The 271,619-nt window shown below is 40.6% G+C and overlaps 21 protein-coding genes and 1 long non-coding RNA gene across 53 annotated transcripts; 12 read left to right on the top strand and 10 right to left on the bottom strand.

Annotated features, from left to right (window-relative positions):
* The first annotated feature begins 22,027 nt into the window (after positions 1–22,027).
* On the top strand, positions 22,028–25,061 carry LOC135842988 (uncharacterized). Its single transcript, XM_065360704.1, has 4 exons — positions 22,028–22,368; positions 22,455–22,591; positions 22,693–22,839; positions 22,938–25,061. Exons 1-4 carry the CDS (start codon positions 22,194–22,196, stop codon positions 24,945–24,947), a joined length of 2,469 nt encoding a protein of 822 aa, XP_065216776.1. The 5' UTR covers positions 22,028–22,193; the 3' UTR covers positions 24,948–25,061.
* A 2,113-nt stretch (positions 25,062–27,174) lies between these two features.
* Positions 27,175–100,047, bottom strand: ACC (acetyl-CoA carboxylase). Of its 12 annotated transcripts, XM_065360696.1 has the most exons (36): positions 99,719–100,047; positions 98,709–98,756; positions 96,665–96,773; positions 68,185–68,584; positions 49,711–49,828; positions 44,287–44,416; positions 43,437–43,555; positions 39,205–39,385; positions 38,352–39,098; positions 38,092–38,254; positions 37,371–38,004; positions 37,032–37,281; positions 36,551–36,654; positions 36,298–36,437; positions 36,026–36,195; positions 35,693–35,931; positions 35,392–35,595; positions 35,141–35,259; positions 34,700–35,042; positions 34,420–34,574; positions 34,107–34,287; positions 33,771–34,007; positions 33,441–33,644; positions 33,147–33,348; positions 32,739–32,837; positions 31,228–31,499; positions 31,028–31,148; positions 30,727–30,935; positions 30,513–30,656; positions 30,113–30,421; positions 29,853–29,988; positions 29,456–29,633; positions 29,088–29,355; positions 28,794–28,964; positions 28,551–28,703; positions 27,175–28,428 (listed from the first exon to the last, which is right to left on the bottom strand). In XM_065360696.1, exons 3-36 carry the CDS (start codon positions 96,702–96,704, stop codon positions 28,297–28,299), a joined length of 7,272 nt encoding a protein of 2,423 aa, XP_065216768.1. In that variant the 5' UTR covers positions 96,705–96,773; positions 98,709–98,756; positions 99,719–100,047; the 3' UTR covers positions 27,175–28,296. The 12 variants fall into 12 exon arrangements, with proteins under 12 accessions (XP_065216768.1, XP_065216769.1, XP_065216770.1 ...); XM_065360697.1 differs by lacking the exon at positions 96,665–96,773; XM_065360698.1 differs by lacking the exons at positions 96,665–96,773; positions 99,719–100,047 and adding an exon at positions 99,351–99,572.
* A 6,596-nt stretch (positions 100,048–106,643) lies between these two features.
* LOC135845248 (sialidase-like) lies at positions 106,644–107,798 on the bottom strand. Its single transcript, XM_065363713.1, has one exon. It carries the CDS (start codon positions 107,796–107,798, stop codon positions 106,644–106,646), a length of 1,155 nt encoding a protein of 384 aa, XP_065219785.1.
* A 5,285-nt stretch (positions 107,799–113,083) lies between these two features.
* On the bottom strand, positions 113,084–120,120 carry LOC135842989 (furin-like protease 1). 4 transcript variants are annotated; one of them, XM_065360705.1, is made up of 12 exons: positions 119,585–120,120; positions 118,344–118,442; positions 117,394–117,615; positions 116,229–116,357; positions 115,949–116,114; positions 115,471–115,643; positions 115,170–115,379; positions 114,594–114,801; positions 114,389–114,512; positions 114,198–114,288; positions 113,874–114,084; positions 113,084–113,596 (listed from the first exon to the last, which is right to left on the bottom strand). In XM_065360705.1, exons 1-12 carry the CDS (start codon positions 119,849–119,851, stop codon positions 113,421–113,423), a joined length of 2,076 nt encoding a protein of 691 aa, XP_065216777.1. In that variant the 5' UTR covers positions 119,852–120,120; the 3' UTR covers positions 113,084–113,420. The 4 variants fall into 4 exon arrangements, with proteins under 4 accessions (XP_065216777.1, XP_065216780.1, XP_065216778.1 ...); XM_065360708.1 differs by having other exon boundaries at positions 117,401–117,615; positions 118,183–118,442; positions 119,585–119,634; XM_065360706.1 differs by having other exon boundaries at positions 113,466–113,596; positions 113,825–114,084.
* Positions 120,121–122,372: 2,252 nt separating this feature from the next.
* On the top strand, positions 122,373–125,550 carry LOC135842994 (probable isocitrate dehydrogenase [NAD] subunit alpha, mitochondrial). Its single transcript, XM_065360712.1, has 6 exons — positions 122,373–122,711; positions 123,188–123,313; positions 123,408–123,580; positions 124,241–124,504; positions 124,593–124,842; positions 124,918–125,550. The coding sequence occupies exons 1-6, from the start codon at positions 122,685–122,687 to the stop codon at positions 125,152–125,154; spliced, it is 1,077 nt and encodes a 358-aa protein (XP_065216784.1). The 5' UTR covers positions 122,373–122,684; the 3' UTR covers positions 125,155–125,550.
* On the bottom strand, positions 125,541–128,942 carry LOC135842990 (dolichol kinase-like). The gene is made up of 9 exons (XM_065360709.1): positions 128,694–128,942; positions 128,308–128,580; positions 127,977–128,233; positions 127,636–127,859; positions 127,359–127,547; positions 127,050–127,259; positions 126,712–126,973; positions 126,547–126,624; positions 125,541–125,736 (listed from the first exon to the last, which is right to left on the bottom strand). The coding sequence occupies exons 2-9, from the start codon at positions 128,454–128,456 to the stop codon at positions 125,570–125,572; spliced, it is 1,536 nt and encodes a 511-aa protein (XP_065216781.1). The 5' UTR covers positions 128,457–128,580; positions 128,694–128,942; the 3' UTR covers positions 125,541–125,569.
* A 597-nt stretch (positions 128,943–129,539) lies between these two features.
* LOC135845247 (uncharacterized) lies at positions 129,540–130,661 on the top strand. Its single transcript, XM_065363712.1, has one exon. It carries the CDS (start codon positions 129,540–129,542, stop codon positions 130,659–130,661), a length of 1,122 nt encoding a protein of 373 aa, XP_065219784.1.
* An 810-nt stretch (positions 130,662–131,471) lies between these two features.
* Positions 131,472–137,614, bottom strand: LOC135842995 (uncharacterized). Its single transcript, XM_065360713.1, has 2 exons — positions 136,377–137,614; positions 131,472–131,761 (listed from the first exon to the last, which is right to left on the bottom strand). The coding sequence occupies exons 1-2, from the start codon at positions 137,407–137,409 to the stop codon at positions 131,754–131,756; spliced, it is 1,041 nt and encodes a 346-aa protein (XP_065216785.1). The 5' UTR covers positions 137,410–137,614; the 3' UTR covers positions 131,472–131,753.
* A 245-nt stretch (positions 137,615–137,859) lies between these two features.
* LOC135845246 (uncharacterized) lies at positions 137,860–140,361 on the top strand. The gene has a single exon (XM_065363710.1). It carries the CDS (start codon positions 137,860–137,862, stop codon positions 140,359–140,361), a length of 2,502 nt encoding a protein of 833 aa, XP_065219782.1.
* Positions 140,362–141,003: 642 nt separating this feature from the next.
* On the top strand, positions 141,004–141,936 carry LOC135845245 (uncharacterized). Its single transcript, XM_065363709.1, has one exon. The coding sequence runs from the start codon at positions 141,004–141,006 to the stop codon at positions 141,934–141,936; it is 933 nt and encodes a 310-aa protein (XP_065219781.1).
* A 494-nt stretch (positions 141,937–142,430) lies between these two features.
* Positions 142,431–142,799, top strand: LOC135845244 (protein C10-like). The gene has a single exon (XM_065363708.1). It carries the CDS (start codon positions 142,431–142,433, stop codon positions 142,797–142,799), a length of 369 nt encoding a protein of 122 aa, XP_065219780.1.
* Positions 142,800–143,795: 996 nt separating this feature from the next.
* On the bottom strand, positions 143,796–146,256 carry LOC135842992 (carnosine N-methyltransferase-like). The gene is made up of 8 exons (XM_065360711.1): positions 146,000–146,256; positions 145,369–145,576; positions 145,123–145,286; positions 144,880–145,020; positions 144,618–144,783; positions 144,399–144,507; positions 144,194–144,318; positions 143,796–144,115 (listed from the first exon to the last, which is right to left on the bottom strand). Exons 1-8 carry the CDS (start codon positions 146,068–146,070, stop codon positions 143,996–143,998), a joined length of 1,104 nt encoding a protein of 367 aa, XP_065216783.1. The 5' UTR covers positions 146,071–146,256; the 3' UTR covers positions 143,796–143,995.
* A 285-nt stretch (positions 146,257–146,541) lies between these two features.
* Positions 146,542–151,634, top strand: LOC135842987 (chromatin assembly factor 1 subunit A-like). The gene is made up of 12 exons (XM_065360702.1): positions 146,542–146,999; positions 147,066–147,622; positions 147,701–147,847; positions 147,985–148,070; positions 148,153–148,468; positions 148,557–148,767; positions 148,858–149,009; positions 149,090–149,272; positions 149,380–149,518; positions 149,699–149,848; positions 149,941–150,112; positions 150,195–151,634. The coding sequence occupies exons 1-12, from the start codon at positions 146,966–146,968 to the stop codon at positions 151,348–151,350; spliced, it is 3,303 nt and encodes a 1,100-aa protein (XP_065216774.1). The 5' UTR covers positions 146,542–146,965; the 3' UTR covers positions 151,351–151,634.
* On the bottom strand, positions 151,011–152,755 carry LOC135842996 (uncharacterized). The gene is made up of 2 exons (XR_010558228.1): positions 152,631–152,755; positions 151,011–151,976 (listed from the first exon to the last, which is right to left on the bottom strand). It is a non-coding gene; the product is annotated as an uncharacterized LOC135842996 (long non-coding RNA).
* On the top strand, positions 152,299–155,189 carry LOC135842991 (pyruvate dehydrogenase E1 component subunit alpha, mitochondrial-like). Its single transcript, XM_065360710.1, has 6 exons — positions 152,299–152,563; positions 152,671–152,736; positions 152,827–153,000; positions 153,172–153,639; positions 153,737–153,985; positions 154,098–155,189. The coding sequence occupies exons 1-6, from the start codon at positions 152,519–152,521 to the stop codon at positions 154,281–154,283; spliced, it is 1,188 nt and encodes a 395-aa protein (XP_065216782.1). The 5' UTR covers positions 152,299–152,518; the 3' UTR covers positions 154,284–155,189.
* Positions 155,190–158,267: 3,078 nt separating this feature from the next.
* Positions 158,268–172,733, top strand: LOC135845969 (uncharacterized). Its single transcript, XM_065364871.1, has 7 exons — positions 158,268–158,700; positions 160,001–160,520; positions 160,610–160,789; positions 161,939–162,071; positions 163,890–164,032; positions 164,157–164,224; positions 165,064–172,733. The coding sequence occupies exons 1-7, from the start codon at positions 158,405–158,407 to the stop codon at positions 165,239–165,241; spliced, it is 1,518 nt and encodes a 505-aa protein (XP_065220943.1). The 5' UTR covers positions 158,268–158,404; the 3' UTR covers positions 165,242–172,733.
* Positions 172,734–175,936: 3,203 nt separating this feature from the next.
* Positions 175,937–186,475, top strand: ChT (choline transporter). Of its 3 annotated transcripts, XM_065360653.1 has the most exons (11): positions 175,940–176,694; positions 178,686–178,851; positions 179,289–179,396; positions 180,269–180,424; positions 180,824–180,972; positions 181,142–181,291; positions 181,754–181,883; positions 182,000–182,217; positions 182,695–182,798; positions 183,425–183,691; positions 183,764–186,475. In XM_065360653.1, exons 2-11 carry the CDS (start codon positions 178,686–178,688, stop codon positions 184,173–184,175), a joined length of 1,860 nt encoding a protein of 619 aa, XP_065216725.1. In that variant the 5' UTR covers positions 175,940–176,694; the 3' UTR covers positions 184,176–186,475. The 3 variants fall into 3 exon arrangements, with proteins under 3 accessions (XP_065216727.1, XP_065216726.1, XP_065216725.1); XM_065360654.1 differs by lacking the exon at positions 179,289–179,396 and having other exon boundaries at positions 175,938–176,694; XM_065360655.1 differs by lacking the exons at positions 179,289–179,396; positions 180,269–180,424 and having other exon boundaries at positions 175,937–176,694.
* Positions 186,476–188,390: 1,915 nt separating this feature from the next.
* On the top strand, positions 188,391–218,834 carry LOC135842958 (vesicular acetylcholine transporter-like). 2 transcript variants are annotated; one of them, XM_065360650.1, is made up of 12 exons: positions 188,397–189,200; positions 210,343–210,449; positions 212,740–212,937; positions 213,084–213,265; positions 213,369–213,549; positions 213,623–213,806; positions 213,990–214,210; positions 215,565–215,785; positions 215,896–216,018; positions 216,105–216,291; positions 216,380–216,577; positions 216,668–218,834. In XM_065360650.1, the coding sequence occupies exons 1-12, from the start codon at positions 189,140–189,142 to the stop codon at positions 216,869–216,871; spliced, it is 2,067 nt and encodes a 688-aa protein (XP_065216722.1). In that variant the 5' UTR covers positions 188,397–189,139; the 3' UTR covers positions 216,872–218,834. The 2 variants fall into 2 exon arrangements, with proteins under 2 accessions (XP_065216723.1, XP_065216722.1); XM_065360651.1 differs by lacking the exons at positions 210,343–210,449; positions 212,740–212,937; positions 213,084–213,265; ... (6 more) ...; positions 216,380–216,577; positions 216,668–218,834 and adding an exon at positions 200,290–208,945 and having other exon boundaries at positions 188,391–189,200.
* Positions 218,835–219,295: 461 nt separating this feature from the next.
* Positions 219,296–223,708, bottom strand: LOC135842957 (ras-GEF domain-containing family member 1B-like). 2 transcript variants are annotated; one of them, XR_010558226.1, is made up of 10 exons: positions 222,554–223,708; positions 222,216–222,431; positions 221,859–222,128; positions 221,493–221,723; positions 221,269–221,412; positions 220,967–221,169; positions 220,730–220,881; positions 220,237–220,309; positions 219,942–220,056; positions 219,296–219,580 (listed from the first exon to the last, which is right to left on the bottom strand). XR_010558226.1 is itself a non-coding variant. In XM_065360649.1 (9 exons), exons 1-9 carry the CDS (start codon positions 223,337–223,339, stop codon positions 220,041–220,043), a joined length of 2,091 nt encoding a protein of 696 aa, XP_065216721.1. In that variant the 5' UTR covers positions 223,340–223,708; the 3' UTR covers positions 219,296–220,040. The 2 variants fall into 2 exon arrangements, 1 of the variants encoding a protein (XP_065216721.1); XM_065360649.1 differs by having other exon boundaries at positions 219,296–220,056.
* A 264-nt stretch (positions 223,709–223,972) lies between these two features.
* On the top strand, positions 223,973–231,598 carry LOC135842955 (rap guanine nucleotide exchange factor 6-like). Of its 6 annotated transcripts, none has more exons than XM_065360643.1 (24): positions 223,973–224,128; positions 224,564–224,720; positions 224,802–224,929; positions 224,992–225,075; positions 225,158–225,233; positions 225,320–225,418; positions 225,531–225,692; positions 225,766–225,921; positions 226,005–226,144; positions 226,321–226,552; positions 226,676–226,809; positions 226,893–227,181; positions 227,273–227,432; positions 227,534–227,783; positions 227,874–228,057; positions 228,166–228,338; positions 228,685–228,919; positions 229,077–229,176; positions 229,259–229,470; positions 229,580–229,876; positions 229,969–230,194; positions 230,295–230,591; positions 230,795–230,953; positions 231,038–231,598. In XM_065360643.1, exons 2-24 carry the CDS (start codon positions 224,652–224,654, stop codon positions 231,064–231,066), a joined length of 3,891 nt encoding a protein of 1,296 aa, XP_065216715.1. In that variant the 5' UTR covers positions 223,973–224,128; positions 224,564–224,651; the 3' UTR covers positions 231,067–231,598. The 6 variants fall into 6 exon arrangements, with proteins under 6 accessions (XP_065216715.1, XP_065216716.1, XP_065216719.1 ...); XM_065360644.1 differs by having other exon boundaries at positions 223,977–224,128; positions 224,554–224,720; XM_065360647.1 differs by lacking the exon at positions 223,973–224,128 and adding an exon at positions 224,139–224,372.
* A 105-nt stretch (positions 231,599–231,703) lies between these two features.
* Atg14 (autophagy related protein 14) lies at positions 231,704–235,416 on the bottom strand. Of its 4 annotated transcripts, none has more exons than XM_065360656.1 (10): positions 235,291–235,406; positions 234,315–234,550; positions 234,127–234,232; positions 233,976–234,057; positions 233,221–233,458; positions 232,968–233,143; positions 232,672–232,831; positions 232,350–232,526; positions 232,021–232,225; positions 231,704–231,945 (listed from the first exon to the last, which is right to left on the bottom strand). In XM_065360656.1, the coding sequence occupies exons 2-10, from the start codon at positions 234,506–234,508 to the stop codon at positions 231,787–231,789; spliced, it is 1,497 nt and encodes a 498-aa protein (XP_065216728.1). In that variant the 5' UTR covers positions 234,509–234,550; positions 235,291–235,406; the 3' UTR covers positions 231,704–231,786. The 4 variants fall into 4 exon arrangements, with proteins under 4 accessions (XP_065216728.1, XP_065216729.1, XP_065216730.1 ...); XM_065360657.1 differs by lacking the exon at positions 235,291–235,406 and adding an exon at positions 234,797–235,183 and having other exon boundaries at positions 234,315–234,444; XM_065360658.1 differs by lacking the exon at positions 235,291–235,406 and adding an exon at positions 234,646–234,762 and having other exon boundaries at positions 234,315–234,444.
* A 3,378-nt stretch (positions 235,417–238,794) lies between these two features.
* On the bottom strand, positions 238,795–264,744 carry LOC135845625 (protein tramtrack, alpha isoform-like). 6 transcript variants are annotated; one of them, XM_065364319.1, is made up of 8 exons: positions 264,388–264,744; positions 249,562–249,939; positions 247,953–248,102; positions 247,656–247,868; positions 247,411–247,578; positions 247,088–247,328; positions 246,777–246,996; positions 238,795–242,955 (listed from the first exon to the last, which is right to left on the bottom strand). In XM_065364319.1, exons 2-8 carry the CDS (start codon positions 249,727–249,729, stop codon positions 242,640–242,642), a joined length of 1,476 nt encoding a protein of 491 aa, XP_065220391.1. In that variant the 5' UTR covers positions 249,730–249,939; positions 264,388–264,744; the 3' UTR covers positions 238,795–242,639. The 6 variants fall into 6 exon arrangements, with proteins under 6 accessions (XP_065220391.1, XP_065220387.1, XP_065220388.1 ...); XM_065364315.1 differs by having other exon boundaries at positions 264,392–264,744; XM_065364316.1 differs by lacking the exon at positions 264,388–264,744 and adding an exon at positions 263,893–264,079.
* Between the last annotated feature and the right edge of the window lie 6,875 nt (positions 264,745–271,619).

Raw genomic sequence — 271,619 nt, 5'->3', positions numbered from 1 at the left:
GTAAACTAAAAGTGCTTTTATTTAAACTTTTTAAACTGTTTATTTGTAGTGTGTAATAAAACTAATAAAACGATATATCGCGTGTGGCCGTAAGTGGTAAACTTTCCAAAATACAGCAACTTTGAAGTTTGACCTACTTAGATTGGTGAGTTGTAATTTTTCAAAAAACTGTATATTTGTGTTTTCCGCAATTATGGCGCGATTTACGTGAAACTCGGTTTACATACTCGTCTCGTGTGCCCAAACAAGAATCGACAAGAAAAATAGGTCCAGCTGGTAGAAAATTTTCAAAAACTAGGGTCAAAAGAACAAACTTTTTTCCTATGGGATTTTTTAAAATTCGGTCTTCGTGGGTCTATTCAGTAGCCAAGGCCTAATCCAGGGCCCTAAGTTCGAAAAAAATCGGTTGATAAACGGCGGAGAAAAAAGTGAAAAACCGTTGACCTTGATACGAAATTTTGACCTATGGGAAAATTTCGATTTTTTTCAACGGTTTCCCTATATTAACTCTGGAAACTAAGCCATCTAACCGCTATACGACAAAATCCGTCAATAATCCCCTCCACAATTCGTTTTTTGACCTTTGACCCCAAAGTTGCAGTTCGTTTCTCCTGCTCTCTTCGGCGAAAAATCGCTAGGGTTAGCTAGGATTTTTTGAGCCCAACCTGGGGCAAAAGTACCCATATTCAGATCCGCTAACTAGGAAAAACTGCTGACCCTGACCCCAGGGTCAAATTAAAAAATCCGCTCCGTGGGTTTTGTTCTTTAGCCTAGGCCTAGAATATTACCCCAATCCGTTCTGAATTCCGATAAAATCCGGACTAGAAAATGACGAGAAAAAGGAAAACGAAGTCTGATTTGGACTCTTCGGACGAAGATCAGTTTTCGGACGCACCCTCAAGTAACCGAAAAGCCGAAAAAGATAAGAAAGATAAGGGCAATCGTAAGAAACCCCCAAAAAGCAGCCAAAACAATGATGGTAACGGTGAAAAGTCCTCCCCCCCAAGGGCGGAATCAGTAGCTGAATATAAGGCTAAGTTTGCCAAACGTATAAAAAAATGCAGGGACCTCCTACTGGAAGCTCTTAACCTAAAAGGCAGTATTAGGGAAGGCCTAAACAAAAACTTAGATGAAATGGAAGAAATCGCGACTAATATGTCAAACTCGCTTAAGGATGAGGTGACTAAGCAAGCCAAAAAGCTGGCTGAATCATTAGTAGCGAAAAAAGCCTCCAAACCCCAAAACCAAAGCCAAAACCAAAACTCGAAAACTGATGTAAATAAGCCAAACCAAAAAATACCCCTCTCTTTCTCCCAAATTGTGAAGGCGCCGGTAGGATTGAATAATTTCCCTCCTCTCCAGCAACAGCTTTCGCAAAGACAAACCATATATCAACCCCAACAGCAACAGCAACCAAAACCCAATAACCACACCATTATCCTAAAACCGAAGAAATCGGGTGACAACCCGGTCAAGTTACTCCAAGAAAAAGTCAATCCCTACGAAATGGGAGTGCAATACGTAAGACCTACCACAAACGGAGCGGTCATTGTCGCCTGCAAGAGCCAGGAGCAAATCGACTCCATAGCCAAAAAACTACAAGGCCAACTGGACCCAGTAGCTAAACGTACAAAAAAATTACCCCAACTTGCGGTGCATCGTCTGCCGGACGGCGCAGTCAAGGAGGACGTCGATAAAGCTATCCTGAACGCGACCGGCGAAGCGGCCCATTTCGTAAGGATAATGAAATATAAATATAACGACCCGTCCTCCGGGTTGTTCGCTATCTGCACTGTGACCCCTAGAACCTGGCAACTTCTGGTCAGGAAATTCGGAAAGATCTTCTTGGAGCGTGGCTGGAGCATGTGTCCGGTCAAAAACAGCGTGCAGCCAGTCAAGTGCCTTAAATGCCACTCCTACGGCCATGTCGCCAAACATTGCAAGCTAGAGCACGAGGTACCATACAGCCCCACCGACTGTGTAAATTGCATCCGAGCCAATACCAACAATAAAAACAACAAGTACGAAACTAAACACGCCACACACTCCCAGCAGTGTCCATGCCTTCTAAATCATATCAAGTCGATTACGGAAAATACCGATTACGGAGATGGACAATAAAACCAAGGCAAAATCAAAGACCAAACAGAACAACCTAGATAATAATAGCCCAAAAACTAAACAAGTAGTCAACGTTGTGCAGATAAACTTGGGTGGCTCCGAGGACTATCAGCGCAGAACGATAGAACACATGATGAAAAACCAAACAGATGTAGCAGCAATACAAGAACCCTATCTCCAAAATGGCAGTCTAAAGGCTAAAGGGTACAATTCACTGGTGAGCGGAAAGGCAGCCTTGCTGATCCGCAACACACTGAAGTACAATCAGATTTACACGGAAGGTGGCAGTATGGTCGCCATCGAGATGGACGGGCATATCTACGTCTCCGTCTACTGTTCCCCCAACACCAAAATAAACAGAAAAATTACCGAACTCAGCAAGCTGGTCAAGAAGATGCAAGGCAAACAACTAGTCATAATGGGTGACTTCAACGTGTACTCCTCATTCATGCAATACTACAAAAACAACATACCCAGTGAGAGAGATACTTTATTCGACGAGCTCGTGGCAGACAATACTCTGTGTGTCATGAACAAAGAAGAAACAACGTTCCATCGACCTGGGGTAGAATCCATATTAGACTATACCGTCGTAAGTGACAACTGCATTGCACAAATACACGACTGGAAAGTTCATTTCTCCTCTATCAGGGATCATAAAATGATAACCTTCACGGTGGGTCATCAGGTCCAGGAGGGAGAAACGAACCACATCTACGACTACGAATTGATTGAGGAAACGTTAAAAGTCACGCCACTGCCAATGCTCCAAGAAAGATCCAAAGCCGGAATCGATGACTGGATAGAAGAAGTCGAATCTCTAGCAGAAGCCGTCAAAAGCGAAGCAAAGATACCCGTCAAGGAGTCCCAGCTTCCGTACTGGACGGAGAAACTAGAGAAGATGAAGCGGATAAAGAACAATCTACTGAAAGCTGCATCGAAAGCGCAGAAGAATACGATGGAATACGACCTCATATACGAAACCTTTCGAAACATAGAGAAAAAATACAAGTACGAAACCATTAAAGCCAAGCGCAAAGCATGGGAGAACTTCGTGACTCAAAAAGAGTCATGGGGGAAACCGTACGATGCGGTGAAGAACCTCTTACAAGACAATAGCAACTCAATCCCTCTACTCCAAAATTCGCAAGCGAAGAACCAACAAGACAACATCCAGTTTCTACTGAACAGTATGTTCCCGCAAGACGGTGTTCCCCTGCTCGAAGAGGATGTGGAAGACGAGATCGATACGGGTGCACAACTAGCAGAGATACTGGAGCAGCCAAATCAAACGTGCGTTGAACCAATTACCCGAAAAGAACTAAAGGACATCGTCAACGAACTCAAGCCGGGGAAAGCCCCTGGTCTTGATAAGATCGACAATAGAATGTTCAAGATAATCTATAAATACAACCCAAACACGATAATAGAAGTCTATCAGGCGTGCATGGACCTTGCTTACTTCCCATCAGCCTGGAAGAACGCACGACTGGTAGTACTCAAGAAGCCCGGTAAAGAAGCAGACAACGCTAAATCATACAGACCCATTTGTCTGCTCAAGACAATGGGTAAGATATACGAAAAGCTCCTACATAGAAGAATCTCCTTATTCCTGGAAACAAACAAACTACTAACTCCAAATCAGTACGGTTTCAGGTCGGGTTTATCGACCGACCATGCTTTGCTCGACATGATAACGGAAATCGAGAAGGGATGGGAGAAAGGCGAATACGTCGCAGCGGTCAGCTTTGACGTATCGGCTGCCTTCGACTCCATCCCTCACAACATCATCATCGAATCTTTGGCTAAACTAGGAGTAAACGGTGATCTAATAAGGATTGTAGCTGACTACCTGGTAGACAGGGAAATCAGCTATACCTACAACAACAATAAATACAGCACTACAGCCACCAAAGGGTGTCCTCAAGGCTCTGTCTTGGGGCCCCTCTTCTGGATATGCGTGTATAACACGATACTGAAATACCAATATAGAGCCGCGAAGGCAATAGCCTTTGCGGACGATTTGTTGTTTGTGTTTAGAAGCCAAAACACCCAGTACTTGAAGGAAGTTATGAACAAAGCCATAAAGCAGTTAATCGGGAAGCTTGAAGCCCTCGGGCTAAAGCTGAACGAAGCGAAAACCCAACTCACAGTGTTCACAAGGAAAAACGTACCAAACATCGAGATCCTGGTTAATAATCAGGTAGTAAGGCCGTCAAATGAGATGAAGTACCTCGGCATAGTTTTCGATAATCAACTAAACTTCGTAGCCCACTATGCAGCGATGCATAGCAAGGCGATGAAAGCGATAAACATCATAAACAGACTATTCGGCAGAACCTTCGGCTACGGATACGAAGCTCGCAGGATTATGTCGATGGGCCTGATCAATTCCTTGTTCTACTATGGAGCTGCTGCCCATCACACCGGTCTTACCCTGAAGAAAAACCAGGATCTACTCGTAAAGGTCCAAAGACTGTACTGTCTGAAGATCATATCAGCATATTCTACAGTGTCAGGAGCGGCTGCTTCGGTTTTGGCCGGGCTGCCGCCACTCGATCTGGCCATAAAGAAAACAGCGATCAAAAGAACCCTGGACATTGAAGTGAGACCACATGCCGCACTCACGAACTTGTACGGCGTGGTCTCGCTGATATACAAACACCCAACGGATAACAACAAAAACGTTTACAACTACCATGGCGATGTTCTAACTAAAAAACAACTAAGCGCCAAGCTGGATGAAGTAATCACTGAAATCTGGCAGAGGCGCTGGGACGAAGAAACGACTGGACGGGTGACGCATAAGTGGATCCCGAACATTCAAAAGCGACTCGAGTCCAACTTAATCATAAACTTCTACACCACTCAAGCTCTCACGGAGCACGGATTCTTTTCCTCGTATCTCAAAAGGTTCTTCGTCATCAAGGAGAAACGCTGTCTCTGTGGCAGAGAGCAGACGTTTATTCACCTTGGTGAAAAGTGTAAAAACAACCAAGTAACCAGAATAAGAAGAAATTACGATATCGAAATCTATAACACCGAAGAAGAAAACATGAAGCAGATATCCCAGTTCACCGCCGAACTGTTCCGACTCAGGGAGGAACTGAGGTGGAAAGAAGGGGTATCTGTCGCTGAACCTGAAACAGAAATAGAGGAACAAGAAGAGTCCGTCGAGGAGGTGGCAGAAGAACAGGAAGAACAAAGAAACCTTCGACCCGAATGGCTAAACAACACAATCAACGAAGTCACCGTGACTCCTAAGCCCGCAAGAAGACTGCGCTTTCGAAAGGAAGACCTTCAAAGCAGCACATCTTCCTTCCAGTCATCCGAATCGTCGCCCGAAATTCTCAATCAAACCTTCCATGAATACAGGGGCCCCTGGAGTATAGGGACCCCTGTGCAAAATCCGGCGCCCACAATTAACCCCCCCATAAACCCTACAGAAACCAACGAAACAAGAATAAATGTTACAACATCCCAAAATACATACAATCCAACCCCGATAGGCTTCAAATACGTGAATCCGCTGGTAAGCTTTATCAACTCCAGCGACGCGAATAGAAAATACCTTATACCAAGCGGACCAGTACCAAACTATCAGCTATTCCCCGCGACACCAACAAATCAACAACCAATACCCGAAAACGACAGCCAGAAAAGCAGATCCAATGAACCAACTTTGTCTCAATGCGCCTCAAGCACCTTGAGGGCGCTAAGGCTGACAAAAAAGAAAGAACAGCAACAAAGTACCGCAGTGGACCAAGGAAACGCCGACAGCAGAGAGTTAACCCCACAACAACCAACTACCAAACCCATACAACATACCCCGAACGTTGGAAACCTGACCCTAACGGAAGATGGAATCCAGAGCACATACGAAGATGCAGCTTGGGCCTCTGAATATGACCGAGATACCAACCCGGAATCCAATGGCGCCATGACGACCGCCGTGTTGATAAGTGCCGAAAGGCATGATGCTTCGCGACCGGTGGTCAGAGAAAATCCAGCGGAAGCCGGGGGCTCAAGGGAGCTGGTTGCCGGAAAAATATACATGCCTCAAGGACCGCACGAAAACACCGAAAAGCTGGAGGACATCTTCCACAGGATAACGACAGTCCAAAAAACCTACGACCATGCCCGAAAACCAACCAAAACAGATAACCCTATTAGCCCCCAATCGATATTAGGAAAATACTTTGACGATATTGACCATCAAAACGATGCCAGTAGGATAGTGGATAGGGCCCTGGAGCAACTACTAGTTAGTGGGCAGTTGGGACACCCTTTCTCTCTACTCTTCTATCACCACAAGTTTATCGAACCAATGCAATACCTAGTCCTTAGGGCAGTCAAAGAGAGGTTTTTCAGACCAGCTGGGCCGGCGGCCGTGGCCACCCTTCTCCCATACAAGGAGTACATGGAAGCTGCACCGTCAACTCCAGCCGAAGTCAAGATCTTGCTAGATAGGAAAGAAAAGGAACTGAACGAGAAACTCCAGAGGGGAAGCTGGGGGGAGTTAGTAACGACCTCCAACGGAGTCTTCACTCTGGAGGAAATCGAAGAAGACCTTCTAGTATGCTTCCCGGAATACGCGCTGGCACATTGTGTCAGTGCGGATTTCGAAATGTCCGCAGGCGTCGCGAAGCAGATTACCCGTAAATTTGGCTCCAAAGACGATCTAAAGGGCAGGGGGGCATCGGTCTGGGAAATAGTTGAAATCAAAAAGACAGGTAAACTCAGCGGTAAAAAAGTCGAAAACTACGTCTTATATATGGTTACAAAAGAACGCTACAACCATAAACCAACAGAGAGAGATTTCCTAATTACTCTTAAAAATTTAGTTGTAAAATGTAAAGAACTGAATATTGGAAAGCTGGCTATACCCAGGTTGGGGTGCGGAAGAGACAAGCTGAACTGGGATCTGGTAAGACACTCAATCATTGAGTTCTTCAAGAAATCCCATATCACAGTCAGAGTATGCACCCAATCGCGAAGATAGTGTAGCCAGTGCCATGTGAAGTAACCAAATCCCGAATTAGTCTCTAGATTTAAGATGTAAATATATTTACCCATATACCTTTTTACTTTCATGTTTTTATTTTTCAGTTTCTATCTTACTTTTTATTTTCACCTTATATATTTAATTTGTCAGAGGTGGTTGGTGCCGATAAATTATAAATAGACACCCTCCACCTTATATTCATGTATCATGTAAATGTTTGTAATTAGGGTTTCAGATGTAATTTAGTTTGTATAGATATGGCCCAATAAACAAAAATACTTAACGTAAATACTTAATAAATAACTGTAAATATTGTAAAACTTTTTTTCTTTCTTTTTATATATTCTTTCTTTTGATATAAATCCCCATACATTTTTACCCAAACATAATACAAGAAGCAACCAAAACATCCGGAAGTCGCGATTCAAGACAGTCCTGGATTCAAGATATGTAATATTGTATAGAATAGCCTAATCTTAGTATAGAAATTTAACAATCTTTCATGTGGGCGGTCGGTGAGAAGCAAGCAGCAAGTGCGCTGACCGCCCCACAAATATCCCCATGTACTCACGGCCTTTTTAACTAGGGGCCCCAACTTGTTGGGATCACCCCTAGGCGAAATCACTCCCCCTTCAAACTTCCTCCAGAGACGGGTCGGGGGCCCGGTCTGCTGTCAGACAGGTACGCGTGAATAACGACTCCTGGAGCTTGGCAGAGATCGAGCCTTAGGCAACCGCCTAGGGGTCTGGGTCAGGGTGGACGATCCGTCTCACTCTCCCTCCCATTCCCCTTCCCGTCCCTCATCTTAATCTTGGGGTGAAGGTATAACTATAATCTAGGATAATTAAAATAGTAATATTAGTAGCCTTAAGATTAAGATTGTTTTTCTTTTTAATTAAAATAAACCCTCGGCGCCTAGTGCGACCGGGGTTTAACAAAAAAAAAAAAAAAAAAAAAAAAAAAAAAAAAAAAAAAAAAAAAAAAAAAAAAAAAAAAAAAAAAAAAAAAAAAAAAACCTAACCTAACCTAACCTAACCTAACCTAACCTAACCTAACCTAACCTAACCTAACCTAACCTAACCTAACCTAACCTAACCTAACCTAACCTAACCTAACCTAACCTAACCTAACCTAACCTAACCTAACCTAACCTAACCTAACCTAACCTAACCTAACCTAACCTGACCTAACTTCAAACCTAACCTAGCTTCAAACTTGACCTACCCTCAAACCTGACCTAACTTCAAACCTAACCTAGCTTCAAACTTGACCTACCCTCAAACCTGACCTAACTTCAAACCTAACCTAGCTTCAAACTTGACCTACCCTCAAACCTGACCTAACTTCAAACCTAACCTAGCTTCAAACTTGACCTACCCTCAAACCTGACCTAACTTCAAACCTAACCTAGCTTCAAACTTAACATAATATCAAACTTGATCAAACTTCATTAAACTAGATCGAACTACAAAACTCAGACAACTAAACACTTATGTTTGTTGCAAAACTGGTCCCACAATCCATACTTGAAAGTTCATGCAAAATTGTCCCCTGATCCATCCATGCAATCTTCATGCAAAATGGTCCTTTGAACCTTGCAACACACTGTGGCCTTTCTTTTTTTTTTTTTTTCCTGCTTTGAATTTTATTTCAATTTTTTTTTTCAATTTTTTTTTTTTCAATTTTTTTTTTTTTCTAATTTTTTCTTTAATCACATTTTTCATTTATTCTTCTGAATTTTTTTTTTTTTTTTTTCAAATTTTTGAATTTATTAAAACTATGAAAACTTTTTTCAATTTTTTTTTTTTTTTTTTTTTTTTCATCTGCTCCATAGTGTCCATACTTTTGTAAACCTTTTCCAAATCTGCGCACTTTTTTTTTTTTTCACAATTTTGATTTGATCTTTTTTTTTTATATTATTTTTTCAAATTTCTTTTTCTTTTCTTTGTTTTTCATAATAATTTTCTAATTTTTTTTTTTTTTCAAATTTTTTTTTTTTTTTTTTTTTTTACTCCAAATACATGCAAAGTGGTACTACAAAACGGAACTTCCATTTTTTTTTTTTTTTTCATTTCTACATTACCTTTTCTATCTCAATACCTTTTTTTTTTTTTTTTTTTTTTTTCTTACATACAAAGTTGCACTACAAAATGCTAGTGTTCACTATTGCTCCTCAAATCTTAACTTTAACCACAAACCTGGCCCAACCATAAAAAAAAAAAAAAAAAAAAAAAAAAAACTCCAAAATGGTACCTTGACCTAACAAACAAACTTGTACTGCAGCCTCAGGCCAATGTCTCAACAATATAAAAAAAAAAAAATAAATAAAATAAATTATATAAAATAACTAAATAAGGTGTATACATTGAAAATGTAAAGGAAATCTGATAAGGGATATGGACTAGCGCCACTAGCGGCCTACATCCATTAGACCCTGGTGGCCAAAAAGGTGGCCCACATCCACCAACCCAGATGTCTTCAAAAGCGGCCCACATCCAGTGGACCCTGGTGGCCATAAACGTGGCCTACATCCACCAACCCGTCCTCAACAGTGGCCCACATCCAGTGGACCCTGGTGGCCAAAAAGGTAGCATACATCCACCAACCCGGATGTCCTCAAGAGCGGCTTACATCTGGTGGACCTTGGTGGCCATATACGTGGCCTACATCCACTAACCCGGATGTCCTCGAACGCGGCCCACATCCAGTGGACCCTGGTGGCCATAAACGTTGCCTACATCCACCAACCTGACAATCTCCAATGCGGACTACATCCAGTAGACACAAATGGCACCAACGCGGCCCACATCCATTAACTTGGATGTCCTCATACCTAAAGTATCGTTCGAATAGACAACACGTACGCAGTCGAGTCTCGGAGAAAGTGCGAATTTTTCCGGGAAAATCGGATTTTCCGTCGTTTTTTTTCGCGCCCCCGGGTGCGGGTTGTGATTCTCTCTGGTTTTGACACACTCTTGCTCAAAAAATCGGACCAAAATTACGGGATTTTTGGCTCATAACGGTTCGGACACGCCTATACTGACGAGCATATCGCGTTTCGTGTGTGTATAACGCTGATGACCTACTTAAAAAATGGCCAACACTGACGTCGAATCTACGGATAATAACGTCACCAACAACTCGTCAAATGAGGGCAAAAAAGGAAGAAATCGGAAGAAAAAAGGGACCCCACCCCCCTCCTTCATTGACAACTACCTAAAAGAGACCAACGATCTCATCAACTCCTGCCTTGAACTGCTGGACCAGTCCAACAACCTGAAAACCAGCATAAAAACAGGTATGAAGGACAATTTCACAAAACTTAAAGAAAATAGCGTTAATTTTGCGAACTCCGTGAAAACTCGGATTAAGGAGGCTGCGGCCAAGCTCGCCGAAAAGGCTGCAGGCAGCCGCACACAGCCTCCAAGCAGCTCTGCACAAAACCAGCTACCCCAGCTAACCTTCTCACATACTCCACTAATACCTCCGAATAGGCCTACTACCTATGCAGCTGTAATTAAAAAACCAGTACAAATGCATCAGCTCAAGCAGCAAAACCCAGAACTGGTACCCAAAACTCCCATCAAACTCAACAATAATACTATGGTCCTAAAGCCCAAAATCACAGGCCAAGATGGATTCCAGCTAGTAAAAACTGCTATCAACCCCTACACTGATGGGGTAACTTTTGCAAAGCCCCTGCCTGGAGGTGGAGTACTTATTGCATGTCAGGACCAGTCAAATTTCAAAAATGTACAGCAAAAGCTGCAGCAAAATCTCACTCCTATCTTGAAAAAGGAAAAAAGAAATCCAGAAATAGTTATCCACCGCCTACCAAAATTATGCACAGCTCAAGAAATTGAGCAAGCAATAGTAAATAGTACTGGCTGCAACCCTCAGTACACCAAAGTTATGAGGTATAGGCATGACGATCCAAACTCTGGAATTTTTGCAACTGCTGTGGTAACCCCCGCGGCATGGCAGCTCTTAGTGAGTACCCATGGGAAGATATTGATAGGGGGAGACAGTTGGGCGGTGTGTCCAGTTGCTAATAACATACCTCTAATCAAATGCACTCAATGCCATCAGTATGGCCATCTTAAAAAATATTGCAGGCTTCCTGTAGCAACTAAGGAAGCTGGAACCTGCTTAAACTGCACTCGAGTGAATCAAAAAAATCCCTCAGCTACCCCCTTGGACACCAAGCATGATACTCACAGTAAAAATTGTACCTCCCTAATTAATCATCTCAACGCAGTTTCTAAAACCATCCAATATGAGTAAAATGGCCTATCAAAAGAAAAACTCAAACACAAAAATAGCTCAGATAAATATAGGTAACAACCAGAAATATCTCTCCACAATAGCTGATGTAATTAAAGATGAAAATATTGACGTGATCGCAATGTCTGAGCCATACACATGTAATAATAAAATTCCTATCTTATCAGACAACTATCGAAGCATATGTAGTGGCAGTGCATGTATGCTTGTTAAAAAAAACATTCCGCTGACACAGACATTCCATAGTGTCGGCGGCATCGTTGAAATTGAAATAGCTGGTGTGACGTATGTCTCTGTATACGCCTCGCCAAATAAGCCCATTAAGAGAATAACACAGGTACTGAAAACCATTGTGCTGAGAAAGCAAAATGATAAACTTATTATGATGGGTGATTTTAATACCTACTCGTCTCTACTTTATTTCTATAGGCACCATGCTATAAGAGAGAGAGATGAATTATTTGATGATTTTATCATATCCTCTAACCTCACCATATTAAATGACGATACACCAACCTTTGTTAGAAGGGAGTATAAATCAATACTGGACTACACAATAGTCTCAGACTACATGATAAGTAGGGTGAGAGACTGGAAAGTAGTACCTACAGCTCCTAGAGATCACCAGCTCATCACCTTTGAAGTTACTATACAACCTACCTACTGTGTGGGAGAAGAAAAATACATCTACGACTACGATATGATAGAGGAGGCAATCCTAGCCAATCCCCTACCAAGTTTGGATCCAGATTGTGGTAGGGAAGAAATAGACCAGTTTATTCAATACTTTGAAGAGCTGGTTAGTAATCTGCAAGATATGGCAAAAATCTCCTCAAAGGACTCTCCTCTTCCTTGGTGGAATAGTGACCTTGAGAAAATTAAGCAATCCAAAAATGACCTTGCTAAATGCCTCCGCTCCATCCCACCTGAGTCAATCCAGTATGAGCTATGCTATGAAGAATATAGAGCTATAGAGCGCAAATATACCTACGAAATAGCAGGAGCCAAGCGCAGAGCTTGGCGAACATTCATAACAACCAACCAGGCATGGGGTAAACCCTACAAGGTACTAAAAATGGCAACAAGTAACAACAGTAGAACAATACCACTACTTCGCAACTCTAATGCAAAAACTGACAATGAAAATGTGAACTTCCTCCTCCACCACCTCTTTCCCCAAGATGGGCACCCCGTAAATACTGCTAACCTGTACCAACACATTAATACAAACAGGGATATCCATAAAATGCTTGGATACCCACTACAACATGATCTTGAAGAGCCTACTGCTGATGAAATTGAGGAAATCATCCGCAATTTGAAAGATGGTAAGGCCCCTGGAGTGGACAATGTTGACAACAAAGTAATGAAAATCATTTTTCTCCATAATAAAGAACAGGTCACCAATCTGTTCACCTCCTGTCTGAAAAGGGCATATTTTCCGACTGCTTGGAGGGTGGCTAAACTAGTTGTCCTCCAAAAACCTGGTAAGGACCCAGATGATCCTGCAGGATATAGGCCTATATGCTTGCTGAAAACCACATCAAAAATACTAGAGAAACTAATATACAAAAGAATTTTTAAATACCTATCTAGTAATGACCTCATTGCTCCTAACCAATATGGATTTCAGCCTGGGCTCTCAACAGACCACGCCCTGGCAAAACTAATAACTGAAATTGAATCTATTCAGGCTAATGGAGACATAGCTATGACTATAAGCTTTGATGTTGCCAAGGCCTTTGATTCCATACCTCATCAAGTGATAATTGATGCACTTATTGATCATGGTATCCATCCAATACTAATCTGGATGCTGGTTGAATATCTAAAAGACAGAACAGTGCAGTACCAGTATAATGGTAAAACATTCAAGGCCAAGGTAACTAAGGGGTGCCCCCAGGGGTCTAACCTGGGCCCCCTTTTATGGATCATCATCTACAATGTAGTACTCAAATTCATGTTTCGGGGCTGCAGGTCAATTGGCTTTGCTGACGACTTGCTTTTTGTATTTGGAGCCAAAAACATCAATACCCTGGAACAGAATGCCAGAACTGCCATCACCCAACTCACTATTATGCTGAGTAAGCTTGGTTTAAGCCTAAATGCTGCAAAAACCCAGGTGATGGTATGTACTAGGAAGCACCACACTGAGCCCATAATAACAGTAAATGGTCAGCTAGTCACTACCTCTAGGGAAATCAAATACCTTGGAGTGATAATTGATCAAAAACTCACCTTTATACCACACTTCACTAACATACACAAGAAATCTCAACTGTCACTCAACATTATAAATAGATTGTTTGGACGCACCTATGGCTATGGTTATGAAGCAAGGAAAATCATGGCGCAGGGGCTGATCAACTCACTCTGGTATTATGGGTCAGCAATCACGCTGCCAGCCCTGAAGTACACATGCGTTCTAGAAAAAATCCGTAAAACTCAGAGAGCAACAAACCTGAAGATTATCTCAGCTTATCGGACAGTGTCTGATACTGCAGCCTCTGTTATTGCTGGGATGCTCCCACTTGACCTGGCAATAGCAAAAATGGCCCTTAGAAGAGCTGCTGACATAGGGTATCGCACTCAAGCTCCAAACCTAGACACAGGACCCATTACCTTACTGCACAAAGATTCCAATAGGACCAAGAATGCCTACATAATGCAAAACAGATCATTCTCAAGGCGTCAGCTGGATAATGAACTCACCTCAATGGCATACCAGATGTGGCAGAGCCGCTGGGATCTGGCTACAACTGGAAGAGTCACTTATGAATGGATTCCTGATATAGCTGAGAGAATGGAAGGTAGCTGCGCACATCTCAAACCAAGCTTCTTCCTAACCCAGGCCCTCACAGGCCATGGTTTCTTCGCCGATTACTTGAAGAGATTCAAGATAATAAGGAGTAACCTCTGTGTATGCGGTAATCTACAAAGTCCACAACACCTCATCACTGAATGTACAAATACCCAAATTGCTGAGATCAGGGAACGGTACCCAGTAGAAATGCTTGATGTCACTCCCACCAACTTACAAAATCTGAATCAACTCATCAAAGAACTCTTTCACATCCGGGACTCCATTAAAGTTATAGCTGACAAATCTACCACAGATACTGAGGGAACGTCAGATGTGGATGATCCATCACCTTTAACCACACTATATAGTCTCCAAGAACTACCTCCTACTACCAGTATCACCAGCACACCAATACCAATGCACCTGCAGTCACCATCACCAGTCTCTATACTCCAAACACAACTAACACAAGTACCAGAAACCACCAACAAAAACAACGGAGTAACAAGCTTACCTACCTACTCACCATCAGCACTGAAGCTTGTGCCTAGAACAGTGCTGATAGCTAGCGAGCTACTCAAGAGGAACCAAGAGGTCTGCAGCAGCCCAGTCACACAACATTCAACTGAATCCTGTATTAGTTCGGAGGCCTCACAAGGAGGTGACCAGCATCATTCACCAGGGTTCGAAAACGAATGGCTAGCTGCAAGGAGAAACTTCACAGCAATTAACCTACCCAAATTCAGTCCAATGGTGCAACCTATCAACCCAATCCTGCAGCAAACAGACCACATACTTGGCCCACTTTCTTCACCAACCTCATCCCCTAGGAAGAGAATCATGGTATCCAACTCCCTTTTCCAACATACTACAGCAATGCCACACCCTGAGCACAATGTACTGTATTCTCCTGCCAACACAACTACAACAACATCAACAACTACTGCCCAACATGGCCGTGTCATCCGAAACTGTAAAAGCCCCCCTGCACACAACATTAGCACAACACTGGGAACAGGGAGATATAATATTCCTGTTGTACACTCCAGTCCAGTTGAGGGGCACAGCACATCAATACCAGTGTACAATGGTTGGAACAGCCCAGGCTTTCAACCCTGCAACTTCTCACCGTTAACCCTCACACCAACAGCTCACCAACATAGAATGGACTACACAAGTAGCTTTGAGGTCCAGTGCTCTCCAAATCTGATCCAGGTACCTATCAGCAAGGTGTATCCACCAATCAACTTGAACAAAACATCGCTGAAAGCTAAGCAGGTAGCAGACGCCTTTGAGAGTCACAAAAACAGAATACAGTTCATGCATGGAGGGGTGACTCCAGGCTCTGTAGCTGAGGAAACACCAAAACAAGATCATTCAACTTTCTCCATTGGTGGGAAGCTGGGCATCAAAAAACCTCCATCAAACTACACACCAATGGGACCATATGTAAACCGACACATCTTGGAGGATGTAAACCGACGAATAATATTCCTAAGGACCACCTTCCCCCCAACTCCCAGAAAGAGTAGCACTGAGCTCTCCACTTCTGTGGCATACCAGCACTGGGAAGAGGCCTCAAAGGAGGCTGAACCCAGGAGGATAATCTCAACAGCCCAGAGACAGTTGCTCACTCAAGGAGGCCTGGATCATCCATACTCCCTGATATTCAGTGACCATGTCTACATACCTGCTATGCAATACCTGGTGCTTCGTGGAATCCAAGAGCGCTTCTACGCCCCAGTCAGTGCTGCTAGTGTGGGGGATCTTCTCCCATACGAACAATATCTTGACATGCACGAACCAACACCTCGTGATGTCGAGACCAGACTCATCGCCTCTGCTGCAGAAGCAATGAGGAGAAGAAGCTTGGGAAATATGGCTTTAACAGCAGTTGAGTCCAACGGCCTACTCACGCTGGAGGAAGCCAATGAAGACATATTTCTTCAGGGACCCTCCTTTGCACTGGCACACTGTGTCAGCCAAGACCTCAGAATGTCCGCTGGGATAGCGAGGGACTTTGTCCGCCACTTTGGAGGCAGAGAGATGCTACTGACCCAACCACACAATGTGGGGGAAGTGGCAACTCTAAAGCGGAAAGTCGAAGGAACAGTGAGCCAGGGACATTATATAATATTCTGTGTCGTCACAAAAATCCATTACTACGACAAACCAACATATAAGGACTTCTCCCTTGGCATCCAAAATCTTGCCAGGGAATGTACCAGAAGAAAAATAAAAAAACTCGCTATCCCACGGATTGGATGTGGGCTGGACCAGCTTGACTGGGGCCAGGTACGGCCAATCATCGTAAGAGAGTTCAGGGAGATACCTATCAATATCAAGGTATGTAACTGGACCTCCCCTAACACCCGCTCTAAAACGAATTGATAGCACTTGTAAATAGATTATATAACAATGTAATAAAGTAAATATTCTCCCCAAATATATCTTATTTAATTTAATTTAATCTATATAGTACAATGTATGTATATTATTGTAGCACTACCCTAAGCTGAAGGATGGAAGAAACCTATGGTATGTGTCCATTCTCAGCATTCAAAACTACTCCAACGTTATCCACTATGTAAGGTAGGACCGAGTGTTCCCACTTTCACACATCAGAAATAATATCCTTTTGGACAATCCTACTCTAGGAGATCTCTTTCTGAGGTAGTTAAGGGTACAGTGGTGCCCGGAGACCTCCTAGGCCTACCCCAAAATGGGAGACGGGTCGGGGGTCGCTCCAAATCCGCGGAAGGGGGGAATGGGCTACATCCTAGGGTGACCACTCCCTCAACCCCGAAGTGGTGGGAGCGATTCTGGGATACTGCCTAGGAGCTCCAGGCCTTTGGCCTGGTGCTGGGGGGGTGGGTCAGCAGTCCCAACCAAAACTGGGGCCCCCCACTCACTGCGGCTCCAGGACCACTGGGTGGCCGAACCGTCCCCTTCCCCTCCTAGTTTTAAGCAAAATTGAAACACTCCTAATCTTGGCTTAGTTTAAGTTGTACATAGTCTTTATAGCTAAATTTTAGTATTAAGTTTGTAATTTAGTGTTAGAATATACATCACCCTCCCCTTAAACTTAAGATTGTACTGGTATTATCTCTGCGGAAGGGGCGGGGCTTAGGCCCCGCCCCCTCACCGCAGGGATAAGTAATTATAAGATGTAAATATTATTCAAAATAAACCCTTTTTTAAAAAAAAAAAAAAAAAAAAAAAAAAAAAAAAAAAAACTTGGATGTCCTCTAAATTGGCCCACATCCAGTGGACCCTGTTGGGCAAAAAAAGCAGCCTACATCCACCAATACAAGTTTTTTCCAAAGGTTATTCGAAATGGAATGGCAAATGACATGTGATAAAATTTGACTATGCTTCACAGTGGGCCACAGACCCCCCCCCCAAAAAAAACCGGTGATAATTCGGATTCAACCCTCATTGATGTGCAATACGTCGAATAATACGTTTTTGTCGTTTTTGTGGTCGTAGAATTCGAATCTGCACTTATTTTTTTGTAGGGGTGGGAGGTGAGGCGTGGGGAGCCGGAAAATTTCAAATGTTGCTTATATGTGTACTTCTACATCACAAGGGCCCACTTTGTCGATTTTAGTTTAGGAGATATTAACCAAAACGTGTAAGAAAGTCGATTTTGACAAAATTGGTGTTTTCACGGTTTTGGGTACCCCTAACCTGGGTACATCACATGCCATTCGCGGATTTTTGATACCATGACTTTTTACAGACTTACAGCACTAAAAGCGAAAAAAGAAAAAGGGCCCATGTTGTCGATAACCGGTTTTTCATAATGTTCTCCCTCCAACAACCGCATGAAACCACCTGAAACATGTTCGTTAAGAAAGGGCCCACTTTGTCGATACCAAGCATTACATTATTTTTATTTTGGCCAAGTTTTGCATATTATGTGAGGGCGCATACGGAAAGGGACAATACAACCAAAAATGAATAAATATTTTTTTCCAGAAATTGTTGTAGAAACTCTTTGTGTCTTTAAGAATCGAATGGAACCTTCCAAACCCTCCAATAACTCCTATTTTCATCGAAACTTTTTGTTTTTTTGTGAAGCATGCTTGAATTTATTACTCACAAAAGTAGAAAAATGACGCAAAAAATTTGAAAAAATAAGTTAAAATGTATAAAAAATGAAAATTTTACAAAAACTCGTGGCTTTAAAAAGAAATTGATATAAAAAAATCATAAAAAATTTTCGCCCCTGCAGAGACTCGAACTCCCTACCTCTGGCGTGATAATCCACTAATAAAGTCACCTAGCCACCGGTATTGATCTTCAAACTCGGATTTTTAATAGTATATAACTAATTTTATGGTGAATCTAAATAATAAATACGAGTGAAACCAGCCGCAAATGATTTTTATTTTTAAAAAAAATGAAAGTTGAGTACTTTTTTTGCGATCACAAAAATGGGTACGACTTTAGAGATGAAAATGACCGCAAATTCGTATTCTTCATGAAAAAATACATTAAAAACATAATTTGAAAAATATAATTGATTCCAAAAGCTCACCAAAACTAACTGAAATAATTGTACATTTTTTTGCATAAGGTGAAAATTCAGTCCTTTAGTTTTCCGCGTTTACCGGACGTACGGTACGTCCTAGCAAAAATCTGATGACATTGATCTCAAAGAGAATTAAATTCTCTACAATTTTGTTTACATGAAATTTTCGTAGAACGCTTAATTTCGAAACTTTACGCCTTTAAAGTTGAAGAAACGTATGTAAATTTTTTTAATTTTTTGAAAAAAAACAATGAAAGTTAAGCAGGTTTTTTTGCGATTACTAAAACGGGCATGACTTTAGAGCAAAACTGATCACGAATTCGTGTTCTACGTGAAAAAATACATTAAAAACGTCATTTTTAGCATAATTTTGAGTAGATATTAGGTTTTCAAAAATTTTAAAAGCTTACTAAAATGTTTTTTTTTCCTCAAACTTTAAACGCGTTTTTCTCAAAACTATGTTTTTTAAAACTTTGACTTCAAAAATCTGTAAAATCGCGAGATTTTCACTTTAAGACCCCCAGTTTGGACCATTGGAACCGAAATTTTGTCTAGTATGGCCCAGTGGTCTTAACTCCATACCGACAGTATGGGCCCTTTTGACGTAGAAGTACACATATTATCGTGTAATATATCGATTAATATGTTTTCGAGGTCGTAGAGTTCGAATGTGAAGTTATTTTTTGGTAGGGGTGAACAGTGAGGCGTGGGGTGGGGGGAATTTCAAATTTTGCTGATATTATTCTGTAATATGTCGCGATTGATATGTTTTCGAGGTCATAGAATTTGAATCTGCACTCATTTTTTTTGTAGTAGTGGGGGGTAAGGCGTGGGGAAGTGAAAAATTCCAAATTTACTTTTTGATCTTTTCTTATATCACTGATTTTTAGAGTTTACAGATTTTTACACAAAATCAGAACACATTTTGGAACAAAACTCATATAATTGCGCAATTTTGTGTGTTCTCTTCTGCATAGTGATATCTCAAATCCATCTACTGTTACAAAAAATAAATCACGTTTCACTAATTATTGTTGTATTTTTCTTCATTCTTTTCACGCAGCCCTTGGCTTCACTGAGAAAAATCACTTTAGTAAAAATTACTGAAAAACGTAGTAAAGGGGACCTCTGGTCGATTTTTTGTAGTATTTACTACGTTTCATAGTACTTACTACGTTTCATAGTACGTACTACTGAGAAATATAGTAAAAATTACTTTTTCTACTACATTTTTTAGTAGTCTGTACTATAAAATGTAGTAAATTTTACAAAAAGGGTGACCAGTGGGCCGCTTTACTAAATTTTACAGTAATTTCTACTAAACAGTTCTCTCAGTGTTGTTTCTAAAAATAAAAATCTTCTACAAAGAAAATAGAAATTCTATCACTTGATGCATAAATTTTATACAATTCTCGAAGAAATCGAGGCAGAGTGAGGGAGCGTTAATTTTAACAATTATCTAGTAGGTAGATGTATGTACTAAATTTCAGGAATGTTGAATGAAGTTACCTAGGAAGATATTTTTTTGCTCTGTCAAATACTTACCTATTGTGGCATCTGAGATCGATTGAAAGTGATTTCACGCCACGGAGTCGTTTTTCGCAATTACGAAAGATACACTTCATTATTAGATACGAACTATTAGGATCACATTAAAAAATTTATCGGAGTTTTCCAAAACAGTCGAATATGTAAAAAATATGTGCATAATATTATGTACCTTGAATTTGAATGATTCTCGAGCACCTAAAGATCACTTTTAATATTCACATACCTAGGGTACCATATGATATCTTTTATACAGGGTGCCCAGAAATATCAAGTACCCCTAAGAAAGCTTTTCATTAAAAATATAGGATGCATATCATGATTGGTGGAATGTTATCTCTCCAGCCCAACAACCAATCATGCGCTATCATTATTATCATTCACTGTGACCAACCGAAGTATTTTAGTAGAAAACTTTTTTGGGGATACTCGATATTTCTGGGCACCCTGTACTTGTCCTACGTAAGGTACCTATTCCTTAACAAGTGGCGTTTTTATTGATTTTAATCGAGTTTCAAGAGGTAGAAAATTTAAAACCATTCTACAAAGGTGAAAAGAAATTATTGTGGGATAAATCAAAGCCGTGGAATTCAAATTTACGATTTACTTTATTCAGGGATGCCAACTTACCGGATTAAAAACCGTTACGTATTATTTCATTAATTGATGATCTGCACATTTGTGGAAAAACGCCACGTTTCGAGTAATTTTCATGCCTTGAAAGTAGGCAATTTCTTCGACACAATTTTAAAAAATCACATTTTTCTGCATTTAAAACCCTTCTACAAACGTGAAAAATTACCTTAGGGTAAATCGAGGCCCCGGAGTTCAAATTTACATTTAGTGGTGTCAAAAAAAACATCGATAGTATCGATACTTGGCTGTATTCGATACTTATCGATACTTTTTGAGCAAGAATCGAATACAAAATTTCGTTAAAATGATGAAAAACATCTTTTAAACCTCCTCTAAATGCGAGTGAAATGCATAAAAAAAACTATAATTACCAAAAACTGTTCAAATTTTTGTAAAATTCAAGCAGTTGTCAATTTGTCACTGTATTTTTCAATTTTTCCTCTGGGCCATGGCCCAAGGTAAAAAAAAACACGGGTTTAAAACTGTGAATAATTAGAGTATCGATACTTTTGGAGAATCATTCGATACTAATGGATACCTTTTTTCGACGATACTTGACACCACTACTACAATTTATTTCATTCAGGGATACCAAATTACCGGATTAAAATCCATTTGAATTCTTTATTATTATTATTGATGATCACATTTGCTAAAAAAAAAAAAACGCCACGTTTCGAGTAATTTTTCTGCCTTGAGAGTAGGCAACTTCTTCGACGCAATCGAATAAAATCACGTTTTTTTCCATTTAAAAGCCGTTTACAAACGTGAAAGAAATTATTTTAGGGTAAATCGAGGCCCGTGAGTTCCAATTTACAATTTAATTCATTCAGGAATACCAACTTACCCGATTAAAAACAGTTTTATATCGATAATCGATAATTTAGTACTAAAAATTGAATTTCCTGAAAAACTCCACGTTTTGAATTATTTTTGCGCCTCGAGAGTAGGCAATTTATTTGGCGTTTGAATATTTTCACGTCTTTTTCAATTTTAAAGCCTTTTTTTAGCGTAAAAAAGCAATTTCAAAGTAAATCAGGAGCCTCGAGTTCAAATTTACAGTTTCTTTCAGTCAAGGATGCCAACTTACCGGTTCAAAGGGGTGATCTTAACTTCACAGCCATTGAACACCAAATGACGTTTTACGCATAGTTGCCGGATATGTGTGTTTATCAGTGTTCAACTGATAGCTCACGTAGCTCAGGTATCAAGTGACTATTTTCAGAACAGGTGAACGGAAATTTGGAAAAAATTGAAATATGGATCCTGAAATAGAATTTTTAAGCAATTTAAACATTCAAATTTACAATTTAGAAAGACAAGAAAGCAAAGTCTGTGGTTTCTTCAAGGAATCAGAATGTGATGTTGATATTTTTTTACAATCTTTAAAACGAATCGGATATGTTTTCAGCGTAAGACATACGAGAAATCTTGGTAAATTATACATTCAGCATCCTATTTTTATACTTTCTCAGTTTTCCTTTTCCAGTACTAATCTTTTTTTAATTTTCAATTTAAAGAAGGCAAGCTCGTCACCGTCTGTAACAATAAAGAGATAAGAATTGATATTGGTCATGTATTTAAAAAAAATCGCCAATTCATTTTCCACTGCGCTCACGGAGAAAAATACTACAAAATTAAACAAGATGAACAACAAGTACATTACCCATCTCTATTCAAAATCATTCATATTAATATTATTAATATTCTTGTAATGGAATTTAAATTTTAAAAGTGATTTCATTCTGCTCATTTTAGAAAGATCATCCAGCTGGTAAAAAACAACGATTTCATGTTCAAAATACGAAAAAAATGGATTGTGTAGCGGAAATGAAAATACTGAAAATTACGGTTTTTCCAGATTACAATGTTTCACAAACGACTCATTGGCGTGAGAAGAAAGAAGTGCGCATTATTTAAATACAACTTCTTTTCTCCCAAGTTCCAACTTTCCTGGACTTTTAGGTACATAATGTTGAATTTTGTTTAATTATGTACTGTAGGAACTGCAACGACTAGAGGAAAACTTGAAAAAGGGAGCTGTCGTACAAGAAATTCGTTATTACTTTTCCATGTCTATTCCTTCAGCGCATAATCATTCCATCGCTACAGCCCTGCTAAATTTACGTATAGATTCTACTCTTGAAAATGAAATTCAACGATTGGTGGACCTTGGCATCACGAATGTAGAATATGTCCGGAAAGAGTTGAGGAACTTTGTTAAAACTAATTACCCACAAGCTCCATCTGAATCTACTGCATTCTACCCAGAAACACAAACGATCTATAATTACGTACTGAAGCATATCAATCTGAAATACCGGAGTACAATTGATCAAGATCAATTGCTGCAAAAAATGGATGAATGGAAACACGATGAAAACGATGATATATTCTTTAGACCATATAGCGAAGATGAAAACGGAACTGTGCAAACGTTATTGTTTTGTTACCAAAATAAGTTTCAAAAGCACCTTCTGAAGAGATATGGGTCGGTATGTTGTTTAGATGCTACGTACAAGACAACAAAATATGCACTGCCGCTGTTTTTTCTCGTTGTTAAAACGAACGTAAATTATGTGGTTGCTGCGGTCTTTATCATACAGCACGAAAATGCGACTTGCATCGCTGAAGCTCTGACTATGTTGAAAAATTGGAATCCTGATTGGAATGTACAGTACTTCATGACCGATTTTTGTACAGCTGAGATAAATGCTATTGAACAGTGTTTCAATTGCTCTACTTTTATTTGCGCATTCCATCGTGAGCAGTGTTGGGATCGATGGTTGAAGCAGAATAAAAATGTTCCGGATAAACAAGATGTCGTTCATCTTAAAACAATGTGGAAGAAGTTAGCTCGTTCATTAACAGAATCTGATTTCAACAAGAATTTTGAGGATCTCGAAGCCAGTCAGGTTTGGTTGAAAAATGAAGCAGCCAAGAAGTATTTCATGGATACATGGTACCCCGTTCGCCAAAAGTGGTCTGAAGCATTTTTTAATGCAGATTTTCTTTTTAAAATAACGACGAACAATGGAATAGAAAGCCAGAATCATGTCCTTAAGCATTCCTATTTGAAGCAGTACTCCAACAAATCTATGACATCAGTCTTAGATATCATAATTACTCAATTTCTCGTGGATGCGCGTCAAAACTATTCTAAAATAAACTCCAGACTGAATTCTGAATGGAAAACTTATAACAAGGAAATACCTGATTATCTTGTTGAAAGACCTGAATTTTTCATCAAACACGTCTATGATCGTATAGCTTCAGCCAAAAATGCATACACGACCAATAATCTGATACATTGTGTAGCTGAAGGAAAATTTTTGGTGAAATCTGAAAAAAAAACGATTTGGTATTGCGTCGACTTCAAAAAACCAAGCTGTACCTGTGACGATTATCGGAGATGGAAATTTCCTTGTAAGCACTTGGGAGCAATTTTTCTTCACGTTCCTGGTCATTCTTTCACTGATTTACCCAAAGATTACCTGGACAATCCATTCATCACCATTGATCCAACGTTTAATATATTTTCATCGTTGGATAAAGATGTCTCTAAAAACGCTGCCCAAGAAAATGATTTGCCATTGGAGAATTCGAGTTCCGAAAATGTTCATGTTGAGGAGGTGATAAATTTGCCAGAAATGGATGAAGATTTCGAAAATGATACTGATATTATCATTAATGTGAATACTGATGACCAACCTCAGCCTACCAATTTTGGAATTTTAATTACAAATGAAAACTCAGAAGCTGAAATGGTTCAAGATCCGAACGTCAACTTGCCAATACGAAGTTCAACACTCAAAAAAAATATACGAGAAGCTGTAAAAGATTTATTAAATTTAACATACTTGATTAAAAAAGATCCGGATACTAATAATCTTCAAGTTTGCTATGATTCAGTAGTGTTGGCGAGCGAAGCTTTAAAAAAAGAGATCGTAAAAGAAAATGGTTTGGAACTCTTACCACTTCCTTCTCCTCATAAGAAAAAACGTACCAAATGATTGTTAAGTTTTTAAATTTAATTTACCAAATGAAATTATTTTCAAAACAATTGTTAAATTTATATATTTCCGAAATGATTGTTAAATAATTAATAAAATATGACGTTGCTTTTCATTTAGTTCAATTTTCTAATGAGTGAAGATTTTTAGGTGATTCGATTTTAATCATTTACAGCTGTTTCGCTTTTCTGATATAAAAATATGACGCAAAAATGTAAACACATGATAACAGCAAATTTGGCAACATTTGGTGTTCAATGGCTGTGAAGTTAAGATCGCCCGGTTCAAAGACCATCCTGAACCAAACTAGACGTAATTTTTTCATCAATTCACGAATTTGAAAAAACGCTGTTTCGCATTAATTTTGCGCCTTGAAAGTAGGCAACTTCTTTGACACATTCAAATATTTTCACGTTTTCCTACCTTTCAACACCCTCTAGAAACGCTGAAGACAGGATTTTCGGGGTAAATCGGTATCGCATAGTTCAAAATCTCAATTCAGTCAGGATTGCCAATCCACCGGTTAAACAACAGAGTTTTGCATCAAAATCGTGTTTATCGATCACGTTGGCCCTGAATAATAATTTCAACCACGATTTTTGGCCACAACTGATTTCCGAATGGGGTACCGAGTGTATCATTCCAATCATTCACTATGGTTTCGAAACTTCATTTACTTATATCCGTTAATTTCGGAATTTAATCAAATTCATCGTGATCGGAGCCGATGAGCGAATAGCTTAATTATTTCCAGCTCATCGTGCATAGCCTATCACTGCGATGCTTTTCTACGGATTAATCTCTATCGTTGATAATATCGCTGTAAAAAAAAACGTGATTAGGTAAGCAATAAAAGTCTAACACCACACAACCTAAACTCAAATTCGTCGAATTAGCGGCAGAGAACAAAAAAAATACGTAGATAGGCCTATTACTGATCGATCTGGGCAAAAAAAACACGCCGGCCGCCCGACGTTAAAAACCTTGATCCATCATTACAAAACAGTAGCATGATTGGCCATAAGTACACAAGGTACCTACATACATATACAAATACATGAATATAATAATGATCGATCATTACAAAACAAATACGTAAATATGTACATACAAATACACGAATAGGTATCAAATTATACAAACATCAACAACAAATAATAATAATAATATAACATACCAAAAGACAACGATACAAACTTATTTTCCAGCAGTTTCAAGAGTAATAAAACAAATTCGCAAATCGAGGTGGGGGAGGTGGGGGAGAGGGAGAGGGAATGATGGGGAATTGGGGATACTGATTTTTCTAATATTTTCGCATCTAATTTAAAACCATTTCGGTATCCGGTGAAAAAGAGAAACAAAATAAAAGTAAGGTGCAGGTAGGGTAATATCATTTTCATGAAAATACGCAAGAACCACGAAAACTATCAGTTGATCTCACATACGAGACATATTTTTCTCCAAAACAGATACCACATTTTAGTAAAATCATCTTGAAAATTACTTTTTCCAGAATCTTATCATCGCGAATTTACTAAAAATTACGGGATCGCGTTATTTTCAACCATATTTCAGATATTTCCACGCGATAAAATATACGTAGATACTTACTTACTACTAAGTTATTTTCAAAGCGTTGTTGACATATTTTGCCAAGACGCGACCGCATTTTAGCTACTCAATTTCCCTACAAATACGAGTATGTCATCAACATTTGGTATTTTAAGCGGTTTTAAGGTTTTTGAGATATAATTTTTAATTTACGGGGATAAAAGGAATGAAACGTCAAAAAAGGATTTTTCATTACGAATGAACACGTAGATATTTCAACTTGTAGACTTTAAAAAGATCATTCGGTAATAACGTGCAAAAGGTTTCTGCGCAGAGGATACAGCACGGTGATGATATAAATTATTGTAGGTAGCTGATTTGGCAGGATTACATCGTACAACATCATCTACCTATTCCGAAGATGAACATTTTCAACTACTCGCTGGGAATTTAGATACGGACGAGTTAAGAGGTTAAGATAATATCGTCCATGCTAAAGCAACAACACCAACAGCTGGGGCCTCGATTACCAAATCTGAAATCTGAGAAAATTTTCGTTGAAATGCCGCGCCAGACCACCGGTTGAGATGCTCTCGAATCCTCATATGGTACGATTGAAAAGGTGACGAATAAATACCACCCACTGAAGTAAAAAAAACTTACGACGCGGTACAAATTTGTCCGAAAAAAATAATAATTTATTTAAACGATGAAAATAACTAAATCAAGCGTATTGTACAGGAAAAGAAGAAAAAACAAATATTCAACTAAAACAAAATCTCTACAACCGATTCTTATTTATACGAGATAACACAGTACAAAGGAGGAGCGACACCGTTGCCACGTCGCGCCGCCTCGATCAAAAACGTATTATAATGCGATAATATTGACCTAGGTATTATTACCTATTATCATTATTATTATTATTATTATTATTATTATTATTATTTACAACCACTTCGCAACGCGTTCGCTTAATAATAGTGACTAATTTTACGCTACAGAACCCATTTAATAATAGAACATTTTGGTAACATTAGTGTTGTATATTCGAGGAATGTTGGTTCAATCAAAGTGACTCGCATACACGACAAAAAAAATAATGGAAAAAAATCCGACAAAAATTTTGATCGACTTGGTAGTTGGTAGTGTTCAATCAAACGCGAAAGGCGAAATTAAACTAACACAATTCCAAAACCTCGCAAAACCTACAAAACAACACGAGAATGAAGAGAGAAAACAAAATAAGGCAAATCATCAGGTTGGTAGGTAGATGGGTAGTCGGAAAGATGGATACAGTAGGTAGAGAGACAGAGAGAGAGAGAGAGAAAGAAGAAAAGAAAATACGTAAAAACTGCTGTAAAAAAAAACATACGTTTACCAAACACATAAATGTTAACAGATACAGAATACAATATACATAGGTACACTATATCGAAAAACAAAACAACATTTATAAAAATAACAATATATAAAATAATCCAGTCTCGATTTAAAACAACAAAAAGAAAACAACAACAACAACAACAACAAAACACATTTTTTAAAACGCGATTCAATTTCAAAAATTCAAATCTCGTTGTATTCAAATTCGTTAAACGTTTTCGTGGTTTTTCATTCTTTTTTTTTTCTACGAAATATTTTTTCGTACGTCAAAAATGAACGTACACTAGAAAGTGACATGATTTGGCAATTTTCGTATATTTTCGCGGGTTATAACAGCGTATCTCTTGATAACAAAAACAAAAAAAATGAAAAATGCTGCCACATGAAAGGACGAAACGCAACACGTCCGATGTTAATTTGTGGAAGTTTCCGGGTTATTCTTGGCGTCGATTAGCGACTGCAGTCGAACTACTTCGCTTCGTTGTTGCGTACTAAGAGCTTCGTACATCTCGACGAGCAGCTGCAACGTTACGTCGGAAGTTTCCTAATAACAAAACGAAACGATTCGATTTGAAAAAATGACGAATATGTAATCCGGTTGACGATTATTAAACCGAGTTAAAAACTAGCGCAAGCGCGCAATGGTCCGCGTCAATTTACACATACCGAAATTGAATTCCTCACGCTAGAGAAGAATGCGTCCTTTTGAACACTGGAAACGTTCCTTCCGATGAAAGAAATCGGTTCGACGGTTCCATCTTCGGTTAACTGTTCGCTCAGCCAATTGACGATGGCTTCGTTGTTATCCCACAGATAAGCCTACACATACGAGTAATATAACACACAAGCACCCAACGACGTACGTATACGAATTAAACGGCGGCGGTATTTTAGACCATCGAGCGTTACCTGAGTTGTTCCTTTGTCTTCGGCAAACCATCTCCTCAACATGGAAAGGGCTTGGCCTTCGGTTAGGTTAGGTTGCACGTGTAAGATCTGTTGTTTCACTTGATTTTGTAAGATTAATCTTTTCAATCTCCAATAGAATACTCTTCTGGCTTCCGGCCACGACACGATACCCTGTCCGACATGCGATACTCGTATGAGACGAAATGAAATGACAATTACGCAACAACACGTATATGTACATATGTACATGTACATGTACATAAGAGGTTAGGAAAGAGGAAAATTACAACTTACGGCGATAACACCCTTTTCCAGCATCCTCTGCGGCGTGTCGTGTAAATCGGCGAAATGTACGGCCACTTGATGGAACATCGGTTTGAGGGCTTGTTCGCGTTCGTTGATCATACTTTCTAGGCGACTTTTGTCTTCCGAACTCGCGTCCGAATTAGACAATTCGGATTTTAATTTTAATATCACAGGATCTATTCTATGGATAGTTTTCTTTATGTCTTTTTCTTTGAATTTAATTTCGACGATACCTTCGGGCTCGAGTACTCCTCCCCTGTGAAATGGTGAAATGGTCGCAATAAACGATAAACGATAAACCAAACCGCGAAATAGGTGTTACAATATTCGTAGAAGACGCGGATAAATTCGCTCACCTGCTATCGGGATCGGCGTACATTTCTATGTAACTAGGATTGATTGTGGTATCGACGACGGCCCAAGCGCCTCCTCGGAGTTCGCCGTTGGGTGGAATGTACGTGAGAATAGGCATTTTGTATTGCCTCAGTTCGTCCACGATGTACGCTCCGAATTTCATAATTTGTTCGTACATGTCTTGAAACATAACAAAGTACATAGGTAGTTAGGTACATACTACATATACATTACATATCTACTGTATGTACATATACGAGTACTACTAGTATCGTTGGGTAGATAAGGTATGCGCAGCACGTAACGCCCAATATTTTCCTCATTATTACCATTACGCAATAAGCATTACTTACTAGATACCCAAACACATTAGGTAGGTAAATTACTTATTAGTTTTACCTTTCATTCCGCCAGAAAAACCTCTCCAATTGGCGAAAATTATCAAAGGAAGTCCTTCGTGACTGAAATCTTTGATGGCCTGCGATGTTTTGTACGCCGAATCGGGGAACCATACTTGACCAGCTTGCGACACCGTCTACGCAAACGAAAAAAGCGAGCCACAGATTTGAAACCCAACTCCCATCGAACGTAAACGAATCACGAATCGCCAATCGGCGAGTAGCGATAGCGAGTAACGAGTAACGATTAGTTTAGTTTACCTTGGCTTCGGAAGATAAATTAGCGGGATCGGCCGGCAGATTTAGTTCGACGGTTCGAGTTTCGACGGCGATAACGCCGACCGGTATTCCTCCGAGACGAGCTCTGCCGCACACCACGGTTTGGGCCCACGGTTTCATAATTTCGTCCCACGAGCCTTTGTCGAAGAAGCCGGTTTCCCATTCGTTGTTCGGTCCCAGTTTGCCGGCCAACATGAGGCGCGGATCGTACGGTATTTTGGTCGGTGTAAAATCGATCAACCGTTCGATGGGATCGACGGCCGAGATCATCGGTACCGGCGAAAATTTATCCTAACAAACAAACCACACGTGTAAGTACATCTCGCAGTCGCAGCCGCAGCCGCAGCTGGTCTCTACGAGTACAGCACAGCACAGCACTTACTTTGGGCATATACGAGAGCCATTTCAACACCGAATACACTCCGTCGAGATCGCGACTGGCAGTCTTATGCGTCACGCCGTTGTTGTGCATAATTTGCACGCCTCCCAGTTGATTGTTGGACGCGTATACTTCTCGTCCTAAAAGCTATAAGCGACAAACGTTAAAAATCAAACCGCCGAGCGCGTACGCAGTACGAGTAGGCTAGCTTGCTTACTTTGTTCAACGCGCTATATCCGGTCAAAATGATGTGCGAATTTTCAATCTGAATGACACGTTGTCCTAGACGTACCAGATAGGCTCCGATACCGATAGCGCGACACGTGACTAATGAAATGGTCACCACGTCTTGGTAAGCTTCGGACGTTTCGCCGGCGATCATACCGGCGTATCTCAAATTCTCTACACCGAGACCGTCGTCTTTGCCTAAATCACGACGGGCAGAAACAGCGCAAATAAATGAAATAAATACGTACCTAACTACCTACGTCACGACGAATTGCCGACGCTATGCTTACCAATAACGTCCGTTATCTTGTATCTGGATTCGCCATTTTCTTCGATTAGTTGCGCACGAACCGAATTGGTGGTGGAAATTTTTTGGAAATCTTCGGGAGTAACGTACAAATACTTGAAACCCTGAAAACAAAACCGCAAATTACAAAACGAACAGTTAGGTACGTTCATTATCGCTATCGCTACCGCTACCGCTACCCACCTTTTCCGGATCGTTATCATCTTCCCAGGCGACTCTGAACAAGCTCTTGACTTCTTCGGCCAAACCGATACGAGCTCCGCTGTTGGCCGATATGTATACTCGGGGAATTTTCAAACGTCTAGCTTCTTTAGACGCCAGACAGAATACCAAATCTTCCAACGGCCCGAAAGAACCAATGTTGACGGTTAAATCGTTGGCGATTACGATGATATCGCGACCTTGAGGATACTCCGGAGTGTTGAGGGTCATACGCCAGGCTACCATACCGATCTAAATAAACAACCGCAAAACATTACAAGTTGTCCGCGATGATATGTACATACATAGTAGCAACGAATACGGGTACGGGTACGGGTACGGGTACGGGTACATCTACACAAACACACACATAGCTACGCTACGGCTACACCCATAAAACACGGAAACCGAATCCGTGATCCGGCAATAATATCACCGATGAGGCGATGACCAGAGTCGTCAAAATAAGTGATTTCGCAACGAAAACTACGTACCTACTTATACATAATGTAGATTAAACGATGAAACGAACAAACAACCAAACAAAAAAACAAATAACTACAGTGTCTATACAAATAACAAACAAAACAAACACGATCGCAAGCAAAGAAATCGGGAGTTGGAATCACCGTCATTTTTTCTCTTACCCATCTACTCGTACATACATGTTTTCTCAATCGATCAACAAAAAAAATTGATTAAAAAAAATCAGGAAAAAAACTAAACTGCAATTGTACGATTTTTTTTAACCAACTACGTAAATTCTAAGTATAGGCAATAGGCAATAGGCAATAGGCATTGACGCAACAGTAAGACTATCCCGATCCACATAAAAAAGAAAAAAAAACAGTAGCAAAACGAACACAACATAAAATGCCGGGCATGCAACCCATCAAACAAACAAACAAACAAACGAAAAACAATAGGTAATGTAAAATACGAACCTCCTGAACGATTGGAAATAGCGAGAAAAAAAATTAAAAATTGTATTAGAAAAATATCCGCGAAGACTCGTTAAAAATACCTACCTAATAAGTTGGTATAATATAATACATGATCTAGAGAAGGTACAGGGTGCCCAGAAATATCGCGAACCCCGAACAAAGTTTTTCATTAAAAACATAGGTTGACACTTGGCAACGTGAAATAGATGCGTATGATTGGTGGAATGTTATCACTTCAGTCCAACAACCAGTCCAATCATGCGCTGTATCATCCAGTGTGATCAACTGAAACATTTGGCAGAAAACTTTTTTAGGGGTCCCTAAGAAAGTTTTTCATTCGTTATTATCATTCACTGTGACCAACCGAAGTATTTAGTTAGAAAACTTTTTTAGGGGTACCCGATATTTCTGGCCACCCTGTATCGAATACCGATTACGCGTAAAAACAGCTCGAAAAATGAAACTGATCGAATACGCGACGATTTTTGAACGATAAACTTAATTTCGCGAGCTGTTTTTTTGTTTTTCGAGAAAAATAACAAACGCTTACTTTATTTTCTCCGGGAATGCGCTTTTGTTCGACTAAAACATCATCTTGGAGGACCAATTCGACGTAATCGAATACTTTATCAGGTTTGGTAACGATTTCTGCAAACAAAGTAAGAGAAAAAAAAATCGAACGCGTTAATAACAAATTTCGCCGAATAGGTAGCCCTACCTACCTAAAATACATATTGTATAGGTGCAGAAAGTTGGAAACATTTTAATATTTCGTAACGATTAAAAATAGCACTTACATCTGTAACGATGTTTGAGCTGTCCAGCTGCCCCCGCCCCGCCCCCCTCTTCTGCCATAATAGGCGTTAGAAGAGATTATTAAATAAAATACTCGTACGTACACGATACACATATAAGGGGTGGGGTGGGGGGGGGGGGGAATAAGGATCAAGTACATACCTCCGGGACGTTCGTCGATGTACTGTCTCCATAACTTATCGGTCATTTGTCGAAACATATCGGGGAAATCGTATACGTAAGTAGTGCCGCTGCTTTGAGCTTGAAATCGTTTTTGCTGCAGATAATCCTTGGTCATGTAAGGAGTGGATACGGGTAAACCGTGCATAGGGCCTTGTTTCGGTCCGTAAGCTTCCAATTTGATCTGCAAACGAATAAACGTTGTTGTTGTTGTTAGTTTTCTGTAATTGCCCTAGGTAGGTAGGTAGGTAGGTGGGTAGGTAGAACGTCACGAACCATTCCGGTTTTCGGATCGACGACTTCCTTATACAGGCAAATGTCCAGATAATATCCGCTGTCGTTGGATACGCACAATCGTATATTGCTAGTTTTACTGTTGGGAGTGACTCTGATGGTCATTCGCAGCTCGGCTTGCAATACGCGCAATTTCCATAACCTCGGTCCGTATCTCAGCACTATATTCGACACGTTGTCCGCGATCTGCGCAACGAACACGAACACGAACACGAAAACGAAAACGAAAACGAAAACAAATCGAAATACCATTAAATTTCTGCTCGTACTAGACTGCGATGCGTAGGACTAGGTACTCGGAAATTGGCTTACCTTGGCAGGATCCATGATGACCGTCGGCACAAAGTTGAGGAAAATGTGATTGCAATCGGTACGACGAGCGAACGGATGGCTGAAGGCGACTTCTAATTCGTCCATCGCTTCGAGTAGCACTCGTTCTCCCTCGTTTTGCAGATATTCGAACGACGCCTCCTTGGTGATGAGATCTTGATGTCGAATAATCGATCGGATGAAAAATCGATAATCGGTAACTTCCTGTCCTTTGGCGACCTGCCGAGAAGACGAGGATCGGATAACGCTCGTTGGTAGCCGCGAATCGCGATAGTTACGAGTACACAGTACACAGTACACAGTACACAGTACACATACCTTAGCTTTGCCCAAGTACAAGTACATTTTCCTATTGGAAGTTGGTAACGCTTCCAGATCGTAGGTTTTCATGCGGTTCAGTTCCAACTGGAAGGCCATGCCCGGTTCCAGATGACGATAAATTCGATCTTCGACGAAATTGTCGCAGTTTCTGAATGTGAATAATTTAGGGAATTGACGTCTGTAACAAAAACAAGAAAATCATTAATCATCATCGACAACGAAATGTACCGACCTATCCAGTAGGTAATAGGCAAGCAATCGAATACGTAGGTAGGTAGAGAGGTACGTAGAATAATAGGTTTCTGTTTACTTGTTCAGCGCGAGGAAGGTAATTCTGCGGACAGATTTTTGTTTCAGATCATTTCTATGTTTGGTGCAGAAATCTGCCATCATTTTGGCTAATTTTTCATCTTCCATGTCTCCGTTATCTTTGACGGCGATACATAAGATATGGATAGGCTCGACCTAGACATTCGACATTCGACATTATACACGGTGATGGTGATGTTTGATGTACAATAAAAAAAAAACGAGTTGTATCGCGGTGTCGGTGTGGGAGTTGGTACTAGGTACTAGTAGTAGGTACTTACTTGAATATTATGATGATTTTCCTCGTGAGAGGGTCGGGGTGCGTCTACCGACAGACTGACGTTGATGGAAGTGCTCTGCGATTCGCTGCCACTCTCGACGGCTTCCATGATTTTCGGCGATACGGTGGCCGTCGAAGAGAAATCTTCGATCAAATCGAGAATTTCGTCCACGTACGACTCGAACTGAGTGAAAGATTCGAAAGCGGCCATACAACCGGTCCTTTGAACGCTGTGTATAATGGTCGGCGAAGACAACGACGACGAAGACACGGCGTCGCCGCCATCTCCGGTGGCAGTCTGTTCGATGATGACTGGCGAATTGGCGGCTGCTCCGAATTTTTGCCTAAATCACATCGTATCGTATCGGTAAACGGTAACCGGTAACCGGTAACCGGTAAACGGTAAACGGTAAACGGCGAGTATCATCTACAATCTACATACCTATTCGGATGCGAAGATGGAAGCAAAAATTGGAAATGAGCTAGCGGAATTTCTCCGGAAAGTTCCAAATGCTGAATACAAGTTAGATCGTACGAGATATAAACCCTCCTCACGTAAACCTGCCGTGGAAAACAATAAGAAAATCAAAGTCGTCGCATCATCATCGGTAATAGGTTTCCCTTTTTTTCTACCTCGTTAAATGTACAATGTACATATGTTCGAGTGTATATGTAAGTAACATCGAGTATTACCTCTAAAGCGGCATTGCAAACGGCTCGATTCGTATGGTAAAAGAAATCGTGCAATATGTCGAATATGGAAGTTTCGGATTGAATTAATTTTTGTAGATTTTCCGGATGGAAATCGTGTCCGTACATATCGACAGCGGACAAGAAAATCGACTCCATTTGATTGTGCCGAAGTTCGTACGCTGGTTGATGAGCCGCGATTAGTACCTAAAAAAAGAAGTAGGAGGAGGCGTGATTTAATCGAACGTTTAAACCGGCTAGTTAGTAAAATATCAACTAATTAGGTAAGGTATACGATACGAACTTGACGGGCTCTGAGAGCGACTCTGGAATGCTCGCTACGATTCAAAGAAGTAAGCTCGTTCAAGGTGGTCGCCAGCTCGTCGGTGAGACCGGGTTCGTTGGACCACAAGTGATCGATCAGCATCGTAACCAACATGTTCTTTTTGGCAACCTGATTATGAGAGAAAATGGTAGACGTTACGGCGGCCATGTCGTCCTTGTATTTTTCCCGTAAAGCGGTAACGCATTTATCGTAATGTCCTGCAAAAAGCGAAAAAAGCCGTCGCCAAAAATGTAAAAACCGCGAAAACGCGAAAACGCAAAAACGGCAAATGGCAAATGGAAAATGGCGAACCTTGTAAAAATTGACTTTCTACGTCGTAGTACTGCCTGAGCAGTTCGTGTACGGCCGCCTTCATACGTCCTCTGATGCCATTACGATACCTTTGAACTAACTGTATAATACCCTGAGTTTGCAAAAAGAAGTTATCTCTATCCGAGCGTTTCTGCAGAGTTGCCGCGTGACTGCGTTGTAGAAAACGATATATGTAAAAAAAATTGATCGTTGACTTAGATATAGGTATAGCTACTCGTACATTAGTAGGTGTACTCGTAAATGCGACTTACCCGTCGATCACGTTGGCGATTTGTTGACTAGGAAATTGAGCTAACACCGAGGTAATATTGCGTTCGTACAGAGTCATCAATTTGCGTATTTTTTTCTCCACCGAAACTGGAATACGGCCGGAGATGGTAGAAATTACTTCCTGCAGGTAGGGAACAAAAAAAAAAAAAAAATCAGCGGCCATCGATTAGGTAATCTCAGCGTCGAGCGGCGAGCGGCCGACCCGACGTACCGAATAGATCTACTCGTACGTACCTGAAGTTCGAGAAGAGGTAAACTAGGATCGCGAAGAGTACTCATGAATTTTTCAATCACTTCTCTAACTCGAATTTGGTGATAAGGATCTGGCAAACAATATCCTAGGCGACAAAAGACACAACATACGTAATTAGTCTAATTACGTATCTCGTACGACGAGTACGACGGTAAACATTCGTTAATCTATCAATTATAATGATTGCAAGAATGGAGGTAGGCCAACGATCGAAAGCAGAAAGTACGGTTATTTTTCGACCGGCGCAGCGCATCATCCACCGATCCCGATTGTTTGGTGCTGGGCAGTGGGTACCTATTTTTTTTGCGTTTGCGCTGTGTATTTACGAATAGGGGTAATTGGGTACTGTCTCGCCCAAGTAGGGTAAAAATACGTACCCGAGTACTCGTGTGCTCCGGTAAATATAAGATAAGATAAGATAAGATAAGATAAGATAGGATAGGACAAAGGTGGGTAGCTTACCGGCTAAAATATTATCCAACATCTGCCTATAACTATTGTGAACGTGATTCAATTTGTCTCCGATGATGGGCGTGGATACGTCCAATTCGGGGAATTGTCCTTTGTAATCTTGGGCTTTGGTCACCAAGGTGGGATCGTCGAGTTCGAGAGTGGCGATCAACGATCCGGCATCTAGAACGGCTCCCGGCCTCTTGACGTAGGTCACGTGGCCGGTTTCGGCGGCGGTCAGCGTCATAACCATTTTCATAACCTGCGAACGCGAACGCGAATGCGACAAGTAGAGAGGTAGGCTAGTATTGTACGAGTAGTACATATGTAAATTGTAAACGTATACGTTACCTCGATTTCGGCGTAAGCTTGGCCTTTGGTGACGAGGCCGCCGTCTTCGACGAGGAAACTGAGCAGCTTGCCGGCGGACGGCGACCTGAGCAGCGACGGGTCGTTTTCCTTTTCGAACACGCACGTCTGGTTGCCGATGACGATGCGGTAGCGGTCCACTTCCTCGCGCATGTACGTGGTGAAGCTGGAGCCGTCCACCGACAGCAGGATGCCGCCGTCGGACAGCCGATGTACTTCGATCTCTTTGAACGATCCGTTCATGACGAGGAAATAGGAATTGGCGCCGGACTTGGTGACGTTGACGCGGTACTTGAGGCCGTCGTTGATGAGCTCGACGAGCACGTTGTGCTCGAGGGTGCCGGCGCTCAACGTCTGGCCCTTCTCCAGCGAAGACTGAAAGTTCTGGAATTCGTCGCTGATACGCTTGTCGGCGATGTGCAGCGAGCCGCAAAGCACGCCCAGCAGGATGTCCGGCTTCTCGCCCTGCACTCGTTGCGCGATCAGCACGTCCAACCAAGCCGTGTCCAGCGAATTCGTCTGGAAGCTGTCCGTCTCCAACAGCGTGATGAGATACTCGACCGTCGTACGGAAGTCGCCTCTGATTGATAATTCTTTCAGCGCGATCACCAAATTCCTGCCAACCAACGAAGCAAGCGCCAACTTTACTAATTAGCAAAAAAACATTTTAACAAACAACCGCAACGACAACGACAAGGCTTACTCTCTGGCTTGTTCTCGGTTTTCGCCCCACGAGAAACAATGGCCGAACTGCGAATCGGCAAATTCGTGCAGACCGCCGGAAGCGGCCACGCTGAAGTAACCCCATACGTTCTTGGAGGATCGGAAATTCAATTCTTGCACGGTACCGGAACTGGGCTTGAAACCTAAACAAAAGTACATACATATGTAATACGTACTACGTAGTACAAGGTACGAAGGTAGAGAGAGTAGGTAATAACTAAGTAATATCTAGGTACGTACCTTCGTCGGGGTTCTCGCTGGTGATGCGGGCGGCGATGACGTGGCCCCAAGGCTGCGGCTTGTGGCGGGGCGTGTCGAAATCGATGAAATTGTCGCCCCACGGCGTTTCGCCGTACAGCAGTCGGATGTCCTTGATGCGATGCAGCTGCAGACCCATGGCGATCTGCAGCTGGGCGGCGGGCAGATTAACGTCGGCCACCATCTCGGTGCAGGGGTGCTCGACTTGCAGACGCGGATTGAGCTCGAGAAAGTAGTAGAGGCCGTCCGTGTCGTAGAGGTACTCGACGGTGCCGGCGCTGACGTAGCCCACCATTTTGGCGAGCCGCACCGCCGCCTTCTCCATGTCCTCGAAGACGGCCGGCTCGGCGATGACGGCCGGCGCCTCCTCGATGATCTTCTGGTGTCGCCGCTGGATGGAGCAGTCGCGGCCGAACAGCGAGATGGCGTTGCCGTACTGGTCGGCGATCAGCTGCACCTCGAGGTGGCGAGCGCATCGCGCCAGCTTCATGATGAATATCGGCGAGCCCGGCACCTCGGACTGCACCTGCTTGAACAGGTTGGGAAAGTCGTCCGAGTTGTCCACTTTGCGGATACCTTTGCCGCCGCCGCCTTCGCTCGCCTTGATCATGATCGGGAAGCCGATCTTCTGGGCGGACGCCAGGCCTTCTTCCACGCTCGAAACGCACCCCTTTTTGTACAGATCGTTGCTGATTTTTATCTTTTTGCCCGAATACTGAGCGGTCAGACCTGCAACACAAACACAAAACAAACAACACAGCCCATATGTAATGTCTAATGTACATTATACACGCCGCGTCGCAGCAGTTGATTTACGCATGCAAAATTTGGTTACCGGCGCCGGACCACGGCAAAGTGGGTATTTCGGCAGTTTGCGCAACGATACTGGACGCGATCTTGTCACCCAAAGCCCACATAGCTTTCTCAGGCGGGCCGATAAAAGCGATATTGTTCTTATGCAGCAATTCCGGTAGTTTGGGATTTTCGGAAGCGTGACCCCATCCAGCCCACACAGCCTGCGTCGTACACATGAAACACATATGACATTGCATTTAGCCACCAATATTATCGTACTCGTACATGTACATTAAAGGCATACATACACACACACACAGCTACGAGTAGGTTTACCATACTCGTATTACACGATGGCGATTCGTTATCACCGCGCCGCTGCAAAGCATCGTTGCTACGCGAATTTGTACGCATTGGGTAAGTCTTACGAGAAATAACATACGTCTTATTGTTGGTACGTACTACATACAATACTCGTACATCTACATACATAGTACATACATACATACATACATACATACCCACTGGCCACTACCCAGTAGATATGTAGAGGTATCTAACGAATAATCGCTAACCACTGCCTATACTGCCTACTGCCAAGCGCCTTCACCTACATTACGAGTACATACGAGTACATACGTATGTATGTAGATTGTAGACGTACCACTACATACCTACATATCCATCCACAAAAGTTAATAGGCTATTCGAGTGTACTCGGTTTATTACTTCGTAATGCAGGCGCGAAGAAAAAGAAAAAGAAAAAGAAGAAGAAGAAGAAGAAGAAGAAGAAGAAGAAGGAGAAGAAGGAGAAGAAACGTAGCGGTAGAAAGACGGAGAAAGATTGGGTACTGGTAATCACGACGCTAGCGGGTTGAAATAATTTTTTCAAGTTCGCTTCCAGGTTTGAACAACAAACAAACAAACAAACAAACAAACAAACAAACAAACAAACAAATACGAGTACACACGAATAATGGTTAACGGCAAACGCCAAACGCCGAACGGAGTGCACCTACGAGACGAGACGAGACGAGACGAGACGAGCAGAGCAGATTCTCGTGTCTCGTGCTCGAGTAAATCGTCCTTGAGAATAAATTATCGGCAAACCGATGCGATGCGGATGCCGATACCGCGCCGGTCAGTAAGTATGAAAGTAATCTTTAGCGTGAATTACGTACATATGTATGTATGTACGAGATGTAATACTCGGCTTATCCGCTAATTCGCTAATTCGGTACTTTATTATACAATTTTGGTTCGTTGGTTCGTTGTTTCGTTTCGACCAATGTCGGATTTAATTCGCAACTTTTTTCAATGTCGAAATTCGAAAAACAACGCTAAATACCCGAATACCTGTCGACCAATAATACGAATTACGAGTAGGTATTCTCAGTATACATATGTATTATTCTCACTCTCGTCGTCAGCTACGTACATACAAAAAATAGTCGAAAATAGAAAAACAAAAAAAAAAGGCGAACCAAAGCAAAGCGTAATCTTGTTGTTGTTTTTCTTGTTGCGGCGGGGTTTACCAAATATACACTATACACATGAAGGGCGGTTTTCCAAAAGTGGATAAGTCAAGTTTTTTGAAAATTGAGTTTTTCACGCCATTGTGTTCTATAGGTCATCGTATCTCACCTATTTAATGCCTAACCTACCCAAAATACCTATTTACCTACGCACAATCCAGCTTTTCTGTAAGTTGCGGATTGCAATCGTTTTTCCAAAACGCAATAAGTCATGATTACTTCGTTTTCGTTACTTTTATAGCCAAAATAGAGCTGCGAATATGGTTTTTTTAATAGATAGTACTGTAATATGTACTATATTTTCGTTTTTATTTTATTGCCAAAATGCAGATACATTTTTTTTAAATGATAGTGCTGTAGATAAATACTTAATTTTTGCCAATTTTATCGCCAAAATGCAGGTAAAATTTTTTTTTTCAATCAAAAATTTTTTTTCATAAATTTATTGCCGAAATAGTGGTAATATATTTTTTTTTAATCAAAAATCTTTTTTTTCAATTTATAGTGTTGTAATAGGTACTCAATTTTTGTTTAAAATACAGGTAAAATTTTTTGTAATCAATTTTTTTGGTCATATACTTTTGTATTGTGAATTAGAGTTGACTTACATCAATTTGCAACACTGGTTCTATCATATAAATGAAAACACGAAAAATCGTTTTTCCAAAAGGCGATAAGTCAGTTTACTTTTTCTGCCGCAGAAGCGCTGCAAACTTGAGTTACACCACAAAACCAACACGTACGTGTTGAGATAGATCCAATACAACATGCAGGATAGGTGGCATACTCCAAGTTCGTCGCGCCTTGAAATGGGCACTAAAAACATAATTTATCTCGAAATCATAATTTTTGACTTGTCGCTTTTTGGAAAACCGCCCTTCACATAGAGTACCTGTATATACGAGTAGGTAAGCAACTACATACGAGTACGAGTACGAGTTAGCATCAGGCAATCAAAGTCTATCCGGCTCTACCATACCAGCTACCTGCACAGAGAATCGAGATGGAAAACCTGCAGGAAAGTAATAAAACCGCAGAGCGACGATGGAAATCGCCCATGGCAATGTAGTAGAACTAGGTTCTAATACCAGTACCTACCTACCTACCTACCTACCTACCTACCTACCTACACTCCACAGCACCGCCAAAAAAGCTTTCATAGTGAATGATACTCGTACGAAAAGGCCTAGTAACGATAGCTGCACAATATGATTGATTGTTGGAAGAAGGTGAACTGCAGTGCAAATGGTATTCTACCAATATTATACTCGTATGTATCTACTCGTGTTTCATCGTTTGGCGTTCAGCCGTTCACACTTCCAAAGTGACCTAAGTCATTTTTGTGCACGTTGAGATAAACGAACAACTCAACGTGGAAAAACAAATGACTCGGATCACTGTGGAAAAGAACTGTTGCGTACCCGCAGCTATCTAGCTAGTCAGCCGCACACACACACGCACACACGCACGATTGGTTACGCGTATATTTTAAAGCGCTATCGCAAACAAATACCAGTGGACATGTTCATCGTCACTCGTCAGTATACTCGTAAGTAACCCTATCTGTACTTGACAAAGCGATGATGCGGCGCGGCGATCATCTGAGCAGCTAGTCAAGTGCTACATACAAGCTACAGTCATACGCTAGTTGGCGAGTACATTTCGCACCTCGGGAGTAATAAGGTCACATCTCAAAAAAGTGAAATTTTACAAGAGAGTGATTTTCTTTTTTTTTAAAACTTGATTCATTATTTTTATCAACTTATAATTAATTGTGAGGAATGAATAGCACCTTATTTTAAAGATCTGGTATCCTACCTTCATTTAGCATAACAACACTTTGAAAAATAAAATCTTAAAGAGAACATTTTGAGTTATAACCTTTCATTAAAGTTGATGTGGAGGCGGAAGGAAGCGTCCAAAAAAAATTATTTTCATGATAGCGAAGTTGTAGAGAATTAAATTTCCAATCTACATAATGTCGTTAGTTTTTTTCTAGAGTGCTTAGTTTTTGAGTTTTTCTCAAAAAACTAAAATTTCACGATATGTGCAAATTCACTTTTCTGAAAAGTGATCAATGTAAAAAAATTTTTACATTAGGTACAAACCAATAAAAAATGCACTCCTTGTAACTATTTCTAACTGACAAACATTCGAAACAATCAAAACTATTTGTTAACACTTTGTATGTATGAAATTTGCTCAAAAAAGGTGGAGTTTTTTGAGATGTACCCTTATAACTCCAAACAACTTGCAATGTTGTTGGGGTTTTGAGTTAGGCCATTTGCGTTTTTTACAAGATCTAGATAATGTACCCAACTCAAAGTGTAATTTTTGGTTGAGGGGGGTCATACAAACCCCAAAAATGCAAAAACATCAAAATCAATTTTTTTTGAGATGTGACCTTATTACTCCCGAGGTGCGATTTGTAGTAAAAAGCCGCACACTTAATTACGATTGTCGATTAAGTACGTATTGGCCAATGGCCAGAGGCCAATAGGTAAAAGGTAAAACCTAAGCTGTTTGTGCCAGCGTACAAAGTGAGCACATATGTATTTTTTCAGCAACCGCGCAGCGTCGCGTCGCGTCGCCAGACAAAGTGAACACGCGTGGTTTCTTTTTCCAGCTAAGGCGCAGACGCGACGCCGCGGTAGCTGAAAAAGATGTGTAGGCAGAGGCACCTGGCATCGGCAGTGACGCAAGACGCAAAACGCAAACAATTAGACGACAGACGTACCTGTACTTGAGTTCGAATAGCCAGATCTACGATCAGTTCGACGTTGGCGTAATTGTTGTTGTTGGTGCCTCCGGGCACGGGCATGTAGTGGTCGGCCATTTTGATGTATTCGGCGTTAGCTGTGTAAAATCAAATGACAAATCAACGATTAAATTGGCGCAAACACGCCTAATCTAACGTGGCTGAAAAAAAAAAAACTCAAATCCCCGGAACCCGAAAAAATGAATAATTATAACTCGACCTCAAAAAATTTCAAACGCAACTTGAGACAGAGTGTAACCATCACGTATACTCGTTCAACCTTTACCCCCACCCCCCCCCCCCCCAATAATTAAATTCAACTCGAGTCCACTTTGTCCAGCATGTGAGCTCCGCCAAAGCCAACAACCTAACCTTTGATTTTAAAAACCTCACCTTTGTGAAAAAAAACAACCTAACCAAAAAAATATATACTCGCATCTCAAAAACAAAACTGACCTAACCAAAAAAAAAGGTTGTCTGGGAGAGACACCATACAAACTGGACGCATTTTACATTACAAAGTGGACGCGTAGCAAGAATTAAGCAGTTTGCGTCCACTTCGTACGGGGACTGAGTTCGCAAACATACCATGCGTCCAGTTTGTATGGAGGCTGGGAAAGGTTAGGTTGAGTCAGCTACAGCTACAGCTACATAATATATGTATGTACTAAGTACTTGATTACTAATTATACATACGGACATAGGTAACAGCTACTCGTACGAGTATCAATAAAACTACAGTAAAATATACGTAGGTCTAGGTACTACAGTAGTACAGAGGTACTTACGAGTATGTAGTTAGTTAGTTAGTTAGTTAGTTAGTACCTACCTTTTAAATCTTCCGGCGTGACCATGACGACAAATCGAATGGCTCTTTCATTTTTGAACATCTCGTACGACCATCTTCGAATAGATCGCATACATTTAACAGCGGCAATTCCATTATTAGCGATTAAAACCTACAATCGAACAGAAAACAAAATAAACAAAATGCAAAACCGAAAAGTGATGGAAATTAGCCGGCAGGATAGGCAATAAGGAATTAAGAAAAAATACACGCCAAGGGAATTAGGCGTATGGTACCTAACTGTAACTACCTACGCGAAATGCAAAATGCAAATCGGTTCGGGTGCCATGCCATGCCATGCCAATTGCCATGCCAGCGCGATCCATTTTCTAGGGTTTGGTCGCAAACCTAACTTGCGTTCAGCTTGTCAGTTAGGCCTATAGGTTAGGTTAGGTTAGGTTGGGTTAGACCATGCCACCGTACAAAGTGGACGCAAAAAAAAAGCGAAAACTACCGAGTGCTAGGAGAAAAAGGTTGCGTGTGATGAATCGAGTCTTTTACCTCGAAATTCAAACGAACTAACTCTTTTCTCCTAGCACTCGGTAGTTTTCGCTTTTTTTTGCGTCCACTTTGCTTTTTGCAATGCAACATGCGTCCAGTTAAAGTTTGTACGCTGTTCTGGTTTGCCATCCTACAAACCTTAACCGGACGCAAGGTAGGCTGGCTAGTTTTTTTTTCACATAAAATTAAAGTTAGGTTTTTAAAATCAAAGGTAGGTAGGTAGGTAGGTTTCATTTTCACAAAGGTTAGGTTTTCTCGACAAAGATTAAAACCAGGCAAGCGTACAAAGTATACGCATTTTGTTTGGTCGCCAATCAGAACGATATTTCGCCTACGCGTTGTAATACATGGCAAAGCAATTTGCAGCTGCGATATAATACGGTTCGCGAATATACGTATGTAGTAAATTTTTTTTGAAAGTAGATACATATTTCAAAATTATCAAAAATTGAATTTTGTCAATTTTGAAGGTACTTGTAAATTCTCGCGTAACTTTTCAAGACGAACAAAACACGTTCTTTCGCGATGTTGTCTAACTTTGAAATTGAAAGAGCTGCGTAAACAATCTCGCTATAGTTTATAGAAATTTTGGGATACCCTCGAAAATTGATTCGCCTGTACACTGTACACTGTGCACTGTGCACTGTGCACTGTACAGCCTTCAATTTCAGAGATAGGCTATTTTGTGAGAGAAGCGTTTTTGTTGGTCTTACTCGTAAAAAATTATGCCAGGATCCATTTTGCAAAATGCGTACACCGTTGCCCCTTCAGTTTCCAGATTAGACTCGTTTCAGAAAAACCGAATATCAGCTACGAGTTGCTTTTCCATATTATGTAGGTACTAGGTAGCTATAGATAGGTAGTAATTGTAAGTACAACACATAGGCCAAGTATCGTTCTGATCGGCGCTGCCAGCGGATGCGAGCAGAGTGGACACTTGGCAGTCGGATTTTTCAATTTGCAAAAATCAACCTTTACCCTCGTCGCGTCGCGTCGCGTCGGTCTCTATTAATTCAAAATTACGAGTAGGCGAGGTAAACAAATGAAAGGCCGAGGCAAAGTGACGCGGACGTGTAGGCTTAACGTTAGATAAGATTTTGGCATTTTAGTGGACACATTTTTACAACCTATATGTGGTATGTGTATACGACTACGAGTATCGAATTCAATCGGCTATTCGCTACTTCTGCAGGAAAAATTGCTTCGCAGGGGGTTAGTGTTTTGTTAGTAGTTTTCTAGCTTTCATAAAAAATTGCTAGCGCTATACGCTATACTGAAACTCGTGGTCTTCGTAACAGAGGTGGAGAATACCCTCGAATTTTACGGACAATATACATACATACTTACACTGATACTGATACTTATATTGGCACGACAGAAAAAGTGAGTTGAACGACGACGGGATATTCGAACGAGAATTTAGGCAATACAAACGACAATTCGATTTCATACAACGACGAAAGAAATAGTAGATAATCCAAATCCGAATATAATTTTGACCGCCAAAAAAAATTTTTGCCCGGAAAAAGGAACGATTCCCCGCCGAAAAAAACGTTTCCACAAAAATAACCTATTTTGTAATAGAAAACATTTTCGTAAAAATAAACAAATTTTTCAATCGCAGAAATTGCTAAAAATTATGAAAAAGTTGCGTTTTTTTTTTTTTTTTTTTTTTTTTTTAGTTGCTAAAATTGCGAACAAGTTTCGCTTTTTTGGTCAAAATCGCCAGAAAGATCTCGCTTCTCGTCAAAACTATCAAAAAATTTCGAATTTTTGCCAAAATAACTGCCAAAAAATCTTACTTTTCGTTAAAGCTGGCTAAAAGTGTGTTTCAAAACTCTGCGGTGAAATTTTTGATCCTTCAAATTACTCCCATCTCCTTCTGTTGCCTAAAAAAGCAAAGAAAGCACTACTCGCGCTGTAGATGAACTGGTTTTTTTTTTGGTTTTTTTTTTGACTCGCTATTCGTCAATTTTAGTAAGTGTAATTCGTATTTCTTTGGTCATCCACGCGCATAATTTGTCGTTAAATGTCGAAATATAGTTTTATAATGAATTAATTCGAATTTTACACCCCTTTATACCACAAATATTGAACCAAATAAAAGGAAATTTAAAGATGACTCTAAAATACACCACCAGCAAAATGTGAAAGACTGAAATTTGGTTTGTACCTATGTACCATTTTTCTGAGTTAATAGCTGATTTCTAACTATTAATACACAAAACTTGGAGCCATTTGGTACCTTTTGCACCGATTGTACGGCCGTTTTTGGTTTTTGCGAATTAATTTTGACGTTTAGAAACCTCCTTACCTGAGCGAATGCCTTCGAATCTTCTTGAAAATTTACATTTTTCCGAAAAAATTGTAATTAAAAAATGTTTGGATTTTGGAAATATGAGAATGCTTTGGTTTTCCATCACGAAACTAGATCCGCAGTACCTCTATCATTTTGAAGTCTTGGAAACATCCATGAAACTTCTGAAACCTTGGTTGATATTTGTGTGACGTCATACAAAGACATTTTTAGCCAAATTTTTCAAATTTTTGTAATTTTTATTTTTGAAAACATGAAAAGATGAGTGAAGATGAAGACTCAAGAGTGAGTTGTGCTGATTGATAAACAGATTGATGAGATTTTGTTGAAAGAGACAGAGACTTCAGTCTATTAAATTGATTTGATTTGTTCGCACCTCTGGTTCAGCCTACACTCCTACAGAAAATAAAAATTCATATTTTTTTCGTGCATTTTTTTTTTTTTCATCTAGGATTTACCTACTTACGTAATTGATTAGAAAAATTTTTAAAATAAAAAACCAACGAATTCGTGAGAGAAAACGCAGATTAAAAAAAATACCAATTGTTTCAAAATACCCTACCTATGATATTTTCATTTGAAACCATAGAAACGATGGCGATAAAAAAATAAAAAACCATCAACTTCTCTGTAACTGGACAACAGGAATGAATTGACAATTGACCCATTTAGGCTCGGGTAAAGGGATGCGGATCTTGAAAAAATTATACGTATCAATGGAAAGAAGATAAAATTTCTTTATTATGGTATAAAAAAATAAAAAAGTAATGGGGTCCAGCATCGAGCTATAGATGGATTTTGAGTGAAAAAAAAATGAAACTTCTGCAGTTCTTCACTTGGAAATTTTTTTTCCATTATTCTCCCGCATATATGGTTTAGCCAAGTTCGAGTGTATTTTGTTTAAATTAAATTATTGAAATTAACTTAACTTCTAACAATAATGGAGAATAATTGATTGACACGAAATTCATTATTTTTTACAATGACGTCACGTACATTTTATGTAGAATTTGTTGCGGAATTCTCCGCAACTGGTCGACTTGTCTCCATTAATTTTTTAAAAAATTAAAAAAATTTTGGATTTGAAGTGTACAAAATGGTTTTGAAAAAAATCGATCGGAAATGTCATAAAGATCGATGGCTAACCCGAGTTTATGCTAAATTTTAATTTGCCTGTGCGACTGTGCGTAAATACGGCCCTTTATTTTTTTTCTTGAGAAGTGAGCGTAGCAATATTTGAATCTTGAAAAAATCCCCAAAAATCAACAAATGAATTTCAGCACCTGAAAATTTTGCTGGTGGTGTATTTTAGAGTCATCTTTAAATTTCCTTTTATTTGGTACAATATTTATGGAATAAAGGGATGTAAAATTCGAATTCATTCGTTATAAAAGTATATTTCGGACTTTGCCCAACGCAAATTGTACCAAGTCGAACACTTTGTCCGGACCTTCCGGGCATGGTACGCTACGAACCAAGTCCGATGAAAAAGTAATATTCACACTTGGTCCGGAGCCGGACACTTCGGAGATGGTACAAAATTGACTGTACCAACCCCGAATTGTACAATTTCGGACTTTTGGTACACAACGTATATATATATATAGATTGCCCCCATACATTACGCAGCCCGCGGACCGATATTTGGTTTGCACTAGCAAGGACGCGCTTGATTTTTTTCATGTGTTCTCAAAGCAGCTCACTGCTGGGCTATGAAAAGAAAGTATATACTTGATCGGGTTGGAGAAAGACTCGTATTTAAGCTTGTAATTCAATTTTCAATTTTTAAGGAGGGCTCCCCACTCGAGTGTATGTTTTTTAGATATTCCCCAGACTTTTTCCGCCATCAAAAAAAATGTTTTCATTCACTTCCAGAGGTGAGGAACTCGAATAGCTCGTGCATGTAACGCCAAGTTGATGAAATCAGATACTGCAGGTCTTTAATGGTATTCTGCCTCATATACACACTGCGTTGGCTTGTTTCTAATGTCTGTGGCGAGTGAAAACAGAACAGACTTTTTGCAGCCCGGTACTGGGCCGCAAAAAGTCTGAGGTTTATCTAGTATGGGCTGCGTAATACCACTTTTCATGCGTACGTACGTATTAACGTATAAACGTGCGTTAAATTATTCTGTCGGGCAATACCTTATAATGTAGGTTCAAATTCATCAACTGCTGTTCAAAAACTTTTTTGTCGTAAAATGATTCTTTTCCCGTGGGTGCAATATCTTTTTTCCGTCGTGAAAACGCTCATTTTTGTCGCGCCGATAAATCACAGCCCAATTTTACTAAGAGTACGAGTATAATACGTAATTACAAAAAAAAAATGAAAAATTCGTTCGAAAGGCGTTCAACTCGGTGAAATTTCGTGTTTTTTTCCCCAGCCCACATGAGTATACGCAATCAATGCTCCTGCTCGTAGTACATACGTATGTCTATGTACTCGCTCGTAGGAACGATTTGACGATAGTACGAGTATGTACAAGATGAGGAAAAAAGGAAAGAGAAAAAGCAAAAGCAAAAGCAAAAGCGATAAAGAAAAACGACCGAGTGGCGGTCGGTGCTGAGCGTATTGCGTAGATGCGTACCTTATTGATAACTCTGGTGCCGTTAAATCTGCGCACAAATTCTTCGGGGGTACCAACGGTGAAGTCTTTATCGGATAATCTCTGATGATGAATGACGGTACCTTGAGACATACTAGGCCTGCACAATTTGCCACAAAATACATAATTATTATAACTAGAAGTACCTACTCGTATATTATACTCGAGTAATACGCTATGTAAGTAAAAATATACATGTAAATTGTAAGTAAGTAGGTGAATTCGTTCTAAACATATATGTATGTATGCAGATGCACATTGTACTTAGAGTTACATTATTATACCTAGTTTGTACATCTACATACGTATAGTCGTATACCTACTCGTAATTAGCTACCTGATTACACCTCCTATAATACTTGTACAATGTAAATTGTACATACTCGTACAATATATTTGTACTTACCTACTTTTACCTACCCTAATATGTATATTGTATATTGTATATGTAACGTATCATAGACGACAGACGTATCTGCACAAGTACCCATATCAAACCCAAACCCAAACCCAAACCCAAACCCATGTATAATACGAGTATATACAAATACAGTTGTTCAGGGCCCAAGGGCCAAGTGGCATCTTTTTTTGTTGTTGAATGGTAAAGTGGCATCTTTTTTACAAACTGGCATCATTTTGCGGATGCCACTTTAACATTGCTGTTATTTGATATCCTACAGCCTACAGGTCCGTACATTCCAAAATTAGGGTTAGTTTGGTGATGCCACTTTTACCTGATGTACAACCGCCCACACCCCACACCCCTCAGGTTCAAAGACAATATGTGGTAATGTGGCATCTACTCGTAGCATGTTTCACAATCACAAAACGTAGCGCGACGTGTTACAGTGCTCCCCTCGCGCTACCCGCTTATAAACGAAGCGCTTTTGTGCTCGTACCTCATACTCGTCTCCTGTATATATTCTTGGATGCCAGAATACCGTCCAACGACTATTCATACATACGCAATACACAATCATACCTACAGCGTACTTGTACTTATACCTTAATACTCGGTAGGTAGGTAGAGGTACACTACATACGAGTATTTCTCGTAATCGTAAATTAGATGAGTCGGCTACGGCTACGGCTATTCTTTGACTCACAACGCACGTGCCATACTGCCATACCCATACCCATACGAGTATGACCCATACCTATTCATGGCGATTATCGTTAGCGTTAGCGTTGGCTTTGGCGTTGATATACGAGTGTCGATTGTCGAATTCGAATTGTACGTACCACTCATACTAATCGTAGATACGGTATCTAGATGAACCTAGTACACTAGCCACTAGGTATAGTGTAGTGTAGTACTCGTACGCGTACATTACATACCTACTCGTATCAGGGACTAGTGCACTTTTTTTTTCAAAAACTAGTCAAGTATGGTTCGCATGCGATGCGATGCGATGCGATGCGAGTATCAAAATTCAACTCTACACTCTACAGCTACGAGTAAAAATGGCGGCGGCGCTCAACGACAAGGCCAGGGCCAGGGGTTGGGGTTGGAGTGGAAAGTGCACTTATAAAAATATGCCATCGGTAGGTAAGGGATCTGTTTACATTGGCTACGGCTACGACTACGACTAATGTGCGACAAATATGCAGTAGCAGGTGTCAGGTAGTGGTACCTCTACCCATTGGCCACCGGAATCGGCATCGGCATCGGCATCGGCATCACCATACAGTTTGGTAATAAATACATACAAGAACGCGCGCGAATACATTGGCGGTGTGGCGATGGCGATGGCGATGGCGTGGCGCAACAATGCATTACTCTTCGGCCGGCAATGCGAATCATGTATATTAGTTAATTTCTGCGGTCGCGGTGATTTTTGGGAATACCTACAACTACGAGGAGGAGGAGGAGGAGGAGGAGTAGTAGTAGTAGTCGTCGCAGATAGCTAAGCTAAGCTAAGCTACTTTGGGAGACAAATGCACGCCCTTGAAACGGACGATGCTAATGATGATGATGATGATGATGATGATGATGATGGTGGTGGAATGGAAAAAATCAGTGCGACGACGGAGGTAGCGAAAAGTTGCTCGAAGGGCGGCGCGGTCCGGGGCAAGGCGACAAAGTGGCTAGCGCGTTGAACGTGCCGCCAGCGCCAGCGCCAGCCACCGGTTGACACATGTCGATTGTCGATTACCAGTAGGTCTAGTTACGTAGTAGGTACGTAGTACATACGACCACACGACTAAAAGTAGAATACCTCGACGACGCGCGACGCGAATGGTGGTAAAAGCCACTTGTCGCTAACAGCTACTGCTACAATAATTTCAATGCTACGAGTATCGCCATCGCCATCGCCATCGCCACTACCTTCCTACATTGTGTACCTGTACCTGTACCGGTACCTACCTAGTGTTCAGTGCAGAGTGTACTCGTACTCGTAAAAATACACGCGAATGTATACTGCGTGCACTGGCACTGAGATTGGTGACTGTATAAGAGCAAAGGCAACTCGGGCGACTTGCGTTGGGCGACACGATTTCCGCAAATTTTCCTACAGTCTAGGCCGTCAAGTGGACTAACTGTAACAGGCGCAGTTCACGTTCCCGTTCAGCCAAGCCAAAATAAGGTATCGTAGATGTTTACGTTGGTCGTCTGCGTCTTCTCTACGAGTACGAGTACGAGTACGATACCTTGACCAACTTTTAGCGACGAAGCGGTGGCGGTGGCGGTGACGGTGGCGTTTGTTACTTTGTTTTTGTTCTTATTTTCAAGCTGTTTGTCTTTGTCTCGAACAACGAAATCGCATTAATTGAAAACTTGTCGATTCCGATAATTGCAAACATGAAACATAGCCTACACATCCAAAGCAGCAGCAGCAGCAGCACATACGAGTATGTACATATGGACGTTGTCATGCCAGCATAGAGCATATCCACAGCAAACAGCAACATAACACTACGTTACGACGCGACGCGACGGCCGATGAAGAATTTTAAGAAAAAGCACCCTGATTGAATTATTACAGTAAGCCTATGCAACGCAACGCAACGTACCAAAAAAGGCTAGTGGCGAGTAATGCGCATTGCGCATTGCGCAAATTGCTTGCCCAACGCTCGACTGACGCGTATTACGCATTTATGCGTAAAAAGGCAGGAAACTGCCACCTTCAAACTACAAGTACTCGTACGAGATGAAAAATACAGCACAAAAAATGCAGCGAAATGTTGCACTTTTCGTGAGAAGAGAAACATTCTATGTTAAACGCGCGGAGGCGGAGGCGGAGGCGGAGGCGGAGGTCTTGCGGGAAAACCTCGGCTGTTTACAAAAAAAAAAAAAAAAATTTCATTAACAAGGGACAAGGGGAGAAAAGGCGTGCGTCCACGTACGAGTATGCATACGCAATACCATACACTATACACTATACACTACACACTATACAGCATACACATCGTATGCAGTACCTACGAGTAGTAAGTATGTTTTGATGAAAAAAAAAGAAGGAAATGGTATTATGGTATGCATTAAAAATTGCATCGCAAACGTAAACTCATAACCCTAATACGACTACGAGTGAGCGCGAGCGCGAACGCGATGGGCAGCGGCGCCGCCGCACCGCAGCAAGGTCGTTGTCGTTGTCGTTGAAATACGAAATACTCGTAGGTTAGGTGTACGGTGTACGTACCGTACTTGGATTGGAAGGTAGGTAGCTGGTAGAGGTACCAGCTGATTGCTCGGCTTTGTACTCGTACGTAGACGAACCTAGACGTACAGTCACAGTCACAGTCAGTCTTATATGCGCTACGAGTAGTAATAGTAAGTAGAAAATGAAAAGCCATCGTATTCGTCTCTCTCGTAATTTGTCTATAAGCAATGGCACATGTCAGTGCATACGGCACGCAGTTTCGGCTGCTGCTGCTGCTGCTGCTATTAGGTATGTAAATGTATATGCATGTAATGTACCCTATACTCGTATTGTAGATATAGGGTACATGTATTGTATATTGTACGTCATACATACGTATTTATTTATATCGTATAGTGTACGAGTACGTGTGTACTACGATGTATCGTAATGTCAGTAATGTGCGATAGAACAGAACAGAACAGAACAGAACAGAACAAAACAAAACCAGTTCAACTACTCGTACCTACGAGTACGTCTACGTAATTAAACAACCAACTGCGTTAAGTAATCATATCGAACCTCGCCGTGCCGCGCACAGCAAAAAAAACAATAATAACAGCAGCAGCAGCAGCAGCAGCAGCAGCAGCAACAACAACTGAAAAACGTAGCCAAACTTACAATACGGCGCGGCGGCATACGCGTAAGCGTAACATCATACTTAAACTACTCGTAAACCTGCATATACCTAATTAGGCTAATACCGTAATACGTTAAATATGTAGCTAACGCCTAGAGCATGCGGCTATCGCTATCGCGCGCGCCTCGTCTGTTAGCTGTTACTTGGGCTGTGGGCTGCGGGCTACGCAGTGTGGAGTGTGGAGTGTGGTTACAACGATACTCGTACGCACTACGTACGTACGTACGTACACGTAGTTTTGTTTTAAATGTAAATTTTGCTTTTTTTGCATTTAGCTCAACCAGTTGATACTCGTACGACTAGCTGAATCACCAAACTATACGTAAATTCGCAGTCGCAGGCATTTTACGATACGTTACACAGACAAAAGCTTACTACGATACGATACAGTTACAGATGTTATACGAGTACGAGTACGAGTACTACAACAGCAACTGCGAGTGATAAAACGCTCGAGATATGTAGCAATTTGTGGGAGAAGAGGCATATGGGCAATTGGGCAATTGGGCACCGTACTCGTACACTGGAACACGATGGCCGCTTGCACTGCAGCCAAGCGTACTTACTCTTACTAGTTAGTTGATTAGTGTTCGGTGTACGGTGTACGGTGTACGTGTACACCTACATCATATTGGTGTGTGGCGTAATGGCGTAATGGCGTAATGGCGTATACTCACGTGGCGCGGCCGGAGACATTATTTTTGAGTAACTTGAGCAACTTCCATTCGGGCACATCTTCTACAGTGTCGGTGGGATCTCGACAGTACGTGATTGGAGACGAAGGTACTGGCGGCAGCGGTGGCGCTGGCGCTTCCGGCGGAATATCCAACACGATATCCGGCACCTTGTACGTATCGTCGTCGTCCGATCCGTCCAGGTCGGCGGCGGCGGCCATACTCAAATAGTCGTCTCTTTCCTCGGCAGCGGCGGCGGCGGCATCTTTGGCGGTGGTTGCGTTTGCGTTTGCGGTTGCGGCGACGGCCGCCACTGCAGCGCTCAGCTCCGATAAAACGAAACGTTTGGAATTGCGGCGCTGGATGAGCGAGCCGCGTCGCTGCACCAACGCGTTGCTAGTCGCCGATATCATATCGCGTGAATGCGTAGTTACGCAGCGTTTTTACGTCCACTGTCCACTGTTCACCGTCAAATTGTCAATGTAGGTAATAGGTATATAGCTGCACTTTTCGCGCTGCGTTCGACGTAAACGTATACGAATGTCGAATATACACGATACGAGTACCCACACTGTATTACTCGACTACTCGACTACTCGACTACTCGACTACTCGTACTCACGTTAGTACATTTTAATTAAACCATCGACGCGATTCACTCTGACGTGATACTCAGCAGACAGTCAGGTAAGTGCGAGTACGTTTCGCGTTTGCATTATGCTGGGTAAGTATGTAAATTTCGCAGCTAAGCTACCGGAAAAAAAAAAAAAAAAAAAAACATTAAACAACGAAACACACGAGCGCGCATCGCGCTACACTGCACTGCCAACTCGTCATCGAGCAGGATCGACGTTCGACGTTCTCGACGAACGCGAACGCATCATCGATCAGATCAGACGCGACAAAACGATACTTTGAGGGATTTTTCCATCACGCGGACGCGGACGCGGACGCGGACGCGGACGCGATAATCGATAGATAATGCCCAAACGCAGATAGATGGCGAGGCGAGGCAAGGCGAGGCACGACGACCATCTGACTGGTTTGGTTTATTTTTACATCGATCGTCGCATTCGCATATCGTATAGGTATTCCCCCATTTCCTTACGCTTGCACTGTACGGAATTGGACATTCGGCATTCGGCATTCCACCATCAAGACGTACCTACGAGAGTATCGACTAATCCAACTCATTACCCATACCCACACCACCAACGAAATCACTACACCGAACGGTTGCGGCTGCGGCTGCGGCTGTATAACACCAACGACTAGTACGAGTACATATGTACATACATACATACATACATACATACATAACATACCATAATTAGGCAAACTGTAAACGACCCGGCTATTTCCATATCTTACGTCTAGACTCTAGGTAGGCCTATACTGAAATTATTTACAAATATTGCATAACACGGGCGTCGCCTCGCGTCGCGTCGTGGGCGCGTTTAAAATCTCTTTTTCGCTACGTACGAATTACGAATTACGATTTACGAATAGCGAATAGCGAATGCCTCAAAGTATCGTTTCACGCATCGTCAACGAAACACATAAGGACGATACTTGTAGCCGTAGCTTCATACGAGTATTAGCCATTAGGTAACGTACCTCTTAACCGATCGACACTGACCAAGCGACGCGACGCGACGCGACGACAACGAACGAGTCGATGATTAACGCGTTAAACAAATGCGTAGGATTAGTCGAATTAATCCAACTCGGGGCTCGATGCGGCGCGGCGCGAACCGTGAGTACCTATGGGTATGGTGCCTATATTTACCTACAGAATAGATATACAGGTAGGTAGAGGTAGGTAGTAACTACTTAGCGCATTATGTACTTGGGAAAAATCATTAAAATCCGGTTACAATGCGCCATCCCATCGTTATTTCATTTTCAACAATACCAGAAGCTAAGCTAACTACTCGTATATGCTAATCGTAATCTATCGGCTACGAGTAGCGACCTCCCCCTCTCCCCCCACCGCCGGTGCCTCTCTTCGGTTGTCTCCGATATTCGACTGCCGCCGCGCCGTGCCGCCCATCAGCCCCATTTTCCATTTTAAAGTTACGAGTATTTTTCAGCCCAATTAGCCCGCTGCCCGATGTCTAATTGTCTACTAAATTCAACAATGTCCTTCGTTCGTATACAAGGATGAAGAAGATGAAAAGCGTGAGAAAAAAAAGAGCAGTCAAACGGCGGAGTGGAGGAGGGGGAGGAGGATGAAGAGGTTCAGCTACCAATTACTCGCGGAACGTATATTATTTTCTTTCGTAAATCGTAAATCGTAATTCGTAATTCGTATAACGAGAAAAATGAGGTGGGAATTAGGTAGTAGGTACGAGACTACGAGTACAGTACTATACGTTTACGTAGATATTGAAAATTCTTCATTAAGTTCGGAAACCCGCTACACCGTACACGTAACGTCTCGCTACATGCGACTAAAACGCGGCGCGGTGTAAACTGTAAATTCTGAACCGCCTGCGCGAACCCACAATCCAGCACCCGGCACACGGCACACGGCACACGGCACCCGGCACCCAGAACTCGGAGCAGGTAAATAGTGATTTGTCATCATCGCATCGGCGCGGCGCGGCGACTATTCGCAATCAGAAATTCTATGTAAATCTTATTGGTGCGTATGCGTAACGTAATAGGAAAAAGCCAAAAGGTGACTCATTGGAAATGCGCACTAACACGGAGTGATGAATGTCGGGTTTTACAACGAGTCAACATTACGAGTAAGTAATGTATCATCCCTCTCTGCGTAATCAGCGTTCAGCGTTCAGCGTTCAGCGACCACTGACCAGGTAACCGTGTACGACTGTACGCTATATACAGTAGGTCTACAATCCGCATCACATCGCATCACATCACATAGGTTTAGTTAGACGAAACTGCACCTATGGCCTACAGCTACACCCGAAGACTGAAGCTGTAGCCTCAAGCCTGGTCTGGCCGCTACGAGAACTACGACTTACGAGTACGATCGCGATCTACCGTCCGTCGTCGTCCAGTGTCTACAATCGGCACGCGGCACACCAAATTCTGAATTAGCTAGCTAACCAACCACCTAACGTAACTAAGTAAGTACGTACTATTAGTCCACTCATTATCTAACAAGCCGCTAATTTGGTGAAAAGGCAGAGCAGCGGCAGCGGCAGCGGCTGCAGGCTGCAGGCTGCAGGCTGTCAGTGACCGACAAAGGCAAAACAATCATTATAGAAAAGATGATGGCAGGCAAAATGAAATGCCGAATGCGTCATTCGATCTACGTAACGCTAACGCATAATACGGGTACCTTTACCTACATACCTATGTGGAATATCGATATCGTAATCGCGTAATCGCGTAACCGCGTAAGCACGAGAAATGACCATACCGATGAACCCGAATTGAGACGCCGAACGACGACAAAAAAATTACGCGCACGAAACGAATACCATAGAGAAGAGACTTACGAAGCGATGCGATTACCGATCGCCGATGACGAGCTGGTCGCAGAACTAGACAAAAACAAAACTGAACCGTGAACCGAATACGCGGAGACGACGCGACGCGACCGGTGAATTCAAAACAACGCAAACGGCAAAAAGCGATACGCGACACGCGACACGCGACACCCAACGGACTAGCGGCTGGCTGGCAGAGCAGAGCAGAGGAAGCTACTTGTATGTACGAGTAATCGAGTATATCTAGGGGTAACATAACACCTAACGTAGGTAGTATGGTATGGTAGTAGGTCTAGGTACTCGGTTTGATGGCGCGCAGACGATACGGAGGCGATGGCGGGGCGGGGCGGGCTGGTCCGGCTTGTACAATGTACGTACGAGTAACTTACACATGTACACATGTACGAGTACACCAACACTTACACGAGTAGCACGCAACAAGTCTAGTCTAGTATAGTCCAGTCCAGTCCAGTCTACGAGTAGCGAGTACCTAGTCTAGGCTTAGGTGAGAGGTAGTCAGGCAAGATACGAGTATTTGTAGAAGATAAGCGTAGTCTACGTCTACGAGTTGCGGTTGCGATGTTGGAGTACTCGTACTCGTGTGATTGAACGAAGCGGATGACACTGAACAGAGCGTCCAGCGGGTAGCGAGTAGCGAATAATCCTAGTACTCGTACAGCGTACAGCGTACAGCCATCGTACGAAGGTTGTCTGTTCTGTCACAGCCAGCCTTCCATCTTCCAGCACCAGCACCAGCGCCAGCACCAGCAGAGCACGGCAAACAGCCACATATAGCCAGACGACCAGTTGGTCTTCGACTCTTCGTACAGGCATAGGCATAGGCATAGGCATAGGCATCGACATCCGCATCCGCATAGGTAGTCGCGTCACCGGCGCAGCGTAAAACAGCCCAAAAAATAAGTACAGGGTGGATAGAAATGTCTAGCGCCGCCAGCGCCAGCGCCATCTCCAACCGCCAAAAAAGTTTTCTCCCAATTCCCAAATGTTTCGCTTGGTCATGGTCATGGTCACAGCGAATGATAGCGCACACTCTTAAGATTAGTTGCTGGACTGGCGCGGGCGCGAGGTGAAAACTGGGCACCTCGCATTTGTAGATGCTCGTACTTCGTACCAACCTATCTATAGTCGTAGATGAATGTATCGTTGTATCACAGCACAGCACAGCACAGCACAGTACAGTACAGTATAGTACAAGCACCTAATGTATTCTGCACTTACACACAACTACAAAGAGTACGCACCGCACTACGCACTACGCACCATGCGGGTGCAACGTTGTAATGTTACCATTACCATTACCATTACTCGTACATAGAGATGTGCAGTTTGAAAAGTGAAAAGTACTTTTCTTTCAATGAAAAGTTGAAAAGAAAAGTTCCTACTTTTCACTTCATTTTCAGTTTTCGCTTGAAAAAAAAGCGAGTGACCGATTAATTTACTCGTCAGAGATCACTGACCTCATTGATGAAGTCAAATATCAAGTTTCACTCTCTCCACTCCTCCACCTTCGCAATTCAGCACCCATTTTTGATATTTTTCACTACATTTTTTTTTCAAAACTGAAAAACCCAAAAATGTTAGAGGCTATAGAAAGGCTCGAAACTACCACTATTCGATTAATTACGTGGTAAAAAATGATTTCGTTTATCGTGTGTTTTAGATAGGCAAAAAATACATCAATTTGAAGCTCTTGCAGAGAGCTTTAAAATGAGACTCGCACGATTTACTTTTCACACTTTTTAATCAACTTTTCACTTTTCATTTCACCAAAATTACTTTTCTGAAAAGTGCACATCTCTACTCGTACAACAACTCGTAACCACGATAGCGTGAAAAAAAAAAGAGAGAATTCGTAGCGGAGCTTCATTGTGAATTGAATGAGATGCGCTGCGCTGCGCCGCAATCGCTCCGATTTGAACGGCAATCGTATAAAAATTCGCCGAAAAACGTAAAATGATAATTTTTCAAAATTCACGATTCAAATGCGCGCCGCGCCGCATCCCCACCCCAACCCCCGTAACCTTTCTTTCGGCTGCAGCTCATCGAAATACGTAGACGTACGTTATGCTTACACTCGTGTTATCACCAACGCCAACGCGATACGCGATACGCGATACGCGAACAGTACCCCTACCCACTACCTCGCCATCACTCCACTCCACCCCGCGCCATGCCGCACGCCCTGCCCAGTTTCATTCATGTCGTACCGCGTCAATTCGGTTGCCTACACGCTCATCGTAAGGAAATACTACGCACCTGACCAGTGACCGGTACACTCGTGACACTCAACACTGCACGAATTCGACATTCCAGTATCCGACGCGACGCGACGCGCTGTCACCAACTAACAGTAACAATGACACTGCTGCTTCTGCTACTGCGGCGATCGCCAAATATGCAGTGGGTAGTTAGTACCTTTTTTTTTTGACGGGCGTTGCGTTGTTGCGTTGTTGCGCCTTGCGCCAAGCACGCGAGTCAGTAACCTTTGCTTGTATTTTGTAAGTAGTACAACGGACAACCGGCAACCGGCAACCGTAAATATGCAGTATGCAAAAATGCAAAAATTACCGGGCCCGAGAATGGGCCTACGCGGATATGACGAGTACCACGATCGCCAGCGCGATGGCTGCTGAATTATGACAAAATTATTAGCAAAGATTTTATTGTTGGAATTGGAATATGTTTATAAGGTCCATAGAAGTAAAACCGCACAACGTCCCCCGCCCGACCGGGTGTGCTTTCTCCCCCAGAGTGGATCTTAGCCCGCCAAAATCAGTTTTTCGCCATTTTCTCCTCCGCATTGCATTTTAGCGAAAAATATGTTAGTAGATAAAAGAATCTACGTCAAATTTCCGATCTAACGATGTATCAACTTTCCTTGTATGTTCAAGGAGAGTGGAACCACAACCATTCAAAAAAGGGGGGTTCCCTGAAAAATACGTAAAGGCTATAGGCGCTTAAGAGGAGTGAAATGGTCTCCGAAAGCGTTCGAGTTGATATTAGCATGGAAGGTGGGTACGAAGGAGAAACTTGCGCGTAAAAAATTTCAGATCCACTCCCCCTCCTTTTTTTGGGGAGCCCCCCTTTTCTGAAAAATCAATAACACTTTTCTCAGCCCCATTTTAACCGATTTCGAAAAATTTTCAGTATGTTATGTAGTATCCTCATTAGGTATCCCTACAAAAATTTTCAACCTTCTCCCCTCATATTTACCCCTCAATGGTGTAAAAATGTGTCTTAGGGAGGGTTGGGGTAAAATGGGAATTTTGGTGGAAATAACTAAGTACGAATGAGTAGGGTGTCGTTTTCTTACGATTCTATACCGCTGAGCACGAATATCACGTCAGATTTTTTGCTACCCTCATCTAGCTCTCTCCAGAGCACTTAGCCCCACCAATTATTACTATCGTTGAAAAGCATAAAAAATCAATAAAACACCATTTTGAGGGGTAAATATGAGGGGAGAGGGTTGAAAATTTTTGTGGGGGTACCTAATGAGGATATATGTACATAACATACTGAAAAATTTTCAAAATTGGTGAAAATAGGACTGAGAAAAGTGTTATTGAAGTTTCAGAAAGGGGGGGGGGGGTCCCCAAAAAGGGGAGGGGGTGTGGATCTCAAATTTTTCACGCTGAAGTTTCTCCTTCGTACCCACCTTCCATGCTGATATCAACTCGAACGCTTTCGGGGACCATTTCACCCCTCTTAGGCGCCTATAGCCTTTACGTATTTCTCAGGGAACCCCCTTTTTTGAATGGTTGTGGTTCCACTCCCCTTGAACATACAAGGAAAGTTGATACATCATTAGATCGGAAATTTGACGTAGAATCTTTTATCTAACCTAACATATTTTTGGCTAAAATGCAATGCGGAGGAGAAAATGGCGAAAAACTGATTTTGGGGAGCTAAGATCCACTCTGGGGGAGAACGCACACCCGGTCTGGCGGGGGAAGTTGTGCGGATTTACTTCTATGGACTTCATAAACATATTCCAACAATAAAAGCTTTGCTAACAATTTTGTCATAATTGAATTCCAGTTCTCCCAGACTAGTAGTGTACTATTTTGTCAATTTGTCGACTGTCGAGAAGACGCAACTCGGCTACGCCAACCCGAATACATTTACGTACCCAGACTCTTGATTCTCACGTCTGCGTCGTCGTCGCGTCAGTAGTCACTAGTCAGTCTCAGTACGTCAGTACATACTCGACTCGTAGACACACTAGCGATTAGCCAAACTACGAGTACCTCACTCAGTATATAGTCGGTAGGGTGCGAGACTGCGAGTGCGAGTGCGAGTGCTCACATAAATCCAGCATCCCGAACAAAGTTTTCAAGTTTTTATCGTACGTACGTGTAGTCGTGTACATATAAATGCTGTAGTACGCTGCACGCAAGCAGTACGGGCGATTAGAATACATTAGATTAGATTAGATTAGATTAGATTAGATTACATTATGTAAAGTCTGCCTTTTGGCTGGTAAAAGACTGACAACAAGAGACTTTTGTCTCAAAAACGAATATTTATTATTACGACGAAAAAAACGGATAAAAATTTACAACACATATCTTCACGAATCGCCAGACCAGCCCAAGACACCAAAAATCACTCGACTGCCTTTTTAAACGAATTTTATTCGACTCAAACGATCGCATTTGCGATTTCTAACCTCGGTATATCCAACGGCCAATTTACCGTTAGCTTCCCGGTTTAGGTGAACTCCGCCGATTCAGCATTTCTGCTGAATCGGCGAAGTTTACCACCAATGCACCGTTAGACGACGACGAAGTTACATTTCGTCGCCTAACGGTGAAATTTTTCCACAAATTTTTTCCCAAGTATTTTCCATTCGTTTTTGACGGCGAAATCGTCGTCACAAATTTTCCCCTCCCCCCACAGAAGCGTGACCCCACGCGATTTCAGATGGAGTACTAGCCTGGCAATTTTCAAAATAACTGGTATAAATACATAAATTTATAAAAAGGTAATCTAACAGAAAAGTCGTAATTTTAAATATTAATAATATCTAAGACCCTAAAACAAGGAAAGAAAATGAAGAGAAAATAGTAAAAAAATAAAAACATTAATATTAAAACAATGTCCCATAAAATAATAATTACAGGTAATTATAATCCCATATGAGAAGCCTGTAAATAATTGAAATGTACATATAGAAAAGAAAGTGTAAAATGACTCACAGAAATAATTCAATAATTTAATTAAAATAAAATGAAATTTAATGTAGACGTAAAAATATCAAATATTCCCAAATCAAGAAGTCGAATGAACGTTTTCATAGGATATTACCTCTTCTACTATTAGTCTACATACACGCTTAACGAAGAATCTATTTATATACGAATATCAAAGAGCAACGTTTAACCAGTGTATTGTTATTTTGGTGAGGTGCGGGGTGATCAATCCCGTACCTCTATGTGTGAATTTTATCCATCAGCTAGGTGTATGAAACTAGCCGTATTTATGCAGTATCAGCAAAATGGCAACGTCTCTTCTTTGATAGGTAACAACCAGAGTATTATTTTGCTTTCTTCCTATGCTAATTTCATTTTCATAAGTGCAGTTTATCATTAAAAAATAGTGTTTGTTTTCCATTAGGGGGATTATTTTTTGATTCTAGTTTCTCAACATTATATCAGGTCATTTGCCTAAGTACAGTTCAGTAAAATTACGTAAATATGTACATAATATCATGGTAGATAATCTATAAACTACAAAGTTGATAAATCTAAATAATGTAATAAATTTTTACTCTCCCTCAAATAATTTTAAAGTAGGAAAAATATATAGGGGATCATAGAACATGAGTGATAAAATATTAATCATAAATATCTGTGCAGTTAGAAAGGTAGTTGGTAGGTAACTAGGTATTAAAAAGATGTTACACACTCAGGACTATATAAACTCGTTTTTTTTTCTCTTTCATTTCTCATTAAATAAATTCATTCGTTTTATTAAATCAACATTTCTCTATTTTCATTCAGTCGTTTTGGTAGGCCTACCTAGATTTTTTTTTCATTTTAATTTTTCTTTCTCATTTTTTCCATTACATTTGAGGCAAAAGTTTCAATCATTGATTTGAGGAATTTTTTCCAGCAAGTCAGAATTTTAATTTATGTGCACTATCTTCACTGAACATTTTGGATGTACCTAGCTCAATTTTATGAACTAATCCAATTTCATCTCTCACTTTGTATCCTAGCAACTCACTTACCCTTTTCAAAAAAAAATCAAATTGGTACACCACTTATCAGAATAAGTAATGTTCAAGCTCTGTTAATTCAGAGTTTATTTGAGAGTTAAATCTCCTTATCATTGTTTTTGATTTTTATTTGTTTTTGTTTAAAGCAAGCTTATGTTGTTTTGCAACTATAAAGATTACGTAAATTTCAAGTTTTTTTGGAGATGTTTGAACTCTGACCATGCCTTAGAAATGTCTTATGTGGATTTTAAATAGTTTCCTCTCTTTTAATTCTTAACAAACATAAGACTTTTTCATAAAAATATATTATAGATTGGTGATCCATAAACACTCTAGATATGTTTAATGGCAATCCATAATTTTGTACGTACACCTACAATATTATAAATCTCATTTTTCATTTTTATTTCTTCATAATACCTCAATTTTTTTTTTCATCAATTCTTCATCATTCAATTTCCTTATTAAAAGTTCTAAATTTACCCATCCGTTAATTGGAAGTATGGTATGGGTCGAGTTTATTTCTTATTTATTTTTATTAGACATGTGTGATTTTTTGAAATTTCAAACAGGCATCAGGTATACCACTCAGGGTTATTTGAGACATTATAGGTTCAGTTTATTATTTTTTTTTAAAGCTTTCTATCTCCAGGATTAAAGCTTGAGCTGAAACCTCTGCAGTCTATTCCTAGCCTTTTCATGTCTTTCCTGCCATAGTTGGCTTTCCCAGAATATTCTCATTGAATTATATACCTCTCATTTGATTTTTAATTTGCACATTCGTGATATTTTACTTTTGTTTTGTACTTTATTTACGTAAAATTTGATCAATAGAAAGAATTTTTGTTACTACAAGGGAGGTGAGGGAGGATATTTTTTTTTTTTTTTTTTTTTTTTGATTCTTGATAGAATATAAGAATAAAAATACTAGGTATAATAATGCCAATTCTTGAAAGTAATTCAAGGAAAAACATTTTAGAATTTAAACTTAAATCTAGGTAAAATACATATTGTGGTAAGAATTTCTTCCTCTGTAAGATCTATTGTTAGAGAAGTAAATATTTGAGAGTTGAGGTTGTTCTGTAGATTTTGTCTCGAGTTTTTTTACTTTTTCTTCCAGTTCCCCCATCATGGCCTGAACATCAATTTCTTTTCTCTTGTCCTTAATTAACTTTCTGTTTTCGTATCTTGTGATACTGTCTTGCAAACTTTCAATTGTTTTGCAATCGTTTGTAGTGACCCAATCAATCAAATTTGGGGTGAGGCGATTTATTATTTTTTTGCAAATTTTTTCCTCAGACATATTTGGATCAATTTTCCTACATAATTTTTTAATATCCAAAATAAATTTATCTACATCCTCCTCGTTTTTCAAAACTTTGGCCTTGAGGTTTTGTTTTAATTTTTCCGTTTTTGGTTTATATTGGATTTCTAGAAGAGGTTTTATCCCTGCATAGGTAGTAATTTTTTTCACATTTTTTAAATGGTTGAAAGTTTCGAGAGCATCGTCTGTTAAGCACAATGGTAATTTTGAAAGTTTTTTAGCTTCGTCCCACGTAAAATTTGTTGCTAAAGCTTCAAATCGTCTAAAAAAATTATCAATATCTTCGTCATCTTTTCCCGAAAAGTATTTAATTTTGTATCTTGGCTCTTCCATTTTATTAAAGTTTGCTGATCTTCTATGTAATTCTTGCAATTTCTTCTTAAAGACGTTGACTCGGATTTCGAGAGAATTTACACTTTGTTCCTCAGAGTCCTCAGAATCCTCAGAGCTTGTTTCTAAATTTTTTCCTAAATTTTTATCACTCTCTTTTTCTCGAGTTTGTCGTTCCTCCTCTTGTTTCCTAAATTCTGCCTCTTCTAGTTCTTTTTGTCTTTTTTGTTTTTCAGCCTCCTGTCGTTTTTGGTGCAATTCTTCTTCTCTATCCCAAAATTTTGAAAGTTCAATATCACTTTTTTCTTTTTCCAAAAATTTGTGAAAATCACTCACCTCCTGCTCATCTGCTCTCAATTCTTTCCAATTCTGTAGTTTTTCTTGTAGTTTAATGCCAAAATTAGGATAGGTTTTTATGAAAATTTTTAATCTAACTCTCAACTCCTCTATACTCCCAGCACTCTCAATAGAATATGTACTCAATATGTTTTCAATTTCAGGTTTCGTTAAATAGTAGATCCAATTTGTGCTGACAGTACCACTCATGAATTTTTCTTATAAATTTTAAGCAGGAATAATGGAATAAACCAAAAATGGGTGCTTAAAAATTTTTTTTAAATTTTAAAAAACATTTCATTTCAGTTCAATAAAGGTTTTTTGAGAGAAAAACGAAAATTTTTTTTTCACAAGAGAGGCATTTAAAAAAATTGAAATTGCTTCACAAGAGAGACATTAAAAAAAATTGATAACGAGAACTGACGAGAAATTGAGGGAGTTTGGCACACATAGCATGTTGAGAGAAAAAAAAAATTTCAGAAATTACAAAATATAATCTATCAATAAATTTACCAACAATTTTTCCATGGTTCTTTTTTCGAATGAATATCCTCGAATTAAAATGAGTGACGAAGATGATTTTTTGGCCGGATTAAATGGAAAATGGCTGCATTTTTCGGATATGACCGCAACTTTCAGATATGACCGCGACTTTCGGATATGATCGCAACTTTTGGGTATGACCGCAACTTTTGGATATGACCACAATTTTTCTTCGGTGTTGGAATTTTGAATAATCTTGAATTTTTTTTTTTTCTTCTCAATTTTGGATATTCTTCAATAATTCTTCATCATCGACTTCAGCTTGTGGATTTTTGACATTTTGCGAAGTTGGTTTTTTCACTTCTTTGGCAGCATGAGGATGATGAATAGAACTTTCAGCACTTTTGAAGAGAATTTATGAAGTTTTTCAGTTAAATTGACGAATTTTTCACGATCATTTTCGGTAATTTAGTCGAATTTTTTCAGTTATGAACATCGGACGAATTTTTCCACGATAAATTTTTGAAAGTTGGTTTGCCGGATAGCTTTTTAAGAGCTTTTTAGTTCGGGCGCCATTGTAAAGTCTGCCTTTTGGCTGGTAAAAGACTGACAACAAGAGACTTTTGTCTCAAAAACGAATATTTATTATTACGACGAAAAAAACGGATAAAAATTTACAACACATATCTTCACGAATCGCCAGACCAGCCCAAGACACCAAAAATCACTCGACTGCCTTTTTAAACGAATTTTATTCGACTCAAACGATCGCATTTGCGATTTCTAACCTCGGTATATCCAACGGCCAATTTACCGTTAGCTTCCCGGTTTAGGTGAACTCCGCCGATTCAGCATTTCTGCTGAATCGGCGAAGTTTACCACCAATGCACCGTTAGACGACGACGAAGTTACATTTCGTCGCCTAACGGTGAAATTTTTCCACAAATTTTTTCCCAAGTATTTTCCATTCGTTTTTGACGGCGAAATCGTCGTCACAATTAGATTAAATTGGTTTAGATTGGATTGGTAGAAACTGCCAACTGGAGTAGCCGATATTGAAAAACCTCTATAAAAGACTACCCTTAACGACAACGCCAACGCCAACTCTAACGTACCTACTCGTACTTATGTACTATACGACAGTATTAATGCAAATTGCATGCTCGTACGAGCACAAATCAGGTAGCCATACGAGTAGTGTAGTAGGCTAATACGCTAAATACGCTAAATACGCTAAATACGCTAAATACGCTAATACGTACGTGTACGTATAGTAATTCTAGTTAGAGGTGTTGAAAAATGGACTTATGGGCTTACCTGAGCCTTTTACGACGTTCGGCCAGTCCAAACATATCCTTGTACGAGCTACTTTTGCTGTCCATGCCGCTGCCCATCGGTTTCATATCGTCGCCGGGGAAATTGTCGTGCTTTTCTTTTTCATCTTCGTAAGCGTCGCCGTTGACGTGATTATGATCGGTGGCGGTGCTCGCCACGTTGGCGGCCGCAGTCGCAGTCGACGAACTTTCTTCGTCGCCGACGATAAAGTTGACAGTTCGACCGCCGGCGTCGCCATGATTAGTTTGCGCGGCCGCTTCTTCCATTATTTTTCTCGCGCCAGTACCGGTAATGCCAACCGCGTTATTACGAGTAGTAGTCGCCGATGTCGGCCTTTCAGAATGCTGTTGCTGTTGCTGTTGCTGCTGCTGCTCAGTGGTGCCTGAAAATTGTAAACCTCGATTAGAATCTTTGGCGGCAAACAATTCAGCAAAGTACCTACTACTGTATACCTAATTATACGATACAAGAGTTAGCGGTACAGCTAGGTGTGGGTGTGGGTGTGTGAGTGTGAGAGTGAGAGTGAGAGTGGATAATCGATATTGCTGGTTAAGGTTTATTAAGCGAGTGAAAACGTAACGCCAATAAAGCGACCATCAATCGGCGAATCGGCGAATCGGCGAATCGGCGAATCGGCGACCGGCGACCTCGCAATCAAACACTATCATATAGCATATAGCGCGCGTCCGCGGTACATATAAAAACTGCTAGCCAAAAGAAAGCTGAAAGCTTTACAAATTGGGGGGAAGGGGCGGAGGGGCGATGGCGGAAGAGAATAAAGCGAAAGCAAAAACGAAAGCATGCGTGCATCGTAAGCGTGAATGTACAAAGTTAATAAGATATCAAGTTTCAGGCTTGGGGGATTATCTCGAACGATGCCTCGAAAGATCGAAAGATGGAAAAATCGATCCGATTACGAAATTTTGGGCTATACTTGCATTTAACGGAATCGCCTTTGAATGAGACCAAAGCGAATGCAACGTTGAGCGAACCAGAGTGATAGGTAGAGGTACCTCCTCCGTACATCTTCGCGTACTCACCTACACTTACGTACCTACTTACAGATTAGATACACGCCACACGGACAATATTGCTATTACCTACTCGTAAGCACGGACAGCTGCCAGTATCTGGTCTCGCGACTACGAGTACAAATATCGTAAATCGTGCAACCAACTTGAAACCAGAATAGTAGGTAGTAACGGGTAATATAACAGAATCTAACTACCCGCAATTTTTGCAATTTTTTTTTTGAAAATGTTGCAAAATTGCCAGAAATGTGGCGAGGGAACAGAATTTTTGCGGTTCCCTCAATTTTGAGGAAAATACTCAGGTAGTTAGATACTGTGATGCTAACCATCGGTACGCGTCACAATATCTAACTACCTTTTTTTTTTTTTTTCGCTGTAAATCGCGGGAGGATGTGTGCGGTGGTTCTCCACTACGACGAGGAACATTCTCGTGATGTTAAGAATGCCAAATCAACGAATCGATGCCTTTTACATATAATTTTGGGGAATATTCGAGCAGAGTGTCAACACTAGATTTGGAGCAATTTATTGCATTTATTACTAGTTTTTTGATGTAAACTAGTAGAAAATGAGGAACAGAGACGAATATAATGTGAAAAGCTGTTACCTGTGATCAATGAAATAAAAAATTGAGGTAGTTACATACTGTTCTGTGCACCGTGGGAATGTATCATAATATCTAACTACCTTAATTCGTACGTGAATAATTCAGTATATTTACTGGAAAAATGAATCTAATTACGCTGTATTTCAGCATTACACGATTAATTATACTTTTATTAATTTTTTTGAAGCAATACCGAGTAAAACTTTGAACTGACATGAAGTTCATGTACGATCAAATGATAAGAACTTGATAAGGTAAAATACGGCGTAATTACGTAAATTCGATCTGACGAATCTTCATATTTTCCAGGTAAGTATGGGTTGTTTCGTTCTATTCGTTCGATCATTCGTTCATTTTGTTTTTTTCATTTTTATTCAATTTTTCACAATTTGACCAAAAATTTGTCGTCGTCTGCGGGCGCGCCGGGGCTGTCTTCTGACGTCCATACCCTGCCTACTGACACATTTTAGACTTTTGTTTATTCATAGCAAAAAATAAGGTAGTTAGATTGTATAACGGTAACCCATTGCATCTGGAACAGTATCTAACTACTTCAAGTTTTCTTTTAAGAAGCACTGGTAACAGCTTTCGAATGTTATACTTGGTATTTTATAGCATATTGTAGCTGCTTGTACAAGAAAAAAAAAAAAGAAAAAAAAAAAAGAAAAAAAAAGGAAGTAAAACATGAATTCATACAACACATACGGCATACCTGCAAATTTTTTCATAATTTTTCAAAATAAAATGAATCGATTCGTTGATTTGGCATTCTTAACATCACGAGAATGTTCCTCGTCGTAGTGGAGAACCACCGCACACATCCTCCCGCGATTTACAGCGAAAAAAAAAAGGTAGTTAGATATTGTGACGCGTACCGATGGTTAGCATCACAGTATCTAACTACCTGAGTATTTACCTCAAAATTGAGTAAATCACCAAAATTCTTATTTGTGTAATCATTTAGTGGTATTTCCAGGTGGTTTTGAAAAAAAAAATCATTAACTTACAAGGTAGTTAGATTTTGTGACGGTACCGTAGTGGACGTTTATCGCAAAAGACAGAGATAGATAGATAGCGACGCGCGACGTTAAGGTCCACCAACCACCCGTACGGCCGTACCCGCGTACATAAGTAGGTACGTAGAAAAATGTGAAAAATTGATAGATAGGTAAAGTAAAACAATGCCACCCCACAGACGTGTCGGAAGAACTAGAACTAGAATTAGCCATTAGGTGCGTAAGAGAAAAGAAGAAAAGAGGGGTAGAGCTGAGTAGAGCTGAGAAGAGCGGAAGAAACCAGACGAAGTACGTAGACGTACGTACGAATATTATAAGTATGTATGTAGCGTATACACATAGGTAAAATAAATGCGTTTGATTAATAGTGGAATTACGTTACGTGTTACGTGTTACGTATGATAGATACCTTCTTGCGGAAACCAAGTTTTAAGTAAATTTTTCTTCAAGAAAAACATTTTGCTAGCCGAGCTTTCCGCAATGTCATTTCAATTTTACGGTAACGGTTACGGTAACGGTTACGGTTACGGTTATCGCGAGATTCTGTGAACATACAATATCATAACGGTTGTATTACTCATCGTCATCGGGCCAAGCGGCGCATGCAACAATCCCCTTTCCCTTCCCCTTCAATACTGGGTATACTGCGTACACTGCGTACTGCGTACTGCGTGCTGCATTGCATTTGAATCGCGGAAAAATACTCGTAGGGTATAAGTAAGTACAGGGTAGCATAAAGGATAAAGAGTGAATGATAGGGACACTGGACAGGGAGGCTCAGGCATCGTCATCTGCATCACTGCACCAGTACACTATTACGCGACATGTATAATATTGAAGATGCGTATGCGTATGCCTATGCCTATGCGCAAGTAGTGCAGGTACGCCACTACGCCAGGTACATACGTACTCGTACATACTTGTACATGTACATACAGGGTGTTAAATAAAGCGTGGGCAATAATTTCACAATAGATGCAACTCGAGTAGACGAACAAAAAACGTTATTATGATAAGTTGCCTATCTTGTACAATGAAGGCGCTACGTGCTCCGCAAAACTGAAAATTCACCACTTTTAAAAAATTCATCAAAAACTAGAAAACGTTTGAATCATTCGAGTGATGCCCCTAACCCATAGTACTCGAGTGGACAAACAAAAAAAGTTATTATGACCAATTGCCTATCAGCAAAATTGAGGGGCAAACCTGATTCAAAATTTCCAAATTTCGATTGCCCTAAATTTGAATTTTGAAATTGCGCTTGCCCCTTCAATTTTGAAGATAGGCAATTGGTCATGATAACTTTTTTTGTTCGTCCATTCGAGTACTATGGATTAAGGGCATCCTTTGAATGATTCTAACATTTTCTTACCGTCTGCGTATTGAAGAAATTACCTCATTTTTGAACTAAAATTCACCAATTTTGAAAAATTCATGAAGAAGATGTTTGAATCATTTAAATGATGTCCCTAACCCATAGTACTCGAGTGGGCGAACAAAAAAAGTTATTATGACCAATTGCCTATCTTCAAAATTGAAGGGGCAAGCGCAATTTCAAAATTCAAATTTGGGACACTCGAAATTTGAAAATTTTGAATCAGGTTTGCCCCTTCAATTTTGAAGATAGGCAATTGGTCATAATAACTTTTTTTGTTCGCCCACTCGAGTACTATGGGTTAGGGGCATCACTCGAATGATTCAAACGTTTTCTAGTTTTTGATGAATTTTTTAAAAGTGGTGAATTTTCAGTTTTGCGGAGCACGTAGCGCCTTCATTTTACAAGATAGGCAACTTATCATAATAACGTGTTTTGTTCGTCTACTCGAGTTACATCTATTGTGAAATTATTGCCCACGCTTTATTTAACACCCTGTATACTATACCTAACAGTAACACTAGGTGCTCGCTGCTCACCGCGCCCCGCTCCGATTCGATTCGCAGATATCGAGCGCGCTTGCAAACAATTTTAATATTTTTGCGTCGTCGAAAATACGAGTTGGTGTTGGTGACAGTGACAATGCGATGAGTGAGCATTGAGCAACAAAAATCATCACTCGACTGTAGATTCGCGTTGCCGCCAACTTAAGCACGTTACGTAGCCTACGTGTACGTTGTACGTAGTACGTACTACGTACGCGTACATGTACATTTTCAACGACAAACTCGCTGCAGTGCGGTGACAATGAGTCGTAGTACGCTACGCTGCGCTGCGCTGCGCTGCGTTTCGTTTCGTTTCGTGTGTAGCTGTGTACCGTGTAGACTGTATAGATGGTAGGTCTAGGTAGCCAGGTAGGATTGCGAGTGTGAGTGTGAGTGTGAGAGTGAGAAAAAACCAACACAGACCCAGTCCAGCCGATGCGGCCGTTTTTCAACCAACACTCGCCCTAATCGAATAATTTACTATTGGCCTCGGGCCATACTACGACTACGAGTACGAGTACGAGTATCTTACGTGTTCGCAGCAACATTGTTTTCGTTTCAAGGAGGCCTTTTTTGATACGTACAGCCACAGGGTGCCCAGAAATATCGAGCACCCCTAAAAAAGTTTTCTACTAAAATACTCGGATAATAATGGTAGCGCATGATTGGTTGTTGGCCGGACTGGAGAGATAACATTCCACCAATCATACTCGTATACCATACGCATCTATTTCACCGTTCGGCGTTCGGCGTTCGCGTTGCCAACCTACATGTGTGTTTTTAATGAAAAACTTTCTTAGGGGTGCTCGATATTTCTGGGCACCCTGTATAGTGTATAGGTACGAGTAGGTATTCGTGTATGAACAGTACCATACAGATATCGGCTACCGCGCCTCCCTCCAATAAAATTTTTTGCCAAACGAACACGTTTTCGGTTGTTCATGGTCGCAGTGAAGTGAATAATACTCGTTACTCGTACGAGTAGGCCTAAGCCTAATAATGATAGCAGCACATGATCGGTGTTGGACTGATAGTGAGGCGAGGAGCTAGCATTCCACCAATCATACGCGTATGCGTATGCAAATGCATCTATTTCACATGGCCAACCTACATTGTACGTTAACGTACACGTAAGTGTAAGTACATATATTTTTAGGTAGTAAAAAACTTTTGTTCGGGCTAATCGTATCGATATACGAGTAAGTACGACTGTCGACTATACGACTAGATCCAAGACTCGAGACACCTGATAGGCTGATGGCATACATAGCATACATGTTAGGCTCGAATCAACAAACCAACTCGAAACTCATTACAGTAAACGAAATAGGTGCCTACGAGTAACGAAGTAACTCGATCAATCGCGTCTCGTAGACGTAGCTCGTCAATGATCATTGATCAAATAGGGCCAATTCAAATAATCAATGACGCGCCAATATCACGCTCGAAAGAAAAATATGTACATAAGTAAAATGGTGCGAAAAAAACACACGCACACGCTAAAAGAAGTAGCGAAAAAAGAAAAGAAAAGACGGAGATGGAGACGTAGAGGCAGAGGCAGAGGCAGAGGCAGAGGCAGAAGCAGAAGCGAAAAAAAACACAGATAAATTACGCGGACGTTATCAGTTTTCTCAAGGTTATTGTGTTTCGTTTCAAGTACACGAAACACGAAACACGAAACAAGATCGACTTTAACGATACATTTTTACTTAAAAATAGCCGCACACAGCGCGGCGTACCTAATTACCTTTACCAACAATAACTATACTCGTAAAAATATGATCGCGTAAAACGGGTGGCTTGAACAAATTTCTCGTTAAATAGGGTGGAGAGGAGAGGAGTCGAGGCGATTCGGATTCGAGAGACTCTGGAGAATCGAAGAATTGCACCGCACCGCACCGCACCGCACTCTCTTTCAAAATATCTCGAGTGTTTGTTTTTTGGTGTGAAAAAATCCGCCGTGCCGTGCTGTGTCGTGTCGTGTCGTTGAAAATTTCGAATCGAAATGTTTGCATTTTTGGAAAAAAACTTTCGTGGCTCAGCGTAGGTATACGGTATAGCCAATTTCAATGTTGGAGTACATATATTTTTGGATGCCGAGTTGGCGAGTAGGCGAGTACCTAACGAGTGCTGATACTGCTGACGCTGCAAAAATGCGTAAAATAAATTGATAACTGCGGAGATGCGAATTTCACTTTTTAATAACTGTTTCTAGCTCGGGCTCGGGCTCGGGCTCGGGCTCGCGTTGTATGGTTTACTGCGGACTCGAGAAAAGTAAAAAAAATCGCAAACCAATGTAGCTACGGCTACGGCTACGGCTACGTGTACGTGTACGTCTACGTAGGGCTATTACTAAATTACTATTTTCAGGATTTTCAGAAAACAGCCGTTCATTTTGTTCGCGAATAGGATGGGTTTTACGTATCGAAAATTCGGCAAAATATAAAAGAAAAGAAAAGGAAAGAATGTGATCGGCAAAACGAAGGGATCGCCGCCGCTTCGCTCCGCACCCCATCTCTGAATTTTACTTATTGTTAGTACCTCTACCTAGTACCTAGCTACCTACCCCTTATAAAACATCGCGCCGAGCAAGTTCGGATTGCGCCGCCGCCTCGCCGGCTAGAAACGCCAAACGCGAATCGACACACGAGCTGACGGACGCGACGGTGCAGTATGGTCAACCGGTCAATCTATCATCACCCATCACTCATCACCACCGTCGTCTACGTCTACGTCTACCATACGATACGAGTACAGTGCAATGACACCACACCACAGCACAGCACATGTCGGCTGATTGATAGGCATCAGCACTGCAGTGTGAGTGTACTAACACCAACAGCAACAATCAGCTGACACACGCAGCGCAATACCGGTCACAGTAATGTACATACAAAATGTACATACGAGTATGTATGTACTAGGGGGCTACGCCCCCTGGCCGCTTCGCGGCCCAACCCCCATACTCGTTCCTCGGGCTTCGCTGCGCCCCCAAACCCCCCTTCGCTCACTCTAAGAAAAGGTTTCCTCCCAAGTGTATATGCCAGTGTCTCCAGATTTGGCGATTTATCGCATTTTTGGTGATTTGAAATCGTGAAAAGCGCCAAAAACAGGCTGTTGGCGATTTGTCGCATTTTTGGCGATTTGAGATTTCTTCAATTTTTTCTTTTTTAATGGGATTTTTCATTAAATTTTGTTTTTTTAAAAATATTTTTTGTAAAAAATTATAAAAAAATACTTTTTAAAAAAATACAAATTTTAAAATTTATTCCTTTCGCAGTCTGAAAGGAATAAAAAAATACAATTTTTTCTGAAAATTTCAGAAAAAAAATTGACATAATATTGGTGGTAGCTTAACAAAAAATCTGGCGACACTGGTAAGTTGGCGATTTTTGGCGATTTTAGATCGGCGAAATGGCGACCTCGACCTCGCATCCAAAAAATCTGGAGACACTGGTATATGCTTCGATTAAAATGATAGATGATAGTCGCGAAAGCAAAGTACCAATGATGGACGGATTAACATTATAACATTAGCAATAATATGTATCTGTTTCTGACTTTCTGTTGAGAATTTCACGCTTCATCAATAATAATTATGCATAAATCATAATCCTCGCATTGTACTTAAGAATTCCGTTGTTGGAGGAGTGGGAGGTTTGTATGCGCGCGCATGTCGCGTGATCCTGTCTGGAGTAACAACGACAGCGATGCGTTGTCCGATCCGATACATTTACGTTGGTGGTTGTGTGTATGCTTGTGTGGGTGTATAAGTACACGCACCGTCTCAACGGTTTTCTGTTTCAAGATTCCATAAAAAACAATCAAAATCACACGATCTGAGCAACTTTTTTCTAATCTGTTTTCACCATTTTACAGAGCATGAAATTTCGAACATTTCCCTCGTTGACAGTACCATCTAGCGTTTTTAGTTTTCGAGATAATTTAATTCAAAATTGTGTAACTGAAATTCGAAATTTGAATTCAAAATAGCTCAAAAACTAAAAACCCCAGAGGGGTAATGTAATCGAGGGAAATGTTCAGAAGTTAATGCTCTTTAAAATGAGATATTAACTACCCTTCTAGCCTTTTTCGTTCTTGATATATTTGAGAATAATTGAAAAAACAGCAAGAACAGCCCATTTAAACTCAAAATTTGGGCCCTTTAATTTCAAAATTTTTGCCCCCGCGTATTTTTCCTATATTCTAGAGACGTTAAGCTGTCGATTAAAAAAAAAATTAGCTCTCTAGGTGCCATAGATCGGGCTGGGAATTTTTTTCCGATTTTTCGAGTATTTTTCGGGTATTTTTCGGGTATTTATTTTTCTTGCAGCTGTATAGTATAGATGTATGTACTAAGTACGTCTACGTAGGTATGTAAAAGTGTACTGGTATGTCCACGCACATCACATAATGTCAACGTAGACAGAAGCACTAACGCCGAACACGTAAGTAGCTAGCTACACGCTACACGCTACACGCTACAGCCTAAAGCTACGAGTATGTAAGTAGTAAGTACGTACGTAAACGTAAACGTAGATGCTGACATTGCTGACGTACGAGTACTACCACAAAACGAAAACAAATAAGTATGTAAATGTACGAGTACACGACTACGTCGAAAAGAAAGCCAAAATGAAGGAAAATGAAAAATTGCGAAAGAGAAGAAATGTACGAGTAGGTAAATTGAAAAAAATGATCAAACCACCAGATCGATGTGCGCTGTGACAGTTGTTCGTACCCCAGTCGCGTTTGGTCGGTTGGTCGGTTGGTCGCCGTCGAGCCGTCGAGCCGACCATTGCCATCACTTGCAGAGTGTGAGTGTACCTTTAAGCTTCATTTATAGTGGCAATAAGCTGTCAATAGAAAATTTCTACAGAAAATCGTGCAATTTTTTCAAACTCAATTTTAAGCACTTTTGAACCTCTAAACTTGTAAAATAATAATAACGTGACATTTCTTATAAATTCTGACGATTATTCGCTTTAATAAAAAGTTTTCAATCTTCGTCTCATTCGTCACTTTTCCATGGAAAAGTTGAAAAATTTTGACTTGGGCATAGAAAAGTGATAAAATTCCACAGCCAGTATAAATGCTTCCATTTGACTTTTCTGTAGAAAAATTCCACGGCCACTATAAATGAAGCTATAATACCTTACCAGCTATAGCTATGCCTATTGCCTATTGCCGAGGGTGCGCAGAAATATGTACATTGTACTCGAATGTTTCGGTTTGGTTTGGTCATTGGTGGTCACTCGTACTCGTACTCGTGCTCGTGCTCGTGCTCGTGCTCGTAATAGCACATGATTGGTGGTTGGACAAAAGTGAATTCATCTACGAGTACTTTGGCGTTCGGCGTTCACGTTACATTGCCAACCTACGAGTAGATAGGTATATTTTCAACAAAAAAACCTACTTTCAGTTTCTTCGGGGTACTCGCACTCGCACTCGATATTTCTGCGCACCCCGTAGTCGAGTGGATCTGGATATGCTGGGCTTGGTTGGGTATGGTAGGGAAGCGATAGCCGCAGCCGCAGCGGGTAAGACTTGCATTCCAAGAAAAGCTAATTTTCAAGTCAAGGACGCGATACTAGTTTTGAAAAATTTTCACGTCGATTAATTAACAATGCTGCGCTACCGCTGCCACCGTCGCCGTCGCCGTCGCCGTCGCCGTCGCCGGGCTCTTTTTCGCAAAATTACGTACTTTACTCGCTGCAGCGACCGCGACCGCGACCGCGACCGCAACCGCAACTGCGGCGAGACAAGTTTACTTACGGTTACGACGAGCGTTGATTAAGAGTACGAGTACGGGAACATGTAACTACAGGCTGCCCAGAAATATCGTAAACCCCTAAAACAGTTTTCTGCTAAATGTTTTCGTTGATCACACTGAATGATACATAATAATGAATTAATGATATAGCGCATAATCGGTTGTTAGACTATGCGGTGATAACTTTCCACCAACCATATATGTACCATACGCATCTATTTAACCGTTCACGTTGCCAACGTACGCGTATGTTTTTAATAAAAAACTTTGTTCGGGGTTCACGATATTTCCGGGCACTCTGTACGTAGTACGTAGTACGTAGTACGTAGGTACTGGGTAGATAGAGGTAGCAAACCAAACTCGTAGTCGTACTGCAGTACCATAAGAGTATACTCGTATAGGAGGTACGTTAACGTATACGCCATACGGTATAACGTCTGTTTCGATTCGAACGTCAACGATCAGCCTATGTAAGCCCATCGATCGTAATTCATCCAGCTTGGCGATTAGAAAAGAAGAAAAAAAATCAACCAAAAAAAAAGGCGATAAGCGGCGTCGCGTCGTTTCGGTGACGTTACCATTTGGGTGGTACGTCCGTCGTACGTCGCACTTCGTACGTAACGTACGCGTAACGTTGTCTACCTACAACGTTTCAGGCTGCAGCAGTGATGCAGATCTACAGTCTGACGACGGAGGATGAGAGGACAGACGAAAGGTTACGGTTGCGGGGGGCGGGGCGTGGCGTGGCGTGGCGTGGCAGACCGCTCTAGGTAGATAGATACCTTGGCAGGCAAGCAGGCAAGTAGGTATCTACTCGAAAGGTAAAAAATTTTGAAAATTCTATCCAACTGCAGAGTCGTAAGCTCGTAACAAACAAACAAAACAAGTTACGTTCAAGCTGCGTCAGCGCCTATCGCTATTCGCTATTCGCTATTCGCTGTACGCAGTACTGGTATTGAACCAACTGGGAAGGGACATACGAGCGTACAGCGTACAACGTTTGATTTTTGGGCTTGGGCATATTTTTCCATCACGGTGGCGGTGGCGGTGGCTGCGACTGCGACTGCACTGTCATCTTTAAACATGTGCCGTGCCGCGTGGGTTGTTTGACGAGACGTGAGTGAGGTGTGAAGTGAGTGTGAGATCACGTCACTGTATTGCCGCTGCAAGTAGCAAGTAGCGAGCTGCGAGTACTTGGGGCTCGGGCACCCTTACGAGTACCTGCTTGCCCATCACTATATCAGTACTGACGTAAGCGCAAGCGTAAGTAGGACGCATTGCATTTGTATTTCGTACCTAGTTGGAAGGAAAAACAACTCGTAAAACACAAACACGTTTGAGTTTGAGTACTCATCGTACTTCTACTTACGATTGGAGGCGATCGCGATCGCGTGACTTTTGGTATTTTTTTTCGACTTTTTTCGATTTTTGCCCATAATCGACGACCGACGACCGACGACCGACTACCGCGACGCGTTATTATTCTGAAACAGTACCCAGTCTAGATTAATATTAAATTGCGATTTTGCTAATCCGATCCGATCCTATTGTTTTTCAATTTTTCATCGGATACGTCGCATCCCATCTACTCGTACCTGCTACCTGCTACCTGTACCTATACGTAGTACGTACGTATATACCTCTACTACTTATACACATACTCGTATTATGTAGTTACTACGATCGACTGAAAGGCGAAAATAAGAACGAGTAAAAGGTGAACGGGCTATGGCCGCCTCATCTGTCGTCATTTTGATTGTACTCGTATCTCTACATAGATGTACCTAGTACCTAGCTACTCTAAGTACTCGTATGTTTGTGTAGTGTGTACACGGTACACATTACTCTACGTATCATAGAACCCGCTCGTACCATTCATCCGCCCCACACCACACCACACCACACTGAACCAAAATGAAAAATTCAGCCGGGCAAACTGAGTTCCGCGCATGAACAGTAGGGGGGGGGGGGGAGGGAATCCGGGTTCGGTTTCGTAAAGGTGCCAGTTTAATTTTTAATGGCCATTTGACGCCAAAGCTCAAGATAAGCCTCCGAGGACAGATTAAAAATTGAAACTTGAAAAAATTTCCAACACGAATATCAAAATGTGGCTTTTTTTGGAGTCGTATTTTCGAAACTTGTCAAGCGATCCGCGGTCATAACCACAAATCACCTTTTGAAGCCACGGATCAAAGTTTCAAATGATCCACTGCAACCACGATACACGATAACCGATATTACATATTTGAAATACGTATTAGTAAACGAGAAAACAAACGAACAAACAAACAAACAAATGAAAAATCGTACGACACCTACCGCACTGCACCACACATTTTGAAAATAATACCTACGTAAGTACTGCACACGCGCAATTCTCCACACACCTGTCGACTAAGGAACTAAATACCAGGTATGGAAATACGCCATCTTTGGTTATAGAAAAAAATTTTCAAGTTCCCAATTTATTAATAATACCGCCAATTTACGTTACTTTTTCACCTCATATTCATTTTAATATGCAAAATAGACATTTTCCCACCATTTTTTTGATTCCATTTCATTATATGACTGAAATTAAAAAATCACATCGCTGTCAAAACTACGAAATCTATAACCGAAAATGGCGTATTTCCATACCTGGTATTTAGTTCCTTAACCTGTCGACTGCCATAGGCTGGCTGAGTTTACTCTCTAAATTTGAAACAGTGAAATTCCACCGCTTAGCAGTCACGACATTTTGCCTTTTTAGAAGCGGTAGTTTTTTACTGCAAAACAGTAAAAAATCTACCGAATTGGTCAGTAAAAAATCATTTCGACTGACCGATTCGGTAGAGTTTCTATTGTTTTGCAGCAAAAAACTACCGCTTCTAAAAAGGCAAAATGTCGTGACTGCTAAGCATAAGCGGTGAAATTTCACTGTTTCAAATTTAGAGAGTAGAAATGAAAAAATAAATACCTACATATATGTATGTAGTTGAATAACTAAAATAAATAAATGAAATACTTTATAAAATTTAAAAAACGAACAAGAAAGCGCGTAAATACGTTAATAAGCCTGCCTAGTGCCTAGTACCTACTCTCTAAATTTGAAACAGTCAATTTCACTGCTTAGCAGTCACGACATTTTGCCTTTTTAAAGCAGTAGTTTTTTTTACTGCAAAACAGTGAAAAATTACTGAATTGGTCAGTAAAAAATCATTTTGACTGACCAATTCAGTAATTTTTCACTGTTTTGCAGTAAAAAAAAACTACTGCTTTAAAAAGGCAAAATGTCGTGACTGCTAAGCAGTGAAATTTGACTGTTTTAAATTTAGAGAGTAGTGCCTGCAGAAAACGAGGTCCGAACAATTGCCTTACGTTATTTAGCGGCATTTACACGCGTGTAACTGGTGCGTGCGTGTGCGTGTGCGTGTGCGTGTGAGTGTGAGTGTGCGTAATGGGTAACGGCGTACGAGTAACGCGTACCTACAGGATGCGCAAAAATGTCGAGTACCTAGCTAATAGCTAGTACATAGCTACAGGGTGCCCAGAAATATCGTGAACCCCTGCATGAAAAAGTTTCTGCTAAATGTTTCGGCTGATCACAATGAATGCGATAACATCGATGATACCAGATAGCAATAGCGCATGCACACGAACACGATTGGTTGTTGGACCGAGGTGATAACATTCCACCAATCATATACGCATCTATTTCGCATTGCCAACCTACGAGTATATTTTTATTAAAAAACTTTTTTAGGCGTTGACGATATTTCTGGGCACCCTGTGCCTGTACCTAGCGGCTAGCACCTACCCCGAGGAAAGTTTTTTATTGAAAACGTGAACGCCGAATGGCTGAATCCAACGACCAATCACGCGCTATCATTATTCATTAGGTATTATTACTACATTAAGCGCAATATGTACAAGGTATCATTGTCATTCACTGCGAGTGTGTCCAACTCCAAATTCCAATCTAAATAATCGGCAAAAAACTTTTTCGGCGGAACTCGATACTTTAGCGCAATGCGCAGATTGCGCACCCGGTTGTGCCTACTGCCTAGTACTTCTACCTACCTACCCTACACACTTACACACTACACAGTAACACTGACTATACGCTGACAAGGCAACCCTCCCACGTGATAATCTCCGATGAACTAGTGGAAAGAGAACCTCGAAAAACCGAAAAACCCCCGTTCCCCAATTATTTTCAGCTGTTCGAGTTGATTTTTCAATTCTTGACGAGCGTTTCAAGTTTTGCGTACACAATTACACATACTCGTAGATAAAGTTGTTCCGTAAATTCGAAAAACGGCCGTTTCTCCCCACCACATCAACTCGAGCAGCTGAAATTTTGGCCAAAGGGTCTGTGGCTCTGCGCTCGATACCTTTGAACTCGAGCAGCTGAGAATTGGGGGATGGGGGTTTTTTGAGGTGCTCTTTCCACCAGTCCAAGTTTCATCCAAATCGGAGATTATCATATGGGAGGGTTGCCTTGCGAGTACACACGTGGAATAGACATTGGACACCAAACAGAGAAGAGAGAAGAGAGAAGAGAGAAGAGAATGAGAAAAATACATACAAATACTCGTACTCGTACTCGTACTCGTACTCGTAGAGATAGAAATTGGATGAGGCGAATTGCGAATGACACTACTCGCGTATGCGTATTGCGTACGCGTACACAGACACACTACACAGTATAGCTGGTACCACATATTAACGTAGTACTTTACTTACATAGTCGCGTAATCGCGGCGCGTCGCGTCGCGTCAATCGCTCGCTCGCTCGCTCGCTCGATTGCAAATAAAAATGAAAAGTGAAAAAGGTAAAAAAACGGGGAAAAAACTACGATTTAGGCGAGGGAATAATGAAAGAAAATCACTTGACGCGAGACGAGTCGAATCAAACACTCACGAACGGAAATACGTTTACCGTTTAGGTACGTCTACGTACGAGTACGTCGTACATTATGCATATCATACGAGTACTCGTATATGTACTGCTGACGTGACGTGACGTGACGTGACGTGACGTGACGTAACGTAACGTAACAACTTGATGTGACTTTTGAAAATGCAAATCCTACGCGAATACAAACACCAAACACAAACACAAACGCAAACGCTGAAACGCAAATACGCGAAAAGGCGAACGTACCGTACCGAACGACGCGACGCGACTCAATTTTGATGCTGGAATCGCGTAAGCGTAAGCGTAGGCATATCAAGACGTACGAGTAGCCGTAGAAAAGCGATCACTCATCACTCGTCACTCGTCACTTACTCGTATTAGGTGCGATGAATTATGAATGAATAAATTGGTCGAGTGAGTTGCCAGACGAAAAGACATACGCTCGTACTGAAACTCCGGCGCGACGCGGCGCGGCGCGGCGGCGGTTTCTCGTTAGTCGTTAGTCGCTACACGGTAGCGTATCGTACGTCGTCGCCACCCCGTCCCGCCCAGCCCAACCCGGCCTCACCACATTATGACTACGAGTACGAGTACGAGCTACAAGCTACGATGCCGGCGACCTTCTTTCAGTACATTACATACTGTACATGTACAACTACATGAGCTACAGCTACAGCTACAGCTACAGCTACAGCTACAAGTACAGGTACACTGGTACAGGTAGTCACCCTTCGCTACGTCAGCGCCAGCCGCAGCCGCAGCCGCAGTCGCCCGTCGCCAGTCGCCGATTACCCGTCTTGGCCGCCGATTCGCCGATTCGCCACTCGATACCGATACCGATACATATTCACACACAGCAGCAGCAGCAGCCGCCACTACGCAGCGCAAGGCGTAACGCAAGACGACGCGACAAGCGACGCGCTGCGAACGCCGTAAACCGTCGTATGTCTATGTACTATTGCACTTGCACTAATTTGTTACTGCACTATGCGACGCATACGCATACGCATGCCACTGCCCATAATTACGCGTATGCAGTAAGCGTAATTACATCGCGCACGCACACGCACACCTGTGGGTACTAGGTAGGTAGGTAGGTATGCCTTTGCCAACTGCCTACGCTCACATACCCTTTGCTGTACCTACCTCTGTACCTCTACCTACCTACCTACCTACCTACCTACCAATCACTCGTATACAAAGTATTACGAAAGTGTCGTATGGCGCAGCGACGATACGATACGCTTGGGAGGGGAGAGGAGGGGAGGGGGTTGGTCATCAAAAGTAGCACAAAGATCCGTTTACAATGGAGCGATGACCGCAGGCGCAGAAAGGTACGAAAAAACGTAGATTTTTGCAGTTTTGCGTTTTGCGTCAAAACTGCACTTTGAAATAGAATATGCAATCTACCGTACACCGTACACCGCACCGTACGTTCTTTTTGTACCTTTGTACGGCCATGGCTATTGGCATTACGAGTATCAGTATACCAGTAAACGGGGCTTAAGAATTCACCAACGTCCAACACAGCTCACCTGTAGATACTCTTGATTTATACGTATGTAGCCTACATGAAACTGCGCTACGACACTACGCTACGCGACGCGACGCGACGCGACGCATTGACGTAAATTTGGTCAAAGGTCATCCGGTTAGTGATTCGGCGGCGGCGGCAGCGGCAGTAGCGATTCCTCTATTATTGGTACGTTTATCGTGTACCCGTACCCGTAGCCGTAGCCGTAGCCGTAGCGGTTACAAACAACTGTACTAAATAGGGTGTCCAGTAATAATACATACATATCTGGCAGGCAGGGCGCTGTCGACAATTTTCGCAGTCGCATTCGCCGTACACCAGTACCAGTACACCTATTCGTACGACGATGCCCAAGTTGCCGCTCAAATGTCAAAGGCCAGCAAACAATCGGCTTTCAACTCGACCTAATTCAATAAGTCGCACTCGGGTTTTCGCTCTGCTCTACTCTACTCCACTCGTAGCTTTTCGACAATCTTAAGCCCGTATACGTACAGAAAAATGTAACGAGTATCAGCTGACGAATGTGGCGATGGCGATGGCGACGGCATTCATTTTTGTTGATTTTCAAAAAGGCTTTCGATTCAGCGAATGACAATTACTCGTATTTCATAATCATCGAGTAAGTAGCGAGAGCGGCGCGGCGAGGGAAATCCGAAATTGAGTGAAGAATAAAAATAGCGTGCGCGTGCGGGTGCGGAGTAAATATTGGCGACATTTTTAACGCCGTCGCGCGTCGCGTCGGTCGCCTGTGTGGCACTTGCGGTTAGTGATGCAAAATATCGATATTTTTCAACTATCGGTATTGAAAAACTATCGTAACCAAACTATCGGTATTATATCGATAGTATCGATAGTTTGGTGAACGTTAAAAACACGTGAAATTGCACAGTAATGGGCAGGATAATTGTTGAATAACACTTTGGAGCGTCATTATGATGTAACAAAGCAATAAAATTGATGCTTTCATCTGTATTTTGAAATAATTTCACATTTCAAAAATAATATCTCTCAATTTTTTTGTTGAAATATGAAATGAACGCGCACTTTTTGAGAAAATAGACAATTTTTGACGAAAAAAAACGATATCGATATATCGTCTTCAACTATCGGTATTATCGATAGTCCTAAAAAAATCAAACTATCGGTAGTATCGTCGATAGTATCGATAGTACTGACATCACTACTTGCGGTTACCTATACGGCGCGGAGTGCAAACTTAACATTGTCAATTACGACAAAAAAAAAACAAACAAACAAACAGGAAAACAAGCTGTGGGTAATATACGAGTAAAATGCTACGGACGGAGCGCTGAATTTTGATTTTCTTTTCTAAACTACTCGTAGATACCTAACCGATAAAAACCACAATCATAAAAAATGCATTAAAATCAACTTACGCGTGTAGCTGTATACGTAATACGTATAGATGTACATTGTACAATGTACTCGTACATACATACGAGTATTACTCGTAAAGGTAATCGATGAAAGTGATGAGAAAGTTGAAATGGGATTAGAAGAAAAAGAGCGAAAATTGGGCAAAAAAATAAACTTTTGACGAGCTTTTGGGAAACGAAGAGTCGAAGAGCGGCAAAGCAAAGGTATACACTATACAGGTAGAGGTACGAGTAGAAAGATGGTACTCGTATGTTAAACGATTAAACGCATGTTGAAGAATACGAGTACCGAGTACCCGATTTCTATCGCATCGTAAAGTCGCATGCAAGACAGCATCGAATGGAAAAAACTGGATAAAGTATTGATCTTTCTATAGGTACTCGTATACGAGTAACGACTAAGGAGAAGGACTCGAAATGTGTAAATACGAGTTTACGAGTACGTAAACCGTAAACGGTAAACCGTAAACGACAAACGTACCCATAGGTAATACCTACTTACTCTGGGTCTGGAGCTGAAACGTAAGTACTACAGTATACGTATTATAGAGCTTTTTTTCCGATTAGGGTAGGTCGAGGTAGTAGATACTCGTACATTGGTTTTGTTGATTTTTTTCATTTTTGTACGAGTAAGTGTTGCCAATTTTCCTAAATATGTACTTCGTATCGTATACCCACACTAGCGAGGCGGCCGGCGCGGCGCGATGGTACGTGTACGCCGTACGGTGTAGGTAGGAAGTAGCAGGTAGAGGTACATCAACTCGCACTTGGGCATATATTCTTCTATCCTCATTCCTCATTCCTCATTCCTCATTCCTCATTCCTCATACCTCATAAGATATACTAAATACGAGTACGAGTATGCATGAATATACGTTGACATAAATGTAGTGAATAGCGATGCTGATACTCGTATTAATTATGGTAGCGCGAAAAAGCGAAAGTACATATGAGGAGCTGAGAATCAAAACTCACATTTGCCAAAAAAAAAAATACCGTTTTATGGCAGATTTGGATATACCGTTTTACACTCTATAATGTGACATATTCGGTTTTTTTGGATCAAAGTCATTTTGGTGTGAAATTCACCTTCAAAACCAAGGGTTAGAATCAAAACTCACATTTGCCATTCTTTGTCTGGATATTAAAGCAGAAGGGAGCTAGGTGAAAATCAGTCAACACAGGGAATCGTGTTCTAGTAGCGCTATCTAATGATTCATTTTGGTATTATAAGTTTTTTCAACTGGCAACACTACTAACTCAGTTTTTCGCGTTTTTCTCAAAATCGTTTATGGTGGCAAATGTGAGTTTTGATTCTCAGCTCCTCATATGTACATTTGTACAATGTACATTACATAGGTATACGACAAACGTCGAAACGTGAATACGTAAAGCTGACCAGTGCTATCAATTTTGCTCAATTTTGCTCAATTTTGCTCATTCAAACTCGTAGGACGCGGACTCGAGGCGAGGCGAGACGGAAAAGCCGATAAACATTCGCGCGATAAATTCGATGCGATGCGATGCGATGCGATGCGATAATGCCTCGGTTCGTCCGTTCGTTCGTTCGTTCTTTCGTTCTTTCGTCCAGATAGCTGATAGAATTGTAATTTGTAATGACCTACAATGATACGCTAACCTTGAAATATTTCACCGCAAGAAAAGAAACATACTCGTACGTCTACGTACGTTGACGTACGAGTACCTACCATTTGTACTCGTACATCTACATATCTACATATCTACAATACATATATCGTATAGGTAAGGTACCTATGTCCTATACGTACGAGTACCTTTTCGAATTTACGTAATACGTAATTACGTATAGGTACGTACCTCGTTGTCGCTCGTTTGCCTTTGTACGTTGTAGTACTAGTAGCTAGTACATACATACGACAACTGTCCACTGTCCACTGTCCACCGGCCTCTATCTAATTCATACAGCACAGCTAGCAAATACATAGGGTTATGTATAAATTGCTGCCCCTTTTGATTTTCTCATCGCATCGCATCGCATCGCATCGCATCGCATCGCATCGACCTTTCAAATGTCATCCATCATCTCGTCAACTACTCGTACGAGTAATCGTGGAATCGAATCGACTATCGACTATCGTCAGCGTCAGCGTCACTTTGCTCGCCTCTTACGTACAACGATACAAAAACACGCGTAATTTGTTTTTAAACGAGTAAATCCAATAGTGAGTAGATAGATACAACATACATACATACATACATATGTACGTGCAAAATACGGAATACGGAATACGGTATATACGAAGGATACGGAATGTGGGAAACGGGTAGATGCAGATGGGCCGGGCGGCTATGTCGCTGCCGTCGGCTATATCGTCCACATAAACAACTAGGTTCACCGTTTACGTTTCGTACGATAGATATGTAATATCTAATATGTATCAAGCAAGTATGTATAACTAAGTAGCTTGGGAACGTAAACGTAAACGTAAACGTAAACGCAAACGTAAACCTAACACGTACTAGGTAGTAAGTAGTAGGTAGAGGTACTACTCGTAGGTATAGGTAATAGGGATTATAGCCCAATAGGTATAGGTAAACCAAAAAGCACAAACAAACAAATACTCACGCGTAAGTCTCGGTTAAGGTTAAGGCTAAGGCTAAGGCTATGGCTATGGCTATGGCTATGGATGAGACTAAGGTTGAGGTTGAGGTGCCGCCGTCGCCGCCGTTGCAAATCTCGTAAGCCGCAGCGAAAATCCCAAATTTCCAAATGTTTACAAATACGAGTAGGGTGGTATTGCAACCGAGCTGGAGCTGGAGCTGGAGCTGGAGCTGGAGCGCGAATCGATTTAACCAAACAATACGTAGATTGACAAATTAACGAATCAACTACACTCGTACGTCGTACGAGTATTCGCCGCAACACGAAAGGTGAAAAGGTAAAAAGGTGAAAAGTGAAAAGTGAAAAAAATATCTACGAGTAGCGTCAACCTCCCGCTAGTCGAGGTACTGCCGATCAAACTACCGATCGACGAAAACGAAAAATTCGCAACCTACTCGTATATACGTTTATACGTATACGTAACCGATTGATAACACACTGTTATCGATTCTTTTTTCGCCTTTTTTCAATCACGCTCACGCTCACTCTCTCTTTCTCTCTTTCTCTCTTCGGCGTGTGTGATTTATGTACGAGTAATTATATTTGACGATAAGAAATTCAATGTACCGATGAACGTCTACGTACGAGTAATACGCGTACGGCGTACGGCGTACGCCGTACGCCGTACGCCGTACGCCGTACGCCGTACGCCGTACGTAATTGTACAAACACAAACCAACCGCTAGGCGCTATACTGAAACTGAGCATATTTTTGCGTCAGTCCGCGAGTACGAGTACCGTACTCGAGCGTAGCATACCTACACCGATACACCAATACACCTAGACCTACGAGATGTACTAACGCGGGTAAAACTAGCAGTCGATATTGGTCAAGGTGCGTCCGAGTGAGGCTTTAAAATGGAGTTAGGTACGCTTCGCTCTTTTTTTTCTCCTCGAAGAATCACAAAAACAGGCTCAGGGCTCAGGGCTATAAGGTCCTTAGGGCTTATAGGTAGCCTATTGAAGAGGGAAAGAAGAATTTTGAGCGTAACGAGGCGCACTGTCGCCACTGATTATAATATACTCGTACATACATACTCGACTACTCGTATTATGTAGTACCACAGATGGAATCGACTATCGATGATTTTTCTCAAAATAATCGAGCACAATGGCCGAATGTTCGGTACGATTGACCAGTCAAAAAGCCTGAAATAAAAAATCCGATTAATCGACGACGCGACGCGACGTCGCGTTCATTTAATCGGATCCGAATAATCGATTATAATCGGTAATCGTTCCATCTCTGCTCTGTGTAGTACGCCTCGAACCTCGCTCTTCGCTCCTCGCTTTCAGTATACGAGTACGACTATGCAGTATGCAACCATTTGACACCACAATCACAAATAATCTCGATAGCGCAGCGGATCGTACCCGTACGAGTATACGAGTATGTACAAAAGGGTACCCACTACCCAGCACACAGCACCCACCACATCGCTCCCTGCTACAGCTAAGCTACAGCATACTCGACAGCACCTACGAGCACTACATACAATACGAATAATACGATCATCGCCATCATCTACACCATCTTCGATCGTCAATTCAATAGTTTACTCGTATTGCCCATCGTCCATCGTCCATCGTCCATCGTCGCAACTCGCAGCTTCCAGCTTACGTACGAGTAATACATAGCTACGTATTCAGCTATACAACTTTTCGAGCAGCCTGGCCTCAGCCTCGTTCTCGGCCTCGTCCTCGTCGCGCCTTTTGACTCACCCGCACTTTTCTGCGGAAATCTCCATTGCAATACGTACATCTACATACCCTACTCGTATAGGGCTACCTACGTCGCGTCGCGTCGCATTTCGAGTTGGTACTCGTAATATGTATGTGTAGTGTACCAAGTCCGAAATTGTACAATTCGGGATGGTGATGGTACAAAATTGGCTGTACCAACCCCGAATCGTATAATTTCGGACTTGGTACGCAACATATGTACATACGTATTAGTCTAGACGAGAATTTCAATCCACCGAAAAAGCGGCGAGTGACAAAAGTTTTCAGAAAACATTTCCAACTCGTTAGTCGTTGTTGAGGTGGAAAACAAATTGGAAAAATCCACGGTCATTACTACCGTCGCGTCGTCGACTCTCGAGTACGAGTATCTTCACCTTCACCTTCGTTCACGCGTTCACACCAAGTTTCAAATCAAAGTATTATACGAGTAGCCGCAGCCGCGGAGATGTCGTAAAACGCCAGAAAAACACGTTTTCCAAGTGCTGGTGCTGGTGCCACTCCCCTCCCGCGGCTGGGGTGTGCAATGTCGATGGAAAGTCAGAATCTGAGAAAATGAAGAAGGCACTATACCGAATATAAGGGTATACTCGTACTCGAATCGGCGAGAACAGAAAGGCACCGAGTCACATTTTTGACATTCCCCCTCCCCCTCCCCCTCCCCCCCCCCCAAGGATATAGGAATTTCCAAGTATGGTACCGCCCGGATCGACTGGTGAGTGGTGACGCCAGATTTTCGCAAAACTACCGGGAAAGCGGTATTTGGGTGCAGAAAAAGGCCGGGTTCGCATCGACGACTTTTTAGTTAAATTTTTCGAATTCCTCGTAAAATAACTAACAACTCTTTCTACGATCTTCAGCGTGTTTACCAAGATTTTTTGATTTTCGAATACAAAATCGGTTTTTTGTTATTCCCGAAAAGTGCGAAAATTGACTCGGCCCCTTTCTGTTCTTACCGATTCACATACTCGTATTCCCGTGACTTATACTTCAGCTTGGTTTATCTTTATACTCGTTACTCGACTTAGGGCCAAATTCGTAGACGTTATACGAGTACTTAAGGCACACTCGGCTAAGTGGTGAATTTCGAGTCAATTTTTCTCACCAACGAATAAAAATTTTACGAGTATATTTTTAAAATGATAAATCAACGCTTCGGAGTTCGTTATCGTTTCATCGAGTGAAAGGGGGGTTTCAAATTTTTCAACAGATACGTAAAAATAGGGGTCAAATAGGTCAACTTCATCTATCTAAACTTTTTTTCACGTTTTAAATCAAAAAATCGCATTTTTTCGCAAACTTAAAAATTTTTTAAATCAACTTCGCAACGCGTTACCATCCCAATTTTTTAATACCTACGCTGTTCAGCCTGAAAAGTTGTCCGTAATATATTTTTTTAAAAGAATTTTTGAGAATCGGAACGATTTATGAAAACTACGTTTCGAAACTTTTTGAGCTAATTTTCTGTACGAAAAAAAGTGGCAACGCTGATTTTTACGATATCACCAAAAAGCCTCTCAAAACCCCTAACTATGGGAAAATGTTGCATTTTGGTAGATACCGCGGTTATCGAGTAATCCACTGCTGAAATGGATATTACGATATTTCAAGTTCACTGAAATTTTTTACACCCCCTGGCAGCCTTTATATAAAAAAGGGCTAGAGGGCTGCGATTTGCGCCATTGGTCATCCCTTCGGAAGGTCTTTCCACAGGAGAAATTTCAAAAAAATCGCCGAACCCCCCCCCACCCCCCACCTGCCACTTCTTGGTCCAATTGACGTGGAATGGCCCAGTAGGCCAGTACCTACGAGTAGTTAATACGTATACTCGTATACGTAACATGTAGTATACATACAATATACATATTACATACAGTACATGCGAGTACGAGCCACGAGGTATAGCTGAGAAAATTCAAGTTGCGAGTTGCGGCGGCTGATGGTGGGTGGCGGGGTGGCGGGGTGTCGGGCGGCGACGATTGACGATTGACGATTGACGATGACGTCGTAGTACCTCTATCGCTACCTGTACCTACAGGTCAGATAAATACGCGTACACCGCACACCGTACACGATCGCGATAATTTCTCAAAACCTAAAGGTTACCTTCTATTTTATCGCGTTCGCCGTTCGGCGTTCGGCATTCAGTGTTTACCTACCACGTGCGAGCTGCGAACTGCGAGTGTGAAACGGTCTTGTCTTAAGCTTTGTTCTTTTCGCATTTACTTTTTACACTAGTGTAGCTTGGTGTATTACACTGGAGTAGGTGGTGTACTCCACTCATGCACCACGCACACGTCGCACACCTTTCATCCCATTTTTGTTATCATCATCACTTCCGATAGTTTGTAGATAGAATGAAATAAGCTTTTTTACAATTTCACTCTCCATTTACAACTTTTTTTCAATAAATTAATTCACATTTGAACGCAAACGCAAACAATTATCATCAACAATCAATTCAATTTCAGTGTGCATGGTGTACAGTACACCATCTACTCCTCCTCCAGAGCAGGAGTAGATGGTGTATGCACCAACTACACCAATGCATTACACCAGAGTACACCCGACTGAATAGAACACAAACTTGCCTGCACTAGTGTGAAAAAAAAAATGAAAAGAACAAAAATCCTACACTTTCTACACCAGTGTACACTAGTGCAGTAAATTTGTGCGAAAAGAACAAAGCTTTACGTTGCTATTGCTGCTCGGTGCTCGGTACACCTTCGGCTGCAACACAAACACGACGCACGACGATGCGGCAAGGTAGCGCATAGGCATAGGCAAAGGCACAGGTACGAAGATGGGGACGCGGTCATTTGAGCGATAAAGGCAAGTAGCCAGAAAACGATGCGCATCTGGTCACTGGTCACTTGGTCAGTGGTGAGTGGACCGTTGAAATGCGGACGCACAATGCTCCGAAATGAATCGAGTAGGTGGCCACTAGCCACTAGCCAGTTGGCCACCAAAATTCAAATGCGGTATTCAAATTTGTAATCGCGCGTCGGTAATTTTTTGGGGTGGCTCGAATCGATTCCACCATCTCGTACTTGTATTTCGTTCGCAGCCTTGAAATCAGCCCTTGAAGGAAACAGCAGAGGTGGGCGCAACGCGTGAAATTTCGAAAAATCCTACTCGCGTACCGATGTTTTAGCATGTTGAATTTTGATTTTCTAACCTTAAATTACACCTTGAAAAACGACGGGCGCATGGGAGGGAAGGTGAGGGGGGGGGAGTAAAAACAGCGTTATTTCAACGAATTCGACGCGGATATCGCTAATATGTAATGTAGGTACACATGTACAGGGTGCCCAAAAATATCGGGTACCCTAAAGAAAGTTTTTCATTAAAAATATAGGTTGGCAACGTGAAATAGATGCATATGATTGGTGGAATGTTATCTCTCCAGTCCAACAACCAATCATGTGCTATCATTATTACGCGTACTCGTATCGTTCACTGTGACCAACCCAAGTATTTGGCAGAAAACTTTTTTAGGGGTACCCGATATTTCTGGACACCCTGTACATACGTACCTAGACAATACAAAACAGTGTAGGTACCGGGTGCCGAATAATATCAAAAAAACGCGTACGTTTACCTACATTGATAGAATACCTACTGCTAACAGTGCTGACCCAGACCGACGATAATTCTCGCCAACTACTCGTATGTGTATGCCAGCCTATACGAGTATTATTGGGCAGGGCCGCGGCCAGCACTGGACGATTGTCGATTAAGTATACAAAACTATACGTCTCCGATTCTCTTTGGTACCTAATCTATCTAAGTAGGTGCGCGTAGATACGTATTAGGTAGCTGTAGCTACTAGCTAGCGCTAGGCAGTAAGCGCATCTTTGGTTAGCTTAGCTACGATGAATTTTTTCAAAAATTATTGCCCAATTGGTAGTGTGTCTTGTGTCAGAGATACCAATTGGCTATTACCTACAGAACTGTTGGCGAGTATACTCGTACAATACGAGTATAAGTAATATAGAATACGGAATACGGAATACGGAATACGGAATACACACAGGTACGAGTACGAGTACACGAGTATACGAGTATATAGGCGAATAAACGAATTAACGAATAAACGAACCAGATTCGGTTCGATTCGACTTCCTACAAGTAAACCGCTTTGGGTTATTTGAAGGTTAGCTCGCACATATTGTAATTTAGCTTATTAATTTCACTCGCTGCTATCGTAATCGTGATTTGAGGTCATACGAATATGTACATTATTCGACTGGGCGGCGGCGCGGCGCGGTACTAGTTCGAGTACTTGTATTTGTGTATTCGTATTCGTATTCGTATGCTCGTACATAGGATACCTACAGTACAGTACAGTACAGTACAGTACAGTACAGCTCCTAATTAACAATACGCTACACAGCAACACGCATAAAATACAATGCCGACGCCGATGTCGATGCCGCTGCCGCTGCCACGCGGCATTTGAATTTTGAAAATGGACAACGCGACGAGCGTCAGCGTCAGCGTCACTCCGCTCGTTAACACTTAACAGTCGCAGTCTAACAGGTAGCGCAGGTACGAGTACATTTAACCCATGATCAACAACCGCAGTCACGGTCGCGGCCGCACCGCACCGCACCGCATCGCATCGCATCGCATTAGCGTGCATGCATAATGATTAATCAACTCGACTCGACTGAGAATACGAATTACGAATCACGAATACGAATATATGTGTATGTACAAATACCACAATATGCACTAGTCTAATAAGCATCGTAGGTTAACATACGTAAACGTAAACGTAACGGTAACCGTTCAAAACTGCCCACTAATTCAACGGCTGTTGGCAGTGTTGGCTCAACCTCCTGAACGACTGAACAACTTCGTAAAATTTTGCTACGTGTACTTCCAATCTTATTTTCGTCCAAATCCACAACACGTGCTTTTTCTTTCACTCCCAAAATAGTTGGTTGATGCTAACGCTCGCACTCAAAAAACATCGGTATAGGTACACGAAAACCCGCATTTCTACCTAGTACCTAGTACCTACGTTCTTAAAAAGACATTATACGGCTTTTGAACACTGTACAGCTTCCGCTCCAGCTGCAGTCGTCGTCTTCTTCTTCTTCTTCTTTTACTCGTACTTGAGACGAACGCATCTTCTAAACAAGTTGCCGGTAAACATACACATTACACGGTATGGTATACGTCGTATACAGTACAGCAGTAGGTGAGTAACTGAGTACATTTGTGTACCTATATCAAGATAAATCGAGGCACGCGTTATTCTTCAGCCAATACTCGCTGGTGCGCAGGTGAGTGATGCACTGTATGTACTAATATACTCGTACGAGTAGAAATGCACATAGATGAACACACTATCTATTCTATCCATTATCCAGTATCCATCCCCAAGTCAAGTAAGTATGCAGTTATACACATTACACGTAGGTACCTAGCTACCTACAATCCTACATACACACTTATCCAGTATAAATTGCGCGAAATATTCGCGAAATTAGCGTTCGAGTGGTAGGTAGGTACGTATGCCAGGTAGCAGGTACATAGACGTACTACGAATAGACATACGAGTATTTCTTACGAACAGCGCATCAGAACCCCAAAAATTGTCGTTCTATGTAGTTCTACGTGAAAAAAAGTGCAATTTCGGGGTACGTTATTAATAGCGGATGCGGGTTGCGGGTTGAGGGTTGCGAGTTGCGGAAACCGAAGCGGCTGAATTAGAAAAGCAAGCCAAAACGACACATCCACCAACGGCCAATCAAAGCACTTCGTGCTCGTGCAAAGGTTCTACGCATACGTTACGTTACGTTACGTTACGTTATGCAACCAACCAAGGTGAAATACGAGTGCAAAAAAATAATAGTATAAATGTAATGTATGTATAATGAAACTAACGATGTTTTCGCATGTTATTCGATGGCCGATAAATCCACATGAGTGATCGAGTTGAGGCGATGCCGACCGTTTAAATCTGCTATTGCGAGGGGGGAAAACACGCAGAATCCTAAACAGCAGAAAAATATTCGACGGTTATAGTTTGTACCTATGTATTTATTTACTCGTACTCTGGCTTTTAAATAATTTAAACTTGAAAAATTGTTGAAAAGAAAAATGAAAAAAAAACACAAAACAAAAAGAAGAATAAAGGAAAAAAAAGAAAATAAAATTAATCCCGCTAACAATAAGAAAAAAATGATATCGCGCGTCCCGATGCTTATGGAAAACTCGAATAACGTAACCTTATACCTATACTCGATACTGATCCGAAAAAAGAATACGGAAAATCGTCGAGTGGAATTTCGATGTACGAGTATATCGCGGTCGCTGGCTTTTCAAGTTTTAAATCCGATCGAATTTACAAAAAATAAAATAGGTAAAATAAAATTTCAAAAAAGGTAAAGAGAAAGCGCAAAAGCCAAGGTATCGGTTAGTTTTTGCAGAGCGGCGCAAGTTTTCGGAAGCTTTGAAATTGGTAATTTGCGCGAATTTCTAAGATTAGGTATAGGTACCCGCCTCGCGCCTACCCGGTAATCGGTATTACCTACTCGTATTCGTTTCGGAGGCTTTCACGACGCAGCCCGTTTCAGTTTCGGTCGACTTTTGGGCGTTTGGCGTCTACAACGCCAACGGACAACGGTGATGAAAAAGATGACAGGAAGCGTCGGGTGAAGCGGCGCGGCGCGGCACGGCGGGATGAGTTTGTGAAAGAAAAAACCTTCTTACCAGTTTTGATTTTAAATTTGAACGCGTACACGATGGCGATGGCGATGGTTACAATGACGAGTAACACGCACAAAAAGGACGACGACGACGACGCCGCTACCAAATTCACATCGCACAAACGATACCAACTGACTCGCACAGCCCACAGATAATCGAAAAACTCGACCATATTTCACCGCCGATTTTTTTATAGGTAGGTAGACAGATAGGTAGGTAGGTAGGTAGGTACCTCGATACGAAAAGCTTTTCAAATAAAAAACTCGATTGCGTCAATTGCGAGTATTTCCGCCGCGCCGCGCCGCGACTCGGCGTCCGACAGCGAAAATTGTCGCCGCGATGGCGGCGTGGCAGCAACCAACCGACCGGCCGGTTTCCCAACGAGCGAGGTAGCTAATCGGTTCTCGGTTGTTTTTTTTTTCTCCTTATCAACGACGTAATCTATAAAAGAAAATTAAACGAAAAGAAAAGGACGGAAAAACATTCTACAAAAATTCGCAGCAATAAAATCGACGCAGCGCGACGTCGCGTCGGCGAACGGCGTTAATGGGAAGCGAACAGATTTCGCTCTAAACTCGGGCTAAATTTCAGATCGTATCGTCGCCAGAAATTCAAAAATGAAATCGACACCGTACATCGCCGCCGCTGTCGCGGCCGCCGCCGCCAGGCCAGAATAGAAATTTCCATTCACACGACGCGACGCGAGAAACGCGATACTTTTCATTGGTTTTTGTTCATCATCGCTGGGCAGTGGGCAGTGGGCATCGGCGTTTAATTTTGCTGCTGCTGCGTAAGTACGAGTGATGTAGAAGCTTTTTTGCGAATGCCGATCGACGAATAGCAAATTTACAAGTTTGGTTGGTTAGTTGGCTGGCTGGCTGGCTGGCTGGCTGGCTGCACAAAGATAATGCAAATTGCAAGGTAGGTACTCGAGAACAGATGCGTGCTACGATGCTAGCGTGCTCCCGCTCCGGCGCGGCTGCTCGCTGCTCGTTAAATCGCCTAATCGCGTCTCATGTCAGGTAGAATTAGGTAGTAGGTACTTTACCAAAAAGGTCGCGCCGCGCCGATTCGGAATTCGGAATGTGAAATCGTAATCGCAATCGCAATCGCAATCGCGATGGTAATCGTAAAATAATTATATATTCGTAAAATGTATGTATAACGTAAAATGTGATCCAAACACCATACTACTACGTAACACGCTGCTCGAAATTACCTTCAGGCGTCAATTTTCCAGCAACAACCATAATTCAGTGGCCCACATCTGCAACAAAATACCAAATTTCCAAGAAATAAGATCGCATTCGCATACAGTACAACTATACTATAACTAATCTATAGATACTGCACATAATACACGATATACGTAACGTATGTATAATAATGTAGTATACGTAACAGTAGCAGTAGCATAGCGATAGCGTATACAGAGACAGACCTACGTATCACATCGAGATCGCACTCGCACTCGCATTTCACATTTCAGATGCGTATTGCGTATTGCGTATTGCGAATTGCGACGAATATGGCGGTTGGCGGTATAGTTTTGGCGGAAACGGAGCGGCGTGGCGGAGTAATGCCGTCTTTTTTTCGCGTTTCGCTTTCGCCTATCATTACCTCGCAGATTTTTCAAACTAGACCAAAAGAAGAAACGAAAAATTGTACAAAATACCGAATACGAGGTACATAACCACGATCGAGTGCGAACCGATAGGTATAGGTATAGGTATGCTGGATGCCGCCCGCCACTGCACCGCGATGCCAAAATTTACCTATTGCTCGAGTTGGAGCTTCCAGTTGGTGCTATGAGAATTGAGAACGGTAGCGGTAGAGGTACAAGTTACTACCTAGTACTTACATAGGTATACCTGCGTAGTGCGTACGCAAGTACGTACATGGACGTAAGTCGTAAATGCAGCAGCTGTGTTGCTGTGTAGCTGACTAGCTGTGGCTGTGGCTGTGGCTGTGGCTGTGGCTGAGCAAATCGGTATTGACGTGGTAACGTTGCTATTTGCTACAAAAAAGCGCGCTTTACATCTTTCTCAATCGTAAAATTAATCAACGATTTCGTATCTCGTGCCTGATAAGATGGTACAGTAATGTTGAAAATGCTACTACTGCTACTTAACCGATTTAGGTACAATAGGTACGATTACATTATATACTATGAAATGAAACGAAACGAAGAAAGAAACACACGAGCCAGACTTGGGCACCGATACCTACTCATATTTTTCGCACCGTACAAGCGTGTCCACTCGGCTAAGGCTTGAAATACGCAAATAGATCATTATACTTAAACAGCTAAACAGCTCGCGGATGGATGGTATTAAGAAATGTGTTTACGTAAAATTCATCGGTTTCAACGCGTTACGCGAAATTAATTACATTACGATTACGACTACGACTACACTATATAAAGTCAACACTTAACGGTGTTCCGTTCATTTCAAAAGTACTTAATTCGTAAAAACTAGCGTAAGTATATTATGTATTACGTTTCGTTGAAACTTTAAAAGCTAAGCTAATAAAAAATTTCACCGATCATCCGATATCACTCCAATTTACGAAGCTTTTACAAGACACCACAAACACTACACCGTATCACCGTACCCGGTACCGTAGACGACTTTTGACCGAGCGACGTCCATTCGAATGATTAATATAATTATAAAATCGGCCGCATAGGCAGCGCAATTATCGCGCTTCGACTCCGGTGGCGGCGCGGCGGTGGCGGTCTCCAATTGACTCCATCAAAAATCAATTCGAATTTCGAATCGCGAATTTAAAAATGATTAATTGAGAATTTAAATTATTTTAAAATGAAATGAAAATACCAGGCTATTCGCAGTTCGATTCATCATTCATGATCAATGATCATGAACAAAAAAAAACTTTTCATAGTAAAATCAAAAATGGAACAATATGTTATGTTCCAGACTGTTTGTTTTGACAGTTTTGCTTGTTCAAGTTCAAGTTATTAGGTAATTTCGATTCATTTTGTTCTGTTTTTTTGGTTTTTTTCACGTTAATTTGGTTCTACAGTTCTACTACAATTTTGTTTTGTCCTGTTCTGTTCTCACTTTTGCAGTCATCGTTACTGACGTAACTTCACTTTCACGATCGAAATCGATTCGAAACTTTACTTAATTGGTAGGTAAAGGAAGGAGTCCAATTAGTCCAATAATATTGGAAAAGAAAAACTCTCCTTATTTTTCAAGCTTTTATTGCAAAAATCAAAAATCTTTTCAAAAAGTACAACTTTTCATCATCAGGCAAGAGCACATATAGTTAATACCTATGAAGAAAATTTTTTACTTTTAAAATTACGCTCTTGAAAAACAAAAACAAAACGAAACTTGGTATCAATGGTATCATAAAAATGAAGTCCAAAATTATGAAAATTAGCGGATAAATAAAATTATAAAAGATATGAAGAGTGATATTCCAAAACTCGCTTTGTCCATTTTCACAACTTTTCAGGAGAGAGGAAAAACCGTTTCCCTTTAAACGGGCAAATTGGCTTTTTAGGCGAGTTTAGCACTTTATTTGGGTGGATTTATGATGTAGGAGTGTAGGTATACATTTCATCCACTAAATACTGCTGAAAAAAATTTCAATAAAAATGAACAAAGCGCGTTTTGGAACATTATTTTTTTTTAAAATTTTTAGTGAATTGGCTATTTAGGTGAGTGCAACACCTCATTTTGGTAGGTTGATGATGTAGGAACGTGAGTTAATACTTCATCTACCAGGTACCGCTGAAAACTCAACTTTGATAAAAATGGACAAAGCGAGTTTTGGAATATCACTCTTCATATCGTTCTCATTATTGTTCTTTCGTTCAGAACGAGTTGGCGTTCATTTGTTCAGAGGTAGGAGGTACGCAATGCAGGTAAGAAACTAGAGACCCCGAGGTAGGCCTAATGGAAATAGGTATAGGTACGCAATTTGAATTTTTGGACTTTCAATTTCTTAATAATACCGTTAATACCACCAATTTACCTTGTTTATTAATTTTTATCTCGTATCATCCTTATATATTAAAAGATGTTTGAAGGAAAACCTTGATAGAGTCCGCCAGCCTTTTCTACTGAACCGATTTCAACAAATTTTTTTTTTAAACGTTCCTTTTAACGTGTAGATATGTCATCAAGAAAAAAAAATCGGAAATTTTGAAATTAAGGGCCGAAAAAATTGAAAAAACACGTTTTCTATTGTGTTTAAACAATAGAATTTCGAGTAGAAACCTTGATAGAGTTCGCCAGCCTTTTCTATCGAACCGATTTCGACAATTTTTTTTTCAAACGTTCCTTTTGACGTGTAGATATGTCATCAAGAAAAAAAATCGGAATTTTTCAAATTAAAGGCCGAAAAAATTGAAAAAACACTTTCTCTATTGTTTATAAATGCACGTATTACAATGCACACCGACAACAATACACTCAGAACGTTGCTATGTGGGCGTGTTTACAGCGTAGGGGTGTTGAGGAGGGAATGATGTTGTTGTTTGTTGTGTTGCGAGTTACATTCATTGCTATAGTATTTTATTTTTTTCAAAACTGGAATGTGGTGTCTGTTAAAATAATAAGGAGAGGAGGTTCTACACTTGAGATCATTTGGGTTAGGATTTTATTTCAACAGCACAAATTTAAATGTTTAGTGGAACATTGTTTGTAAAAAAGTTAAAGTGAAGATGAAGAAGGGTTCAGTACAGTGTAGCCAGAATTTTCTCAAAGAGAGGGCAAAACCAGATATTTAGGTATGAAAAATCGAAATTAGAGGTAATGTAATGGAAACCCTTCGTAATGTACATATGATAATTTGTATGGAAATGAAGGTGCAATTACTGCTCAAGTGAAGTGAGAGCGAAAAATTTGTTGAAAAAAATGGGTCGAAAAAACGGTTCATTATTGCGTGCATTATTTCTAATTTTCACTCGCGGGGGGGGGGGGCTCAAGTCACGTTCCTCTCTTAGCTAAGCCACCACTGGTAGGGTTTCTACACTTGGGATACAAATTTGACTATCCTACCTCAGATTTTCATTTAATAGGATTGAATTACTGCAGCATACTCACTACCTACTCATTTTATGCCATCATTTTACAAAAATTTTAAACATTTTTCTACCCAATTTTACATATAGAATTTCAGAAATTTTACTCCTAAAAAATGATGATAGCTAATTATCAAGTCAGTAAGTATACCAGAGTAATTCAATACGCCAAGTATAAATCTGAAGTGAATAGATGTAAGTTTTTTGAGAAAAAAAATGTCGTTAATTCATTGTAGAAATTGATAGAAATATTGTTCAAACTTGAATTTTTTAAACATTGTACTTTAGAACCAGAGTAGAATTTGCTATTGACACATTTCAGCTGATTTGCATTTAGGAGCAGGGGCATGAGTTGAGTTGTTAAAAAAGTGAGCCCCGGAGGGGCGAGAGGCCTGAGCGAAGCGAGGGCCAGGGCGAGCAGCACGAGCGAAGCGAGTGCGCGAGCTATGGAGGCGGAGGTCGCGGAGCGACCTAGGGGGCGAAGCCCCCTAGTTTATTTTAATACGTTATATCGCACCTCGGGAGTAATAAGGTTACATCTCAAAAAAGTGAAATTTTACAGGAGAGCGATTTTCTTTCTTTTTTTTTTAACTCGATGCATTATTTTCATCGAGTTATAATTAATTGTGAGGAATGAATAGCATCTCATTTTAAAGATTGGGTATCTTACCTTCATTTAGCATAAGAATACTTTGAAAAATAATATCCTAAAGAGGAAATATTTCATTGTTTGGAAAACATTTCGAGTTATAACCTTTCATTAAAGTTGATGTGGAGGCGAAAGGAAGCGTCCAAAAAAACTGTCACTTTAACAAAATTGTAGAGAATTAAATTTCCAATCGACGTAATGTCGTTAGTTTTTTTCTAGAGTGCTTAGTTTTTGAGTAATTCTCAAAAAACTAAAATACATTTTTCTGAAAAGTGATCGATTTAAAAAAATTTTTTCCATTTGGTGCAAACCAATAAAAAATGCACTTCTCGCGTCTATTTCTATCTGACAAACATTCAAAACAATCAAAACTTTTTGTTAACACTTTGTATGTAGGTACCTACGAAATTTGCTAAAAAAAAAAGATGGAGTTAGTGGAGTTTTTTGAGATGTACCCTTATAACTCCAAACAACTTGCAATGTTGTTGGGATTTTGAGTTAGGCCATTTGCGGTTTTTACAAGATCCACATAATGTACCCAACTCGAAGCGTTATTTTTGGTTGAGCTTCAGGGGGGGGGGGGTCATACAAACTCCAAAAATGCAAAAATCTCAAAATCGATTTTTTTTTAGATGTAGGTAACCTTATTACTCCCGAGGTGCGAAATGTAAAAGCATAAAACAAACGCCCATTAGCGCACGTAAAAAGTACCTATATATTTGAACGGTGATTTTTCGTTCGTTATTTGAAGATTGTACTCGTATTTCGCCATTGACCAATGACCACTACTGCGAGGGAATGATGTGATGGCGCAAATTCGCACTTGACACCGTACAAAACACCAGTAGGTACTAGGTAGGTAATAGCTATTTGCTATAAATGTATCTAGTACCTACTAACCCGTCGCCACTCGCCACTCGCCACTGGCCAGCCATGGGCCAGCCAACCTAACTGATCGCCTATCGGCTACCGTTCTGTATTATCTGCTTATGGTAGGTATGTAGATGTACCTGGACCTGGGTGGTGCATTAGATCACTCGGAGTTGGAACACCTAGCCTAGACAATAGACATACCTAGATCCACCACTGGCACTGGGTACCGAGTAGGTAGCTAAATCGTAAATACGTACGGGGTTGGTTAATTTTACGCGCCTCGCGCCTCGCGCCCGCGCTATCGTGAAAGTAGTGATCAAACTGCCATTGCCAGCTGCCAACTCGATTCGAGTCCAATCGCCGTCAGGTTGTCGTTGTTAGATTTTCACGACCAGCACGACCACGAAGACGAAACGATACGATGCGAGAAATGCTATCCAATCTTCTCTGCTGACGCCGCCATTCGATTTAGGCCTAGTGGTGTCATTGATGGAGGAAAGTTGTTGCAAATGCGAGTCGAGCGGCCGCATTTTAACTACGTGTATTTCGTTGTGTGAAATATTACTTTATGCTGACTTCCTATAATGGATTAAGAAGAGACTTACCCCGGCTAGATTGGTAAATAATATTACACAGAATAATACACGACACGCGGTGTTGGTAGAATTATGTATTCAATTACGATACATGTCGATTTAAACACAATTACACAATGAAACAATAATATAATAATTGCCTTCTTCGGCGAAACCGTTTAACACAATTAATACACTGATAAACTCAAATTAACCATATAAACTCAAATTGACATTACAAAGAAATAATAAGTTCAAATTAACCATTCACGCGAACGTGCCCAATAAACTCAAATTAACTGACCCGACACTACACAGTAGTACATGACGAATAACGGCCGCAGCGCCGATCACCGGACTCGACGTCCAGCTCGCGACGCTGTTCAGTGTTACCACCACAAGGGTGGTAATCTGTCCCTAATATCCCTTACAGGAACGGCATATATCCCTCTCACATATGCCCCTTCGTGTGTTTACTCGTGAGAGTAGCCACAGAGGAACATACGGATATTATGAGAGTTATATGACGCACCTGTAAGGTGATTGACCCGATGTAGGATCGGTCCCCTGCCCCCCGTGTGTTTCACTGTGTGAAAGTAGGAGCAGAGAAAATACACTTTTCACCCACGTACGTAAGTAACTGCACTCGTCTACCACCCCTGAACTCAGTGCACTGCACTGCCCACCAGCGATCCAAGAACCGAAGGCAAGCGCGAGCAGCTCACATGAGCCAGGTGTACCAGGTATGTACAGTATACTTACGAGACAGTTTCCAAAAAGAAGACTTTTCCCTAATCTATTCGAAATTTTTCTGTTTCAGCGCAGTGGCTGGAGTACCCTTCCGGTCAAAATTGGAGATAAGACAAAAGCCAAGAGGAGCGAACCGTTATTCGAATCGCAGTGGATTCTGTTTCAGGTCAGCTGTACTGCACTGTGGCAGAAATGGGCGAAATTACATCAAAAAATTTAAGAGTTGATAAAAATGAAAACTGTCAAAAAATACGTCAAAAAACATTCAAAATACATAAAACAAACACTTTTTACAAATTAATAGTGGACTTCTTTTTTATCTTCTTTTACTGGCGCTTTATATAAAAACAATAACAAATGCTTAAAAATTAAAAATTGAGCACCTCTTTTGAAAAAATTTACAATTTTGGTCCACGTGTTTCGAAAAAATAAAAATTAAGAAAAAATAAAGATTGAAAATTAAACAAAAACAAACATAAAAAACAAGATAGGAAAAATGAAAAACGGTCACGTAACCGTAAACTAGTTACTACAGGGTACATGATATTTTACACAATTCTAACATCATTATGAATTACAAATCGGACAAATTACACTGTTTACATCAACATCACAAAAGAAAATCATCGATTGCACACGCAGGTGCGAGAAGACGACTAGCAAGACGTAATGAATCGTATACAATGCGTCGATCAAAATCTGGAACCGTCGGATGATAAATCGTTGATAATCGAATAATTACGACGACGAGATGGAAAATTAATTTCGTTGAGGCGGTACAGTCCCTCGCCTTTACTACGCTGAGTCGACTGGCTTTAACGTTGCCAGGAATCGTTACGACGCTCGATGATTTGCTAAGTGAAGCGAAAACCCATAGCAATTAGTACATAGAAATAAAAAATATCACGCCGACGTAGGCGTTGTAGGAAATTTGAACAAATTTAAATTAGTTTACGTTAGTTCACTCGAATCTTAAAAAAAAAAATTGAAAATGGTCGAAACTACGAAAGTATTGGCGACGTCGAGTGAATTTTGAAAGTTTTACTGGTGAAATTTTGGCCCTAGGTATAGCAACCTTTTTTGAATTTATCAGTACCTACTTTTTGGTGGGTAGGTACCTACAGTTTTGAAGTTCATTTTTACATTGCCAAAATTTATTTTTTTAATAACTTTCCCAGTGGGAAAAGTTGAATAAAAATTTCACCAGTTTTTGTATATTGTTTAGGTATGTAACCTCTTTAGGAATTTTTAATCTTCCTCGTTCTTCGAATCGTCGAAATTGTCTTTCATCGGAGATTTGAGTTCAGCTAAGCTGGGCTCATCCTCCATTTTGGATTCGTCTGTCGCTGAGGACAGTGTCGATTGTGCCGATGAGTTCGGCGATTGAAACGTTGTATTGGCTGGCGTAGTAGCCACCGATGATGCGAATGAGGTTTGAGGTTGCGTCGGTGTATTCGGCGCTGTGCTGGTGTCCATGTGTTCGATTCCAAGCGATCGTGGGCTCGGGTTGGGTGCGAAGCTGAGGTAATTCGGTGCGGTGGATCGCGGTGACCCTTGGACAATCGGTTGAGTTGACGCAGGTAGCGCCGGTGAAGCCGGAGCTGACGGTGTAGCTTGAGCTTGAGATGCTGGCGGTGTTGCCAGACTATCGATCGATTGAAATATCTCATTCGCACTTTGACCCGAAGTAGGGGCATTTTGCGTAGTATTACGCGTTGGAGAGAATATGCGAGAGTTTACTGTGATAGTAGCCGTGCCTCCGGGTATTTTCACTGTTTGTTGTCCGAGAGCAGGTATGCTCTGTGAAGTTTGTTGATTAATACCAGCTCCAGCGGATGCTGCGTTGTCGGCAGGTGGCGTAGGAGCGGGTTGGCTCGATGGTCCAGCAACGGCGTTTGGTTGCTGGTTTTGCTGAGTATTATTATTCGCAGCGAGTTGCTGCTGTACTGAGGCGTTGAGTTCACGATCGCTATCATCGTTTCCCGCATTGGACGCATTGTCGTCGTCATTTCCTTCGTAGTTGTCATTATCATCGTTGGCACGTTCGGTGACGTCTAATGGAATCATGATAAATTCGTTGCGTACGGTCATGACGAAGTCAGTGAAGTCTTCTAGTCGGTACATTGGACCGAATTGATCAATCTCAGGTTCTAGACCTACGAAGAAATCGAGTGGTGCCATCATTTGGATGGTACCGCTGAACGTTCTAGTCCAAGTGCTGCGGAGAACTCGCTCGTAGTCTTGTAAGACTTGTTGGGGTTGTTCGTGGTAGCGAATCAATGGCATTACGTAGATTTCCTCAACTTGTCTACGTTGCAATAGGCGAAGTAGCGCAATAAATTGTTGTTCGAAATTGAACGCTGCTGTTCCATGGAATGCGTCCCAATTTCCAATCGATATCATGAGCCGCCGTGGGATCTGTGGTAATGAAGTCAAGTAATTGATAAGGTCTTGGAGCGTAAGGTCTCTGCGATATAGCGAGGGGTGGAGGAGGTCGCGCATTTCGGGTTTACGTTGCAAAATGTATTGCACCATGCCAAATACAAATCCATCGCCGAGCATTAAAATATCTTGCGCAGCTAGCGCAGTTTGAACCGTACTGTCGCGGTTGTGGATTCCGAGTAACGTATACCGCAGTGGGTATTGGTTAATGCAACCCCCGAAATAGGTAGGGTTTGTTTTTCATTTCTTTTTCCATTTCTTTGCACTTTTCGTCAAATTTTTCTTTTTCTTTTTTACGCTGTGCCATGTCAGCTTTTAAACGCAAATAAGATTCGCTGTTTTTGTCTTTTTGTTTCTTCCTGAGTTCGAGGTTTCTTTTTTCAATGTCGCGTATACACGCGTTGTAGCGTGGTTTGACTTTTTTAGCCAATTCAGCATATTGGTTCAAAAACTGTTTTCTTTTACGAATTCGAGTCGGTTCCGAAAGTGCATCGTCGATCTCTGTAGGGTCGACTTTGAGTTTTTGTAGTAGTTCAATTAGGTCTTTTTGTTCAGGTTCAGTGTCTGATTTGAATTTCACTTTTTTCTTTTTTCGTGACGTTTTAGCTGACTCGTTGTCAGTGTCAGACGATGCGTCATATTGTTTGACGTGAAACAAATTTAAATTTTTTAATTCTTCAACCATAGAGTCGGTATTTATATCGTCCTTTGTAGGTTTCTTTTCCACAGTAGGAATTTCTTTTTGGTTGGGTTTGGGGGTTTGTTTACTTGCCCCAGTGTCCAATTTTGGTTTTTTTGTAATTTCAGTATCAAAAATAGATTCGTAGCCTTGATCGATTGGATCATCGAAATGAATACTTTGAGTATTAAAATTCGTAAATTGTGGTTTCCAGCCTGTTTTAGCCTGTCTTGCAGCTAGTCGAGCTGAAATACGGACTTTGTCCTGTTTGGGGGTGGGAACGGGGTGCCCTGCCCCTGTCGGTTGTGCTCTAGATGTACTAGGAGGAGGGTTATTAGTATTAGTGATCAAGCTTGTAGCTTGTGCAGTATTTTTGATTCTGTCTGCGACAGATGGTTTTTTCTTTTTATGTGTAAGTGTGGGTGTAGGCTTGAGTTCAGCCTTTTTCCGTTTTTTATATTTCTTTTTGCGTTTGATACGAGCTTTTTGTTTTTGTGTTTTTTCTTCAGAAGAGTGGGTGGTTGAGCTCATGATCGACTCATAAAGTTGTGTGTCAAATTTTTTCAAATTTCGTAGATTTAAGCGCTGTTCTCGCGCTACGTCGATTACCTTTTTAATAATCATTCGTGAACCTTTGTCAAATACCGCTTTGTCAGCGTCAGTGGCTAATGGTATGCCTTGTATACGTCGTACACGCGAATCGCTGTCTTCAGTGGAAGTAGACGAGTAGGTTTTTGTTAAGTGATTGTTTAGGAAGTTTTTGATTTTAGTAATCATGTCTGCTTGATCGATGTACGAATGTAAACAAGGGTCTTTCCTCATTCTGTCTATTTCGTCTTGTGTCATGAAAAGCGTGAGTTGTCTCACGTTTGCTACTCGATTTACGTTCGAGTTGTCAATTGGTTCTATTAAATAGCAATTTTTTCCAGATCGTTGTAAGATCATGTAAGGTCCAGATTTCTTTGGGTAAAATTTTTCACCTGTTAACCTGTCACTGTTGGACAGTTTGTGATTTGTGAGTAATACTAAGTCACCTAGACGTAATGTAGTGGGGTCTGGGTGTTCCTTGTTAAAATTATATTCGTCCTCGATTTCTTTCAATCGACGTTTTTCACGTATGAAAGTTTCTATAATCTGTTTTTGTGACATGTTGTCAACTTTTAGGCTAAGTAAGTCAGTGGTGTACACTGCTTTCTTCGCAAGTTGGTCTGCAATAATGTTAGTGTATTCCAATTTTCTGGCATATACATGAATAAATTCACAACGTTTAAACTGCTCTTTGAGTTTGAGAATTTTTTCGAAAATGATTTTGTGGAAAACAGGTTTTTTCCTAGAGTTTAGCCAGTTATTCTTTTTCCATCTTTCGACGGTGTGGTTCAGTGCTTTGACTGCATAGTTCGAATCAGAAAAGCATTTGACTTTTTCAAAGCCATTTCTTTTCATTGTCATAAGTGCTATGAGTATCGCTATGAGTTCAGCATAGTTGTTGGAGACAGGAAAGTCTCCTTTCTCTCCGATCCGTACGGATATGTTTTTATTTGATTCGGGAGCGAAGCAAATGCCGATTCCAGCGACTGCATCGTCGTCACCGTTTTTGGAGCAAGCTCCGTCCGCGGTGACGCGTGCACTACCGTCTGGTTCGATGATAACATCATCTTTGTCTAGCTTGTATTCCCAGTTTTCCTGGATTGTCATTGAGGGTAATTTTGTTTTTGCTAGCTTTTGCAGCAGTTCAAGTAAGCTATGAGTGAAATTGAATATATTGTTTTTATGAGGTAATTTCTCCGAAATGGGATCTGAAATGCCCCAGGCCTCATTAGGTTTGAACCCAAAAATACCTGGAGTATTGTTTATCTCGTTTTCAATTTCATTGACGTAAGTGTACCAGTGGTGGTAGATGCAGTTGTATTAGGCGCAGTGGGTTGCGGAATGGGTCCAGTTTGTGTAAATGGACTCGTAATTGGGGCCTGCTGTGAAGCCTGTGTGGTAGGTTGGGGCGTGGTGGGTGGTGGCGGGGTATTGAATTGGATACCTGCTACGTTAGCAGCAAGAGTTGCCATCGCTGCTTGCGATTGTTGTGCTTGTTGCATTTGCAACATTTGTTGTACTTGTGTTGCAGTAAAAAATGTTTCCTGAGGCAATGTAGCCGTTGGCTGGTGTTGTTGTTCCTCCTCTTCGAGGTCAACAACATTACCATATTGATCGTATGCGATTACATAAGCCGGCACCGTATTGTCCGTTTCCGTATCGATATCAGTTACGTTTACTGAGTGTGTATTATTGTAAGGTACTTCAATTTGACCTGAGTGAGGTGAAAATTCACCTAGACAGTTACCTTCAGCATCGTAAGCTAAATATTTCACTTCCAGAGGCTTTGCTCTGTGTTTATTATTTTGGAAATTGGGTGGTAGAAAATTTGGCGCTTTACCATTTGTTATCGCGAGTACTCCCGGTGTAGGGGGGGCTGTAAGCGCGAGTGGGCCTCTATTGGGAGGAGGAATGTTATAACCATTTCCTATCTGTTTGTACCCCGTCGTAAAAGGGTTAAGTGGTATTCCATTTATTGCACGTCCTTGCATGTCGTGGTGCGCGAAATTTCCGCTTGGTTGGTCTTTAGGCGGTTTCATGTCCGCATTCCAACGGTTGTTGAGTATCGTATCTCGAGGTATGTTTGTGCGTCGAGGGTTACCGTTTGGTCCACGCTCAAATGGTTCCAGTTTAATTTCCTGGTGCCAAAGTCGCTGATAATCGTCTGCAATGCTCTGCATTTTTTCAATAAATTCAGTAACCGTCGTGTTGTTTGTTATAGGTAATTCTCTGTGGAATTGTTTTGGCATTTTAGTCCTAAACATCTGTAATAGGAATTCTGTACCGCGATGATTTGATTGCGCTAATGTCTTTAACCATCTTGTTAAAAATGCTACGAGTTCTGGCAGAGTCTTAGCGGAATTGACCCTGTCGCACTGAAGTTCAGCTTGACCTTGTATGGTTGCATTCCAGTAATATTTGAGGAAACTGGTTTTCGTCGCTTCGTACGTGTCAGTGCTGCGGCACGTTTGTCGCCATTGGGCGGCGTCCTTCGTAATGACTACGGACTTAAACGCAGCCGCTTTGTGCTGATTCTCAATTTTGTACATCGCCATATGATCTTCAAAGGCTTCAATGAATTCGTGGGGGTGCCACCGATTCTCCTCTGTGTATGTAATGCCGGCGTTCTTCATGATACCGAAGTCAATACGAGGTGGTTGTAAATTGCCTTGAATAGCTGTAAATTGTTGGTGCGGTGGCACCGCGTCGTATTTATCTTTTAGACGAAAGAATTCAGTTGTTAGTACTTCGTGGTTACGAGTATTCCTTTTAGTTTCAATTATGTTTTGACGTAATGTTTCGTCTGTATTTTCTGCACGTTCGGTAAGTTGTAGTACCGAGTACTGTGTGCTTGTTTTTAATTCAGCGAATTCAGCTGCGTGCTCAGTGGCCCAAGTGTTTATGTTGTTAATCGATTGTCTCAATTCGGCGAGATTAGTCTCCGATGATGTTAGTCTAGGGTCGACATTGCGAACAAAATTAGCTGCATTCGCAGCTGATGTAGCAGCTTCTTGCGCGGCAAGGCGCGAATTCTGAGCGGCTTGGCTGCTAGTTGCCACTTGGTTATTAAATTGTTGTTGCTGAATGTACAGCTCTGTCAAATGTTCTCTTTCTACCGCGAATCCTTGTTGGATTGTAGCTTTCAAGTATGCGCAATTGATTGCTTCGTCATCCTCAGGTAGATCCGGGAAGTTTATATTCGGAATGTTATTATTCCCAGCCATTTCGGGTTTAGTTTCGGAGATTGGCTGTAAAGTAGATTTTGGCACACTACGGCGCGATGTACTCTTTCCTTGTAACGCACGTTCGTTATAATCTACTCGTGTGGTGGTCCGAGTACTGCGGCGCAGTGGTGTATTGGACATAAAATAAATTCTCTAAACGTATTCGAAAAATATTTTTATTGTATAAAATAATTGAAGCAAGTTGAGAATATTCACGAGGTAGTAATAAAGAGAAAATTAGTAGGTACTGCGGCGGTACCTTCACACGAGACGCGCACTTGAAAAATTGGCGCGAACTCGTGGAATCGTTTTAACCGTTGAGACGACGGCGGCAGCTGCAGCTACGGCGATATCGTCCGATGTTCGATGCAACGAGCGGGTGCAGCAGCGGCGTTGGCGGGCCGGCTGCTACTGTACGATGCACTGTTCTATCTAAAAACGCGGGAACTTTTCTTCGGCCTTTTGTGGACGCTTATTCTCCGGAAAATTCACACGAACAAAAGCGAAAAAAGCTCCTAATATTATCTAGATAAATTTAGCGCAGTATTTATCATGCAAATTGGGCCAGGGAGCCCAAATTAAGCTCACGCGGATGCGTGTATAAGCAGGAAAAATGCACTAAATTTAATTTCAGATTGCAGTTAGGCGCCAATGTGAAATATTACTTTATGCTGACTTCCTATAATGGATTAAGAAGAGACTTACCCCGGCTAGATTGGTAAATAATATTACACAGAATAATACACGACACGCGGTGTTGGTAGAATTATGTATTCAATTACGATACATGTCGATTTAAACACAATTACACAATGAAACAATAATATAATAATTGCCTTCTTCGGCGAAACCGTTTAACACAATTAATACACTGATAAACTCAAATTAACCATATAAACTCAAATTGACATTACAAAGAAATAATAAGTTCAAATTAACCATTCACGCGAACGTGCCCAATAAACTCAAATTAACTGACCCGACACTACACAGTAGTACATGACGAATAACGGCCGCAGCGCCGATCACCGGACTCGACGTCCAGCTCGCGACGCTGTTCAGTGTTACCACCACAAGGGTGGTAATCTGTCCCTAATATCCCTTACAGGAACGGCATATATCCCTCTCACAGTTGGTGTTTTCGTTTTGGTGGTCGCGCTCGATCGTAGCGTTTTTTTTCCATTTCGTCGCGACGTGTTTATTGATCGTCTTGGCAATGGGATTGTCTTCGGTACCGTACAGAATGAGCGTCCAACGTTCTAGTTTGACTGCGAGCAGATTTCAAAATACCTATAGTAAGCAGTTAGCCAGGTACATACATATTATGTACCTATATGTGTATTGTGTACACAGTACATACAGGCATGAGTACGAGGATACGTGTACGTATTTTATACGAGTACAGCTACAGTCTACAAGTACCTAAGTAGATAACTACGCCTACGCGTACCTATAAAGTAATACTCGTACGCCGTACGGCGAGTAGGTATAGGTACCTAATAGTTATGCGAGTAATATGAACATATACTACGTATATGTAGTTACCGTACGAATGGCCGTCGTTGCTAATCTCCAGTTGCCACATACCGTGCGGAGATTCGCCCCAGCAATGCACCGTCATCATAGTCCAATCGGCGAATCCTTCGGAAGAATGGTCGGCTTCTCGGTTGGTCAACAATACTGATCGGGTCGAGTTGGCAGAAATGAGAGCTATCTTTAGGTCGCCTCTGCGTTTCGCCGCCAGCGATATTCGTACCTACGAGTAACGCGACGTATTGGTAATTACGCTATTCGATCGTATACACCATAACCATACAACTGACGGAAAGGAAACCTGAAACCTCTACCAACGGGCAGCGGGCTACGTACCTGAACATGCTCTAGACTGTTTATCTTGTTAGCTTGGGCGTGGGCGACGAATGTCTCGAAAATTTTGCTATCTTCCGGAGGAATTGTGCCGCTGAACGATGAATTGAACCGACATAAATCGCGATTATTGCCAGAGATACCGCAGCTACTGGTAGGTAGGTAGGTAGGTAGGTAGTTTACAGTTTACTTACTTGGAAATGTCGATAGACGCGGGATACGTTTCGTATTTCAACTGAGGCGCGACATTTTTCCATTTACGTGCCAATTGTACCATAGCGCCAGCATCCATCAGTCCGAATCCGAAAGAATGACTGACTGCAAAATGAAAAAGCGAAGGGAAAATGCGCAAAAAAAATTAGGTACCTATACAGATACTCGTTATAGATACCTACTGACCTTTTCGGCCGGCGCCGTTAGTCTTCCAATCTAAGGCTTTCAAGCGTTTGGGTCTGGCTGTCGCGACGACGATATGCTGCACATCTCGCCACGTCAGCTCGGTATTCGCCTCTAGGGTCAAGGCAACGATTCCGGCGGCCAATGGAGCGGATGCCGATGTACCGCTGTGGTTGCTGGTGCACTCGTAGTGCAGATCTATCGTACTAATCTACGCACGACACGTCGCGATTGCTACATATTAGCCATTACAGGTACCTATACCTTTGTCCTTTACCTACCTATAGTTCTACTGAACAGGGTGTGCAGAAATATCCGCCAATATCGAGTACCGCCAAAAAAAATCGTTTTTTGCTAAATGCTTCCGTTGGGGTTTGGGTCATGGTCAATGATACATACGAGTACCTATACCTACCTTAGCGTTCGGCGTTCCGGCGTTCACATTGTCAATTGGCTGTACATATACGTAGGTAGATTTTTAGCGACGAAAAAACAAAAACAAAAACAAAAAAACACAACTTTCTTCGGGGTACTCGATAGGTTTAAGAAGGTATAAGGTATTTCTGCGCAAGTGCGCACCTGAGCCTCCCAAGTGGAGCCGCCGCTGTACGTGGTTGCCAAGGTGGCGGCGCAGCTCTCCGAGTACCACGGAACCTTATCAGACTGGGTGGCGCTGCTCACGGATAAGGTGAAAATCGAGTTGGTGTATCCGTCGCAATTGCAATTATCCGAGTATCGGCCGCCGTTTCCGGATGCCCAAACGAATATGGAACCTCTGCCGCCGCGACCCTAAAACATACGAATACCAAATACCTACTGTGATGAAAGCTACTCGTCGTGCACGAGCACGAGCACGAGTGTCGCTCCTGCAATGGCTGACCTTTGTGACGCCTTGGATGAACGCTCGCTCGGTCAATGGTGCGGGCCCATCGACAGTCATGCCGTCATCGTCGGGACCCCACGATACGCTGTATACATCGATATGTTGATTGTTGAAGCTCAACGCTCGCGCTTCTATCGCGTCGCTAACATCGCCGTCCAGCATTCTAATACCTGTATGGTGCAGTATACACAAACACATAGACGGTACGAAAGTGAAACTGCAAAATAATACCTTAACCTTACGTAGGTATCTGTATTCTGCAGTACATGTTGTACATAGTGTATACATCAGCCATTCGCATTTCGCATTTCGCATTCGCATTCAGTCTGCAGATGACTGATGGGGATGGCGCATGGCGCCTCCGCCTGGGAGTTGGCGATCTCTGTCTCTACCTCGCCCAAGCACCGTAGGTCTAGTCTAGGTACAGCTACGTAGGTTCGTAGGTATATTGTAAGTGGCGAATGGCTTGGCTTACCTCCTATACTGGCTCGAAAGGCTACTCCGACGCCACACATGTGATTATTGGCGACGGCAGCCACTTCGCCGGCGCATCTGGTGCCGTGTCTGTTAGTGTTGGAGTAATCGTATCGCGGAGAAGGGTCGTCGTCGTTGCCGTTCATGTCGTAGCTCGCCTGCGGATCCTGCAACCGTGCAACCGTGCAACCGACACGTAAGCATGTATACTGCATAGGTACTCGTACTATAGTGTTATAAATAAGGTATGTATCAACGAAACGCCAACAGTCAACACGTACGTAATTTGCCACCAAATCTGGATGATCTTTCTCCAAGCCGTCGTCGATTATCGAGACTACAATGCCCAAGCCCGAGTATCCGCTTTCCCAAGCTCCGTAAACCTTTAGATCTCTGTCGCTGCCTCGATTCTGAAATCGAAACCAAAACCACATCCAAAATTAGGTACAATAGGTACCCATTACCCACTTATATCAACCTATATTCTTCATTGTTTACGTAGGTAGGTCGTAGGTATATGCCCAATGCCCAATGCCCAATGCCCAATGCCCATTGGCCATTGCCCGTGCCCGGAGCCGTGGGCGCACACACACGTACACCCAGCATCGAAGTAGCTACGAAATTTGTCTATTTACATATGGCGCTCTCTCCCCTCCCTCCCTCCCTCCCTCCCTCCCACCCTTCCTTCCTTCGTCCTCCTTAAAACGCGAACAATCAATCATTTTCTCTTTAGGTCTGTTTCTGCGATGATGGCGGATAAAATTTTAATTCGCAGTTGCAGCGAGGTGACCAACGAATGCGCGCATCGAGGAAAAAGAAAAGGCAAAATGTCGGCCAACTGAGGCGCGCTATTGATGCATGATGCATTTAATGGTAAGTCGTAAATACTCGTAGTACCGACACCGGGCACCGAGTACGTAAGTGTGACGGAAGCTGAGGTGAGGTTATCGAGCACGAGCACTAGCACGAAACTAATTGGAATTACGAATAGGTAAAATTACTCGCACCTACGTAGTACGTAGATACACAGTCTCGGCGAATTGGGAATTGCTTATCGAGTAGGCCTACTCGTACTGGATTGCTGGTAGATGCGAATGTACTCGCGTACTCGTATATTACCTAAATTTGGTTATTGTAACTTATAAGCGACTTCCTGAAATGCTGTGCTGTTGAGGACAGCGGTAGGTAGGTAGAGGTACCTTCATGATGAATGATGATCGACCCTCTTACACTCAACTGCGCTGCGCCCAGTCATACTCGTATTACGCTGTACCTATACATTTTAGCTGTAGGTCTAGGTAGGCCTATATAGCTCTTGACTTGTCTGCTGACGCCGCGCTGAGTCAAGTAGGTGCGAGTATAGGTATTGCTATTGCAATTGCCATTGCCATTGCCATTGCCCAGTACCAAGGGGTAGTGTGTATATGTACAGTGTTTAGCACAAACCAGATACCACATTTGGCGCCATTGCGGATCGTTCTTGGGAAATGGATTCGCTACCAAAAATTTGCGCTGAAGAAACGCATCCGGATCCGATACTACAGATGCAGATGCACGCGAATCGCTTTTGTTCTGCCATCTGGATTTGCTGTTGCTGGATGGAAACGACAACGTTATCACGTCTCGTTTGCTTCGTTTCTTGGCCACTTGTTGCTGCACGTACACTACCTATAGGTACGTAGGTAAGTAAGAAAAACAAACAACAACAACAATTAAAACATACGTAATGTAGAGGTACTCGTAGGTATCTACCTATCTGTATATAAGTACCTACGTATCTACATACCTAGTACATAAACATTCTACTATACATTACATATTGTCTCTAAATACAAATCACTAATCAGTCGTTGTTCTATAATTACATATTGAATTACTGATTCGCAGTCGCTGTCAAATTTCACTGCGACTAAAAAATATAATCAGTTGAAAAATTACTGTTTCGTGTTACCCAACCTACAATAGGTACTGTAGTTAGTAGTTATAGTCGTTGATTCGACTATGTGAAAACAGTAAAATTTCTGACATTTCCTATCGATTCGCACTTTGAAAAAATTCAAATACTCGTAGGTAGGTATTCTGGCAAATGGCAACTCTGACGTGAGTATAGGGTGATAAGCTAATAACGATTAGGTACTAAGTAAGTAAGTATACTAAACTTACAGAAACACCAAACCAACACCTACACTGTCAGAAAAATGAGTGATTCGAATTGAGGGACGCGAACGCGCGTACCGTGTAAAGTCCAAACTCGTACGCGTTCGCGTTCGCGTTCGCGTTCGCTTACATTCAACCAAGAGCGGCGCTGCGCTGCATGGCCTTTAGCCATTGCACAGTTTTCTTTTCTCACGAGTACTCGAGTAGGTAGGCAGGTGGGCAGGTGGGCAGGTACTCACTTGAGGATGCGCTTCCAATTGACCAGTGTAATATCGCTCTTTAGCTAACGATCTGCTCTTTACGGCAGGGTGGTGCAGATGATACGTGTTGGCAAAAATCTGCGACAAACCAAATCAAAAACGGCAGCATTAGCGTTAGCGTACTATGCACGGTACAAGATGCTCGGTCTGGTACAACTACTTATACTCGTACTGCGTACTGTGTAAAGTGCCTCTGCCTACGAGTACGAGTACATTTCTGCGTAGACTGCTTGGCAACAAAAAATTAGCTAGGTAGCCTACCAATACCGTTGTAAAGTCTATAGGATACCTTTTCCTATATATTTGGAGTAGGTACCTACCTAAAATGTATCCTACTTGTTGTCGTACCTACGTGAATTTACGTTCCAGCCAGCTACCTACGTGCGAGTAAGAAAGTAGTAAGTACATATATCCTTATCCTATAATACCAAGTATAGTATACGTTTACGTATACACTGTACTTTGTAGAACGACCAGCAACTGAGCAGCGAGCGTGTACCATAAGCGTGGGCGTTTAGATTTTGGCACTTGGATCGCGTCGTTATAAACAAACTAATTTTGCAATCGTAAAAATTACGCTCGCTAATTAATACGCTGCGCTTTCTGATTCGCATACATTGGCATTTGGCATAGCACCGCCACGCGCCGTCGTCATCGCCATCACCAGGCGATCCATATAAATGTACGTAATTGGTCCGCATACTCTGCACATACTTACGTAGAATACGAGTAGGTAAGTACTCGTATTTGAATTGATCCTGGCTATATACATATTTATTAGGTACTTACCTACATGCACCTTGATAATATGCACGTGCGTTGGGCATACATCGAATCAGAGTACTTTATTACGTCGAGTAATATGGCTCAGCGGCCTGCGCTGCGCTGCCTACCCGCACGATAAATCTCGTTAGTCGTTGCTATGCCCAATAATATTGGGTACTCTGTAGGTACAGTGGATTGCTACAGCTACAGCTACAACTATACACCCCTTATAAAACAATATACTTCTCGCACCGAGCAAGTTCGGATTGCGGGCCCCGGAAAAAAAAAAGCTACCTACATATACCTGTACATATGCATGTACCTAGTCAATAGATCAGATGATCACTAGATCAGATACATGTACCTTTCGAATAATGCACCTACTCGGTACCCGCGATACCCACGATACCCACTGGGCCACTGCCCACTACCCAGCATGTAAAGCTCGCACTCACCTCGTCTAAAATTATGTAACCCCGTCTTTGCAAAATTTTGTGAACAGCATACGATTCACCTTGAATCTCCGATACCCATGTATTCGTATAGTGTTGCGGTAGCGACGATGACTCAGGATTGGACGCCGACCAACATACGAGTACGTCGAATATTACCGCGAACAACACCAACGCGTAAAGACCACCATCGAAAAAATGAGAAAAAACTCGACGAAATATTAAAAAATGGCTAATACTCGTAAATAAAGTGGTAGCGCGAATCTGCATTTTACAATTATTGACATGACAGCTGAGCTGAATGAAAATTCAAACACACTTTGACGAAAAGAGAAAAAATTTTCACATCGAAAGACGAATTTTTTCGTCGGTAGGTAGGTAGGTAGGTACCTTATGAGCGCTGCGCGAATACGACGTCGACGTCGATGGTCGCCGTGCTGCGGCACTACATATTACGAGCAACATACGAGTACGAGTACGAGTACCAGCTACCAACATCTGTACTGTAGGTACATCTACATACTTACTTGCAAAATGTACGCGTACGCGTAGGTATACGTAGTACATATAGATACTATATATACATACTCGTGTATGTACGCTCGAAGCGACAAGTTTCGGGGGTGCGTAGTCCAATCGCCCCGACCAAGCTTTTTTCAGCACAAAAATTACGTTGATAAAAACACCGAATTTCGCACGTTTATCGACGTGTTCTGACCCATTCCCCCCCCCACCCCCCCCCCCCACCCGGGGCCAAAAATTCCACTCGATGACGTCCGAATTTCGATGGGTCGTTTAAAAAATGTTTTTGGGATAGGGAATTCATTTCCGGTGACCAATCGCCCCGGGCGAAACTTCCTTCTACTCGAAAACTGCACTTTTGAAAGCTCAAAAAGGATGTCAAAAACCCACCGAGTATCGTACTTTTAACGACGTTTTATGATCCGTTCGAGGTTGGATTGAAAAATGAACGTCATTTTCGGGTTCAGCGACGTCAAATTAGTCAGAAAAAGTCACTTAAAATGCAAAATTTGACATTTTTCCAGCTCATTTTGAGTTTAAAAAATGGCAATTTCTCAGTGTCTGTGTGTGTCAGTACTTCAGTGGGTAGAAGGAAGCGTCGCGTCGTCGGGACAATCTCACATCGGAAATGAATTCGCCGTCCTAAAGCTCGATTGGCGACCAAAAGTTTTTTTGCCCAAAAAACGGCACGAATTAACCGTGGTCCGTGACCGTGAGAAGTTTTCAAAAAGGATAAAGAAATTTGAATTTTGTTTTTCACTTTACACTTTTTCAGCTTTTGACCCACAAATAATTAGGTAGGTAAATAAAAGTTGAAAATAAATTTAACTTTTGTCGGAATTGTTCTTTTCCTTTAGAGCCGCCGGATAGTGGGTGTCGACCGTCGGACCGTCATCGTTAGAGATGATACACTTCTAGCCTTCTACTCTAGAAATTTTTTTTGGAAACTTTTCCAGAAAGTTACCACAGGAAGTAGGAACTGGAAATTTTGCTGTAAATTTATATTTTTGCCAAATGTGTGATGAGTAGTTGCCAGTCACATGGCACTTTTCCTTCATTAGGTATTAGGTACGTAGTACCTACTTAATCATTAGTTTAGTGTTACAGACTACAGTCGAACAATTCGTCAACATTTTTGCAAAAATTAAAATAAAACGCTTTTTTCGTAATTTTTTAGCTATTTATTTTATTTACAGCAACTTCAAAGTTTTCATTTTCTTTATAAATCTTCTCGGAAATCTATTGATTTCAAACTTCAAATTCAAAATTGAAATTCAAAATTGAAATTTGTAATTGCTTAGCAGTTAGCAGCGCTGTTCCCCATAAATTTCCAGAAACATTCCGCACTTCCGCAGTTTCCTTCCGCTTCCGTGTTTCCGTGGAAATAAATTAATTACTAATTAGTTACTATAAGTGTTTTTTTTTTTTTTTTTTTTTTTTACACGGATTCTCGAAAACCTGACCTGGTTTTTGGACGGTTTTTGAATTTGTTTTTCTTTTTTAAACACTTTTCAGTTTTTAATTTTCTAGATCCCCACCACAAACTTTCAGAACATCAGATGATCAGATTCAGAAGTCTTCTCTCTTCAAGTAAAATCCAAAATTCATATTTTCAAAAGCTACTATCCTAAATTCCTAATCCTAATGCTTAGCAGATTCTGGTGGATTTTAAATCTGCCAAAAATACCAAAATCCAGATTCTCGATCGAAACAAAATCTGCAAAAATCCTGAAATCCGTGTAAAAAAAGAAAAAAAGAAAAAACAAATCTCAGTTCTCAGATTATTTGAAGGGCTAATTGTGAAAGTCGCCTTAGTCAGCAGTGATTTTTGTACAACTACAAATCAATGAAAATGTTGTTGTCCTGCTTCAGTGATGATGTAAAAACTTCGTGGTCAAGTATTGAAAAAACATCTTCAACTCTCCCAGCAGAATGCATTACAATACTCATTTTTCCCTTTAAAATTCATGAAATATGAAAAAAATTGTTTAAAGTTGTGTGAACAAAAAAATGACTAAGGCGACTGGCGACTTTCACAATTATTATTAGCCCTTCATTAAAAAAAAAAAAAAAATTATTCGCGACGTTTTCTGGAATGAAAACGTTACGGTGTAGAGTTACGGTCATCGATATCATCGATTCATCGCGGATCACGGCGTGACCCTAGTTGATCCGTTCCGTTCCCGTACCGTGAAATTTAGGGCGGGACCTGCCTGCCAACCTGGATACACCTGGCGACCGTGAGGCGTCGGTCGGTCGTGGTCAAATGAATGGTCTATTTTGGTGTTTTATTTTTATATCTGTCTGTACTGTAACGAATCTCGAACTTGGAAGGAATGATTCTTGTAGTGCTAATCTAATTTAATCTAATGAGAAATTATGGTTGAAAAGAAACGATGAATGATAAAGAGATCTCTAAAGATTAGAGTTTTCGGTGAATTGAATTATTGAACGCGTGCTATCAACTATAATCCAGCATTCCAGCCGGGCTGCCGCAGAAGCAGACGATAAGTAAGGGTAGTCGTCAAGGTGCGAGTCGTTGATTTATAGTCGAGTGGATGTGTCCGTGTGATTTTTCGCAATGGCGTTGAGATTCGTCAAAAATTTCGTAAGTACCTACATTTCTTTCGTAGCAGTTCAACTTTCAAACTCGTATCAATGTTGTTCACTTACATTAGAAATACAAATACCTAGTTGACGTTTTGGCTGCGTGCCACTCGCTGAAATTTGTGTGTTAATCTCATGTAGTCGTATCGAAACTATCGAAAGCATTCGATCGAGTACACTTCAACTTTCAACATTGCATTCGAGTATACAGAGGTCTTGAGCTGCGCCCTGCGCCCTGCGGCGAGTCCGGAGTCGATACTCGATAGGCAGTTGAGATGGGTGCTTCGTGTGTATGTGTAATAATTGCGCCCTCTGCGGATCGTTTTTCAAGTTGACCATGGCGAAACCTACGATAGCGAATTAGCGATATCGCGATCGCCATATCGCCCATCTGTCAGTCGTTGCGAATCACGTAGAATCATATTCATATTCGTATCTTGACGTTGGTTTTTGTTTTGTTTTGTTGGTTCGATTTAGGCCCGATTACAACGACAACTAGCCCGAAATTACAGTAGTCAGATTCATAAAGCCACGTTGATTCCAGGCGATGGGATCGGCCCCGAGATATCGGCCGCTGTGCAGAAGATTTTCCAAGCTGCTCAAGTAAAACACGCATCGCCATCGGGCTCGATCTACTCGACCGATCATTTTGATACGCTCGTATGATTGTGTTTTTCTTTTCTTCCTTCTTCAAAAGGTTCCTATCGAATGGGAAGTAGTGGACGTTACGCCTGTCCGAGGACCAGACGGTAAATTCGGCATACCTCAGTCGGCTATCGATTCGGTCAACAGGAACAAAATCGGATTGAAAGGACCTCTGATGACTCCAGTTGGCAAAGGCCATCGATCTCTGAATTTAGCTCTGCGAAAGTAAGCGTTTCTACGTGTAAATTACGTAGGTATTCGTCTACAACGCCTCGTCGCGTTCTCGTACTAAACAAATTATTATACTTTCGTACACTATACAGGGTGCCGCGGCCGTCAAATAATGTCGAACACGGAGCCGATGCCGTGATGCGAATTTTCGTGCCGCAATTTACGCGTATGCGAATGTGTACCGTTGATTCGGCGTACTTTTCTAACGCGATTAAACGCCAAGTGCTCACCTACATAGCGAGCAACGGAGCAACTAGCAACCGAGGAACCGAGCAATCGAATCAAATTATTTTGTTTTGGTTGCTCCGTTGTTCCAATCACCGAACGGCTTTTGGAGTTGCTCGGTTGCCTCGCTATGTAGATGAGCACTAACGCTAGCAACTCGGTTTCGGCGAGAAAATTCTCCGTATTACCACCTATGTTTTATGAACTTATTCTTCATCCGCTGTTCGACTATTCGTTACGTTACCTTCATTATGTTGCGCATTCGGCGGTAGATGCGTTAGCGTATCGTTTAGTTTGGTAAATAGAGTATTGGTCACTTGTCTGTGTCTGTGTCTACTCGGTGCGTATGTGTACCGTACCCGTAAGGCGTATAATATAGGTACTAGGTAGGTCTAGGTATATGTGGTAATCGAAGTAGTGTTTTTTCAGGGAATTCAATTTGTACGCGAACGTTAGACCTTGTCGTTCTCTAGAAGGTTACCCTACGTTGTATGAAAACGTAGACGTGATTACGATCAGAGAGAATACCGAAGGGGAATACTCCGGTATTGAACACGAAATCGTCGACGGTGTTGTGCAGTCTATCAAGCTAATTACCGAAGAAGCTTCGACTCGTGTGGCCGAATTCGCCTTTAAATATGCGCAAGAAAATAAAAGGCACAAGGTTACCGCCGTGCATAAAGCTAATATCATGTACGTTGTACCAAGTACCAATCCGACACTGACACTACGTGTATTACGTATGTACGAGGTTTTACCCTTGACATTTTTTCTTTTGCAGGAGAATGAGCGACGGGTTGTTCTTACGCTGTTGTCGCGACGCTGCTAGTAAATTTCCGGATATAAAATTCGAAGAGAAATATTTGGATACCGTTTGTTTGACCATGGTTCAAGACCCGTCCATGTACGATGTATTAGTCATGCCCAACTTGTACGGAGACATTTTATCGGATATGTGCGCTGGTCTAGTCGGTGGCTTAGGATTAACCCCTAGCGGCAATATCGGAATCAACGGAGCCTTATTCGAATCGGTAAGCGTTAGCGCGCGTTTTCTCAATCGTACCGATTAACAAAAGTAAAAACCCCTTTTTCTCCTTCCATTTTAGGTACACGGTACAGCCCCCGATATTGCTGGCAAGGATTTAGCGAATCCTACCGCCTTGCTATTATCGGCCGTAATGATGTTACAGCATATGAACTTGACTTCGCATGCCAGCGCCATACAGAAAGCTTGCTTCGAAACCATTAAAGATAGCAGTTTCCGCACCGGCGATCTAGGAGGAACGGCAAAATGTTCCGAATTTACCGACGAAATCTGTAGAAAATTAGAAGCGTCCGAGTAGCGAGAGTTTCAAAAAACACGATCATAGTGCCGTGCCGCCGCATTATCCAGTCATTTTCATTTACCTATCGTAGAAAAAGCCTTTCCTACTTTATTTCATGTTTTTTCCTACTCGTACGACTATTCTAAATAATTTCGCTCGATGAGATGTACGTGTATGTACGAGTACATTATTCGTTATAAGTTACGTAGCTAATTTCTTTCTGTTCTTCTTCCGAAGCGGCTCCTTTACGCGTATTATTGTAAAATTGTAAGTTAGACGAGTAATTCTACGAGTACATATACCCCGTCATTGTAAAATGTTGAATGTAACATTTTGTTAGTAGCCTCGGATGTTATATACGATTTTAATAATCGATTATTGTGATAATAAAGTATTAAACCGAGGAAAAAAGAATGATTTTTTTTTCATTCATTCATCGGGTACAAAAATTGACAAACAACGAAAGTAGGTAGGGCATTACGTAACGATCATAAATAAAATGTAAAACTACGTTGTCGATTTGATCAGTTTTTGCTTCGATCACAGACGTCATAATGAACACTACACTGGCCCATGACACGTACGACATTTCGATGATACCTACGCAACACAAAACATGAGATCGTTCGCTGTTGGACTTGGGTTTCTTTTTTTTGCTCGAAAGTATTCATCGCTTTACACACTGTAACTCATCTCACGAGATGAAAGGACACAACGCAGTTATTTGTACATTCCAAACCTAGATAAAAAATACTTGACCAAACAACCGCGGCCCGCGCAACATCCTCTTCGTGTTTTATTGGAATTGGCTTCGCATCTGATTTGCAAATGCAAAATTATCAGAGCATCCAACTCGAATCTTGGGGGGAAAAACAATTTTGGAAGATGGCAATCGTAAAAATTCTACTCCATTCAATTTTTGCCGTCGCGGAAAGAACACTGTTTTAGGAAAAGAAAAAAAAAAGTAATTTAGTTCGACTGAGCTCGTCATCAAGTCGCGATGCTAATGAATTAAAAAAAAAAAAATCTTCATACTACGAATGACAATTTTTGAGAAATTATCACGAAGAAGATCAAATTGATTGAGGCTTTTTGAACCCGTACAAAACTGCCTGACATTTTTTCTTCTTTTCATGATTTGACCTCAAAAGTTGCAAGTTATTTTAATCGGCGAAATTTGATCGAATTACTTTCAGTTGCGCATCGAAGGAGAAGAAATAACACTGCTATACCAGAGCACGAGAAAGAAAATTCTGAGAGCGTTAGATGCGCTTTGTCCCGAGATTGAAAGCAACTCGAGCGAGTAATTTGGTTAGTTATCTGATAGCTCGGTTTGGAACGCAATTTACCTACATTACGTAGTGTTCCTCGGAAGAATACACTCGAGCACGAGGACGAGGAAAGACTCACCAAAGAAAGCGAATGAACCGAATACGATCATTTGAGACACGAAACAGAACACCGAACCTTCGACGGTTTTATTGCTATCTGGAATGGGAAAAAAATTAGGTACGCGAGCTAGTTGTTGGGTGCTATTTCGAACTACATAGAAGCGAATACGACGTATAATATTACCTTTCCACTTATGTTTACCGAGCAGGGTACCGCCCACACTAGCAGCAGCATCTCCTATAGCCACCGGAAAGATACCAGCCAGCACTGGAAGCGGCACCGGAACCGAATAAGATAACGGATATATCCAGATGGGCGCCGAACATCCGACCATCAAGTACAGCGGGGTAAGGGCCAATTCTCCTTCGTCTTTTTCATCTTTGAACGTGTCGAAGCACTCTTGCAGCCACTCGCCGTATCTGGAGAAATTCAATTTGCGACACATCTGCAAAAATCTTTCCGTTGGAAGAGGACTCGTGTGTTTTATTACCGCAGAATGTAGAATAATCATCGGCACGTACTTCGATAATGATCATTAGAGCGAATCCGGCATTGCTGGCAGTGTAAAGCAGGCAAGGTGACCAAACGGTACCCGGTACTATTACGAGGAATATTAGTAAATGGAAGCTCTTTCTTGTTACGGTGGTGACCGGTGCTGAAGTACGAATTTGCCATAACAAGCACAACACAGCGACAATCGAACAAAGTAACCAAAGCAAAATTAACGTCATCTGCAAAAACAAAAAAGAGTGCAAATTTGATCGTTAACTCCGTGCCGCGTGTCAGAAAACAAAAACAAAACAAAAAAACGCTCGCGTGATTTTACTAACCGAGTTTTGATCTGATAGCAAATTGAACAGCCAAAGTATGGAATTAACGTTGAATATCACACGAGGGAGCGCAACTACGAATACTACAGCGCACGTAATCAACGCAGCCGAGAATATGAAAACGTTACTCATGCGGTTCCGAAAATGATGGACCAACAGGAGCGTTATTAATACAGCGAAGAAGCCGCTCTGCAAAATGTTGACGAGAAAGTGTCGACATTTTAGGCGATTTCGCGCCGAATGACGAGCTAGCTTACGTATACCAACACCAACGTACTTGTACTACGACGGTTGCCGAATCTCCGCATGATTTAGAAGTCGTACGTTCGAGCGATAAGAATATCTTTACGACGAACGAGCTCAAATAGAGTACCAATGACTGAGCTATCAACGAAGCTTCTCCCCAAGTGAAACTTTTCGGGCAACATTTTATTAACGTTTGATGTATCGGGTGGTACGCGAATGACGTAGCAAGGGCTATTGATAAACTATAAACTACACCTGCGAAAAAGAAAGAAAGAAAGAAAGAAAGAAAGAAAAAGACGAGTTGTTACAGTAACCTCGATATCATTCGGAATGATTTTATCCGCCCGCAACGAGCATTTGAATAGCGCATACCTCGATTGATGACGAATATTAGCAATAAAGATACCACCGTTGACGATAAAATGTATCCGATCTGAATAAAAGGCACGCTACCGGAATCAAACGAACGCGAATCTCTGTGTAGAATACCACAGCAGGAGCTCACCAGCAGGCCGATACCAATCAACGAAACCGTTGTGTACAGTTCTGACCATTCAGCGAAATGACGAATACCGGAGAGCAAAGCTAAAGGGACTAGTACACAAACCCACAATCCATTTCCAGCGTTCCTATATCATTATTCGACACATATCACGTCTTTTCCTCGCCATCTCATTATACATAGATTTTACATGAAACGTACCGCAAATGTAATTCATCGAGTTTACATCTATCTGCGATGTTTGCATCGATATGACGGAACAAGTCGACGTTGAGAAAGCAATTATCACACATTATATTATGGTCAAGTATCTGTACTGACTCTACTGACACATGCGATGAAATTGTCATTCGCTATCGAATTTACAATGTAAATTTTGTTTCGAGAGCGCACCCGAATCCAAACAGCGAATATTTCATCTGAAACTTTCGAGCGTTGAGCGATGTCATGACAGAATTGATGATATCTACCGTCCTACAATATAAAATGAAACTGATTTAAAACTGGTCATCGGAATGATTACGCGCAGAACACCGCAAATGTGCCGGCGAAAAAAAAATTGTATTTGCAATAACAATTACGAGTACCTTTCGTAGGTAGGTATACTAGAATACTTGATATTCATATTCAGCGGTCGCTTTTCTCTTGCGATTTAACGTATCGCAACATGATAAAAAATCCTATTCAAGTCCATCGAGTGAAATAATCACATATTATACTCGAATTACTCAAAAATTGTTTTAATTAAAATATAAAATAAATTGTTTAAAATGGTCAACGCTTCAAGTCCAGTGTCCAGTCCCCAGCAAATTTGATAATTTTTATTTTTTATCATTATATAATCATTATCAAGATCCACAACAAAGACACAAACCGCAAGGTTGCGGTTGCGGTTGCGGAGGTGGAAGTGGCACTCATGTCCGTCACGTAACGAATCGTCAGGACCGCCGTCACTCCGTGACATCCAATCCAACTCCAACTTCCAAAGTTCCAACCGAAGGTTCCGTCCTGTCGTCTAGTCCACAGGTCATTGTCCTGGTGTCCTCACAAATTACTGATAAGGCCCTAGTTGTCTCGAAGAGAGCATAGATAGCGTTACTATACCCTAGTCTTAAGTTATGTACATAACGTTTTTTATACATTTTTTAGTTGAAATAAAAACCGTTAAAATGTTCGCGTATTTATTCATTTATTTTCGCCGTTTTCGATAATTAATTCATCAATTTGCTCGTGTGATTGTTCTCGCACGACATGGTAGCAGAGAATCACGATCCGCTTAATTCAAAGTCGCATTTTTAATTGTTTTTTTATTTAAAAAACAAGTTCGCTTTCACACGCTCATTGCACGTGGCAACTGGCAATATCGCTAATCGCTGTTCGCTAATCGCTTTCGCTTTAAAATTCAAATGGATGCAAAGGCACAAGAATTTGAAATGTGGCTGAAAAGCCTAAACGAATCCACCGATCTTGTGTTCACGCAAATCAACGCATCACCAGTCGATACCAACTCGCTTCAAATGGCATTCGAGCAACTCACCGTCGATCTAGAAGAGGTAGAAAATTGCCGTGTTACTTCTACTAGAAGTAAAGATAAACCAACTTATAATTTCGCTGATGCTATGCCGTCGATAATTCGAGCTAAACGAGTAATTCCAACAGTTAAACGAATCTTGATGGATGCTGGACGATCAACTGGCGATACCAAACCGCCAAAATCATCTAACGATTATTCTCGACGCATACCTGAAATGGAAATCACCCCCTTTTCCGGTGATATAACACTGTACTCCAGTTTCATTAAATCATTCCACTTGAAATACGACGAACTCCCGATTCCGAAGTCAGAAAAGTTACAACATCTAAAAAGGCACTGTTTAGGTGAACCGCTTAAAATTATCGAAACTCTCGACCTAACGGATAGCAATTATGATCTCGCCCTCAACGAATTAGAAATACAATATCACGACAAAGAAGAAGTTATCGGCGCACTCTATGCTAAATTAGAAAACTTACCGAAAGCTACAAACACAAATGCAAGTTTACGTTCAACTTACTACGACATCGAAGGTTTGCTCACAGCTCTCGAATCCCATGGTCAAAATCTCGATCTGTTCCCACCATTGAAAGATAAAATTTATTTCAAATATCCGGCATGGTTAGTTCATCAGGTTTGCGGAAAGACCAAACCAACGATTAAAGATTTCCAGAGAGAAATCGGATTACACGTAAAACTACGTTGTGGGCTTCAGGCAGCTGCAACTGCGCAGGGTTTGTCTCCATCAACAAAACCGCACTCAACTACCGCAGCTTTAGTTACTTTGAACGCAACATCGAAAGCGTACAATAATAAAAACACTGAAAAAACGGAAAAACCGAAGTCGCCACTGTATTGTGTATATTGCAATCAACAGCATTACTCGGCCGAATGCACCGTACATACCACAGTCACAGCACGTCGATCTTTATTAAAAAATCGCTGTCATCTTTGCCTGAATAAAAATCACACGAAGGCGCAATGTAATCGCAATACAACGTGTTGTTACGCGATCATATAGAATACCATTAGTGTTGGCCTGAGAATATTCTCAATGCGCATAATCTGAGAATATTCGCGAATATTCGCGAATATTCTCAAACGCTTGGAGAATATTCTCTCAAAAAAATAAAAATCGAGACTTTTTTCAAAAAATTTAAAGATTTTTTTACAATTTTCCACAATTTACAAGTTTTACAACTACTTTTCTTTATAAATTTCCAATTTTCCTTAATAATTTGAAAGTTACCAAAACCTTTTCCCTATTATCTCTAAACTAAGCAATAATTTTCTAATTTTTTGAAAAGAATCTGCGGAATATGCGCAAGAATACGCGCATATTCTTGCGCATGCGCAAGCAAAAAAAGAATATTCGCGAATTTGCCCAACACTAAATACCATCAATTTCTAGGCTAATAAAAGCTTACAAGTTGTTTTATCAACCATTATTGATGGCGAACTGGTTGAACCATTGTCTCGTGCAACGGTGCTTGCTATTCCAGTAACCTTGTACTGAATAGATTCGATTCGTTTCGGTTACGTGTAGTAGTTGGTAGGTATGTCGAGTTAGGATGGTGTCTCCAGTTTGTAGACACCAATCCCTTGACACCCCCTCCCAGAGCTACCAACTAGAGAAAACGTCGCATTGTAGAATCAGTCCGAGGATCTATTTCACAACGCAGCATTTCTCTCCAGTTATCAACGAAGTACAAACTCAATCCGAAGAATAGTTTTACAGACGATTTTCAACAATTTTCAACGTTTTAGCGAGGTGAACAAGTGAAGAGAACATCATCCGAAGAATAGTTCGTCATTCGAGTAAATAAACATGAACGATTCATAAATCATAGCAGGTCTATGATCCCTTTATTTTGCATAAAGTTTAGGACATTTCAATTTCATCATAAATGCTATGCTATTCTAGTGATAACGTAGAGTAAGTATTTCTAAGGTTAAAGGAGTATATATGTAGAAGTATTCTATCGATTTCATGCAGATAAGTATAATTTCTCACGTAGAGAATAATAATCATAAACTAAAGAGTAAAATATACGAGTAATAGACTATCTCGACGTCTCGAGTTCATTACGGTTCAACGATTTCGATTTCTTGGCTATCCTCCTGCAACAAGTAAGATTTGCGCATGGGGATAAGTTTACGAGTTACGATTTACATGTTTTTGAATGCATTCTACGATTATACGATTTAATTTGCCATTTGCTTCTTGGTCATCGATAGGACAACCTCAGCTACGTTTTACAAGATACGATTTTATTTTTAAAAGAACAGAAGAGTTCTTCAGGCAGTGCTTTGGTAAGACAGTCTGCCAGTTGCGTTTTCGTGTCGATTTTTACGATTTTTAATATATTCTTGCGAATATACTCACGTTTCTTTAGGTATTTTAATTCTACATGTTTAATTCGACTGTTACTCGTTGTGTCATAAGAGATGCTTATGGCCGCAGAGTTGTCTTCATAAACACATATAGGATATTGCATTTTACCCAACGTTTCTTCAATTAGGCGAGCTAGGAAAAGAATTTCTTTACTCGCTTCACAAATTGCAACAAATTCGGCCTCACCGGAGCTTTCCGCGCGAACGGATTGCAACCGAGAGCCCCAATGAATTACATTATTAAAATAACGAATTATGAAACCTGTAGTGGATTTACGAGTACGTGGGTCACCCGCATAGTCAGAATCGACATAGGCATCCAGCTTATCCGAAGAGTTGCTGTCTGAACTACGAAGATACTTCAAGCCGGTGGTTCGAGTGCTGTTCAAATAAAGAAATAATTTATTAAGAAGATGCCAGTGAATCGATTGAGGTAAGGTTTGAGCTCTAGCTAGAAAATTTACAGCAAAGGTGATATCAGGACGTGTTTGAGTTGATAAGTACTGTAAAGCGCCTATCGCCTGTTTGAAAGAACAAAAATTATCATTTTCAGGATTCGTTTTCAAGTGTTTATGGTCGCAAATGGGTACCATAGGTGTTATTGCCGAGGGACCTGGTTTGAAACCAAACACTTCGAGAACTTCATTTACGTATTGGGTTTGATGTAATAACAATTGTTTACCATTGTCATTCCATTCTAACTGAAAACCAAGAAATTTTTGGGGTAATCCCAAGTCCTTAATTTCGAAACAATTTTTAATATTATTGCACACAGATTCGATTCCAGTAACATCGTCACCGGTAATAACCATATCGTCAATGTGTACAATAATAATTACGATTTTACCATTAACAAGTTTGAAATACACACATGGGTCACGTTCGCTTCGAATGAAACCCAGTGAGAGTAAGAATTGATTTAATAATTCGTTCCAACATTTAGGGGCAGTTGGGAAACCGTACAAAGCACGGTTTACTTTTCCAACGAATTTTTTTCTGTCACCTTTAGCTCCTTGGGGTAATGAGATATATTTTACCCTATCAAGATCGGCATAAAGAAACGCATTTTTCACGTCATATTGAATACTTTTCCAGGAATGAGTGACAATAGCTGCGAAAAGCCATCGTACACTACACGTTTTGGGAGTAGGAGAGGCTGTGTCCTTTGAAGTATATTTCTCCGGATCGCGGCATCCTACGGCAACAATTCTGGCTTTCTTTCTACCGTCAGATTTCGTGGTAAAATCCCATTTGGTTGGTATGACCACCATGGAATTTTCCCGAGGTACGAGAGTCCAGGTTCCTCTATCGTTCATGATACTAAGTTCATTCTCAATAGCAGGACCCCATTCACGAATATTTTCAGATGACGTTGCAAGGCTATAAGTCATAGGGTTTTCCGGAGACTTGATGTCCTTGAACGACTCAATGTACGTTTTATTGACCTGAATAGGTGAACTTTCATCCCAGTCACAGTCAAGTTCAATTTCAACTTGTTCATTTTCAGGGTCAGAGTCTGATTTGGATTCGAGGTGCGAGTCCGTGTTCGAAGGTAAGCAATCAGGTTGAGGTGGGGTTACAATAGAGGGAGTTTGGGTTGAAGTAACAGAAGAAGGGTCGACTTCAACGAGTTTAAATGATTCATTTTTATCAGATTGAAAGTCAGTTTTGTACAACTTATTTTCGTCTATCTTTAAATTGCAAAGATCCATAGTTTTCTTTGTAGTGGGATCGAATAAGGTGTAACCTGTTTTCGTATAGCCCACAACATAGAGCTTATTAGATCTCTTTTGAAATTTCTTCCCTTTAGGTATCTGCTCATCCAAGGCTTGCGCATATGAGCCAAACACCACAAGAGTAGAAACGTCAGGCGGTTTGCTGTACAACATTTCAAAAGGTGTTAAAAAATCGATACTCGAGTGTGGTGTCCTGTTATAAATATAGCAGGCTGCGTGTACAGCGAGACCCCACAAGTTGGCTGGAAAACCAGCTTCAAATAAAAGCGCGCGTGCGCGCTCCTGTAAGGTACGATTTAGGCGTTCAACAAGGCCGTTGTGTTCGTGACAATATGCTTCAGACGGCTCGCGCCTTAAGCTATATTTATCAAGAATTTGGTCAACTTGTTCATTACAAAATTCAGTGCCGTTATCACAGCGAAGAATATCGAATTGGCCAGGGCCAGGGAAGCAAGCTTGAAGAAAACGAAAAGCTTCATTCAAGCATGGGCAGACATCCGAAGCGGATTTCGATTTGATAACGAAAACTTGAAGGAATCTTGTGTAATCATCAACTACACACATGATATAAGCGTTTAGTTTTTCGAAGGTAACAGGAGTAATGGGACCCATAAGGTCAACGTGTATAATTTGACAGGGCCGAGTAGCTCTATCACGATCCTTATCGAAAGTTTTCTTATGAAGTTTTGCTTCTGAGCAAACCTCACAAGTTGATAAGCGCATGGGAGTAATTAGATCTTGCACGCCTACGGTTACGTTTTTCAATTTATTTACAATAGGAGGTGAGATGTGACCCATACGGCGGTGCCACAGCTCCCCCTCCTGTTCCAACAGCAATCGCTTAGCTGGTGATAACTTTTGACGTTTACGTTTCGGTTTCAGTTTGGGTATCTGATTAGAATCAGTTTGATTCGTTTCAGATTCCGTTAACATGACAAATAATCCTTCATCAACGAATTGTTGATTAGGATCAGACGATTCAAACAAGGTAATATTATCACAATCAACAGTTTTTACATTCATGCAATACATTCCATTTAATTCAGTAATACTGGCGATTTTACGATTAAATTTACGACACAATAGATAGCCAGATTTCGGATTAGCGTGTGGGAAATAGTCATCGTAATTACGCGGTATTTACGTACACGCGCCTTCTCGATCTCGTGTATTCGATTCCCTGACTAGCGTTTATGTTCTCGAAGCGTTAAGATGTAATTTCAATGTTCCTTGTTAATTTTTATAATAAACGTTGTTATTTGTTGTTGACGTGCGTTAATATGTTTCCTACATATTCAGAAGTGGTCGGACCTGTGTCTCGTATGACATCGCTATCGTTACATTCGTTTTTGAAGTGTTGAAAGTTCTTGTGTTGTTCTCGATCACCCTCGAAAGCATGGCGGCATCGAAAAATACGATTCCAATTGATACGGTGAGTGAAATTGTTCGAGCGGCTAGCAGCGCTGTGCTATTGCCCAACATTCCACACTTTACCGGCGAAGTATCATCGACGGAAGCGAAACAGTGGCTGAACAGCATCGAAAACCAAGCAACCATTGCCGGGTGGAACAATATACAGAAATTAGAAGCAGCGAAGCGTTTATTGCTAAAAGCGGCCAAAACCTGGTATCTCCTGTCCGCAGACGATATCAAAACGTGGTATGACTTTCGACAGCAATTTTCCGAGACGTTTATCGGAAGCGAAACCAACGTAGTCGACAAGTGGGAGCGTTTTTCCCTCCGAGCCCAAAACGAAAACGAGTCACCGATCGAATACATCTTCGATAAGCTGCGGTTAGCTAAAGATGTCGGCGCATCAGTGACAGATTCGAAAAATGCGGTATGTTCTGGTTTTAAAAACGAGGAAATGGCCAACTTCCTACGTGTATACGATTATTCGAAAGCGGCGGATTGGACCAGACGTCTTCGTGAGTTCCAGTCAAGCAAACCATCGTTAAATCGTCCTTCATCGCCCAGTGATTCGTCATCTGACAACGATTCGAATTCCGAGGAGAAATCGAGTGGCTGCCTTTCTAACGTTTCTGAAAGCGGTCCATTTCAACGAGGAAAATCGTGTGTCGAGGACGACACACCGGAAAGGATGGCCGATTGTGGGAAATAGTCATCGTAATTACGCGGTATTTACGTACACGCGCCTTCTCGATCTCGTGTATTCGATTCCCTGACTAGCGTTTATGTTCTCGAAGCGTTAAGATGTAATTTCAATGTTCCTTGTTAATTTTTATAATAAACGTTGTTATTTGTTGTTGACGTGCGTTAATATGTTTCCTACATAGCGATTAACGAAGATTTATATTTGGTATTAAATTTGGAAACACTGATAATAGTATCCTTCGAGTCAGGTACCAATTGTACACCAGGTAAGTAAATTATCGTTTTATTTTTACCAAAAGTGACTAAAATAGGTAAAGTTCCTTCACCAATAGCCAAAATACTTCCTCCCATAGAGTTTACTTTAACAGGTTTTTCATAAGTAACATATTCGAGCAAGACATTTTTATTCCCTGTTAAGTGGGAGTTTGAGCAAGTATCAACATATATACGCAAATTTGTGGTAAATAAATCAGCTGGTATTCGCAACTCACCTTTATTAAGTTTGCAAGCTGATTTTTCATGACCGTAAGTATAACACTTGAAGCACAAGCGTCCAGGGTTGGGGCATTCAGTGTGAGTGTGGAAGTAATCACTACACTTCCGACACTGTACGTTCTTTTTCTCCTCCTTGGACATTTTAGCGAGCTGCTCCAGCTGGGTTGGTGTATATTTTTCGTGTAGGGGTTTTGATGGCTTGCCATTGGCGGTACTATTGATAGAATTTTTCTCAGGTATGGATTTAGCTCGTTTCACAGACACAGTATTCTCCTCCGGTTTCAGGTCTTCTTGTTTACGTTTGGCTGATGATGAATTCGTGTTCGTGATGCTTTTATTTGGCAAGGAAGCAGATAAAGTTTTAGCAGTATTTTGGAATTTCTGCTTGATATAGTCAAGAGTAGCGATGTCACCAGGTAATGATGTGATCGTTGAATAAAATGAGAAGAACGGAGATCGCGGCTCCTTACATCCCTCAATTTTACTAAGGAACAGAGAGCAAACATTCTTCTCAGGGAAGTTAGTACCGATAGATCTAAAATCTTCTATGAGACGATCGAAATCGGCGATGAATCGATCTACGTTGTAAGTAATTCTATACTTCAGGTAATTCATTCTATTATGTAAATCAACGTAATCGTGGAAATCGTTCTGGGAAAATAGTTTCTTCAATTCTTCGTAAGTATCATAGGCATTTAGTATATGGTTAATTCTCTTACTAATTGGAAAAATTACTGATGCACGTAGGTATTGCACTACCTGAGCATCGCACATTACTCTCCTAGATGGGGATATATTAATCGTCATGCCACATTGTGATTCAATAAATGGGTACAGGTTTGCGGCTCGCAGCTCCAAGCTCACCATGTTATCCCAATCTTTAAAGTTATTACTACCTTTTAAAAGTTCATGGCTCTGGAACTGTCTTACTGTAAAGTTGGGGGTAAGGTAAGCTCTATCAATTTCAATCCATTGGGCTGGCGTTGGCTGAGGCTGAGCCTGAGCACCGGTTCCATTACCTCGTGCCATTTCAGGGGATGATTATAGGCTGATGCAATCCTAATGTGCACTGTGCAACCGGTTTATTTTAATTATAGAAGTTCAATAATGCGATTTTTTAATTAGAATTACGTTATTTTAATCGATTTCAGACATAAAACTGCTCAAGAAATAATGGTTGATGTTACGCGATCATATAGAATACCATCAATTTCTAGGCTAATAAAAGCTTACGCGTTGTTTTATCAACCATTATTGATGGCGAACTGGTTGAACCATTGTCTCGTGCAACGGTGCTTGCTATTCCAGTAACCTTGTACTGAATAGATTCGATTCGTTTCGGTTACGTGTAGTAGTTGGTAGGTATGTCGAGTTAGGATGGTGTCTCCAGTTTGTAGACACCAATCCCTTGACACGTGTTATTATTGCAAACAGGTGAAAAGCCATCACTCTTCGTTGTGTCTTCGCCAGTTCCCAGAAATGCCACTCGAAAAACCTGAACAAAAAGATGGTTCTGGTAAGCCAGAAGAGAAACCTGACAACGGAACACCACACACACGCATGAATTCCTTTATTCAGACGCATCAAGGTGCTCATTGCACTGCAATATTGACAATAATAAATCCGAAAAACAACCGTCGCTATCAAATACGAACACTATTCGATAATGGAAGTAATGAAACGTATATTTCCGAGAAAGCTGCACGTCGCATCGGTTTAGAATTATCAAAATTCAAGTCGATTCCAATTAATGTTTTTCATCACGAATCACCTGTTACGTTTTCATCCGCCACCACCTCGTTTATCGTGACAAATAACGCCGATTTTCATCTTAATATAGTCGCAGATACAGCTCCCAACTTACCTCAATTTGTTCAATTATTCAATATCGATGAATTCAAACGAATGAATACAGAATACCAAGATAAACAATTTGTCAACCAAGGTGAAAAGTACCCTGTCGAATTGCTGTTAGGAAGCGATTACTTTTACGATTTTCTACAACCTGAAACGAAAATTACAGTCGCTGATGGATTACACATGTGCAAAACGCCATTTGGGTTTATTTTGGTTGGTCGTCAGCACGATCAAAAACGCAACAACAAGTCAATACTGTTTCAAATGTCACCAGTTCGAGCTGTAAAAGAACTTTGCGATCTCGAATCCATTGGGATAAAAGATATGCCGCTTACGAGTATTCAAGAAGAAGAAAACGCATTAAAACAATTCTACGATAATATTCAACTCGTAAATAATCGTTATCAGATTCGTTTCCCATGGAGACAATATCCACCACCGTTGGAAGACAATTTTGGCTTAGCAATTGGTCGTTTACGTTCGTTACAAAACAAATTTACTCCTGAATCGTTCAACGAATACAACGCTAATATACAGAAACACTTAGATGCCGGTTACGTTGAAGGAGTCACTGGTATTGATATGAAAACAACGCAAACGTACTATTTACCTCATCACGCCGTTTTCACACCTGATAAATCTACGACGCAAAGAATTGTATTCGATGGATCGGCGAAATCAAAAAACAAACAGAGTATCAATGACGCAATTTACAAAGGTACGAATTTACTTAGTCATGGATGTGAAATTTTAATTCGATTTCGTCTGTACCGCATTGTTATATTGAGTGATATCGAAAAAGCCTTTCATCAGTTGATTATACACGCACTTGATCGAGATTTTGTCAGATTTCTATGGCTACACGATTATAAACTTCCTGCAAGTGGAAAAAACCTTCGAATACTGCGATTCCTCTGCGTAGTATTTGGTATCATCGCTAGTCCGTTTCTCTTCAACGCAACAGTCCGTTATCACCTGAAAAATAACAAAAACGAGTTCACAGAACAAATGGAACGAGATAGATACGTAGATAATTTCATCACTGGGTATAAATCAGCTGAGATTGCCAAAAAATATTATCATTTTGCCGTCGAAGTATTTAAACGATGCTCAATGAATTTACGTCAATGGTCAACAAACGATAATCAACTTCGCGATGTATTCACTCAACCGGAAAAATCAGCATCAATTTCGGTACTTGGTTTAGTGTGGAACCAATACGAAGACGTTTTTCATCTGAAACAAATTAAAATACCTGAAGTTATCACTTTACGCACTGTTTTGAGTACTGTCGCTCAATTTTTCGATCCCTGTGGTTACTGGACACCAATATCGATCAAGGCGAAGATATTCTTACGCGAACTCCATTCCACTTACAACTGGGACGATAAATTATCCGAAGACCATTGTAATGAATGTAATTTGATATTCACCGAACTTCAAACTGCAGCAAAACAAACAATGCCGCGTTATCAGAACGTTTCACACGACAGTGATAAGAATCACTACTGTTTACATGTATTTGTCGATGCTTCGGCGAAAGCTTGTGCATGTGTTGTGTATTTATCATGCAAAACCGAAGAAAATATCACGTCGCATTTGCTGTTTTCAAGAACGAAGTTGGCTAAACTTACTGATATTCCAAAGTTGGAATTAATCGCCGCTTATATGGGTATGAAAGCTTTACAATTTGTACGCGACTCACTGCCATTCAAAATCGATACTCAAGTACTTTGGTCTGATTCCAAATGCGTTCTCACTTGGATACTTACAAGTAAAATACTTCCTGTTTTTATTCAACGCCGAATTGATGAAATACGCAACATTCCGAACGTTATCAAAAATTTCATTCCTGGAAAAGAAAATCCAGCCGATATACCAACCAGGGGAATGTTAGTTGACGAATTGTTGAACTCCTGTTGGTTTAATGGTCCAACTGACTGGTTAAAACGATCAAACGACTGTACAACTTTACCATTCGAACTTACACCTGAGCTAGATGTGATTACGATCGAAGAACCAAGGACTGTACTTACCACTAACACTGACGCAACGCCGCCGCTTTACGTTTATCCGTTCGATATAAATCCAGCAGATTTCGAGTCATATTCGCATTTACTTTGATATACGTCATACTTCGTGAAATTTATCGCCAATAATACACGTTTGCCAAAAAACATCTTTCCAAATGGAGGTTCATTATATAGCGTTCGAAATCTATGGTTGAAATTTGAACAGCAACGTTGTTATCAAGATTTACTCACCTGTTTACGTACGAAAAAGCCGCATCCGCTCATTACGAAATATAACGCTTACCTGGATGAAAAAACTGGGTTGATTAGATGCTCAGGACGTTTCAAATATGCGCCACTGTCAATGAAGGAAAAATGTCCGATCCTGTTGCCAAAAATGAAAGACTCACGGTTCGTTCTTTTATTGTTTAAATTTCACCATGAATCAGCGTTCCATGCCGGCACAAATTTTGTTTTAAATTCGCTTCGACGTACGTATTGGTTACCTGATGGTCGTCGCTCGGTTTACAACGCCATTCAACAATGCAAAAAGTGTAAACGTTTCACTACTCGACCTTACGTACAGCCGCAGATATCCGACTTACCCGAATTTCGCCTACAAGCATTCGAATCGCCATTTACCAACGTTGGAATTGACACATTTGGTCCGCTTTATGTCAATAAAGAAAAACGCTACGTTTTACTTGCAACGGATCTAGTAATTCGAGGTATTGACACAGAATTGCTTCTCAATATGTCCACAGAGGAGATCTGTTTGGGACTTCGCCGTATTATTGCTCGCCATTCGACACCGAAGCTGATATTATCAGATAATGCGCCACAATTCAAAGCTGTAAAGCAAGCATTCGATATCATCTTTACCCATGAATGGTCATGGAAATTCATCCCAGCCCATTCCCCATGGATGGGTGGTGTTTACGAAAGGATGGTCGCATTAATGAAGAATTCGTTGCTGAAAACGTTCCATAACGTTGCATTATCCGAATCGTTGCTACGTACAGCATTAGCTGAAATAGCTGCCACTTTGAACGATCGTCCGCTAACCTACGTTGTTAAGAACGATCTAGACGAGATAATAACGCCGAATCACTTTTTGAAATCATATTTCACCGTCAACGATATACCAGAGCAAGCTGAAGCAAACGCAACGCCAGCCGCAGCGCATACGATCAAGCTCTTTAAACAGAGCAATGAAATAACTAATCGATTTTGGGCTGTTTGGAGAACAGCTTACCTGCAACATCTTCGAGAACGGGGATTTTCACCGAATGCAAAATTCCCAAAAGCCACTACGAAACAGCCGCCAAGCGTAGGTGACGTTGTCATTATCGTAGACGCGTTACGTAAACGAAACAACTGGTCCCTAGCTAGAATCGTCGAACTTGTATACAGCCAAGATAACGAAGTCCGAAGCGCCAAACTCCGTACAAAAAATGGAGTAATTATTCGTCCGATCAGTGATCTCTGTCCTGTTGAATTAGCTGCAGCGCAGATTCCTGATTCCGAACCGCAGCCAACATCAGACGACGTAGATAATGACGAAGTGCCGCCGGAAGAGAATATTACTCCACCGGAAGCGGCCATAAACGAATTCGATGAACCGAAGGATGATTGGGACGATCCCATCATCACCGTAGAGGAAATCTCCGACGACAACGACGACTAGAATTTATTATTTAGTCGTAATAATTAATTTAAATCGTTTTCACGATGTTCAGAAGGATTTTCCCTTCTTTTATCAACTTTTTTTTCTTTTTTTGCTGGAAGTGTCTCGAAGAGAGCATAGATAGCGTTACTATACCCTAGTCTTAAGTTATGTACATAACGTTTTTTATACGTTTTTTAGTTGAAATAAAAACCGTTAAAATGTTCGCGTATTTATTCATTTATTTTCGCCGTTTTCGATAATTAATTCATCAATTTGCTCGTGTGATTGTTCTCGCACGACACTAGTTTTCAGTATCATCATCATCAGAATATCATTTCGCTCGATTCAGATTTCAGATTCTGATGATCCTACCTACTTGTTTCCGTTTCCGCATTTTCAATTCAATTTTCTTAAAAATAATTATTTTTCAATATCCGTGTTCTCAGGTCTCGGCACTGTATTTTGAATTGTAAATCTAGGCGCTCTATTTAATTATTAATGCGGTCTTCATTATGGACAGCGATCACTTGCAAACGCCCGAATATAAAATCAGCGTCATTCTTCTTCAAGTACTGGAAAAGCTAAAAGAAGAACCCATCAGTAGTAAATTGAAATCTGCGAAAATTATGGCTGGTAATGATTCGATGAGAATTATGCAATATGTTCTTCCAATTGTGATGCAGGTTGAAATGGAAGTGTTGAAATTTCACGGATATGATAACAGTCGAGAAGGACTTGTAAAATTCACTCAGCTGGTAAAAGAATTGGAGGGAATTGATTCTGCAATTCGCAATTTACACGATGTTTTGAAGTCTCAGTATTTACCTTCTGTTTCTATTGTATACCAAGATGATAATTCTTCGCTAGGTTCTTTCAGTTAATTCTTAATCGTGTTATCGCGTATTCCTTTCGCAACTCGATTATTTTTTACTAATTTTCTAATCGACGTGTAATAATTATTGTATTGTACCTACCTACCTACCTACCTATACCTATATCTATGTGATTTAAGTGAATAAGATAATTTTTGTAATCTGAAAGCCAGCTGGCAGTATTTTATTCTTCACTCTATTTTTGTTGGCGTAATCAAGAAAAAGAATGGGTACTTATCGGTCGGGTTTTGCAACAAAAACACGATGACGGACTGATTAATAACTTGAAGAAAGGTCTCTGAAACAGCGGCGGTCTGATCCAAGGAGCAGGCATTCTGGGAATGCTGTGCCGATATTCACTGTAATTAGTACTCGAGGAAACGAACAAGAACAAACCATTATGGCTATTGCATTGCCTATCTTGTAAATTGAACTAGTCTATACAAAAATCTTCCAAATTTAAAAACACTGCCAGTGCTGCCACAAATGATGAAAATGATCAAATATGACTTCTCTGGAGTGCGAGGTAGGATCGATCGCGAACGTGCTTGCTGATACTGAAGGTTGGTAGATCGTTGTACCTGGATCCATAGCGCTCGAGTCGGCGCTTCGAAAAACGTAGTGCATCGGTTTGCGTTTGTGCTTATCGTGATATTATTCTTACCCAGGGTTGGTCGATCGATCGATCAAACTGACGCTTTAGCAAATGTAGAACAATGTTGTTCACGAGAGTGAAAAATCTGAAATCCGTACACTAGGCGAATGAAGTTCAATGACGCAAGTTTCTCATTAATTGAACAAAAATGGTAACAATATTGCACTCGTGCAAAGGATGAACCGAGTCATTCAGTATTATTAGTACATTGGGAGGGAGGACTGAGGGAGACACCAACCAACAACCCATACTCGAATACGAATAATCAACAAAAATTAAATACCTACGTACCTAGTAGGTACGTACAGATTTTTCGGGCGGGTATCTGATTAAATCGTGATAAAATAATATTTCGTAAGAAACATCATTTATTCATTTTGTCTTCTTTAGGACAGCAAAATGCGTACCAACAACGATTACATCGGTATGTTTCATTCGAGAATACGCCAATTAAGATTAATATGCATCTAACAATAAGTAATAATAAAAATATTGTCAACTGTTGTTAATACATTTTTCAGAAATTCTTCGTAACGTACACGTTGGTTTTTCACGAGTCATCTTCGTCAACTCTCGGCTTGCGGCATACGAAATACACGCTTTCGTATTCATACTGCAGCATAGATTTCGGATTTTGAGCGTACTTGGACTTGATATTTGTTTTCTCTTTCTGCAATTCGAAGATGGCGTAACTTTACTAGTTCAATTTGTACGTACAAATTGACACATTACACGCAGAAACACTCACTTCGTATATAAAACCGAAGCCTTTGATGATTTCTCTCATCATTTCGTAACTGGGCTCGATAGAATTCTGATCTACCATATTACTAAAATGGTACAATAAAGGGCCTAAATTGATCCAGATGCCACCTGTAAAAATTCAACTCGTGTTACGTTACGTTGACTAGGCAGTAGATACGTAGGTAAAAGTGCTCGGAGGTGTACATTACCAGGTCTCAATATTTTATAAATGGCTTCGATAAACGCTAAAATATTATTCGCACAGTCGATAAAAAAACACGTTGACACGCAATCCCATTCATTTTCAGTTGTATATACCTAAATAGCACAAAGCACACACAGTAGATAAGTACTCGTACATACTCGTACGTACATCCACATAATACGTATTGCCCGACGACGCCTATGGCGCTATTAACAAATATTACCTCTAAAAAGTCACCGGCGACCATTGAAAATTGCGAATCTTTAGGAATGCTTTCTGAAAGGTTGACATCCGGAAAGAAAATACTAGCTAATTGATCTTTCGTATCTAAATTATTATCGCACTGATGAATCCAGGGATATATCTGATGTAAATTAATTCCTTGACATCTGAAATGACGTACATACGTATACGCATTAAAGAAACCGCCAGATTTGCTCTGAGCTTTCAGATTCGAGAGTAGTGACTTAATACCCTAGACCTACCTATTAATAACAAAATTAGACGCGATAAGCATAAATAACGAGAATTCGTTTCCTTGACACGTATAACCGTGTCGAGCGATTTCGAATACTAAACGTCCCAGTCCAGCTCCAGGAACGAGAACTTTAATTGTATGAGATTCGCTACGAACAAACGCATTGATAATGAAAATCGACCCGTCGCTAACTGGCAACTTGCGAGTTAATTCATGTGTAAGCGTAAGGTACGTTTTCAAATTATCTTACTATAGATGTTTTGGAAACTGGTTAACTATTTCGTCGACGATGGGTTCGTAACAAACTCTTCGTTCTTCGCTACCTTCCGTGCTCCAATCACGAACAAATTGCTTCAAGGTAGACTGGACCTTATCTTGGTCTGTTTCCACAGCAGTAACTCGCGGTATACAAACCTGACGCACAACGTTACAATTCGTTACAAATAATGCCAAGTCGGTTTCGGGTTTCACTTAGAACCGCTAGTTTTACACTTACGGTACGAGGATTATTTTCTTCCGGATTAATATTTTCAAATAGAGTTTCTACATCCTTCAAGATCAATTTTATGACGGTATAATTTTGTTCGATACATCTGCGAACGTTATCGAGGTGTTCCTTGTAGCTTTGCAATAATTCTTGATGATTGGCTGGTAAAGTGCTGACATATTTTTCAGTACGACTTATTCTGTTGAGAGAGTGGTTTCTGAAAACAAATATAAGTACATATACGTTTACGTATATCGCAGGCGAATAATACACCTACATATATCTACCTACAGAACCGTAACGTAGGAATGAATCACGACACGAAAATCACATTAGGACAAATTTCGAAGAAAAAAAAAGCGTAAAACGACCCCAAACACTTTCTGTCATACTTCTAACACTCTTTGATCAGAATTATCAAGCAGATAATCTCTCTCTCTCTCTCTTCACTCGTAGATTTTCAAAATCAATATCGCGGATAATATTTATGACCGGCGATCGTAAACTCTACCGAAATCTAAAGACCAAGAGACGATTAAAGTGAGATACCAAAAATCGTATTTGAACTGAGCACCGAATCAACCGAGTTAGTTAAAAGCAGTGTACAAGCGTAATAAAACACTGGATGAGATTCAAATACCTGTATGTGTTGAACGCAGATACTATCCTATGAAAATTCAATTTCTCCTCGTCGTTTTCGACGTTACTCATTCTGGTGAAGATCTTTACCTCAACTGAAGTAGGACGGTAAATTGACGGAAGATAAGAATAATTTATTGTATTTTTTAAGCGAAATTTCAATTCAAATCAGTTCAAAAAATTGCTTATAATATTTGGCCCGACCCCGTCGACCGTACATGAATGAATTAATGGACTGATAAGTGATATTTACATTATACATTTATTTGGCCGAACGCCGAAGTTGAAGCTGAGAGTGTTGAGAGCTTGAGAGAGGAAACCTGCGCATGCGCCAAATGCACTGTTTACATTCTGATGTTACGTTACGTTGTGATGTGTGTTGTGTAACGTTGCGTTACGTTGCGTTGTTACGAGTTTTTTTACCGGACTTGGAAACGGTTTTCGTTCCGGAAAAACCGGAATGCGGTGATGGCAGAACTGGCTGCGTGTATTTGCTCACGAATTAAAAATTGCAAAATTTGTGTGTGACCGTGTGCAATCGACGCGCGCATCATACAGGGACAGTATTTTCGCGCCTTATCTGTAAATTTGAGAAAAAAACAAGTGATGAAGCGAATGGTGCAGAGAATATTCACCAATTCTTTTGTGCTGAAATCTCCGTACTTTATTAGTTGAATTAATTCATTCGTCAATTTTAAACTGACGGCGAAATAAAGTATTTGTGTTCGGTGTTTTCGTGATGTAAAATAGCTTTGTGTTGAATACGCGGTGATTTTATTTTTGGATAGTGCCTTCCTTTACTTGATGTGGCCGCATTACTAGCACTAGGTTCGTTTCCGTAGTGATATAATGAGAAGTAACAACTTGGATTAGCACTATTTGCGTTCATTTCATATTGCTGGCGCTGCAACCATTTCAAATCTTGTATATTGGCTGCGTTATTGTCGCTGCGAACGTGAAATAACCAATGAACGGTATGCCGGAACAGAAATTAAAACAAGGTACGTAGAATGCAGACATAGTTTGATTCTGCGGCATTCCTGTTGATCCGATGCTCTTTTTTATAGCGCGACTACCGTTCAAATCAACCACGACGAGAAAAACGACTATTCCCGAGGCTGGTAAGAAAAGAAAGCACGAAGATGATTCCGAAAATACGCCCCAACCTGCGTACATAGACTTGACGGAAGAGAAGGAACGTTCGCGGTCTCCTTCGAATATCGATACAGCCGATACGGGGGTAAAAAGCAACAAAGTATGTATCATTCGAGCCGAATCCGAGTCAGCGAATTCCCATTCCAATTGTACCGATGTGCCTAAATCCAACGATTCTAAACCTCACGATAAATGTTCGTTGCAAAAATGGTTCAAACCCAAAAAAGTCCCAGTTACCAAAGATGTTAGGAACGTCGATGAAAGAATCGAGGCGAAACGTGACCATACGAGTACGTCAATTGTGACAAATGAGCAAGATGAACTTATGGTGACTGATGATTCTGCCTCATCGCGACAGCTGGATGCTCAGAAAGCCGGCGAAGGCGAAGACGATGGCGAAGACGAAGACGATGACGTTTCTGCGGTCGATGATAGCGTGAATTTGTCGATCGATGTCGATGTATCCGAGGTAAAATGGGACGGTCGAATGTAAGTTCCAAAATTCGAACGTCGGTATTTATAGGTAATTTTTAATCGAACCTTGCAGAATGATGGCAGTTTTAGTAAGACAGAATCATCTGCACCGGATACGCCTACTTCCAAGTTGAATGTCAAGAAGAAATTGAGTGCCAAACAGAAGATGAAACGAGAAGAAATCGAAATGAAGAGATTAGAAAAAGAGAGACTGCGAAAAGTGAGTGTTTTCATTTAATACCGCCAACGCCGTATTACTAGTACATACTATAGACTGTAGTACATAGTAATAGTAGTAGTGGTACATACTACCCGGCTTTACGAAAGCGCCGATTATACAAATCGTTCTATTGACAGGAAAAAGAAAAGAAAAGACTGGAAGAGAAAGAAGAAAAACAAAGACTGAAAGAAGAAAAGGAAAGAAAGCGTCTTGCGGAGTTGGAGTGGGTATTTTTTTTCTCTTCATTTTCCTTCTGTAGCATTAGCCTGTTCAAATTTATTAGTTACGTTTTTTCATCTTTGAAGAGCAAAAAATGAAGAAAAACGACAAAAGGAAGAAGATCGCAAAGCCAAAGAAGATGAAAAGAAAAGACAGAAAGAAGAAGAACGTAAATTGAAGGAAGAAGAGCGCAAACAAAAAGAAGAAGAACGCAGGCAAAAAGAAGAAGAAAAACGACAGAAAGACGAACAAAAACGTCAAAAAGAAGAGCAAGAAAGAAAATTGAAAGAAAAAACTGCCGCCGCTTTCACTAATTTTTTCTTACCGAAAAATAAAGAAATTCCCAAAGAGCAGCCGGATAGCTCCGATAGAATCGATTGTACCACATTTATGCCTTTCGAAGTACGTAATTATTCGCTCGTTTTCTTCGCCATTTACGAAATTCGCGTTGTCGCATTCTGAAAAGGTAATAACGTCCATTTGGTTGTAGGTTAAAGAGAATATGAGACTTGCCAGCGTTCATAGAGTCAATGTATCCGCCGAAGCGCTTCGGCTTCTCGATGAAATTCTACAAAAAGACGAAACCTTGCCGAAAGAATCCTTATATCTAGCCGCTCTGAAATCTGAACATTATAAACCGGGTAAAAGCGATAACACGTGGCCGTTGAATGCGACCGAAGACGACGACGATGTCATGATCGGTAAGCGGTCTCTCGATTTTTCTCGTATCCGTTACCTATACCTAGTCGAGTGAAATTTCACCGCATTATCCGTTTTACGATTCAATTTAGTCGGCGATGAGCACAGTTTACCAGCTGCTGAAATGCCGATGAGGTATCGGTGTAAATTAATTCAATTTCACGAGAATAGAAGGCCCGCTTATCGGGGCACGTGGAGGAAACAGAGCAAAACAGTATCTGGGCGGACACCTTTCAAACACGACGTGCGTTATTTTTTTTTTAATTCAACTTTTTTTTCCGACGTTACTTTCAATTTTCCATCCTAATGTGCGACTTTGTTCAGGAAATTTTTGATTACGAAGTGGACTCGGATGAAGAATGGGAAGACGAACCTGGTGAAGACCTCGAAGGCGGATCAGAAGATGAAAAAGAATCCGAAGATGATTACGAAGTAGACAACGAAGTATTCGTTCCTCACGGTTATTTAAGCGACGAAGAAGGTCAAAATGACGATGGCTTGGATTCGGTGAGTGTTTTTTAATGCGTTAGAATCGAGGCGGAGAACGTTCTCGCTGTTTGTCGGTAGATATTTTATTTCTTTTTTGTTTTTTCCCCCTCTCTCACTCTCTCTAGTCTCCTAAAACTAACAAATTGAAGTTGAACGTGTTGGAGCGTCAGTTCGAAGAAGAAATGAAAGAAAAAACCCATAAACTGAAACCTCGTATTTTCGGTTGTATTTGGATCGAGAACGTGGTCAAGAGTAACGAAGGAGGTAAGGCATCTGCGTATACGATACGTGTGGAATTGAATTTATTGAAATAAAGGCATCTTCACCTCGCGATCGAATGTAATTGAAACACGCGATGAACCACGAGTAACATTCGCGATTGCGAGATGCGAGTTTATTGGTTGTATTTTGCTTTTGAAAACTTTGATGAGGTACTTTTTGCAGTCACCAACGTGGAAAATTTACTTCTCACCTTCCGAGCGGTTTACAACGAGCAGAGGACGCCGTTTTGCGTGCTTTCCGAGGCCAACGAAGTAACTCCGCAAAATACGCCATCGCTTAAAGCCAAGCCGAAGAACGAGTTCCCGGATTCGCGTGAGTTACTCTGGTTGTTACATTTTTGCGCCGAAATAAATAGGCAGGTATCGAAAAATGCTATTCGTTTGTTGTTTCTGCTTTTCGCGTAGTGTTACCAGATTTAGTAAAATTGGCTCACGGAAACAAGAAAAATACAAAAATACTCGCCAAAGAATTTCACGTTTACGTTTTAAACAAAGATCCTACCTTGAACCTGACGCTTTCTTGCATCACAAACAAGTTGAAGGAGATATCGACTTGGGTTTCGAATATAGCTTGCAGGTAAACCATTATCAGTTTATCACGAGTACTCTCGTAAACGCGCGATGACGCTATGTTCTTATCGTGGCTTCTTCATTTTCAGACTAGTCAGCGATGAAATCAGAAATCAGTGCGGATTAAACGAGTTATCTCACGCGGAAAACTCGTGGAAGTATATGACGATCGCGGAGAAGCCTGTTTGCGAGAAAACTCCGAAGCCAGATCCTATCGAGAAATGTACGCAACTGCTCGGCTCGGCCGCAGCTCCCATCTCGCCGATGCTTAAAGAAATCCCAAAAAACAAGTCATCCATCGAAAAGTTTGTTAAAGTGCTTACGCCGGAAGAAAAGCAAATGGCTTTTCACGAAAATACCTCGGAGAAGAGCGACAAACCGGCGACGTGTGCGCCAGCTACGAGTATAACCGCTCAAAAACCCAAACCTAAAAACGATATTACCAAGTTCATCAAATTCGGCACCGGCGTCGGTAAAAGCGTAGAGAACGAATCGTTCAAAATTAACTCGCATCAGCGACAGATTTCGATCGATTTAACCGCAGACGATTCAAATCCTTCGGACGAATCGTCGAATCGACCAACTAGCGAAGCTGTAGATTCGAAAAATCAAACTGTCGCCGTCGAATCGCCTGCGGCTTCCAAAAGTACGCCAAATAAGCCGGTCAATATCCTAGTTCCTCGTAAAGTACCTAGAAGTGCGGCCACCGCAAACGTTCTAATACCGAGAAAAACGCCCGGCCAATTTGCCGCTTCGGCCAACTCGACCGAAATGCCTCCACCTAAAACGTTTAATTTCAACGAAATGAAAACGCAGAGTAACAACACCTTTACTCCGAAAAGATTGCTCGACTCGTTGAACAAAACCGATCTCCCTAAAACTGTTAACGCTTTTCTTCCGAAACGCGCTAAAGATGTGAAAAATTCGGAAAATCTTAAACCAGTCAACGTTCTTACGCCTAGACGAGCTAACGTCGCCAAACACGACAGTAAAATAACTGCGAGCCCGTCGTGTTCCAAACCGGTCAACATTTTAATTCCGAGAAGAGCTAACGATAAAGACGTAAAGAAGATTGACGCCGGCGACGTCCGAAAGGACGAACCGAAAACACCGGACATCCGTGAAACCAAAGATATCGCGCAGGATGACGCTAGTAGCGATTTTACACTTTGTATCGAATCAAACGATGCGCCCGATCAAGAAATGTGTAGAGAAAGCGGCGGCGATACCGAGCTCGAAAAGTGACCGTTTAATGCATTTTGTATCTCGTTATCTCGATCGATGCTGAATTTTAAGTACATACCTATGCGAATCGTCGGAATTATCGTAACCGAAATTCGATTCCCCGTTCGCGTTGGTCGAATGAATTACTCTTGAAAACTGGTACGTTCGTGCGAGTTGCGCACTGCCTACCTGTACCTACTTCACTCGTCGTTGTTGTTTGTCTAATTGTGAACGTTTTGTTTATAGTTTTATTTCATTAACTGAAAATTTTATGCGTGTATAATAAAAATCGTGTATATTATCTACGGATTGCTTATAATTTATTTCCCCGAAAGATCGACCGTCTTTCGGTGCTGAATAATTGCTCGTGTTTTTCAATTTGGAATAACAACGAAATTTTTGAAGCGATTCTTCTCAACATTTTGAATTCTTCGTCATTTTATTTTCAGAAATCGTGGGCAATTCTGCCTTTTCGTTAGGTACACCGTCTACACTCGTGTGATTTTTTCCATTACGCCGCCATTCGGTTCTCGGATTTTCTTTTCAAAAGGGAGCGGAACGACGATACCATGTATACGCAGAAAACTCGTTTACTTTGGCTTTGGCTCGAACGTTAAACCTTGAGTCTGAAAATTCATTCCCGTTCTCTGAAAAAGAATTCGATGATTTTCAATTTTTAATGAAAAAGGTACAGACTACAGAGCAAACGACACGTCTGTGTCTTTACGATTTACGTAGCCGCACGTAAGGAAAATGGGTATCTACTGCTTCGTGGAGTTGAAAAATACATAAATTTGAGAGGTCGAGACAAAGACTACTGAAGAAGAAGAAAAAAAAATTATCATTCGAATTTGAAATCGAAAATACGAGTTTTTCGCTTCTACGGTTTTCACCTTTGGGTAACCTAGCCTACCTCACCCCTCCGCACCCCACCACGGCTTTCCTTGCCTGCTGATCGAGTTTACGACGACCTTGTTTCCACCTCTGAGACGGACAGTCGGACACGGTGATAATACGATACCAACTGCTGTGATAAGACAACATCCCAAAATTCCCAAATTCCCAAATCCAGAAATCAACGACTGACTGGTTAGTGGTTAGTGGTTACTACCCCTTTTAATATTACTTGGAGCGATTTGTAACGTTTCGTTTGGTGTCCAGTTGTAATTTGTTAAGTAATTTTCCAATAATGAGTTTACACATTTCGAAAATCACGACGGCGTGTAATTTAAAAGTAAGTATCATACCTTCGAATACGTATTCGTATTTTACAGTTTCTAAAATACTCGTAACATATGTACCTAACATGAGTGATGAAATCGACTCGCGTATTCTGTTTAGAATGTATCCGCTGTGTTGAAAACTTGTAAAAATGGGTTCGCCAACGAAGCTTCTTTCGAAGTAAAAGTAAGACGTGAAATTTCTTCCTTCGTAATTGAGTAGAAAAACGGAGTGAATACCGAGTGGCGAATAATTAACATAAGCGGTGTGTTTTAGCCGTTCAAGCTACATAAGCTGGAATCCGGTCCGGAAACTACGGTAACTTTAAGTCGCGACGACGCGTTGAAATACTACACTCAGTTACAAACTATTCGAAGAATCGAAGCTGCCGCTGGTAATTTGTACAAAGAAAAGATCATCCGTGGTTTCTGTCACTTGTATTCCGGTCAAGTTAGTAGTACCATACCTAAGTATTTTTATTATCACTATTTTCGACTGTCGACATTCGACGTAGGTACCTCTACCTAGGACCTACTGATTTGGTCGGTCTACTACATCTACACCACTTGTTCATACGTATTTCAAATTTCAATTGACGCGTTAATTTTGTTGTACTCGTAGGAAGCGGTAGCAATCGGTATTAAGGCGGTGCTCGAGCCGATAGATAAAGTAATCACCGCTTACAGATGTCACGGTTGGACGTATTTGATGGGCGCTCCGATAAAATCGGTACTATGCGAGTTGACCGGCAGAAAAGGCGGATGCGCTAGAGGAAAAGGAGGTTCCATGCACATGTACGCTCCGAATTTTTTCGGCGGCAACGGCATTGTCGGCGCTCAAGTGCCGTTAGGAGCAGGACTAGCGTTTTCTCTCAAGTACAGAGAGCAAAGCGGTATTGCGATCGCGTTATACGGCGATGGAGCCGCCAACCAAGGACAAGTATTCGAAGTCTATAACATGGCCAAATTGTGGAATTTGCCTTGCGTATTCATTTGCGAGAATAACGGATACGGAATGGGTACGAGCGCGGAAAGAGCCGCCGCCAGCGTCGATTATTATTCGCGCGGCGATTACATACCCGGTATTTGGGTAGGTGTTGAAACTCGAGTCTGTTTTGGTTTCGCGAAGCGAACGAGCGAGCGAGCTTATCGACGACGACTGTGAAACGAAAATTTATTTACCGTAGGTCGATGGTATGGACGTGTTGGCTGTGAAATCGGCGTTAAAGTTCACTCGAGATTATTGTACCAGCGGTAAAGGCCCGTTGGTGTTGGAAGCGGCTACCTATCGTTATTCGGGCCATTCTATGTCAGATCCGGGTACCTCTTACCGAACGAGAGACGAAATCCAAGAAGTGCGTCAAACCAGGGATCCGATAACCTCGTTCAGAGAGAAGATTATAAACGCCGAATTGGTTTCGCAGGATGAACTAAAAGTGAGTTTGCGAGTTTCTCGGTTAATTTCGTAGACACTTGTACTTACTATCGTACTCTTTATCTTTCTGTCGATGCCATCTGTTGTACTAAATTCGTTTCGTGTGAATGCAGAAAATCGACGTCGATGTTAAGAAGGAAGTCGACGAAGCTGTTAAAGTTGCTAAAGCCGATGTCGAAATCGGTTTGGAAGAATTAGCTGGCGATATTTACGCCGCTCCTTTGGAAACCGAAATTCGTGGTACGACGCCGTTCAATCCGTTGACCCATATCAAAGTCGGCCAACCCGCAAATTTGTAATTTACCGCTGTGATTTATTTGTTAACTAAGACTTAAGATTTTCGAATGTTTTGTCATCGTAATGTAATGGCAGAAACAGTCAGGAGCGCTCTCGATTTTGATCAATTATTACGAAAAAACGTAAATATTTTCTTTGAGAACTGAAAGAAAAATACCCGCGCTGCGTAAAATGTCGAAATTCTACTCGTAATGATTAGTGTTCCTCTTTTTGCGTTCTGTTCTGAAACGGCTACAGTAGGTTAGTGTACAAGTCAATAACACAGCACGCTGTTTATTCGACGCAACTTCTTCGCATCCGCTTGGTGGTCTTTATTTAGAAATGATTCACCGTGTTTTTATTATTATTATTATTATTTCACTGTTTGCCCGCCGATACTTTTGAATATTTAGCTCGTAGGCATTCGTGTACGTGTGCACATAATATATGTACATTACATCTGGGTACCTAGCAGCGAAAATCTACATACATATTTGTCGTGTGATTTTCAACTTAATTCTTCAACTTTTTTTTTTTAAGACAAACAATAATAAATTTAATAGAATACTCTTATAGTATGTCGTAGAAATAAAGCCTTTTATTTTACACCAAGTATCTGCTCACCTTGTAAAGAAAAAATTATAATCTGTGGTCGGTAGGAGAGGGAGGTTCTCAGTACTTGATCTTGATGTACCTAGACCTACACGTTATCATATTGGTAAGTACGTTCTCTGGCAGAATCCTTCCTTCATCCCCTGGATCCTTGCTCGTCTTGGCTCCTTCAGGCTTCTTGTTTTCATTTTTATTTTACTTTCTCGTTGATCGCGTATTTTTTCTAAAGAGTTCTTTTTTTTCGTTTTTCGTGATAGTTTTGGTTTACCATATTTTTGATATCTTATGTAAGAATGTAATAAACTTGCTGTTGTGTATTTCTTCGTCTTTGGAGTCGAAATTCGATATTTCACTTCCTTTAAAATCCAATATCCAACGATGAACTTGATACAACTACAAGATGAGTATCGGTGAGTATGTGATATGAAATAGAGAAAAATGTTCAAATGCATAGCTCAGAGCCTCAGACGCATTGAAAAAACAAAGCTCGGATTTGAGCTGGCTGAGACAAAGAGAATAAATAATATAATCATTTTGATGCGGAATTCTTTACTCTATAGTTTCAAATTTTGGTAATTTCAGAATTCAGATTTTCATTCAGTGGACCCGACCAGACCTGGACCTGATGAATATAGTTGACGAAAACCTGTTGGCGTGAGTGTGAGCCATGAGGGCGGTGAAACGGAACGGATTGTTGAATCGGAACTGAAACCGAAACCTAAACGGCCGCATTATTACAATACTTTCATTTTACACTTTACAGGTTCGCCAATCTTCATTAATTTTCTCACATTTTCGTCGACCGTATATAATGGACGAATAATTCAAATCGCAGGAAATGACGGCTAGATTTTGGATGCAGAATCCAGGAAACCTTCTGCTCATGCGCCAAACATGACGCTTATGGTGCTGGTGGAGAGAGAGACGGTTTACTGGTTGAATGTGGGTTGAACCAGTGAACCGTCTCTCTCTCCACCAGCACCGTAAGCATCATGTTTGGCGCATGAGTAGAAGGTTTCCTGGATTCTGCATCCAAAATCTAGCCGTCACATTTTGTCTTTTTTTCACCGTTGAATTATTCGTCCATTATATACGGTCGACGCACATTTTTTTTTTTTTTTTTACAGCAGTAGCGGTTTCTTCAGTTCCCATGTTTCAAAGACTTCATTTGCTTCATTCGTCTTCGTCATTCGTCATTCGTTTCCATCCTCCATCCCATTAAAAATGATGAATTTCCAATTCCAAATAATATTGAAAAATAACTGAAGTAAATAAGTGACGGCCGGCGCTCAAATGGAGACTGGTTGATAAGTAGTGTTGCTCAAACAACCGGGTCAACCGGTTGCACCATAAAATTTGCACCCGGTTGGGGAGCAACCGGGTATCCGGATTCGCAACCGGTTTGAAATTTCATTGAAAAAGTAAATGAATGTTGTGAAATTAGGAATGTCCGCGATTTTTTATCAAAATTCAATGTTCGCTAAAGCTTCCTTTATAGTGGCGATAAGCTGGCAATAGAAAATTTCTACAGAAAATCGTGGAATTTTTACAAACTCAATTTTAAGCACTTTTGAACCTCTAAACTTGTAAAATAATAACATTTCTTATAAATTCTGATGATTATTCACTTTAATAAAAAGTTTTCAATCTTCATTTCATTCATCACTTTTCTATGGAAAAGTTAAAAAATTTTGACTTTTCCATAGAAACTTGATAAAATTCCACAGCCAGTATAAATGCTTCCATATGAATGTACACATTTGACTTTTCTGTAGAAAAATTCCACGGCCACTATAAAGGAAGCTTTAGAAAATCATTTATTTGACATTTCGGATTTTCGGCAGTAATAATTGTAGATTCGCGTCGTCTTTGAATTAAAACATCGACATTTCGCTAAATTCAGCTTAAAAATCGCAATTTTTCTTGATTTTTTCATTTTTCATCAATTTTTGAGGTCGGAACCGGTTGCCACCCGGGTACCCGGATCATATTATCAAAACAACCGGGTGTCCGAGAAACCGGGTGTTTGAACAACACTATTGATAAGAAGTCTCAACACAAGTTGGACTTTTGTGAACGTAAAACGTGAACTTCAATTTCCATAATATGTTGTTTTCTTTTCTTTTCTTTTCACTAGAATGAAACACCAAAATCGTGTACGGCCTTAGGCAGGTTCGTAGGTAAAATTAAAAATACCGGTGGTTGTCGTTGTCATTGTCATCTTTGTCAAGGCTGAATTTTCGGCTTTTTCCTTAAGTTTCAAATGTTTCAATTGACGAGGAAGAGTGTTCATGTCGCAATCCGGCAATCGCAATATTGAAGCTTGCTACTTGATTGATTCTCATGCAATAATTCTACGTCGTCATGAACACTCTTCGCCATTAGTTAGTTAGAGTTAGTTTCAGGGCTTAAAACCACCAAAACCAAAACCAAATAAAACCACCATAACCATTGTTTTTAATTGGTTTTAACCACTACCACAACCATTTCAACTTCTTTTTGTAAATTTCAAAAACAACAACAACAAAAAACCAATATATTTGAAAAAAATGAAAACCAATTCATTTGAAAACAACCATTTGGGAAAAAAATTTGAATTGAAACAACCACAACCACCAAAAAGTTGTGTTCTTTGGAGAAAACCACAACCACAAGAACCATTTCAATTTTCAAATGTAACCATAACCAATAACAACCAATTCATGAAATGGTTCTTTTTGGTTTTTGGAATTTTTTTTCAATTTTTCCAGACCTGTGATGGAAATTTTCTAGTTTTTTGTCTCAAATCATACTTTTAGTAGTCCTGAATTAGTTTTTCTGTAAATTTATTTGAAAATCAAAATTGTTTTTGATATCAAAACCACCACAACCACCAAAACCATTTGAAAATTTGAAATGGTTTTTGATGTGAAAAACCACCACTACCGCAAAAAAAACTATTATTACGGAACCAAAACCACATCCACAACTTATTAAAAAAAATTGAAACCATTTCAAAACCAGAACCAGAAAAACTTTGAAACCTAAACCTTAAAACCAATTGGAACCGTTATGGTTTGTGATTGGAAAACCAATTCAGAAACCATAACCAAAAACCATTATTTTTGAGTCTTTTAAAAACCACCTACCACAACAACCAATAAAATCCAAATGGTTTTAAGCCCTGGTTAGTTTCAATGAAATGATATAGGTATATTAATAAAGACATCACTGACATCAGGTAACTGAGTTGAGGTTAATAATAATAAAAACTGACAATGAATGAATAATCAATGAATGAAAACGTAGCGAGAGTGACATCGAAAAAGGTAATTTCCACTTCCACCTAATAAAGTTGGTAACACTTTTAGCGACCCGATGTGTTATTGACGCTTGCATTGACCTCCTAGCGCTTTGTGTTTCAGTAGGGATGTGTGTTGAATGCTTTTTCAAGGGTGGGGTAGCGGTTATGTTTGTGCTTTGTACTAACTATAGTGAAACAGAATAGCAGTTTGTCTCGGATGGAAGATGTAGATGTTTTTGTCAAGTCAAAATGGCTGAATGTAGTAGTGCTAATGTTGGAACATGTTTAAGTTCGTTGTTTATAATGAAACATAATTGTATAGATAATCTTGGCCATAATGTGTTTACCTCGGATAGTAACCAGTTAAGTAGTGGCGAATGCATAGACCTAGAAGAAAAAGATTATTTTGGCTTTGTCAAGTTGGACCCATCCGATGACACATTAGATGCGTGTAAAGAACTACAAGATTCCTCCGATAATACCATCTCGTCGGTGGAATCGACGCTCGAGGACTCGGATAATTATAGTTCCGAAAGCTCCGACAGGTAAGTTACATACCTTAAGTGAAATACTGTAGGTACTCATCACCGTGTTAACTGTTAGGTAGTGTCAAGTTTTCATTACGGTTTTCATCACTTCTTCGAGCGAGTTGGGACTTGGAAGAAGAATGTGATATTGGTATGCTCGGGGTGTTTTGGTGAAGACCTCCGACGTCGTGTTTTACACATTATTACTGCGGCCCATATAAATGTAATAGGTGTGTAAATTTTGTGCCTACAGAGTATCCGAAAGAAATAGACGTGATAAGATGATAAGTCGTAGCTAAATAACGTAACAAGAAAAAAAAAAGGTATAGAAGAAAATTCCAAATTCAGAGAAATGAATCAATTTAAAACTACGCAAAAATGATTGATTAATTGCGTTGAAAATTGTACGTACTTATTTTAAAAATCGAAAGAAGAATTTTGTTCTTTACTTGGAGAGGAAACTTTTTCCCAACATTTTTTTCCTATCGCATCCACTTCTTCGGGACTCTCTCGTTATGGTATTACAGGGTGTTCAAGATGAAAGGGTTTTGATGTTAGAGAAAACGTCGAAAATATCACCTTTCAACGTACCTCTCGTTTCGTACTAGAAAGACGTGCGGAGCAAATATGCAGCATTGATTACACACTACTGTCTTACTCTTACTCTTTCAGATGTGGATTTTTAAAGAGTACCTACTCTTTCGGAGCTCTTGAAATCTGCAAAAAGGCTGATCTTGCTCTCACTCTACTCTTTTGAAAATCCCCAATAATCGTTCTCTTTACTCCTTCTCGTACATACTCTGCTCTTGAAGCCCTGGGTAAAATCTCAATTTGAGTGTAAAGGTTGTTTTTTGAATAATTGAAACTACAGCTACGTACGAACTTGAAAGGTTGGCGTTAACCTAACGAATTTTATTATGTTAACCGCAATCAAAACCAAAACTAAATCGAGTATTTCGGTAAAATGTTATAACCAATAACCAAATCAGAAGTCGGTTACCAGGCAAGTACCGAGCCCTACAGTTAGAAGGAGTGAAAAAATATGCGAAACGACCCCGAGCAAATGTGCGTACTGCGTTGTGTTGGCCGAACTGAATTCTACGTAGATGCTCGTAGCTCGTAGATGAAAAAAAATGTTTCGCACTTTACGAATACGAGTCGATTCAGAATTGGTGTTAGTCGATCTCGATAGGTACCAGCATCGATGATAGATAACTTACTCGTAGTCTTATAAATGACTAGTAGAGAAGAGATACCTACATTTCATAAGTGAAGTTGACTGATGTTGGTTGTATTTTTTTGTTACGGTATGTTACAGAGCGACCACAACTGACACGAGTAGCGACGTGAGCAACGTTAGCGTGGAAGAGCTTCAAAATGATTTTTTTGTCATGTTAAACAAAGGCGGCGACAATTTACGAAGTTACTTCTTTCTGAATATATTACCTAGTGTGTTCAAAACGCCGACTATTGATTCATTCTCAGAGGATGAATTGGACGAAGATATAGCGGTTACCAAAGAAGACTATTCGCCGGAAAGTGTTACCACATCCGAGGACAACCCGAGCGAAGATTTTTGCTGCAAATCAAAATTACAACACGAAGATAGTATTAGTAATAATAACAATCTATTATGCTCTTCGGAATGTCTCAGGAGTAACGACACGTTCAAAAATGCTCGCTTACAAGAGCAACAACCCTCTCAATTGGATATCACATTCAAAGAGAATATCCGCTTTCCTACTGATAAAAGGTCTCCGCTCACCGATCGTATATGCAGATGGGCCGATTGCGTCGATCACGTTTCCTCTTCTGCCAAACTCGCCGAGCATTTACAAGTAAGCCATCTTTTTGAAATGTCGCAACACTAAACCTCGTATCACGTTGTTGTCATTATGGTTTGTTTGTTTGTTTGTTTGTTTGGTAGACAAAGCACGTGAATCCTCAAACCTTCAGCGAAACGTTCATTTGCCTTTGGAACGGGTGCAAAGTGTTCGGACGTCCGTCCTGCTCTCGTACGTGGTTAGAACGCCATGTCCTCAGCCACGGAGGCAACAAACCATACAGATGTATCGTCGATAATTGCGGCCAAAGATTCAGCTCTCGGGTAAGTTGAGCCGTGTCGCGCGCGCGTTCTTCGTCTGCCAACGCCTATTCGTACTCGTACTCGTACGAATTGTCAGCCATAAGCTGCTTGAATAACGAGCGTTCAGCAAGAGTGACGATTGACGATTGTTTGATCATGAGGTAATTGACAGTAGGTACTCGAGGCGACGCGACGCGTAATGTCTATGACACTTTCGAGTGTCCTCTTCTCTGTCTCTACGCGTACTCGATTGCTCGTGTGTGATTACTGATTAGTGATTACAAGATACCGAACGGCTTGAAATGTTCGAGTACCTTACCTACTTATGCGAGTCGAATATATGTACATACGCGTACGTATACGTAATACGTATATTATTAGCATGTGGTAATGTGGCGTGGCACAGGGACATCGACTTCACACGTGATATAGAGCATCGTCACATCGTCATTCGACTTTCATTCAAATACATCCGAGTATGTGGTATTATATATGTAGTATACTCGTATACGTAATTCTAATTACGTACTACGTAGAACTTGTTACGTAGACCGACGACGTTCTGATGCCGGCTTTGGAACGGATTTCGTGTCTTTCGATACAATTTGCGAGTCACTTACCTTTCCCGCAGTTTTCTGCAAGCGTAATTAATCGATTGGCTGAAAAAGAAATTATCGTTCGTTTCTTCGCCGTTACCCTCGCCCCCTCGCCTTTATTCGGGTAATATCGCATGTTCTACTCGAATGTACATATGTGTAAGGCTACGTCTTATCATCGTCTTGAAATTCGAGCGATTCAAAAATTGGCGACGAAAACGTTCTCAAATCACGATCATTCGAGTTACGAAATGTCCCCACCCACTCCTCACTCCTCACTGTACCTAAGGACTACCTACCTACCTACTTAGCGTTCGTATGTAAATGTATCGCTGATTCTGTTCGAATGCGATATGCGATATGCGATTTTATGTAAGAACGCCTTGATGATACTTGTACGATAATTTTTTTGTTTCACGAATTACCTATGCGTTGGATGTAGGTATCGTGTTTGGTTCGCTTTAAATTGCGAAAAAATATACCTACAAAATAAATAAGAAAAATGTTAATTTACCTACGTTATTCTAGCGTAATTTTTCGAAACTCGTATTAACTTGTAATGTTTGTTTCGCAGTTGGTACTGGAAAGACACGTTAATCAGCATTTTAAAGCACCCAAAGATCAGACCGACGGCGTTGTAGATGCTACACCCAAATTGATCCGTAGAAATGGCCAAAAGTTACGCTACAGACGTCAACCGTATTCTGGTAAGCGTCCTACGCGGCATCGGCCGTTGAAATTCAAATTTACACCTTACCTACGTAATAACGAACCGATTGACGGCGATACGCGATACGCGATACGCTTACGCACGTGGTTTACCTACATACATACGTACGTATGTACATCGCATTTTGAAAGTTGCGAACAATACCACGTGATCGAGTATGGATTTTTATCAAGTAGACGCGTGTCGCGTGCGAATCTGAATCTATCGTCACGTTTGCGAAAGCCTCGCGCAGGAAATCGAAATCCGACGCTCGCGATGTGCAAATATGTATGTACGAGTACAAACCATTACAGGGACGCGGGACGCAACGATCGCGATTCGATCCGACCTCGATCAAATTTCAGAAAAACGTCTTCTTTGATCGATTGTAATTCCGATCAAAAAAAAAAAAACAACAATGTCGACTGACGTGAGATCCGTCGTAAAATATAGTAATTAATGGGGGGGGGGGGGGGGGAATGCTGACAACGTTAAATTTCAATCAATCGCAACGGTAATTCTGAGTCATTGTGGAAAGAAACGTGTTCGAAGCAAAATTGCGAATTACGTGGCATGGTGCCCGTTGGTAGTGGGTGGAAGGGGGGGATGGGGAGGGAGCGTACGCATAGGCATAGGCACTAGCGATTACGATGTAGGTAATGTGCCTAATTATTGCACTTTGCATCGCACGTGTCTGCTTGTGGCGGCACATAACGATTCGCGGATTCGCAAAAACACTTACGTAATACTCGTATATTCGTGTGGTGCGGTGCGGTGCGGTGTGGTGTGGTGTGGTGTTAGCGGTGGCGGCGACGGCAGCAGCTGTAGTGACGTTGTTTATGGCCTAGCCATCAGCATCGACGGAACAGCTGTAGAGAATTTTTTTCACTGCCGGTTCTGTGGGGCGCGGCGGGGCCCGTTTCGTTCAGCAAATATAAGTAAAAGTATGCGTACTCGTATGTATGGCTATATCGACTGAACTTTGCACTCTATTATCGCGCAATTGCGAATTTGCGAGTACCTCTCTCTACGTCTACACGTACCTACTCGTAAATGTGTACTGTGTAGGCCTATATGAGTACTGACTACTGAGTAGTGCATACGTACATCTACATACACTCAACTTACATAAATGTAAGTATGTATTATGAAAGCCAGAAAGGGGCTAGTCGGCTCAAAACCTAACTACGAGTGCGAGGGCGTGAAAATTCATCTTCACCTAGTATCCAACTAGTCTGCCAAGTGCCAACGCCCGCGCCAATGTCAAGGAAATTTCGCAGTTTTTTCGCAACTATATTTTTATCGGTTTGTTCAAACACACGCCGCACCATAAAGGATTTATTGCACATGACCGATCCTGTCTAGGTAGAGGTACCTATAACTACCTATCACTTACATACAGGGTGGACAGAAATACTCGTATCGTGAACCCCGAAGAAAGTTTTTCATTAAAAATATACGCGTTAGGTTGGCAACGTGAAATAGATGTACTGTATATTGATTGGTGGAATGTTATCACTTCAGTTCAACAACCAATCGTGTGCTATCATTATTACTCGTACTCGTATCATTCACTGTGAGTTGTGACCAACCGAAATACACAATACACATACCTATTTAACAGAAAACTTTTTTAGGGGTTCACGATATTTCTGCGCACCCTATACAGTACCTACTCCATGTCCTATAGCTACCTATACCTAAGCTACGTCCGCGTCGTACGTCGTTGTACATACTACTCGTACATAGTACATACACACGTACATATTTTGATTTTGCTACTCGTATTTTTAATTTTTTTTTCGTTTGTTTACAGCTAGAGGACGGACGGATGCTTTCGATGTCGGCACCATGTCTAAATTACAGTATTTACTGGTGCAGATGGCGCAGCGTGGACACGACGTGTCCATGGATGTGTTGGATTCCCGCACATTTTTACATATTACGTTTCAGCCTAAGGTAAGCCGAGCCGAGCCGAGTCGTTCTGGCTTTTCTCACATCTAATTAATGATGAAATACCTCGGTACATGTTTATACTAAATACATAGTAAATTTAATTTGGTACGTATTTTCTCGATTATAGGTCATAGGATGTCGCGAAGAAAAGAATGGAGAAATCAAATTCCTGATTCGATGGTATCCTTATAACGCGTGAGTATTACCACGATAAATACCTACCTAAAAGTACTCGTACGAGTATTCTTCGCCCCATCTTCCACGCCTCATATTCTCAAATTTCAACACTCGCGATAATTTGAAAATAATAAATCGACGATTAAACGTAAAATTAGATTAGAATAGATGTGTTCTGTTGGAATTTGGATTTTACTCGAAAAAAGAGCACAAATGCCGGTTCTCGAAAGTCCGCCAAAATCTGTGTAAAAAGTAGGTATGGTACGGTACATAGGTACAGGGTGGAGGGTGGTGGACAGAAATATCGCGAACCCCGCAGAAAGTTGTTCTTTGAAAATAAACGCGTAGGTTGGCAACGTGAACGCCGAACGGTTAAATACGAGTAGATACGTATGGTATAAATGGTTGGTGGAAAGTTATCAATTATCATCTCAGCCCAACAACCAATCGTACGTACGCCGTATGCTATCATTATTACTCGTATCATTCGCTGTGACCAACCGACAGGCGAAATACTTAGCAGAAAACTTTTTTAGGGGTTGACGATATTTCTGTCCGCCCTGTACTCGGTGGTGTAGATGGAAAAACGGAAAAGCCACGATTGTTGACGAATCAGAATGTCGAGTGAAGCTTGTGGCGAAGACTCCGGAATAGAATAACCTGAACAGTGAATAACCTTAAACCTTGCCCGACGAATTCGTCATTCGTGAAAGACGTACTTTTTTGTCGAGTCGAGAATTGGCAAAGTACATACATGATTGTCGAAGCGATGAGCGATGAGCGAGTACGATTACCTTTCGTTCGCTTTCCAACATTTACGAGTAACTATACATCACGTTGTTGTGGACTTTTTGCAGTTTGGAAGATGAGTGGTTACCAAAGTCAGAAATGGAGAAAGAGCGTAAAGTACCAATATGGGATTTACCAGCCAGTGTTCAGCATTTGTTTTGGGACGCGATATTCCCCAATCATCGTCCCAAACCTGTTCATCAGTCACGTAAATGCAAACCGCTTAATAGTATTCGCGATACATGATTGATAAGACTGTTATTATTTATTTATTTATTTATTTATTTATTCATTTTTTTTTTTTTTTCTAACTCGTTCGTTCTAATTCTATCGTATGTATTAGTTATCATTTTGTAATGCGGAAAAGCGGATGGACCTACGTATAAGTGTGTGCCTGTGTTGATGTACATTTTTGGCTGTTTTTAAGCGTGTCGCGTCCTTCGTCCGAATTTATGTACCTATTTGCGTGTTGGTCTATTATTTTCCTTAGGTCAATTTTGTAGGTATTTCTAGCGAAATGTGTTTTTTTTTTTAATTTATTTTTTTTATAGATATCTTCGTCCCTATTCTCGTTTTCTTTTATAAGCTTGTCAGCAGACGCTTATGATACTCGTCAATAATCAGCGGAACGACCCCCCCCCTTTTTTAAAAAAATAAGTTTCGTTACAAATCACTCGGAATTTGTTTGATTACAATTTTTTTTTTTTCATACTGTAATTTATATTGGCATTGGCGGTAATGATTCTTTTATCAAAAAATGTTGTGTTCATATCGACGATACTACATGTATTTTGTATTTTGTATAGTTTACATAATACCTAACGATAATGCGAAACAATGTACCTTCGCGCGTCGCGTATTTTTGTTCTCGTTGACATTATTGACATAAGGTATCTGTTGAAGGGAGAGCTTATGCCTCGGGCATTTTGGTTAAACTCGACGAGATATTGATTTTTTGTTACAAATTTCTCGTCACACGTGTATTTTGATTTTTGATCTTCGAACATTGTGGAATTCATTCGAAATTCGTATGTAGTATGCTACACGTTTTTTCATTGCGCAAATGCAATCTACCATTTCGCAGGTTTGCCGCGTGACTCGCTTCAACCGATACTCCATAATATACGCGTATGTAATATGTATGTATTTGTATTTATGTACAAACCAGAATTGAGAATGTGTGTGCCCGCTTACGTGCGATTTACGCATTACGCATTACGTATTACGCACTAGCGTTACATATCGCTTTACGATACCAAGGGTAATTTTATATACGGTTCCCTCAAAGGTGACGATGTGATGAAAATTTACCTTCAAACAAGGTGCGGTCTGTTGACTGCTACGAAAATGTGTATAACTTAGTTGAATATTATTTTAAGCGACATTTTTTTCCCTTTTTTTTTCAACTATACCTGTTTGTTTTATTACTTACGATTACCTGTTTTTTTCCTAGTGATGTGAAAAACACAAAACTATCGTAATCAACCTTTTTTCCAATTTTTATCGGAACGCCGGCAGTTATATTTAAACGCATTTAATTGAGAGCTTATATCGATAACAGTTTTTTTTTTTTGTTTGTCGTTTACCCGTTTCGAGTTTTAAAAATCTCGACCAGAATCTGTAATATTGTTTTGTTTTGTTTCTCTATTTTTCAAGTCGCGAAAGAGCTCATTTTGTGTGTATGTGTGTTTTTTTTAAAAATAATTTTTGCAACAGAGCGATGGATTTTTAAAAAAGTGATTTTTTTAATCCATTTTGTCGGTTTAAAAAGAAACAACTCGGAGTTTCGTTCGGCATTTTTTTTTTTTTTTTTTTTTTTTTTTTTTTTTTTTTTTTTTCAGAAACGCGTAATCGGGACTATAAGAGATGATTCGTCGTTACTGTCTCCTTTCTGTTTCACCGTTATGTTCAATTTCATTTTTTGTCGTTTCGACTCGATATTCGATCGTATTTTCACTTTTGCAACTGATTTTTCTTCAAAAAGGTGCATTCGGAGCAATATTGTGTGAAAAATGAAAACCTCCTTCTACTCGTGGACCTAGGAGGCAGGTAACTAGGACACACGAGTGTATTACCGTAGCATCTCGGTACTAATTTCGAGGTACTCGTACGTTGTGAAATTTATTTTTTTCACCAACGAATAGGTATGCGATGCCGATGCCGTATGTTTGGGTGAATCTTTCATCCTGCTATCGTTCCTCGTTTGTTCAAATTAAAAAAGAAAAGCGCAAACTGTAATTAGTTTGCGTGGGAATTTTGTTGAAAAATTTTCCCAACTTGCAATTACCCTAATAGCCTAATACCTACCAGTACCTACGTGGAAAATTTGTCGGTGAATTTTTTGTGTCTGTAAAACGGCGATCTCATAGGAGTTATTTTTACGTGTGTTGTCTGAGAGTTACTTTTGAGCATTTTTATTAATTTATTAGTTCTTTTTATCTTTTATTTATTATTTTTCATTTCGAGTAAGTAATAATTTTTTGTGTACAAGTATTACTAAGCGCGTACTAATTTTTTTTTGTAGTCTTTTTTTTCTTTTGTCGGTGTGTTTGTCGTTAGAATATAAGACGTTGGCGTTATCGCCAACTTTTGTATGATCTCTACTCGCCGTCACCGTCGTCGTCGTGACTTGTGTGAGGTATGAAAATGTCGTAGTAACATGGTCGTGACATGGACATTAATAGATAATTCATCGTCTGCGGAAGCGCGCAGACTCGGTTATGTTACTGGATCGTAGTATGTACTCGTTACTCGTACAGTGAAATGTAAACGAAACGAAACGAAAACGTTGGTCGCATCGTTTTAATGCCATATTTGTTTAGACTTTGTTCTGCCTTCGTATAATTTTACTCGTATATTGCGTTTAAGTCGCGGACTGAATTATTTTGTAAGCCCGAGGCACGTCGCCGTCGCCGTTGCCAAAGGAATTTAATTTACCTACGATATGTGACATGTGACTGGTGATTCTCTCGAATCTGTTGTTGTGCAGTGCGATGCGGCGTGGCGCTGTATCATGTCTGAAGCTCGCAGTAAAAACGTTACGTTACGATACGATACGATTAATACCTATATAATGACGTATTTTTGTGAATTATTATATGTAATTGTTTTTATTTTACGCTATTTTTTTTTTGTATTTGTATGTATATAAAATACGACGAGACTAGAATAAATTGATAACTCGAGCTTCAGCGACTGTGCGCCTCGTACTGTTGTCCCATTTAAGTTAAACAGTAAGTTACCTATACATGGTAAAGCTCGAGGGTGAAAGCTGAAAGCTGCCTGTCGGGTAACTCTGCGTTTATATGCACAGTGTGCACTGTACAGCCTGCCACAGCCACAGCCACAGCCGCATGATTGGTGAGCGAATATGGGTGGGCAATGGGCATTGAGCAACTGCTAGTTTTGGTAATTTGCTGGCCTTTTTTTTCTCTCCTAATTTATGGTAATTAAATAGGTAATCTTACGTATATTTATTCGTTTTTGAAGCTAGTAATGAAATTGTACGCTGATTTGGCTTTTGTTTGTAGATTATTTGGGATTTCGGTATTAGACTACGTATTAGTATTATTTACTCGTACAAGTAAATTCGACGGTGTTATTATTCTACGTATGTTTTTCCACTTTTCCACTCGCCAGTCGCCTTTCTCCTCGTCCTCGTCCTCGTCCTCGTCCTCGTCCTCGCCTCCTAAACGTTCCCAAATCCAAGATACCTATACCTACCTGTACCTATCTATTTGTAATTAGAATTACCTACTGAACTGAAATATGTATGTACTGTAAGTTTCAAACTTACATACCGGATTACGGATTTTACGGATTGCGAATTGCAATAGGAACATGTGTTGTACGCGTACAAGCATATTCGAATGTATCGCTTTGGCTATACCAGACCTATTACCTACTACGAGTACATACATACGTGTCTAGCCTATATGAATAAATTATCCAACGTCGAACAGTGTACACTTACGGTACTTACTTGTTAGAGTACTTAATTGTGGGTACTCGTTTCGTAGCTAATAGCTATATACGAGTACCTACTTACTGTATTTTGTATGTAATTTAATTTTATTGGTGGTATTTTTATGCGATTAGATTCTTCTCTTTATCTTTTTTAATTCAACCTAAAAGACTGAAATTGAACTCTATAGCTATTTACATAGTATTAGGTACGTAGACGTACAATGAAATTTAAACCGAATCAAACAAAATATTGTCGGTAGCTATTATATACCTAGGTATAAGTATTTTTTTCATTTTTCGCCTTAATCGACTAAAAAATACGCGTAAGTAGGTAGGTACTAGACACTAGTTATCTAATATCTAGTTTGGTAATAGGTACCTGTGTAGTGTTTACTAAGCGTATCGCAAGTTATTACCCCTACCTATGTTTGGTAGTGATGAGATAGCATTTGTGTTTTTATTTGTGAATTGTGTCGGATCGATTTTCAACTCGCCAAATAGTGAGAAAATTGAAAATTAAATTCTAGTTATGGCGAAACATTTTTAAAATGGAAGGCTGAATGTGTACCTAATACTTAAGTATGTGTATGTAGGTATGTGTAGCCTGTAGGCTGTAGGCTGTAGGTATAGTGGGTTTTGAATTTTCCATCTTCCTCGAAATGGTTTCTTCGTTGTTAGGCTGCTTTTTATTCTTGTCAAGTTGTTGCGGGTCGGTTAGTCAGTACTTATGAGTAGAGCGTGACCGTGTGTCAATGTGTGAACCAGTGACCAATCGTACCTACACCTACAGGTCGCTCAGTGGCTAAAAAGACGTAGGTTAGGTATGCAATTAGCCATTTCAAAACGAAACGAACAGAATTCGCTCACCTTATTCAATATTGTTACCTACTCGAATTTTTGTAACGAAAATCAATCAGAATGCAGATTCAAAGTGCCTTATTTTTTCTCGCGACGCGACGCGTTTCATCAGCATGTCACCGTGTTTTTGTTTTTACTTTTACTGCAGAAAAAAACAAACACGTCTTCTCCTTCTACTCGTGTTCCATCAAGTTATTACTCGTACCTTACCTACTGCCGAGTGCCGATGCCGTCTCGGTCTCGGTATTTCGTTTATAGTACAAAATGGCTGTGCTCGAGATTGTGTTCGTTGATTTTAATTCTTTTCCTACCCAAAGTTTTCAAATTAGGTACCAAGCTACTTACGTAGGTCTTTTGGTACTCGGGGTATTTTTTTTTCAAGTGTTTGCCTTGTTTTCTTACGCACGTGCGCGTGCGCGTGTGTGTGTGTGTGTTTGTTTTTCATATTTTTTTTACACGCTTCCCGTCACTGCCGACGGACACTGACACTTTTCGGTGATTCAATTTCGAATTTTTTTAAAAAAGACAACTTTGCCACTGTGATGAAAAAATTTTCGTTACCGAAATATCGAATTGGTTGGTACGCTGACCGCTCAACATTGCGCAATTCATTATCTAGTTTTCTCGGGTTGCTCTCGACATTTTACATTTTTGTTTTCAACCAATTTTTCACGTTCGATTATTTTATTAGGTACCTACCTTATTGTAATTCTGTCCATCTGTCTATCTCCAGACTCTCTCTATGTTATACTAATACTCGTAGTAGATAAGATTTCTCACTACTACCTATAGGTACCAGATACCAGTATGCAACAAGAACCCAAGACTGACATGGTCACTGCCTGTTCTCCTAATATTCTGTTTTTTCTTTAGGTACGAGTATCTAGTTTGGTTCAAGCCCTAAAAATGAGATACGAGTAGTCGAGTATGTTACCTTACCTACCTACCTACCTACCGACCGACCGACCGCTAAATTAAACGTCTCGATTCCTAAAATTCGCATTTCTTTCGCTCGTTTAAATAAGTGCGAGCATGAGCATGCTAACCCAGGAACTGCCTATACGAATTCTCGCCCGAAACTGTTTCTTTTTTGTTGAAACAGGTTTTGTGTGCCAAACGAGTAAGCGTAAGTGCTCATCTACATAGCGCGAGGCAACTGAGCAACTTCAAAAGCCGTTCGGTGATTGGAGCAACGGAGCAACGGAGCAACCAAAACAAAATAATTTGATTTGATTGCTCGTTATGTAGGAGAGCACTAATAGCAAACGAAAATACGCGTAATTAAAATTGTTACCTACGCTGCGTAGTGCGCAGTATGCTTTCGATTGGCCAGAAGCCGTAAGTCTCAACTAAACAAGCACTTCAAAAATCTGCTGTAAGCTCCAGAACTGCTTGAAGCAGTTTTTTTGATACCGTTTGGGCGTTTCAAATCAATTTGCAAGGTCCAAAGTATCGTATGTCTATGTATATTTGGCTTAAATTTCATTTTCAAAAATTCAACATAAAATCGAAACATGTACCTACTTTAGCACTTGAAATTTTGGTTTGTAATAGAATTTTGCAATTTGCATATTAGAATATTAGATAGGCGTGCTCTTTCGGTGTAGCTTTGTCCGCCATTTTGTTAGCGAGGACTATTTTTTATCTGGAAAGTTTGCTTTAGATTGTGGGAGGGGGGCAAATACCATATTCATTTGACGAAACTGAAAATTATTTCGTAGACAGTAATTAGTACATACGAGTAAAAATGACGGATCGACGTGAAATTCAAGTACATACATATACAAAATGTGGGGTTTTTTAAAAATTCGTCCAAGTACTCGAGCGGGAGGTAGGTAGGTAGGTAGGTAGGTAGGTACCTACTTTGGTGATGGTTATGCAAATGCATATGCGCTGCTTAAAACAATTAAAAAAACGGTATAAACATTTTTCGTTTCAAGCACGAACAAGGTTTTTATTCGTATCATAAGTAATTAACTAGGTACCTAGGTACTTATTTGTTGTGTTTTGTGAATAATCGTTGTATCTACGTACGAGTATGAAATCAATTCAGTCTGGCCATTTCGTCAAAAGCATTGTACTCGTACCTATGTATCTAATGTACCTCTACTTACCTACCATATGTACTCGGTATGATTGGTCGTTGGATTGCGCCAGGGCCTGGGCCTGGGCCTGGGCCTGAGGTGATGATATTCCGCCGATCATACGCATTTAACAAAAAAACTTTTTTCCCGCAGTGTTCTCGATATTCCTGCGCAACCTGTCCCTGCCCATGTGGCGTGTACGTATGTGTATTTGTAAGGTATTTTGGGTACCTTTGGCTCCAGAAAGAGTAATCTAGTGGGTACGATTAGGTATGTCTGTTTTGTCTACTAGTTGTACATATACTCGTACTTACTACTTACGAGTAAGTTTGTTACGTATTTTATGTGTGTTGCATACATTACCTATGCACGTACTACGTAGGTAGGTACTTACGAGTATTTTCTATTTAATCTTTCTTCTGGTTTTTTATTTTTCCTCTTCTATTTGTCTATGGTTTTCTTTTTCTTTTTTCACTCGGACAACGCTCGTTGTATGTGTAATGTGTAATTGTTAATTGTGTACCTAGACCTACTAATGATTTACTATCAACCTCACAATGACTTCGCATTAATAAGGTACCCATGTAAAACGACATGTTGACTAGTTATTAAAAATGACTACACTCTACATGTACTCGTATGTGTGATGTAAATTTCTCGATCGTTAGTATCGTATGTTTAATGTGTAATGTGTTTGTGTAATCTACGAGTATGTAATGTCAAATGAGTATTGCGTATGTACTAACTATGTAGTATGTACCTACAGTTATTCCGTTTCCGTTTTTGTTTGTTTATTTATTTCCGCTTAATACATCAAATCAATTATGTCACACGTTTTTTTTCTGTTTTACGTATTACCGATTTACCGATTTACCGACCATTTTCCGAGGAAAAAATGCATATCTTGTGATCAGCCAGCCGCCGCGCCTCTCACCGCTCACGTCACAACATGACCGTTATACGAGTAAATTGAACCAGCATCAATACCATACAGGCATACACGACATTCGTTGAGAAATAGGCTATTAATCGGGTGTGGGAAGGGTGGTGTGAATAAAATTGCCACGGTTCACCAAAAATACGAGTAAGTATGGCGCGTAAATTTTACTGAAACACAGAAACTTTCTTTTGAGAGCGAATCGATTCGAAATGCGAGCAGAGGATTTTTTTGGGCACACCTAATTCGTTTATCACGTCAAATTACAAGTTGACGACCGCACTCGCTTTCAAAATAAATGTCCCAATTTTTTGCTCAAAATTGGTCCAAAAAAAAGTCATTCCAAGTTTGGGTTTGAGAAGGGCGGACGGTCGAAAAAACTTTTGGTCGCCTGCGATCGAGCTGAAAATCTGGTTCGGGGGCTTTATTGGGACGGCGAATTCGTTGCCGGTGTCAGATTGTCGCCACATCGCTGCCTTCTACTAGAAATTTGCCATTTTTTGGACTCAAAATGCGATTGAAAAAAGTTGTCCAATTTTGCATTTTTCATCGCGATTTCTGACTAATCTGAACACGCTGAATCCAAAAATGACGTTCGTTCTTCGATCGGACCCGTATTCGGCGAAATATTTGTAATTTATCGCTGAAGCAGCGTCCCTCGACAAAAATGGACACCGGATTCGGACTCGGCTTGCTCGAATTGATCGAAAACGACCCTTTACTCGATTTTTTTGAAAATCAAGAAAATCCAAAAAATGCCAAGGGGTATGTTCGTACATTTTTTTGGAAAAAAAAAAACTTTCTGTCGCCAATCGAGCTGGAAATTGGGCTATGGGGGTTTGTTTGGACGGCGAATTCATTGCCGACGTCAGATTTTCGCCACGACGTGAACTCAAAATGAGATGGAAAAAAGTTTTCAAATTTCGCATTTTTAACATCGTTTTCCGACTAATTCGAGCACGCAGAGTTCAATAGATAATGACGTTTGTTCTTCGATCGGACCCGTATTCGGCGAAATATTTGTAATTTCTCGCAGAAGAATACGTCTACGACAAAAATGGACACCGGATTCGGACTCGGCTTGCTCGCATTAGTCGAAAACCACCCTTTACTCGATTTTTTTGAAAATCAAAAAAATCCAAAAAATGCCAAGGGATAGGTACGTTCGTACACTTTTTTGGGGAAAAAACTTTTTGTCGCCAATCGAGCTGAAAATCTGGTTCGGGGGGTTTATTGAGACGGCGAATTCATCGCCGGCATCAGATTTTCACCAGAATGCTCTATTCTCTCCAAAACGACCTTTTTTGACATCAAAAATGATCCGAAAAAAAGTTGCGAAATTTCGAATTTTTAATGACATTTTCTTACTTATCCGAGCTTGCTAAATCCAAAAATGACGTTAATTTTTCAATTCAACGCAGAATGGGACAGAAAACGTCGTTTAAAGTGCAAAATTTGATGGGTTTTTTTACTTTATTTTTCAACTTGAAAAAGTGCAGTTCTCGAGTGGAAGGAATGCTGCGTATTGGCGATTGGACTCCGGAATTGAATTCCCCGTCCCAACCCTTCCCCCTATGATTCGAGTAATTGTGATAGCGCACGATTGGTCGTTGGACTGAGGTGATAACATTCCACCATTCGTATGCATCCAGTTCACGTTAATCACGTTGCCAATCTGTATTTTTAATTAAAAAAAAAAAAAAAAAACTATTTTCGGGGTTTTCGATTATTTTGCGCGCCCTGTACTTACTTACTTACCCACCCGTCGACCTCAAAACCTCGGATCGCGACGCGTCTCAATAAACTTACGTATATTTTCAATGTTAATTTATTTCAAATAGGTACCTACGTAGGTAAATGAGCCGGGAATGAAAAGAATAAAAGCTTTCGACGAAACTCGATTACGTCGCTTTTTGACGTTGCGAGTGGCGACGAAAAATAAGAATGTAATGACGGGCACGGGCACGGGTGCGGGTAGGATTCTCGTAGAGCGACCAGTAAGTTTGCTCGGTTCGTTTACGCTTTCATGGAGTAGGTAATTGCAAATAGCAGCTCGACTGCTCGACTGCTTTACTGGTAGAATGGCCGGCTTATGCGATCGAATAGGTATGGGTATGGGTATGGGTATGGGTAGTGGGTTTGGTTGGGTACCCGGTACCCTATCTGTACTCGTATTTATGCGAGTAAATGGCGACAACGTGAATTATTGTCAAGCAAGATGAAAAAATTGATACCATTAAGTTTTTTTTTTCATTTATATACTTTTTTTCAGCATTTATTTACATCGGCATCATCCCTTAACTTAATGGGCAGCTAAGGTCTACCGTAATCGCCTAATCGGGAAAAGTACCGAATACTGATTGATTTACGATGCGGATGCGAGTAGGAGTACCATTCGAACCAAGTTGCTGCGAGTGCCGAGTAGAGGAACAGGAACTGAGCTACGATGTGTATGTGCTATGTACATTGTAGGTACTGTATAAGTGTATACTGTATACACGTCGATAGCCTCTGCATATATGTATGTACTATGTACTACGTAGTACGTACTAATCTCTGGCTCTTATATGTATGTAGGTAGAGGTACTTAAGTAGATGTGCAGACGTAGCGCAGCGGTCAGCGCGATGATGAGACTATAGTGTGACTTGTAAGCGGTTAGAAATAACTTTCGGCTACGAAAATTACAGCTACGTATTTAAAAGTTGACGCGTAAACAATCGAAATACTCGCAGGTATGTGCCTGAAAAAGAAATGCTAAGCTCGCCGTCCCCTCTGCCACTCTGCCCAGATGTTGAGCAACCCCGATGCTTAGGCAATAAGATGCATACGAATACGATAAATATGTACTCTTCAGGAATGGTGGCTGCACGTAAAGACTTACAGCCTACAGGCACAGGCACAGGCACAGGCAGACCAACCAACCTAAGTTTGGACGCATGTGCGGCTGCGGCTGCGGCTGCGGCTGCGGCTGCCGTCGTCGCGTTGAAAATAAGAGAAGAGCGATAGGGGAAATGGCTGGCTAAATGCTACCATCTCTCCGTATACGTCTCCGTCTCCGTCACCGTCTCGGTCTCGGTCTTGGTCTCGGTCGGCGTGACGTCGAGTCGCCAACTTTCATTCAAATTTTATCCAGTTGCGTGCGATAAGTGGTCTCCGACAGCCAGCGCTGAAAGCTGAAAGCTGAAAGCTGAAAACCTACGTCGTCCTGAGCTTAGTTCGCGCGACTATAAAATTCACGTCGCACCGCCGCGCCGCGCCGCGCCGCGCCAACTCTTCTCTCGCTCACCAATCAAAATCTCGTACTCGTACTCGTACCAAAAAGTATACCTAAACCTACCTACCTACTCGTACGTACGTTTATGCATCCTGCGTATATTCGCACATTCTCATGTACGTACTTGGTCGACAAACATAGGTCGGGTCGCCGCAATGATTCAAACAGTGCGTAAATAAAGGTGACGCGGCGCGACGTGTGGTTTTTTCTTTCGCACGTATTTTCGTTTTATTTGCTACTCGTATTTACCCAGTACCCACGTACCCTAAACAAGCTAGAAAGCCTGCAGGCCAGCGAGCCAAACAAACAGCAAACGAACAACTTGTGGTAACGAGAAGGCTGGAAAAAAGAGGAGAAAATCGCGTATACGAGTAATTCCACGTGCATCGCAGACATGCCAATGGTGGACGCTACTCGCATCAACGCTGACGGATTCACGATGATGGCTTCGCTAACGCTAAAAGCCCAGCTCGAAATTGCTCCAGCGTGAAATAGGTACGCGAGCATAATATCGCCGTCGTCGCTCGTCATCGCAACCGCCACCGCCACCGTCGGCTTTTTCGCACCCCAAATACCAAGGTACGATCTGATTTCTGATTTCCGATTTGCGATTTCTTTCAAAGTGCTTGCTGTTAGTTTTCATTGTCATTGTTGTTGTTGTTGTTGTTGTTGTTGTTGCACTCGTATTGTGATTTGCCATTTGTGTTGCGCAATGCGCATTGCAAGGTGGCAGGTGGCATTAGACCTATTACGCTGCCAACTGCCAAGTACCATACCCACTACCCAGCGTCCACTTGCACACGACGCGACGCGACGCGGACGCGATCGGCACGTAGACGAACGCCAAGGTACAGTACAAGTACCATAGGTATAGCCTATCGCTTATTTACGTGGGCATACGGCAATGTCCAACGATCAGCATTCGAGCTTACGGCTTTTATACGAGTATGTAGGTATGTCTATTGTCTATGTAGGCCTACTTGGTACCAACTACCAACTGCAACTATGGTACTCGTATAATGCCTAATGGAATAGCGTACGAGTACAAACAACGTGAGAAGAGCAACAGCGAATATTGAACAGTATACACTATACAGTACACAGCGCCAAGTATTACATACTTGTGTACGACTACATAGACAGTACTTGGCGTAGGTACGTCTACGTAGAGTCGTAGACGTAAGGGTCACTTATCGATTTTCAGTCTCGCGTAACGCGTACCTACACATATACGTAGTGAAACTGAAAAGGCGGTAGCAAGATATAGGTAGAGGTACCTACGTATACGTACTTATTTTCATTCTTTGCTGTTAAAAACCGTCTCTAGCGGTAGCAGTGCGGTTTTTAATTTTTTTTTTCTCGTTTTCGTACAGACAAGCGAGATCAACGCACCGAACGCACGTAAGTCTGTCGATATCGGCGAAAAAATATAGAAAAATGGTAGGTATACGTACCCGACACCCGTATTACCCGTAGAAACGATCAAATTCGAGCGATAATTTCGCGCAATGGCGATGCAGGAGTTGCCACAGGTGTGGAGTCACGTGCCACGTGCTGGTCGGTTGAGGTCGGGGGCGGGGGCGGGGGGCGGGGGCGGGGGCGGGGGCGGTCCTGCGCGTTCACTTCGGCGCGGTGGGCATGAACCACGAACCAGTTGACCAGAGCCGGCCATTTCACCATTCGTATTTTCAATAAAAAAAACTTTGTTCGGGGTTCTCGATCGATATTTTTGCGCACCCGGCACCCGGCACCCTGTACATTACTACACAGACACACAGCTAGGTAGTAGGTATTACTTATACCTACACCTACACCTACACCGTAAACGCTATTAGCCATCGCCATCGCCATCACTTAAACTACACCAACTGATTATTGCGCTCTGGATGCTGGGCAGTGAGCATTTTCAAATCAATCCTCCGTTACCTATACAATTAAGCCTCTCTCTAACATGCCAATTGCCAACTGAAGCACGAAGCATCCCTCCTCTTTTGCCTTTTTAAAAGTCGTCTTTTAAACAGCCAAACAGGTATCTAAATACCTACCTACCTACCTACCAACCAATTATTTACAGCATTTGATCAACATACGAGTATTCGTAGTCTCGGTCATTGATAGGTAAACTGCACATACAAATAAGTAGGTACATATAAGCTAGGTACTTATACTATCGATTAATTATGTACGATAGGTACATACGTAGTACAAGTAGGTATACATACAGGGTGTCCAGAAATATCGAGCACCCCGAAGAAAGTTTTTCATTAGAAATATACGCGTAGGTTGGCAACGTGAAATAGATGCATATTAGATATGATTGGTGGAATGTTATCTCTCCAGTCCAACAACCAATCATGCGCTATCATTATTACTCGCATCATTCACTGTGACCGTGACCAACCAAAATATTTTAGTAGAAAACTTTTTTAGGGGTGCTCGATATTTCTGGGCTCCCTGTATGTCTATGTACGAGTACATACGAGTAGGTAGATTTTTATGCCATTGTGCCAATATTGTGACGCGACATTTTTGATTTTATCGGACGCGATGTCGAATTGTTTTGTGTGCAGATGCTGAACATTGCCGGAATCGTCTCGATTGTATTGTTCTATCTGTTGATCTTGGTGGTGGGAATATGGGCTGGCAGAAAAAAAGAAGAAGGAAATGATTCCGAAGAGGAGGTAATGTTAGCGGGCAGAAACATCGGTTTATTTGTCGGAATATTCACCATGACTGGTAGGTAACTAAACTACTCGTACGATAGATTACGTAATAAGTAGGTAGTAGGTAGTAGGTAATAACTATAGGGATAGAACTATAGATATAGGTTCCTACACAGGTACATTATAGCAGTTGGTGTAAGCGTAATCGTTATCGTTATACAAAGTGAGAGCGCATACGAGAAGGAACCGTACGACCAAAAAAAAAAAAAAAAAAGGTCCTCTGAAATTGTTGTAGGAACTCTTTAAAGGGTTCCCTTTTTTTTTTTTTTTTTTTTTGGTCATTTGGACCCTTTTCGTATGCGCCCTCGCATACATATGTACTAGTATCATTACCTATAAGTACAAATATTAGTAGGTATACCGTATGGCGTACACCGTGTACCTTTCTACTCGTATTTGCTCGCGACAAAACTGCTGGTAAACTGAAACTCGAACTGGATTGTTTTCTAGCCACATGGGTCGGAGGTGGATATATTAACGGTACTGCCGAAGCCATTTACACGTCTGGTTTGGTTTGGTGTCAAGCGCCATTCGGATACGCGTTGAGTTTAGTTTTTGGTGAGTGCAGTGCAGTGCAGTGCAGTGCAGTTTCTTCGTTTCTTTTGGAAAAATTAAAACAGCCGAAATTGCGCGAATTTACCAAATTTCGCATCACGCTTTGTGCGATTCATACGCATACGCATGCGCAATACGCGTATTTGTATACGAGTATCGTGATCGAATCGTCGATAATACCTGCGGGCTGTAGGTATATAGTATATACTTACTTACGACGAGTAACACCGAACACGATACGAGTATCTATGTACTAATCTACGTACTCGTAGATGTACTCGTACGAGTGTAACTTACAAGGGAGGTGCCCCAGGTGACATTCGCCGATTTCAACGATTCTCGCATCATTGAATAGAGGACATCGAACATAGCCAACCCCCAAATTTTCAGCTACTGAAGTTGATATTTCAGCACTCCGGGATGGTTTTTCGATTTTCACATTGCAATTTTGAAAAGATGGAAAAATTGCATCGGAATGCTGAAATATCAACTTGAGCAGCTGAAAATTTCACCGTGGGCTAGTCTTACCTATCATATGCGTTGAAATGCCCAAAGAATAATATGGGAGATTTCGGTATGCGACCTGCGACGACTATTTTTGGCCAATTTTTCAAAATTGCCCCGGAAGGCTGAAATACGAGTATCAACTCGAGCAGCTGAAAATTTTGTGGTAGACTATGTTCGATGTGCTCTATCCAAAATGGTGCAAGAATCATTGAAATCGGTGCATGTCACCTGGGACACCTAGCTCGATCCCTTGTTAGTACACAGTACACAGTACACAGTACACAGACACACTTACCTAGTAATACCTACCATGTTTTTTTCTGATACTTACTTACACCCGCACCGTCACCGTCACCGTACATTTGCAGGAGGAATATTCTTCGCGAATCCGATGCGAGTTCAAGGTTACGTGACTATGCTAGATCCGTTGCAAGATTCATTTGGCGAAAGAATGGGAGGACTGTTGTTTTTACCAGCCCTTTGTGGAGAGGTATTCTGGGCTGCGGGAATCCTAGCAGCTTTAGGTATGTACGATGTACGATGTACGAGTAGCCAGTAGGTGGCACTTAGGCACCTATTATTCATACCTACGTAGTTCATATACTCGTATAATACGAGTAGGTACACTACATGTAGAGTGTAGATGTACTCGTACCGCGTACGTAGTAAAATACGGTACATTTTGAAGGCATGGCATTTCAAAAAGAAAAGGCATTGCGCATTAGGAAAAAGAGTGGCACGAGACCGTTTCTTCCCTATCGCCATCGCCATCGCCATCGCCATTAGGTACCTAGGCTTAAAATTGAAGGAATGGTCGCGGCGGCGACTTTTTCGTACTTGATATTTGATAGTTCATAGTTCATACTTGGGTTATTCGTTTTGATTTTGATTTCGTATTATTGTACTCGTATATTTGTACGCAGGAGCAACGTTGAGCGTGATTATCGATATGGATCAAAATACCAGCGTCATCTTGAGCGCTTGTGTGGCAGTATTTTACACGCTGTTCGGAGGCTTATACAGCGTTGCTTATACCGACGTTATTCAGTTGTTTTGTATTTTCATCGGTTTGGTAAGTAGGTACCTACCTCTATGTCTATAGTCTATCGTCTATGCCTACACCGGCTGGCGACTAGTAGTTGACGGTTGTGCAGCTGGTTGACTGCAATGGTTGACGGTTGACGAGACTGACATGACACCGACACTGACACTGACGAGTTTTCTGGTTTTCTGCTCCACAGTGGCTTTGCGTGCCATTTGCTTGGGCCAACGAAAAAGTGAAACCGTTATTGGATCAGGATGTCGATTGGATCGGCCAAGTACCGAAAGACGATTTATGGTCGTATATCGATTACGGTCTTCTTTTGATATTCGGTGGCATACCTTGGCAGGTAGGTACCTGCTCGTAATTGGTAAACAGTGTACGAGTAAGCAGAAACACTTTAAAGCACTGCTCGTCGCTACCTATACTGAAAATACATACCTACAGGGTGGCCAGAAAATACATCGAGTACCCCTAAAAAAGTTTTCTACTAAAATACTTTGGTTGGTCACAGGTCACAGTGAATGATACGAGTTAGCGCATGATTGGTTGTTGGCCGGCCGGGAGAGATAACATGCATTCCACCAATCATACTCGTATACCATAGGTACGCATCTATTTAACCGTTCGGCGTTCACGTTGCCATTGCCAACCTACATGTGTGTTTTTAATGAAAAACTTTCTAGCTTAGGGGTACCTACTCGATATTTCTGGGCACCCTGTACAGTGTACATAGACCATAGACATACTCATTATACATCATTACTTTTACGATAAATTGCTATTTGCTGCTGGTCGCTCGTACTCGTAGGTGTACTTTCAAAGAGTGCTTTCAAGCAAGTCGGCGGTGCAAGCGCAACTTCTATCCTATGTGGCGGCGTTCGGCTGTATGATAATGGCTATACCACCAGTGCTGATCGGAGCTATCGCCAAAGCTACGCGTAAGATTTCAACACAATACCTTACCGATTACCGATCTCATATATGTACATTCGTACATTGTACGTAGTACGTTACAGTATACGAGTGGCATATATTTGTATGTTGGTGTGCTTAGCGTGGAACGAGACGGATTACAAAGGCCCGTACCCTTTGACTCCTGTGGAAACCAGTATGGTACTGCCTATGGTTTTGCAATACCTCACGCCGGATTGGGTATCATTTTTCGGCCTGGGCGCTGTTTCAGCGGCTGTCATGTCGTCGGCAGACTCGAGCGTGCTTTCGGCCAGTTCTATGTTCGCCAGAAATATTTACAAATTGATGCTGCGGCAGCAGGTGAGTGGCTCGCACTCGCACTCGCACTCGCACTCGGTGTAGTTACGTAATCTGCTCGTAGGTCGAGCGGTCGAGGGTCGATGTACCTCCTCGTAGCGTATTTTCAATTTTCATACGCTTAAATTAGGTAGGTACTTGCAGTTGATTGAGCACTCGGCCGCGCCGCAAGGCGCAAGGCAACGTGCTTATTCAACATACCTACGATATACGACTACGTACACGTAGGTATCAGCTAACCAAATTACTCGTACCTATTCGACGCGAAAATTGTTTCGGCGATGCCGGATACGGGATACCTATATGTCCCTATACTCGTATTTTCGAGTACCTTGTATAATCTATGTATATTGTATAGCCTACCGTACCTTTACGTACCTCGTATTACGAGTAGTCGAGCACCTACCTATATGCGTAATTATGCATCTGCATCTGCATCTGCATAATGTGATTAATACCGACGGTGGTGTCGTCCAACAGGCTTCAGAGATGGAAATCATATGGGTAATGAGAGTAGCGATTTTTGTCGTCGGTGTTTTATCCACGCTTATGGCTTTAACCATTCCGTCTATCTATGGGCTGTGGTGAGTTTTACTCGTAGTACTATATACCTGACACCTGTACCTATACTAGTATACTTACTCATAATTGATGTACTTGTGGCACCATTTTATATATGTACTTTACACACGTTCAGGCACCAAAATTTACGTTGTGGCACCACCAAATGGTGCCACAACGTATTTTAATTAAAATCGTGTGGAATGTCATCAGGGCACTGCCAGGGGTCGTTAGGCAAATTTTTGTAATGGTGCCACAACGACATTTAAAAGTCCCTTTTAATATACTGGTAAAATTATATAGTCAGCAGACGTTGTGGCACCATTTTCAGGTCTCATTGGTTTTCGATGTACTCATTTGTAAAAATTCGTTGTAAAATGTTTCGATTAGATGGCGCTGTTGCTTATACCCTTAATCATCACTCTATACTCATATATGTAATATAGAGGCACCAGTTGGTTTTTATTAATGAATAAACCGTTGCCAGAAAAACGCTCGCGTAAATGACTAAGTTTCTTTCACTTGCTACCTGGTGCCACAACGACGTTCAACTAAATGGTGCCATAACGTTACAAAAGTAGGTATTGATATACATTTATGTAGGTACCTATGTATTAATTGTATTATGTGTTGTTGCTGCTGTACTCAGGTCTATGTGCTCTGATCTAGTGTACGTGATATTATTTCCGCAATTACTGATGGTAGTTCATTTTAAAAAGTATTGTAACACATACGGTTCGTTAAGCGCGTACATCATAGCCTTATCGGTACGCATATCCGGAGGCGAAGCCATGTTAGGTTTGCCCGCCTTCATTCATTTCCCAGGATGGGACGGTGAAAAGCAACACTTTCCATTCAGGACGACCGCCATGTTACTGTCGTTGTTTACACTGGTATTCGTGTCCTGGTTATCCAAGTGAGTTTATAGTACTCGTACCTACACCCGAATACTTGGTGAATAGTGAATTGACGTATTTGCGTATCGCAGGTGGCTATTCGAAACTGGTCGGTTGAGCGCGCAGCACGACTACTTTCATTGCGTCGTCAACATACCGGAAGACGTGGTAAAGGTGGGCGACGAAGACGACGAGCATCATCAGCAGAGAACTGCGTTAAAGGCTTCGTCGTCGTCGTCGTCGTCGATGGCTGCGACGGTGCCAACGTACGGCGGCACCTCCAACAGCAGCGCCAGCGCCAGCGCCACTTTGGTCGGCGATGACGAGCGCAACGGCCGAGTCAATCCGGCCTTGGAAGTCAACGACGACGAAATCGATCTGACCGAAATGAAAAGACGCAAAGCCAAGAGAATCGCCACCGCCGCCGCCGCCACCGCCAACACTCAGCAGAATGTTCGTCCCCCCTCCAACACGTTCGCGACTCAAGGTCAAACCTCGTTATAAACAATTTCCTACCTTTCTGTTTTGTTGCTTTTCAGTTTTCACCCCTACCTAATACCTAGTTACCTACCTATCTACTCTACCTGTATCTATTTATACTTACCTAGTACCTATAGTTTTTATTCGGTTACCTATTTAGGTTATGTGTGTTATTTACTACTTACGTTAGTTGTTTACAAAAAAATTGAAAATTGAAAAAAAAAACACGAAAAAGAAAGTTACCCCGACGCGACGAGGCCTGGGTGGGGGTGGGAGTGGGAGTGGGAGTGTGAGTGAGAGATACTTACGATCGAATATTTCGACTGGCGGAAAATTTTCGCTTCGCGCCTCGCGGTCGAGTAAGATTGTACGTACCTACACTGCACAGTGTACAGTGTACAGTGTACAGTGTACATGTACAGCTACTTGTACATATGTAGGTACTTCGATACGTATATACCTAATATGTACCTATATTAAAATCTTTGCGCGTGGGCGAAATTTCATTTGTGGAATTTTCGAAAATTCAATAGGTACCTAATTTAATTTTAGACGAGCGCGCGCGTTTCGGGTTATTCTCTCGGTTACCGCTATAACTTTGCAAAACTTGTTCTTCTCACTTTTTAAAACGTGGGTACCTACACGTCAACTTGGAATTTTCCGCCGATTGAGATACTCGCCCGCCTACTCGGTACTCGGTACTCGGTACTCGTATTTTGTGAAAATATCAAGTTGGTAGATTTCCTATTTCAACCGCTTAGATCCTTGTTAGAAGAACACGTGCTTCTGCTTATACGTACTCGAGATGTACCAATTTGGCGTGGTGTGGCGTGTGGCGTGTGTAGCGAGCCGGGAGGCTGCTCCGTGCTCACTGCTCACGTGTCGACTTGCGAGTAGTTTTTTCTCGATCACGGCCACTGAATAATATGTATAGTGAATATGGTATAACCGACGACCGTAGATACGTACGAGTACTAATACATACCTGCCTACCATATGTACTATTGTACTCGTATGTGGTATGTACATCTACATATACGAGTAGTTACGCTAGCCGCTCGTTGTTTCTTAGTCGGCAATTCTTCCAATTAGTTAGCTACTTACCTACATATTTCTTATATAAGGATTTATAATGTAGGCCTAGGTATACTCAATGCGAGCAGATCTTCCCGCAATCAATCGGCACTTGGGCAGTTCTTTCCGTAGGTACTTGCTTACCTACTACCTACTACCTACTTAGCTAACCTTAAGTAGGTACATATATTCTTTCGGCGCTCACCTCGCGCTCACGCACATCGAATTGACCGACCTACCTACCTACCTACCTACCTATACCTACTCGTAGTCTCGTACAGATGAGATGCGACCGAATTCGTAGATCCATCGCAGTTTTAGGGTACCTACTCGTATACCTACCTAGTACCTACGTTTCGAAATAGGCTTGGTACGGCGCGGTGCAGCACTCTCAAAAACGTGGCTGCCAACGAGTTGAGATGTAGCGAATTAGAATTACCTAATTTTACTCGTACGAGTACGTAGTACGTACGAGTAAGAGTACCTAGAGTACCTATGTACTTATATGAACACAAATTAGGTACCTATGCTTTAGAATGCTTCAAATGAGGGGCGAGCAGGGTGGCAGAGGAGGAAGGGGAGGGGGAGGAAACGTTTTGATATGCGGTTTGTGAGCACGAAGGATTTTGTAAACATTTTTGCGGCAAAAACTGATGCGCAACAATCACCAACCATCTCCGAGCTTCGTACAATTCCCCCCCCCCCGTTTTCTTTTTTTTTGTTCGTTTGTACGTAAAATACGAGCCATGAGTTACGAATGGATGGGTTTGGCTAACTATTTATAGTAAATGCTTAAAAATGACTTTTCGCATCGGGTCGCGGTCGATGAGAAATAAATTTAATTTACAAATATAAGCGCGCATTTTACGAGTATTACGTACATATTACTCGTAAATAGGTACCTAGGTACTCAACTATCGCATCATCGTACCGCATTCAAAGTCCGACTTGTAATTTTCAGCTTTTTACCAATTACCTTATATGTACCTATATAGACGATTTGAACAATTTCCAATCTAAAACTGACTGTATACTACTCAAAGTAGTAAATTTTACCTCAGTTGTTATTCGATTGTTTATTTGTGTTTTTCTGTTTTTTGGTTTTTTGTTCGTACGTTTGTTTGTTTGTTTTCATTTTGTTTTGTTTTTTTTGTTTCTCTGTTTTTTTTTTAAAGATATAATCTGAAACTATTAACTTTGATTTTTTGTAGATACTTGACGAAAAAATTGAATAAATAATTGTTGACGAATCTTTGTAAATTTGGTTAATTTGGTTAACTATTGCGTATTGCGGCTGGCATTCGATGGCTACTGTCGCCTCGCCTGTCGGGCACTACGATGTCAAATCGCTGGAAATAACTACATACCTACGTCAATAATAATTGGGAAAAGAAGACGGGCTTTCTCGCTGAAAATGTCAAATAAGTACCGTATACTACTCGTACGAGTATATAGGTACTGGTACTCGTAAGTCTGAAAATTAGGTTCTAAATGTGCGCGTTATGTAACGGCCCGTCTGCTAAAAAAAATTGAGAAATTATAGATTCGAAGCGTGTGGAAATTTTTAGACGGGGGATTCGGTTGAAAAAGTGTCAACCACGGGTACGTTACCCCGGTCGATTACCATAGTTGGGGAAATTTTCTAAACTAATTGTAAGCGCTCGAGTAGCCCTTTAATTCTACTTACCTATGTACTCTGCGATCAGCTTTTTGAAAGAATTTTTAAGCGTGTAGCGTGTAGCGTGTAACCTTTAACGGCTTCAACTCGACAACAGACGAATAGTTGTTGCCAAAAATGAGATTTTAAAAAAGTTGGCATCTCCAACTTAGGAATGGCGCGGGCGGGTTCTGCGCCAGGAGCCGTTTCTTTCGGTCCGCAAAAATACTCGTAAGAATGATCGGACGCGACGGCGACGACAGGTAGGTCTAATAGTCCAATGTGACGACGCAACGTTCGTGATAACGATAATACGAGTAAGTAGGTACGCGACATTTGTACGAGTGACTTGATTGGCATTTGGCAGTACTGTCCACAGTTGATGAAAAATGGTCTGAAAAACTTTCATCCGCAACTTTTACAGTACAATCGAACTTGTCTAGAAAATCTGTTCATTATCAACGATAGGTAAGTACCTACCTAACTACGAGTATTAATCATCATCGCCATCGCGTCGCGTCGACTCGAAATCCACAGCTGAATTTACCAGTATGATAAATACGAGTAAAACCGAAAAAGTTGGTAAGCCGAGTAAGTCTATAGGTACTCCTACGTACGATGCCATCTACCTCCGCGGTCCGTCGCCTACGACTACTGTTATATTGTGCTGAACAAGAACAACTCTCGAAGAACGTGATAACAGCTGATGAAAATTTGTCGGTTGGTTTTTAAACCACGGCTAAATGGGTAAGTAAAGCTGCGGATAAATTTTCGCCGGAATGTTTGCGATGAATATGAAAATTGCGTTCAATAGGTACCTACCTACCATTTTCTTGCACGATTGTAAATCACATCGATGGCGCTTTTAAAGTGCGAATGAATTGGACCAAGCGAACGTTACCTACGCACGCCTACACTTGGTCGTGTCGATAGAAATATCGAGTACCTGTACCCCCCCCCCCCTCAACCAAATCTTCTGCTAAATGTTTCGGTTGGTCGTGTTCACATCGAATGATACTCGTGGGTACGCGAGTAATAATGATAGCGCACGACTGATTTTTGGACTGATTGTGAGGTGAGGTGACGACAGTCCACCAATCATACGCGCGTTTGCGTTTATTTGAAAAAAGAAAAAAGAAACTTTCTTTCGGTAGATAACTAGATACTGGTACGAGTATAGATGGCCACGGAGAACGGAATCTGTCGAGTAGATTTAGAGAAGCGAATGCGAATGCGAAATTGATAGGTGCATAGACATACATACGAGTAGCTGGCGTTGTGGCGTGCGTGGGTTAGACGTTGACATTACGCTCACGGGTTGTGAAATTTGGTACGAGTACGACTACTTGGAAGACGGAGTTGGCGACTCGCGTACTCGCGTACTCGCGCGTATTGCCCCTACGAATATCTCTCGCGTGTCGGCAAACGGAACGCCCAACAAGAACGCGGAATTTTCCGAATGGGCAGACGTTAATTTCTGCAAAATACACGGCGCCTGCGTTCGGCAAGCTTTTCTGCCGTTAACAGTCTGCCTGTACGGGTACATCCGAGTTTCGCCTTCGTCCGTCACCACCGTTGTCGTTGTCGTCGTCGTGATCGTGATCGTGGCCGCCGTCCTTTGTCGTCGTTTGTCGTTTGACGTGTGTTATAGTTACCATGAAAATGACAACTGCGACGTGACGCGAAAATACCTCTATGCAAAAACACGCGTAGCTACCTACTTAAAAAAAATAAGAAAAACAAAAATTCCGACGAAACAAAGAAGAGAAAAGAAAAGAAAAGAAAAGAGAAAAAAAGGAAATCAGCTGAGCATAACAGAGGTACCCATATATACCCACCTACCGACCGACTAACTAAACAGCCAACCAAACAGGCAAGCAAGCGACCGACCGACACTTTTTCATCGTGTTCGTCGTGTTTCACGCGTTCTTCGAGAGCTTTTGTTGCTGCGAATTCGTATACGAAAACGTATACGTACACGTACGAGTACTTGTTCAGGTACATACGCGTCAGATAATACTCGACAAAGCTGGAAACTGAAGCGGGTAATCTGCAGCCGGAGCCGGACACGGACACGATCGCGTGCAAAATTCGAGATGCGTTCGCCAAAGGCACGTGCTACTTGAATTCGGTGGTCAGCTCGTTATCAACGGCACCGTCGTCGCCGCCGCCGCCGCCGGCCACATCCACCACATCCAGCTCATGCACCAGCGAGCCTGCTGCCGCTGCCACTGCCGCCGCCGCCGCCGATGATAGTATGCCAACCGGATCGCAACACATTTCAGAAAAATTACGACGTACATTTCGCAATTCGACAGGTAAACACCTTTACCTATACCACTAGGTTAGCTAATTCGCCAAGTATGGTAAAACCAAAACCAAAACCAAAACCAAAACCCAAACTAATAGCCAAGTCTGGCCTCGTCGCGTCATTTATTATCGTAGGTACTTAGACTTACTTACCATATCTTAGTGTTTTCGTCGGTGAAATGGCCGACCCAACCGGACCGTTGCGTTGCGTTGCGTTGCGTTGCGGCTGCACGGTCGACGGTCGACGGTCGACGGTCGACGGTCGTCAGTAGCAAAAATCACGACATTCGGCGCTTTTCGCTTTTTACGGGTAGTTTTTTGCCCGTTGAATATAACAACTCGCTGATTTGAGGTCGTCGCGATCGTGTGTGCGTGTTAAAAAATTTGCTAAACGCGTTGCTCGCCATCTCCATCTTTTAAACCCAACTACATACTCGTATTTGTACGTGAACGCTGAACGAGTACGAGTCGCGATGTCGCGAATTCGCAAATGCAAAATACATAGATTAAATACGCGGAAGTTTATTCGTTCTGGCTACTGGCAGTGGCTAGGGCTCCGGGCTAGCTGTTAGGTTTGAAAATTACGACCTCACAGCCAGCACCGTATACGCGTAAACTCTGATGACATTCGACGACCTTCAGGCTTCAAACAATTTGCATTGTACATATTTATATATATACGACTACGAGTATTTACATCTACAACTACATATAGGTATGGGGTATGGCGTATGGCGTATGGCGTATGGTATCTGGTATAAGAGTATGATACCTACTGCGGACAACGCATAAGGTATACTTTCGCCGAGACGCCATGTAGATGAGGTACACAAATACGATATGTACTTAGGTACTCGTATTTTTGGGTACCTAGGAGCATAAAGCTTCTCGAAAAAGTAGTTGCGAGCCAACTCTTGGGTTCAAAAGTAGGTATATCGCCTTCTTACTTACCTACCAACCAACCTCTGTCATCAGTTTCTCAGGCTGGTTGCGAAGTGCATAACTTGCGTGCTGCGCCGCGCTCGAATCATCGACGAATGTATACCTATTGTATGTAGGTACGAAAAGTTGAAAGAACGATATGGCATGTATGGCATATATGGCGCATATGGCGCTGGCGTTTCGTGTTTAATCCTCGTGATCCGTGCTCGTGGCACCTCTACCATACCTCTACGATTCGTAATAAATAGTTTGTTGATCTACAGTAGATCGTAGTGGATACGAGTACCTAGCTAACTACGTACACGTACACGTACACGACGTATAGGCAGCCAAAAATTTGCGTAGTTGCGTTACCAGCTGACACGTGATGGACGAGTGCGCGAGAAAACAAAGTACCTACCTACAAATGAATCGGTAAGAACAGAAAGGGGCCAAGTCCATTTTCGCACTTTTCAGCAATAACAAAAAACTGATTTATTTGAAAATCAAAAAATTTTGGTAAACATGCTCGAGGTCGTTGAAAGAGGACCCCGAGACACAATTTTTAGCACTGCTTAGAAAAAAAAAAATATTCACGTGCGCCGGCGCTGGTGCTGCCTAAACAAATAGGACTTAGACCCTTTCTGCACCCAAACGCCAAAATTTCTCTTGAAATTGCTCGGGCACGAATGGGGTTTACTTAGACTCTGCTATCTCGTTTAAATTGACCAAAAACCCCTCGAGGTGTAAAACTTTTTGCCAAAGTTGTTAATTTTTTCATCATTTTGCAGTTCAGAGATTAACTTAAATTTCAAAAAATGGTCTTCTCAAAAATGTTAGTTATTTTTCGAGGAATTTAAAAAATTTTACAAAAAAGTCGTAAATGCGGATCCGCCCTTTTTCTGCGCCCAAATACCACTTTCCCGGCAGTTTTGCGGAAATCTGACATCACCAGTCGATCCGCCGTATTCCAAAACCCCCATATACTGTATCTGTGAAAAATTTTTTTTCCGAAATTGTGACTTGGTCCCTTTCTGTTCTCACCGATTCAAATAGAGGAGAAGGTACAAATATGGACCCCCTCTAGCTTTTTGGCTTTAAAGGGTAGAAAAAATTATCAATTTTTTTTTTTCAAATATACCATTCGAAAGGCCAAAGAATCTAGTATATTGTGTAAAAAAAAATTTCTTTTTGAAAACTCGCGGAGAAATTTGAAATTTAGAAAAGTGACATAAAGTGGTACAAATATGGAACCCCCCCTCAAAAAATGAATAAAAATTTCGGAAATTTGCACAAAAATTTATTTAAAGATGTTTTTTGATGCTTCGGACCTGTCTTCTTTTCTCTGTAATCTAAAAACCATCGAATCAACATTAGATGAAAAAAAATTTAGGGGTTCGTATTTATACCCAAGCAAAAAATTGGCTAAGTTTGTGAAAATTGAAAAAATCATGGTCCCATTATGAACACTTTGGACTTGTCTTCTTTGTTAATAACACTTTTCTCGACATTCTAAAAAATATTGAATCAGAATTTGGTAAAAAAATTTAGGGGTCCGTATTTATACCCGTGCAAAAAAATCCGCTCAGCTTATGAAAAATGAAAAAAATTATGAAAATCAGTTGAAGTAAAGACAAATACGAAAGTAGGTATATTTTGAAAGTACTCGTTGTAAGCTACTTACTTCGCTAATAATTTTTTTCCAAACTTTATTTGAATTTGATGAATTACCGGATGAAAAACTTGTAAAATTTTCCATTGGCAAGAAAATAATGCGCAAAAAAACGAATGCTGATGAGAGACACCCAAGTATGCGTGGATCCGAAATAAGTACCTACTTGGATCATCGATACTACACTACTAGTATAATTTTTAGTACTCAGCATGACTGTAGCGCTGGTAGTTGTACACTAAACCAATGGGAATCCATAATTGTACCTTTATCCTCTATACTTGGATTCGCATTTCGCACGTCAAATTTTACAAAATCGACATGCACCATTGAGGAAAATTCATTTTAAACTATACCTAGTACCTACTTATATGTATAAGCTATGTACTCGTATATCGGCGAGTTGCAATCGGACAGCTCTAGCTCCAACACAAAAACAAAAGGCGAGGCGAACCCGAACCCATAAAAAATCATTAGATAGTCCGTCTGCGTATAACCTCGTCACTACATCACTCATAACTGCACTCGCAGTTTACAAACATTATGTAGGTACCTACTTGTGCACCTATAGTAATGTACGAGTATGTACATATGTACTTACGTTAGGCACGATTCTACATATACCTATTTGTACTTGGAAAATCCCGCGACTAATAAACACATCGGGTATACGTAGGCGTAGTACGTACGTATGTGTGTGTATGTAGATGTACTTGACAAAAAAAATATCACGCGATGATACCTAATTCGATTTCGCACCCTTCGGGTAACTACGTACAACGAGTTGGAAGCGTTTAAACGCAACCAATCCCGAGAGACTACCTATTTATTCTTTCCACGAGCCATCTCTCAGCTTTTACGAGTAGGTAAATGTAAAAAACCTATCGAGAGTGAGGGAATTCGAACAATGGAAAAGCGATCGCGAAGATCTGGTACCGACCACTGAACTCTATACTCTTACACTGGAACGCTTACGCTGCATATGGTCCAATGTTAAACTACCCGGTCGAGCAAGTTAGAAAGAGATAGCTATATGAATAGAAGTTGTTATCCTTGTCTAGCGCGTTGCGTATTCATTTCATTCATACAGTAGCGTGATTTTTTTTGTTTTTTTTTTTAAATTTTTGCAACTTTTTGCTGATTTTTTTTATTTTATACAATTATTAATATTTCAAGATGAAATTGAGACATCGGCGATCCTAGGAATTCAGAAAATTGCTTTTAAAAAATGAATTATTTACAAAAGTGAACAAGGTATTTCAAGTTGAAATTATGTTTCGTAACAGAACTTTAAGACTTTTTTATAATGACTCTAACTTTTCACGTTTTTTTTTCACGGTAAAAATTGATTTCATATATTACAACGGAGACATTTATAGACATTTATGTAATGGTAAAAAAAATTTCAAAGTGCTTATGCAGCTGTGTAGGGAAGGTACTTGGACAAGTGACTAAAAAAGGAAAACAGGTACACGATTGAAAATTTTTGAAGAATAAAAATAAAATATATCCGTATTATCCGTTATCTTATCACAGATAGATAAATGAAGGAGTTGAAAAATCTGAGTTCATTTTTTCCCCTCAAAACTTGATTTAAATTACTAAATTAGGTTCAACCTCAACCTATTTGATAAATGAATTGGAAAATGAACAACTTCTGGAGTTCTGGATTTAAAATTTTCGATTTCATTCAATTTTAAAAATGTATTTGTGCATTCTTTGTCTTGTGCAGCTCTTGAATGAGTTTGAGTTTGAGGCTTCATTGAGTGATAAATTCTTCAAAAATTTTCAATCATGTACCTGTTTTCCTTTTTTAGTCACTTTTTCATGTATCTAGCCTACACAACTGACAACACAGCTGCATAATAGGTAATTTCGTTTATTTATTATAATGTAGTACATAAATATATATAGAATATTGCTGGAAAATTTAAATTATTCAATATTCACTTAAATATTTTTCTAATTTGAATTAAGTATTTCAATTTCCAGATCATGAGTTTTTAAATTTTATTGAATAAGTACTGCTACAAATTATAATATTTCAACTTGAAGTATCTGGTACACTTTTGTAAATAATTCATTTTTTAAAAGCAATTTTCTCAATTCCTACGATCGCCGATGTCTTAAAAGTGATCTTGAACATCAATACTCGTATAAAATAAAAAAATTCTACAAAAAATTGCAAAAATTAAAACAAAAAACAAAAAAAAAATCACGCTACTGTACGGATGAAATGAATACGCAATACTTACCAACGCGCTAGACAAGGACAAGAACGTCTTAACATATATCTATCTCTTTCTAACGCGCTCGATCGGGTCACGTGGTATCGTAAGCGTTCCAGTGTAAGAGTATAGAGTTCAGTGGTACCGACAGCGAAGGAGCATCCTATGCGCGTAAATAGATACGTAGACGTACCTCGTACGTGAAGACATTTCGATTTTCTAGCCCTGTCTTTTTCATTTTTTCTGCATCGTTACTCGTAAGCGAGAAGTACTCGCCATTTGTTTGTTACGTACATTTACTCGTAGGTACATACATACTACATAGGCCTATACATATCTATTATATCGATCAGAGATCCGCGGAGGCATTGAAAAAACTTTTTCACAAGAATTACGAAATGACCGCGGGTAGTTATTTTTTTTTTTTTTTTGGTGGGAGGAGGGGGAAATTTTTCTTTGGGGGAAAACTTGCGCGAAAATTCTGTTTAGTAAACGATTCATTTTCGACCAGTATTTTTGAAAGAAAAACATACACACGTGCTTTAGGGCAGGGAGGGGACGTGAAAAATGTTCGGGAAGCCCTGAGTTTTTGTTCCGAGCCGGCATTGGTCCTCGGCGGTACTTGGTAGATAAAGGCTGTGATGAGAAATTTCGCGTGGAAAGGTAGACGGGTTCTGCGCCAGGAGTCGAAGATAATATACGTTTGATTCCTGGCGCAGAATCCGCCTACCAGTTCACGCCAAAATTTCTCATTACAGCCTTTAGTTATTCGTAAACCGGCGACTGAATATCAATTTCTAATCACGATCGGAGCAATTTCGCACTTCGCGACGATTTACGCGTGCTTTTTCGGCCAAGTATCGGCTTATTTTTGGGTAACTATACCTAGTAGTTCATCTTATACGTATAGAAAAATTGCGGATAACGGGGTAAAAAAAACTATAAAAATCATCGAAATGTGGCGGGCTAATTTTTAACAAGTTTTACCGAAATTTCGTCAATTTTCGATAGTTTTAACTGATTTTACCCCATGTTTTTTGAAAATGTTTTTCACGCCACACAGTGACTCGGATTGCGAAAAAAGGCGCGCATGGCGTTTTACAGCAAAATTATGACTATATCAAAAGTTCAAAGTAGTGATTTCGTAGTAATTTTCAACGAGGAATTCGAATCCGATGTCCTTTTTTTTCGCCAGACCCCTTGGGGGGTGGTACCAAAATCAAATTTTGTAAAAATGAAAAAAAAATCGAGTTATATGTCAAAATGTAGGTTTTTTGGATCGAGGAACACGAATCTGAGGTCCTTTTTTCGCTCAGACCCCATGGGGAGGTGCTACCCAAGTCAAATTTTGTAAAAATGAAAAAAATCGAGTGATATGTCAAAATGTAGGTTTTTTGGGCCGAGGAACACGAATCTGAGGTTCTTTCTTCCCTCAGACCCCTTGAGGGCCCTTGGGGAGGTGCTACCAAAATCAAATTTTGTAAAAATAAAAAAAATCGAGTGATATGTTGAAATATAGGGTTTTTGGGTCGAGAAACACAAATCTGAGGTACTTTTTTTTCTTCAGTCCCCTCGAGGGCCCCTGGGGAGGTGCTACCGAAATCAAATTTTGTAAAAATAGAAAAAAATCGAGTGATAGGTCAAAATGTAGGTTTTTTGGGTCGAGAAACACGAATCTGAAGTCCTTTTTTTCATTCATCCCCTAGGGGAGGAGTTACCGAAATCAAATTTTGAGAAAATCAAAAAAATTTGAGTAGATTATCAAAATTTAGTTCTTTTTGATTGATGGGTTTTATTATTCAGTTTTTCAATCATTCGACCCGATATCGTCGGTTATTTTATATCATAACTCGAAAAATCGGACCTAGTCGGAATGTAACTAACCACGCCCGAATTCTGCATAATTCAACGCACATTTTCACGCAATCGCGGTTTTGAAGGGAGTTGAATGAAAAAACTTATGCCTTAATCACTTACAATTATTTTGCGTTAATTTAGTTAAAATGTAGTCGCGTTTTAGACAAGCTCTCTCAAGAATGGTAGCACCTCTCCAAGGGCCCCTGAGGGGTCTGAGGGAGGAAAGAACCTCAGATTCGTGTTCCTCGGCCCAAAAAACCTACATTTTGACATATCACTCGATTTTTTTCATTTTTACAAAATTTGATTTGGGTAGCACCTCCCCATGGGGTCTGAGCGAAAAATGGACCTCAGATTCGTGTTCCTCGATCCAAAAAACCTACATTTTGACATATCACTCGATTTTTTTTTTCATTTTTACAAAATTTGATTTTGGTACCACCTCCCAAGGGGTCTGGCGAAAAAAAAGGACATCGGATTCGAATTCCTCGTTGAAAATTACTACGAAATCACTACTTTGAACTTTTGATATGGTCATAGTTTTGCTGTAAAACACCATGCGCGCCTTTTTTCGCAATCCGAGTCACTGTGCGCCATTTCTAACGCGTTTTACCGAGGTTTTACGCAATTTCCGCTCGATTCTGGCAAATTTTGACGAAATTTACTCGATGGTAGCCGGTTTAGGCCTAAATTCGACGTGAACTCGCATTTTCGCAACAGTGAAGATATGCGAATTAACAGTTGGGCCAATTGCCCAAGTGCTGGCTAAGAAATGAGAATTTTAGTTGGTCGCCTTTCAAAATTTTACTCTGTCGGAGGTAAGAAATCGCGACGATTTCGAAAACGTTTGCTCGATATCGTATCGCGATAGTAGGAACATTGGTGCGAGTATAGGTACCTACGAGTACCTAACTTAGGTTCCGAAATTCTCCGCAGTCCGCACCAATAATTTGATAAAGACGATAGGTATACATACTCGTAGTAGCCCAGGCAAATTGCAGAAAAAAAATGGGCGAACCCAAACATAATTGCAAACAAAGGTTTTTTTTGGTGAATATTGTCTAGGGTGGTGTGCTGAACAACATACTAAAAGTCCCCACCCCTACCCCACGAGCTAACCCCCCGCAGTGGATCAAAGCCCACCAAAATCAGTTTTTCATCAAGAACTCCTGAAATATCGAATTTTGAGTAAAATGAGCCCAGTGATCATTACATTTCATCTCCTCCCCAATACCTATCAAATGAGCTATCGACCAACTCCCTAGCCTCAAGGGGGTGGCGCTGCTACAACCCCTCAAATTGACGTGATTTCAATAATTTTACATTTTATGATTTGGGACTTGTAACCGGTTCTAATTGATAAAATGAAGTCAAACTCGGGGAATGGGATTCTTTTAGGAGCTAGAGTTGACCTCTGGAGTGGGGAGGGTCAAAGTTGAAAATTACAGAAAGGTCATTTTTTTTGGAGGGACATAATATAATTGTGGCGGCAACTGGCACACGTCTGCCAGTCTGCCAAGCTGCCAAGCGCAGCTGCGCGCGCAGCTCACTGTGACGTAGTGGGAGGCATAGTACCTCTAGCCACAGACGCAGTTCACCTATTATTCAATCTGTATTTATCTCGCGTGCGATTACTATGTATGTTTTTATGTTCCTCTAATAAACGCTTGACACCCGCCTGTCTGTTGACTATTTATTTATTCAAGTCGTAGCTTGATGATTTTCGAGTTGAGGCCCAGACCTCACAATAATAATAATAACAAACCTTTATTAGCGAATTGACAGTGCAAACATTAGTCAATAATAAAACAAATTATTTAACACCATTTTTTTTTTTTTTTTTTTTTGTTACTTAGACTAGAAAGTACATGTCCATTCAACTATTGCCCAAGGGCAAAGGTCTCTCTCAGCCTACTCCACTCACAGCGGTCTTGAGCTACTCTCTCAAACTGTCTATTCCCCAAGAAACTGACAATAGAGTCCCTCCACCTTGCCTTCTGTCTACCTTTTTTTCTTGTTTTGTTGGGGGTCCACAGTGCTATTTCCCCTGTCCATCGACCATCTCTAAGCCTGGACACATGACCTGCCCAATTCCACATTTTTCTTCTTACTTCTTTTACAAAATCTAGATTGTTTATAAAAGATCTTTTGATTTTTGAAAGTTTGATTTTATCCCTAATTTTTATGCCCATCATCGAACGTTCCATTGAATTTTGTGTAACCCTCGATTTATTTTCTATGGTTTTTGATATTGTCCAAGTTTGGGCCCCATATGTTATGGTGGGGAGAATGCAGCTATTGAAAATTAGGCTTTTGTGTTTCAAACTAAAAGGGCCTTTCAATATAGATTTTAACGACCAAAATTTCCTCCAACCTAAGGATATTCTCCTGCTAACTTCCTTCCCAGTTTTATTGTCAAGAGACAGGAGCTGGAGGGACATAACATGACCCCAAATGGAGGAAAAGGGTCCAAAATCATACCATCGGACAGTTCCCTATCTGTGATCAAAATTATCCAAATTTTAGCTTCCTAGGTCATCCCCACCCCATTTAAAGCGGAATTAGGCTAAAAATCCCCTTATTTTGCCCTTATTTTTGGTTTTTTCCATCTTAAAAGGAGTGGGGATGACCTAGGAAACTAAAATTTGGATATGTTGATCACAGATAGGGAACTGTCCGATGGTATGATTTTGGACCCTTTTCATCCATTTGGGGTCAGGGTCATGTTATGCCCCTCCAAAAAAATGACCTTTCTGTGATTTTCAACTTTGACCCTCCCCACTCCAGAGGTAAACTCTAGCTCCCAAATAAATCCCATTTCCCAAGTTTGACTTCGTTTTATCAATTAGAACAGGTTACAAGTCCCAAATCATAAAATGTAAAATCATTGAAATCACATCACTTTGAGGGGTCGTAGCGCCACCTCCCTGAGGCTAGGGAGTTGGTCGATAGCTCATTTGATACGTATTGGGGAGGAGATGAAATGTAATGATCACTGGGCTCATTTTACTAAAAACTCAATATTTCCGGAGTTCTTGATGAAAAACTGATTTTGGGGGGCTTTGATCCACTGTGGGGGGGGGGGGGATTAGCTCGTGGGGTAGGGTGGGGACTTTTAGTATGTTGTTCAGCACACCACCCTAGACAATATTCACCAAAAAAAACCTTTGTTTGCAATTATGTTTGGGTCAAATTGCATATTGACTGGGCTATAGGTACAGTTAGTTAGGTATAGGTACCGTACGTAATACAAGTAGGCTAGACTGTATCAATCTACTCGTCGTAGGTCTAGGTACTTAATGGCTAATACTCGTACTCGTACTCGTACTCGTAAAAGTGTGTAATACCTAATTGAGAATACATACCTAGGTATTTGTTTAGTGTTGTGCTGACTTGTTCGTAGGTAGTGCGGTGTACTAAACGCGCGCGAATTCGCAATTCGACGTGATTTTCCAGCGTTTACTGCGCCAAAGCGAAGCGAAAAAGCAGGCAAAAAAGGGCGTTATACGCGCGCGTATGTACCTACTCGAGTGGAAAAAAATTATCGCTCGCATTCTGCGAAGAATAATGCAAACAACCGACAACCGCGCCGATCAAACGAGCGATGCCCGATGCCGCAAATCATCCGGTAGTTGCGGGTATCCGCAATTTCCATACCTACGAGTAGGTACGAGTACTACTAGTACTAGGTAGTAGGTACCTATATACGCGTACTTTTCACGGTGCTAACGGATACCTACGATAACTAAACCTTAAAAAACGCTGACCCACTTTCGCATCGCAAGCGATAACTATAGCTTTACAATGACCTTCTGTTAGATACGTACGTACATACATACTCGTATACGACTATACGTATATGTAGGTAGGTTCAAATTCGCTATTACTCGTACCTACGAGTAGGTATGTACTTGATCTACAAAAATAGGTAGCGAGTACGTATTAACGTAATACGTATATCGTACTCGGTGTCGGTGTCGGTGTCGGTTGGGTATGTACTTACTTGTACAATCTTCGAATTGATTGTACGATTATAGTCGATGCGCCATCCATGAACCATGATGCGGCGCGGCGGTTCAGCCAACATTTTGGTACGCTTAGATCCCATATCTTTAAAAGATACAAGACAGATACGCGTATATATACATGTACTTTTACGTACTTAGTCGACGCGATAGAATTAGGTGCCCTAAATACTCGTGCCGCGTTCGCAATGTCGCAGTTTTTCTTTGATTTTTTTTTTCTTTTTTCATCTCGATAAGCGTAGGTAACGCGTATTTGCGTAGGTATAAGTAAGCTGTAAGGTCTTGGGTTTTTTTCCTCATTTTTTTCATTTTAAGTATACTTTCTATCTCGTATCGCTGACACACGATTCGAAATTCTAAATACCTAACCGTTTGTTTTGTATCTTTGTTAAAGGTTTGGGATCGATAACGGCGTTCTGAAAATCATGTCCGCTTCTACGAAAGACCTTAGACGATCGCTTTAAGTTGTGGTGGTGGTGGTGGTGCATGGTAAAGTAGGTACCTGCAGGCGTATCGAGCACAATTCGACGACGAGATGATCAGCAGCAGCTGCTGAAAGAAATCTGCTGGTCGCGTCGGGCTCGAGTTGAAGCGCAAACGTAAGCGGCAGGTAAGCAGCTAAGCGGGTGAGCAGCTAAAGCAGCCAAGTACGTAGCACTTACTCGTAGCAGTTGCAAGATGAACGTATTCGTGGACGTTGTTCGAGCGCTGTGGGATCGGGTGGGCACGATGAAGGTGCCGATCATCAATCTGGAGGTGACGGTGGTCAAAGACATCGTGTGGGAGAAGATTCAGGAGCCGACTTCGCAGCGCCGCCTCATTCTGGTGATCGTGTGCGTGGCGTTGCTGCTGGACAACATGCTGTACATGGTGATCGTGCCCATCATACCGGACTATCTGCGGTACGTGGGCGCGTGGGACGACGACGACGGCGTGCCGTACAACGTGACCAAGCCGGCCAAGCCGATACCGCGAGCGCATCACGGCGAAGACTCGGCCACCGGGCTGCTGTTCGCGTCCAAGGCCATCGTGCAGCTGATGATCAATCCGTTTTCGGGAGCGCTCATCGATCGCATCGGCTACGACATCCCCATGATGATCGGCCTGTCCATCATGTTCATGTCGACGGCGTTGTTCGCGTGCGGCCGCAGCTACGCGTTGCTGTTCTGCGCCCGCAGCCTGCAGGGCGTCGGATCGGCGTTCGCCGACACGTCCGGCTTCGCCATGATCGCCGATCGCTTCACCGAAGAGAACGAACGCTCCAAGGCGCTCGGCATAGCGCTGGCCTTCATCAGCTTCGGCTGCCTGTTCGCGCCGCCCTTTGGCGGCGCCCTCTACCAGTTCGCCGGCAAAGAGATACCGTTCCTGATACTGGCGCTGGTCTCGCTGCTCGACGGCTTCATGCTGCTGCTGGTGATGAAGCCGCTGAAGCAGCAGCTCAGCGAGCACAAGCACTTCGAAAAGGTCACCACCACGCCCATCTGGAAGCTGTTCATGGATCCGGACATCGCGGTCTGCGCCGGCGCCCTAATGATGTCGAACGTGGCGCTGGCCTTTCTCGAACCGACCATCTCGATCTGGATGGAGGAGCACATCACCACCGACAGCTGGAAGATCGGCATGATCTGGTTGCCGGCCTTCTTTCCGCACGTGTTCGGCGTGATGCTGACGGTGAAAATGGCCCGCGAGTACGCCCAGTACCAGTGGCTGATGGTCGGCCTGGGGCTGGCGCTCGAAGGCATGTGCTGCTTCCTCATCCCGTTCAGCACCTCGTACCAGATGCTGATGATACCCATCTGCGGCATCTGCTTCGGCATGGCGCTCGTCGACACCGCCATACTGCCGACGCTCGGCTACATCGTCGACGTGCGCTACGTCTCCGTCTACGGCAGCATCTACGCCATCGCCGACATTTCGTACTCGTTCGCCTACGCCCTGGGTCCGGTCATCGCCGGCGAGATCGTCGCCGTCATCGGATTCACCTGCCTCAACGTGCTCATCGCCTTCTCCAATCTGCTCTACGCTCCCGTCTTGTATCGGCTGCGCAACATCTACGACTTTAAGCCCTTCCAAAACGAGGCCAACGTCCTGATGTCGAATCCGCCCGACAAGGAGTACCAAACGTACATGATGCAAGAACGGGGCTCCAATTTGAACGCGACCGGCGGCAGCGCCAACAACGCCGCCGCCGCCGACGACACCGAGTCCAGAAACTTCTGGCAACAGCAAGCCAGCTATCAAGATGGCGGCTCCGGCGCCGCCGACACCTCGTTAAATTACCAAGTACGCGAGACCAGCGTCGATAGAGACGATTACACGACGTCTTCGTACGCCAATCGTTAATCGCGCTCTCGCGTCTATAACGTAAAAAAAATAAACAATTACCGTGCCGTGCCGTGCCGTGTCGTTTCGTGTCGTCTATCCTACTAGTAACATAATTACGAGTATGTTAATGTACATTAATCGTAAGCGGGTATCGTATCGTATCGTATCGTATCGTATATGTAGATGATGTACCACCAGTGATCTTCGCATTCGCTATTATCGTTATCGTCATCCATAAATCGTCGTATACATACATCATACATAGTATACCATATGTACTTATACCTATACCTATACCTACCTAATTACCTATCTACTCGTGTAAATCAGCATACCTACATAGTTATTACCTACCTGTACACGTACCTGCGTAAAATTATACCTACTTTTATAGACATACCTACGTAATGTCATCTAACGTACGAGCGTTGAAGCCTTTTCGTACGTTACCTAGAACCTACCTACTTACGTATATGTACTTCGCAGGCGTAGTTTTTTGTTTTTTAGGTGTTTTTTTTTTTTTTTTTTTTTTACTGTGATACTTACCTATACTTGTAGGTCTAATTGAAACACTCACACACGAGACTACTTCTTTGAGAACAACACATCGAATACCTACCTATATCAACTTGTTACAAATTTTTTAGGTTGTGGAGCAACGCCCGCGCCCGCTATCAATATAGTACATATATGTACTTCTACCTACGTATTTACATCTACCTACCCAACTTCGTTATACTTATGTATTTGTATCCAGTCATTTCTAAAAGCACACCTTACCCTAATATTACTCGCGGTATTTACATATTTTCTCTACATTTTTTACCACACGCGTTTATTCGTAAATGCAGTGCGATTACCTACTTAGGTACCTACGAGTAATACCTAGCAAGTACCTACTTACCTATTGGCTATTAGATAGGCACTGAGCAGGTACTGGAATACTAATTTTCAACCATCGAGCGCTTAGTGAATAATTTTTTACGAACAAAATATTCGATGTCGATGTAATCCATTAATTATTGTTACTTTGTACGTGTATATTTTGTTGGTACAATATTATGTAAGTACGCAAAATGTGTAGCCTATTATATCTGTTTAATCAGACAGTACCTACCAATCGATCGATGGATCGATCATTGCTTTTTATAGACCGACCGACCGACCTACCTGCCTACCTAACGCGATTATTTAGCCAATTTAGGTATTCCACGATTGATTGATTGATTGTTTGTTTGTTTGTTTGTTTGTTTGTTTGTTTGTTACTTTTCTCACTTTTGAAATCCTGTTGCGTAATGTCAGTTAGATTCGGACTCCATAGACCTACTCGTACATCAATAGGGTGCTTACGTGTTTGAAAATCAGCTTTGAAGGAGCCCCCGTACGTAAGAGACAGACGTAGATTTTAAAAGAGGGGTCATTTTTTCGCTCCCACCCGTACGTACTCGTATTTACTCTGCTTCGTCTGGAAAAATTGCTCAACCTCAATTCCTCAAACGATATAGTGCCTACACCTACCCAGTCTATTTGTGCGGTGCGGTGCGGTGATTCTGCGTTAAATTTGAGACTATTTTTAGGGTTCTATCGATAGAGGGTTAAAAATTTGCGTTTTGAAAATACCTACATATTTTTTTCTCGAATAGCTGCAGCGGGTATGCCTATGACGATGGCGATGGCGATGGCGATGGCGATGGCGCACGCGAGTAAATTACGAGTAAAAACCGCGAATACTACCTATGTATAGTACAACTCGGCCATTTTTCTCATAGGTAAAGGCAGTGGCTGGCTACTGGCTAGATCGGAAAAAACACGATTTTTTTCTCAAAATTCGCCTTTTTAATGACCAATGTCGCCAACTCGCCATGTTTCCCCTCTGTGGACTGTGGTGTGGGGTGTGGGCGCTGGGCGCTGGGCGATAAATACGAGTACGTAGACAACTGAAAAGAAGTGTCTCTACGTACGCGACGACGATGGCGAAAAAGTTGTCGCGAAACGTTTCGACGTTTCGACGTTGAAACGTTCCAACGTCGGAAACAACCCCTCGCACAGTACGGCCGTGGCCACCCCAAAATAGCTGCAGATGATGGGTGTGGGTGTGGGGGCGGGGGCGGTGAGTTGGTGGTACTTTGTAGTGTTGCTAGCAAAGGCTTCAAAGTTGGCGTTCGCGTTCGCGTTCTCGTTCGCGTGGTGTGCGATGAGCACGCTATATACGCTATATGGTACGCTATACGGTACATACAACTACGAGTACGTACGAGTATTTCCAACTTTCGGTCCCAACAACTTGCAACGAGCGAGCCACGGTTTGGGTACATTTTCATCGTCGTACGGACCGAGTACGAGTATTTCTCTGGCTCTCGCGCTCTTGCTCGCACTCGCACAAGCAGTCGAACCGAGCCAAGCCAAGCCAAGCCGAGCCGAAGTATTCGTAGTTCGTAGTTTGTAGTCTGCTCGGCTGAAAATCGATAAAGTGCCCTATATAATGAAAAGGCAAGAATACGCGAGTATAGCCGTGTTACCTGAATTACTATTCCCCTCGTTCGAGTTTACGCTTTAATTTTTCAAAAGCTCTACAACACATCGATTTCTCTCTACCATTTCATCCTTCGCCCCTTCGCTCCTTCACTATGCGCCTCGCCTCACCATGCCATTTGGCATTTTACGGTCGTAGGCTATTTTTCATTTTTCTCAAACCTGTAATTATAAAAACTAAAAAGGTACCTACCTACCTACCTACCTACTCGTACTTCGGTAGTGTTACAGCAAACGCGAGACTTGTCTTTTCAGCCCCGAATAAAACTTGAATTTCCAAATTAGAATACGCGACGTACGAGTACACCAACGAAAAACCTGTTCATACTCAACATTCGATACCCATTACTCCATTAGATATGTATGTACATACTATGTACTCGTACTCGTACATACGACTACGAGTATACGTGTCTGTCTATCTAATCCGTCCGAGAGATGCGCTATGTACGTCGTACGAGTACACGAGTAGCCCATTTGCCTGAATACGAATAGCATATACTTACGAGTAGTTATAGGTACTCGTACGCTATGGTACGAGTGCGAAATTCGAACCGGAATCGTTAATCGTTTCGTCGATCGTCGATCGTCGATCGTCGACAAATTCTCCAAATCAAATCGAAATAAGAAATTCTCTTGGCCGCTCACGCCTCGCCTCGCCGCGACTCTCGCCTCTCGGTCTCGTCGCTTCTCGATGATTTTTCTTCTTCTTCCATTTCTTACGGTCGTACTTTGTAAAAGCAAAGCAGCGAAATCTTCGAGCTCATAGCTCATAGCTCATCGAATCAACGATTCTGCATCTGCACCTACCTAGTACAGTATACGAGTACCTACCTACGTAAGAGTGTGCATCAGTATCCCGAATGCATACAAATACAATTCAAGGTAGCTATAGCTACCTATTTGTACGTACAAGTACATATAGGTATAGGTAATGTACGAGTAGGTAAGGTAACTGGGTAGGTAATCGTTTAAAACGAATTCTCTCATCATTACTCTTAAAGTCATCGAACAAATCAGAAAATTAGACACTACTCATATATAGTACTCGTAAGTATGTAGGTAGGTACCTAAGGTATATAGATATACGATGTAGATGTAAGAGGTATCTAAACGTATACACGAGTAGGACCAAACCTAGCCTACCCTACCCTACCCTACCCTATACCCTACGTAGACGTACACCGTACACCGTACACCGTACACGCATGACGCATCATTCGGCTCTTATCTGCAGGTTTACCCTCGTGCCATGGTGGTGATTTTTTTCTCTTGTTTCAATTTTTTTCTACATAGTTGTTTTGATTGTTATCGTTATCGTATCCTACGCGTACGAGTATGCCATATCAGCCATATGGTATTTATATAATATGTATAGGTATACAATATACATACTCGTATGTATTATTACCTATTATTGTTTTTGTTATTTCTATTTCATTAATTTAATCGATACGTTTTTCTCCTTATTCGAGTTGTTATCGTGTGTGTTACTGTTACGAGTATTTATACCTACCTACCTACGTAGAGTTTTAGATTATGCCTAATTAGGTACCTACCTCTGTGTCTGCATATACTGCTGGTCCGGATGTTGGCGAAATTGCTCGAAACTGTCGAAAAATAATATCTACTACCTATTTCGAGTTCCGAGTACTTTTTCCATATTCTAGATGACGAAAAATTGACGAGCAAAAATTTCAGTTCCAAAATCAAAGTTTATCTACCATTAGGTAATTGTGGTTTTTTTGAAAACATTTTCCAACTCGGCTAATATAAGCATACCTATCTACCTATTAGAGATCGAGTTGATCGTATAGACAAAAACGCAGCGCAGCGTGCGTTCTACTACTTCTTCTTTAGAAAACGAAAAAAAAAAAAAAAAAAAAAAAATGAAAAACATAGAAAAAAGTTGCGGACGAAAAGCTGGATTACGAGTAGCCTATTTCGATCAACGCAACGCAACGTTTCTGAAGCCATCCGAACCCGCTGTATGCGCATTTTACGCGTATACGCGTATACGAGTATGCAACATCAGCTTGATTAGTTTTTAAGAGAATATTTATAAGCGACGACTACGGTCTTTTTTTTGTTTTTGTTTTTGTTTTTGTTATTATTTTTGTTTCGTCTATTTCATATTGAAATTCGACAACCAAGAATACATACATATCATTATTTTTAATTACTACTACGTAAAATCGTATACATGAAAATGAAAAAAAAAAAAAAAAAAAAAAACCGAACTGAATTTTATATAAAATACCTACATAAACGAATGAAAAAAAAAAAACAACAAATTATTTATATATTACTTACGTAACTATACATACTTAATGATTACCTACTTAATTTACATATTTATCGTGCCTACCTGCCTACCTGCCTACTGCCTACCCAAATAGGCAACGGCTTTTATATCAACGGCGAATTATTAATTTGTAACCAGTAACCACCTTATTTCCTTATTCGCCCTTCGCCCTTTTTTTCTTGTCTGTACTCTTCCTATGACAGCAACCACGTCGCTCCATAATACATACGTACCTATTTTTTATAATACCCATTATCTATACCTACCTATATACCTACTTACCTATAAATACATACGTACTCGTATAGAGCAACGAAGATTCCGATACATACCTATACCTATACCTAGTTGGTAGTTACCTACCTACTCGTAGCTAGGTGTACTTGGCATAAAATATGTATATATACCCGATACCGCGGTATACAATACTTATCTACCTATATCTACCTATTTTCGAGATGGGATAGTGATGGTGGTCGCTCTCGGATCTCATCTACAACTCCAGCTCCAGCTCCAGCTAAAGCTACGGCTAATACTCGTAGTTGCGCGTGCATACCTTTACCTATAATCAATCGCGCATATACGCGTACCTACATACACATAGATACGAGTAGGAGTAGATAGATATAGATACGTGAAAATTCGCTGCTCGTCACATAGACTAATAAAAATGTTACGTTTAACATACATGTATGTACAAGCAATATTATTAATTTAAGGATAAATAGGTCTCGTTGTTAGACTGGCAAGAAATCAGGCCTCCAGACCTTCAGCAGACCTACCTATACCTATACCTACGGGCTACGAGTAAAAAAAAAAAAAAATCACATCACATACGAGTATAGCTACATCGCTCTTCTTCTCTGTTTTTCCTTAAACTCGGAGGCGGATCGAAGTTATGTTGTTGCGGGGGGGAGGGGGAGGGGGTTGTGTATCGTGTTATTTTGCCGACAAATATAAAAGTTTTAACGTGCCGAGCGCTAAATTCTAAAGAGGTAGTAGTATTCTATTCCCCATTCCCCCCCCCCGAAAAAATCTGCATCTTTTCAAATGATTTTTGGTATTACCTATTTCTGAAATAGGTATCGCCGTCTAATTTTACCATTTCGAAATGTTTGAAAAGAGTTATAGATAGGCATCGACTAGCACGAGCGAAGCAAAGGCAAAAGCTTTCGGAAATTAAAATTTTGAAGGAAAAAAAAATGCGAAATGCAGAGCGGAGCGCCTCGAAGAGAAAACGGCAATTAATTTCGACGTAAAACGTTAGTTTTTCCACACTTGAAATTTCCAAAAGTTGAAATAGATCGGTTATTTTGGGAAATGAAAAACAACAAATTCAGCGCCAGCTCGGCGCAGGCGGAAAGCGTTTTCAAAAATAGACCTAACAATTTTCGAACAAATGGACGCAAAATCGGAATTTTCAAAATTGGGGGGGGGGAAGGCGGCATACAGCTCTTAAATCCGCAATCCGCCTCTGCTTAAACGTTGATAAACTACTACATATAGGTGTAAACTGTAAATGAATATGTTGGTGATAGTTAGAATATGGATAGATTAAATTACGGGTACCTAATACCTATAACCAACTAACCAGTAACCTGTAAAACTGTAGATTATACCTATGTACCTATTTGTACCTACTCGTAAGTCGTATGTCGCGTTATGTTGTAACATTTACATATGTACTCGTACTCTCGTACTTCTTCTAGGTACTTATGTGTATATGTACCTATATTATGTATAATGTATAACATACGTAATTATACATACCTACCCTTAAATGAGAATTATGTACCTACCTAATAATTTATCGTGAAATCGTTATTTATCTTGATTTATGATTTATCGTGTAACTGATTAATAAATAAACTTTCTATGTTCTACTAAAGTTGTGATTACTCGTCACTCGTCTCTCGTCTCTCATCTGGTTACTATTATAGCCAGCGCAGCGAATAGCGATTAGCGATACTTATTACGGGGGCTAGCGCTAGAGCTGCTGCTGGCTATCACTATTACGAGTACCTATACTCGTATTTTCGTGTTCACATTCACACAATGACGCGTTAAAATCAACAAATTCTGCGAGAAATACGTAGTACGTACTCGTACGTATTTTAGTAAGCATTACAAACGGGTACAAATAAATGAACATACTTACGTAAAAAAAAAGTAGCTTGTAAGGTACCTTACCTATACTCGTATATAGACTGGTTTTTAAAAATCCAATTTAGGCCTAATGCCTGGCGAGAATTTCTAGACATTTTCCCCAAGTTGTTAGAATGTGAGAAAAAATATTGCGAAATACGATTAGGTAGCTAGCTAGGTACTTACCTGATAAGTAGGTATTGGAAATCGACCGACCTATCTACGAAATGGCGCGACGATTCTTTTCCCAGATTTGTAAAAGTCGAACAAAAAAATTACGCGTATAATTCAAACACGCTTCATCGATGGAAGATTGGTCATACATTTTTCGATCCATTTCACTTTTCAGGGAAACAAAATGCGCAGATTGCGCAACCAAAATTTCACCGACCTAAGATTATATTATACTCGTATCATCTCATTAAGGTTGATATGCCCTCCTCCCCAAAAAAAAACACCAAACGTACAATTTCGAACATTTTTAGGATTATACGTAGGTATACCTATGTAAGTATGTAAGTAGCTGATATACCTACCTACACTAAACTCGAGGCTACAGACGAATGAGACCCCGTTTGCCTCCTCTACTACTTTTTTATACGGAATAATTCGAGGTGTGGAAAAAAATTCACCAAAAAAGCAAAAAATGCAATTTTGAAGATGATTTGAAGAAATGTTGACGAGACGACGACTTCGGGGTTGGGTATTCGTAGTCGTAGTACTCGCCGGAACTCGAGGTTGCAGAATGACGATTTAACCCTGTGGCGATGGCGATGGCGCGGACCCCAATAAGAACACAGCTGTTATATCTCGCGGTCTCTCCTCTATTACGCTTGGCGCTTGGCGCTCGCATATTTAGACATTTCGTTTTCGATAATTAAAGTACGCGGCGGACTCGTATCGAAACGGCGCGAGGCGACGCGACGTGGCGAAACCGATGGAATTTACTTGTATCGAGCGAAGCCTTACAGGTCTGCGAGACGTAAAATCGTAAAATGTAGAAAATTGCCCATTCCCAATTCCCATTTCCCATTAAATGCTGAACGTCGTTGTTTGTAAGCTGTAAGCATAAGCTAATATGTACTTGTACAATGTACTTACATACGATTACGAGTATAGTGATTTTGATTGGTATTACAGGATGGCGAAGGAGTATAGTCAGCATATCAGATTGGTTCCGCGGATCTACCACAAACGATTCAACCATAGCGGAAGAACCATCCGCCAACGTGATGGAAAACGGCGTGGTAGGTATACCTCCTACTGGCTAGTGGCTAGTGGCTAGTGGCTAGTGGCTACTACATGTAGGTATCTACGAGTACCTACTACTCAAGTCTCAAGTACTTACTACCAACTCGTAGTTTTGTTGCGATGAAAAAGTTGAACATTTGGGTGGGTGGGTGGTGGGCGGATCGGACGAAAAAAAAAGTCTGTGTATTTCAACCAAATTCAGCGGAGACTTTCATTTTGAGCAGAAAGTTACTCGCGGAAAAAAATTCAGCCCCGCAGGTGGCCCTAGATCGTGGATGGCGGATGGCAGAAATCGTACGTACCATAGTCGACTGCTACATAAGCGGCAACTAGCAACTTGGCAACCAATAACTGAGCAACTTCATTATTATTTTCGTTCCACTGTCGCCAAGTTGCCAGTTGCCTTTTATGTAGCAGTGCACTATCCCATGCAAAAAAATAGTACCTACTAGGTACTATTTTAATACTGATAGCAGTAGCAGTACTGCTGCCAGTACTAACAATTTCAACTTTTCAAGTACATACGCGTAAGTACATAGTACTGCACTAGTACTGTGCACTGTGCAGTATACTACTCAACTACCGCACTTGAGTACTCATACAGAATAATTTCTCAACGGTCGTCGGTCACCAATCCAACCTTCAATCAGGCTCGACGCTGCTTAACCTATGGAAGTACTGAAGACGGATCTAAAACATGCTTAAGTATTGTTATACAATATACATACCTAGTATGTAGGTATTGTAGGTACTAGTGGAGCATTTTTGAATTACATTAGTTGTACTCGTAGATTGATGCGAGGTTCAGTATACTACTTCCAGTACCTATACTAATAGTACATGACTTTGAAAGTATAAGTAAGTACCTACTTACTGTAGTACTACTGCGGTACTACTAATCTATGATTTTTTTGCATGGGATTGCCGTCAAAATCCAACACCTGTACTTTTAGGGTTCTATGTACAATGTAGGATGTACGAGGAATAGTCACAAAGTAAGTTTCACATTTTTTTTTTTAAATAGAAGGCGTGGATATTTTTTTGACCAAAATTGGAGGGGATGTAGTTCAAACATTTGACCAGATCTGACAAAATTTATTTTGCATTTGGGTGCATTGTTTGTATTTCACAGCGTGATTAGTAAAGTACTGATAAAAAAATGCCGTCCAAAAATTATATTTCAGAAAAAATGAATTTTTCAACATAAAATAAAAATTCATCGGAAAATTGATTGAGAACCACTCGAGACATAACATACTACGTAACATTATTTTGATTTAATCAAAATCCAAATGAAGTAGATTGTTCAGTAATACTCGCCTTCGGCTCGGCGAGTCAAATTGCACTCGACCAAACGTACTTCCCTTTCGCTCCTTGTATTGTAATATACTATTGATTCAATCAAAATCCAAATGAAGTAGATTGTTCAGTAATAATCTGTTGAATGTCGGCATTGTCGAGAGTCACTCAGCACCAGAAATTTTGCGATCATCACATGAACAAATTACAGCGCCAAATAACATCTAACTTGAAATAACATTAGTACCTACCTATGATACGTTTTGAGTAATTTTTGATAAATTTTAGTCATAATTATTACAACTACAAATTTTTTTTTTGGCCAAATACCACATTTGGACGGCATTTTTTTATCAGCACTTTAATCACGCCGTGAAATACGAACAACGCACCCAAATGCAAAATAAATTTTGTCAGATCTGGTCGAATGTTTGAACTACATCCCCTCCAATTTTGGTCAAAAAATATCCACGCCTTCTATTTTTAAAAAAAATGTGAAACTTACTTTGTGACTATACCTCGTACATGTACATTGGTCATTGAGCGGTTGAAAATTTGCAAATCGCCTATTTTTCAATTAATTCGTGCCCCCGTGCGGTGTTTTGAAAACGTTTTTTTCGCAGATACGATTTCGCATTATTACAGGTATGCAAAAATTTTGAAAGATATCGTTGCTGAAACTTTTTTTTTTTTTTTTTTTCAAATGGTCAAATATTTTTTATTAGTCATTACTGCAAATTTGAAAAAATGGAGAAAAATTTCAAAAATTCTCGACTATTTTTTTCGATTTTAGAATCTCCGACGCCGACGGTACTACCGTAACTGTAAGGTAAGGTACCTACTGGTAGTTTTCATTTTTACGTACGGTATCTGTCTATCGTAGGTACGTAGGTAAAGGTATATTATTCTAGGTATTCATACGGTACGGCTACGGCTACGGCTACGGCTACATTTTACATTATTTTATACTTTTATACCTACTCGTAGAATTATTCGCTACCGAAACTGCCACTGCCCGAGTTGCAACACACATTATGCAGATATTTAGAGGCCGTTCAGCCGATACTGAGCGAAAAGCAGTACAAATATACCGAACGATTGGTGGAAAACTTTGCATCGCAAAATGGAACGGGTGAAAAATTACAACAGATTTTGCAGAAGCGTCGAGAAACATATGCGAACTGGGTATGTCTCATTGCTCATTGTACAATGTAGATTGTAGTTGTAGGCACTAGGCACTGCTCGTACGTAAACTATACCTAACTACTTGTAAGTTGTAGCAACTCGTATATTTGATTAATGATTAATTGATTACGTGCGCGTGATTTTAGGCGTACGACTGGTGGCTGGACGACATGTATTTGAATAATCAGATAGCTTTGCCCATCAACTCGAATCCGGGAATGGTGTTCCCTTTGCGTCCTAACGCCGACGTATTCGGTCCGCTGCAAATGGCGCAATATGCAGCCAGAATGGTCACATCGGCCATGTCATTCAAGCAGAAGCTGGACAAGTAAGTAACTATGTACCTACCGTCTGGCATCTGGCATCTGGCATCTGGCATGCCATCTCTAGAGCTAGACTTACATGCCGTTTTTGGTCTTGTTTGGTCGCAGGAACGAAATCCAAGTGGAGACGGTCAAGTCGAACGGCAACAGCCAACCGCTATGCATGGCTCAATATTATCGTATTTTCACGTCGTACAGGATGCCGGGAATCACCAAAGATTCGTTGATGAGATCGGAAACGGAATTTACTAAATGGCGACCGCACATCGTAGTCATCTGCAACGAGCAGGTACGTCTGACGTCTGACGTCTGACCACGCCACTTATTTGTACACGTATAGGCTATACCTGGTTTGGTTGCAGTTTTACATCATACATCTGACAACTGGTAAGAATGCCGACGTACTAACCGAAAACGAAATCATCTCTCAAATGCTGTACATCATCACCGACAATATGGATAAAAAGCCGAATGCGACCCCAGTTGGCATACTAACCGGATTGAAACGAGACAAATGGGCGACGATACGCGAACAACTCGTCAAAGGTCAGCACCAGCACCAGCACCAGCGCATTAAAACATACCTAATTTTATTACTTACCTATATCTACGCGTATGATACGTGATGATACCATAATCCTGCCCTATGTAATTACGTAGTACATAATACTCGTATTGTATACACATATAATGTCGCGTACCTATACAAGTACCTATGTACTTGCGCAGATGAAAGCAATCAGAGAAACGCGTCGTTCATTGAGAAATGCATGCTGATCATCTGTTTCGATTTGAAAGAACTAAGACCGTCGTTCAATAGTAAATACAACTACGAAAATGTCGGCTTCAAAACCGCTTCTCGCGATGAAACCAACATGGCCCATCAAATGATACACGGCGGCGGATCCTGCGCCAATACGGCCAATCGATGGTTTGAAAAAACCATACAGGTGAGACGCAAATACCTACCCTTATCTATAGGTAAAGGTAATTAGGTAGGTAATTAGGTGTAGGTACCCGTAAATCTCATCAAGCTGCACGACTCTGGCTGGAGTAGGTTACCAATGTTGTATGTACATTGTACTCGTGGTACTGCGTACTGCATCTACATAATAAAATCACGAATGAACGGAGAACCTAACCGCAGCTACCTCCGAAAAAACCTACCTAAAATCTCATCAAAATTGCAAGATTACCCGAGGCAACGTGACTGTAACTGATCTGATCAGTTATCGGATGAAATCGCATCCAGAAAAAAAAACAGCTAACGATACTTAAGGTATACATACTCAAAAATATTGAATCGAGATCGTACAATCTGTGCTGGCTGCTGGCGTAAACAGAACCTGCGATTTCTGAAAATAATTTTTACATTTCCACAATTGAATCCTCGCGACGAGACTGAAAGATTAAAAAAAATATTTACCTAGGTACGAGTACCTCTACCTACGTCGCGTCGCCCACGCTACGAGTATAATTTAAAAAAGATGTAGACTAAGTTGCCTACTCGGTTTGCCGTAAATACGAGTACATACGTATATCGTAGATATAATAAACTGAGGGTACCATTAACTACATACTACATACGCGTATATCCCTCCATTCTTCTACGAGTACCTTCCTTCCAAAATGATTTTTCAGGAGTTGATGGCCGATGTAGCAAAGTGGCGGGGGGAACCTGCAGCATTGGGGATTTTTTATGCTTGTTTAAGGTACCTATTTGTACGAGCACTGGGCAATAGGCACCTTTTTCGTCGAAACATACGTTCTTAGTACATTACGTACACGTACATCTTACACTTACGGGTGGGTGGGTGGGTAGGTAGGTACATAGATAATACGAGTACAGGGTGGACAGAAATACTCGTATCGTGAACCCCGCGGCTGAGAAAGTTTTTCATTAAAAATATACTCGTAGGTTGGCAACGTGGACGCCGAACGGTAAAGTAGATGCGTATGGTATTTGGTTGGTGGAAAGTTATCAATTATCATCTCAGCCCAACAACCAATCATACGTATGCCGTATGCTATCATTATTACTATATTACTCGTATCATTCACTGTGACCAACCGACAGGCGAAATATTTAGCAGAAAACTTTTCTAGGAGTTGACGATATTTCTGTCCACCCTGTATAGGTTAGGTTTAGGACTTGTACTCGTATTGTAGAAAAGAAAATCGGCGCGTAACTACTGCGTAATACCTACTCGTACTCGTACTCGTAAATTAAATTTTTCCAACACGGTCGGATTGCGTTACTTAATGTGTTTGTTATGCGGGGGGTGATTTTGATTTTGCTCGTAGTTGGTGATCGGTTCGGACGGCGTCAGCGGTCTATGTTACGAACATTCGCCTGCCGAAGGAGTGGCCGTCATCAACGCTGTCGAGTCGATGCTGAAAAGTTGCAGCGATCTAGGAAACATCGACAAGCCAGACGCTCCTGAAATTATACCGGAAAAGTTGACTTGGAATTTGACTAGAAACATCGAGAAAGAGATTTACTCGGCCAAAGAACAGATTGACAAGTGAGCAATAAAAACGCGAAAACGCGAATTCGCAAAAACCGATAACCCATAACCGATAACCGACGTTTTCGTATTTGCTTTTTCATGTACTCGTACCCGAACTCGTATAGTTGCATTCAAGATCTAGATTTCAACGTATTTCGTTTTCAATTGTACGGAAAGAATTTCATTAAATCTTGCAAAGTGAGCCCAGATGGATACGTGCAACTCGCTCTGCAACTTACCTATTTCAAGTACGCAGCTCGCATCTCGCAGCTCGCACCTTGTCGAGTGCTCGCCTGATTGATCTTACCCGCCTGTGCCTATTTTTTCGTTTCAGATTGCATAATAAATTATGCGCGACGTACGAGAGCGCGTCTACTCGCAGATTCTTGTTGGGTCGAGTCGACTGCATCAGAGCCGCTACGATGGAAGCGTTAGAGTGGGTGTCGGCGATGCACGATCAAGGCGCCGAATACAAATACACCGATTTGTCGAAACCTCGCCGTCCGTCTATCGCTTCGTCGGTCCGTATATCGCGTACTCGTTACCTATTTTCAGCCACTCGCAATCTCGCATACCTACTAAATGGAAAACTCGTCTTTGTTGTTGCAGTACGAAAAGAAACTTCAACTGTTCCACGCGGCGATGAAAAAGCAAGTTGAAATTATCACCGAAAACATCACCGGCCAAGGAATCGACATCCATCTTCTGGGATTAAGGCAAACGGCCAAAGATTATCTCATCAACGCGGAGATTTTTGAAGACGAAGCGTTCGCGATCGCCAATCACTTTTCCTTATCAACCAGCCAAGTACGATGAGTACCTACCTAATTTTATTCCTCCTATACTGCAGTTTGTACGCATTGATTTGTTTTGTTTTGTTTTGTTTTGCTTTGACAGGTTACAACGAGAACCAACTCGTTTATGGGCTACGGTCCGGTTGTTCCCGACGGTTACGGCGCGTCTTACAATTTGAAAGAAGACAGCGTAATATTTTGCATTTCTTCGTTTTACTCGAACGGAACTACAAGTACAAATCGTTTTACCGAACGCTTAAAAGAGAGTTTGCTATCGATGAAGGATCTTTTAACCTATTTCAACTAAATTACCTACCTATCTACCTATCTAGTGATTTTGGTTGTCGCATTAAGGCTTAGTGTGTTGTGTTTTGTGTGCGTTTAACGTTTAGGTAGGTATCGGTTTATTTCAAATTTATCGAAACCTACCTTACCGTAGGCACAATATTTAGTTTAAGTTATACCTACCTACCTACCTACCTACCTACCTATCTATTCATCTACGTAAGTACGTAGGTACTTACCTACTTATTTGTATTTGTAAGAATTTATTACCAGAAAAGCTTCAAAAGCTATTTTACTCAAATGTTACCCGATATAACTTACGTGTAATTTTACCAATAATTTGTTACCTACTCGTAATTATGTACCTTAAACCTTAACCGTATCCTATACCTATACCTATACCTTTACATGCAGTATGCATCTTATAAATTCATAAGTACGTACCGCTACCAAATTACCAATGCAATGTGGAAATCGACTCGAGTACCTAGTACTCGTGCATGTGCGGGTAAGATATGTACATACTTAGGCTTACATATATTCGTATAAAAAGATGTGACAGCGACATTACATACAAAACAAACCTTCCGAACTGCCATGTCAATTACCTAATACGAGTACAAGTTAATATGTACATCAACGAACTTTACCTACATATCATAAATAGTGAGCATTTTTCGTAAACAAATTCGTCAAATGGTACTCCCTTCTGTTTTTTTTTCTTGTACAAAGTTTCAATTGTACGTGTACCTACTTACGTACTTAGTACTTACTTACATTATCATCTACCACAACGACTGACAACGGATTGACGAATACCGATATCCCGCATATTTTACGAATAGCTACCTACTCGTATACCTACCATTAATTATTTCTATCTTTACACTTTTCCCTTAGTTACCTATACTTGTGAGATAAGTATACCTACTCGTAACTCGTAAGTTATACCTAGGCTTCTTTCGTCATTTCAGTTTTCTGTTTTTCAGTTTACCAATTTCGAAATTTTTACCATACTCGTACATACTCGTACTCGTACTCTCGTAGTCTCTAGTCATACGTACCTACTTATTATTCATTTACCGAACACCTAGACCTACTATACGAGTACCTATGTAGTATGTACGTTATATCAAATATGTAGGTTATCCGCAAATTGTCTTCCACGATTTCATCTTGGAAGAGGACTTTGTAACTCGTGAGCTTCGCCTAGCTGAAATACACGCGTATAGCGTTTGCGTTTGCGTACGTTATAACGCTAATACTTTGTATAACGTAGATGAATTCGAATAATTCGGGTACTTCGTAAATTTCTTTTCTTTTCTTTTATTTATTTTGCCTAACCGTACAAGTAAATGTAATGTAATTACGCGTAGTAAGGTAAGTATTACAAATAGGTACATATCTCGTATCGTAATCGTTACCTAATTTATTACACAGGCGGATCAGTGTGGAATTCACAATAATTGTTAAATTACTTTTTGCGTGTTACGTTAACTATTATGTACGTATTATAACGAACGGTAACTTTATTATTAGAATTACCCTTCCGAAAATCTTACCAATGAAACTTACAAATTACCTATTAAGTATACAAGTAGTAGATCTACATTATGTATGTAGTTACTCGATGTTATCAGTGGTAGCCCCAGCAGCTAGGTGTAGGTACCTCTACCTATGTCTTATGTCTTTAGTCTACACACGAGGACGAGAGAGCACGAGCTACTCTTTTCTCGACCGTTAATTGCGATTTGCAAAAGTTCGAGTTTTGTTTTCTTTTGTAGTTGTCTAGTTGTTGTTCTTTTTTTTTTCGAACGTCCGCGATGAATAATGACGATTTAAATTGCACGAACAATTTTTCCAACGTAATACTCGATAACTGATAAATACGCGAGCTAGATGATAAAAAATTTGTTTTCCGCTAAGGGGCTGCCACCGAATGTTTTTGTTTTATATTAATACGTAAAATAAATTGTTGAATGGAATTACATATTTATTCTTAGAAGAATCTCGTCGAATCACAATTTAATAAAATAGGAACTGCACCCTGCGCCCTGCGCCCTGCACTGCAGCTCAACGTTCAACTTTTTCCATCGCGGTGGCGTCGCTGCCGCTGATTAAACTAAACAAACCACTAACCAGCAACTCGAGCGCAGGATTTTAGGTAGGTAAATCGTAAAATGATAATTCACTCGACTGTAAAAAATTTTTTTCCAAAGGACTAGTAACATCTTTCAAAAACAGCGTAGGTACGCTGCCGCGTTAACATTCCACCCGCTAGGTACTTTTATCATCTACGTAGGACTGGTTTCATTACTTCTTCGCAATTTAATTAAACGCTTATCGATACTAAAGAATAATCTTTAGCTTAAAATTGGCATCAATAATAACACTAGGTATATCAGCGAAATAATACTGTACAATGAATAATGATCAGCAAGAAAAATCATAAAACAAAAAAAAAAAGTTTATCACATTAAAACAATACAATTTACAATTGCAAAAGTAAGTAAAAAAGTAAAAAAAAAAAAAAGAAAGAAAAGAAAGAAAGAAAAATAGAAACAAAATCTATAACTTGTAAACTTTTCGTTACTGTTAAAAATTATAAAATCAATACGTAAGCATTATTAAAGCATCATTAGGCCAATTACGAACGACACCATTTTCAATTGGCATTTTCAAAGGCAACTTGTAAAAATCAAGCTAACCACCGCTATCGTTCACCAGCAAACTAAGAATAAAAATAACAAAAAAAAAAAAAAAAAAAAAAGACGTATAAAAAATTAGGATACACTAAATCGAAGCGATAAAAAAACGAATGTAAAAACAGGAACAAGCGTTGAAATGTCGAATGGAACAAGATACATACAACATGCGAACGAACGTGGAAATTTTCTGGTAAACGTTAATAAAGATGGCAAAACTGCGGGCTAGTTACGCGAAAATTAATTACAAAAAAGCGCCTAATTCGATTACATACAACCTTATGGAGAGATCAATTACCAATACTTAATATCAATTATACCTACGCGTATAAACGTAAAACGTATATTGTATTAATTTGTCGAACTGAAAGTTTCATTTTTATTTACCATTAAAAGTCGAACATTAGAATAATGCTAGGAATAGGAGGTTTAGGAATACTGTGTGTTTTGAATTTCAGCAGAGTCGAAAACGATATTTTCGTCGAATTACGCATCTCCGTTTCTGTAAATACACATTATACGAGTAGAAGATGAGTATGAGTAACATATTTCGTCAAAAATCAAAATTAACGACGAAGCGACGCGCTTTCGTTGAAAAAGAAAATTTCCTCTTACGGGTTTCCTAAATTCAACGTTAACGTTCGCGCATCGATATTCAATACGTGTACGTACTCGTACTTACTTTATATGCTTGTACTGTTCTTTTTCAAGACTATTTTCCGGAGGTTCGCATTCAAAAGACGCTAATAACAATGCTGAAAGAAAACAAAAATTAACGCAATCGCGCAAATTGAACAATACCGTATTCGAATAGCCGCGAATGCGGTTATCGAAGTGATTCCAAAGTTGTTGGGTACTTGGGTAGTAATCGACCACTGGTTCAACTTCAAAAAGTACTCGAATACTCCATTCAAAAGCGCACACACGGAGACATGGAAATTTGATAAGGCGAACCAGTTTCCGATTGAAAATTTTCATCTTTTGAAAACGTAGGAAATGAAATTTAAAAATCAACGTACAGAATTCCACAACGATGGAATCAAACTAACATTCGATATATGTATGTAATGTAGGTAGGTATGTATGTATGTATGTATGTATGTACAACACGAATATCGTATAATAATTACGTATGTATTCTCGACGCGATCCTACGTTTACGTAGGTATACGTACCTTTTTCAGATAATACTGGACTAGCCTGAAGGAATGTAATAATATGCAAATTTTTTTCAAACGGACACGCAGTCTGCTTCCATTTGACAAATTCGGAAACTTGTTGCGACAGTTGCCAGAACTTTTCGAAATTCACGTGCCCATTCGGCAATCTAGAAAATGAAATTTGCAATTTAATCGGGCCGCGCGCGCCGCGCCGAGATACTCGAAATGATAAGATTGAGAATGAAAAAATACCTATCGGAACAGCCTTCGTTTAAAAAATAAATATCTTTGATTAGTAGCGAGAAAAAAGGAATAACTAAACACTGATGTTGTACGTTATTTCCAGTCGATCGCCACATTGCCGCTTTCAACGTTGATCTGTAGCTACTGAAATTTGAGGTAGGATTCATTTGGTGTTCTAGGATTGAAAACTTGGCTGATTGCACTTTCGCCCACTGAAAAAGACAGAGACAAGACGGAGAGAAAGAAAAAAATAGAATCGCGAGCGCGAAACTCGCTAATAAAAGCGAAATAATCTCTCGTCGAGTAATTACCGTCTTTTTTAATCTAGCAACTGGGGACAAATTCAAGCCAGCGATAATGGCCATCAAGGAATTGAAATTACCTATGTTGAAACTTTCTCTGGCCACTTCGACCCAATACTCGACCGTTTTTATTCTAGATTTCTTTTTCACGTGCTGCAAACGAAAACCAAGGACTTGAAACGTAGACGACGCGATGGTGGCGTAAACATTGCGAATAAACGACGAAAACTTACTTTACAAATTTCCGATCCTACTACGTAACTTAATCTATTGAACCACTGCACGTACGACTCTAAATTACAAGTTTTTTTCGCTCGCGTATACTTGTCCGCGCCACTAGCGTGCTCTTGAACGAACGCTTCGACAAATTCTTCGGGACCGATGTACGATAATCGCTCCAATTCTATGTGACATAATTGCTGAGCCAGTATTTTAGGTTCGGCGCACAGTTCTACCACGTTTACCTGCGGCGGCAAAAACAACAAAAAAAAAACATATAGTATTATGCGAGTTTCAACAACTGGAAAACGAATAGCTAGGTACTAGGGTACTTGGTCGCGTCGCGCGTCGGACGCGCGCAGCGAGAATGTGTTACTCACGGGGGGCAAAATTTCGACCGACTGCTTGACGGAATTTTGATTAAATTCCTGTAAAAATTCTTCGTAGTGTTCTAAATTTGTCAAACGTTCCAGCAGGTTTCGAACCAACGTCGAAACTTCGGGTAAAAGGTCCGGGTTGATGTTTACGCATTTTTGCATAATAGCTTGTACGTGCGCCATTAGCTTATCATCGCGGAAATCGTACGGAAATGACTCGATCCAGTCTCCCAACAATTGAACCAAGCGAGGAATGAATTGCGTCAACTGTTCCTGCGAAAGCGATAGAAAAACGAGATAATTAAAACCGCTGCCGAGTGTGAAACGAATTACGAAAAAATCGACGGATTTCTTAGTCACTTTGTTTTCAGGGTGTTTGTTGTTGAAATTACGTTCGATATCGCAAAAACACACTATTTTATCCAATAATTCGTCGGGTTTTACGAACAACCGCGAAGTTAGTAGAAACGCAAAGATGAATTCTTTATCCGGATAATAATCGGTCGAAGGAATCAAATGACGTATCAGCATCTCCAAACTGCCCGATACTAAAGTTCCATCGCGGAAAACCAATCCCTGAAAATAGAAAATTTGTCGATAAGTAGGTAGAAGGTATATCTAGGTGAAGTTCGCAAAAATTATGGGAAAAAAAATTAGAAAAATGATGCACGGACGGGACGCAGCGCATAAATTCTCACCGACGACGACGACGACGAAGAATCGCTTCCGTTAGTTTTATTTTTCGTTGCCAGACCCAATGGTAAAACGTGGACGGCGGACGCATCTTTCAAACTGGCACCGCTTACTGTGTCCGACGAATACACGAAATCCGTTTTATCCTCGGAATCGGACGAGAATTTCTTCGAAACCGAAACCATCTTCGTTTCTTGATACTTTTTAGGAGCATCGTGTCGAGAACACGGTTCACGAGACGAATCCGAGCCGTTTTTCGGCGAATTATTAGAATTGCACGCGGATTTTATCGACGAAGGCTGCGTATCTTTGGAATGCGCGATCGGAGTACATAATAGAGACGAGAAATCTTTACTCGTGGAATCGATGGAAGAAAGATTATCGTTGGAAATGATACCAACTGGTTCCCATATTTCACTGGTATTACTGGTATAAAAATTATCTTCTTTGGTTTCTCTGGACCTTTCATCGACTACTTGTCCTCCTTTGGCGACGGTGACTTCCTCTCGAGTTACTACGTTCGATTTGACGCTTAAATTGGTCTCCAATTTCACTGGCGCTTTTAATATTCCCACTCGAACGAGAATCTGATTGAGAGAGTGACAATTTGGAATGTTACCTCTTAATAAAGCTTCTTTAACTGCCGCACCATCTTCGCCATCGAGAGTGACAGGACACCCGTTAATGAGCAGCACTTCTTCTTCCTTGATAGTAGACTTTTTCTCGCAATCTATCACTTTGACATCCTTACCTAATATAGCTTCGACTGTTTCTTGAATTTCATCGTCCATTTTTAGCGCGAATCATAACGTTACGAATGAAGATTCAGAAAAAACGTAATCGTAACACGCACACATCCCCCGTAAAAGTCAAGTGGCACAAAAAGAGAAATTTCTCAAACATGAATAATTACAACAAACACTCGTAATCTACTCGCGTTTGTTTAGTTTCAACTTTCATTTCATGAACAGCAACAAACTTTGTAAAAATGCAGACGAACTCGCAATTTGAATTTATCACGCGTGCTTCAATTATCTCGTTACATAATTATTTAGTTACTTTTGCGAACGGCTGAAAAAATCATTCAGACGCTTTTACTTGGGTATTACTAGATCTAGATCTAGATCGTAGCGTAAACATTATTATTTTTTTTTTATGCATAAAAAAAAATTTAAAAACACAATCTCCCTTCCTTTCGGCCTGGCCGATGTGCATCTCTTCTATTGTACTTTTAAGAATATTCGCAAGGTTGGGGATCGCTAGTAGTCCGAACTCCATCGTGACGGTGCCCGTAACCGTAACCGTAACTGTACATACGGATCCCGTGAGTGTGAGTATAGTGCCCTACTGCGCGTCTGAGCGTGACGTGGGATTCGTTATTTCGTTATCAGAGTGGACACCCCGATGCGCCACCTACTGGAAAGTCAGTCAGATCAGAATGCCATTGAGATGAGAATGAAAGAATTTTGGAATTGTCAGGAAAAGTAATTTCATTTCATCAATAAATCGTAATCAAAAGTAAAGTGTTATAAAAAATATATTAGAAATTGGTTCGCGTTTAGTAAATTTCGAAAGAATTGGTGAGTTAAGTTTTATAGTAAGATTTGAAATCCGTAGAATGTTGCGCATCTTTTCTAAATTTATCGTTCATTCAGTCACTTTGTTCGTTTTCACTCGAATAGCGTTGTGATATTTTCATCATTTTCCAAAATTTCCATCGCGAAGATTTTGTGTTTGTTGTTATTTTATTTATGCCCGATTCGAGCTACACCTATTCCGAGAATTTATGTTTTTGGACAATTTTTGTGTTTCTGTAAAACTACAGTATGTAGACCTCGTACACCTAGTAGATATCCGTTTGGTGCTGTACTTCGAGTGTTGATCTCATTCGCTGTTTTCGTGATAAACGGTGCATAATATCGACGCTTTGCGCTTTCTCATTTATGCAGTTGATGCGGATTGCAGTATTGCGAAAGATGGAATAAAACATTTCTAATCGTTGTAGGTGGTTTCAGGCGTATGTGAGTTCGCTACATATATGATGGGTAGGATATCGTCAGCACCCTACAGAAAAGAGTTCTCGTTTATGGTTGCCGTTATAATATGACCGATAATATAAATCTATATTTTATTAAAGCAATCAGAAAGAATCCGGAAAATCGTAATCTACAGGTCAGTTCCTCCCAGTCTTGTATGGTTGATTTACGCACGTACCTTGTTCGAGTAATAATTTTGGCATTTTTTCGCGTGCAGGACTTACAAATCATTTATTGCGGTCTTCAAACGTTAGAGGCACTTGCAACTTATCACGACAGCGCTATAAGATCTCTATCGAAAACCGTAAGATACGAAAAACATGAAGCCAATGACGTCTTGTATTCGTAAGTTTTCGTTTATTTGTAACTTTCACTGCGAATTCGAACGCTAATTGTCGTTTGTTTAGAACTGGTGAACTCGCTACGTGTTGGTACGTGCTTTTATCGGGATCAGTTTTCATTGACGGGTGTATGTTTTTACCACCGAACAGGTAAGTTGGTCTCGTACTCCTAAATTATGCGAAACTACAAAATACGTATATGTACGAGTATGTAACTCGAAATTTTGCGTAGTATCGGGCAACGGACCGCTGGAAGTGCACGAAGACCAAACGAATGTTTCGTTCTCGAACCTTCTGAAATGATTGTAGTAAGCGTCGAAATTATCTCAAATTCAACGCAGAATTCCTCTTATCGGAAAAAAAAAGAAAAAATTCACGACTATATTTTTTCCAGATTGATTACTCGGAAATGCAATCAGTATATTCAAATTGTACTCAACGATCTACTTTCCGAATGGATCATCGCGGTGTTAATATAATGTTTGAAGATCCTGTAAGTTCTCGGTTGTTCCGCCGTTGTTACGTACAATTACCGTATCGAGATCGACTCGAGATGATGGTATATCGATTACTTTTTCTTGTTTTTTTTTTTTTGGTTCGGCTAGTCAAGCAACCGAGACTCGCAAAGCTCGGATACTAGTTCGGCGTATTCTGGCAGCGATACAATCTCGAGTATTCATTCGATGGAACCAGAGGATATTGATTTAAGCGGTCTTATCGAATCAGTCGTCGATTCAGATCCCGACGAACCAGTTGACGATGGCCAAGTAAGGCATTATTATTGTAATACGTATTACGAAATGAATGAACAGTTTTAACGTTATACATTTTCAATTGTAGATCATGAACGTGCGAGACAAAGTGCGCGAATGTCTGGAAAAAGATCCTTCCGACCGAACCGAAGACGATGTAGAGGTTCTGCTGGAATTTACTCAACATTTAAAAGCCTTCACCAATATAACGTTGTCGATTCGAAGAGCGCTGTGCAGCGTGATGGTAAGAGTATCCTACCCCTACCGAGGGAATATTTACGTATTAAATTATTTTCATTTCTTCTTTTTCTCGTTTGCGTGACGTAGGTTTTCGCCATAGTCGAGAAAGCTGGCACCGTCGTTATGAACAACGGCGAAGAATTGGATTCGTGGAGCGTGATTATCAACGGTCACGTTGAAATCGAACATGTAAACGGGAGGATTGATAATTTAAAATGCGGCGACAGGTGAGAATATGCATACATATGTTCGATTTCTTCGAAATCCCGTCTTATTTACAACTCCGGCGATTTGTTTGCTGCATCTTTTCACGTTCAGTTTGATCGCGATTCTTTCTTTCTTTTTGTCAACGGTTCGAAAATAAAAAACGCAATTCATCGTGTAATACTCGTCGATTTTTCAGTTTCGGTATTCTGCCAACGATGGAAAAACTCTATCACGAAGGCGTTATGCGAACCAAATGTCCAGACTGTCAGTTTGTCTGCATTACGCAAACAGACTATTACCGCATTTTGCACCAAGGAGAAGAGAACATCAAAAGACACAAAAACGAAGATGGTAAAGTAGTTTTGGTCACGGAACAACGAACCATCAATGCTCGAGATCGAAGTTGTAAAGGATACGTTGTAATTAGAGTGAGTAATGTCTTACTTACACATATTTCAACCATTGTAGTCTATTTTCGAGCTGCTAACGAGCTAATGCCGATGGTAATGTAAATATTTTTCGTCGCGTGTGTAATATACGAGTATTTCCAGGGTACGGAAAATATGTTAATTTCGCAACTAATCGAAGACAACCCGGTCGATTCAACTTACGTAGAAGATTTCCTGTTGACTTTTCGTACTTTTATCAAGAACCCGTCGCAAATAACCGACCAGTTGATGGAATGGTGAGTGAAAACGAAAAGCTGAACGTTGCAAACGTTATACGGTCGGTTACGGACACGGTTGATAATGCTCGAGTTTTGCGCAGGTTTCAAAATACCGATACGAAAGAACGCGTCACACGGATCGTGGTACTTTGGGTTAAGAATCATTTCACCGATTTCGAAAACGACAACGTGATGATGAATTTCTTGGAAAACTTCGAAGAATGCTTATTGGAACAGAATATGGTCGGTCAGTTGAGAATGCTGAACGTGGCGTGCACGTCGAAAGCTCGAGTGCGTTGCGTTACGTTGACCAGATCGGATCGCAACGAGCCGTTGAATTTCGACGTTGTTGGCGGATTCGATCGATCTACGGGCATTTACGTGTCGGCGGTAAGTTGCTAGTGCTCGTGCCTACTGCCTACGCGCGCCGCGCCTATTTCTTTTCATTTTCAACGAGTAATCGATTTTAACGTCGTCGCAGGTGGAAAAAGGATCAAAAGCCGAAGAAATCGGTTTAAAAAGAGGCGATCAAATACTTCTCGTGAACGGACAAAGCTTCCAGCACATTACTTACGACAAAGCCATCGAAACGCTTCGTTCTTCGACGCATTTAAGTATTACGGTTAAAGCCAATCTGAACGGTACGCGAATTACACATACTACGAGTAGTATCACTGGCAGCGATGCGATGGCGTTTTTAATGTGGACTCGATTTTCGATTTTTGCATTTTTTCATTCGCAGCTATGAAAGAAATAATGAAAACCGGAGATAGCGTCGCGGCCAATAAAAATACAAGGGGGAAACCTAGTACTAGTATAGCTGTACTTCAACCGGATCCGCTCAGAAGAGACGGTAATTCTTCGACGATGCATTCCGTTTCGCTGCATTCGACTCCGACCAAGAATAGAAATTTCATGACCTTGGGACCGAAAAGGAAAATTCAAAAGGCTTTACAGAAAATCAGTATTTTCCCTCGAACGAATAACTATCCGTGAGTTGTTGTTGCGAACGAATCGACTACTCTCCTGTCGTCGTCGTCGTCGTCGTCGTTGTCGTAATATTTTGTATATTGTACTTGCAGGGATGCATCCGACGATTGTTCCATTTCAAGCGGCGAACAAAACGAATTCACTTCGCATTATCACTCGCAAAGTCAGCCCGATTTAGTTTCTATGTCTTACGACGAGCAAAACAACGATTACCCGGAGCATGTTTTAAAAGTGTATAAATCCGATCAAATATTCAAATATTTGCTAGTCCATAAGGTGCGTCTGCGTAACGTCGTCGTTGCCGAATTTGGCCGATGCCGATGCCGATGGTTCGTTTTACTTTACCCACGTTTTTTTTTCTTTTTTCTTTTTGCGATGTATCAGGAAACCACGGCCCACGAGGTTGTGATGTTAGCGTTGCAAGAATTCGGCATGACAGATCCGAGTTCCAATTTTTCGCTGTGCGAAGTTTCGGTTACCGAAGATGGTATAATCAAGCAGAAAAGACTTCCCGATCAAATGCAAAACTTGGCCGATAGACAAGAATTATGTAGCAGGTGAATTTTTCTCAATTATTTTAATAAGTACTTACTTTGGCCTACGGGCTACGTATTATCGAATTTTACATTAATTATGCCGAGGTCCGACTTTCTAATTTGCTAGTCGTTTACGACGTAAAAATTTTTGCTCGACATTTTGAAAAACAGACCGAGGTTTCCATATATTAAAAAAAAATTAAAATTCCGAGGGCTACACATTTTTCCAAGTATGTACTTGCAACAATTTTTCAACACGAAATATGTAGTTAGTTTTTGAAAAACGTTTGGACAGCATTAAACGGATAGTCGGATACTTTCAGAAAGTTTTAGTTTTTACAATCAAACGTGTACCTCATTTATTCAGATATTACCTGAAAACCAACGGAGTAACCGAGACGCTGGTGACCGACGAGATCGCCGCCGACATGGTGAGGGAAAGTACGGTCACATTTTTGCAACTGAACGCTGCCGAAGTCGCTTTACAACTTACCATGCAAGATTACAATGTATTCAGACAAATCGAGCCGACCGAATATATCGACGATTTGTTCGAATTGAAGAGTAATTTTGGTACTCCGGCTCTTACGCTGTTCGCCGAGGTAACTTAATCATCGTTACTAATCAGTTTCCTTCCGATTATTATTCTAGTCGATAATCTTGCGTGTGCGAGCAACGAGGAACATCTATGTACAATTGTACATATGTACTACCTACATAATCTAAGTGTGTGGTTTTGTTTTGCTTTTCTTTTTATAGCTCGTAAACAAAGAGATGTTTTGGGTGGTCACTGAAATATGCTCTGAAACGAATCTAGTCAAAAGATCTAAAATCATTAAGCAATTTATTAAACTTGCCCGTGAGTACGCCAGTTTTTACGCATGTATGTACATTTTTGAAAAAGCTTCTTTCACGCTCGGTATTGTTACGTTATGTTACAGGTCATTGTAAAGAGTATAAGAATTTCAATTCGTTATTTGCGGTGATATCGGGACTCGGGCACGCGTCCGTTATGCGATTGAAACAAACGTGGGAAAAATTACCGACAAAATATAGCAAATCGTTCACAGATTTGCAAAATCTTATGGATCCTTCGCGAAATATGAGCAAATATCGGCAACTGGTTGCGAGCGTATCGAATTCTCGAGCATTGGTGAGATTTACCTACTGTTTGTGCTGGCGGCGCGGCGTTGCCGTTGCCGTTGCCGCTACAGTGTTGTCAGTGATATTCTAATCGAATGTGGTTAATTTTGCGTCAACAGATCCCATTTTATCCGGTCGTCAAGAAAGACCTGACCTTCATACATCTGGGAAACGATTCCATTATCGAAGGGTTGATTAATTTCGAAAAATTACGCATGATCGCGAAAGAAATTAGAAAGTTATCGGATATGTGTTCACTAAGTTACGATTTAATGTTGACCGAGCCCGGCGCACCGGTTGGATTTGGTCAAGGACCGGTCAACGCTGTCGTGAATCCGGTTAGTCACGGTATTTTGACGGTGAAGAGAAGAAAAAAATCGGCCGGTGCTTTGAACCAAAGGAAGATGTACGAAGAGGTAAGATTTACGATAGGCTCGGCCGTCGCCGTGAATTGCGTTTTACTCTTATTTTATCTCGTTCGTATTCGACATTCGTGTACCTATTTTAGGCGCAAATGGTGCGTAGAGTGAAAGCGTATTTAGCCAAAATCAAAGTGATAACGGACGAAGAAAAACTGCACGAATTATCTATACAATGTGAGAATCTAGTAACCGGCCCGTCGTCGTACTCGGGGAATGCTCCGTTGAGGAAATGCAATCCGTCGCCTACTCTGTCTACTGCCAGTAGCACCAGCAGCACTAGCGAAGGGCGAAAAGCGACCGCGCCGAAATTCGGTAAGTTCTGACCATATTGTACTCGTACGAGTATTTATTGTACGATTATTGATGGCAAAGCTTACACTGCGTATGTTTCGTTTCGTTTCGTTTCGTGTAGGTTCAGCGTCGCCTCAAACCGTGCGAAAACTATTATCGCTCAGCGAACAATGTAAAACTCGACCGCATCAGTCGAGACACGCGATATCGTCGGCGATCGGTCCTCTCGGCCGTGTTCCTAATGTTATTAAACCGGCGGCCGCGTTGATATCGTCGACGCACGAAAGATCGTACAGCGATACGTCCGTTCCGCATCAAGATTTTCATCCGTCCGCATTGATGTCGGCCGTCGATCTGAATGCGGAGAGCAGTAGCGTTACCAGTTTATCCAACTTACCCCTAAGAAAAAATTTAACCGGTAAGCGAGATGTTTTCGTATGTAGTAAGTCTACGTACCTACTTTTTTTTTTTTTTTGTTTTTTTTGCCGAGCTACCCCTATCGCTCGCCGATACCACCATGCACCATGCAGATTACTCGTTCAACTACGATTAGGCTATGTATACGTATTGTATATTGTATATTCCCCAATAACACTGTTGGCTCGTGCTCTCATCTTACAGGTAATAATAGCTGCGTAACCGATCGATCCGGAATGCCTAGGCCGGCTCCTCCGTATTCTAACATGCCACCAATACCGAGTAAAATGTACATTCACGGTAGATCGTACTCGCACGAAGGTGTTACCAGACCGTATCGCGACGTTTCGCAAGACGAAGATGGTTCGTTCGGAAAACATGTGTAATTTATATCTAAGTATTTTAGAAAATACGCGACCGCCGATTTTACGTCGCTTCATTTTACAGATGACAGTACTCAAGTGTCGGCAGTTTGAGAGGGCATATGCGAGATTTTCTGCAGCGGTTAATAGCGGACATCACGACTGAACGTCTACGACATGTTACATACGTATGTGTTAAGCTTAATCGTGTACTCGCTCGTACAAGTGGTATTCTTTCGACCAAGTTGGTTATGTTACGTTACGTTACGTTATGTTATGTTATGTTATGTAATACATATTACTCGTATTTTTGATGACGCATTGCGCGTAACTTTCTGCAATTACATACGGTATATACGAGTGGAAAGGCCGACAACGTGCTTTACGTTGTCGTAAAATTTTTATCTAGACCCGACTTATTGGCGTGTAAATTTCCATTTTTATACATATACTTTTAAATCATTTTTACTAAAGTAGCGTATTATATTGTTTTAGAATTTTATTCTATGTTTGTGTAATATTTTTCATTTTATTTATGTATGTATTCGTTTTCTCTCTCTCTCTATCTCTCTCTTCCTTTTGAAAAACTCATATATTGCTAATTTACCATTGTGAGAAGTTTTAAAAATATAACCGAAAAGTGATAGTTAGAGTATCTTGATGTTCGTCGAAGCAGCTGCAGCGGTCCCGAATTTACTCGTTATTATATTATCACGTTCTTATCGTGCGTTTTATAACAACAATTCCAACGGACGAGATTAAAACAATTTATTAACATATTATAGGTAGGTAGAAAGGTACGTAACGCGCATCGATGGATTTTATAACATGGATCTACTTATTGGCACTCCAGCCGCGCCAAATCGATGCTAGACTAGCCGCAGCACTGTTGACTAATCCACCAGCAATGCTGCTGGTTTGCGCCGTACTAATAATGTGTTTACGATTGACGTTCGAACCTGGTTGCGCTTCTGGACAAGAAACAAGAGGCACCTACCAACATGGTAAAAATTAGGTTAACCCTTCAAAAGTGATAGGTAAGTAGGTAGGTAGCGGGTAGTTACTAACCGCTTCCCAATCGGTAGAGAGATGATCGCTGTCGTATTCGTCATCGTAGTTGTCATCGATGACCATATTATCCATTCGAAGCGCATCTCGATCGTCATCTTCGACGTCCGAAATACTTAGTCTGGTGGCGACAGTTCGAATTTGATGAGTTAGCTGTCCTTCGTAATAGCTTATGCAGGAGGTATCGATATCCGTTATCTCTTGTCTGAAATGATGCGAACGAAATTGGTGTTAGCGCGACGAGAGGCTGTGAAAATCTACATAAAAGTACATAGGTACTACTACTCGTACGTAAACGAGAGTATGACTGACGACATTCGAATACTCGCCTTCCTAAATCGCTGTGCTCGGGATTCAGTAACAAGAGCAAATTACGTATCGTCTGAGATGGATGCAGTAAACTCGGATCGACGTTTTGCGTTAAACACAAATATAATACGTTCGCGTTTAAGAAAGTAACGCATTTCATAAATCTTCGCTCGTTGAGGTGTTTTTCGCAAAAATCGCTGAAACCGCGAAACGTGCGATGTAACAAGTTCAGTATGTTGGAGTAAAATGAACGTAAACGCTGCTGCTCTAAAATAATATGTACAATACGGGGGCTGGGGGCTGGGGGCACTTACAAATACTCGTAATATGTATTCTCCTCACCTGTAATACAATTTATTTGGTAACCGGATGTCCAAATAATACGCGATTATGTTGACCAACTGCGTGGTATAGGTTAGAGCGGCGCTCAGGTTGTAAGCCGGATTATGGTCAACATCCGAACTACTCGTCATGGCTAAAGTGTTATCTTTATCGGCCGAAACTGAAAGAAACGGCCGCGTAAGAGAATCGATTCGACAATGGAATTGGTAAATTCCAAAATACCTACATACGTAGTACCTATTTGTACCTCTACCAGCTACCTACTACGAGTACTCGCGTACATACGATATACCTACCCCAGTCTAAGTAAGGAGAATAATCTCCGGAATCGGGTAACGTTGGCGCTACGATCGAATGCTGCGTCTCACCCCAACTGTCGGTGAACACCCATCGACCTCGAATGTACGCGGTTCTTTGGGCTTCGGCCAGCTTGTTTTTGATATCTTCTTGAGAATCGGTATTCTGCGAAACGCTGCGTAACAGAAGAGCCAATGTAACGCGGCGGAGAACATCCGGCGAGATGGGCAACGGTTACGGGTTATCCCTTACCTTTTTGACGACTGCACTTCGTTAATGGGGAATATAAATTGCACCAATTCTTCGATCCGAGTTCGAATCAACGCTTTCAAACTAGGTCGTATAATTTCCAATTTACTCAAAATTAAAGGTTGTTGAGTGCCGAGCTTCGTCATGTTTTCTTTCAACTCTAAATGACAATCTTCGTTCTTGAGCAATTCTTCGCCGCTTCTTTCGTTAAACGATTTCAAATCTTCCAACATCTTTTTTCCTGCACAAAAAAGCGAGCTTATTGTTCGTAAGGTAGCAAGCGCATTTCTGGAAACTCGTCTTTCCATGTGACGTTCATATTCGCGAATCGCGATAAAATGACATTTTTGTGGCTGTCGTGTGCGAATTTTTTTAAAAAGGAAATTTCTAATCCTTTGAAATTGCGCTCACGTTTCAAATGACATACATACACGAGTTCGAGTATACGAGGATGTAAAAGCACATTTCACGATGACATAGGTTTGTTTTTTTTACCCGGATTCGCAAAAATCTGGTTTTTGGACTCTTTTTTAAACACTTTTTAGATCCCCACCACAAACTTTCAAAGAAGTCTTCTCTCTTCAAGTAAAATCCAAAATCCATTTTCAAAAGCTACTATCCTAGCAGATTCTCGTCGATTTTAAATCTGCCAAAATCCGTGGTAAAAAAAAAAACAAACCTAATATGCCTTACCAGTTACCGTAGCACTCCATTCACCGATATCGATCTATTTTAGACCTATACAAGCACATACGTACTTCGTTTGATTGTTTTCTTCTTTTCAACCGACAAAGACTGTAATATCGCAATTTTCTCCTTCTTTTCGCGAATTTGCTCGAACTGAAACACAGAATGAAAACTGTCAACTAAATTGGATGAAACTTGTCTTCACGAAACCACAAATCTTACTATGTTTTCTCTGGTGCGAATTTTCGTCAAGTGTTTTTCGTACTCCTTGTTCAACTCATTTTTCTCATTTTGGGCTCGTAATAAAGCCAAACGTTTCTCGGCGAATCTTGATAGAAATGAAATTATAAGGAAATGAAATGAAATGAGACGAGACGGAGCATTATTAAATGAATCGAATACCAACTCACCTTTCTGAGAAACGCGATGTCGAATGAATGAAGTCGCCGTTCTTAATACAAGTTTTGCAATAGAAAGTTTTCCTCAGCTTATTGCAAAGTTGACACTGTTCCATAGGTCGACTAAAACGAACATTTTCGCCTAAAGAAGTTTTCAAATTAGTGTCTATATTTAATAAACTGAAATCGAAATTGAAGCTGTCCATCTCGTAGAACAAAGAGAATTCGATAGAGAATGGAGCTCATCCCAGGGATGTTCCTTGACATGTCAAATAACTTTTTTGACATTACATGTCAAATAACTGTCAAATAACTATTAGTGTCAAATAACATGTAAAATTACATTTGAGAATGTAAAATAATTCAGCCAATCACAGACAAGGAAAATTCACTGATAATAACTGATAACTCAGTAATTTTTCAGCTTAAGAATGAATTATGAATGATTACGAGTCAAAATTCGTTTCAAAATGGAAAAATTTTAAATAAATTACCACCAGTAAGGCTGCAAAGAGTAACACTTTCATTTCATCTCATGAAATAACGTTAAAAACACAAAATCACAGTCGAGTCAATGAGAATTTATTCATTAATAGGTATCATTATTCGGATTTGTTTTCACAATCATTGCTCTTCCAACAGTATCCTTTGGTCTCATTCTCATCTCATTCCTTTTCACATTTATTTTCACAAAACTTTCAAATCTAATTATACTCAAATTTCAAATCAACGCAAATGAGTTAAATCAAACTAAGTTCAGTTCAACATCAAAGAAACAGAAAGCTCAATCAAAATCAAATACCTACTTGTTAATTGGCTTGTGAGAATTCGATTTTGAGCATTTTTGTAGTTTTTTTACATTTTTTTTAGTTATTTGACATGTGTCAAACAATTCGCGTTATTTGACAATGTAAAATTACGTTATTTTACACAGTTATTTTACAGTAAAATAACTCGAGTTATTTGACGGAACATCCCTGGCTCATCCAGAATCAGATTCAGAATGAAGATAAGCACCAACGCTGATAAATGATGCTTGCAGTGCAGAATGCAAAATACAAAATAATCACAGACTAGAACTTACAAGAAGGAAAAATAAAAATTATCAAGATTGATCGCGACAATCAGTCGAAATTTAATTTGAGTTTGGGACGATCACCAGGTTCGCTACCAGTACCCAACATCTACCAGTACCATCCCAGTTCCCAATTCCCAGGACTCGATTTTTTGAAAATCCAAAAAATGCACAGGGGTACGTTCATACATTTTTTTACGACGCTTCCTTCTACCGCAAATTTGCCATTTTTTGGACTCAAAATGAGATTGAGAAAAACTGTCGGAATTTGCATTTCTAATTTCTAAATTCTAATATCGTTTTCTGACTAATTCGAACACCCTATATCTTTGACTATATATACATGGACTACTATCTTCATTGTTGCCGATGAAGCCGAAGTAATAGAGGTACTAGATCGGGAGCATCGGGAATTTTCATGCGCGCGCAGGAATCCCACCCACCCTCGCACCTTCCAATCACGGTGAACCACGGAGCGACGAACACCCTCCTACGTTCCAACAACCGCTACGCTCGTTGCAACGAAATCTCGCGCATGCTCAGAGCCCATGTCCCGATCTAGTACCTCTATTGCTTTGGCTTCACGATTCCCATTCAACAACAATAGGAGATAGCAGTCCATGTATATATAGTCAAAGCCCTATATGAAGTTTGTTTTGCGATCCGAATCAGAGATGCATGGAAACTTACCGCGGTAACTTACCCGAGAACTTACCGGTAAGTTACCGGTAAGTTACCATGTCATAAATTACCATAAGTTACCGCGGTAATTTATAAATTTTCAACAGAAATGTTGGCATGGGTAATTTTTGATGTTTGCATGTACTGCTGTAGCTGTCTAGATACAACAAATTACAATTTGTACTCTCTAAATTTAAAAGAGTCAAATTTTACTGTATAGCACTTAACAGTAGGGTATGAGTATGGTATGACAACATTCTGGCTTCTTGTAAACTATAGTTTTTGACTGGATTTTCATTTTTCAGTAAATAATTTTCTGATCTGATCAGTCAAATCAAAATTCAAAAGTGAATTATTTACTGATCAGTCAAAAATGAATTATTATTTATTTAGGTAGGTAGGTAGGTAGGTAGGTAGGTAGGTAGGTACTGTGTTGATCAGTGAAAAACTACTGTGATCACTGATCAGCTTGGTCAGCAGTAAAAAATTTTAAATAACTGACTTTTGCAGTACTTTTTCACTGTTTATTTCAGTGATGACATTTTGGATTTTGCCTTCTTAACAGTGAAATTTGACTGTTTCAAATTTAGAGAGTAGGTACATACATATCTACTTCTTGTGAGATGACCTATAAATAATAAATTGTAAAATCAAAAAAAAAAAAATGAATTGAATTGTGAGGTAAAATAAAGCTGTAAATTTTAATTTTGTTGAAGCACACTGTATTACTTGACTACTTTCAATACCTAGATAGGTACCTATTACAAATCTTCAAAAGTGTTCGTTTTTTTTGTTTGATTTGAATGCTCTGAAGTTTGAACTTTAATTTGAGAAATGATTGGTGTTACTTGAGATTGAGAAAACATAATTTTTTTTTGCCTTAATTTCATTCTTGCAACTGGTTAATACAGTTCTCTTCTCTTCTCAGTTCTCTTTTTGTAATAGAAAATGCTGGTGCACTCTGATTAGGAATTTTTTGGTAATTTGAAAGCAAGGGGCAGCAATTTTTGTATTGCCCAAGCCCAAAGGCGCAAAAATGGGACATCTACACAAGTCCCTATCCATTTCTGTCAGTTGTTGGATGTTATGGATAATTTCAAGGTAACCTTCATCTTAATTCTGATGTTCAGAACCATTTCAGTGAAAATTTATAAGTTACTTAAATTACCGGTAACTTACCGGTAAGTTACTGGTAAGTTACCCAATTATAAATTACCGGTAACTTAGCATCTCTGATCCGAATCGTATTTGGTGAAATATTTGCAATTTCTCGCAGAAGAATAAGTCTACGAAAAAAATGGACACCAGATACGGACTCGGCTTGCTCGAATTAGTCGAAAACGACCCTTTACTCGATTTTTTTGAAAATCAAAAAAATTCGAAAAATGCCAAGGGGTATGTTCATACTATTTTTTGGAAAAAAAAACTTTCTGTCGCCAATCGAGCTGGAAATTGGGCTACGGGGGTTTTTTTGGACGGCGAATTCATTGCCAACGTCAGATTTTCGCCACGACGCTTCCTTCTGCCGCAAATTTGCCAGTTTTTGCACTCAAAATGAGATGGAAAAAAGTTTTCGAATTTCGCATTTTTAATATCGTTTTTTGACTAATTCGAACACGCTGAATCCAAATATGAAGTTTGTTTTGCGATCCGAACGGAATTCGGTAAACTAGCCACAATTTCTCGCAGAAGAATACGTCTACGACAAAAATGGACACCAGATACGGACTCGGCTTGCTCGAATTAGTCGAAAACAACGCTTTACTCGATTTTCTTGAAAATCAAAAAAATCCAAAAAATGCCAAGGGGTATGTTCATACATTTTTTTGGAAAAAAAAACTTTCTGTCGCCAATCGAACTGAAAATTGGGCTATGGGGGTTCTTTGGGACGGCGAATTCATTTCCGGCGTCAGATTTTCACCAGAGTGCACCATTCTGTCGAAAACGGTGTTTTATTGGGCCAAAAAATGACCTAGAAAAAAGTTGTTGAATTTCGCATTTTTATGACTGATTTTTACTAATTTTTGGTCGCTGATTCCGAATTTGGCCTCAGAATTGGTGCAGGCGTTTTTGTTTCGGAGATAGACGTCAAAAATCCATGAAGGAGAACCGAACGCTCAATTCTGACAGCAGATTCGAACTCGGCGTCCTCGAATTAGTCGAAAACGACACTTTACTCGATTTGATTTAAAATGTGGAATTCTGCATAAATTGAACATGTTGATGATGAAAAACCACCTTAAGGGTATTGATTTTACTAATATCTAACGTTGTTTTTCAAAGACTGCTTCGAAAAAACATGAATTTATTTTTTTGGAAAAAAAACTTGCTAGAAATTTGGGTAGGGAGGTTTTTTGGGACGGCGAATTCATTGCCAGTGTCAGATTTTCACCACGGCGCTGCATTCTCTTGGAAACACCCTTATTTGACATCAAAAATGACTTGAAAAAAAGTTGGTAAATTTCGCAATATCAATGTCGTTTTCTAACTCTCTCGAGTATGCATTGCTGAATTCAAAAATGATGTTTGTTTTGCGATCGAACTCGTATTCGGCGAAATATTCGCAATTTCTCTCTAAATAAAATGCTTACTGTAAAAATGCACGCGGATTCGGACTCGGCGACCTCGATTTAGTCGAGATCGACCTTTCAGTCGGTTGATTTGGAAATTAAAAAATCCCAAGGGGTGTTTGTGATAGGCTTCCATTTTTCACGACAGATAACGATAAAAACAAGATCATAATCATCAGTTTATTGATAAAATTGAAATTTTTATAAACAAATGTGCTTAAAACTTGCGACTTATGAATGTTGATGGAAAACAAAATGAAAGATTGATGATAACAATGACGATGATGAATAATATAATTTGTTTCTTTACAGTGTTTACTTAATTTAATAATGCAAACGTAAAAAAATGTATGTATGTATATTATACTTATGCTTAATGTATATCTAGTAATAAAATGAAATGAAAAAAAAAAGGGACTAATTACAAATACAATTAACGTACAAAATAAAAAGAAATCTCACACTTCTAACACCTGATTTTTACTATTATAATAGTACTACATGTATGTAAAATTTACACTATACACGCATATCAACAAGATCCATATAAATAAATAATAAAAAAAAAGGGAGGGGAAAGGAAAAAAAGATGATTGTACGTATTAGGATAAAAAGATTCTTTCAGTCCTTCTGTAAAATGATAAAACAAGCGTTATTCGAGGAAATAAAAAACCCAGAGTCAGCGAGATTTTTTTCATGTCACGAAAAAGCATCTGTGGTATCCATTACAGATCTTTCGTGTTATTTCGTTACCTACTTACGCGTAGTATTTTTACGGTTGCGGGTAAAAATACAGTAACATCCCAATTACGCACCTACACAGCACACGTGCCACCAGTTTGGGGGGAGGGGGAGAAAGAGGACGTACTAATCGAAGACGATGATATCTAATGTACGAGTAAATTAAACGAATAATAATTCTAAAAAAACCCTGTACGACAGATCATAGGTAGATAATATGAAAATTATTCTCACAGGAAAACTTTCAGCTAGATTACCAAAAAAAAAAAAACAAAAAAACTAGATTCTAATATTATTGCGCCAATTTTTCATCTACAAGAGCACAATGGTGTGGGTTTTTTTTAGGAATAAAAATTACACAAATTACACGATAAGAAACGAAAAACACAAACGTAATTCTAAGTAATCCAAATGATAAGTAATGAAAGTTGCATTGTATGCTTAATAAGGCTGTACGATAAATCCGTAATCCACTACACATCTAGAGTATCCACACACACACACACACGGAAGGCCTACTACATACATAATAGGTGTAGGTAACCTATTACTACTCATATTCGTAAGCATGGTATACAAACAGTGGACCATTTTTACATCATTGTAGAGCATTCGAATTTCGAATTTGAAATACATACTAGATAGGTACAACATACGTAAATATTGTAGACATACGTAGAGTAAAAAATATCAACGTCGTTTACCCACACACAAACGGAAAGAGATAGAGAGAAATACACAGAACACAGTTTACTCTACACAGTATACAGTATACAGTATACAGTACAATACACACATACACGCGCCACAGCCAGTCCACATTCGTAATTTCGTACTCGTCGAAAAAATTACAATATTCGAATCAGTTAGCTATTACATTATTATTTAGGAGAGAGAGAAAACAAGGAATATAGCACCAGTCACAAAGGGGGATCGACGAAACGAAACGAGAATAATTATTTCGAAGAATCGCTCGATCGGGACTAGATATTTTTAAAATCATAAATTATTCAAATGAAATTACTACGGGCATCGGCCAAACCTTCCAACTCGAACCGGATTACTTTTCAGTTTTCAGTTTTCATTTCAAATGGAAAATTGCTCTTTTGCCGTTTGCGCATCTGTTGAACTGTAGCTCGGCTACCACACCGGCCACAATCGACCGCTTTTAATCGGATTTTCAAAAACTTTTCCGAAACCTTCTCGAATTCGAAATCGTCGCACCCTTCAATTTTCTTTCTTCATCTACCACGACGCGACGTGACGTATCGACCGTTTCGACCGTATCGTAAATGAAAGATACGTTCGTACGCGAAACGACATACAACGATAAATAGCTTAGGTATTTTGTACTGAAATTTGATCACAAACATGTTTCCAACCGTCCGATACGAAAATGTATAAGTTCTGTTTAACGATTAAAAATGCGAGAAAAAAATTGAGGTAAAAATTAGTTTGATCGAGATAATTTGAAAGATGCATTAAAACTTGTTCGGCGTTGTTACCTCGTATCGTGCGAGTAATTACGTAAATACATATATAATATAGAGTTGTTCGCGCTGCGCGTTTTAGTTCTTATAGCAAATTAGTTACTAAACCTAATCGACGAGTACTCGATACCTACTACATTAAAAACAAAACACAACAAAACAAAAAACAAAAAAATCCGAAAACATAAAAATGATACGAACAAATAAAACATGAAAAATGCGTTGTGTACAAAATAAACCCAGCAGGAGCAGGAGGAGGAGGAGGAAAAAAGCGCAATTTACATAATGTTAAAATCGCGTACCATTCATACATGTCCTCAGTTAATTATCGTTTAGGCACTGGGGCCGGTTCAAAAAAAAAAAAAAAAGAAAAAAAAGAGAAGGCATATTATGGTAACTTTCGTTGAAAATTAAAAAGATATGTCCAATGATGACAATAAGTTCGAAAAATTGTTCCACTAGTTTGATGTGTTGCGAGGAGGAGTGTTACAGTGTTACACGGGTCTCTCTATACAAAAAGATGAATTGAAGCTACTACAATGGCAGTGAAGGACCAAAATAACCAGAATTAAACCGTTTCGAACACACACGACAGAGAGACAGAGAGAGAGAGATATATAGATATAGATAGAGAGAGAGAAAAAAAAACAAAATCGATAATTAGCGAGGAACACGCACCCAAAAAAATCACATGCACGCGTCAAAATAATATCTAGTAAAAAGAAAAGAAAAGAAAAAAAAGAATCGGAGACAAAATAAATAATAAAACTAATCGAATAAATAAAATTTTTAAAAAAAAGAAGGAAAAAATACACCACGCGTATAAATTAGCGCCTTTCTTAAAACAATGGCGTCACAAAACTAAAAATTTTTCGTAACAAAAATCTTCAATTTATCACAAAGTAATAACCTTATTATAGTCTTGCACGTCGACACGATATATCAGCGATACTTAATAGAAATGTCCGCCTTAAAAATAATACATATTTTTCTACAAAGCAACCGCTTTAAGCGGTTACGAAATGAAATCAAACTACAAAATATAAATCGAGAGGAAAACGTAAAAAACAAAATGATATCACTAATTCGTAATAAGAATAGGTACGATATTTATTCGGCATCTCCGATCGTAAGATAGTTTTTAAAAAAGGAATAAAATACCGCGTAATTACGTTTTACTTTTTATTTTATTTGTTGTTTTTCGAAAATGGAAGAAAAAAAACTATCGTACGGCGTGGCGCGGGCGCGGCGGAATTTTTCATCGATGGAATATTCCCAATGTTGACTTTTAATACTTTCACGACTGACGACGAAAGCGTAATATTCTCCGACACGCGTGTAAAAAAAATAATAAACACTAAACAAACATTCGAAAGGCTATACGGGTATAGCAGAAAATTTTCTACGTCATAAAATCGTCATCAGACTTCGCTTCGTCCCGCGTACACGTTCGAAAACACGACCGCCATTTTTTTTTTATAAGTATAAACACGCGCGCATTCGCATCATTTCACACGTGTTTTGGAAAACGAAAAAAATTGAAAATTTAACGCAAATTTATTCGAAAAAAAAAAGAAAAGAATAAAAGTCGAATCGAGTAGGTAGTTTAAAACCACACGCGCTCCAATCGCAAACCAAATACCAATTGAAGAAGAGAACGCGTGGTTTAAAAAAATATATTAAAACACGTTCGAAACGCACGATTTTCGCTTAAAACGATAAAAATGTCTAAAAGAAAAGAAAAGAAAAGAAAAAAAGAGAAAAAAAGGAAAAAAACGCGCTAATTTCCATTTAAATTGGCGAGATTTTCTTTTTTTACGATAGTGATATCGGGATTATTATGAATGGAAGAGTGCGTAGTCGATGAGGAATGAGTAGATACTTTATCTTCGTCTATGACCATGTCCTCGTTATCGGAGACATCTTCGTTATCGGATGATCCGGTACCGCCTCCTTGTCTCAACGTGGACAGATAATTGGCCAACGTGGTGACCGTTACGTTCAGCATTTCGGCGGCTCGAAATAAAGTCAACTCTTTTCGTTGCAATTTGGCTAATACTTCGGCAGGACCTTGTTCAGACCAGAAATCACGAACTCTGCGAATAAAAATGGTGAAAAATTAAAAACTCGGGTCGAATACGAATAGCCACTAGCCAGGTAATGATAAGTCTAGTTCTAGCGTAGATAAATTAACGATGTCTAATAATGAAAATTGAACTTTTTCCGCGTTGTTTTCTCCGATAAAAGCTAGTCGGACTAGCCGGAGAGTTTGATATTGTTTTTTTTTTTTTGCGAAAACGTTAGGACTGAAAAACCTGGCAGAAGCCCGATCAACGCTCGTATACAGAGTTGGCGCGATTCCAGGAGCTTGAGAATCGGATTCCAAATGGTGTGATTCCACAAAATTTTGAGTCCCGATTCCGCTTATCAGATTCGCCAGATATAGGAATCCGAATCCGAATCGTAATTTTCGATTCCGATTCCTTTCGCGACTCCGATTCAGATTCCACTCACGACTCATCTTAGGATCCTCTCACAACTCCAACCAGATTCCTCTCACGACTCCAGCCAGATTCCCATCACAACTCCTTAAATTTCATAAAAATGAAGCATTGAAGATGAAATGAACATTCTAACAAACATTAGTAAATAAATATAAAGGCTCGCCGGTGTTATTTTTTTGTAGGAGTGGGGGGTGAGGCGTGGGGAGGGGGCAATTCTAAATTTTTCGTACATTATTGTGTAATATGTCGAATAATATGTTTTCGAAATCGTAGAATCCGAATTTGGAGTAATTTTTTTTGTAGGAGTGGAGGGTGAGGCGTGGGGAAAGGGAAAATTTCAAATTTCTCCTACATTATCCTTATCGTGTTATATGTCGAATAATATATTTTCGAGGTCGTAGAATTCGAATCCAGAGTCATTTTTTATGGTGAAGGTGGAAGGTGAGTCGTAGGTTCGCATGGGTGGGGCCCTCTCCCCAAACGGTGATACTTGAATAGCACTCGACCCTAAAAACTAGCTCAAGATTCGAATTCTGCGACCTTGAACACATATCAACCAACATGTTACACAATATTATAGGCAAAATTTGAAATTTCTCCTCTCCTCTTGCCTCGCCTCATACCCCTGCGAAAAAATAACCCCAGATTCGAATTGTACGACCTCAAAAACATATCAATCGACATATTACACATTAATATAGGCAAAATTTGTAATTTACTCTCTCTCCCCTTGACTCACCTCCCACCCCTACAAAAAAAAAATATCTCCAGATTCGAGTTCTACGACCTAGAAAATATATTATTCGACATATAACACGATAATGTAGGAGAAATTTGAAATTTTCCCTTTCCCCACGCCTCACCCCCCACTCCTACAAAAAAAATTACTCCAAATTCGGATTCTACGATTTCGAAAACATATTATTCGACATATTACACAATAATGTAGGAAAAATTCAAAATTTTCCCTCTCCCCACGCCTCACTCCCTACTCCTACAAAAAAAATAACTGCAGATTCAGATTCTACGACCTTGAAAACATATCAATCGACATATTACACAATAATGTACGAAAAATTTAGAATTGCCCCCTCCCCATGCCTCACCCCCCACTCCTACAAAAAAAATAACTCCAGATTTGGATTCTACGACCTCGAAAACATGTTATTCGACATATTGCGCATCGATCAGGGTCGAATCCTAATAATACCAATTAATTTGTAGATTTTCTGACTTACCCCAAAGTGGGGTAAGTCAGAACAAGTTACATTTTATTCGATTGTGCGAAAGCTACTGCGACAATCGCGCTGAAATTTTCACCATAGGTTAAGAACCCTTATGGGAACCTACATACCAAATTTCAGCCATATTGGTTCATTAGTACGAGAGTAACAGCTGATCAAAGTTGAAATTGTGAAAAAACGTTCTGACTTCCCCCGGTGCACCTTATGTAAAATTTTCAACTCACCATGTTATTAGTAAAACAATGATAAATTCTAAATTCATCATTCAGATTCACTTTCACAACCACTTTTCAGCGCCAACCGGCAAAAATTAGATAAAAGAATATTTATGAAAATTACACTTTTTTGTATTTGTGCTTTTCAATTGAATTTGGGTGATTTCGTTCATTGTGAGAGTCTAGAGAATCGTAATGATGAGGAGTCGTGAGAATCGTAATGACTAATGAGGAGTCGCGAGAGTTTGTAATATCGGAGTCGAGAGAATCGAAATATCGGAGTCGCGAGAATCAAATTACCGGAATCGCGAATCATATTACATTTGCGATTCCTGCTTGAAAAGAGTCAGATTTCACATTTTTCGATTCATCTGTCAGGTGAATCGAAAATGGAATCCGATTCCGGAATCGGATTCATGCGATTCTCACGACTCCTTAAAAAAATCGGAATCGCGCCATCTCTGCTCGTATACGAGTAGCTCGTCAACACGCCGTAGAAACGTTTTGAAATTCGTCATACATACCGCTCCGCCGCGCCGCGCCGTCTCAGTCGCGTTTCAATCGAAAAGAAAAAAACAGGAAAAAAATGAGTTATCAAAGTTGGAGCGCACGCGCGTGCGTCGGTTGAAAAAAAATTGACCTTTTTTGAGCCTCTTAAAATCAGCCCGACTAAGAACGCTATCACGCGTCGCATCGGGTCGCTGTTGATAATTTTCTGGAATCCTACGGTTCGTTGCGATTCCACCGTTCGCGTTTTTTGTATTTTTCCCCCCCTCCCCTCCCCTCACGAGTCACGAGCAAGACGTAGTTTTGAAAATATTTATCGATTTCGCAACTCGTACGCGCGAATTTTGACGAAATTATCGAACCGAATACATTTAAGACGTTTCCCACGCGTTGCAAAGTTGCAAACGATTTAGAAAATCGCAATTTTCTCGTACTCTTACTCGTACTCGTCGATTTCGGCAACTCTGAAAACACTCTCGCTCGTTCAAATTGGAGAATTAATCGCGGCGCAATTTGGCCAGTATTCTCGTAAAATTTACTCGGAGACTGCTAATTCGAATGTTTTTCAAAAGTACTCGCACCCAAATCCCATCCCATCAGCCCATCAGCCCATCGCGTCGTTTCGTTTCGATTTTTTGTCGTTGAAAAAAAAGATGCCGAATTATTAATTGTATTACTAAATTTATGGTCGATGCGACGCGACGGTTTGAAATGGTCGAAAAAGGAGCCAATTTTCTCGTTAACCGCGATATTTCGATAAGATTTACTAAACATGTACCACTACCACTACCACGTAACAGCAAAAGGTAATAGCGAAAAGTGGTTATACTCGTAAAATTAAATTCATCGGCCAGAATTTCGAAAATACCACCTACTCGTAGATATAGATAGGAATACCTTTGGAATTCAAATCGGCCACTTCCATTCGAGTTGATTGAAAAAATGAAGGAGAAGACTGAAGAGGGAAATTGGCTCGACGCGGCGTAAAAAAATTCACGACCGCAAAAAATTATCGGAGGTGGTTTGATTAAACTGTAACAACATCGCAGCGTTCTGCGTTTCGGTAAACGTGGCGACAGCAGCGCGACGTTCGATTATACTCTGACACCAATTCGTAGTATTCGAGCTACTTTCACTTTGTGTCGAGGAAAAAAAACTATAAGCGCAAAAAAAAAAAAATAGAAGAAAACCGCGAATTGATACGAAAAACCTTCACGGAGCGTAATTTTCGTGGCACCGCGCGATCATTGTTGCTGCCGCTGCCGCTGCCGCCGCCGCCGCAGCTCGAAACGATAATCATAGATAGGTGTAAAGAACGGTCGAGGCAGGCGTCGACGATTGATTTAGCAGAGACGCGGAGAGACATAGTATAGGTAATTAGTAAGTAGGTATAGGCAAAGTTAAAGTACATTATGGCTAGTTGGCTATACCTAGACAGCAGACCTACCTGTAAGGATGTTTAAGGCAGCCGTAAGCGTCCCTGTAGCGGCCGTACAGCGTACCGTACGAAACACCCATTAGTTCGGCGGCGACTTTCATTTCAAGCTCTTTGTTTTTTATCGCTTCCATCAGTCTCTTGGTAAAGGGCTCTTCCCAGAATTGAGGTCGTCTGCCTCCGGACTCGAGATAATCGTTCATCTTCATTATATCGGGATACTGACTTAAATCTGCGAACCGAGAAAAAAGGGCGGTAAAAAAATTGAATTTTCCGCGAAGAAAAGGGCGGAAGGCGGTGGCGGTGGCGATGGCGATACTGACCTACACTAGCGGCGGTGGAAGCTGTCTCGGCCGAATAAGGAGTATTACCAGGAACTGCGGAAGCGGAAGTGACCGAGCATTTGTCATCGTCGGGCACTGCTCCGCCGATAGCGCAACCAGCTGCTGCTGCGGCCGATAGTCCGGTCACCGAAGAGCTAGTCACCACTTGAGGAGAGACGATGGTGTTCTGCGTGTTGACCAAGTTCGGAGGCTGAGGTTGCATATTCGTCGCGTAATTGTTCTGTCGTCAAAAGTAACGTACGTATGTAGGTAGGTAATAAACACGACACGTGCTACGAGGTATAACTCGTACTCGTACTCACCGATTGGATTCGATTATGAGATAAAGCGCCGGCAGAAGGTTTCACGTCTATCGAGTCGTCGAAATGCGAATCGTTTCGCGACGATCGGTCCGTATCCCACATGCCGGTGCTGCATTCGTTTTCCGATCCGTCGTCTCCGTCTTCGTCGATAGCGTCGTCGTGCGATTCCTACGAGTACATAATGGTAATTTATGGTAATGGTCGCCAACTCGAAAGGCATAGCGATAGCGCAGCGCGATACTTACGTTATAATCGTCTCTGGACGATAGCGAAGTGATGGTATTCTGACCGGATTTCGGACTGTACGGTTCGGATTTAAGTCTTTTCGGTTGCGGTTGATCTAGATCTTCGTCGCCCGATTCGGGAGCCTCCATTTCGCGATCTGATCTCCACGATACTTCGGCCAAGCCCTTGATTCGTAATTCTTCGGCCGTTTTCAACAGCGACGTCAGTTCTGACTGCAAACCGCGTGAAAATCAAAATTAAAATCGGAATCGGAATCAAAAATGACTCGAGTCGGTAAAGCGAAAATTCGCGCTTACGTTGTCGACGTTAATTTCTCCTTTGTACATGAACTGAACCAAAGCTTTGATATCGGAAAATTTCACATCTTTCAGTATAACAATCGGATTATTTTCTTCGTATTGCGAGAATATGGAATCAAAATATGTACTACACGCCGAAAGCATAACCTGTAAACCAGAAACAAATAAACAAATAATAATGATGAAAAAATGAAAAGAAAAATTGCACTTTAATACGTAAACGTATAGCGTATAGCGTATAGCGTATAGCGAAGCAACGTAAAACGCCAAACGCCAAACGCCTTTCTAAAACGGAAACGGTTTTAATCAATTCAAAAATAACAGGTCATTTCCGACATCTTGGCTCGTTCGCCACATCGCATCGCATCGCATCGCGCACATACCCAAACATTTAGCATAAATTACACGTTATTTTAATATGTACGCAAAATAATAATTACGAGTACAATCGACCCGACTCGACCCGAGCCCAGCCACCGCGCCGCAGGCATAGGCATAGGCAGAGGCAGAGGCACAATGGTTATGAGAAAAATAATCAAAGCCTAAGAAATGAAAAATGAAAAATACTCGTACTATCAAGCTGCCCCAATTTCGGAGACTAACGGGTTTCCCAATTTTATTTTTCTGATAGAAAATGATACGCCAAGGCCAAGGTAAGAGCGAACACGTTTCCTGATAGGTGGCTCGAATCACGAGCCGTCTGGCCTGATGCAAAAATTTTCGTCTACGCCATTTTTTCAAATGCCACACGCAAAAGTCTGGTGAAAAAAGTACACCGCTCAAAAATGGTAAAAATACCGAGTTTTCCGTCCTCATTTCGGACACTCGTCCACTCTACTGTGGAATAGGTATGTAAATTGCTACTATGCTACTATGCTACTAGCTAGTAGCTATAATAGCTAGATACGTAGGTACGTAGGTACTAGGTAGCCAGAGCTACTCGTTCATTTCTCATTTAATCCGAATTTTGGCCAAAATAACGAGATAACGAAACATCGTTGACCATTTTGAAAGTTGAAATAGGGCTACCTTTTATTTGACTGGTGAGAAATACGTGATTCGATATCGCTGACTAAAGTCGACCGAAACTAGGTACATAGACATACATACTACTTGCATACGTTTAAGAAAAAAAGTACGATATCGATTTGATGAAAAATGTAGCATTGGTCGGATAATCAGGGGGTCTGCGTTTGCGTTCGACTTCGTGTCTACCTGCAACTTTGCAGCCACATTTTTTTTCGTTTTCAAAATTCTGAAAAAATCAACCTTCACCCTGCCTGCGCATTTTTTGTTGGGATTTAGAATACGAGTAAATTGTTTAACGATGATTTAGGGCTACGCATGCAGTTTGCAACTTTATCGCGATTTCAATAACATTTTTCAGGTTTTCAACATTTTATTCGGTTACTTTTTGGCGATTTTCGCGACTTTCGCATTTCCTTAAAGATAAATAATAATTGGAAGAAAAAAAATCAATTAGATGATTTCAGTATTCGAGCTGTTTTACGCGTCAACATTGGTCGGGGAGGGGGGGGGGAGGCAAATACGAGTACGAGTAGCAGTATACTAGGATACTAGGTATATATACGAGGAGGTAAGGTACCTTGTGAGCCTTTAATGTTTTTCCTTCGCAGGCCAGAGTAACATCGCAAAAGCATTCTCTCTCTAGTAGCTGCGAAAACATGGCCTGCAAATTGGAATGATGGTACTTCCATCGCAAACAGTACTGCTGTGGGGTTTCCATTTTTCCGGCGGCAGGCTGCGAGCACATGCCGCGCTCCTCCGCGCACCGGAATTTTCCCTCAACGTGCTGATCGGCGGTTCCAATTTCAGCAACTTTGTTGCCAAATCTGCGACTATCCCGATTACCGTTTATATCCGTCGTCGTCGTCGTCGACGTCCTTCTATGGCTTTTCTTAGCCAATTTGCTGCCGCTGCCGCTGCCGCTACTCCGACGATTCAAATGCTTCGTTCGATTCGCCTGTACAAAACAAAATAAGCAAAAACAAAAATTATACTTTAATACGATTTAATAACGCCAACGCCGCAATAGCTAGATCTATAGGTAGCTAGGTTAAGGTAGGTAGTAGGTAGTAGGTAGAGGTACACGTATCAGAAAATCAAATCAACTCGAGTCGTATTATGTAGATGTACATACAAATGCTCCGCTTTTTTTTTCAACTGAGATATGTATACTAGCGCTGTCTAGATCATCATAATACGCGTACAGTTGTGCACATTGTATACACTATACACTTACTTATACAGTATTATAGGATACACCAAGATACGTAAAGGCCTATTAAAAGGAGGGGCGCGGCGGGGATCACGCCGACGCTGTAAGATTCCTGTCTAAAATGATCAATTTCAAAATGGGTGGCGATGGCGATGGCGATGGCGATGGCGATGGCGCACGATTCGGAATTCGGATTAAAAATATCAACACGGTGATTCGACGTATAACAAATTACGAACCGTAAATCACGTTTCGCCAATTTTCAATTTTTTTTCATCGCTCTTCGCAACGAACATTTCTTCGGTTTTTTTCAACATTCTACTCAAATTTTGCGACTTGAAAGCATGTTTTAATTTCAAGCGATTGTCGACGAGTTGACTTTGTCAGATAATTAAAATTTCATCAATTTTTGATTATTTTCAGTTATACACGAGTACGTCTACGCTCTACGTATATCGTACTCTTGAAATTTTGTTACGGTTCATCGTTCGTATTTAATGTTTTTTTTTCTTTTTTCTTAATAATAAAAGTTTTACGCGTGGGAATTTCACCAATTCCAGACGATTTACAATGATTTTCACGGTTATTATCATATTTTTGTGGCTTTGCTAAAACTTGGTTAGCTTACGACGACGACGTTGATATTAGAAATAGTTTTTGCGAGTGTTTTTACATCATTTCAATACGTTTTCAGCATTTTTTATTCATTTTCGGCAAATTATCAGCCAACAGTCGTATTTATTTGGTTGATTTACTCGTACAGTGATTTTAGGTCTAATACGAGTACCTACTTATACATAAGTTGTATTCGGAGAGCGCTTTATATAAGTTACAACAATGTTTCACGCATCTTCGCAACGTTTTTTTTTAAAATTAAATTCCACCGACGATAAAATTTCATTATTTGGGTAATTTTCGACGATTTCTATACGGTTTTTTTTTTTCACGCAACGCTGGAAGTTGTCGCAAGTTTTACCATTTTTTGGTGTTCTACGGTGACTCTGATGCTCTCTCGTGCGCTTTCGCATCGTTTTACTAATACGTACAATGTACATACGAGTAAATGCTCTCAGCACTCGTTACGTTGGATTTTTTCCAAATTTTTCCAAAATTTCGATAATTTTAGGTTGTTTTTACTTTTTTTTGCGAGTTTCCGCATCTTTTAAACACGTTTTCATCATTTTTTATTTTTTCCACATAATTATTATTGCCGAACGCTTACTCGGTAATTTTAATGTTTCTATCAATTTTGTATCATTTTAAGCTGTTTGTAAAATTTTCAAAATTCGCCGATAATCACTTTTACTCCATAGTTGAATAAATTACTATTCTTTTTCTTGTTTTTATTTTTTATTCTACGCTATCGCTATACCTATAGTGCTATCATGCATAACACGTTCGCGTTCGCGTTCACAATGTAACACAACAGCTACAGCAACACAAAAACACAATCGCTACAGCCTTAGCCATAAAACGAAGCCCTCGATTTAGGTAGTCAACTATGGCTACGGCTATGGCTATTGGCTATCGACTATCGCGTATCGTATTCGCATCGAAAATAATGGAAAATTCCAGAGCCAGACCGCTTTGCTTCGATCGCGTCGCGTCGCGTCGCGGTCGCATCGAAAATAATTAAAACCGGTAGGTAAGACTGAGCGTTGTACTCAGATCTCGAACGAGAACGAGAACGAGCAGTCGGGCACGCCAATAACAAACCTAATGGCTAATACCAATCCAATACCTATACTTTTTGATCCAACGATCTAACGCGAATCACGAATCGCGAATCGCGATCCGAACCAACGATCAACGATCGACCATCGAGGCATCGAGACATCCACTCCATTGGCATGGCAATTGGCATGGTACTACGACTACGACTACTACCTCGAGTTGTACCACCACAACTCCTCGTGCTCGTGCTCGTGCTCGTGGAAATGGCAACAAAGACGAAAGATGGAAAGATGGAAAAAATGTAACTCGTAAATTGTAAACCCATAAAGGCCATAAACCGGCGAACGAGTGCGACTGCCAGAGTGTGAGAGTGCCAGAGTGCCAGTGTACGAGTGTCAAACCCAAATAACCATGCTGAAAAAATATACGTAATACGTATACCGTGAAATTTGCGAATTTATAGATATTTTTCACACTTGATGTTTGTCGAGGCGAGTTTCGGGCTCGACAGCTGAATCGGCGACTATGTGATATACCTACGTATTTTCAACATTCAACCAAACAATTTCACAGCAACACACACACACACACAAGACGTCAGACGACCAATAAACAAGAGACGTGTGGTAGTGGTAATGGTGCACTCGTACACTGCTGATATTTGAAACAACGACGACGACGACGACGACGAGAGACGCGACGTTGCTTCTTTTTTCTTTTGTTTTACGTTTTCTTCTTCATTTTATTATTTTTTTCCACCAGCTTGCAAAAAAATGCGACAGCGGCAGCGGCGGCTTAAATACGAGTATTTCGATAGAACGCGGACGGATCACGTTTGGTGGTTGATAAACAGTTAAACGCACGTCACACGTGTATCTGTATAAATGTATACGAGTAATCTGCTTTCTGTAAGTGGAAAACCGAAGGCGAAGGCGAAGGGTGAGAGTAACGTTTAACGTTTCATTTGAAAATGAAATGAAATGTTATTGCCCTTTCGCAGTTTCGCGCATCAATGGCCATTTGGTCAGTGACGAATCGACGAATTAACGAGTAAAGAATAAAAAATGAATATTCACCAGCACAAATCACAAAAACAAGCTGGTCGCGGGCAAAAAAATAATCCAATATCAATTTTCTCGGTTCGTCTTGGAAAACGAAAACAACCAAATCAACCAATTCGACCAAATGAAAATACTCGTACTCGTAATTGATAAAGAAAAAAATACCAATATACCCTCTATTTTGTCGATTTCGAGATATTTTTAACACGAATACGAATACGAACGCCGAACGGCCACACATTCATGCACAATTGCACATGTGTAGCCGTAGGTACTAGGTACTAGGTACAGTAGTAAGGAAAAGGAAGAGGCGAAGAAAAAGAGATACAAAAAGGAAAATACCACGTATAATCATCACATCATACTCGTAGGTATTATGAACGAAGTACTACACCAATGGAGAAAAAGGAAAAATACAGTACATAAATAATACGTACGAAGGTATATACTCGTAATGTACATGTAGATTGTAGATGTGCTAGTGCCAGTGGATGTAATTGTACTCGTACGAGACGAGACGAGACGAGTAGAGCGGTGTGGTGTGGTGTGGTGTGGTAGTGTAGAAAATATACAAAAATACAAATACGCATAACGACCGCAGCAGCAGATAAAAATTATCAGTATCAGTTCATAAATAACGTATAACGTATAAAATGAACAAATTTAATTATCTGTAAAAATTATTTATCCGGTTTTCATACTTGTATTTTTATTTTCACTGATGCGATATACGAGTACGAGTACGAGTATTACTCACGTTCTTACACTGCCATGCCATGCCATTCTACTCGACTCGACTCGACTAGATTCCATTCATTAAAGTTTACCTATCGTTACATCGTTACGTTACACTTATGGCGATGGCCAATACGCGTACTTCAAATCATACCTCCCATACATAAATCCGAAATCGCATCCTCAGTCCCCACTCCCCACTCCCCACACACCACAAACTACGAGGGGCAGCTGAAAAGTTTTGCACAGTGCGCTCTGACAGAGAGCCTAAATCACATATTGAACTGAGTGAGTGCTTATTTTGTAGCTTGAAGTCTGAGGAACACGATGGTGTATTCAGTTTTTTGATACATCAAATAGAAAAAATTTTGAACGAGTCCAAAGCGTCAGGTGGTTTCTGTTTTGGTGCACGTTAGAGATAAACCAAGTCACACATTGCAATGTAATGAGCGCTCCAGCGGCGAGCCTGATTCTTGAATCAAACCGTGTTTGTGCTCATTTTGTAGCTTGAAGTCTAAGGAACACGGTGATGTGCTTATTTTTTCTGTTTGACTCGTGGAAATTTTTTTGAAGGGATTTGAACTGACCAGATGATATTTCTTAAGTCATTCTGGGTAGACCAGTGAACTTAGCGCTCTAGCGAAGAGCCTAATCCTTGAATTTAGCCGTGTTTGTGCTCATTTTGTAGCTTGAAGTCTGAGGAACACGATGGTGTATTCAGTTTTTTTTGTTAAACTTGTTGGAAGAATATTGTGTGTATCCGAAGGGATTGAGGAGTTTTGTAAGTGAAAATTCAAATTTACCAAAGTACACCATGACACTTCAAACTCGTTTAAAATTTTTTGTGTACGTCAATCAAAAAAACTGAATACACCACCGTGTTCCTGAGACTTCAGGCTACAAAATAAGTGCACACACGGTTTGATACACGCATTAGTCTTGCTACTAGACCACAATGTACGAGCTCTATTCAACGTGCACAGAAAAATTTTCCTCGAACGCTACGGATTCGTTCAAAATTTTTTCTATTAATCATATCAAAAAACTGAATACACCATCGTATTCCTCAGACTTCAAGCTACAAAATGAGCACTCACTCAGCTTAATAATGTGAATTTAACTCTCCGCCAGAGCGCACTGTGCAAAACTTATCAGCCGCCCCTCGTACGAGTATTTTCTTCCACTCATTTGCAGGTCTAGAGATAGTAGGTAGAGGTACACTACACACTACACAGCTACACACTATACACGGAGACAAAAATATTACGAGTACATTGTACAATTGTACATACATCTACATGTCATTTTATTATCATCTACCAACTTTATACTCGTATTTGATATTTTTTGTTAATAGAACTTTCACTCGTGTACCAGTTGGCAGTTGGTCGTCGCGACCACCAGCCACCAGCCACCAATCCAATTCAATTCAATTCAATTCAATTCACAAACGATAAACTGCGACTGCGAGAAATAATAATTTTATTCGTTCATTTTGCAGCGAATCAGCGATGCACGTACACGTAGACCAAAAATACAGACTGTATTTTACTTTCACTATTTCAACATTTTTGTTTCTCATCGCATCGTAAACGTAAACAACGACCCGACCTAAAATTTGTGAAAATTTTCCACCCGAGAATCGAGATACACACACAAGTGGATAAGTGGATAACACAAACACTATACGAGTAGGTAGGTCTAGGTACCTGTCTACCTGTGTAAGTGTGTAACTGTGTGCGTACAGTGAACTCGTTGGTCAAAAACACGCGAATCGAATTTCAAATTAGTATTTACTACGAGTATTTAGCAGGCAATGAAGGGGTGGCAGGAAATAGGATGTACTATGTACTGTACTATAATATGCACCTTGCTCGAAGTGTCAAAATCAAAAAATAAACCCCGCGCAAAAGACCGCACGCGAAATTGGTCGTTTTTACAATTTGAAATCAGCGTCATCGAAATTCGAAAATATATAGAATACTAATACTCGTATTGTAGCTGTAGGTTAAGTACGAGTACATAACTCTGTACCTACCCGACTACCCGTGTCAATTTTTTCAACCTACTGTCATGTCATCCCAATCCCAATCCCAATCCCATCCGCATCCGCATCCGCATCCGCATCCCACTCATCCCACTGGGTCCGCAATCCGACTTGGTCGATCCGTTTTTTCTTTCAACCTTTCAAATAGGCGACAAGACATCGAAACTAGGTAAAGTACTGTAGCGACTGTTTGGTTTTTAAATTTTAATCATTTCGAGCCGATCAGTCGCTTCATTTGCCGGCGGACTTTCAAAATTAATTCTTCAACAAAACTGATTCAAAATCACAAAATAAAATAAAATAAAATAAAATAAATCAAAATTCAAAATTAATCACTTTGTAAACTTCATTTATTCGGAATAATTTCTAATATTTATTCGCAGCACGCCTCCCCCCCCTCCTCCACCAAAAAAAACAAGATTCGAATTCGTGGCAGTACTTACCAACAAACACTCCGTTGAAATCAGTACAAAAACAAAAACCATTCTCTCATTTCACTCACTCCACAAAAAAAATTGAATGTTTCTACTCGTATGTAAATCACCCACCACACGTGCACACGAAAATTCCTGACAAAATTGGAACTGAAATTCTTAAATCACTGCCAAAAGCTCTACGTCCCGAATCATCGTGAACAAAAAATTAATTCGATTAAATTCGCTGCGAAAAAAATCCATCTGAAATTACAACGAAACACCTCGTTCGAAATAATCGCGTTGAAAACATTTTCACAACGAGTAGGGGATAGGGATAAGGAATGTTTGTATCGTCTCCACAATTCATAAAATTTCCAGTAAAACCAGCTTAATAGAGCATAAAAGCCATACTCGGGCACTTCTAAGCGATTTTTTCTAATTCTTGGAAAATTGTTTACCTTTTTAACCCTTAAAGGCCTGCACCAAACTGGAAGTGATTCTAAAAAATGCTTTCAATTTATCGAATAGGACTCGCACGAATATCACTTTAATGCGTCGTATGCCCCCCTGCCCCTCAAAACTATTTCGTAAATGAGAGGTCAATTTTTTCATTTTTTTTGTATATTACGAAAAAGCAAAATACTCGATTGGCCCAAATTTGAGGTGATCAGTTACAATCCCATTCCACACACCTAATTATTGAAAGCAAATCCTCGACGAGTGAGTCCCGTCCCATTTTTAGTGACGTGAGGCATAAATAGGAAAAAGTTGAGGTAAAATACGCCCCGATATGCCTCATTTTTAATTTTATGAATTTGTTAATACGCTTTCATAAAATATAATCACAAAGGGTATACGCAGGGGGGGGGGGTACAGAGCGATTTTCTCATTTTTATGATTAACTAGTTTCGTAAAAGTGGCTAAAACATGAGACACGAGTACATCGAGTATCGCATATGAGAATACATTTTACTCGAAGTAAAAAGTATGAAAATGATAAAATGTGTATACAATCGTGCCTCAGCCTTTTCGGGACTTTTCACTTTTAATTGCACAAATATCTAATGCACATCGGAATAAATTTCACACATCATTCGTAATTTGGGCGAAGTGAAATTTTTGTACAATGATGCGGGTTACCTACTGGAGTACTGGACTGGAATCGTGATTAGTTACGAAAAATAATAACCTATACCGTACAAGAATGCCCGAGCTTTTTCAGAACTTTCAGCAATCAGCTTCTCATATCTCCAAAGCACAAATGAATAAATTTCACACTTCATTCGTAGTTAATTTGCATAGCGTGTAATTTTGGTATAATGATGCAGTTTACTCGACAAAGACATTGGGCCAATTGTAACAGAATCACGATTACGCGTAGTTACGAAAAATAATAACTGTATATACGAGAATGCCCGAGTTTATTCAGAACTTTAAGCTGTCAGCTACTCATACCTCTAAAGCACATTTGTATCAATTTTACATAAATCATTCGTAATTAATTTGGATAGTAAAATTTCTGTATGATGACGCAGCTTCCTCCACTACAAGATTGGGCACAACATAATGATTTTTTCTTCCTATCCTGCAAAACAACACTCGCGTTGATGGAGAATATTTACTCGTAAGGGTTTTTTGGAGAAAGAATATCCGAGCCCTACTAATACGAGTAAGTCCGGCTCCGGATACACAAAAGGCACGGTCGCGATGCGATCTGTGAAAAATACGAGTAGATCTCAGTCTCAGACTAATGCAGACCGAACAGCGAACAACCAATCCCGATGAATACTCGATACACGCGACGTGACGTACTCGTACATCATTCTATTCGTATTCGTACTCGACTACTCGTATTTTACGAAGGGAAGGTGTCAAAAACTCTTCCTCTTTCCGATTGTTTTCTTACGCGATATTCTACGAGCAATGAGCAATGAGCAATGAGCAATGAGCAATGAGCATTGAGCATTGAGCATACCGCCCGCGAAAAAAAGAAAAACTTCGAAATTCCGAACGGAGAGAATTTAAAAGTTTCCCAAGTTTGATCGCAAAATACGAGTAGAAAACAATCGTAAGGTACAGTCCGCTTCTTAAAAAAGGGCTGGGTCAACTTTTTTTCAGTTTGTATTGTTTTTCAAATTTCAGAATGCGCACGACTGTCGACTGTCGACTGTCGAGTGTCGGCAAATAACTTTGCAAATCTTACAAGATTTCGACACTTTTTCAAAATATTGATTTTGATGCTTTACTCGTGTTTTCGCAAGTCATTTTAGCCATGTTTTTATTTTACGCAATTTTTTCGACATTTAGTAAAGTTGGACGACATTTCCTCCGTCTATGACGAGCTTTATTAATTTTAATGCTTTTCTCGGGGGTTGCACATATTATTACATTTGCAATTGCATAACAAAGGCACGTGTTCTCGAACAATTTAGCCCGCATATTTTCAAATTTTACTAAAATTTCTTCTTTTTTTTCGGGTGGTAATTTTCAGCGACTGTAATGTTTTCTCGATTTTCTCTCAATTATGTCAACAAGTTTCCAACACTTTTTCGCGCATTTTTGGCGAATATTTGATCGCGTACAAGTTATATACTACAGTCAGTGGCGTAGCCAAGGGGGGCGAAGGGGGCCATGCCCTCCTTGCGAGCAAAAATTTGAAATGAAACATGCAAAAATGGACGTTTTTTTTGTTGTTCGGACCCATTTTTTCTAAAAATTTTCAATTTTGCCTTCGTTTTCATGAAATCGCCACACATCACGATAGGTTTCTAGAAAATCAAAAATCTGGTTGTGCCCCCTCCTTGAGAAAATCCTGGCTACAGTGTTTTCAAAGATTATACTTGTGTTAGAGCTTGAAAGAAATTTCAACCACGTTGAATGCAAATTTTTGCTGTATATTCTATCAAACTGATTTCACTGTTTGGTTTTAAAACGTTTCAGTCTGTATAAAAAAGGAAAAAAGACAGATAGAGAGAGAAATGAAACGGAACGAATTTGTAGTCGATGGTGAGCCACTGAGCCTATTATGTGAGATGAGAGATGTGTTAATTTTTGTTTCTAAAAGTATTTAGAAAAACGACCCTAACCATGTGCGGCCATCGGACACGGCGACGAATACGTAGCCGATGATCACACATATGGTTTGTGTCTTTAAAAAGGCAATAAATTACGTAAAATACGAGTAGAAAAATCGTAGCTCTGATCCTTTTCGTCTCGTGAAGGAGAGGAGAATTTACTCGTAGTTGTTGCGTATCATCCGCTCTGTGTATCTGTATACGATGTGAAAAGTACAAAAATATACGTACTAACTAATATCTCAATTTGTGCTTTTTTTTGTTCAATAACATCGCGATTCGATTAAAACTAACATTTACTGAAATTTCGTTACTTTTAAATAGCGATTAATTTTGGACAAAATTCAATTAAATTTTTGGAGAGAAATTTTTACAAAGGTTTGGTTTCAAGTTAAGTTTTGATTAAACGTTTTTCTAATACATATATGCACATTTGCACACGCGTATAAGTTTCCAGTTTCAGTTATCGTCCAACATCAATCACTTTTCTCGGGTTTTTCAGCGTACAAGTTTTCAGTTTTCCACGCCTAATTGCTGATTAAGTGTCCTATCGATAAGAATTTCTCGTATTACGGAGAATAAGTACCTAACTCGATTACCTATGGAAACATTTATCCAAATTTCTAGCGAATCATTCTTTCAAACTCTGTCACGCCATCGCCATGTGCAACAAAATTTCCAGAAGCGTGCAAAAAAACACAACAAAAATAAGTTTAAACGCGAGCTTGTATTCTTTAAAATAAAATCTTCCTTATTCGTGAGAAAAAAATGACCACATTCGCGGAACAGCTACAGCTAGTCATCGTCATTTTTACGAACTTTCAAATTTCATTTTACCCTCAATTATAGGATTATGTATTGAGATTTCCATTTTCGTTCATTCTAGAGCAATTCTTAGTCCCCCCCCCCCTCCTCTCCTCCCTCATTGATAGACTCAGAATTGGAATGTTGGGCGAATTCGACAATTTCGACCCCAAATTACTCAACTTGCTCGCGCGAAACTACTTCATCAAAACCATCGAGAGGAAAAATTTACACCAGTCAATGCGTTCTATCGAAGATTCAACGACAACGAGTCATCAGAATTTACGCGAATAGGTAATTAGGTAGGATGCCGGATGGTTAGATTATAACAACTACATACAGGGTGCTCAGAAATATCGAGCACCCCTAAAAAAGTTTTCTACTAAAATACTTGGGTTGGTCACAGTGAATGATACATAGCACATGATTGGTTGTTAATGTTGGACTGGAGAGATAACATTCCACCAATCATCCGCATCTATTAAACCGTTCACGTTGCCAACCTATATTTTTAATGAAAAACTTTCTTAGGGGTGCTCGATATTTCTGGGCACCCTGTATAACCTGCGTTCGGTTTTACAAAATACTGGCGGCGCTGGTTGGTTTAAAATTGAAAATTGATTCTCGAAAAACTGGCTTTTGAAAGTTATTTGAATCTTTTTTTCAAACACGTTTTGGGCTTTCCACTTTCGGCTTCTTTTTCTCTCTTTAAATGAAATTCAAATTGGTTTAATCCAAAATCCATTTTCAAAAACTACATACTACCCTAGCAGATTCTCGTACATGTTGAAATCTGCCAAAATTTGCGTGAAAAAACAAAAAAACTTATTATTCAGATTCCGGCGATACGTGCCATGAAATTCCAAATCTTTCCGCTACCTCTCCCTCTCCACCGCCGGGATTGTTCCGTTCGGAATAGCCCGATCGCCTGATCGTGATCGATGAATCTTAAGAGATCCTTTCAGCTGAAAAATGTCGACTTTTCTTCCGTTTGATGATCAAATAATCACTCATCGTCGATCCCGTTTCCAAAAGCTCAAATACCTACAGGTGAACGATGTTGTTGATTCGCGAAAACGATTTTTAAAATTTTCATCTTTCCGATCGATCATACCTACACATACACTCGCAATTTAATCGTACGTTCACGGTTTACGTAGATAGGGATTATCGACTGGTTATTTTTAGTCGATTTCGATTACAAGGGTCATCGGTTTCAAACTCGAATTCAAGTTGGAATGGAATAATAATCGATTAATGAATTACCGCAAATTTCCAACATTTCGAAATTTCTGTTCGCAAATTGCGCAACAGTGAAACGAATACAAAAAACAGTCATAGCAATTAAGACGATGAATAATACGAGTACAATGATTCACCGAGTGAATTTCGCGTATCTCGATATTTACGATATTTTTCGATGGATACAAAGTGCACACCGCAGTCTGCACACGATATCTACTCGTACAAGTACAATTGAAAGATTTTTTTATAGCGACTGGCCAACAAAATCAACTCTGAATAGAAATTTCCATTTCGACGTACGCGGCCCGCGGTACGAGAAGGTACATCTAGTCTACACTACACAGACACACACGCACACATAAGTAGGTCCGCGATAGCATTATCACAATCGCAAATGGAGAAAAATAACATCTCGCTACGAGGAAAAGAATTCCAGCATAGCGTACAAGAATATGTATAATATACTTTGCTCGCCACTTCGCCAGTCGACCAGTGCACCAGTCTACGTGTGAATATATGGTACCGACACCGAGTCTGAATCCTATTGAATGCAGGCAATGGCATTCAGTAAATCTTGAAGCGGCTGTGCTAGCAATAGCCATTTTTCTATTTTCTCGAAAATTGTAACAAGAATAAGAAAGAAGAGATAATACGCGTACAATAATAGATGGAAGTTTGAACTCGATTGTTATGGCCACGTTTCGCTCGTTGCACAAAACACCATCAACAGTGAATACTGCGATATTGTAATTGTATTCGTCTACGTCTAGTCTCAGTCTCTGGTAGTGTAGTGGTCTACGTCTATCTCTACGGCTGGCTTTACAGAGTATACACTTATATGTAGATGTACGTCTTGTACAGTACTCTACAGTAAGTTACAACTAAAAAAGAAAAAAAACGAAAACATTAGGTACACCACATTCGCTGTCTCGACTTATTACTCCCATTTTCTATTGCGATAAAAAATCTAGATAAACTGTAATATTCTACTTTGGAAAATGAGTGCAGCTTTCTTATCATCGAGAATTATCAAAACAAATGGTCCTGGTCGGCACGCAAACACAAACACAAAACATTCAAACACTCGGACAATCGACCATTACTCGCAGCTCGCAGAAAAAATGCAATCATTTTCCAATATTTCTCGTTCTACTACTACGTACTCGGTACACGGTACACCCCAACAGGCCAAGACGAATAAAGAATTCGTAAATAAAAAAATAACACCTTATCGAGACAAACGACAATGATTTTAACAAAATATCCGAGTTACAACGCTGAAATCCGATATTATTCAATTTTCCCAGTTCTAATCGTACCAAAATTGGCACATCCAAAGCTGAGTGTAATTTCAAATTTCGTTACCAAACATTTCGTCACTGGCTACCGACAGACCGACAGTAGGTAGTTAATTTGATAGAAAAGAAATTAATGAACGGTACAAAGGCAACGTGAAAAAAATTCTAGTTACGACGAAACAAACACGCAATATGGGAAAAAATTCACGAGCAGCCAACAATGAGCATAAAAGTTGAATGTATTTGCGTGTTGTGTGTGTGTGTATTTGTGTAGTAGAATGAGCGAGAGGGGAAAAAGAGAAGAGAGAGAGAGATAGAGAAACGGGTTGTTTGCTTACTTTCACAACGTCGATAATCGGAGCACAAATATCATTACCATTTGGAAGAATCAAGAAACGAGGAAAAAACCTGACGAAATGTAACTCGACACTCGAATACAAAACTCGCAATTCGCGGTGGAAAAAATTCCGAAAAAATGAATTAGAAACGAATTACAGAGCGCGTTGCACGTTGCGCGTTCTCTACACAAAATTAGTTCATTAAAAACAAAAAACAAAACAAAAAACGCGAACAAGTCGAACCGAACACGCAGTAGTCGGTAATGGAAAAGAAAAGAATAATATAATATTTTAGTGGCGTTCTTTCTTTCTAATCGCAGAGGTCGTTGTACCGTTTCACTGTTAACAACAACAACAACAACACCGACGACGACGACGACGAATGAACGAAATAATAATATTAACTTACCGACAGCAGAAACTGACTGACTGAATCGAGTAGAGTTGAACAACCAAGACCGTAAGACCGAAGACGTAACAACACCAAACACTGCAGCGAATCGAAAAAGAAAAAGAAAGAGAAAAAAACACACGAAAGAAGAGAGACCTACATAACGCGAAAAAAAAAGGACGAGTAAACAAGCAAGAACAATCGAGAGCCGAAACCGAAGGAAGCGAATTTTCTCTCGATATTTTCGAGATAGATTTAGTTTTTTTAGTCGCAGGTACCGCTGGCGCTCGCTCGCTAGCTTTTTTTTTTACTTATTTGCGTTACAACCACAACGAAGGAAGACAACGAAGCGGAGTACTTTTCCAAGAAATGATATTCAGCTGCGGCACAAAAAGCCGATTCAAAACTACCAGATCACGTAACAACACCAACACACACACACACACACAGAGCAGAAGAACACTTACAAACACACGACGACGAAAACACCACCACCACTACCGCAGAATTTTAACGTTAGCCGCCGCCGCCGCTGCTGCTGTCGATTTTCGACTTCGATTCCAAAATGTGTTTGCGTTTTCGTTTTGCGTTACCACTACTACTACTACTACTTACCAAGTAGTAAGAAACGATGAAACGTCGTCGTTGTGGTCTCAATCTCAATTCTCAACAGCAACCGAGTCAAAAATGAAAAATGTTGCGAATATTGTTTCGGTATAAATTTCTCCTCCTCTTACAACAACACCGAACTTACCGAAAAATGAGAACTTATCGCGCAGCAATACACGGTGATGAAGAAAAAAAGTATAACTTACAATAATAATAACATTCACCTCGCCGTACGAAGGAAAAAACCCGCGTTTTTATCGCGCAATAAATACTAAACAGAAACACAAGGAACACAGAAAAACACGAAAGAATTATTATTATTATTACTGAACTCGATCGCTTCGACTAATACATAGAATAGAGAACCGAGTAATATGAGAGAAAAAAAATCGAATCGAGACGAGAAATTAGAACGAATACGAAAAAAATATAGGAGGTGAAATGGTGAAGAACAAGAACAAAAAAAAAAGAGAAAAAAGTAGACAAAAAACGCGAACTCACATACCGTAGTAATGCTGTAAGCTGTACACTTGTTTCCGATCGGCGGCGTTCCGTAGACTTTTCAGCGAATTTTTGAATTGAAACGATGAAAATGGCCGACACGATTTTGCAGAAATTTTTCAAATTCCTCTTGTTCTAAGACGGTATGTGTTTCGCCTTTTCGCTGGGCTTTCACATCATGCAGACCGCCGTGACTAACCGGAAACAATTTCGTCAATTTCTCGCACAGTACGCAATACACTTTATAAGCCGATCACCGTTCACGCAAGCCAACCATAGCCGTGGACATGGAGAGAATTCCTCCCGCGACCAACTTGCAACGACGCCGTTTCTCACCGAATGACTGGCTGAGTGGCTGCTTGCCTCCGCCGCTGCCCCTGTCAACACCTGACCAGTCTTCGCTATCCGCCCTTCTCGTTCCCCTTCACCACCGCCGGTACCCTCATCGCCCTCATCGTAATTTTCACGACGAACTCTGACGGGCAAAAATGCAACTACTAGTTTTTCGTTCGTTGAACGCTGAACCGAACGCTCCCGCCAGCAGTACCGATCCCCTCTCACCATACCCCTTCCCCCCAGCAACCATCCGCTTCGTCAACACTCCGTTTCCGCTCTTTATTTTAAAAAAATTTCGTATATTTTTCGTATAAATGTATGAAAATGTAGCAGCGCACGCTACACGCTACCTCGACTGTGTCCATTCGCATCAAATCGTTCGCTAAGTCGCTAACCCGCAAAAATACTAACGCTGACGCAATGGTATGGAATGGCATGGTTATGGTAGCTGCGAAAAAATTCTTCATCTTCAACCGCAAATTCGCATTTTCAAATCCCAAACACGCTCTCGGCGCAGCGTCAAATTCAAATTTACTCGCTGCGACCACCGAGCCAAAGCCCTAAGCACAAGCAGCGCGTCCGTTTCCATTTTAAGCAGTTCTCCTTTTTCAATTAGCTAACGCGATATACCTAGAATTCTATCGAGGGGAAAATTTTCTCGATCGTTTGATCACTGTGAACTGTGAAGGGTGCCTATGTATTACCTAATGTAATAATAATTGTAAAGGTGATACTGCGGAGACTTTTGCACAATCCAAAGGTCAAAATTTGACCTTTTTTAATCCATTCTTGATTCTTGGTGAAATTCACAGACATTTCATTATTGTTTAGGGTATTTCGATACTTTCACAGTATACTTGAGCTTTGAAGAAATTCCAACCAATGATGTTCTATACATTTTTGATTTTCGTCAATTTTTCTATGTTTAGGTACCTGCCTACATCAATTCACCACGTTTTCAACATTTTTTGGTGTACTTTTGACAAATTTTATGGTGAAATTTCATCAGATCAGTGTTCTGTAATAGTGTTAAGCTAGTGTTTTTAATGAATTTTCGAAGCGTTACCTACCTAGCCTATACAGTACGTACATAGATATAATTTCAATATTTTCGTGCATTTTTTAAAAATAACCCTACCGGCCACAAACGTCTAATAGACATCTATTAGATATTCTTTTCAGCCAAAGATACAGCTAATGGATAACTGGAATAGCTGAAATTACCTTGTTTTAATAACTGGAAAGTACCTTTTATGTAGTATTACATGGTAAATACAAGGCTAATAGATATCTGTAAAGCACTATGGCTGCAATGCGCTAAAGAATAGATATCTATTCTCCAATGCCTTGTAGCCATAATGTTTTACAGATATCTATTGGATGCTTCTCAGCTATTAAAATGACTGAAATTCGCCCTGCAAAATGAAAGTGCTTTTAAAGATCTGCAACTCGTTTATTTGAGTAAAAAGTAAATTTAAAGAAAACTCAAAGTGTTCTAAAAGTAATAGGCAATATTATAATATGGCAAAGTTTTACATTATTCAGGTATACTTAATTGGAGAAGAATTTGCGGAAATAATAGCAAAATGGTGTCAGCAGCATATTCACTTTATCAGTAAGTTAGTATTAATATAATTAACATGAAAATAAGAAGTTCATGGTTAGGTAGGTAGGTAGGTAGGTAGGTAGGTACTATACAGATCTATACTTACATATTATCATATATTTCATAAACTATTTCTACCTAATCATGGGTTTCATAATTTCATGTCAGTTATAAATCTACTTACTACGTAAGATGAACATGCTGCTGACTCAATTTTTCCATTATTTTCCGCGAATTCTTCTCAAATTGAACCTGAATTACTTGGAGTTTGTCACTTAGTTATTATTACTTTTTGAACACTTCGAGTTTTCTTTACATTTAACACAAATAAACACGTTTTACGATACATATTTTCTTATCAAAAAGCGAAATTGAAGAAATATCAACTTTAAATGTAATTTAAGAACTCAATTAATTGTAATTTATTGCAATTGCGGCCATTTTCAAGTATAAAATAACGAAAATACTTATTTCCGATGCACACTCTCCCTTCTATCATGACAACTGGAGCAATACTAAAGTTCTTGTTCAAGTTTTATAATTCATTTAGTTTGCTGTATATCTATTAGACATCTAGTAGCTGTAAATTTTTGTTTGGTTATTTAATATCTGGTGACGATATATTTTAGCTATCTAAAATTTGTTTCCAATAGATATTGAAAATTTGGGCTTATAGCTAACTATTATACGTTGCTTGATATTCCATTCAATATTTTGCAGATGGAATATTTAACAACTTTTCCGAATATCTGAAAGATAGCGAATGAATAGCGGAATGACTGAATAGCTGAAAAGCTGTTACAGACATAAATATTCTGTCTATTAGATATTTGTGGCCGGTAGGGAACAATGGTACCTACTAAAATTAATACGTTGTTGCCCGGATCTTCGTGAAATTTCAATCATCTTTTCTCGTTAATTTTACAGTGGTTTTAATTCTTTTTCGAGTAGGTACCTAACTATCTAGACACTAGACATCATTCTAATTGTAATATGTTTTTGACACTTTTTCATGCAGGTATTTTCGACTACCTACCTAGGTAAATTTACTGAAAACTGATATTTCATCAATCATCATATTTGTTGAATTTACATTGTTTTCAACGCCTAGCTTTTACTTTAGTTTTAAAAAGGAATTTCAACGAACGATGTTTTATTATGTTTTTGAAAAATGTTGTCGAATTTTCCCTAAACTTCATCATCTGTTGTTGATTTTGCAGTGTGAACTAGTTTTAGTGATTTTTCGAGTGTTTTCACATAATTATACGGTTTTTAATACTATTTCAGGTTTCAGGACTTGAGACCACACCGTATAAACAATAATCAATACTCCAACCAGTTGAACCAGATCGATTTTTTTTTCATTAACCATCGTCAATCATGAGAAATTAATGAATTACCAGATGAATTTCAACTATTAGGTACCTATGAGTAAAAAAAAATTAAAAAATTAGGTACGTTTTTTTTTTTTACTTTTCTAAATAAGATATTTTAGCTTGAAAATTGCATTTTCATATTCTTATAATAAAATTGTCGGATGAAAATTTTTAAAACGCGCAATCGAGTGAAAGTTTAATCGAATAATTTTTTATTTTGGTTTGGTACCATAAGGCCCATCAAAACTCACGAATTCGCAAAAAGTCAAAAACTGATTCAGCTTTCAGCTCGACGACTGACGGCTCTACTGAAATTTTTCCTTCGAATTTTCACCACACCACCCGAAGATGGTAAGTAAATAGTAAATGATTCGGAGAACCTACAATTTTATTTTCTTTTCTACCGATACCTATTCTTCGAAGCTGAGAAAATTGGGCACCTATATTCCTCGCAGTCGCAGTTTCAACCCCTCTCTCGCAAATTGGTTTTTGGCTCAAATTATGCAATGATACTTGGCGTATGACCGTTAATCGTTTATGCAGCTTATGTTATGTCGCATTGACGTCGATCTACCAATTCCATCTGCAGCACCGTCACCGTCCATCAGACCAGACCACCGTAGCTCTCCTTGTTGCTATGCTCAGCATTCTCATTCTCACTCAATATTCAATATTGGCGCTCGCTGCTCTGCTCAATCATACCGTTTTGAAGACAATTTGGCTGATGAAAATTTCGCCGTTCTTATCATCAATCCCATGAGCTGAGTGACTCAACGTCGCGTCGCAACGAATCGACGAGAGAATGAAAGGAATTTGCGAATCAAAGGAGGGCAAAACAGGCAAAGAGTCTGAGCCAAGGTACCTAGACCCATCTACCTACTTCACTTCATTCAATGATTCAATACGTATATCTCGTACGATCATTGGTAGGACGCGACCCGATACATCGCCGTCGTCGTCGTCTTCTTCTTTTATTCTCGAATAGATAAGGGGCGTAGCGGTAGCGGTGCTGTATTCAAAATTTTATTTTGTAGGTAAAAAAATAAATAATAATCAGAATCACACACATTATAAGTATCTACATCTACCCGAGCGAAGTAATCGAGCAATGCAAAACGATCTACGATGGAAACATCCACATCGAGTCGTCGCATATCCGAGCCGAGCCGAGTCGAGCAAATACCCGGAACTGAATTTTACGCTGTCGCTTTCTTCTGTAAAATGGGAAATAAAAACAAGTCACGCCTGCCTCTCTCTTTCCGCATGATATCGTTTCCACTAGTGCCGCGATGCTCCGATGCTAGGTCCATTACTACACTTGGTCCCCCAGCCCCGGCCATAGCTTATTTTTATCGAATAATTTTGTTTGGCTCTCCCTCCGTCGCCCCCGCATTCCGAGTTCACTTGCGCGTTTCAAATTATTACCCATGCCATCGTATCTGCCTAGGTATATTATAATACCTAAATCTAATGCAACAGGTAAGTGTACGTACCGTACGGAGTAGGTACTCGTACAATACAAAATACGAGAACAATACATTTACTCGCTTTGGCGTTCTTTCAATTTGATACCTCGATCTCGATCAATTCGTCTGTCATTTGATGGAATATGGTACTCGTAGGTAGGTATGTCTATGTTTGAGTGTTAGAGATAGAGATCCCCAATTCCACAAAACTGGAAACTGCGGCGTCGCTATATTAAAAATGTCTCGATTGCTAGACGTGGCGACGGCGACGGCGAGTATTTCGTGCTCGAGAATTTAGCGCAGGAGACGAACATGTTAGCAGAGTGTCAAGTGTGTGTTTGTAGAAGGTGCTGGGTAGGTTATGCTATATTGCTATAGTCATTAGTCCTTCTATTCGTCATTTCGTCCTATCCCGGCACCCGGCTATGCTATTCCTATTCCTATTCCAATTTCCAACGCGTAACGCGACTCACGAACGCCAATAACGCTGTACCTACTACCTAGTACCGCTACTTATCACTACCTACCTGCCAGTGGAATTTGCCGGAACGTTCAACGTTGTGAAAATCGAATGGGCAAGCTCGGAGCTAGATCAAATTCGCAAACAACCTGTTTTCGTACAGCTGAAAATTACGATTGCGTAGTATTGCTGCCGCTGCTCACACTTCCGTTTCGTTACTCGATGTTTCACAAATTCGCCAAAAATATGTATTACACATAAATACATAAGTGTATGCAGATACTTGCGTATCTATCTATGCAAGCATATGTGTAAGTGCTCACCTACATAACAGAGCAACCGAGCAACCAAACCAAAATTTTTTGTTTTGGTTGCTTGGTTGCTCGTATTTCAGCCAATCACCGAACGACTTTTGAAGTTGCTAGTTGCTCGGTTGCTCAGTTGCCTCGCTATGTAGGTGAACACTTATGGCGTACTGTGACGCGTGTGATTTTTCCCTGAGTTGCGAGTTTGGTATTTTTTTTTTTTTTTTTTTTTTGGCTATTACTTACCTACCTAATTTTATTTACACGCGTCATCGTATAACTCTCAACGAACAAAAATAATTTCAAATCGAACCGTATTTATATGATTTAGGTAGAATGTTTATACACGCATCTATAGTTTTACCGACGATGCAACAAGTAGCCGTCGCAAAATTGAAAAGCAGTTACCAACTGTTACGTAAATATTGTAACAAAATTCGATAATTTCTTATTTTAAAAGCTCCAGAATGACGCTCGAAGATAGACAAAAAGAAGTTCTGTGAAGACGGCCAATCTCCAAAATTGAAGAAGCAGTGACAATAAACTGAATAAAGTTATTGAAATTTGTAGATAGGTACCTAGTTACCCACCTATGTACTTACTTGCATTGAATTTGAAAATGCGCTCAAAATTGAATAGGTACCTAAATAAATATGTACGGTAGATGAAATAAAAAATATGTACATAAAAAACAGACACCGGACACCGAAAAGTTATTGTGGCATCGTAGAAGAATGTACTAAACACTCGAGAAATACAAATTCAACTTGGTTCCAAAAAACAAAGTCCTATAAAAAATAGTCGGTTTATTAATACACATCTTCGAATAGACGTTTGATAGCGCAGCGTACTTTTCAAACCAATCAAACCCTTTTTTAAAACTCTACGACTTTTTCAGGAATAGAAAAATACCATTCTAACAATTGAACGAGGGTCGAGGATAGAATATACGTATAAAATTCCCGAACGTTTTCGTTCCCAATCCCAAGACCCCTCATCCGAAGCGTACAAAGAAGATCAGCATCTTCGTTCACGATTAAATTTCGAACGATTTCATAAACAGGCAACGTTTGTCAAAATCTTGCAATTTTTTTGTCACTTCCTAAACACCATCGTGTGAAGCTTGAAGCTTTGGAACGCAAGTCGACGTGTCGTATTCAAACTTACACATCCAGGCCTACAGGTGCAGGCTAGTGGCTACACTTGACATCCCACTGGTTCAGGGTGCCAACAGAACGCGATTTTTGAAATCAGTGGCGAGCCTAACGTTGTTAGAACCATCGAGACCGGAGTTTTGGTTCAAAATCAAGTGTATATTCAATAAGTTGACCCTTACCTACTAAAACGTTGTTTTTTTTTCATCCGAACAGCAACAATTTGAAAATTCATTCAACTCTCCGATGTGCGACTCTTTGAGATATTGTAAGCCATTCGGACGAATATTTCATTTTTCAGACAAACGAGTTTCCTCGCATAGAATGTTGCTGTTTTCGTTCTCATAGCATTAAATTACAAATTGTTGCGAATATTCTGATTTTTTTTTATCGCACAAAAAAATACGTCAATTTTTGCGTTAAAAAGAGCTTTTACCTTCTGGCTTCACGGAGCACCTTCGAGTACATACAATAACATACGATTATTATTTCTTACAAAACGAGCGTCATCATTCACAAATAAAGATTT

The sequence above is a fragment of the Planococcus citri genome, chromosome 4, assembly GCF_950023065.1.
Source record: "Planococcus citri chromosome 4, ihPlaCitr1.1, whole genome shotgun sequence".
Taxonomy (NCBI): domain Eukaryota; kingdom Metazoa; phylum Arthropoda; class Insecta; order Hemiptera; family Pseudococcidae; genus Planococcus; species Planococcus citri.
Note: the sequence above shows the minus strand (reverse complement) of the source record. Positions and strands in the feature narration are given on the sequence as shown.

Excerpts from the sequence above, each read along its gene's own strand:
- LOC135842988 (XM_065360704.1), top strand. The coding sequence starts at position 22,194 with ATGGATCCTGAAATAGAATTTTTAAGCAATTTAAACATTCAAATTTAC. Across the intron at positions 22,592-22,692 it reads TTAAACAAGATGAACAACAA|AAAGATCATCCAGCTGGTAA; the intron begins GTACATTACCCA and ends TGCTCATTTTAG. Across the intron at positions 22,840-22,937 it reads ATTGGCGTGAGAAGAAAGAA|GAACTGCAACGACTAGAGGA; the intron begins GTGCGCATTATT and ends TATGTACTGTAG.
- ACC (XM_065360690.1), bottom strand. The coding sequence starts at position 97,661 with ATGGTCGAGTTTTTCGATTATCTGTGGGCTGTGCGAGTCAGTTGGTAT. Across the intron at positions 44,417-49,710 it reads GCACCAGAGTTATCAATAAG|GTTTTAATCGCTAATAATGG; the intron begins GTACGCATCTAC and ends GTTCGATTGTAG. Across the intron at positions 36,438-36,550 it reads TACCTCTTCTCGAACTTCAG|GAAGTAATTTCTACCATCTC; the intron begins GTACGTACGAGT and ends CCCTACCTGCAG.
- LOC135845248 (XM_065363713.1), bottom strand. The coding sequence starts at position 107,798 with ATGATATCGATTGGAAATTGGGACGCATTCCATGGAACAGCAGCGTTC.
- LOC135842989 (XM_065360705.1), bottom strand. The coding sequence starts at position 119,851 with ATGCAGATTCGCGCTACCACTTTATTTACGAGTATTAGCCATTTTTTA. Across the intron at positions 115,644-115,948 it reads CTTTCGAGCCAGTATAGGAG|GTATTAGAATGCTGGACGGC; the intron begins GTAAGCCAAGCC and ends TGCACCATACAG. Across the intron at positions 113,597-113,873 it reads CAACGACGGCCATTCGTACG|TCAAACTAGAACGTTGGACG; the intron begins GTAACTACATAT and ends ATCTGCTCGCAG.
- LOC135842994 (XM_065360712.1), top strand. The coding sequence starts at position 122,685 with ATGGCGTTGAGATTCGTCAAAAATTTC. Across the intron at positions 122,712-123,187 it reads TGAGATTCGTCAAAAATTTC|GCCCGATTACAACGACAACT; the intron begins GTAAGTACCTAC and ends GGTTCGATTTAG. Across the intron at positions 124,843-124,917 it reads ACGGAGCCTTATTCGAATCG|GTACACGGTACAGCCCCCGA; the intron begins GTAAGCGTTAGC and ends CTTCCATTTTAG.
- LOC135842990 (XM_065360709.1), bottom strand. The coding sequence starts at position 128,456 with ATGACAATTTCATCGCATGTGTCAGTAGAGTCAGTACAGATACTTGAC. Across the intron at positions 126,974-127,049 it reads CTCTAATGATCATTATCGAA|ATGTGTCGCAAATTGAATTT; the intron begins GTACGTGCCGAT and ends AGATTTTTGCAG. Across the intron at positions 125,737-126,546 it reads CGGTTCATTCGCTTTCTTTG|GTATCATCGAAATGTCGTAC; the intron begins GTGAGTCTTTCC and ends TGTGTTGCGTAG.
- LOC135845247 (XM_065363712.1), top strand. The coding sequence starts at position 129,540 with ATGTGGCTGAAAAGCCTAAACGAATCCACCGATCTTGTGTTCACGCAA.
- LOC135842995 (XM_065360713.1), bottom strand. The coding sequence starts at position 137,409 with ATGGCACGAGGTAATGGAACCGGTGCTCAGGCTCAGCCTCAGCCAACG.
- LOC135845246 (XM_065363710.1), top strand. The coding sequence starts at position 137,860 with ATGCCACTCGAAAAACCTGAACAAAAAGATGGTTCTGGTAAGCCAGAA.
- LOC135845245 (XM_065363709.1), top strand. The coding sequence starts at position 141,004 with ATGTCCACAGAGGAGATCTGTTTGGGACTTCGCCGTATTATTGCTCGC.
- LOC135845244 (XM_065363708.1), top strand. The coding sequence starts at position 142,431 with ATGGACAGCGATCACTTGCAAACGCCCGAATATAAAATCAGCGTCATT.
- LOC135842992 (XM_065360711.1), bottom strand. The coding sequence starts at position 146,070 with ATGAGTAACGTCGAAAACGACGAGGAGAAATTGAATTTTCATAGGATA. Across the intron at positions 144,784-144,879 it reads TCTAATTTTGTTATTAATAG|ATGTCAAGGAATTAATTTAC; the intron begins GTAGGTCTAGGG and ends ACGTCATTTCAG. Across the intron at positions 144,116-144,193 it reads GCTTCGGTTTTATATACGAA|AAAGAGAAAACAAATATCAA; the intron begins GTGAGTGTTTCT and ends TTCGAATTGCAG.
- LOC135842987 (XM_065360702.1), top strand. The coding sequence starts at position 146,966 with ATGAACGGTATGCCGGAACAGAAATTAAAACAAG. Across the intron at positions 149,273-149,379 it reads ATGACGATGGCTTGGATTCG|TCTCCTAAAACTAACAAATT; the intron begins GTGAGTGTTTTT and ends CACTCTCTCTAG. Across the intron at positions 149,849-149,940 it reads GAACGAGTTCCCGGATTCGC|TGTTACCAGATTTAGTAAAA; the intron begins GTGAGTTACTCT and ends CTTTTCGCGTAG.
- LOC135842991 (XM_065360710.1), top strand. The coding sequence starts at position 152,519 with ATGAGTTTACACATTTCGAAAATCACGACGGCGTGTAATTTAAAA. Across the intron at positions 152,737-152,826 it reads AAGCTTCTTTCGAAGTAAAA|CCGTTCAAGCTACATAAGCT; the intron begins GTAAGACGTGAA and ends GGTGTGTTTTAG. Across the intron at positions 153,001-153,171 it reads GTCACTTGTATTCCGGTCAA|GAAGCGGTAGCAATCGGTAT; the intron begins GTTAGTAGTACC and ends TTGTACTCGTAG.
- LOC135845969 (XM_065364871.1), top strand. The coding sequence starts at position 158,405 with ATGGCTGAATGTAGTAGTGCTAATGTTGGAACATGTTTAAGTTCGTTG. Across the intron at positions 160,521-160,609 it reads AACTCGCCGAGCATTTACAA|ACAAAGCACGTGAATCCTCA; the intron begins GTAAGCCATCTT and ends TTTGTTTGGTAG. Across the intron at positions 162,072-163,889 it reads CAGACGTCAACCGTATTCTG|CTAGAGGACGGACGGATGCT; the intron begins GTAAGCGTCCTA and ends GTTTGTTTACAG.
- ChT (XM_065360653.1), top strand. The coding sequence starts at position 178,686 with ATGCTGAACATTGCCGGAATCGTCTCGATTGTATTGTTCTATCTGTTG. Across the intron at positions 180,425-180,823 it reads GGGAATCCTAGCAGCTTTAG|GAGCAACGTTGAGCGTGATT; the intron begins GTATGTACGATG and ends ATTTGTACGCAG. Across the intron at positions 182,218-182,694 it reads AATTGATGCTGCGGCAGCAG|GCTTCAGAGATGGAAATCAT; the intron begins GTGAGTGGCTCG and ends GTCGTCCAACAG.
- LOC135842958 (XM_065360650.1), top strand. The coding sequence starts at position 189,140 with ATGCCAACCGGATCGCAACACATTTCAGAAAAATTACGACGTACATTT. Across the intron at positions 215,786-215,895 it reads GCCAAAGAACAGATTGACAA|TTGCATTCAAGATCTAGATT; the intron begins GTGAGCAATAAA and ends GAACTCGTATAG. Across the intron at positions 216,019-216,104 it reads CTGCAACTTACCTATTTCAA|ATTGCATAATAAATTATGCG; the intron begins GTACGCAGCTCG and ends TTTTCGTTTCAG.
- LOC135842957 (XM_065360649.1), bottom strand. The coding sequence starts at position 223,339 with ATGGACGATGAAATTCAAGAAACAGTCGAAGCTATATTAGGTAAGGAT. Across the intron at positions 222,129-222,215 it reads ACAAACACCCTGAAAACAAA|GAACAGTTGACGCAATTCAT; the intron begins GTGACTAAGAAA and ends TCGCTTTCGCAG. Across the intron at positions 220,310-220,729 it reads TCCAGTATTATCTGAAAAAG|CATTGTTATTAGCGTCTTTT; the intron begins GTACGTATACCT and ends GTTTTCTTTCAG.
- LOC135842955 (XM_065360643.1), top strand. The coding sequence starts at position 224,652 with ATGACCGATAATATAAATCTATATTTTATTAAAGCAATCAGAAAGAAT. Across the intron at positions 225,234-225,319 it reads AACCTTCTGAAATGATTGTA|ATTGATTACTCGGAAATGCA; the intron begins GTAAGCGTCGAA and ends TATTTTTTCCAG. Across the intron at positions 225,693-225,765 it reads AACCAGTTGACGATGGCCAA|ATCATGAACGTGCGAGACAA; the intron begins GTAAGGCATTAT and ends TTTCAATTGTAG.
- Atg14 (XM_065360656.1), bottom strand. The coding sequence starts at position 234,508 with ATGGACAGCTTCAATTTCGATTTCAGTTTATTAAATATAGACACTAAT. Across the intron at positions 234,058-234,126 it reads TTCGCACCAGAGAAAACATA|TTCGAGCAAATTCGCGAAAA; the intron begins GTAAGATTTGTG and ends TCTGTGTTTCAG. Across the intron at positions 232,527-232,671 it reads CCAAATAAATTGTATTACAG|CGATTTTTGCGAAAAACACC; the intron begins GTGAGGAGAATA and ends TCGCGGTTTCAG.
- LOC135845625 (XM_065364319.1), bottom strand. The coding sequence starts at position 249,729 with ATGTGCTCGCAGCCTGCCGCCGGAAAAATGGAAACCCCACAGCAGTAC. Across the intron at positions 247,869-247,952 it reads GAGAAATTAACGTCGACAAC|TCAGAACTGACGTCGCTGTT; the intron begins GTAAGCGCGAAT and ends CGCGGTTTGCAG. Across the intron at positions 247,329-247,410 it reads CTCATAATCGAATCCAATCG|AACAATTACGCGACGAATAT; the intron begins GTGAGTACGAGT and ends TTTTGACGACAG.